We start from the raw sequence: 288,358 nt of genomic DNA on the forward strand, positions 1-288,358 counted from the left end.
CCAACCCAGCAAGGGTGTACTCTCACAGTTCCCCAACCAAGCCTATTATGCACGTGCCAGTGGTTGCTCTGAGTCCATTGGCTTAGCCCCTCACCTGTCTCAGCCTTTGCACGTAATGGTTTACCCCACTGTGCCACAAGGGTGGCACCTAATTTGTTTCATCTTTTTTTTTTTTTAATTTAGTATAATGTTTCAGGCTTCCTCCATGTTGTAGTATACATTAGCATGTTTGATTGATCGATTTACTTCTTTGAAAATATGGGAAGAAGGGTGGCGGAAAGAGGGCTGGAGAAGCGGGGAGGAAAGCTAAGGCCAATGGGGACAGGAGCAGCTGAGAAAAGGATTTAAATGCAGCCACTTTTGGCAGTGAGGGGTCCGGTTGCGGTTCCGGCTTTTCCCAGACCCTCAAGAGCGTGCCTCGTCACTTTAGTGTCGCTGCTGGGCGGCGACACTATTTCCTTTGATGAATGCTTAATTTTAAATTGGGCTAATTTGTTGAGTTGTAAGATTTCTATATATCCTGAGTACAAGTTCCTTATCACATTTAAGATTTGCAAATATTTTCTCCCACTCTCTTATTACTTTCTTGAAGTTGCCTTTAGAAGCAAAAACGCCTTATTTTTTATTTGAAAAACAAAGTGCACATACACAGAAGAGAAAGAGAGAGAAAAAGAGAGAGAGAGAAAGGAGGGGGGAGTGAGATCTTCCATCTTCTGGTTCATTTCTGAGTCAAGGGCTGAGTCAAGCCAAAGCCAGGATTCAGGAACTCCATCTGATTCTTCCAAGTGGATGGCAGGTACCCAAGTATTTCGGAAGCATTATTTGCTTCCTTCAAGTGAATTAGTAGGAAGATGAATTAGAAATGGAGCTGTTGGGATTAGAACTGGCGCCCATATGGGTTCCTGGCACATTCAAGGCAAGGACTTTAGCCACTAGGCCACGCTGCCGGGCCCCTGAAATTATATAGTTATTGTGGAACTTACCACATTTTGCTTCATTTTATGCTAAAGTAAACCTTTCTCATTGGAAGACAAGGAACATCTTTTTGCTCAAGTAAAAAATGCATGTGAAAAGCCCCCACCATGGGGCCCAGTTATGAGTATCTCTTCTCTTTCTTCTTTTTTTTTTTGAATATTCCCACAGCACATTGTGTAGTGCTTCATGCATAATACTTGGTTACCATAAATATTGGTGGAAAGTAAAGGGGTTGAGCATGCACCCTGAAGGAAGGAAGTGAATTTCCAAAGTTTGGCTGGATTGGAGATCCAGAACAAGTGTCATGAGCGTCTAAACTAAACTCCGAAGAGCAGCAGACGCGGAGCCCACCAGTGTTGTTGAAGCTGTGTTCCCGCCAAGATGGGAGCCTCCCAATTATCTCTCAGTCTTGAAGGCAAGTGACAAATATGCTCTCACTTCCAGTGAACGCTTACAATGAAAACAAGCCTAAATGTCTGGACTCTGTGCTCTTTCTGGTTTAATTTCCAGTTCTCCAAGGGTCTACTTATTTAACGGCTCAAGCGGTAATAACGTTTTTAACTTGTGGACTTGACCTCAATTTCTGAAAATCAATGGTGTCTCTTATCTGCCTAACAGAAAGATTTTCTCGGGCAGCAACAAGCACAAATGAAAAGGCAGAGAAACAGCACTCAGGTGCGGCAGGCCAGTCTATTTTCAGTGACCCCTTTCTTCCTGGTCTCAGATGCTGAACATTCGGGGCGCTCACACTCCCTGCAGAGTAGAGCAAGCGGCTGAAAATAAAAGCCTGCTCACCTCAAACCTTAGTTTCACCTTAGTTTCCTAAGGTTTCATATCCAGGCAATGTTTCTCCCTGGCGCTTAGGGATCTGCTATCTTTTTTTTGGTGAGATTTCTAGAACCTGCCCCCTCTCCGCGTGAAAGTCTATACCTATAGCATCTAAGATGCACGTTACACAGCCATGACTAACACCTTTCGTTACACAGTTAGCTCCAGTTCTGAAAAACTTTCACAGGGGTAGGTCCCCCAGCCGAGTGCTCCAAATTATAGTCTCTAATTCCAGAAGCCAGTGTTTTGCTCTCTGGCCAAATCATCTCTCTATAAATTATCAGGTATGGGGCTCTCTACACACATTTTCTGCCTATCTTTTAATGGATTGTGCTGGAACACAACAAGGTTTCATCTTTCTGTTTTCATTGAAGGATTTGCTGCTCTTCATTTGAAAGGCAGATTTTACAAAGAGGGAAGGAGATAGAGAGAGTAAGATCTTCAACCTACTTACTCATTCCGCAAAAGGCTGCAATGGCCAGAGCTGCCTCCACATCCTTTTGCCTTCTCTAATACTTTGATGTGTGCTATCACTTCTGTCCCTTGTAGAGCTGAGCTGATCTGAAGCTGGGAGCCAACAGCTTCTTCCCCATCTCTCATGTGGGTGTCCTACATTTCATCTTTCATTTTTAACTTAAAAATTCATTTGAGGGGGAGGGCCTTGCTGTGGTATAGAGGGTTAAATTGCTACCTGCCATGACTGCATCTCATTTGGGTGCTGGTTTGCGTCCTGACTACTCCACTTCAGATCCAGTTTCCTGTTAATGTGCCGGGGAGGCAGGCAGAGGATGGCCTAAGTGCTTAGGCCCCTGCCACCCATTTGGGAGACCCAGAAGCTTCTAGCTCCTGGCCAGAGCCTGTCCCAGCCCTGGCTGTTGCAGCCATTTAGGGAAGTGAACCAGTGGATGGAAGATCGTTCTGTGTCTCTCCCTCTTTGTAACTCCGCCTTTCAAATAAATAAAACAATACTTTAGAAAAATTAAAAAATTAATTTGGGGAACAGAGAGCTCCCACTCACTAGTTTACTCTCCAGATGTTCAAAACAACAAAGACTGAGCCAGGAGGTAAAAATTCAATTCATATCTACCTGCATGGTAGGGACCCCCAACTACTTGAGAAGCACCTGTTCCCCCCGCCCCACAAGGCTTGCATTGACAAAAGTGACTACAATCAAGAGTCAGAGGTGGTAAGTGAATCCAGGTCCACCTGATATAGGATGCAGGTGACTTAACCAGTAGGCTAAATCCCCGCCCTGAACATGCCAGACTTATTGTCATGAGCATGCTCAAGATCATCGCAGTCTTATGTTCGTAGCCAAACTGAGGTGAAGACAGAGCATGCCCATATTCTCCCACCCCCTATACATGCACAGCTTCTCCCATAGCTGTCACCTCTGGCACTCAGAGTGGTAATTTTGCCACAATTGATGCACTTATGGGGATACATCATTTTCATCCAAAGTTTACTGTTGGTGTCACAATCTCTGGGTTTTGACACATGTCAGACGAAATGTGTGCACTTACAGTACAGAGCACTTGCACTCCCTGAGTTTTCCAGAGAGGCTAGATTTGTACAGGGTGAAAAGAGAGGGAAAGAACAAAGCATGCCAAACAGTAGCTCCATCCAAATCCACGGCAAGTTTGTCCCGAATTCAACAGCTCCCGGCGGTGCCATCTCCCCAAGTCCCGCTCCGAACAGGTTCCTCCTCCTTTTGTTCATATGTCAAAGCAAATGCGTTTCCTGTTGACACCAGAATATCGGGCAAGGGCAGGAAGCGGACAGGCCACCTCCTCTTTCTCCCCCTTCCCATTCCGTTTATTTATTTTGTGCACGTTTGTTTGGGTCGAGCGTGCGCGGCGGTGGGACGGCCTCCGGGGCCGGTGACCCCTCCCCGAGGAGGGGAGGCCCGGCTCGAACCCGCCCAGTCCCGGGCTGGACCGCGGCGCGGCGGGGCGGGGACCGGGAAGAAGAGAGTAGGAGAGAGAGAAAGCCTAGGGCGAGAGAGGCCGCCGGTGCGCCGTGAGGAGGCGGAGGAAAGGAAGCTCTCTGCCGCTGCAGGTGGAGTTCACCCAGGGGACCGTTTCTGCAGCCGCCGCCGTCTCTCCGGAGCCCGGCTTCCCTGTCCCGAAGGTGCTGGCGTGTGGCACCCGGGACCCGCCGACTGGGGGGCGCCCGGGCCCGCCGTCCCCGGCTGCGCCTCCGAGCCTCGCTCATGGCTGAGGGCCGGCGGCGGGAGGACGACGAGGAAGAGCTGCGCGAGCGCCGCGAGCTTGGGGGCCCGCGCCGCGCCCGGGGCCGTGCGCTCTCGGGCCACTCGGCCGCAGGTGAGGGGGCGCGGCGGCGCGGGCGCGAGTGGGCTGGGAGGCGGGCACCGGTAGACCGAGAGAGCTGGGCGCTCCGGGGCCGCCCAGGTCCTGCCAGGGCGGCGACTGCTCCTTCGCCGGTCGGGATGGGACCGGCACCTTTAACTCTGGAGGCAGAAAGCCAGAGAGGAAAGAGAGAGCAAGCCTTTGCATCCTCATTCTCACTTTCGGGTCGAGCCCGAGGAAATTCAAAAGGCGTTCTCTACCTGCCAGTGGCCAGGGAGAACTGAGACTCCCAAATGGGCGTGCAAAACTCAAACCAGGAGGTAGCTTCTGGCTTGGAATTAGTGGCTTGGGCAATCGCTTATCTTTGGATGAGTCAGAGACCAGTAGGGAGCTTCCAGGGTCTGGCAGCCTCCATACACCGCGACACCTCCCTCCCCTTTCTCCCGTTGGGTTTGCCTGCCCTGGCTGCCGTCAGGTCGGCCACGTGCTCACACTGAGTCAAGGCTGGCGGTAGGCCACCGGTGGACTTCGGACCTGGGATTATCCTCCCCCCCACGCCCACTGCCGGAGCTCCCCAGATTTTTTTTTTTCCTTATGACTTGCATTGGAGTTGTTTTTGGAGCACACCTGCTTCCTCCAAACCCCATGAAATTAAAGTCCCAAATAATAGCATATCCAAAGGCAGTGAGGCTAAGAATCATTTCTTGGCCTGCAATTACTTTCATGACCTTGTGTGGTTTGGTGTGCACAGGCACGCGAGCAGCACGGATATAATAGAGGGGCGCATGTGTGGAAAAGTGTAGCTCCAAGCTTTCCTTCTTCCTTTTTTAATCATACAATGGAGAAAACATTCTTGGGCCTTTGGTTCCAACTGGATGAGCCCAGTTATCTGAAAACAAGAGGGAAAAACAAACCTGGATAGGGGCAACAAGAGGGAGAGGAAGTGAGAACGATCCCAATGGAAACGGAAGGTCAGAGAGTGGGAGATGGTGAATTCTCCCTCCTCCAGTTAGCCTCTAAGAAAGCTGAAAACTTGGAGGAGGTAATGGATTTTGTGGAGGAACCACTGGAGGGCAGGAACCGTGAAGAAATAGCCTGTTGGCAGTCTTGGAACCTTAAAGAAAATTCCTCATGTCCATTACCAGGACTTTTCATCAAGATAAGGTGTTTGACAACCTACATAAACACCAATTGTTTTAAAAGTAATTGATAGTTGTGTTGAATATAAACCCAGACCTTGTGAAATAATGAGTAATTACTGGTATCAGTAAATATTTCTTGCAAGAACACAATGAACACACATTAGGAAGATGAACCTCTCTCTAATCACTGATTGAAACAGTTGAGGCTCGTTTGGGCTCCTGTAACTACCCTTCAGCAATAAACTTAACTCCATACTTTAAAGGGCAGTTGTAGAGTTCAGACTACTTATGACCCAGTTTGACCCCAGTTGAATGTGTATCATTTAGTTGCAATATGTGTATTTAGTCCAAGGCTGGTGGAAGGGTTATATTAGTCACTTGTCTTAAAAAAAAAAAAAATTCCATAATTTCACAAGGCTGAATTTCCAAACTCTGTGATAATTTTTTGCTGAGCCAAGACATAGTATATACTTCTTGCACTCAGAAATCAGTGTTCAGTTGGCCATTCATGTGCCTTTTTTCTGGAAAGGGTGAAGGGACTGTAGTAGCATGGGGTGGGACTTGCAGTTTGGGCTTTTATTTTGGGAATAAATTATGGAATAGTTTACATGACAAGCCGTGCTTCTGTTTTCCCTCCTGGCTCCGCATGTGTTTCAGACACCACTGCATTCCTTACCAAGCTTGGGCATTTGTTGGTTATATCTGCACTGCCTGTTGCTCTCCTAAGTGAGGGGGTGAGCCAATCCAGGAGCTTCGGGTTTCCTTTGAGTCTTTCCTTTGAGTCTTCCTGTTCCCAGTGTTGCCCCTCTTGCCTCTCCTCTAGATAAAGATTTTTCCTTTTCTTTGATCTCACCTAACTAGAGACCATAAACTTGGAGTTTATGGTCAACTTGAGGAACTCCATGAACTCTTTCTTTTCTTCCTGCTAAATGTAGGTGTGGCTATGTGAGTGCCTCTATTTGTTTTTTTTGCTAAACATATATAGATGAGTATGTAGCACTTGTACATGATAGAAAATGAACTTTCAAAGCTCATACCCAAAGCAGACTTCCCTGTGCTCCCAGACATAGCTTTCCTCCCGTCCCTGGAGGTGATCTTTATTTCTTTATTTACTTTTGTGATGAATTCATTTTTTTTGGATATAGTCTTACTATTGTACTTCAGTATACAATAGTGAGAGTCTTACCTGTTCTGCAGCTTCGTGTCAGTAGGGTCCTCCTTCCTGCGGTGTGTGTTCTTTGGTGCTGTGATTTGTGTTTGTTCAAGCTGACTGCTCTTTTTATCAGTCCAGAAGCAAGCAGGTCATGACTTGCAATTATGAATGAGTTCTTATCATTCAGAAGCCTGGTAATCCAGGCATATGAGGACAGTCCTGGGAGGACATCCTTAGGAAATCAATGTGCTTCTGAGATGATGCTACTTTTAATTTTTTTTTTCAACATTCACCTGTTTTTTGTCTACTAGGAAGTTGAGTGACACATGCAGGGAGGGATGGAGGGGGAGAGAGATAAAAAGAGACTCTTCCATCCTCTGTTTCACTCCTCAAATGCCCGCAAAAGCTGGGAATGCACCAGGCCAAAGCCAGGAGCTCAGCACTTTATCCGAGTCTCTCACATTGGTGGCAAGGTCCAAGCCCTTGAGCCATCATCTGCTGCCTTCCAAGGATTCATAAGCAGGAAGCTGGATGGGACGTGTATGAAGCAACAGTAACTGGCACTCAATTTCACACTCTGATGTGGGATGCAGGCATATTAAGCAGCAGTTTAACCCGTTGTGCCTTAACAGTAACCCCTTGGTTTCAACCAGATGCTAAAATAAATGAAAAGTCCAGTTGACATTTTGCAGAATTGTTGGAGCAAGCAAATGCTGAGTGCAATGAAGGCTGGCTCTGTTTTGTTTACTTACTTGAGAATGAGAGGGAGGGAGAGAGAATTCCCAACTGCTGGTTCATTCCCCAGAAGCCTATAACATTGGGGAGCCAGGAATACAATCCAGTTCTACCATGTGGGAGGTAGGGACCCTGTTATTTGAGCCATCACCACTGCCTTTGTAGGACTGCATTTGCAGGGAATTGGAACTGGTAATTGAACCCAGGCCACCCCCTGTGACGTAGGCTGCAAGTGTCAACTGCTATGCTGAATGCCTGCTCCTTAGTAAAAATTAATTGTGTAGGAATTCATGATCCGTGAGATTAAGTTCTGACATAGGAACGACACCTGGGGAACAGAATTTTTCATTGTTTGAGTGTCATGTACTGATGCTAAGGTGTTACGATTCTCTAATGTGAAATATTTACTGTTGGTGGTGACAGCCAAGATCCTAACGGCCTGATCTGCTTGCTATAAGGTGGTAATATAAAATCTAGACTCAACATCTGACTTCTTGGGGAGAGTGAGTACACTACCTCAGCAGTGCTCCAACTTGGTTTGTGTAGCGAAATCACCCGAAGTGTTTGTCCGGAGGTGGACTGTTGGGCCCCTCTCCCCAGCATCTCTCATTCAATTGGAGGGGGTGGGGGCCTGAGAATGTTCATTTTGAATATGTTCGCAAGTGACACAGATGCTACTGGTCCAAAAGGGTGCTACTTTTGCAAATTGCCTGTAGTTAAGAGAGACATCATACCTGGCGCACTGAGGCTTAAATTCTAAGAGTTCTTTTGGTTCATTTGTCCTTTTGAAAAGGTCTATGAGAAACCATGAGATAAACATGGAGATCCTCGTTAACTTAGTGTCCATTCTGGGTGTCTTCCGTAGCTTTAAAGGCTGTCATGGCTGATTGACACAGCCCAGCATTTAAAATCAGCTTCATCCTTTGTGGTTGCTTTTCTTTTTTGTATCATTAATTGAATATTCTTCATTTCTGTGTAAGTTTGGTGTGTTGGTGCCAGTGTGTTCGTTACTGCTAGCCAGGGACACAAGAAGGGGCAGGCAGGCGACAATAGGCAGAAGATGGGGTGAACAGCCCTTGGGTGTTCCCAGGATTGCCCTAGCTTTTAAAACTGAAAATTTTCCATAGTAAGAATGGTTCGTCACCCTAGTGGAAGGACAGTTTGCGAGTGACCTTGGAGTGGGGGAAGAGGGGATAAAGGCTACTGATGTTTGTGCAAAATTCACAGCTTCTCACTGAGTGTCATGATTTTTTTTCACTCAAGGCTGTTTGTATTGTTACATGTAGCTGTAATTTGTTTTTGTTGCATAAATATGTCTTATGTCTATTATTTAAATACTTAATTTGACAAGCAGAGAGACAGAGAGAGCCCCCATTTTTTGGTTCGTTCCTTAAATGCCTGCAGCACTCAGATTTGGAGGCTAAACTAAAACCAAGACCAGAAACTCGGTCCAGATCATTCATCTGAGTGGGTGTCAGAAACCCAGTTACTTCAGCCATCATTGCTGCCTCCCAGGGTCTGCATTGGCAGGGAGCTGCAGCAGGAGCCACAGCTGGGAACTAAACTCAAGCACTCCCATGTGGGACTTGGCAATCTTTATCCGTAGGGTAAACACTGGCTCCCTGGAGTCTCAACTTTTGTTAGTTATGTCTAGCAAATACCATTTTCCATCCTGTGGCCTGTTTAATTTTATGTATGGTTTATTTTGATGTGGCAATTCTTTGTTTTCTTAGATGGATTTGTGAATCTTTTCCTTTATGAATTATCTCCCCCTTCTCCCTTGATTAAGGACGCTATCCCTAACCTAAAGTCATAAAAAAAAAAAAATCACTTTTCTTTCCTGACTCCTAAAAGATTTGTAGTTGATCTTCTCTAAAAAAAAAAAAAAAAAAAATTATTTGTATTTGTTGGAAAAGCAGAGTAAGGGAGAGAGTTCCCCACAGGCCTGCCAACAGTCAGGGGCAGGGGCAGGTCAAAGCTGGGATCCTGAACCCAAGTACTTAGGCACTTAGGCTATTCAGCTGCTGCTTCCCAAGGTGTCCAGTAGCTGGAAGCTGAATTGGCTGGTGGAATTGGAACTTAAACCTGGACATCGTAATATGGGATGTGGGCATCCCACCCAAGCACCTGCCCCTGCAGCATTCTTTGTGGAGACCTGTCATAACTTTCCTTAGACTCAAAACTGTAGCAGACTCATACTACTCCTCCAAAGGGCAAGCATGTAAGATGCTTGCTCCTAAAATGTGAACACCTGAAAGAGTGGCAGGCATGCAATAGGGCTTAATAAAATAGGAAATAAATGCACTCTGTCAGTATTTTGATGTGTTTATGGTAAACCCACAAAGAATTGCTACAAAGATGGTCCCTGACTTGACAGCGGTTTGACTTAATGCTTTTTCTACTTTAAAGTGGCATGACAATAGATGTTGCATAGAGACTGTTTTTTGAAATTTGACTTTTCCATGTTAGTGCTATGTGGTAGAGTCCTCTCCATTGACTCCAGTAAGCCCTGTGATGATGAGGTGACACAGCGGACCTCCCCAATGTACCATGTTGCTAGGCTGGGAATTCGGTGGGTAGGTATATTCAGTGCACTTGGGGGATATTTTTAGCTTGCTGTGGGTGTTTTGGGATGCTGATGAGAAAGCATCTATGACTGAAGGCTTTTGTGCTTTGAGTAAAATAATAGTGTGAGGGCTCAGAATGACAGTCACGGTGTGTGCTGTGTCACAGGTGCTTCACACACCTCAGCTGCTTCTAAGGAGGTATTTTAAGTGTATGTTTTTATAGAAATAGGTTTATTTATAAATTCTTAATTTTGGGGGCTGGCACAGTGGCTCAATTGGCTAACCCTCTGCTACAAGCACTTGGATCCCATATGAGCACCAGTTTGTGTCCCGGCTGTTCCAGTTCCCATCCAGCTCCCTGCTTGTGGCCTGGGAAAGCAGTCGAGGACAGCCCAAAGCCATGGAACCCTGCATCCATGTGGGAGACCCAGAAGAAGCTCCTGGTTCTTGGCTTCAAATCGGCTCAGCTTTGGTCATTGTGGCCACTTGGGGAGTAAACCAGTGAACGTATGATCTTTTTTCTCTCTCTCTCCCTTTCTGTATAAATTCTGCCTTTCTAATAAAAATAAATTTTTAAAAATTCTTAATTTTTGTAAGTAAAATTTATATTCTATAATATACATTTCAATATATGTATACAAATTATGTAACATATACATGAAATATACTGTATGTTCTATAATTGGAGAAGCCAAGGCTCAGAAATATTTAAGCAACTCGCAAAAGGTCCCTTGGCTAGTAAATGGGAGAATAAAGATTTCAATACAGGTTTTTTTCAAAGTGAAGTCCATGTTCTTCTAGGCCAGCACACTGTGAAGGTCAAGTAATGTTGATGCTGCAGAGTTTATACCCACATAGTGGCGGCTATGCTGAATACTTTGGCTGTAAGCCTCTTTCTCTAGCTTCAGACACATTTATCTGGTAGTTTTCTCCTTAGCAAGGATTTTACAACCCCATGTAGTTTGACTTTTACAACAACCTGAGAAGGAACAGGGCAACCCTTACGATTTCTATTTTATTTATTTTTAAAAGATTGAGAGTTAGAGAAAGAGGCAAGGAGAGAGAGACACGTTTTCTATTCTTTGGTTAGAGACAGAGATAGACCCATTTTCTATCCATTGGTTCACTTTCCAGATGGCTGCAATGGCTGAAGCCAGGAGCCAGGAGCTGGGAGCTTCCTCTGAGTCTCCTGCATGGGTACAGGGGACAGTGTACTTGCACTGTCCTCTGTTGCCTTTCCAGGCTGTCAGCAGGAAACTGGATGGGAAGGGGTGCACCCATATGAGATGGGGGCTGTAGGCATTGGCTTTACCTTTTACACCACAGCACTGGGCTCCCTACTGTTCCCATTTTAAAGATGTATAAACTGAGAAATGTTAGAAAAATTTCATCTAGAATTACAAAGCTAAAGATAACTGCAACTCAGTGATATCTGTTGTGTGTCACAAATCAGACACTAGTTTCTTTGGCTGATACACATAGCCTGTTAGGTCCTATTCGTCAGAGTGTGGTTGTTCCAGTAAGCTGGATAGTTTAGAGAACTCCATTAATTTTTCTGGGCTTACAGTTTTTCTGTTTTTAGGATTCTAACATTATCTGATTTATTTGGAGAAAGTTATTTTAAGTCCCATGGAAACTGTGGATATATTTATATGTTGTTTAAAAATCCTGTACTCACCAAATTCTTGAAGTGGACCTGTCTGGTTGACCTTACCAATGTAATGAATGCAGCAAATGCTGTAACTAGAGAGAGAGTTGTAACGTTGGCTGCCTGATGTACAAGAATGTGCTTTGCAATCAGAGAACTGGGAATGCGAAGTAATCCATGGTGACTGTCAAACAGAGGACAACACAAGATAGCCAGACTCTTGGTTCATTTCTGGGCTCAGCAATTGCCAACTCCCCAGTCTTGCACAAGGTACCTAAACTCTCTGCTTCCATTCTTCACTTAGACAATGGAAATAATAATAAAAACCTGTGCTATAGCACTTGAGGATTACATTAATTTATGTGTATTTGTAAGTGTTCTGAGAACATGGCCAAGCACACAGAGGGAATACCTATGTGGTTATCACTGGGTCTGACAATTAGTTGAATCTACACTTTCCTTCATTTGGGAATGCTTATAGATTTCATGGTGGCAGAGGAAAAAGGTCAATCTGGAGTGTCATCATTCAGTAATCAAATGTAGCTGTTTTGCTTTGGGGTTCATGAATCTCTTATAACTGTCTTATTCTCATAAGATCCCCAAAGACTGAGACCAGTTCTTCGTTTACAAATGCAGTTTTCTTTTCAATTGAGTTTTTAAAAGGATTTTTCCCCCCAATTTATTTGAAAGGCAAAGTTACAGAGTGAGATGGAGGGAGAGGCAATGAGAGATTCTTCCATCTGCTGATGTACTCCATGATGAGGCTGAATTCAGGAACCTGGAGCTTCTTTTTGGTTCTTCCACATTGGCACAAGGGACCAAGTACTTACATCCATCTTCCGCTGCCTTCCCAGGTGTATCAGCAGGGAGCCGGATGGGAAGAGGAGCAACCAGGCCTCCCATTCCATATGGGAAGCCAGCAGTGGCTTAACTGGCCACATGCCAGTTCCTGAGCTTTTCTTTATCATCACAAATGAAAAGCTCATTTTTGTGATATAAGCAGTGATATTCCAAGTGATGTCAGTGTCTAGAAGATTAAGCTGATGGTTAGAACCTTCTGACCACCCCATTCGTTCTGTTTTACCTCCCTTGGACATAGTTCATCTAGCACTTCAACAACTTCATTGCAGTGTTACAATCTGTAAGCAATGGATTCAGTCCGTTTTTCCTCAGATATGTTCAGCTTTGCCTGCAATGGTGCTTACAGGCTAATCCGCTGAATACTTGGCTGTAATCCTCTTTCTCTAGCTTCATTAGCTTTGTAGCCTGCAGTAGTTTTACAACATCTTTCTGGGCCTAAGTCTTTGCTTTATTAATTGAGGGAGTGAGGCTTCCAACTTCATCTTTTATGATTCTAGGATAGAAGAAGAAAACTCACTTCTCATTTTGTTTATGTAAGTTTGTTTATTGAACGTGCTAAATTAGGTCTTTCTCCTGGCTTCCTTCTGAATTGCTCCATTAGCAAGGGAGAAGTCAGTGGCACAAAAGGCATGACCCTGCCTCTCCTGAAGTGGGGAGGAAAAGAAAGAGTGGGAGGGAGAAAGGTTGTTTCCACCTGCTGGTTGACTCCCCAAATGCCTGGACTGGTGGCTGAAATCTGGAGCTGGAAACTGAATCCAGATCTTCACATGAGTGACAGGGACCCAATTTCTTGAGCAGCACCTGCTGTCTCCTAAGCTGTGCATTAGCAGGTAGGTTATATCGGGAGCAGAACTGAGGCTCAAATCCAGGTACTCTGTCATTATAGGATGCAGGAATTCCAAATAGGGTCAATTCTAGACTATTATGTATTTGTTATATACTATAAATTTCATATAAACATATGTAAATATATATTTATACAAACATTTTTTTAAGGTGGAGGACTTAAAATTTTGGGGGGAATTCTTTTACATGGAAAACTCATGTTTTGTAATTCCCTCTCTTAGTTCCTTTCAGTGTTAAAGGTTCTACATTGGAATTGTCCTTTGTTCCTGCATGTTGGTTAATGTACGTGTGATTCCTCTGGAATATCACCTTGTGCCACTGTCCAGAGGATAATTTCATTTCGAATTGTAAACAAAAGGCACAACCAAGTGTTTAATTGAAGTGACCTATGACCAAGACTCACAGCAGAGTATCAGCAGGTACAAATGATCTAACAGAAATTCCTTTCCAACTTTGGAGATGGAGTAGAAATTAGAGCAGGCAGGAGAAGAATCTGGAAAAGCACTGGACTAGGATAGTCACATCATAATGGATTAATATTTATTGCTCACTGGGTGCTAGGTAATACACATATCTTTCTGGTTTAGTCTGGTGGCTAATGCTATGATGTAGGTGTGACTATAGAATGAAGGAAATAAGGCCTTGAGAGGGTAAAGTCTACACCAGCTCACAAAGTTGGTGAGTGGAGCACAGGCTTCGTGGCGCAGACTCCTAGTTGCTGCTTCCTGGGTAAGTGGAATTCCTTACAGTTTTGGGTATGGTGATGTGCTGGCCGTTCAAACTTTCTTCCAGCCTGCTTATTGAGCTTCAGGTCAGAGTTGCTGAGTGGGGCTTCCTGGAATGTTCTTTAAAGGGAGTGGACTCATCTGTTCAACATCCCCCTTTTCTTTACCGTTTCCTTCCCTGGTCCTTCGGGGACAAGGATGTGTAGCTGTCAGGAGCCATCCTGGGCCATGAGGTTACTCTGAGCATGGAAGCCAGGCATTGAAGAATGGTGGAGCAGACAAACATAGATGGGACCTCGGTCTCGGATGATTGCAGGGTCACAAAATGAGTTTTGATTACCAAGCTCTTTCTTTGAGACAAATAAATATAATAAATTAACCTTCTTTAAGTCACTTTTATAGTAGGCCTCTATAGCTGCTTCCTGCATGCAGTTCCTAACTGATGAAGATTTTCTATTGGTCTTTTTCCCTTCCTCCTATCCCACACTATAATGTGTGTTGTTAATACAAGGGTACCCTGGGATATATACAGTCTTATTCTGCGCTTTATTATGGTATGACCTTGCTCAAATCTCTTGTGTTTTATGACACTGTCCCTCCTACTCGCTCACCCTTTGCATTGTTTAGATGGGCACTGTGCATTGTACAGCACCATTATGGGGGACATGCTTGTAAACTCCTGGTGTGATTTTTAGTTCTTAGAGAGTGCTATGGTGTAGCTGTACTGAAAAGAAAGTCTGTTGAATTTGGGAGCAGTCTGGTTGTGTCGTCTTTGTGCCAGCTTAATTCAGAATGAATGAAGACAAGCTGTGAAGGGCAGTGATTTTATTCTTGCTCTAATGAGAGTGAGCAGACCCACAGCTGCATTACTCATGAGCCCCATAATGCATGCTGGGGCTACTGCAAGCACTGGAGAGCTCTCCCAGGCTGGGGCCACTTGGAAGCAGGGTGCCTTCTTCTTTTTCTTCCTTTTTCCTCTTTTTTTTTTTTTTAAGATTTATTATTTTTATTGGAAAGGCAGAGAGAAGGAGAGACAGAGAAAAAGATCTTTCATCCGTTGGTTTACTCCCCAGATGGCTGCCACGAGCTGAGCCAAACTGATGCCAGGAGCTAGAGCTTCTTCTGGGTCTCCCACGTGGGTGCAGTTCCCAGGCTTTGGGCCACCCTACACTGCTTACCCAGGCCACAGTCAGGGAACTGGAAGGGAAGTGGAGAAGCCAGGATACGAGTTGACACCCACAGATCCAGGTCCATGCAAGGCGAGGATCACTAGGCGAGGACCACTAAAGCCACTAGGCTACCGCACTGGGCCAGCAGAGTCGCTTCTTGTGGTGCCACCACACTCCTAGTTTGTTTATTCCTTCACAAATACCCTACTCAATAACTTGTCAGCTTAATGGAGACAGCTAGAGCTGTCAAGAGGACAAGCTAGACTGGTGTGACTTGGTTAAGATATAAATATTGCCAGGGGAAGGTGTGGCCTGCAACTGGAATTCATCTGGAACAAGGAGTGTTTATGGCAAGTTTGAAAATGCTAAGGCTTGCATTTGAATATTACTTTTAATGAGATGCATAACAATGGGAAATGCCTTAACATCACATACAGCATTTTTATGTTCCACCCCCTTCTATTCTTGTTTCTTCTTCAGAGAAAATTTCTTCAACTTTTCCACTAAACACGGGTGTGGTATTTCTCCCATTTCTGTAGCAATGGGAACCCTCAACAGTGTTTTTTAAACTTTGATATGCCTGGAGATCTACCTGAAAGGCAGGCCCTGCTGAGTAGGTTTTGGGTGGTGCCTGAGACTACAGGTCTAGTAATTTCAGCTGGTACGGCTCGGCTCTGAGCCAGGCTCTGAGTAATAGGGCCCTCAGTGATCTCTACTGTAGGCGAGAAAGGGCAGCCGACTCAACTGGGGTATGTGTTCTTGAGTCCATCCTCCGATTTCCTGGTTACTTTACTTCCGGGATAGTTGCTGAGCAACTGGACTTTGGTTCTGTGTGAGGTGACAATCACTGGTTTATTACCCTGTTAAAGAATAGGATATGGAGTGATTTCAGGAAAATTGAACATTTTATTTATTTTTTTAAGATTTATTAATTTATTTGAAAGGGGGTGAAAATTTATTTAAAAGAGAGAGAGAGAGAGAGAGGAGAAAGACAGAGGGAGAGATTTTCCACCCACTGCTTCACTCTGCAGATTGCCATCATGGCCAGGACTTTGGCAGGCTAAAGCCGGGAGCCAAACTCCACTGCTTTTCCCAGGATATTAGCAGGAAGCTGGATTGGATGTAGGAGCAGCTAGGACTCAAACTGGTGCCCATATAGGATGCTAGACTAAACACAGGCCATCTCCATGCTATCTTCCGGAAAAAAATATCTATTCATGTTACTTGCCTTTTTTTTTTTAATGAGTTCTTTATCTCTCAATATATAGTCTGCAAGTATTTTCTCCTGTGGTTTCCTTTTCTTTGCTGTACAGAAAGTTTTTCAGTTCCACCATTAATTTTACTTATTTTTTGAGATGTAGACAGCACATTTCCATCTGCTGGTTCCCTCCCCAAATGTCCACAGCAGCTGAGGGCTGGGATAGGCCAGAGCTGGGAGCCTGGAGCTTCTTCCGGGTTTCTAGTATGGGTAGCAGAGGCCCAAGAACTTGAGCCATCCTTTGCTGCTTTCCCAGACAGCATTAGCAGGGAGCTGGATTGGAAGCTGATCAGCTGGGACTGGAACCAGTGCTTGATTTGGTATGTCCCAAGCCATGGTTTAACTTACTTTAATCTAAAGGGAACATTTACTGTGCTAGGTTGGGGAGCCAACGCCTCCACTTCCTGTGGCTCACTCCGTTGGGGAAAGCTTACCCGTTCCAGCTGTGGCACCTGTTTTTGCGTCCACGACCGGGAACCTGTTTGCTGTTAGTCCCGTGAGCTTTTCCTGTGTGCCACCTCGTGCCGGCAGGATGGCCAGCGCCTGGCCTTGGGGAGGTGGGACAATTCATTAATATCTGGTCCAGGGCATGGAGGCCTCGCCAACGGCTTTCTTTGGGGTTCTTGGCTGTGAGCTTCAGGTGGCCGCCCAGGCAGGACCTCCCTGACCTTAGGGCGCGGGTGACACCCAAGGACCGTGGGGCTTTGGCTAGCAGGGGGCAGGCGCGCGGCTAGCGCTCTTCTCGCGCGAGCCCACAGCCTGGTTCTCGTTCTCTCGCGGCCGCCGCCATCTTGCGTCCCAGTGCGTGGTCCTGTGAAGCGCCAGCGTAGTCTGGGGAGTTGGCCCCAAAGGAAGGCGAGTTTTCAGGTACGGATGGGGTCATGAGGAGGAGAGTATTGGTGTTCAGGAGTGAATGGGCGTAATTGCCACTTTGTGGAAAAGCCTGGCTGCCCTCATCTCCCCCGCCGTGGTGTCGAGTGCTGTGTGTGTCTGTCTTGGAGGCAGCACTCTTGGAGGTGAAGGTGTTTCTGAGGAGGAATGGAGCAGCTGTGACACCCGGCACGCACAGCACCGCGGGGAGGCACAGGTCCAGCGCGGGCTCACGTTTGGGGACTTGCGCAATGGCGTTTGCTGCGTGGTGGCGTCTGCGGGAGAGGCGCAGTGATGACTTGCCGTTTAAACGTTGATGAGAGCACTTCGTTATTAGTGTTAAACGCAAGGACAGGTTCTTGTGTAGGCATTAGAGCAGGCCTTTCTTCAGCTGCTGGAGCACAGGGATTTCGTGAACCTGGTAGGAGGTAATTTGGTGCTGATCACCTCATGGAGTGACGATGAATGTTTAATGAAGATAATGAAGACTTAGAGGTTTTAATTCCAGTATTACTGCATTCTTTTTTTCAATTGGGTCCCAATCTTTCTTACTCCTGTAGTACTAACTTGCTGACATGTTTGAGTCAAATATTTTGTTAATCATGTAGTCAGTGCTTAATAGGAGGTCTTCAAAAAGTTCATGAAAGAAATATGGAACAGCTGCATGTCTTTCACAAATTTTTTTTTAAAGATTTATTTTATTATAAAGTCAGATATACAGAGAGGAGGAGAGACAGAGAGGAAGATCTTCCATCCAATGTTTCACTCCCCAAGTGAACCGCAAAGGGCCGGTGTGCGCCGATCCAAAGCCGGGAACCTGGAACCTCCTCCGAGTCTCCCACGCGGGTGCAGGGCCCAGTTCTTTGGGCCGTCCTCAACTGCTTTCCCAGGCCACAAGCAGGGAGCTGAATGGGAAGTGGAGCTGCCGGGATTAGAACCGGCGCCCATATGGGATCCCGGCGCTTTCAAGGCGAGGACTTTAGCCGCTAGGCCACGCCGGCGGGCCCGTCTTTCACAATTTTTGACCCAGATGATCTTTTAATTACATTTTCCATTCCATGAACTTTTCGAAGGGCCCTCATCAGTGAGGAACTCATAAACCCCCTAACAGTGCTGCAAGGTGGGTTCTTGTTATCCTGCTTTTTTGTTTTTAAAGATTTATTTCATTTTTATTAGAAAGTCAGATATACAGAAAGAAAGAGAGACAGAGAGGAAGATCTTCCGTCCGATGATTCACTCCCCAAGCAGCTGCAACAGCCAGAGCTGCACTGATCCGAAGCCAGGAGCCAGCAGCTTCTTCCAGGTCTCTCACATGGGTGCAGGGACCCAAAGCTTCGGGCCATCCTCAACTGCTTTTCCAGGCCACAAGCAGGGAGATAGATGGGAAGTGGAGCTGCTGGGATTAGAACCGGTGCCCATATGAGATCCCAGCGTGTGCAAGGTGAGGACTTTTAGCTGCTAGGCCACTGTGCTGGGCCCTGTTATCCTGCTTTTTAAGATGAGAGAAATGGGGTTTAAAAAAAATAATAAAACTGGAATTCAAATTCCCTATAGGCTCCTACAGAGTTTATTTATTTGAATTTACTTGAAAAACAGAATGAGAGAGACAGATCTTCTATTTGCTGGGTCATCCGCCAAATGCCTGCAACAGCCAGGACATATGGATGACAAGGGCCCAAGAATATGAGCCATCGCCACTGCTGTCCAGGCTTTCCATTATCAGGAAGTAGTAGACAAGAATGAGAATGGAATCAAAGCCACGTACTCATGTGGGACTCAAGTTTCTTAACTTTTAAACTGGAGCATAGGTGGGGAGTATCTGGCGCATGGGCCGTACAAAGCGTGTGAAATTATTTGATCCAACCACTGGTAGGACTCAAAATCCAGTACATCCAGAATAGGCTAATTTTTAAGCTGGTAATTTTGTACGGTCCGTGACTAAGGTTATGAATTTCCAGATGACCCTTGATCCTTCCCAGTGTGGATCCTTCCTTTCTGTATTACGGAGATTTAAGAGTTTTTTCTGTGTGGAGAGCCTTGGTTGGTTGGGCATGTGATCTGAAAATGCGTTCTCATCTGTACTTTGTCAGCCTCACGTCTGAGCGGCCTCAGAGTTAGTTTGACGGGGGCTGTGTTTCTTGTTTCTTCATATACTTCTTAAAACTTTCTTTGAAAACTGACCATTTTGAATATCATAAAGTGACAACTTTGGAAATGAAATTCTTATTGCACTGTACGTTTTGTTACAGCTGCTTGATGTGTGGTGGTTTTTGTTTGTTTAGTGACTTCTCCAGAGTTCCTGGATAAAGTACTCTTTGTCATTGCTTCATTAGTTTATCAACTAATGACTGGACAAAGATTTTCTTAAGTGCCCAGAACCCTCCTCAAAACACTCTTTTAGTCTGAGTGTGGACTCTGGTGTGTGTTGCCACATGCCTATACCCAGACATGGCAGTTGACCTTTTTCCTTAGTCTTTTATTTCTTCCTTGGGCATAGCCTAAGATGAGAACTTCTCAAATCCTTTTTTCTTTTTATAAAAGATGTATTTATTTTTATTTGGAAGGAAGATCACACAGAGAAGAAGGGACAGAGAAAACTTGCATCTGCTGGTTTACTCCCCAAGTGGCATTAACAGGTGGAGCTGAGCCATTCTGAAGCCAGGAGCTACCTCCAGGTCTCCCACGTGGGTACATGGGTCCAAGGACCCGAGCCATCCTCCACTGCTTTCCCAGTCCACAGCAGGGAACTGGATTGGAAGTGGGGCACCCAGGACTAGAATTAGTACCCAAATGGTATGCCACCACCGCATGCGAAGGATTAGCTTGTAGAGCCAGATCCTCTCCTCAAGTCTTTTCTGAGTGTGTGCCCACTCTGGTAATATAGTTGGCCTCCTGGATTCCCAGGGATAGGTAGGTGGGAGTTTTCCCAAGTCCTTATTCTTCAAAGCATCTCATTTTCCAGCCTCTGCTCAGCCTTTTTCATTGTTGTCCCAGAAGTTACCCTCGTGTAGCAGCAAATGATGTATTGATTGGCCTATAAATATTGTCAGCAGATGCTCTCCAGCTGGTCACTTCAGCAAGGCAAATTCCAATTTGGATGAGGAAAAAAAATGTGTCTTCTGTAGTGACCTTCCTGGGAACACCAGACAGGTCAAAACATGATTGCTGTTATATTTGAGTCAAATCCAGTCTGCTCCCTCTGATAACATTACCAGGAATATAGGCATCAGGTATTTTTAAGTCTGTTGCTGAGCTGGGCATGCAGGAGAGTGCCCATGTGAGATGCTGGTGTCCCCAGATGAAGGCTTCACCTGATACACTAGAACATCAGCTAGTTTTCATAATATTAATTTATTATTTGTTTTCATATTTGATCTTATGAAAGTCACCTGTTCTCTTGAAAGTTACAATTACTTAAAAGCAAATTCTCATTTGAAACCAAAATGTCGAAAATTTGGACATAATCAAAACCTACCCTTTGCGGTCTCTGCTTTGTTTATTCTCGGTATTTTCTTTTAAGGATTTATTTATTTTAAGGTAAAAATTATAGAGCGAGGTAGAGACAAAAAGAGATCTTCCACCTAGTAGTCAACTGTCCAAATGGCCACTCCGACCAGATCTGAGCTGGTGTTAAGCTGGAAAGGCAGTAGTTTTTCCTTCTGGGTCTTCCACATGAGTACAGTGACTCAAGGACCTGTACCATCATCCACTGCTTTCTAATGTTATTAGCAGGGAGCTGGATTTGAAATGGAGCACCTGGAACACAAACTGGCACCCATATGGGATACCAGCACCACAGGAGGAGAATTAGAACGGGTCCCTATTTTCATTTTATCTCCATTTTGTGATTCCGAAGATTAGATTCAGGAAACATAAATTCTTTTTTTTTTTTTTTTTTTTTTACCCTTAAAATGCTTTTGTTGTTTGAAAGGCGGAGGGACAGACTGAAAGAGATCCACAAGTTTTGGTTCATCCCTCAAATGTCTGTAAGTAGCAATCAAGGCTGGGGGCAAGCCAAAGCTAGGAGTTGGAAACTAGGTCCAAGTATCCCATGAGGGTGTCAGGAGTCCGGTGACTTGAGTTAATGCCTGCTGCCTCCCTGTATGGGCATTGTCAGCAGGAAGCTGGAATCAGGGCAGGGGCAGGGCCAGAACTCTAGTTTTGATACTCTGATCGCTGTTCTAATATGGGATGTCTGTGGCCCAAGTGACTTAATTGCTGCTAGCCCAACACTTACCCCAAGAATACTTATATTTTGTTTGTCAACCTCCCACTTGCGAGCTATATTATCTTGATTTTCTTTCTCAGATTTTAAGAGGTAGAGTATCACAGAGCTGGAGAGAGGCAAACAGTTCCCATCTGCTGGTTTGCTTCACAGATGCTTGCAATGGCTGGGACCGGGTCAAGCTGAAGCCTGAAGTGAGGAACTCAGTCCTTTTCTGCCGTGTGAGCTATTTCTGCTCACTTCTAGGGTCTGCATTGGCAGGCATCGCATCCAGAGATAGCAGTGGGAGTTGAACCCAGGCACTCTGATATGGAATGTTCAAGTCTTGAGCAATGTCATAATCACCAGGCCTTATGCCCTCCCCTAATCTCTAATTCTATATTGACAATATGAAGCATTTAAACTCAGGGTTCAAGTCCAAGGGCTATTTTTGTAAATAAAGTTTTATTGGAACACAGCCATGCTCATTCATATATATTTTGTCAGCTGCTATGTTTTGTCTATATCTTGGGACCAAAGTGCCGTGTATCTGTTAAATAGTCACTGCATAGTCTATATTGCCTGCAGACCCTACGTATTCACTGTCTAGTGTTACTGAAAAAAAAAATCATGACTCCTGTGTATAAAGTTTCCAAACTCTTTATTCTACTTTTGGGATGCTTAGGCCAGCTATTTGTTGTTGTTTTTCCCAGTCAGGTTGCTTCTTAGCACATCACCAGCAAAATCAGTTTGAAGTTGATAAACACAAATAAATCATACATAATCATGTGTTAGACATGTACATGCCATATTTTGTTGTTAATGCTGTGATTGTAGACAACTTGTGGAGATTAATGTTTTAAAATGGTGGGCTCCAGTTCAGTGTCACTTGTAGTAACCCTGGGGTGCTGGCTGAAGGAGTGATTGCAATTTGTGACAAGTTGTATGCCGGCATCAGAAGCTTTTGCTCAGGAGTGCATGAAGTTTCTTCTGCTTAAATTTCTTTGGTTAACCTGATATCAATGGCACAAGGAAATATCATCCTTCTGCAGGAGACATCCTTCTACAGAGATGTCAGAGAATCATGGGAATCACAGCATTTATCACAGCCTCCTTAAAAGTTTACTAGTTGCAGCAGACTGAAACTCATGGCAAAAACTTAGTCCTGTGGGCTTATGTCACTGGCATCCCCTAGGAATGCCAGTTTAGTCCTGGATGCTCTGCTTCCCATACAGCTCTCTGCTAATGGCCTGGGAAAGCAGTGCAAGATAGCCCAAGTGCTTGGGTTTTTGCTACCCACATGGGAGGCCCATAGGTTTCTGGATCCTGGCTTTGGTCTAGCTTAATCTTGGCCATTACAGTCATTTGGGGAGTGAACCGGTGCATAGAAGATCTCTTCTCTCTTGCTGTCTGAAACTCTGCCATTCAAATAAGAGTTTTAAGATTAAAAAAAGTATGTTTTTGGAATGTTTTGTTTTTATGAACTCCCTGCAATTAGTAAGTAATTGAAGTTGGCTTAGTGAGGTTCTTTCAAATTGCTTATTTAATGTTCTTTGTGTGAATATGTCTTTGGATTTCTTTTGTTTCTTTTTTGTAGAATCTTAGTGTATTTAACTGGTAGTGGATGAAACTATTTCCTGTTTCATTCAGTGACATCATTCAAATAATCCAAGCCATAGACTTGGGTGAAGACTTAGCTCCCTCTATCACCATGGTTGCCTATGTAGGCGGTGAATTGCCTATTTCTGTTGAATCTCTATCTCCTTTGTAGCTCTTTGTCTTCATCCTGTTCCAGGCATCTCTCACTATTTTGATAGCCTTGTAACTTACTATTCTATCTCCTGATTTGCTTCTCTAAGCTCTTGCCTTATCAGCCACCAAAGTGATTTTCCTAAAATGCAAATTGATCATGTCTTTAACTTGCATTAAAATGCTTCATTTGTTTGTACATTTTAATTCCCTTAAAGCTCTGACTTCCTAACATGACCATGAATCTCTTTTGTTTTTGTTTTTAAGATTCATTTGTTTATTTGAAAGGAAGAGAGAGAGAGAGAAATCTTTTATCCACTGGTTAATCCCAGGTGTCCACAGCAGCCATGGCTTGGCCAGGCTAAAAAAAAAGCCAGGAGCTAGGAAGTCCATTCTGATTTTCTGTGTAAGTGGCAGCGGTCTAAGCACTTGAGGCATTCTCCACTGCTGTCTGGGTAAGTAATCCAGCAGGGAGCTGGAAAATGGAGCAATTGGGACTACCAGCATTCCAGTATAGGGTGTAGGTATTGCAGGCAGTAATCCATGTTCCATAATTCTGGCCTGCAACCATCCATCTTTTATTCCTTTTTTCCTCTCTGGTTATTTTATTATTCCTAGTTAGTTCTGTCCTGTTAGGCTCAGTTTTCTTTCGTGGCTAATCAAAATATAGTCTTCCAGAGACCAGCATCATGGTTTGGCAGTTAAGCCATTAAGCCTCTGCCTGCAGAGGAGATTCCTGGTTCTACCACTTCCAGTCTAGCTCACTGCTGATGTACCTGAGAAAGCAGGGGAAGATGGTCCATGTACTTGGCCTTGTGCACCCATGTCAGAGACCCAGATGAGTTCCAGGCTCCTGGCTTCTGCTTGGGTTAGTCTCAGCCATTGCAGCCATTTGGAGACTGAAGCAGCAGATGGAAAATCTATTCCTTTTCCAACTCAGTTTTTAAAATAAATAAATTAATTAAAAACTTCCAGAAATTTTCTTCTGTAGCTTATTTTAATGACTACATTTGGTAAATGTTTTCAGCTGTAGAAACTCAAACGCTTGGTAATATGTGCAAAGGTGATTATGGACAGTACTGTGCATGGTCTAAAGCAGACACCTTTGTTGTAAAGGTCAATGATTGTTCCTTTTTTTATTAAGCTTTTTTTTCTCTTATCACTGAAACTTGATCTTTTTCCAGTGCTGCCCTCTTTTCCTACTTTGCATCTCTGGATATCCAATCCAAAGTCTCTGAAGTCTGCCATCTCTGTATTCTCAATTGCTGTCATTTAGATAAGCTACAACAGGGGCTGGTGCAGTGGCCTGCGGGCTAATCTGCTTGCAGTGCCAGCAACCCTCATGAGTGCCATTTAGTGTCTGGCTGCTGTACTTCCCAACCAACTCCCTGCTTAAGGCCTGGAAAAGCAGGGGAGGAGGACTCGGGTTATTGAGCCCAGCACTAATGGGGGAGACTAGCTCCTGGCTTTGGATTGGCTCAGCTCCGTCCATTGCAGCTACTTGGGGAGTGAACCAAAGGATGGAAGACCTTTCTGTCTGTCTCTCCTCTCTGTGTAAAATCTGCCTTTCAAATGAAAACAAAGATACATCTTTTTAAATACCAACATGAATTTACAATCCTAATTGTCTGAAATCCAGTTTTTGGTAGGGTGTAATACCTGTGTAGATTCTGGAGAGAAGCTATGCCTTTGCCTGTTCTGGCTGCTGGAAGCCAGCTGTGTGCCTTGAGGCTCCTGGGCCCCGGTTTAGAGCATGCAGCTTTGCGTCTTTGCTCGCATTGTTTTTCTGTTCCATCTCTCTCTTTTTTTTTTTTTTTTTTTTATGTATACTGTTATGATCCTCTCTGGCTGTTATCCTGCCTGTTTCTTTTAAAAAGACTGTGTTTATCTTGGGTGCACCCACATGATCCAGCATAATTTTCCCACTTGAAGATACTTAACTTGTTCCTAGATGCAGCATCTCCTTTACTATGTGGGTGGTACCGTATTAATAGGCTACGGAGATTAGTACGTGAATATCATTAGAGGTACATTATTTATTATTCACTTGATCTGATAGCCTGTCAAACCTATTCTTCCCTAGCCTTCCACAATTCAGTTAATGGTATAATGCTTCTTCGGCAAATAACCTAGGAGTCTTTTTTTTTTTTCTAAGATTTATTTATTTTTATTGGAAATGCAGATAAACAGAGAGAAGGAGATACAGAGAGAAAAATTTTCCATCCACTGGTTCACTCCCCAAGTAGCTGCAGTGGCAGGAGCTGAGAGCTGATCTAAAGCCAGGAGCCAGGGGATTTTTCTGGGTTTCCCATATAGGTGCAGGGGCCCAAGGCTTTGGGCCACCCTCAACTGCTTTCCCAGGCCACAAACAGGGAGCTGATGGGAAGTGGAGCAGCTGGGATTAGAATCGGTGCCCATGTGGGAATGCAGTGTGTGCAAGGTGAGGATTTAGCTTCTGAGCCATCGTGCCAGGCCCAGACTTCTCTTTTCTCTTTGTTTTTCTCTTTGGTATCTCAATACCATGCCTACTCATTTCACCTTCATGCAGCCCATCAACTCATATCCGGATTTAATAAAAATGTTGTTTGGTACCCAACTTCACCTAGGTTTGTCTTTCCACTGAAAAGCAGAATGCCATTTTTTTTTCAGATTTTGCATATTTGAAGGAGAAAATGAGAGAGCCCATCTTCTGGCCCACTTCCCAAATGCCTGAATTGGCTGTGACTGGGTCAGAGCTAAAGCCCGGCAGCCAGCAGCTTAGTCCAGGTTTCCCTTGTGAATGACAGGAAGTCAATTATTTTGACCCATGACTGCTGCCTAACAGTTTGCATTAGCTAGAAGCTGAGTCAGAAACAGGAGCTGGGAATTGAACCCAGGCACTCCGTTGTAGGCTGTTGGCATTTTAATTAGCGTCTTAATGGCTAGGCCAAACATCTGTTCCTAAAAGCAGGCTATCTAACATTCTGAAGCCGCAGGCCCTTATCCTTTCCTGTTTTTACTCTTGAGTGTTGAGAGTTAATTCCAAAATAAAACAGCAAGGACTAAATATCATGAGAGTGGCACACGGAATGACGTAGGACTAGATCTCACTTTATTCCAGCCACACAGAGTGGTTGTAAATACTGGAGAGATTTGAAGATAATTATCCTGAAAGGCAACTAGAATTTTCATCGAAGATTTCAATCTTCAGAAAATGAACATTTCTTCTTATATATTGAGAGTATGAATGATTCGTTTCTCTTGTTCCCTTCTGGCCAGTGGAACATAGTAGAAATTTGCAGGTAGGTGATTTCTAGTATATAAGCATACTATACATAGTCAGATTTTATGGGAGGAATGTTATAGCTTCATAATGAAATGAGGCGTCTGAAAAGATAAAATACCCATTATTGAAATTCTTTTAAGGTGAGAGTCTCAAATTATTAACTATTTTCTTGAAAGCAGAGAGAGAGTGAGGCCTTCTGATTACTGGTTCACCCCTCATGTGGCCGCAACTGTTGGAGCTGGGCCAGGCCCAAGCCAGGAGCCAGGAGCTTAATCCAGGTCCCCCTCACAGATGCTGAATTGGACCTGGAACAGATGGGATTTGTGACTTCCATATAGGATTGCCAGTGTTCACAGTGCTAGTCCCAATATTCTAACTTTTTTGGTGTCTTTACAGCTTAGTGAAATAAATTTTAAAAAGGTGGGGGGGGGGCGACTGTCATTTGTTGAAATAATCTATTTGCTATGAAGAGAAGATCTATAAATAACTGTACTTTTTTTCATTTTTAGAAAATAAATAGCCAAATGGATTTTCAGCGTCTTTTCTTTGCTAAAATCCACTGTAATTCATCAAGCCATATGAAATTGAAAGTTGGAGCATACTAAGATAAAATGATTAAAAAGTAAAACACTCTAAGTTAAAGTTGATTTTTAAAGACAAATTCTGTATTGAAACCCCCAAAGTAGCATGTGAAAATGCCCCTGTTATATTTCTTCATTTGATCAGTTGTGGGTGTCACTGACTAAACCCATTGGGTTACCAGTGAATTCTTGACATTTTAGGTTTGTGAATGCAAATGCTTTTTTTATGCCTCCCATAGTGCATAAGCATATGCTGTGTATTGTACTTTTGGATTAAGCTTTCCAGTTGATATTTTAGCAATTTAATCAGAAACAGAAAGTGTATATAGCTGCTTTGAGCCATTTTTAAAAAATGGCTCAAATGGCTTGTACAACCATAAGTATTGTTTAGAAGATCTTTAGAGAGGTCTAAATATATCACAGACAAGTCATTATTTGTTTAAGCAGAAAATAAATTTCTTTGTTCACTAAGAAATAACTTTAATGATATATAAATTATATAACATATAGTTTACCCATTCCCTTTTAATTTTTTAAAACTATTTTCTGTGGTGCTTTTAATGCACTCTTTGGATATTCACTGCTTCCTTTTCTAATCAGTGAACAGAAGCAATTGGGTTGGCTATACCAAAGGAGGATATTTCAGCTGTAGAGACCATATGAGATAGGCCTTGAGACAGAGTGAAGGCATGGAAAACAAGGGAAAAACCCAAAAGGGTATATTAGTAATAAATTATAAGTCAGATGTTGAAAACCTTCAGCTTGTGCCTTTCTTTGGTCATCTTGGTAAGTGTAGCCTTATTACAGACGGACACTGCAGATACAGATGGGAAAGACATAAAGTGGTAAATAGGCTCATGAAATCTGATGTTCAGGAGGTGGCTGCCCTCTAGTGATTGACTCAGCTTTATTTCTATGCCTTGCCGTCTGGTTCTTAATCTGACCTGACTGCCCTGTTTGCTATCTTTGGTCTCTCCCACGAACAGCTGGAACAGCTGTCGGGGCTTCTCTGCTCTGCTGTTCTTTCATAATTCCTCTGCTCTCAGTCTTTTCCTGCTTTCTCACTGAGAATAAAATTCAGACTCATTCCTGAGGTGAGCTGGACTCTGCAGAACAGGGCCCCTGCTTGCTTTCTGCTTCAGTTCCTACTCCCTTCCGTCTAACAGTGTTCAAGCCCTGTTGACCTCCCTGTTATTCCTGTACACGCCTAACATGCACCAAACTCAGAACCTTTGTGTTCATGTGCTCTCGGCCTGGAATCCACTTTTCCGGGTATTTATTGGTGCGTCCTGGCTTCCTTCAGGCCTCTATCCAATATGTGGAGAAGCTTCCTCAGAGAAACTTCCCTGACAGCTCCATCTGAGCTGAAAATTTCCATCCTGCCTCTTTTCTATCTCTTAAGATTTTTTATTTCAAAGGCAGACTTACAGAGGAGGAGAGACAGAAAGATCTTCCATCTGCTCCTTCACTCCCGAAATGGCATTGATGGCTGGAGCTGAGCCAGCTGAAGCCAGGAGCCAGGAGCTTCTTCTGGGTCTCCCACATAGGTACAGACCTAAGACGTCTGGCTTTCTCAGGCCACAAGCAGAAGATGGATGGGAAGTGGAGCAGCCAGGACTTGAACTGGTGCCCATATGGGATCCTGGTTCTTACAAAGGGAGGATTAGTCAATCAAGCAATTGTGCTGGGCCTTGCTTTTACTTTCCTTTACCTGACTTTTTTGTATATAACATAGTATGCATTGAGTTTGCATTGGGCCATTCTCTTTGGAATGTAAGCTCCTTGAAGGCAGGCTTGGTGTGTGTGTGAACTGTCTTCTTGGTGCCTGGATTGCTGTGTGTTGTATGGTGGGCACTTAGCATTGGAAAGTGCATGTTGAATGGCTCCCATTCTGCCTAACCCAGAGAAGGGATCTGTCTCATGCAGTACTGAATGCATTTGTTGAGTTAAGATGCTGGTCTGAGAGTTCTCCTACCTGCTAGTCAACTGTTGAGTCACATTCCCAGGAGGGTCCAACTAGTAGTAGCTGGCATGGTGAGATTGGGGTCCTCTTCTTTTGAGAGCTCTTTCACTTGTGGGCTGATCCCTCCAAAAGCTGGAGATTTCAGTTCATGGGAAGAATTCTGCCAGACACTAGGCTGTGTAGCAGTTGCCTCCCATTTTGAACCAAGTGCCCAGAAGAATAACAGGCAGGTGCTTTGACTTTGCCTCTATGTTCTGACATATGTAAAAAAATATTTCCATTAAATTCTTTGTAATATGCTGAGGATTACAGTAATGTTAGGAAGAATGTGGATTATTGGAAGAAGTGGGAACCAGAATATAGAACAAGTCAGAATCCCAAGATTCTGTGAGAAAGTGTGAAATGTGAGAAAGAAGTAGAGCTTTGATATAATACTTTCTGGCTTTTTTTTTCCCCATCACAGATGCTTTTTACCTTGCCTGCCTCTCCAATAACTATTTAATTTATGTTCACAAATATTATCTCATAGAGGACATCCTTCCTGTCTTACAAGGTATATTAGTTAGAAAGATGAATTATCACCATGGAAGGAACAGCCCTGTTTTTTAGCTGCTCACATTTTAACCAGTGAAACATAGTTCTGGAGTCAAGAACCTTAAAAACAAAATACCTTCAGGTTGTAAGTGAGGTCATCCAGGCCCCCAGTGACTTTGAGTTCTTTGCTCTGGGATTTATTCTCCATGAATTCCTGTTCCAGCCCTTCATTCCCCAGTAGCTTCAGCTCTATTGCCTATTCTCCTGGTATTGTCTTAGGCCCAAAGGCACAGGAGGGTCCCACAAAAGCAAGATAGAGTGAAATAAAAGGGACTAAGAAGTTAGGTAAGTCCAGATGGTTGCCACACAAGACCTCAGTTCCTGAGATGGTAGCCTTAATCCAGTTTTGGTGGTACATCACGTTGGTGTAGACTGCTGGAAGAGGTGAAGGACATTCCAGTCCCCAGCTTACCACTCCTATCTGGATCCAGACACCATCAATATCACACGCCAGAGGCCCTCCAGAATCACCCTGAGGAGGAGGTAGAGGTCATAAGTGTAACGAAAAGAAACATGAATAGTCACAAGGTAGATAGGTGTTTTTTTTTTTTCTTTTAGGTTTTTTATTTATTTCAAAAGTAGAGTCACAAACATATAGCTTCTACAGGCTGATTGATTTGAGGTGTCCCCAACAGTTGGGACCAAGGCTTAGGAGCCAGGAAATCTGTCCAGCTCTTCTGTAAAAATGGCAGGGCCATCGTCTGCTGTCTTCCCAAGTGCATGGTAGGGGTCCACACATGTGGTTCGTATTCTGCTGTGTTTCTTAGGCCATTAGCAAAAGCTCTATTGAAAGTGAAACAGTTGGGATAGAACCAGCACACCTATGTGGGATACTGATGTCATGGGCAGCACTTTTATTGTAATTGTTTTATTGTAATTCTGACCCCTAGAATTTTTTTAAATCAGTGTATCCCAGAGGTTGAGAAAGTAATAGCACAGTGAGGGAGAGGGTGGGACACACACACACACACACACACACACACACTACTCTGATTTGTTGATTCATTCCCAAATGGCTGCATTGGCCCAGGCTGGACCGTAGCTAAAAACAGGAGCCACGGATGCAGTCCAAGTCTCACACAAATGTGACAGACCGCCAACACTTGGATGATGACTTGCCTCCCAGAGTCTGCACTAACCAGGAACTGGCATCAGTGCTGGGACTGGGAATTGAACCCAGGTACTCTGACATAAAATGCAAATACCTTAACTGGTAGGCTGAACACCAGTTTTCCTGTGTTGTGCTTTTTAGTAGCTATATATAGTTTATTCAGATTTATATTTTTTCTTAGTTATGATAATTTTTGTGGTACTAAGTTTGTTCATATAATTAGTTATCTAATTGACATATAGTTGTTTATAGTACTGTCTTAACTGTCCTTTCAGTTTCTGTGGGGTTGGCAATTTAAGCCTCCTTTTTGTTCTGTCTAGCTTAAGATATTTTTAGTTTCATTGATATTTTGAAAAATAGTGTTGTTTTTGTTGATTTTTCTTTTAGTTTTGCACTTCACTATCTTTCACCATAATCCTTATTTTCTCATTTCTGCTTTCTGTAGTTTAGGTTTTTTCTTCTTTTTGTGTGTGTGTGTGAGAGATTTTTTTGAAAGAGGGAGTGAAAGAGTGAAAGAGAATGATCTTCCATTCCCTGGTTCACTCCCCCAGTGGCCATACTGCTGTGGCTAGGCCAGGCGAAAGCCAGGAGCCAGTAGTTTCACACAGGCCTCTCCCATGGGTTGCAGGAGCCAGGTCCTTGAAACTCCTTCTGCTGCTTTTCCAAGGCCACCAGCAGGGAACTGGAATGGAGTGAAAGTGGCTGGGACACAAATGGGGTATCCATGTGTGATGCTAGCCTCATAGGCAGTAGCTTTACCTGATTATGCCACAATACTGGCCCCCTCCAGTGTTTTAATATGGAAGACTAGGTTATAAATTTGAAATATTGTTTTTATTTAATGTTCTTTTTAATGAATTAATTTGAGAGGCATAGAAAGTGCGGTTCATTTCCCAAATGCCCACAGTAGCCAGAGCTGGCCAGGAGAAATGAAGAATTGGGGATTCAGTCCAGGTCTCATGTGGGTGGCAGGGGCTCAGTCACTTGGATTGTCATCTCCTGCCTCCCAAGGTGTACATTAACAGGAAGCTGGCGGTAAGGGTGGAGGAGCTGGGACTTGAACCCAGAAATTCTGGTACAAGAGGCTGGTGTCCCTGCCAGTTACCTAACTGTACACTAATTGAGTACCCCAATGTTCTTGTTTTTTAAAACAGGCATTTATAGATATCAATTTCTGAGTGCTACTTAAACACTCCCATAAATTTGGTATATTGTGGTTTTATTTTTATTCACTTCAAAATTTGTTTCCTAGTTTCTTTCATGATTTCTTTTCTGACCTGTTGATTATTTGGGAGTGTATTAATTTCTATGTATCAGGAATTTTGCGTACTTTTTAAAGATTTATTTATTTTTATTGGAAAGGCAGATTTACAAAGAGGAGAGACAGATACCTTTTCTGTCTGCTGGCTCACTCCCCAAGTGGCCGCCGTGGCTGGAACTGAGCCAATCTGAACCCAGGAGTTTATTTCTTCCAGGTCTGCCACGTGGGTGCAGGGTTCCAAGGCTTTGAATTGTGCTCGACTGCTTTCCCAGGCCACAGCAGGAGGCTGAATGGAAAGTGGAGCATCCCAGTGCATGCAAGGCAAGGATTTAGCCACTAGGCCATTGGCTGAGCCAAAATTTTCCTTAATTTTGATACACACTTCTAACTTTTAGTCCATTATGGTTGAAAAACATACTTGAATAATTTTAATCCTTCCAGCTTTACTGAGAACACCCCCTATCCCAGCATTAGGTTCTGGAGCCTCCTTCCAGTGTGACTAAGAGGATTGTTCTTCTGAGGACTCTGAATTTGTCATGGGAGTACCTTATATCCAAACAGCCCTTCTGCAGATAGCCATTAAGAATTGTGACAGCATACAGAAACCAGTTCTCTGAAGACAGTGGAGAGTGGCCAAAAGCAGGTAGAGGGGCCTGCATTGTGGCATAGCTGCTTAAGGAGCCGCCTGTAAGCCAGCATTCCTTGTGGCTGTAGGGTCATGTCCCAGCTGCTCTACTTCTGACCTAGCTCCTTGCTAATGTGTCAGGCAAAGCAGCAAAAGATGGACCACATACTTGGGTGTCTGTACCCATGCAGGAAACTAGATGAAGCTCCTGGGGCTTACTTCCTCCTGGTGCATCCCTGACCATTGCAGTCATTCGTGGCATGAACCAAGGGATAGAAGATCTCTTTTCTTCTTCTTTCTCTATGTATTCCTCTCTGTAACTGTACCTTTGAAATAAATGTCATTTTTTTTAAAAAGATTTATTTATCTTTATTGTAAAGTCAGTTATACAGAGAGGAGGAGAGACAGAGAGGAAGATCTTCCGTCCGACGATTTACTCCCCAAGTGACCGCAAGGGCCAGAGTTGAGCCGATTGGAAGCCAGGAGCCAGGAACTTCCTCCTGGACTCCCATGCAGGTGCAGGGTCCCAAGGCTTTGGTCCATCCTCAACTGCTTTCCCAGAGCACAAGCCGGAAGCTGGGTGGGAAGTGGAGCTGCCAGGATTAGAACCAGCGCCCATATGGGATCCCGGGATGTTCAAGGTGAGGACTTTAGCCGCTAGGCCACTGTGCTGGCCTGAAATAAATAAATAAGTCTTTGAGGGAAAAAAAGCACAACAAAATGTAGTCAGTCATTAGAAGAAAGTAATACTTCCTTTTATCATGTTCTTTTCCCTTGAAGTCAGCACTGCTTAACTATTGGCCGGAGGAATCTGAGGGTAGAGTTTAGAGCCAACAGCTGTTAGAAGATGAAGGGGTAAGTATTAGAAAGGAAAGAACTCAGAAAGGGAGCCTCAAACTCTTTATTTGTTTTTGGGTCAAGGTGACAGAAAGACAAGGAGACAGAAAGACCTTAACAATCTCTGGTGCATTCTTCAAGTGGCTCAACAGATGGTGCAAGGTCAGGTTGAAGCCAGAGCTTCACAGGGGTCTTTGCACCATGGATGTCCAGGGCTCAAACACTTGTGCCATCTTCCTCTGCTTTTCCCAGGCCATAATCAGGGAGCTAGATTGGATATGGAGCAGCTGAGAGTGAAACTGGGGCCCATATGGAATGCTGACATTGCTACACCACAGTGCCAACTTCATTTTTTTAAAAAAGATTATTTATTTGAAAGAATTAACAGAAAGAGAGGGAAAGAGAGAGAGCCCGAAGTTATTCTCATAAATTCTGTATCTTTGCTGTCTGTTTTCCAGGCTGTTAGGGAGCTGGATTGGAAGCAGAGCATCTAAGACTTGTACTGGCATCCATATGGGATGCAGGTGCAGCAGGCATTGGCTCAACCTGATGCTTTACAGTACCAGTCCTGAAGACAGTGACTTAATAGTCATTACAAAGTATCTATTTTGAAGAGCAGAGAGAAAGATGAAATTGAGATAAACTGTTTAAAGGCATAAAAAGTATAATTTACGAATTTATATTTTCTACTGGAAGGGAGAAGAGCAAAACAAGGTAGAATAAATTTTGAAAAGTTACGATTGGAAACTTTCTCAAAATTTTTCAATTGAAATTAGATTAAAAAACTAAAACCATCATTCATTCAAACTCTTGCCAATCAAAGAGAAATAATTGAAAGCAGCCAGAGCCGAACAAGAACAACATGTTAACACAGTAGGAAGAAGATACAAATGAGGGCGTTGGGGGAGGGAACCAGGAGGATGGTTCTCTCCCTCTCTATATAAATCTCTGCTTTTCAAATAGATGTACCGATTAAAAAAATCAGGACTAAACTCTCACCTTGCAAGTAGTTTTCATTTCCTTAATATCACCAGCACAGATCATGTCTTCCTTGATAACTGGCTCTGTTTCTGGGAAGAAGACACCCACTGGGTTGTAAAGTCGTTCACAGGCCTGCTGGTTAAAGACTTGCAGTTCTGCCTCCTGGAGGTGGGAAGGGTAACTACCATCTGGAGAAGTTGGGATGGAAGGTTAGAGCAGCCTGGGAAGCATGGGGCAACATTTAATTAGGATGCGCATATATCTGTAAACAGGAACTCAGACATGGTACTGTCACTTTACAATTCTATTTCCTCCTGGAAGGATTTTTTTGATACAGTTAAACTTAAAGCAACAGATGATTCAAAAATTATTTGTGGCTTTTCTGTTGTGTTAGTATTTTAAATAAAGAATAATTCTGATAAATTGTGAGTAAAGACGTGAGTATTCTAAAAGTACATTAAAATTTTTTCTTTAATAGTTTCTCTGCTGCTGGGTTAGTGCCTGTCTTGTCTCCAAATTGGGAGAACTGACACAGTACTTTAAAAACAGGGGAAAAAGCCAACACCAAAAAACTGCTACAGTCTGTGTAAATATTAAAGCAGCTGTATTAACCTCTGAGAGAGGTAAACTATTTGCTTCCATAATGTGTATTTTTCCAGCTAAAGCTAGACTTCAGATAGGACAAAAGAGTAATAAGCATGTAAGTAACCAAAAAAAAAAAAAAGAAAGCCCACATTTTATTTGAAGACTTACAGATAATGTCATTAGGTCAGTTGGTTTTGTTGAACATTGTTTGCCCTGGCAAGAATATACCTAGACTTTGTATGTTCTAGATTAGGTGCAAAAATGTGATGTGTAAAACAAGCCCCCCTCCTGCCCAATCTCACCTGCACCTGCCTTAACTTCTCCCCATCCAGTCACCCAACAAGAAGGTGGAATTTCCAACTGCTTTGCCATAGTGGGTAAGCAGATGGGCATGATGGAAGACGTGAAGGTGACTGGAGAAGACATTTTCAACAAGGCAATGTCTGCAGTTCCATTTTGGTATTTGGGATGGATGATGATCTTGGACACATAGTGTTCTACACCTTTACTTGAGTAACCTGTTTCAACAGATCCCAGCAAAACACTATATGGAAAAATATTCCAGTTCCTAAGGGGAAAAGAAGGAGAATAAAAATGAAGCATATAGACTGAAGCCATAGTGTAATAGACTAAGCCTCTACCTGTGGCACTGGCATTCCATGTGGGCACTGGTTCTTGTCCCAGCTGCTCCACTTCTGATGCAGCCCCCTGTTTGTGGCCTGGGAGAGCAGTGGAGGATGGTCTAAGTCCTTGGAACCGAACACCCATGTAAGGCAGCTGGAGTAGGCTCCTGGCTCCTGGCTTGGGATCAACTCAACTCTGAGCATTGTGGGCATTTGGGAGCAACCAGCAGATGGAAGACTGCTCTCTTTCTCTCCTTTTCTCTACAACTATGCCTTTCCGATAAAAAATAAAATCTTGTAAAAAAATAAAAGTGAAGCCTGCTTAAGGCCTGTAGACAGGGAATTCATCAAGGTACTCCCAACTTGGACTGGAGTTGGTTTGTTTCTTCTTCCTCAGCGGACATTCTTTCTGCAGTCTCCTCTTACAAACTTCTACTCAGGGTTTTCTTTCACTTCCTGCCTGGTTCTTTCATTAACTCACCCAGTCTTCTTGGGTTCAGCCATTGCTTGTAAGCTTACTAGTTATTGCTCTTTATTGCCAGTTTTAATTTCTGTTCTGCACACTAGATCTTTATTGCTAAATAACATTTTAAAACACAGCATAACCAAAGTTAGCCATATGTTTGTATCAGTTTAAAGTGTCAGAAGATCTCTGCTCTCAATCTACATTATTCAGAGTCACTTCCAATTATTTTAGCCTTTAGTGATTTTCCCAGTGTTTTCAAGCAACCCTATTATGTTTATTGAATTTTACTTTTTTCAGTTTTAATGCTTATTTTGATTTGTTTGAATAGTAAAATAGAAATACAAATAAAATAGAAAGATATTCCAACCACTGGTTCACTTCCCAAAAACCTGTCACATCTAAGGCTAGGGCAGGCTGAAGCTAGGAACCAGAAACTATCTGATCTTCCACTTGGGTGATGGGGCCCCGAAGTACTTCCACCATCACTCCTGCCTTACGGGGTGTGAATTTATCAGGAAGCTGGATTCCAAGTAGAGGTGGGAACTGAGCTCAGGTATTTCATAGGGGATGCTGCTTTTCCAGACTCCCCAAATTCTCTGTCTCCCTGAAGTACAGATATCCTCTTGATACTTCGAATCCTGTCAGGCATTCTATTAATAACATGTTTTTAGAGCCCTCTCCTCTTGTTCTAATCTTAACTGATACACAGCTACTGTCTTCACACCTTCCTTTATCATTATGATCTTCTTGGGGATTCTTTAATGTGTTGTATCCCCTTTTATCTACATCTCATGTTCTTACTTTCCCTCCTTTATTTTGGTGAAACACTTCTTTATAGAAGAGAAACTTTTTGCTACTTCGATATTTGAAAATACCTTATTTCTGCCCCATAATTGGTTGTGAGTTTGTATATGGACACAATTCTAATTGGAAGTAGTTTTGTCTTAGTATTTGGAAGTCCATACTCTGTTTTCTTTGAGCTGCTACTGTTATTGTTGGAATGATCTGTTACTTTGATTTCTATATGTATTAGTAAGCTATTGTTGCATAACAAGTTACCACAAGTATCATAGCTTAAAACAATGAACATCTCATAGTTTTGTTGGATCAAGAATCAGGAGTGGGCCCGGTGGCGTGGCCTAGTGGCTAAAGTCCTCGTCTTGAAAGCCCTGGGATCCCATATGGGCGCCGGTTCTAATCCTGGCAGCTCCACTTCCATCCAGCTCCCTGCTTGTGGCCTGGGAAAGCAGGAGAGGACGGCCCAATGCATTGGGACCCTGCACCCGTGTGAGAGACCCGGAAGAGGTTCCTGGTTCCCGGCTTCGGATCGGCGTGTACCGGCCCGTTGCGGCTCACTTGGGGAGTGAATCATCGGACGGACGATTTTCCTCTCTGTCTCTCCTCCTCTCTGTATATCTGACTTTGTAATAAACTGAATAAATCTTTTAAAAAAAAAAAGAATCAGGAGTGACATAAGGACTTCTGACTTCAGGGAGACTTCAGGGATCTGTTCCATTCTCACCGATGTCGGCAGGCTCCTAGTCTTCGCTGGCTGTGGGCCTCATCAGGGGCCAACCAGAATGGCAGTCTCACACAGTAGCTCTGAGGGTTGGCAGGGAGTATTCTGACTGTGTGTGAGAAGATTTTGTTTTGGTGACTTCCCGAAAGCCCAAGAAAATGTCTCATTTGTATTTGGGGTGTGACTTGGCCAAAAAACCAAAGTTTTGAAAGACATGCCTGTTTCTGTCATTTCATATTCTCCTTCTGCCCTGTCCCTCTAACTCGTGGTTGCAGGGTAGCCTGTCATTTCATGGCATTGTGGAGGTATTTGCTGAGAACTTGCTGGCTGCCGGCTGGCTCTCTGCTGGAACTCACTTTCTGATGCAGTGTGCTGCTGTCAGTATCCAGCTCTCACTGATGAGGGAGCCTCCACAGATGTGGGTGCGCACCCAGCGCAGGCTGACTTGCCAGGGCCAGCGCCCCTCAGCAGCATCCTGACCACCTTCAATGCGGCTGGAGAACACAGGCCGCCCACATACTAGACAGGGGAGAAGAGGAGACATGAGTAACTGCTGGTCCTGCTTCCCTGGTTCCTATCCTACTGTCATTCCCAAACTTACCTCCATTTCTGGCACTAATTTGATCTTAGCCAAAAGGCTGAGAAGCGATCATTTATGGCATCTAAACCCTACCTAGATTCCATGTTCTTCCCTAGTCCTGCGCCAGACCGAGCAGTTCTGGGACCAAGTTGAGACAGCTCACCTGATTGCAGATCTCTCTTTTTGGGACAAGAGCGTGAGTAAAAACCTAAGGAAGACAAATGGTATCATGAATATGTAACATACCTAGATTTACTGAACAGACAAGCTTTTCTTAAATTTCCAACATTGATATTAAAGGCCAAAGGGTGCTGTGTCTACCAATTAATGAAAATCTTGGCAGTTACATGCCTGCCTTCCTTAAGAGTCACGTTCATCATTTAGCTTCTGATAATTCAGTGATACATCAAGAGTATCAAATATGCTAGGTTGCAAACGGAATGGTACTGTCAGGTGCTGTTGAGGTTTATAAGCTGCTTATTTTTTGTGTTTTTCTTGAATTAGCAGTTTGCAATAATCATTGATCTATCTTCTTTGCTGCTTTCAGGGTGCCCTGCTGTTAAATCACTATGTTGGAAAAGTAAATGAGCAAGCCTAGGCTTGAAATCGTCGGAGCACCATTTGTACTTCCAGTTCCCTTTGTTTGAAATGTTCCTCATGGCTAAGTTAGGCACTTCCTTTAAGCCTTTGCTCAAAAGACTTCCTAATGAGGCCTTCCTTGTCTGTCCTGTTTAAAATCACAACATACTTCCTGCCTCTGCACTGTAGATGTTGCTTTCCTTTCATAGTGTGGCTTACCCACTAACATTTATTTGTATATTTAGTGTGTGCAGTTATTATAAATGCCACAGAGGCAAAGATTATAGTTTACTCTATCTGAGAGTGCTGAAACAGTGCTGGGCTTATGCTAACCTTTCAGAACATTCCCAGGTCATCCTAGTGATTAGTAACATCCCATGCGTGAAGCATCATACTATGAACTATGATTCGTTTTTCAAAAAAAGATTCATTTATTTATGAGGCAGAGTTAGAGAATCTTCCATCTATTGTTTCACTCCACAGATGGCCACTAGTGAGCACCTGGGATCAAACTAGTGTTCATATGAAATGCTGGTGGTCACAGGTGGTGGTTTAACCCATAGTGCCACAGCACTGTCCCCAAAACTTCTTAACAAACCGCTGTCTTGCTAGTGCTGTTGCTACTTCAGAGACTCACCCAGCAAAAGAAACAGCAGGAAAGCACAGCTAGAGGGGCCCATGTGGCTCTCCTCAGCAGCCGCACTTCGTGCTTTGTGCACCCAGGCTCCCCGGGAGTGATGAGCTGGGAGCAGGTAGAGAGGCTGGCAGGACCAGCTTCTCGTCCCAGGTGAATTCCTCTGCTTCACACTCTGCCTCCTTTGGTCTTTCCCCTCCACCAGATCCTGGGGTGCAGGGTTAAGGCCCCTGCTGGCAGGTTTCTGCTTGTGTAGAGGTGGCTGGTGAGAAGGCACAGGTGGTGTGGCAGGTGGAGGATACTCTGCAGGAGCCTGTCTCTAGGCAGGTTGTAGGTAGACAGGATTCTTGAAAAGCAAGAAATGGAAAAGGATAAATTAGCCGTGGATCTGGTTAGTTTCGCCTTCTTTTGGCTTAATCGTTTTCATCTTTGTTAACATGTTAGCCATGTGATAGGCTGAAAGCCAGGTTTCCTGGGAAATAAACTCTGTAGCATAGATTCGTGTTCAGGAAGTTTATTTGCAGACTGTGCTCAGGATCAGGACCTCTGGTGATGGGAGCAGGTGAGAGGGAGAGATGGACCCTAAGGCATTTATGATGGATGCTGCAGCCCACCCAGACTGCTGGAATTTCCAATGACCTTTCAGTGACATGCTGAGTGGGGGCAGGAAGAATGGGCTCTTGGGCCTCCCTTGTTGGGTTGCTGCCTGCCTCCCCGGAAGAAGCATGACCTGGGATGAGGTGGCTGTGGTGGCTGTACTCCGGGTAGGACTTACTTGAGCAGCCAACATGTCTGGCTGCTGTGGGAAGGAATGCTTCAGTTCTGAGCTAGGATTTAGGTGCCACTGCACTATGTCTGTTCTTGAAGTCTTCTTTAAGCCTTTCTGCTTTCTGCACCAATTATTTGTACGGTTCTTGGTCTGTGGAAGCAGAATTCAGTCAGTTGTAAACAGCATGTTACTGCCCTCTTAAAGCTTTAACTATTGGGAAGGTTGAAAAGAGCACCTGGCTAGTTACAAAATAGTGAAAGAAAAGAAAACATAGCCACTTTGGTAAGGATTATTCACTTACAGGCACCAAAGGCCCATTTACACCAATTTAAATCAAGAGGTGCTTATTTTAAACTTAGTGTTTTAGAGTGAATTATGTCTACCTTTAAGTTCATATTGATGATCTAATACCAGTTATGTCAGAATGTGACCATATTTGGAGATAGGATCTATAAAGAGATGTTTAGGTTACAGCAAGATCGATAATCATATTCTTAAAAGAGGAAATGTGGGCATGGACATGCACAGAGAGAAGGAAAATGGTTGCTACAGGTGAAGGAGGCCTGAAACAAATCCTGTCCTCATGGTCCTAAGAAACAGCCAACCCTAATGGCACCTTGGTCTCAGGCTTCTGACCTGTGGAACTGTAAGAAAATAAAGTTACTCAGTGTGTGGTAGTGTGAAACTTACGGCAGTCCCAGCAAAGTAGTGCAGACAACTGTGTAACAGTGACATTGGAATTGTCGTAGGACAGACCTGGAGGTCAGAGCTGCGAGGGAGCTCTAGATTAATGACATCACAATGCCTTCTAACAGGATGCAAACCAGACACTCAGCTTTCTCCAGCAATAGGTGGGGGCCAACCACACTTCATGGCTTTTCTCTGTATTCCCCTATAAACTGTCCAGGCTTTTCCTTATTTTAGGTTCAAATTCCCAGTCTTTGGTGCAGTTTTTTTTTTTTTAATTTAGTTTTGTTTTTCAATTTACCAGTACATGTATTTACAACTGCTCCTTGTCCTTAAAAAGATAGGAAGGAGGGTGCAGCATGATAGCCTAGTGGCTAAATCTTTGTATTGCGCCAGGATCCCTTGCGGGCACTGGTTTGTGTCCTGGCTGCTCCACTTCCCATCCTGTTCCTGGAAAAGCAGTAGAGGATGACCCAAAGCCTTGGGACCCTGCACCCATGTAAGAAACCCGGAATAAACTCCTGGCTCCTGGCTTTGGATCGACTCAGCTCTGGCTGTGTGGCCACTTGAGGAGTGAACCAATGGATGGAGGATTTTTTCTCTCTGTATCTCCTCTTTTTAAATCTGCCTTTCCAATTTTAAAAAGGAAAATGGAGTTGCATAAATGTGGTCAAGTAGGCAGCAGTGGCTGTTAGGGCAGGACAGAGGCAGGCTCTGTTGCCCTTCAGCACAGTCGCATTACGATGCTTGGCTCCTGAAACATTTGGAAAGGATTTTACAAGTGAACACTTGGAAGAGGTCAGTTCTCTGCATACTTCTTTTCTGACTGCTACACTGTGGAATTTTATGCAGACATATTTTGTGGATCCCTTTGTCTTCATTTGTGTCCACTTGATGGACTTGTCATCTTCCACTCTGTAACATTTATGTTAGTTCACATACGTTTTGAGTTATTTTATATGTGCTGTTTTTTTTTACAATTTGTACATTCATTATGGTCTTGTGTCATTCACTGTTATTTTATCATTCTGTAATGTTTCTCAGTCCTTTTTACCTTATTTTTTCTGACAGTATTTCAGCTTGCAGTGTTCATTTCTTTGAAGAAGCAGGTTTTTTATTCATATTTCAACCATATATATGGATGTGCTAATAACTTAAGTGTAATTTTTTAAACAAAGTCAGACTTTAGTTTGAGATTTGCCTTCAATTAATGTTTGGAGTAAAGGTAACTTCTTACTTACTGTAAAGAAATGCTAAAATTCAATTCTGGACAGACATTTCTCTCTTTTTAAAAAATTATTTAATTTTTATTGGAAATTCAGACATACAGAGAGGAAGATCTTCCATCCATTGATTCACTCCCCAGGTGGCTGCAATGGCTGGAGCTGAGTCAATCCAAAGCCAGGAGCCAGGAGCCTCTTTGGGGTGTCCCACGCGGGTGCAGAGTCCCAAGGCTTTGGGCCATCCTCAACTGCCTTCTCAGGCCACAAGCAGAGAGCTGGTTGGGAAGTGGGGCTGCTGGAATTAGAACCAGCACCCATATGGGATCCTGGCACGTTCAAGGTGAGGATTTCAGCTGCAAAGCTACTGCGCAGGGCCCTGGACAGACTTATCCAAGTAACAGACACTTGTGTAGACACTTGTTTTCCTTGAAGAGTCTTGTGGTTGTCCTAGATCTTTGATTTATATCACTGGGTAAGTCTGAAGCACTAGCCTTTGTGTATTGGTGGGCTTACTTACAGAGCTTATTTTTCCCCTTTCGTTTTCATGTTTTGTAAAACTATTTTCATTTTGGTTTATGTAAAAATTAAGTAAAAAATTATGTAAGTATCTCTGGTTGTAACTGAGGCACCTGCTTTAGTCTGAAAATTTGAATGTAAAAAGAATGAAATCATTATCCTGCTTTTAAACTGAAAAGTAAAAGGAAGGAATGAGTTGCCTTGATTTTCTGTACAAACTGTAATTCAGAATAACAGAATAGGCTTAGTTGAGGGTAGAATTCCAACTGGTGGCTATGATTGAATTTGGAGGCTGGTAAGTCGCCAGTTGTAGCCACTCAGTAAGTAATTGATTCAGGGGGAGATTGGTTATCAATCGTTGAAGCCCTTGATGGAAGATTGATGGAGGACTTTCGCTGCCACCATTTGAACCCTCCTATTACCATTAACATCACTAGAAGTGAAGCACACTTCCCTGTGCCTCATGATATCACACAGGGCAACACACAAGGTAACTCGTATGAAATATTGCCCCCCCAAAGTGAAGTTTGACTCTAAAACTACTTTCACTTACAGAAAGTAGAAAGGATAAAGGAGTAAGTAAGTTAAATTATAGCACAAACAAGTACAAAATAAAAGTAGTTATATCCGGAATGTGGGACATTTTACAAAGTATCTGATCCAGTTTTTGTAAAATGTCAGTGCTGGGGCCAGTTCTTTGATATTGCTGGTAAAGCTATTGCCTATAGTGCTGGCATCTCAAGTGGACACTGGTTCGAGTCCCAACTGTTCCACTTCCAATCTAGCTTCCTACTAATTTACCTGGGAGAGTACATGAACCCATGTGGAAAACCTGGGAGAAGCTCCTGGCTTTGCACTGGCTCAGCTCTGTCCATTAGACCATTTGGGGAGTGAACCACCAGATGCAAGATTCTCATGCTGTGTCTTGCGAATAAATAGAACAAATCTTTTTTTCAAAGACTATACTATAAAGGTGAGAAGGGAGAGAAATGCTTTCCAGATTGTAAGAAACTTAAAAGACAGGGCCACCATTTTGGCGTGATGGGTCAAGCTGATGCCTTCAATGCTGGCATTCCATATGAGCACTGATTTTCACCCTGGCAACTCCACTGTTAGTCCAGCTCTCCACCACTGGCCTGAGAAAAGCAGCAGAGGATGCCCAGGTGCTTGGGCCCATGCTGTCTACCTGGGCAACCCAGAAAAAACTGCTGAGTTTTGACTTTGGTATGACCCAGCCCTGGGAGATAGGGGAGCTGTTGGGAGGCGAGGCAGTAGAGCAGCAGATGGAAGATCTCTCCACCTCTGTAACTTTCAAATAAATAAATAAACATTAAAGGAGAAAAAGGACCCAGGCTTATGTGGCCCTTGTTTGGATCGCGATTTGACAGACGCTGATGGTAAAAAAAATTTTCTTTGATATAATCATAGGAATACAATAACAACCAGAGCATTAGATGATATGAAGGAATTGTTGGTAATCTTTGTTGATACAATGATGAAATTGAGTTATATAAGGTATTGCCTATTTTCATTTTATTTTTAAAATGAGTATTACTTTTTTCAAAGTTTTTATTTGAAGGGCAGATGGTCACAGTGGTTGTGTCTAGACTGAAGCCAGGAGCCAGGAGCCAGGAGCTTCATCTGCATTTCCCGGGTGTGTGCAGGAGCTCATCCTTCACTGTTTCTCCAGGTGCATTAACAGAGACATAGATGAGAAGTGGAACGACCAGGACTTGAATGGATGCTCATGTGGAGTGCTGGTGTTGCAGGAGCAGCTTAACTTGCTATGCCACAGCATTGGCTCCAGTAACACCTATTTTTAAAAATCAGATGGGGGTTCCGCATGGTGGTATAGCAGCTAAATCACCACCTGTGTTGCTGGCATCCCATTTGGTCACCTGTTCATGTTCCAGCTGCTCCAGTTCTGATGCATCGTCTTGCTAATAACCTGGGAAAGCAGCAGAGGATGGCTCAAGTCGTTGGACTCTGCACCCATGTGGGAGACCTGGAGGAAGCTCCTGACTTCAGACTAGCCCATCTCTGGCTGTAGTGGCCATTTCAGGGAGTGAATCAGTGGATGGAAGACCTCTGTTTTTCCCTCTCTTCTGCTTTCTCTAATTCTGACTTTCAAATAAGATAATTTTTTAAGAGGATCAAGGACCATTGAGTCCAATACAAATATAAGCCAAAATCTTATCATTTTGGCAAATGCTTCTTCTGATTTTCAGTCCATAGTGCTGCTCTGCTGTAATCATGGCTATGGTAGTATGATCTCAAACCAGTCACCTTTCCCCTGTAACTTATGTTGTCCTACTGTACTGTAGAGGCATTGGGGTCAGTTGATGGCCTCAAATTCTTTACACATGTAACATTGAATTATGTATTTTTTTCCCAAAGATTTTATTTCTTTTTATTGCAAAGGCAGATATACAGAGAGGAAGAGAAACAGAGGAAGATCTTCTGTCCTTTGATTCACTCCCCAAGTCGCTGCAATGGCCGGAACTGTGCTGATCCGAAGCTAGGAGTATAGAGCCTCTTGTGGGTGCAGGGTCCCAAGGCTTTGGGCCGTCCTCAGCTGCTTTTTCAGGTCATAAGCAGGGAGCTGGATGGGAAGTGGGGCCAAAGGGATTAGAACCGATATACATATGGGATCCTGGCACATGGAAGGTGAGGACTTTAGCTGTTAGGCTATGGTGCTGGGCCCACTTCTTGTAAGTCATGCATTTCAATTTAATTAATAAGTTTTGATTTAGTTAATAAATTGATTTCCTTGAGGACACACTCTGTCATCCACTGTTTTTTTTGATTTCCCCAGATGGCTGGTTTGATCCTAGCTCTTCCACTTCTAATCCAGCTTCCTGCTACTGTAAACCCTGATACCCACCTAGAAGACCTGAATTTGGCTTGGCCCAGTCCTGACTACTTTGTGCAATTAAGGAGTGAGCTAGAAAATTTAAAAAAAAAATTGTCTCTGTCTGTGCCTTTGAAGTAAAATGAAAACAATTAAGGAATACTCATTAGAAATATTTTAAATTTATCTTGGAATAAAGCTCTTGTTCTCCCTGGCTCTTTGCCTTATTATCCAATGTAAAGATATGCTTGGGCTGCAGTCACCTCTCTGCTGGCTCCAGTCTTACTCTCACTTTTTGCCTAGGCCCTGATGATCCTTTACCAGTTCTCATTGGCAGGGATTGAGCTGCTTCTTTTGTTTAATTTTTTAAAGATTTGTTTGTTTGTATTTGAAAGGCGAAGTTACAGAGAGGAGAGACACAGAGCTCTTCCATCCATTGGCACTCCCCAAATGATTGTAATGGCCAGAATTAATCTGATCTGGAGCCAGGAGCCAGGAGTCTTATCCAGGTTTCCCACGTGGGTGCAGGGTCCCAAGACTTTGGGCCATCCTCTATTATTCTTCCAGGCCACAAGCAGGGAGCTGGATGAAAAGTTGAACAGCTGTGTCTTGAATTGGCACCTTTGTTGGATGCTGGCACTGAAGGCCAAGGCTTAGCCTACTATGCCATGGATGTTGCTCTTGTTTTAATTGCCAAAAGAAAAGGAAAACTATCTTCCTTAATTTTTTTCTCACTTGTACTAAAGAAATTCTTCGTTACAGTTTGGCTTTCCATGTCTGTAAGTCTCACTAAAACAAAAATTTTAAAAAAGCATTTTCAGTTGGTAGGGCAATACAGAGAGAGGGAGATCTTGCATCCACTGGTTCACTGCCCAAATACCCACAGTAGCAGAGGTTGGGTCAGGCTGAAGCCAGGAGCCCAGTGTCCCTTTCCTGGTCTCCTCCATTGGCAGCCAGAACCCAGGTCCTGGAGCCAGCCTTTGCTACCTCCCACAGTGTGCAGTAGCACAAATCTGGATCGGTAGCCATGTGAAGATTCAGACGCAAGGACTCTCCTGTGGACTGCAGGCATGTTAACAGCTAAGCCAAACACCTGTTCCTAGATCTCTGATTTTTATTTATTTAAAAAACAAGATTTGACATTTTCTGTTTGCAATAGGCTGCATGCCAAATGCTGTAGAAGGTCAAGAAAATAAATAGGATTATCTGTCTTCTCCAGGCTGTTCCCTCTTCAAAAGGAGAAGGAAAGCTGTGTTGAGCCATACACCTGCAGATGGAAGCTGGGAATAAATAACAAGTGTAAATAACTAAAAACTGCTGTAGTTTGGAAGAGGGTTATCTCCCAGAGGTTGTCTGCCATAAGCTTGGTGGGCAGATGGTAGTACTGTGTGGGTGGAAACTGAAAGGGCTGGGGCCTGGTGGAGAGTGATTAGGCCATGAAGTCTCCACCCTCCTGAGTGGACTAATGCTGGCTTGCAGGAGTGGGTCAGGTTTGAGAGGCTGTTCAGAGCAAGCCTAGCATTTCCTGGCTCTGTTTCACCGTGTCTGTGTGCTGCCACCTTGTAACCATCCACCATGATGTATTCAGAAAGTATCCACTAGGGGCTGTCCTGGTAGGGCTGATGAATCTTGGACCTTGAGCCTCTAGACCTGTGAGATGAAAAAACCTTTCTTTTCTCTAGAAAGTACCCAGCCTTAGTGATCTTGCTATAGCAACACATAATTAAGAACCCAAGGGCATTTGTTTTAGCATGGTGAGAGAAAGAGCCATACATGAGCTTACCAACAATGAGTGGGAGAAATTTGGCCGAGTGGAAGAAGGCAAATTTTTGGAGTCAATCCTGTATAAAAATGTTAAATATTAGCTGGGCGATTTTTTTCTTAGTTGAACAGATTTTATTTTGTCTTCTTTTCGGATGAGTGTTCAAGATACTCTAAGTCTGTCCTTAGGAAATGTTGGGCAAAATAGTTCCTTTTTTTCTGCTTTTGTGTTTTAAAGAGAGTATATTCAGTCATGTGTTTTATCTAGAAAAAGGTTATTTGTTTTTCCTTACTAATTCACCTCGAACTACTATGCCTTTTTTAGTTTTCACTATTTTTTTTATGAGTGACCAGTGGTTGCTTGTTCCTCATACTAAACAAGTCAGATCCTTTTTTTTTTTTTTTTTTTGTATGAAGTTCTGATTTTTATTCATGAGAATCCCACTCAAGCCTCAAGGGAAAGAACAACCTCAGGCAACCTTGCTTGGGGACCCCTGCTCTTGGGTTGCCCTGAATCAGTCTAGCGGGTACTACTGGCTTTCGGCTGTGGATGCCAGGGCAGCTGTTGGTGTCTGGGGCTGGCTCCATGCAGCAGCTCGTCTCAGGAACCTCATGATCATCCTGCCAATTCTTCTGCCCAGGCCCTGCCAGCTCCGGCCGAGCTGGCAGCTGAGCTCCCAGGCTCCTCTGACTCCTGCTGCAGGAACCTCTGCAGCTGGTCTTCACTGCTTCTGGTGATAGGGGTGGAGGGGGACGCCTCCACGGGCTTGGCCTCTGGGGTCCCAGGCTCCTTGGGCTCGGCTGCTGGGGTCCCAGGCTCCTTGGGCTCGGCTGCTGGGGTCCCAGGCTCCTTGGGCTCGGCTGCTGGGGTCCCAGGCTCCTTGGCTCGGCTGCTGGGCTGTGGGTGGACGGGAAGTCCACAGGGACAGGCTCTGGGACTAGGGGTCCTCTCCTGGCCAGGGTGGCGAGAGGCAAGCATAGGACTTGTACTGGGTGACATGGGCTTGGACTCCTGCTGACCCTGAGGTGATAGGTGCTCATGGCTGCTCAGGCTAGGCTCACTTGCCCCTCCCTCCGGTCCGTGAGCCAAGGCACCCTCTGCAGTATAGTCAGACTATGCCTGGAGCCTGAGGTCCAGTTTGAGCCCTTCTCATGGAGCGAGTGGTGCTCCTTACTCTGTGTGTTCTGCCCCAGACTGTAGCCCCCAGTGCCTGAGGCATCACCTCCTCAGAGACTAGCAGCAACCCCAGGCCCTGCAGGTACTGCTGGGCTTCTGGGTCTTCAGAAACCCCCAGGGAACTGCATGAGGGTGACCTCCGTGTCCTGTTTTTTCTCTGGGCAGGGCTTAAACTAAGTACACTGCCTGGCCTATGCTTTGAAGCCTGTGCCGCCATGGCCTCTGGTAGGGGTCCCAGGTGAGCAGCCGTCCCTGGAGGTCCTGTAGCTCTGGGCTCACCACAAAAGGCATCATGTAGCTCCCGCACAGCACTGAGCACCGCAGCTTCATCTCGTCCGCCCCCTTGAAGAGCAAGTAAGCCATCAGCATCCTAAATAGGATGACTCCCACATTCCGCACATCAGCTTTGAAAGGGTCATATGGCCTGATCGGGAATACTTGCTGGGCACTGTAATCAGGAGTCCTGGATGCACAAGCCTCTCACCAACTGGCCCTCAGGCAGCTGGTGGCTGAACCCAAAGTCTGCCAGTTTGACATGCAGGTTGGAGTCCAGCAACTATTCTCTGTCTTGAGGTCTCTGTGCTGCACACTGCCTGTGGCAGTACTCCACGGCCTCCAGCACCTGGCCCAACGGGTCCCTGGCCTTGTCCTCCTCCAGGCCGCCACAGTTCATCATGTAGCTCCTCAGGGTGCCTCTGCCCACCAGCTCCATGCCCAGAGGTGCCAGTCCACTCAGCCCACCTACAGCAGCTGAATGATGTGGACATGTTGCAGGCTGCTGAGGATGTCTGTTTCACGCGACAGGTCCCTCATGCTGTAGGGATTGTCCTCCTTGTCAGGCTAGTACCACCATGCCAAAGGTGTCCCAGCTGAGAATGGAAAAGAATTCCAGTTCTAACTTGATGCTGGCTTTCCACTGGGTGATCCCTGACTACTCTGTCTCTCAACTGCTCTAAGGGATTGACAAACTCTAATACGCAGCCCTAACTGTGCTAAGAGAAGAAAAAAAGGTTGACCAGGGTACTAGAGGCTAAGATAACTAAGACACAACACTATCTAAGCTGACAACACTAGTATGGGATGGCAAGACTAAGGGTTATCTAACCAAAACTGAAATCAACAAACAAGAAAGCCACACATTGCAATGGGGGAATCTCAACTGAACTTGAGCTGTGGTTATGCAACAAGGAGGAGGAATCCACCATGGTGGGAGGGTTTGGGGAGGGGTGGGGAGAACCCAAGTATCTATGTAACTGTGTCACATAATACAATGTAATTAATGAATTAAAAATAATAAATAATAATAATTTAAAAAATGGAGACATGACAGAAACTTGAAAAAAAAAAACCACACAAAGCAGCGCGATCTAACAGCACTGACACTGATAAATCTAACCACGCTAGCTATCTAAAAGTGGGGGGCACAAGAAATGAATAAGACAAAGGGGAAAAACAGTAACTAGGTAGAAAATAACAAACTAAAACAAACTGGGAAGATGGATAAACCAAATAGAACATCATATACCACTAACAGTTGCAAACGCTAGATGAGTCCAAGTCACACAGGTCACCAAAATAGCTCCCTGGTAAGGTGGACAAAAACCCAGGCGTATTATAGGCTGTGGGAGCTCTGTCATCACAGGGCTCCTTATGAAGTCAGTGCAAGAAATTGACCAATTGCTGTCCAGCAGGCACTTGTATAAATGTTGGTTCTTGTGATGTCAGAGCAAGGCAGGGACCAATCACAGCTGCAGATACTCCTGGGGTTGGGGAGGGTTTCTCAAGAGGTTTCTACGTGAGAGAAAATGAGGATACTACAGATTTTGGCTTAGGTCGGTGATACCTTGCTGTTGATTAATTGATTAATTTACAGCCATAGGGTATTTCAAAAGCCTTTCCATTTCTGATTTGAACAGTGACAGTAATTCCTTGCCTTTGAAGACCTCTCCAGTGTCCACACTTGCAGTACACATTCCTGTAACCTCTGAATGATAGATCTCAGCTTGATAGCGTCCCTTCTCTGGCATCATGATAGTATGACCATCAGGTACAATATTCACCTCTACAGAACTGCAAAAAAGGTATTCATGATCATTTTCTCCTAAATTTGTCATCAGATTCATCAATCACTAAATTCATCAGCCGCTGTTATGCAGAATAGCAGTGATTCTGCCAATGAGTGTATGCCAGTAAGGCATTCACAGGAAGATGAGAAGTCCCCAGTAAACTCAAGTGACATTTTAATGTTAAATGATTGCCATCTTTAGTGATTCTGATACTCAGAAGCTGTAAGAAAGCTATATGTGATAGCTAATTTGTTCATTATTTGATTTAGTCATCTTCTGTCATTGGGATATTCTCCAAGTTTGTCTTTTGTTTTGATAGGTGTTATTTTCTCTGTCAGTAGAACATTTTTAAGCATCATTTGTATGGCAGATCTGGAAGAGGGGAATTCTTTCAGGTTTTCTTTTCTCTGGAAGAATTTTATTTTATTCCCAAAGACAAAGGAAAGCTTTGCTGGGAAAGTTATGCTGGGCTGACAATGTTTTCCCTTTAGAATCTGGAATATGTCACTCCGTTCTCTTCTGGCCTGTATAGTTTCCTCTGAGAGGTCAGCTGTGAGTTTGATTGGGTTCCTCTATATGTTAATTTATTTTTCTTTCACATGTACGTTTCAGAATCTTTTCCTTATGTTTGATTGAAGAGAGCTTGATTGTCATGTTTCATGGTGAAGATCGCTTTTGGTCAATCCTGTTGGGAATTCTGTGCCTTTTTTGTATTTTGTTTCCCAGTTCTTTCTCCATATTAGGGAAATTTTCATTTGCTATTTCATTGAGTACATCTTTAAACCCAGCTTCTCTTACTGTTCTTTATGGAGCTCCCATAACTCTTACTTTCAGCCTTTTAATAGAGTCCCTTACTTCTTGAGTATTTTTCTGACCACTGCTGAGTATCTGGTCACTGCAACACCACTCTGCTGTCTGCTCTGCTTCCCCATGTCCCCATGCCCACAGGTGTCCAGGTGTCCCTCTGGCTTCAGGCTGTTGTCTCCTATTTTCTGGAATTGTACCCTCTCTACTTCATCCTGGCTAATGATTCTTCATCTGTTTAAACTCATCTTCATCCTTTTCTACCATCTTAGCTGTGTGATTTTAAGCTGTCTATTTAACAATTTGGATGTCTGTTTATACTTGTAAAAATAAGACAGATGATATATTCTTGAGTTGATTAAAATTAAATAAGATAATGTTTAAAGTGATTGGCATATGGGTCTATGCTGTGACACAGCAAGTTAATCCACTGCTGGAAATAGCATCCCATCAGAGATGCTTCCTGGGCTGCTGCATGTCCAATCCGGTTTCCAGCTAGTGTGCCTGAGAAGGCAGCAGAAGGTGGCGGAAGTGGGCCCCTGCCACTCACGTGGAAGACCTCAGTGAAATTTCCTTTCTCTCTTTTCAGCCTGACTATCCCCAACCAGCACTGCTCTTGGACTGGTAAACCTTTAGATGGCAGATGATCCATTTCTTTCTCTATTTCTCTTTCAAATAAATTAAATCTTAAAGAGGATCGGCATAGTACATAATATAGAAGGGTCATAAAGTAAATGCAATTTCTTGTGAGGGTTAACAGATTAGATAAAGATGTTATGTCACACGAAGAACATGCTTAGGTAGATCTTTAATAGGAAGCGTGACTCAGCTCAAGTCATTTCTGTCTTCACTGTGGGCTTGTAGCTTTTTTAGCATTTAGGATTCAGGCCTTTTCAGAGCACTTAGAATAGATGAAGTTCAAGTGACCAACACACTACATTTTAGAAGACTTATGGTTATTTTCATTGAGGGCAATTGTTTTAAACCATTATTCCAGATTTTCTTTTTTCTCATCCAGGGCCACCCTTCTTGGTTCTAAGTAGGGAAGCCATTTGAGTTAATGGGTGATGGTTTGGGGAGGTGTAAGACTAGAACAATTGGAGGTGACGAATATCAAGAGCATTTCACTTGCCAAGATGAAATATCCTGTTTTATAAAACCTGACTAAAAAGTACTTCTCTATTATAGAGCATGTTTTTCTGAGTAAATGCAGCTTTTATGTTTATAACAGCTTTAATACATGTAGTTTTATTTAATTCTCCCTTTTTGGACTCCACACTGACCATCCCCCTTCTTAATATTATTGATCTTCCAATAGAATGATGGACTCTCTGCCATTGTCCATGCCCACAATGTCTGGATAAACTTAAATAGCAGAATGATGGATTTATGACTGCTTATGAAGGACTATGCTATTGCAATAATATAGGGGAAATCAGTGGGGGGTTGGAGAGGGAGTAAAGGAAACCCCACAGCCTATGGAATTGTATTATAAAATTAAAAAAAAATATTGCTCTTCAATCCATTCATTCTGTGATTGATTATATTAAAGGTTTCTTATGCATCATTCCTAGTATGTTGCCTTGAGATAATACCCAAGTACCCAAGTTTAGTTTATTCCTAAAATATGTAATATATGCATTTATTAAAATAACTGTTCTTTTCTTATACTTGTGAAGTTTAAATTTTAAAGGATTCTGGTGAGCAAGGAGTGGTGCAGTAGTACTGATTAGTGAAAACAGTTCACATTCCCAGCAGTGAACAATTTCCCAGCCTTGTAGTTTGAAGTATAAGGATCATCTAAGATTTCCTGAAAGGCAAACTTAAATGTTGAGCTGTCAGCACTCTGAGATTATTTTATTTTATTTTATGATTCTCTAACCTCCTTTATCTCCTATGTTTATTGGCTCTGGTATCTAGATTGTTTCTTTCATGTTCTTTTATCTTTTTTACTTATTTAGAATCTCATACTTTTTCATAATGTCATATTCCTTGCTTGCAATCCTGTAGTGTTGCCATATTTTTAAAAAATCTGATGAAATTTTACTGACATGAACAGTATCCCTTTGAGAATAAACTATAATAATTCTTTGAATCCTGCTTATTATTTGTATATTAGTTACATTTGGGAATTTTTTGAAGTTCTTAGTACCTTACTATGTATGGGAAAACTTTTTAATGGCGCAGATTTAACTTATTTATTTTGCAATTATTTTTGCAAATGAATGAAGATTGTCAGTTTTTAACAAATATTTTATTTGGTATTTAATAATATTTGAGCAAGGGATCTTTGCTTTGTTCTTGTTCATAACTCCCTTTTATTTTGTTTTATTCTACATTTCAAGTGATACACAACATTGGTACTTTAAATGATGAAATTAATAAGTGAGCTCAGCTCTGGCTGCTGTTCAGATCCCTGTTCTTAACTCTTCTCTGTATACCAGAGAACCAGGAAAAGGAATGATGCAGCCAGATATCTCACATATGAAATACATTCTTAGAATGTTCTGTGGTCCCAGATTGTTGCACATTGGAACAGTCACTAATAAGTCTCCCTGAAGTTGTGCCAGCTGTGAAGTGCTTTCCGTGGGTGAGGTCAGCGGGAGATCCAGGAGGAGTTATCTTCTGAAAGCCTCTGTTTAAAGCCACTTTATGCCTCTATTGCATCTGTGATTACCAAATGCAGTGAACCTTAGTTTTCCAGCCCCAGTCTGGATTCATTTTAAAAGTTTATATAGTTTGGCCCTGCACAGTAGCCTACTGACTAAATCCTCCCTCATCTTGCATATACCAGGATCCCATATGCAAGTCAGTTTGTGTCCTGGCAGCCCCACTTCCCATCCAACTCCCTGCTTGTGGTCTGGGAAAGCAGTCGAGGACAGCCCAAAGCCTCAGGACCCTGCACCCACATGGGAGACGTGGAAGAAGCTCCTGGTTCCTGGCTTCAGATTGGCTCAGCTCTGGCTGTTGTGGCCATTTGTGGAGAAAATCTACATCTACTGGTTGACTCCTCAAATACAACACCCAAGGCTAGAGCAGGCTGAATCCAGGAGCATGAAACTCGTTTGGGTCTCCTGTATGGGTGGTGGGGACCAAAGTTACCTGAACCAATCCTGCTGCCTCTCAGAGTTCACATTAGCAGGAAGCAGGATCAGAAGCAGAGGAGCTAGGACTGGAACTCTGATAGTGGGTCTCATCCCCAAGTGGCCTCAACCATTGTGCCAGGCTCCTCCCCGTCTTCCCCACTTGGTACATGAAAAAGGAGTCAAGATGGTCCCCAGTAATCTTGCCTGATAGTCACACTTCCTGGACCAATGACTAAGAATAGAATACAAGGATTGGCTTTGTGGTATAGTGGGTTAAGGCCATTCCCTGTGATGCTAGCATCCTATATGGGTGCTGGTTTAAGTCCTGGCTGCTCCACTTTCAGTCCAGCTCCTTGCTAATGCCATTGAGAAAACAGAGGAAAATGGCTGGCATGCTAGGCCCCTGCCATCTACGTGAGATAACCTGATGGAGTTCCAGTGTCCTGGCTTCAGTCTGGCCCAGCCTTCACCATTGTGGCCATTTGGGGAATGAACTAGGGGATGAAAATTTGTCTATCTTTACCTCTCTAACTCTACCTTTAAGATAACTCTGGAAAAAAAAAATAGAATAGGAAGTAAAAAAAAGAAAAGAATAGGAAGTAAGGGGATGTGTTTTGTTTTGAGATTAGGTTATAAAAAACCTGTGGCTTCCATGTTTGATACTCTCTTTCCCTGCATTAGATCATTCACTCTGGAGGAAGCCAGTTGGCATGAGGCAGTTCTGCTGGGAGACTGGAGTAAGCTTAGCAGTGGATCTGTTGAGGCCTGCCAACAGGCATATCTTGCAAGCAGACTGTTTCCCAGTACAGTCTTGAGATAACAGTAGCAGTGGCTGGGACAGTGGTAATTTTTTTTAAAGATTTATTTACTTATGAAAGTCAGATTTGCAGAGAAGAAGACAGATCTTCCATCTGCTGGTTCACTTGCTACATGGCTCTAGTCTCTACCACTGGGCCAGGCTGAAACAAGAGCCAGGAAGAGTCTCCTGCCTGGGTAGCATGGGCCCAACACTTCAGTAATCTTATGCTGCTTTTCCCAGAATATTAGCAGGAAGCTGGATGGGAACTGAGCTGGGACATACAGCAGGGCCCATATGGGATGCCAGCATTGCAGGCTGTGGCTTTATGTGCTGTGCTACAACACCAGCCCCAATGGTAGTCTTATGAAAGGCCCTGAGCCATAACAAGCAATCAATCTAAGCCCCCCTGATTACTGACAGAAACTCAGACCACTGGTGGCTGTTTTCACCTACCACATTTTGGGAATCATTTATTGTACTAAAAGTTGAATATTACCTAGGCTTTTCCAGCCTGGGCTGCCTGACTGGGAACCCTTCAACCTTCCAAATCCATACTTATTCTGCAGAATCCAGACTAGTCTAGTCCAGATAGTTTTCAATTTAGATTAAAATAAGGACAAGCTGTCTTGGTCCTCAGCTTTTTCATCTACAAAATGTGGGCCAGCTGAGTTCCAGATTCCTTTTGGCCCTAAAGTTCCGTGCTGCTCTGATTTCCCATTCCTTGTCTCCAGTTTCATCAAATGAGTGAATGGGAACAAAATGATAGAATCAATTCATTTAAAGAAATATTTTAATTGAAAGATAATCATACGTTTCTATGTGGTATAGTGTGATTTTCAATATGTTTATGTGTTGTGTTATGACCAGTAAGGATATTCATGCTTTCAAATATTTACTCTGGGGATCTTGCTTTTGAGGCTGACCTGGGGGGAAAAAGGCAACAAGATTAGGTTTAGGGGAAGGCAAACTTACATCAGTCTTGATGATTCTTTAAAGTGTTTTCCTTTTTCTTTATTTTCAGTTGTCACTTCTTCCTAGCCATACTGACCTTAAGTAGTTAGGGTGGGCCCAGAAAAATCAGAGGCAAAAGCATCACAGGGAGGAGCCCCGAAAGGTCTATCCAGGGCGTAGCAGAAAGCTCAGTAAATGAGATGGCTGTCTTCTCAATCCAGGATTTGTAGAAGCTGATGTTTGTATATATTCCAGGCTCATTGGTTTGAATGCAGTTTGTTCCCCAGGTCACAATTCCTGCCAGGACCCAGAAATCATCAACTTGACACATCAGAGGGTCTCCTCTATTGCCCTGAGAAGGAAAGAAAAGTTGGCTAGTTAGTGTACATTGCTAAGGGAAGGAGTCAGGGCCTACGAAGACACTGCTGGGCTCACCCTGGGACTCTGAAAATACAAGATGTGGAGGAAGGATTCTGGAGAATGGAAGGGCTATGAAACATGCCTAATTCTTACAATGCACTGATCCATGTGTTTCACTGGGATCAGGGAGCAAATCGTGGCTTCACTGATGATGAACTCTTTTCTGTTCGTCAAGTTTGCATTTTGATAATAGTTATTGCATGTTTGGAGGTCAATGAGAGGCACCCTCAGTTCCTTTAGTGTGTAAGATGTCTTGCTGTCTGTAGGAACAGAAAGAATTAGAAGTAGCTTTTATAAATACAGAATCTTTTGCTGACTTTCGGAGACAGCAGTTCTAATGTCCTGCTCTCCTGTTAGGTGGCATCCTGATTTGGTAAGTAGCCTAAAGGCCAAGCTGCTTGACTGTACACAATGCTAAAGACAGTGGCTCTTCCTCAGCACAAGTCAGCAGCAGAATATTCCTGTCATTTGGAAAACCTGAAATAGTAATGATACCAATTAAATGGCTTGTCTTTGGAATTTTTTTCTTATTTTTAGAAGAAATAAGGGGCTGATATAATAAGCTAAGAATAATCAAAATCATTGGCCCAGGAATGAAGCTCTATTTTACTTGCAAATCTGATCAATTTCCTGGGACTGAGTGGCCTTACTTTCCTGAACACACTTTCATTTCTGCTTTCCATATCCACCTACCTACCCATGCTCCAACAAGGTGTATAGGGAACACTATTATGTCTCAGATTCAGCATAACTATCCTCTTTTCATTGCCCTGTTCTATTTGCTCCTAAGGTATTTTCATTATTATTAAGCAAAAACAAAAGCAGATATTAGAAGAAATTATAGCAAGAAATATGGAGGGTCCAGTGTTGTGTTATAGTGCATAAAGCAACCATCTGCAGTGCCAGCGTCCCATATGGGTGCTGGTTTGAGTCCTAGCTCCTCACTTCTGATCCAGATTCCTGCTAATATACCTGGGAAAATAATCTTAAGATGGTTCAAGTGTTTGGGCCCTGCCACCCAGTTGGGAGATCCGGAAGAATCTCTTAGCTCTGATCTAGCCTAGCATCGGCCATTGCAGCCATCTGGGAAGTAAACTAGCAGGTGGAAGATGTCTTTGTCTCTCCATCTGTCTCTTTCAGACAAATCTTTTTATTATAATTATCATTACAAATGAAGCAAAGAATCAAGGAAAATCTGAAGTCTGTAGTATCCCAGAGTAATTGCCTAGAAACGTCAGGAGATCTGATGTTAGGGGTGGGATAACGAGACAGAATGTCAGTTGAAGAAATATGGTTGAGAAAAATCTGCTTATCCTCACATTGGTGTGTTCCGGAATAGCCCCATCCAGTCACCCAGCAGTAGGATGTGTTCTTCAGCTGAACCTCAGGTGAGGGCAGGCAGATGGGCAGGACCACAGGGCCATAAGAAACTGGGTAGGCCAGTTCTACCACAGCAAGGGCGCCAAATATGTTTCCTGAGAAGTCAGGATGGGTAATAATCCGGGATACAGGAATTATCGTCATTCTGGGGTCTGGGTGTCCAGTGATCTGGAGTGACCCCACCAATACACTGTATTTTGTGACATCCTTTGACCTGAGAAGAAGAGAACAAATACCATAAGTTTCTTGTGGTTCCTCTGGGGGGTATCCCTGCAAAGCTCATTGTTCTGAAAGTTGCATTTTTCCATTAGCTCTTCATAGCATTTTAAAAGCACTGAGCCTCTCTGGAGACTGTGAAACTAAGATAGACAAGATCTGGCCCCTATAGGACTATGTTCTTTTTTATTATTATTAATTGGCTTTTTTGATACAATTTAGTTGGCACTGGGCTTTCCCTTGTCCCTCCCTTAAATTCCCTCCCCTCCCCCCTGTTCTCCCCTTGGACTGTGCACTTAAGGTGTGTATGTGTATCAAGGAGAAGGGATGGGAAGCAAGGAACAGACTAATAAGTTCAGTTCAAAATCTAAAATTGTGATAAATGTTAAAAAGAAAACTCAGGATTTGAAGCAATAAAAGGGAAAGGGAAGAGTCTTTGGATTGAAGAATCAGTGAAGAAGTAACTTTGTTGAAGCAGTAACTTCCAGGTCATAAAAGGTTAAAGAAGAGATAAAAGGAAAGGCATTCCAGACCAAGGGAATGCAAAGGCCCTGAAGGTGCTTGGAACTTGGCAGTTGCTCTCTAGAAACAGAATGAAAAGGTTGGAAAAGTTAGCAGATGACTGCTAATTCACGGCTGTTGGCCTCAGTTAGGTGTCTGGGTTTTTTTCTTGTTGCTTGGTCAGCCATTGGAGAATTTGAAGGAGAGAGTGACATAATGTCTTGTCTTTGGTTGTTTTGAAGAATTATCCTATTTGTTTGAAAGACAGAATTAGATCACGCAAAAAAGTATCCGTCCACTGGGTCACTCTCCAAATGGCCCCAGTAGCTAGGGCTGGGCCAGGACAAAGCCATGATCCCGGGTCCCGAGGCTCTGTCCAGGTCTCCCATTTAGGTGTCAGACACCCAAGCACTTGGATTATCTTCTGCTGCCCTGCCAGGTTCTTCAGCAGAGGGCTAGATCAGAAGGGTGTTCATATGGGACACCAGCATTTTGGCTAGCAGCTTAATTTACTGAGCTGTAATGCTAGCTCCTGTGATCTGTTCTCTGACTTAAAAAAACAAACGAACAAACTCACTTTTTGGGAGTTGGGCATTTAGCTTTGCAGTTCAAACACCTGTATCCCATATTGGATTACCTGCTTTCAATTCCGGCCTTCCATGCCTGAGTCCAACTTCCTGCTAATGAGGAAAACCAGGAAGGCAGCCATAACTCCAGTGACAGGATTCCTACCATCCCTGGAAGAGACCTGGATTTTGTTCCTGGCCCTGACAGCCCAGCCGCAGCTCTGTTGTGAATATCTGGGAAATGTACTAGCAAATGAGATTGTACTCTCTTGTTCTCCCTGCCTTTCAAATAATATTTTTTTTTAAGATTTGTTTATTTTTTTTTATTACAAAGTCAGATATACAGAGAGGAGGAGAGACAGAGAGGAAGATCTTCCGTCCGCTGATTCACTTCCCAAGCTGCTGTAATGGCCGGAACTGTGCCGAGCCATAGCCTGGAGCCAGGAGCATCTTCCGGGTCTCCCTCATGGGTACAGGGTCCCAAGGCTTTGGGCTGTCCTCGACTGCTTTCCCTGACCACAAGCAGGGAGCTGGATGGAAAGTGAGGCAGCTGGGATTAGAACCGGCGCCCATATGGGATCCCAGTGCATTTAAGGCGAGGACTTTTAGCCACTAGGCCACTGTGCCAGGCCCTCCAATAATAATTTTTTAAAAATCAGTTTTTGTGTACATGGAAATGGCAGAAAGTATTGCATATTGCAGTACATTGCAGCTATGTTAGAGTCAAAGTATATTATTAAGTAGAAATAGCATGACAGCCATATACATTGGGTGTGCAGAATGAAGGACAGTGTCAGGCTTTACAGCTGTGTATACTGTTGAATGAAATCAGGAAGACAGATTAGGAGACAGGAGTGGTGCAGAAAAACAAAACAAAACAAAAAAGAGCTCTGTTTTGATCATGTTACCTTGAACTACCTCTGAGCCATCCAAATGGGAACATATCAGGATTAGGATAGAGATGTAGGTTTGAGTGTTAGCAAAAGTGTGGCATTCAAACCATGAGAAATACATTGACTGACACAGGGAGTGTGAAGGGGCCTCTGGACTGTGCATGGAGAGTGACGTGAAAATGAGCGGTGCTGTAAGGTGGTGGCTCTTCTGGGGGAATGTCTGCTGTGTGCAAGCTTGGAGGGGAAAGACTGGCAGCGTGGGAACCGGAATGTACTGTGCTTGACAATTACAAAACTAAAACAAAACAAACACCTCCTCAGCCTCCACCCAGAAACTCCAGAGACCCAAGTGCCATGGTGGCTGTCCGCTGTAAGACCAGCACTCACCAGAAGCAGCTTGCCATGGTCAGGACCCACTTCTTCGAGATAAGAGTGGCCGAGCAGATGTGCAGTGAGCCCTGGCGGATGCTGGCCTGCCAGGGCCATTGGCCCACGGTGGCCTGTCGGCCCGAGGCGATCCCCGATGTGACTGCAGGCCGCCCACAGACTGCCGACACGGAGGAGAAAGGTCTAGAAGCCCTGCCTAGGATCCGGACCCTCTTGCCCAGCCCTCCAGCCCTTCTTCTCCCGGCTCTGCTCCCACAGCTTCCCCTCCCTCAGGCCCTGCCGGCTGCCTCCGGCTGAGCTGCCTTACTTGACTCCAAAAGACTCATCGGGTTTTCCTTTTCTGCACCTAGAGAGAGCAGAGTGGGAAACGTAAAGGTGTTCTTGACTGACTTGCAGTGTGATGGCGGTCCCTTGCCCCCTGCCCTGAGGAAAACTGCCTGCCCGAGCTTTACCTCAGCCCGCAGGCTCACCTGAGATCCCGAGCAGAAGGAAGAGCAGGAAGGCACCCCAGCCTGCAGGGCCCATGTCTCCTCAGCAGCAGCACTTTCTGCTCTTGGGCTCAGGTCCCCCAGGGAGAGGAGCAGCTGGGAGCAGCTGACAGGACCAGCTTCTCCTCTTGAGTGGGTTCCTCTCCTGTGGTCTTCACCCTCAGACACTGAAGAGATCCTACGGGAACAAGTGCAGCTTGCAGGAGCCAGGGGGAGGGGCCGGGACTAGGCGCCCCCTACTGTCCCGGATGAGCAGGCTGGAGCTGGGCTCTGGGAGGGCTCGCTCAGTGTGCCCTGTTCCTGACGGGACGAGTCTGGGCTCCCAGAGCGCACCCTGCTCACTCTGCCACATCCCAAGGAGACTGTGCTGGCGGCTCCTGTCTAATTCTGCCGTGACCGACAGGCCAGTAACCTGGGGCAGATCCCTGAACGGGGTTCGCCAAAAGGCTGTGCAGATTGGCTGCCTCAGGTCTTTGGCCTCATGAAGGCTTATAGGGCTAAGAAGAGAAAATAAAGCAAAAATAAGCCAGTCTGTTAGCTCATTAGGATTTCTTCTTTTCCTCAGTTTCTACCGTTGTAATTTGTTCTTTGCCTTCCTTAAACATCAGACATCTATTAGGTCTTTGTGTGTACAAGAGAGTGTGCTAGATGCAGAGCGGAATCTAGAATGAAGACTGAATCGTGGGGTCTGCTCGTCATTAAAGAGTGAAACAGTCTGCAGGCAGGCTTGGTGGTGTAGCAGTTAAGATGCCCTGCTTGGGATGAAAAGGTCCTTATCTGTGTCAGAGTTCTCGCTCTGATCAGTCAAATTCCCTGTTAATGTACACCCTGAGGCAACAGGTGATGGGTAGGTCCTTGGTCCCTGCCAGCCAGGTGAGAGACCTGGATGGAGTTCGGAGCACTCGGCTTCGAACTCTGGCTGCTGTTATCTGGATCATAGAAATTCCCTCTTTCTTTTATATCCTTACTTTGAAATAATTTTTAAGAAAATGAATTAATGCTCTAGTGGCAGAGGTGGAATAAGGAAATAACTCAGGAGGTTTTTAATGTATAATTTATGGACTGTCCATTTAGAAGGGAGCCAGGGATTATGAAATCTGAAAGAGCATTTGTATATGTGTCACAGGTCCTTCAGCCTCATTCCACCTCCACCATGGATTGCCTTGAACTTAGAAATGGCATGTAACTTAGCGCTGAGCAAATGTTGCTGAACAAATGTTGGTTGTTTTTAATAACATGATCACAGAACATTATTGAGACTGTTTTGTGTTCCAGGACCAGTGCTTGGGCACAGGCGGGCATCATAGGTACAATACATTTGATCTTAGCCAAAAGGTTGAGAAGCGATGCATCATAGGTACAATAAAAATTGAATTGGGTTAGAAAGCCTGTAGGATAAAAGGAGACGTTTATGTTAAAGGATTTTTTAAAAAGATGTTTTACAAATTTATTTAAAAGAATAGCACAGAAATATCTTCCATTCCCTGATTCATTCCTCAAATGACCCCAATGGCCTAGGCTGGGTCAGGCCAGAGCTAGGGGCCAAGAACTCTGTCTAGGCATAATGTGTTGGGTGGCAGAGGCCGGAGCACTTGGGCCATATTCTGCCTTCCCTGGTTCAGTAGCAGGGAGCTGGATTGGAAGCAGAGCAGTGAAGAGCACTTGGATTTGAGATGTTGGGTCCAAAGCAGTGGCTTAACTCAGTGAGCCACAGCACTGACCCCCATGCATAATTTTTCATGACACTTATTTTTATGAACTTTTAAAAGATCTCTGCATGCAAGGATTTCAAAAATTTTTATGCAGAAAATAAACTTACCTTTTAATTTCACCTTCCATAAACTTTTTGAAGTCCCCCAGGTACTTTGGGAAATCAAGAAGGAGGTTGTATAATACAGTCATTGAAATTGAGAATTAATCTAAGGCCTTTTAGAAACCAAGCAAAAAAAAAGTGCTGTAATATCTGATCTAATAATAAGCATACTCTTTAGTCAGTAGATACTTGTTTTCCCCTTGACAATAAATTCAGTGAGTTTGTGTTAACATAATAAGCAGTTTTGTGGAGAACTGAGGAGTGCACTTTGTTTTTTATATTGTCTCTCAATAAATGCTGATGTCATCATTTTCAATCATGATTAAGACATTTCTGGCTTAGTAAGAGTACTTGTATTTCTTGTTCGGCAAATCTGAAACAAAAGTACAACTCAGGAAAGATGCCTGTTTGCTCTTGCAGATGCCACTGTTTGCAACTGCTTTGGTGAGAGCCGTATTGGCTAGGTTCTGTAGACTCGCTTGGCCTTTTGTGTAAACTGAGGAACTAGTGTGTGTCCATGAACCTATCTTTGGTTTATCTGGTATTTTAAGCTGGACAATGGACTATGAGAAGACAGTTCTAGAGCTAAATAAAGGAAACCGAGATCTCAAAATAGCAAGCCACATAGTTCCCTATTTAGAAGGAAATATATAAGGCTTCAGATAGAAGGCAAAAATAATTTTGGCTGTAACACCCGAAGTTAGAGTTTATGTAATGCTAACATACACAAGCCATAGATAAGGAAAAGAATTAAAGTTCTTCGTTATAACTCAGACTGTCTTCTTGATTAAAAAAAAAAAAAATGTCTTCCAAGAATAAACTGTTGACCAGAAAAGCTTAAATGATTCTAAATAGTTTACCATATGGGATCAGTTATACAAGTTTGCCAGTATTTCACATTTGCCCAGTGTTTTTTATCTACACAATGACTCTGTGAGGCCAACACAAGAAATGGGAGGGTAAAAAAAAATCTGAGCATAAGTGATTGAACTAATTACTCTCTTACGGTACAATAGCAAAGCTGGGAGACACTTCTAGTTCCTAGTCTAGTAATCAGATTCAAACTCATATCTTCTGATTCTTCATAAACTCTCAATCCCTCCTTCCATGCTACAACAGATGACTAAGTCCAGGAGACCTCAATCGTTCACCCAGTAGTCCTTTCAAAAGTTCGTGTTGCTATTGGAATGTTTGGAAAGTCGTGAGTGGTATTCCCCGTTATTTCTCCCCTTACCTGAGGAAACACAAGAAGAAATAGCAAATTTGGAAGCAATGAATTCACCCAATTTTCCCTAAACCTTGGTCCTTCTCACCCTATCATTATTTAAAAAAATAATACATTTTAAAATGCATAAATATCTTTTTTTTAAAGATTTATTCATTTTATTACAGCCAGATATACACAGAGGAGGAGAGACAGAGACCAAGATCTTCCGTCCGATGATTCACTCCCCAAGTGAGCTGCAACGGGCCGATGCTGCGCCGTTCCGAAGCCGGGAACCTGGAACCTCTTCTGGGTCTCCCACGCGGGTGCAGGGTCCCAGTGCATTGGGCCGTCCTCAACTGCCTTCCCAGGCCACAAGCAGGGAGCTGGATGGGAAGTGGAGCTGCCGGGATTAGAACCGGCGTCCACATGGGATCCCGGGGCTTTCAAGGCGAGGACTTTAGCCACTAGGCCACGCCGCTGGGCCCAATGCATAAATATCTTAAAAAAGAGAGAGAGGAAAGAAAAGTGTGTGTTGTAGTAGGAGTGGGGTCCTGGCCCAATGATGTGGCATAGCAGGTAGAGCCACCATCTGCAGAGGCAGCATTCCATATGGGCCGTGGTTGAGATCCGGCTGCTCCACTTTTGATCCAGCTCCCTTCTTATGGCCTAGAATACCAGTGCAGTAGGGCCCAGCTCCTTAGGACCCTGAACCTGCCTAGGAGACCTGAAAGAGGCTTCTGGCTTTGGATCAGCTCAGCTGCTGCTGTTGCAGCCATCTGGAGAGTGACCCAGTGGATGGAAGATCTTTCTCTCTGTTTCTCCTTATCTTTGTAAATCTGCCTTTCAAATAAAATTAAATATTTTTTAAAAATAGAAGCTATATAATGTAACACAAAGCCCCCTTTCTGATGGTGCTTGTTTTGGTCTGCTTGTCTAATGACAAGAGCTTGGGAGATAAACAGAAAAGGTTTCAAGTGTAGGGATCCTGGGGTAGGGCTTGACTTTTAAATAGGATGATCACTGAAGTAATTTCTTGAGCACAGACTTCAGTTAAGGTCAACCAGGGCAGTGAGCATAATAAAGTCCACTGTGAGTTCTAAGGTTTGATCCTGTCAAATGCCAGCCAATAGATAGGTGGTGCAAGTGCTCTGCTTGTTTTGTTTTTTCTTAGTGAAATACAGAAATTATCCTTGGAAAACAAGGATGAGAACAGAGGTGTTGGGGGTTTAAGGAAAAGGGATTGACTAGTCCTACAGGAATATGGAAGATTAATGGGCTAAGCAAATAATACTAGGGCTGCTGCACACACAAGGATCCATTTAAATTAAGAGTGAATTTGGCATTGATGTGCATTCAACATAAGTGGAGACAAGGAAAGAGCAGAGAGTTACCTAAAACCAGTGTTAGGTTTTCCTGCCTAAGTATGAAGAAATAATATGGGTTATAAATCATTAACTTGAATTGGGAAAGATGAAAAGAAAGGAATAAGGGGATATAGTGAGTCAAAATAGGTAAAATCACTGGATTACAAATCCCAATGGGATTAAAAATTAATGGAATTGGTATTCTTATTGTAAGGGGTTTAAGAAAGAGAAATGGGCTGGGTATGTAAAATTGATCATGGAGAACGTGAGGTTATTGGTGATTAGCAAGGTCAGGAAGACTGTGAAAACAGTTCTGAGGTTTGGGGAAAGACCATTTAATCCTGAAAGCAGATTATGGTGAAACTGGCTTTTCTTAAAAGTGTCTCTGCTGAATAATCAAGTGATGATTTATCCAACCACCCTGCATTTTTTTGGGTGAAAGTTTTCCATTTGATTCACACAACGATATTGGGAGAGTTTTAGTCTGTGCACATACAGCTGTAGCAGGAATGCCTTCTTCAGCAGGCAGATGGGGAAAAAATCTGGTAAGTAATAGCTAATGAATATTAATTTTTTTAAATGGAATTTTCAAAATGTATTTATTTATTTTTAGTAATCTTAGTTGATTAGGGTACAAAGGGTCAAGGGCTATAGGAAAGTGGGTAATACCATTGTTTCCACACTAATATCATCATTTTTTTCCCTGTAGCTGGGGTCAGGGGAGAAACAAAGGGAAAAGCCCCACCCAGCCTCCCACCCATCCCAGATATCAATGTGAGGCATGCTCCGAGGGTCCTGCTCAAGTAGTTTTGTCAACAGTTCTGAATTGCTGCCAGTCTCGCCATTCCAATCACCAATGAAACCTATTCAGAATCCACTGGCTGACATAGTCTCTTCATGGTTGGGGTTCTGAGATCAGCAGTTCAGTTGGAGGGATCTCCAAAGAAACTTCATCTGAGATGATCCCAAACCTGATTCTTGTGTGAGTTTGCCAGTACAGTGTCCAGCACAGTCCGTCACCCCAATCAGCTTATGCACATGTTGGCGGTTGCAATTGCCGGGTCAGTTCTGTTTCCAGCCCTGTCTTCCACTTGAGCCAATGGGTGTTGCAGTCCAGCCTGATCCCGGCCCACTTCATACTTGGTCCTCACACAAACCAGTGGGAGCTGCAGCCTAGTTGGGGCAACTCCCCATAAGCCCCACCAGGCCTGCTCCCTGCCCTGGTTCCCATGCATGCCAGTATGTACTGCAGACTTGTTCAGTCTGTCCCACATCCCATTTAGTTCTCATACATGTCAATGGGCATTGAAGCCTAATTCAACCCAACCAACCCTACTATCTAGCCTACACACACACTGGCAGGTGCCTTTCTGTCTAGCCACCCCAGCCCCTGTTCTTTTTTTGTGTGCTCTCCAGTGGGAGTGGTAACCCATGAGGGAGGTGCCCACTATCTCCCTCCTAGGCCACTCCAACTCCCAAATTATGCACTCTCCAGGTGGTTCTGGAGTTTAACTTGACAGATTAAGTCCCCAGTGCCAGCCTCTGCTAGCTGAAGCTGCAGCAAAGTCCCACTAATATATATTTGAGAATCAGTAGTGCGGATTTAGCTTTAGTGATGCCTTTTCAATGGTTTTGTGGTTATTGTATGTAGAAAGTTGCATTTATGGTCTCTAGCCAGTTAAATAATTCTTATTGCTTATTACTTTCTAATACTTTATATATATCTTGAAAGTTACCGAGAGAGGGGAAAGAGAGATCTTCCAGCCACTGGTTCATTCCCCAAATGGTCACAACTGCCAGAGCTGAGATAGTTCAAAGCCAGGAACCAGGAGATTCCTCTGGATCTCCCATGTGGATGCAGAGAGCCAAGGACTTGAGCCATCCTCCACTGCTTTTCCCAGGTTATAAGCCAGGAACTAGATGGAAGGTAGAGCAGCTGGGATGTGATTTGATGCCCATATGGGATGCTGGCACTGCAGGAAGAGGATCAGCCTTTTAAGCCACCATGCCAGCCCCATGTCCTAATAATTTTTACAAAAGATGTTTGAAAACAGATCATAAATGTGAAACTAGGAAGAGTCGAGAAAAATTCTTTTATTTGAAGAAGTATCTTTAAATACTAAGACTTTCATAGACATAATGAGTACATACTAGGATGAAGGATATGGATAGGCTGTGAATGTATGTATGAGTGTATGTGTTTTGAATACCCGTGTTGTCAGTTTGTACTTGTAAGCACAATAAATATATACCCTTGAATGATTTATGATCCAAGCATTCCTGTAAGTACACATCTGTTTAAGACTCAAAACAATTTTCAATATGCACCTAAATGTTTTTGAGGCTCACTTTATATCTTTTAGTAGAAGATGATAGTAAAGTAACAGTTGGCCAACAAGGATGTTGTGTTGACAAGGGAAGAACTCAGTTACTTCCATTTCTAAATTAAAATATAAGTTTAGATCAGTATAAATTCACATGAAGAAAGTCTTGGAAGTATGTTTCCTGTGAATCTTTTTGTTAGTTTTTACAGAAGGCTGCCAGGCAGCAGTAGGGAGGGAAAGGCAAGAGGGAAGAGAATGGACTCGTATCTTGTGGTTGGTGAAGCCGAGATTTGAATCCATGTGTGTGGCTTCCAAGTGTGTGCTCTTTGCAGTGCTGTGTGAATTTGCTTTCTTTTAACCTTTATTGTAGAAGAATTTCTTAATACTCAAAAGCAGTTCTCCTGGAATCTGTAGGTCTAAAAATATACTGACTGGATTATTCATGTTTGAACATGTAAAAGTATTTTCTTATTAAATTAAAATTGAACTTCAACTTATAATAATATTTCTTGTTGCAGAGAGCACTTTGAAGCAGGGATCAGAAATCAAATGACACTAATGCTTCCTAATTAGAGAAATTTCTATTCAATGCTAACTAAAAGTGCTGGCTGTTCTTAATCAGCTTTGCGTAATTTTAAGCATTACATTTCTGACCATGGGCAAAATATTTTGTCCATTTCAAAAATAGCTATATTTTTTCCAGGCTGTCATTAGAAAAGGAATTTTAATAGGAAGGTATTTTAAAATGTCATACCTAAAAAATATATTTGATATGAAGTTAAGAAAAAATGCAATTCTGATCTGTTTGGATTCAGACTAGTTGTTGTGCTAATATATTAGTATTTGTTTCCTATTGCTTATTGCCAGTAGGGCTTTTAGGAGTACTAAGTTTATGGAAGTCTCCATAATGAACATACAAAATTGAGAATAGTACTACAGCTGTTTTTCCCATAAGTATTACGTAGTTTGAATGAGGTGTAAGAAAATAATATGTGCATGCAGTATCACAATAATTTCTTAAAGGTAAATATATTTTGTGTAATGTACACATAAATAGAATGTATCCACAATTTGATTCTACCATATTATTAATCCATATAAAATAGACATGTGTTAACTTGCATGAAGGTTACAGAGTTGACTGTTGAAGTAGAAAGCATGGAATGTAAAGCTAAAATTGACCGAAAAAGGGTACAAGGAATAGTTTTAAGGTGATGAAACTTTTCTCAAATGATTGTGGTGATAATTACATAACTCTAAATGTATTAAAAGAATTATATACTTCAAATGAGTAGGTTTCATGTCATATAAATTATACATTGATAAAGGTGATTTATGAAACTAAATAAAACAAATACATTTCACATTTCATATACAATTTTAAGAGCATAATGATACCATTCTCCCTCCTTATTTTCTTACTTTTACAGTGATATTCCTTTTTTTTTTTATTAATTACATTGCATTATGTGACACAGTTTCATAGGCTCTGGGATTCCCCCAAACACTCCCCATATCCTCCCTCCATGGTGGATTCCTCCACCTTGTTGCAGTATTACAGTGACATTCCTTTCAATGTACTTTATAAATCACCAATGTGATAAGTAGGAAAACCACTGTTCCTCAAAAGTAAGGATGGGATATAAACAATAATGAAATCTTAAAATGTCGGTTTTGCTCAGATACATTACTCTTTTTTTGGTACTCTGTATGTTAGTTACCACAGTCAGGGAAAACATAGCATTTTTCCATTTGAAACAGACTTATTACGCATCATGGTTTCTAGTTGCATCCATTTTGTTGCAAAGCACAGCATTTCTTTTTTTTTTTTAACAGCTGAGTATTATTCTACCGTGTATATACACCACATTTTGTTTAGTTATCAGTTGATGGACATCTGAATTGATTCCACATCTTAGCTGTTGTAAGTTGAGCTGCTAAAAATAGGGGTGTAGATAACCCTTTCATATGCGGAGTTCATTTCCTATTAATAAATTCCCAGGAGTGTGATGGCTGGTTCATGTGGTTGGTAGCTCTATTGTCAGGTTTCTGAGGACTCTCCATATTGTCTTCCATAAGGTTGTACTAGTTACATTCCTACCAACAATGAATTAGGGTGCCTTTTCCTGACATCCATACTAGCATCTGTTATTTTTGGATTTTTGAAGAATTGCCATTCTGACTGTGGTGTGAAACCTGGTTGTGGTTTTATTTGTGTTTCCCTGATGACTAGTTCTGAGCGTCTGTTCACATATCTGTTGGCCATTGTGATTCCATTCTTTGAAAAATGCCTGTTAATATCCTTATTCCAGGGACCCGGCATGGTGACCTAGCAGCTAAAGCCCTTACCTTGAAAGTGCTGGGATCCCATATGGATGCTGGCTCTAATCCCAGCAGCTACACTTCCCAGCCAGCTCCCTGCTTGTGGCCTGGGAAAGCAGTCAAGGATGGCCCAAAGCCCCGGTGGGAGACCTAGAGCAAGTTCCTGGCTCCTGGCTTCGGATTGGCTCAGCACCGGCCCTTGTGGCTCACTTGGGGAGTGAATTATCGGATAGAAGATCTTCCTCTCTGTCTCTCCTCTCTGTATATCTGACTTTGTAATAAAAATAAATAAATCTTAAAAAAAAAAAAAAAGAAGCTTCTGTACAACAGAGGAAACACTCAACAAAATCAAGAGGTAAAAGATGAAATGGAAGCAAATATTTGCAAATTATTCAACTCATACAGGATCAATACCCAAGATCTATAAAGAGCTCAAGAAACTCAACAGCAACAAAACAATACAGTACAATTAAGAATGGAATAAGGATTTTTAAAAAAGATTTATTTTATTTTTTTGGAAAAGCAGATATACAGAGAGGAGGAGAGACAGAGAGGAAGATCTTCTGTCCAATGATTCGCTCCCTAAGTGAGCTGCAACGGCCGGTGTTGTGCTGATCCAAAGCCGGGAACCAGGAACCTCTTCCGGGTCTCCCACGCGGGTGCAGTGTCCCAGTGCATTGGGCCGTCCTCAACTGCTTTCCCAGGCCACAAGCAGGGAGCTGGATGGGAAGTGGAGCTGCCGGGATTAGAACCGGCGCCCATATGGGATCCTGGGGCGTTCAAGGCGAAGACTTTAGCTGCTAGGCCATGGCGCCAGGCCCTAGAAGCTTCTTAGCTTGGTGTAATCTCATTTATTTTTGCCTTTATTGTCTGTGCTGCTGGGATCTCATCTAAGAAAGTTTTCCCTATGCCAGTGTCTTCCAATGTTTCCTTCTGGTAATTTGATGGTTTCAGGTCTTAAGTTTAGATCCCTAATCCTTTGTGATTTGATTTTTGCATGGTAGGAGTCTTACACTCCTACTTTTCAACACCATTTGCTGAAGAATGTGCCTTGTACATGGAGTGCTTTTAGCTTGTTCATTAAGATTAGTTGGTTGTAGATACATGAATTAATTTCTGGAATCTACCTATTCAATTGGTCACCAGGTCTATTCTTACACCCCCACAAAACTGGTTTTTAAATTATAATTGCCCTGTAATAAGTCTTAAAATCTGTTGTTTGTGATGCCTTCTGGTTTGTTTTTATTGCTTAAGATTTCTTTAGCTGTTTGGGGTCTCTTGTGATGAGATATGCATTTTAAAGTAAATTTTCCAGATCCGAGAAAAGTCTTTAGTATTTTGATTGGTATTGCATTAAATTTGTGAATTGCTTCAGGTAGTGTGGACATTTTGATGGGGTTAATTGCTCCAGTCCATGAACATGGAAGGTTTTCCCATTTCTTTGTTACTGTCTTCTACTTCCTTCTAATTTAATGTTTTGTCATTTTAGTTGTAGAGATCTTTCACAACCTTGGTTTAATTTATTCCAGGGTGTTTACATTTTTTTTTGTAGATATTATGAATGAGGCGAATCTTAAAAGTTTTTTTTTTTTTTTTTTCAGCCATTAACCTATCTGTGCATACAGAAGCTGTTGATTCTTGCGTTTTGAAAGGAAAGCCTTGGTATCTCAACTGAACTTGAACTGTGGTTATGCAACAAGGTGGAGGAATCCACCATAGGGGGAGGATTTGGGGAGGGGTGGGGAGAATCCCAGTGCCTATGAAACTGTGTCACATAATACAATGTAATTAATAAACTAAAAAAAAAAAAAAAGAAAGGAAAGCCTTGGTCAACTGTTCAAAGGAGGCCTTTATTAGGGGATTGGGGGAACTCTGCTCTCTGGCCTTTGCTCCCCACAACTCAGAGACAGAGAGAACTTGGAAAGCCGCCGCGTGCAGGTTTTTATACTTCTGACTCGTAAGCGGAAACGGGTGTTGCTCCGATCCTTTTTAGCAAAAAAAAGTGCCAGTCTGAACCCATTATTGGTCGGTCAGGTTTCCGCCCTAGTGACATGTCAGATCTACATCACCTCTTCCAATAACATAGTGGATTCGATGCAAACTCCGCCCACCTCTGTAACCACAGAAACCATCAGATCTTATATCCTGAACTTTGTCTAGCTCTCTTATGAGTTCCAGCCGACTTTTAATGGAGTCTGTTCGCTACTCTGTAAGTAGGATAATAGTATCTGCCTTCAGGAATAATTTTACTTCTTCCTTTCCCGTTTGTATCCCTTTGTTTTCTTGTTTTTGTTCATCTTCCTTCTCCTCTTCCTCCTCCTTTTTCCTGCTCCTGCTTCTCCTTTTTACCCTTTGTGTGTGTGTGTGTCTAAAATTTCAAATACCATATCGAGCAGTAATGGTGAGAGTGGTTAGCCTTGCCTGGTTATAGATCTTAGTAGAAGTGCTACTAGCTTTTACCCGTTTAGTGGGATGCTGGCTGAGAGTTTGTCAGATATTACCTTGATCTGTTGAGGGATGTTTCTTCTATACCCAACTTGCATAAAGTGGATTTTTGTTGCTGTTGTTGTTCTGAAAAAATGTCGTATTTTATCAGATGCTTCCTCTGCATTTGTTGGTTTGTGTATGTTGAACCATCCCTGCATGCCAGGAATAAATCCCACTTGGTACAGGTCGATGACTTTCTGATATGTTGTTGGATTCAATTAGTATTTGTTGCAGATTTTTATATCTATGTCTATCAGGGATGTTGATCTGTAGTTCTCTTTCTTTATTGTATGTCTTTTTTTGTTTTGGAATGCAGGCACTACTGGCCTCTACAGAAAGTGTTTGGGAGAATTCCTTCCTTCTCATCTGTCTTGAGTAATTTAAAAAATTTAATAGCTTAAAAAGAGAATTAGTTCTTTTAAAGAATTAATTAATTTATTATTGGAAAGGCAGATTTACACAGAGAAGGAGAGACGGAGATAAAGGTCTTCCATCTGATGGTTCACTCCCCGAGTGATTGCAATAGCCAGATCCGAAGCAAGGAGCTTCTTCCAGTTTTTCCATGTGGGTTCAGGGTCCCAAGGCTTTGGCTATCCTCTACTACCTTCCCAGGCCATAAACAAGGAGCTGGATGGGACAGGAGCCGGTGCCCACGTGGGATCCTGGGTGTGCAAGTTAAGGATTTAACCACTGAGCGTCTTCATACCAGGCCTTAGAATTAGTTCTTCTTTAAAGGCTTGATAGAATTCAGAAGTGAAGCCATCTGGCCTGGGTATTCCTTTGTTTGGCAGAGTCTTTATTACTGATTTAATCTCTGTCTTGGTTGTCCGTTTATTTAGAGTTTCTGTGTCTCCATGACTCAACTTTGGTAGTTGATATGTCTCTGGAAATCTATCCATTTCTACTAGATTTTTCAATTGGTTGGCATATAGATGTTGGTAGTAGTTTCTAATGAAGTTTTGAAAGATTTACTTGTCTTTATTTGAAAGGGAAGTTTTATAGAGAATGAAAAATAGAGGCAGAAGGTTTGGTTCACTCCCTAAAACGCCACAATAACCAGAACTGAGCTGATCCAAAACTGAGGGCCAAGACTTTCTCCCAGTTCTCCTGTATGGGTGCAGGGGCCCGAAGCCTTGGCACCCTCTGCTGCTTTCCCAGGTCATTAGCAGAGAACAGGTTTGGAAGTGGAGCAGCTGGGAATAGAAGCAACACCATATGCCAGTGCCACAGGAGGAGGATTACCCTGCTAGCAGTGTCACGGTAAACTGCCCGTGTCTTATTTATTATACTCTGAAAGGTCAGAGTCAGTTCGGCTTTTTTTTTTCTATTTTTAAATTGAGTGACTAATAGCCATTTTAGTGAGGTGCAAAAATCACTCAGCCTCCCTTCATCAAAATCTGCTGATATGGAAACAAATTTAGGTAATTCCACAGTCTTCAAAGTCCATTCTTTCAAGAATGATATTTAGAGGTACACGGTGTGTTTATTTCTTATTCTAGTGAGGATTTGAAGTCCTCTCTACTTACAATTTTCTGACTATAGCAGGAGTTCTCAATTATCTGTACTACTCAGTCTTTCCTGAAATTCTGTCAGAGTGCAAGTTTCTCAAGTACTCAAAGATAAAGGAAGTTGAGTTTCTTCAATGTCAGCTTTTCGCATAACAGTCATTGTGCTTTGGCTTAGAAATCACCTTGCATGGGCCCGGCGGTGTGGCCTAGCAGCTAAAGTCCTCGCCTTGAAAGCCCCGGGATCCCATATGGGCGCCGGTTCTAATCCCGGCAGCTCCACTTCCCATCCAGCTCCCTGCTTGTGGCCTGGGAAAGCAGTTGAGGACGGCCCAATGCACTGGGACACTGCACCCGCATGGGAGACCCGGAAGAGGTTCCAGGTTCCCGGCTTTGGATCAGCGCGCATAGGCCCGTTGTGGCTCACTTGGGGAGTAAATCATCGGACGGAAGATCTTCCTCTCTGTCTCTCCTCCTCTGTGTATATCTGGCTGTAATAAAATGATTAAATTTTAAAAAAAAAAAATCACCTTGCAAGTATCACGAACAGTCACGGTATCTCCAGTTTTACTCAGTTTTCAAAGTAGTAACAGTAATAATCACCATTGTGTTATGAAAGGCTATTCTATTCATCTCTTTTATTATTTAATTTCTTTTTTTTCTTTAATTTTTATTTCTAATGCTGTTTTAATAGTTGAGAGAAATGCCTGCCCCTGTGAGCCTCTGATTAGGGTGACGAGGGTTGAGATATAGTGGAGGTGAGTGCGGTCAGTGTATCAGAGTACCAGGCCTTGAGTATTTTCTTTTATCAGTAGCAGATGTGCTAATGCAGTTGTTTTATGTGTTTCTAAAAATTCATAATACGTGACAAAGGGGGGAAAGCATTGGAGAAGGGGAAAAGAAGGAGAGAGAAAGAGAGAGAGAGGGAGGGGGAGATAAAGAGAGAGATCCTGTTTCTGCTGGCTAAGATGCTCGCACTAGGCAGAGCTAGGGCAGGTGGAAGTCAGGAACCTGGGAAGCCAAGCTGGTTCTCTCGAGTAGGTGCAAGAGGCCCAAGCACTTGAACCATTATCAGCTGCTTCCCAGGATGCATTCTTTAACAGGGAGTCAGATTGGAAATGGACCAGGTGGATTCACTCCAGCACTCCAGTATGGATTATGGGCATCCCAAGCAGTGACTTAACCCACTGTGCTACAACACCTGCCCCTGTGTCTGGTGCTTTATACTATAAATTACATGTTTAAAATCGTTCAGGTTACTAGATCATTCTGCTCAACTAGCAGCTCTCAACAGGGTGAAATATGGCCTAACTGAGAGGTATCTGGCAACATTTGGAGATACAATTGTGTATTACACAGTAGAGTCGGGGGAGATGCTACAGGCATCTGGTGGCTAGAGGTCAGTGACGTTTTTAAACAACCTGCACTGCGCAGGACAGCCCCTCCCGCAGGAATCTGGCTCAACATGGTGCTAGTGCTGAGGTTCAGAGACCTTCCCCTAGCCCAGCCATTCTCACACTGTGGACCTGGCTTGCAGCACCAGCCTTACCTGGGACGTTGTCAGAATGCAAGTTCCTGCCCTGAGCCCATAGACGGGACGTTTTGAGGGTGAAGCAAGGCAATCTATGATTCAACAAAACCCCAGAGTGATTCTGATCGGAACTACCGAACCGTGTTCAATTGTATGGAAATACCACCATTTATTTAGCTTATTGATTAGCCCACATTTGTTAGGAAAACCCGTTTTCTCCAGGCCAAGGCACTGCTTTATTCCCCTACCTTCATTCCAAAATGTGCCCTTTAACAAGCTAAAATTGACATTTTAGTAATAATTAACATTCATTGAATGCTTGCCTTGTGCTTGGTGTTATTCTGAGTGGTTTTCCTCTATTAATTACTCACTAACTCCAGGATGAAGGTGTTGTTATTATTCAATTTCACAGATTAAAAAAAAAAACCTTTAGGGAAGTAATTTGCTCAAAGGACATAACAAGTGTGTGGCTGAGCTGTGATTTGACCCAGGTTGTCTGGAACTTGAGCTGGTTTCCTTAATGACACACCCTTCTAGCAATGAAGGCCATACCATTTTGGCTGGAAGTTCAGAACCTGGTGTAGTAGTGGACTGTGCATTCAAATGTCCAACCAAAAATAATGTGAACATGAGAGGAAAAATGTATAAAGTGATATGAGAGTCTACTCTGCATTTGGCATACTTCTTTTTTAAATGCTAATAAAGAAATAACTCCCATTTCCTTTTTATTTTTTATCTTTTATTACTATTATTATCATCATTTTATGATACAGTTCCATAGACCCCTGGTATTTTCCTTATCTCCTCCCCAATTCCCCCCCAACCAAGTTCCCCTGTATCATTACTAAAATATAGTTCTTCATACACAGTCATATGTCCATTATTGAGGGCTTGGACAGTGGCAGAGAGTCCAGCATCCTGTTGTTGTATAGTAAACAGTTTCATTGGGAGTCCATCTTTAGTCTGGAAGTAGAAATGCATACTGCATTGTATCCTCATATTTGGATATGTTTGCCTGAGTCCAGCTCCAGCTGAGTTCGGAACTCAAAAGGGTGCGTGAATGAGGCGTAAAGAGAAAAGAAATGGACCACTACGATTTCATGATCATAATGGACAATGCAGGGAAAGCTGTCCTCTTTGTTTATACAGAAACAGTCCAACTCTGACTCAGACTTTCTACATCATGGTCAAGTCCATGTTTCTGAGGATAATTCTAGAAGTTCCTACTACAGTTCTTATTCTACAACTTAATCTTGTATCACAAAGAAAAGGAGAACCTAAAGATCAAGGAAAGAATGAAACCCTAAATACAGGTCCCTTGATTAGCATAAGGTCAATGGGGACAGCCAAGACAGTACAAATAATAAAAGCTCCTTTTGCACGAGGTTATTATTGACATTAACCTCCAAGCTCACATTGAGTAACAGGCCAGCTCCACAGTAGCAAACAGTGCCTGAATGGATTAGAATTCTTCCTCAGGGTGTTCCAGTGTCCATGCAAAGGAAGGTGGAGCTGCATTCAGTTGACATACAGCGGGAAGTTCCTTGAGGCCCTGCCTGCAATGGAACACTACGTTTCACACCTTCCTGTCCCCCACATCCACCACACGGACCCCAACATATGTTAGCCTCCATTTCACAGCTACTGTACATCCCCTCAAATGAAAACCCACAATAAAAAATCAACAATAGAAAGAAAAATAGACATTTACAATGCCATGAAGTTAAATAACATGTTACTAGATATGACAGTCTCCATTACACGGCTACTATATATCCCCTTAGATGAAAAGCCACAAAACAAAATCAACAAGAAGAAAAAAGAAATTAACAGCACCATGAAGTTAAGTATTATGCTACTGAATGACTAATGTGTAGCTGAAGAAATGAAAAAGAAAATCAAGAACCTTCTTGAAAATGATGCTACTCTTTGATCTATGAGTCTTTGAAGAATTTAATCAGAAGAATGTGTTTTGAAGAGATGAAATTAAAAAAAAAATCAAAATCCATGAGATACAGTTTCCACTGATTTTTGTTGGTGAAATGTGTCTCTTCTAGACAACAAATGGATGTGTTTTGTTTTTCAATCCAGTGTACTAAGCTATGACATTTGATTGAGCTTAAGCCATTTACATTCAGGGTTAATATGTATGGGTGGTAATTTGGTCCTGTCATTTTAGCAATGGGTTGTTCATTGATTTGTCTTCTGTTGTTATTTTCCTGGGAGGTTCTTCCCATTTGCCTTTCGTTTTGTTGGGTGCTATTCCTCTTCTCTGTCAGGAGAACATCTGTAAGTATCATTTGTAGGGCAGGTTTGGAAGAGGCATGTTCTAGAATTTTATTTCATTTTCAACGACGAAGAAAAGTTTTGCTGGGTATGTTATCCTGGGCTGACAATTTTTTTTCTTTTAGCATCTGGAATATGTCACTCCATTCTCTTCTGGCCTGTAGAGTTTACTGTGAGAGATCTCCTGTGAATTTAATTGGCATTCCTTTATATGTCAGTTGATTTTTTTCACGTGCACATTTTTTTAAGGCATAAAGGTGGTTTATTCATGTTAACCTAGGTTTCCCAGCCACCTCCCCCAACCCAGCAGGGCTGGGCAGGGAAGGGACAGCCACAGCCATGGCCGCTGCAGGATCCCCAGGGAGGGCAAAAGAGAAGGAGAGAGAGCAAGTGAGCCAGCCGGTTGAACAGCCCAGCGTTCTTATACATTTTAGGCTATTAATTATGCAGTCATGATTTAGCAGGCTTCTATTGGTGGGTTTGAAACAAGCAACTTTCAAAAAGTACAAATTGATGAGTTATAGGGCGGTAGATCTTATCAAACACCAGGTACCTCCTTTCTGAGGAGTGGTCTGCCTATGTGACCTGCCAGGTGTCCTGCCCGGTGTCGCGTAGACTATCAGGCCTGGAGTTCACTCACGTGCAGATTTAAAGGATCTTTTCCTTATGTTCAGTTGAAGAGAGCTGGATGATCATGTGTCATGGTGAAGAGTGCTTTTGGTCAACCCTGTTAGGAGTTCTGTGACCCTCTTGAATCTTGCTTTCAAATTCTTTCTCTAGATTAGGGAAGTTTACTTTTATCATTTCATTAAATACATTTTTAAACCCAGCTTGTTATCCCTTCCCATCTAGTTGTTGTGGAGTTGCGACTGCTGGTGGAGTTCACATCACCATTTGGATGCCACTGGATTATCAGTCACTGCAACACCACATTGTTGTTTTCACTGCTTTCCTGTGTCTGTCAGTCTCCAGGTACCCCTCTGGTGTTGCTCTGTCTTCTCCTGTTTCCTGGAATGTGCCCTCTCTGCTTCGTACTGATTAATGTTTCTCCATCCATTTAAATGCTTCCTTACCCTATTCCACCATCTTGATTCTCTTGGCATACTTCTTAATACACACAGAATCTACATTTTGTATTAAAAAAAAAAAGTGAAAGCACCTGCATCATTCCTATACAAGCCATTTATATCACTAAAACCTGAGTCTGAATATGGCATTTACAGGAATACTGGCTACTCAATAATGTACATGTTTTCTTAATACAGGAATAGACTGGGTTGTTGCCTGAACACATGGAAAATCAGTGTTAAAGTCTAATGGCGGAGTGGGTGTTGGGTAGAGTGGCTACATGGCCCCTTGGGATGCCCACATTGTACATCAGCATTCCTGGTCCAAGTACTAGCTCCTGCACTTGTGACTCAGGTGCCCACGAATGGGCACTCTGGGAGACAGCAGGTGATGGCTCAGGTGCTTGAATTCCCACAGCCCACTTAGGAGAGCTGAATTGAGTCCTGAGCTCCTGACCAGTGTGGTCCATCACTGGGTTTGCAGCCACTGAGGAGTGAGCCAGTCGATGGATGAGCACTCTCCCTTTGCCTTTCAAATGAAATAAAATATATTGAGATTTTTTTTCTAAAGAAAGAACAAATTGAATTGATCAAATGCCTTCAAAAATAAAGAAGCTTAAAGAAATTAAAAATTAAACAAATTTAAAAAAAAGAAAATAACTTTAGTGGTGACCATTAAATCTGTACTGTGGTTTTAATTTTTCTTTTTTTTTTTTAAGATTTTTTTTTTTTATTACAAAGTCAGTTAGACAGAGAGGAGGGGAGACAGAGAGGAAGATCTTCCGTCCGATGATTCACTCCCCAAGTGAGCCGCAACGGGCCGATCCGAAGCTGGGAACCTGGAACCTCCTCTGGGTCTCCCACACGGGTGCAGTATCCCAATGCATTGGGCCGTCCTCGACTGCTTTCCCAGGCCACAAGCAGGGAGCTGGATGGGAAGTGGAGCTGCCGGGATTAGAACTGGCACCCATATGGGATCCCGGGGCGTTCAAGGCGAGGACTTTAGCCACTAGGCCACGCCGCCGGGCCCAGTTTTAATTTTTCTGGAGTATCATAATCTAATTTGATATGGTATGAAAGATTTAGTGGCTTTATTGTAAGGTGTTTACCAACCACTTTAGAGAAATATGCAGTGGTGTAGGAAGCAGAACAGAGAAGCAGGAGGATGAAAAAGGATGAGGGGGAAGAGAGAGAGAGAGAGAAAGCTTCCATGTACTGCTTCACACCCCAAATGCTGGCCATAGACAGGGCTGGGCCAGGCTGAGACTGAGAGACAGACACTCCATCCAAGTTACCCCAGTAGGTGACAGGGACCCAAGTACTTGAGCCATCATCTGCTGCCTCCAGGGTTCACACTGGCAGGAAGCTGAAACTTGGACCCAAGAATACAGATGCAGGTCTCTCTAGCAATATTTAATCACTGAACTAAATCTCACTCCAATAAACCTGCTGCTTTTGTTTAAACAGATTCGTTTGTGCTTCAGTTACCACTACAGGAAGAGCACTTAGAGAACAGTAGAGCCACATTACAAACAGCCTTACAGACCATCCCCCAAATGTGAATAAATATTCCCAACTAGGAGCTGTAAGTGGCTTAGCCAAGCTTTAGGAGCTGAGCCTTCTAGGCTTCTGGACCAGTGTTAGAGGCTGAGATGGCCACCCCTTCTCCGCCCTCCACTGGCCACCTCTACACTGTAGTAACTATCCATTTACCCCGGGATGCCACTGACCATTTTCTGTGTCTTGGTGAGAACCAGCTTGGGAATTGGGAAGTGATTCTATCAGCAATGGGAAACTACCAAAGGCATGTATGTATGTGATTTCCAGTTGGAGTAAAATAACACAAGATTTACCATTTTTAAGAATGCAGTCCAGTGGTGGTAAATATATCTACATTGTTGTACAACCAATCTCCAGATTTTCATCTTGCACAATTACAACTTGACATGCTTAAACAACAACTCACTGGCCTCTCTCTTCAGCCCCTGTCAACCTCCATAGTACTTTCCCTGTCGATTGAAGTATCCTTGTTACTTGGTATCCATGGCTTCATTCAATATTTGTCTTTTTCTGGTGACTGGCTCACTTCTCTTAGCATCGTATCCTCAAGCTTTATTCATGTTTGAACTTGTGTCAGAACTTCTTTTTTAAAGGCTGAATGTTATTCCATCATATCGTGTTCAAGCATTTATCATGTTTTGTTCCTTTCTTGATGAACACTTGCATTGCTTCCAGCTTCTGACGGTTGTGAATAATGCTGCTCTGAATATGGATGCATAAACATCTCTGAGATCCTGTTTTCAACTCTCTTGAATATACACCCAGAAGTAGAATTGATGAGTGATACAGCAATTCTCTTTTAAATGTTTTAAAAGATGTATTTATTTTTATTTGCAAGTCAGATTTACATAGAGAAGGAGAGGCGGAGAGAAAGATCTTCTGTTGGCTGATTCACTCCCCAAGTGGCCACAATGGCCAGAGCCACAGCTGAGCCCACCTGAAGCCAAGAGCCAGGAGCTTCCTCTGGGTCCCCCATGTGGATGCAGGATCTCAAGGTTTTGGTCTTTCCTGACTGCTTTCCCAGGGCACAAGCCTGGAGGTGTTAGCAAGTGGAGCAGCCACTTCCTGGAGCATGCAAGGCAAGGAGTTTAGCCACAAACCTACCAGTCTGGGCCTCTCTGAACCCATGAAACTGTGTTATATAGTCAAATGTAAAAAAAAAAAAAAGAAAAGAAAAATCATTTGTTTTTGTTTATGATAAATTATTTAGCATCTAACAACCCAAGTCAAATATAACTCTTATTATTCTAGAAACGCTCATATCAGAGACTTTATGTTGTAGAATATTAATTTCCTGATCAGTTGTTACCCAAGGATATAAAAGATCATAGAGCCATACAAGTCATACAAGATCCATAGTTGTGAATACATCGTTTCTTTTCTATTCCATTGCAGTTTTTCTTCTTTATTATAGATTCCTACTTATCAATAGAAATTTGATGCTTTTATTCTTTCACTGTGTATTTTGAAAGATGCACAAGAATGTAGTACTCTGAAAAGGTACCCAAGGTGTGAAATTAGAGTCATCCTGAGTGGTGTTCCAGACCTGCCTTTGCTGGCCTTACAAACCTGAGGTGGTTACTCAGCTTCTGAGGACTTCAGCTTCCACATTTCAAGATGGAACTAACTGCAGGGCTGTGAGGGTTACAGTTCATCTGTGTGGCACAGGAGGTGGAAGTTACCATTACTTTTTTTTGTTTTAACAGATTCATTTATTTTTCTTGGTCAGGCCAGTTAAATTTACGGAGGAGACAAAGATCTTGCATCTGCTGGTTCACTCCCTAAATGGCTGCAGCAGCCAGAGCTGAGTCAATTCTAAGCCAGGAGGCAGGAGCTTCTTGGTCTCCCACAAGGGTGCAGGATCTCAAGGCTGTGCGCCATCCCACACTGCTTTCCCAGGTCACAGATAGGGCACCTGATGGGAGGTAGAACAGCAGACACAAAGTTGCCCTTATTGGATTCCAGTACTTGCAAGGTGAGGATTTAGCCCTTTGAGCCATCGTGCTGGTCCTAGTTACCATTACTTTTCAGTTTAGCCTAGATATGGTTGACCAGGACAGTGTATGAAATTCATGTATTGTTTTATTAAAGAACCAGAAATTCCTATAGTGTTGTTAATTAGAATTTTGACTTAAAATTTGAATATCACACCAAATTATGTCAACTGGAAGTATATGTAAGAGTTTCAGTAATGTAGTATTATACTTCTGTTAAGTATTAAAATGAACACTTCAGGGCCGGTGTAGTGGCATAGGTGGTGAAGCTGCCAGCTGCAATATTGACATCCCTAAGGGTGCCTTTTCATGTCCCAGTTGCTGCACTTGCAATGCAGATCCCTGCTAACGGCTGGAGACCTAAATTTAGGAGAACTAAATGAAGCACCTGGCTTCGGCCTGGCCTAGTGCTACCTGTTATGGCTGTTCGATGGAAACGCACCAGCCGATGAAAGATCTCTCTCTCTCTCTCTCTCTCTCTCTGCCTATTACTCTGGCTTTCAAAATAAATAAGTATTTTTTTCAAATTCTAGGTCCTAGGGTATTTCTGCTTGTACACCTATTAAGAATTGCCATACTGTTTTCCTAAGCAGTTGTACCATTTCACTTTCCTACTAGCATTGTGTAAGTTCTGATTGCTCTGCATCGTTGTCAGCATTTGTTACTGTTTGCTTTTTATTATAGCTATTCCAGTGCGTGCAAACTGGCATTTCATTGTGGATTCTTAGAAGCTGCTGAGGGTTGAGTAAATGCATTTGGGGAGTGTTTCGTATTTTGGTACTGTTTGGTCACTGTTGAGAATGAGAAGTTAAGCTTTATATGCAGAATCCCCCATATTTAATACTTAGTAAAGAGAACTTTCCTCTAATTTTCCTTCATTCCCATTTTCTTTGTCTTGCTTTCTTAATATTCAGTTTCTAGTAGTTCTTTTGGATTTATTAGATCTTTTCCAGAAATTCCACCTTTTGGCATTATAACGTTTTAATATTTTTGCTTTGTCTGCCTTGCTCTTCAAGAAGTATTTTTTTTTAAAGGTTCATTTATTTTTATTGCAAAGTCAGATATACAGAGAGGAGGAGAGACAGAGAGGAAGATCTTCCGTCCGCTGATTCACTCCCCAAGTGAGCGCAACGGCCAATCTGTGCTGATCCGAAGTCAGGATCCAGGAACTTCTTCTAGGTTTCCCTCGCGGGTGCTGGGTCCCAAGGCTTTGGGCCATCCTCAACTGCTTTCCCAGGCCACAAGCAGGGAGCTGGATGGGAAGTGGAGCTGCCGGGATTAGAACCGGCGCCCATATGGGATCCCGGGGCTTTCAAGGCGAGGACTTTAGCTGCTAGGCCACGCGCTGGGCCCAAGAAGTATTTTCTTAACAGAGTTTCATATCATGTTGCCCAGACATTTTCTTCTGGAGATTCATGTATTACAGACTCAGGGTAGATGAATTACAGGTTGTTACTTTTCTGTACTTTCTTTGAATACCATGTCGCTCTTGATTATCCCTTTTCTAGTATCTAATTCTATACTGAATTAGCACATCAGGAGAAGAAATTTGAGTGTATTAGGAATGTGGACCTCCTGTTCGCACTTCCTGTGGGTCTTAATTTTACTATGTTCTTTTGTGTGTTCTTTAAAAAATCTGTCAACTTATTTTGGAGATGAGCGTTCAGCTGGATCTGTTGTTCAGTCTTTCCGCTTCATGTTTTAGACTCACAATCACATATGATTTGCAAGAACTGCTTCTTGCTCCCTGGTTGTTGCTCCGGGGCAGTCTTGTTTTGCATATACAGTGTGCCTTTTCATTTATGAAGATGTCAACTAGAATATCTTAAATATTCTATTGCCTCAATTTTTCTCTTTGATCTAGAATTGGTGGTACATTTTGGTCTTTTATATTGATTTTGCTTAGACATTTGTTTAATGTTAATTATTAGCTGCATGTTTATGCATAAAGGACTTAGTTGCCTGATGTAGGGAATAGATTTGTTCCTCCGACATACCATTTCCTTAATGATGTCACTGACCATGCCAACAAGTGTAGATGGGACCTGCTAATTGGTGCGTTTTCCTATAGAAGAACAGGAAGTCAAACAGCAACTCCCCAAATTGCCGAAATGGGGAAGTAGTTGAGGGATGTGGTGTGTCTAGAGATGGGTTGGTTTATTGTATTTACCTCTAAGAAGTGACTTTCCTCTATTGTTTCTCAGTAGTTTCTGAGTCTGGAGTTACTTTAAATTTTAAATCACCTTACATTCTGCACTCTTTAATTGGAAGTCAAAAGTCCCTTCTAGGAAACTAATTGAAGCCTAATTTCACCAACTTAACATGAATGGCAGTTTTCTGCATGCTTTAAAGTAAAGCCTTGGCTGGCTGTGAGGTGTAACCGTGGAGTAGCCGGAGCAGTGCTGAGTGGCTGGATTTGGCATTCTGCATGTCTTGGTGGTTGCCCACAGGAACACTTTCCTACTCTGTGACTGAGGGAATCTCTGCTCTCACTGGGAGAGATCATGATTCATCTCTGACACCTCAGGACCTGGTTTCAAGTTTCTGCTTATGTGTGGTTCAGTGATGATTCTGATTCTTGTTTTAAAGTGTTGTTACAGTTCCAGAATTTATTTTGTTAATGTTTGACACTTATTGGGGAGGAGATGGATGTGATTGCTTATTCAGCCATCTTCAGCCCTCAAGTAAATATTTCCATTTGTTAAAAGGAAAATCTTTATTTTATTTGAACGGCAAATTTTTACAGAGAGAGAAGGAGATAGAGAGAAATAAGGTTTTTGCATCTGCTGGTTCACTCCCCAAATGTCTGCAGTGGCCAAAGTTGAGCCAATCCAGAGCCATGAGCCTCTTCCAGGTCTTGCATGTGGGTGCCGGCGTCCAAGGACTTAGGCCATACTCCTTCTCCTGGAAAGGCCGTATGAGGAGAGCTGGGTAGAAGTGGAATAGCCAGGACATGAACTGGCACCCGTATGGGATGCCCGCATCACAGGGCATGAAAGTGGAATTTCCAGTCCTCTCAGATGTGATGAACAGAGTGAGAGCTTAGGGCTTCTTAACATCTAGGTTAAAAAAATTCGTATCTCCATCATTGTGTTTCTGTGGAGATTCAGCATGCATTAAGAATTCCTGTAACATAAAACATTTGATGAACAACAGCTGTCATTGTTAGGCTGCTAGCCAATTTTCAAATTTATCTCAGTGTTTTCAGCGACCTAGGAGCCAGAGAAGCAAATCAGACTGTTAACTTCATTTACTGCTTTGTGGTAACTACATTGCCTTGTCCTCTCCTCTGTCCCTAAACAGGACGTTTTCCACTGCATGACTAGTACAGGTTTACTAATTCTGCAATTCTGAAGTAGCGCTTGAAAATGCTTTCTTTTCAAGTCAAAATTATCTGAGGATGTTGCATAGTGAGGCAGCATCTGTTCCCTGAATTAATAACCCCTCACCCCGTACAAAAGAAACACCACAGAGGCCTTTTGGCTTAGCTGATTTCCAGTTCGCAGAGGTGGGGAGGTCACCTCCCTCAGTATGTGCAGCAGCAGATGACTTCCTGTGTGTTCCTGTACCAGGCGTTACAGGATACGCTAATTCTGTGTCTTGAAGAGCTTGTAAAGAGAGTTACAGCGTGAGTCAAAATCTGTAAGTGTCTGCCATTGTGCATGCCCACAATGATGGACATATGACTATTTATGAAGAACTATACCATAGTAATACTGTAGGGGAACTCAGTGGGGGGAGGAGATTTGGGAAGCGGGTAAAGGAAATCCCAGGGCCTATGGAACTGTATCATAAAATGATAATAATAATAAAAAAAGAAGTAAAATTTTAAAAACTAAGTGCCAGTTGGTAGGTGCTGAGTACTTATATACAGGGGAGTGGGAGAAGGCATTATTCTGCTTGTGGGAGATCAAAATAAGGCTTCAAAGCTGAGGTAGTAGATGACCCGCACACATCTCTTTGCATGCAACAATTTTTTGTGTCTTCTGAACTGAGCACTTCAGAGGCATTCTGCATGGTGAAGAACACAATGAGCTGCTTGGGCATTCTGCTGTTACATTCTGTATTCTTTTGAGAATGGTTATGTGGGAGGAAGTTAATGAGGAGGAGGGAGATGAATAGGCTAGAGTCTGCAAGAGGTGATGTGTTACATAGAGAATATGTTCCCTAACCTTAAGTAAGACAGTTTGACAAGATGCAGATGTGGTTTGATATTGTCTAGATTAGAGACCAAGACTGACCCACCGTGGATTAAAATATATTTTAAATGCATGTCAGAAAAATCCTCATCCAAGTAGAAAAGGTTTGCAAAGCTGAATGTTCTGACAGCAGAGCAAGGTTCCTGGTGTTTGAGATACTGTGGTTGCCCCACTGTTTCTGCCTCGTAAGCAGGTGAGGGTGTCCGTTAACTACAGTTATTTTTGACATTTGTGCATTTCACAGGGTCAGCTGTACAGAGGATCATATTATGAGATCTGTATAATAACTAATAGAAAAGGGAACAATCAAAAACAGGGGTTTTACCCTTTAAAGGAAATAATTTTTAACCCAAATTCCTAAAAAAGTAACAGGTGATTAGGGGTGTTATCCACCCTTTAACACTCGAAATAACAATTTTAATTTTTGTTTTCTGGATTCTTTCTCTCTTTCTTGGAAAGATTTGTTTATTTGAAAGTTATAGATGGGGAGGAAAGGGAGAGACACACCAAGAGAGATCTTCATCCACTGGTTCAATACCCAAGTCACCCTGATGGCCAGGCGGAAACTAGGAGCCAGGTAGAACTCCAGACGCTTGGGCCCTACTGCTTTTCCCATGCTGTTGCCAGGGGCCTGGATTAGAAGTAGAGCAGCTGGGACCCATTATTGCAGGTGGTATTTACCTGCTAAGCTGCAATGCCAGCTCCTCTCTGGTTACCATTCTTGGATCATATCTTACTCCAGCTGAGGTTTATGACAAAACCCTTAAGAAAAATCTTTAAGAATGACTTAATTTTTTTAAGATTTATTTATTTTTATTGGAAAGGCGGATATACATAGAGGAGGATAGAGAGGAAGATCTTCCGTCCGGTGATTCACTCCCCAAATGAGCCGCAACGGTGGTGCTGCGCCAATCCGAAGCCAGGAGCCAGGAACCTCCTCCAGGTCTCCCACATGGGTACAGGAACCCAAGGCTTTGGGCCGTCCTCAACTGCTTTCCTAGGCCACAAGCAGGGAGCTGGATGGGAAGTGGAGCTGCCGGGATTAGAACCGGTGCCCATATAGGATCCCGGTGCGTTCAGGGCGAGGACTTTTAGCCGCTTGGCCACGCCCCTGGGCCCCATAGGAATGACTTAATATTTTGAATTTGTGCCTAATATTTTAAATTTGGCAGTCCAGGGAATACAGCTTTCTATTTAACTAAAAGATCTTAATTCCTCCTTTTATCACAAACTTTGCGTTTTGAATGCAATTATAGAGGTAGGAGAATGAACTTGAGGTGGGAACAGTGAGGAAGATTGATGTCTCCCTGTCCTTCACCTGCTAAGCCAGCATCTGTGTTTCTTTCCCCACCTTGCTTCCCAGGACTGAGCGGCACTCTGTCACATTCTACATGTCAAGGCTATGTGATAGAGACTGTGAGCGTTCAGTGTGTTAGAATCATGCACTCCCTGCACCCCAAGATGTCCAGATCCTATTCTTTTTTTTTTAAAGATTTATTCATTTTATTACAAAGTCAGATATACACAGAGGAGGAGAGACAGAGAGGAAGATCTTCCGTCCGATGATTCACTCCCCAAGTGAGCCGCAACGGGCCGGTGCTGTGCCAATCCAAAGCCGGGAACCTGGAACCTCTTCCGGGTCTCCCACACGGGTGCAGGGTCCCAATGCATTGGGCCGTCCTCGACTACTTTCCCAGGCCACAAGCAGGGAGCTGGATGGGAAGTGGAGCTGCTGGGATTAGAACCGGCGCCCATATGGGATCCCGGGGCGTTCAAGGCGAGGACTTTAGCCACTAGGCACACTGCCGGGCCCAGATCCTGTTCTTAGAACAAATCAATCAACTATCCCAACCAATTTTTGGCAGTGAATAACTGGGCAAACAGAGACTCTAAGGTGGACTATGTCAACCAGTGGATTTTGGAGAAATTTCATCGTGCTTGGAATGGCAAGAACAGCAGTAATTTGGAACTGTTGAACTATTGAAACCTCTTGAACAGGACCCTCAGAGCATGCCCCACATTGAGGACCCTGTGGCGGGTGGCTGGATCTAGGGTGCAGAGGTGTTGGGGAGGCTGGGTGTGGCTTCTCCCCTTATAACTCCCCTTCCCCCAGATACAGAAAGGAAAAAAAGAGAATGTGGAAATGGTGATCTCACCCACTTTCCTGTAGCCCTTGACCCTAATCGCACTAATGAACTATGTAAAAATCATTAAAAATAAAAATAATCAATTTTAAAAAAGGAACCTGCAAATATGTTACCTAACCTGGCAAAGGAGAGCTAAGGTTGCTTATGTGAAGAGATTATTCTTTAAGACCCAGTATAATCATGAAGATCCTTTAAGGAAGAGCGAGGCAGAGGAGGTTAGAGTCAGGAGATTTGAAAATTCCCTGCTGTTGGAAAAGGGGTCCACGAGCCAGAACTTGCACGTAATTTCAGTAAGTTGGAAAGAACAAGGGAATGAATTAATTTCCTAGAGTCCCTAAAAGGAATATAGCTTTACAAATTTAGTTTCTATGGTTTTTTTTTGTTTGGTTGGTTGGTTGGTTTGGTTTTTTTAGGGGAGAAATCCTGGTGTTGTCTTTTGGTTTACTCCTCAGATGCGCACAATGGCTGGGGCTGGAGTAAGCCAAAGAAGGGAGCAAGGAATCAATCTGTTTCTCTCATAAGGTGGCAGGAACACAGTTACTTCAGTCATCACACTGCCTCATAGGGTCTGCCCCAGCAGGAAGCTGGGGTCAGGAGCCGGAGCCTGGTGTTGAACAGAACTCTGACACGGGTTGCAGGTGTCTTAGCTGGTGTTTGAACCTCTAGATAAAACACCTGTTCTTAATTTTAGCTTTTATGACTAATTTTGGTGGCTGACTTCTGGAATTGTAATACATTTTGGGGACTGTAACATAATAAATTGAACTGTAACATAATTTTTGAACCACTATGTTTGTGAATAATTTGTTATAGTAATCATAGGAAACTAATCCATAATGCTGAAAAGAAATGGGGAAGCAGGAACAGCCGCAGGAGGGTAGCTATTGAGCTAGGCATTAATGATAATAAGCACAGTAGTAGCAGAGTTAGAATCATAGAGTTTATGTCCTAACTACAGAGCTGTGCTCTTTATACCTGTAATTCTCTATCAAGATATAGTATTCTCCATTTTGTAGTTCAAAGAACTGAGGCTCATAAAGGTTAAGTAGCTTGTATACTCACTATATTGCAGAAATAGTATGACTAATTAATAGCTGACCTTTTATTTAAAAAAAATTTCTTCTTAAAGAAAATTATTTGAGAGGCACAGATACAGAGAGTGAGAGAGAAGCAAATAGTGAACTCCTATATATATTTTGAGAGTCTACTCCACAAATGTGTACAACAGCTAGAGCTAAGCCAGGTGAAAGCAAGAGCTGAATATTCAATCTAGAGATCCTGCATGGGTGGTAGGGGCTCAGATACCTGAGTCATTACCTGCTGTCTTCTGGGTTATGTATTGGCAGGAAGCTGGAAATCAGGAGTGGAACTTTGATTCAAACCAAGGCAAACTGATACAGGATGTGAGCACTACAGCATTTATTGGAGTTAACTGCTAAACCATTCAAATGAATACCCATACTGCTGGTGTTTTATCAGTACAGCTGCAACTGATCTTTCAGTAAACATTTACTTGAAAGGTAGAGCCTCAGAGGAAGAGGAAGGAGGGGAAGAGAGAGAGCTTCACTCTACTGGTTCACTACCCAAATGACTACAATAGTCAATGCTGTGCCATACCACATATAAGAACCAGGAAATCCTCCTCTGGGCCTCCTATATGAATGACAGGGACCTAGCCTTTTGGGCTACCGTCTTCTGCCTTTCCAACGCATTAGCAGGAAACTGGATCAGTCACTCGGATACAGTATGCTGGCATTGTGACTTAGCCAGCTATGCCATAATATTGGCCCTGGCCAGCTGCCTTCTATGGTACACAAGTAAGGTGCTAAGGATTTCACTGGCATTATCTCATTTAAGCATCTTGGGATTTATGAAACATAGTGATTCATAATTTTCCTTAACCCTTGTGCTGTTTTTTGTTCCTAGATTTGAACGTTTTCTAGGGTCTGAATTTACCTGACCAACAATATGATTAGGTTGGAGGGTAAGAGATTGGAACCAGATTGTAGGTGGGACACAGTGATCTAGACAGGTCCTGATAAGAATTTAAAACAGAGGGCCCGGCGGCGTGGCCTAGCGGCTAAAGTCCTCGCCTTGAAAGCCCCGGGATCCCATATGGGCGCCGGTTCTAATCCCGGCAGCTCCACCTCCCATCCAGCTCCCTGCTTGTGGCCTGGGAAAGCAGTCGAGGACGGCCCAAAGCTTTGGGACCCTGCACCCGTGTGGGAGACCTGGAAGAGGTTCCTGGTCCCGGCTTCGGATCGGCGCGTACCGGCCCGTTGCGCTCACTTGGGGAGTGAATCATCGGATGGAAGATCTTCCTCTCTGTCTCTCCTCCTCTCTGTATATCCGGCTTTCCAATAATAATAAAATTAAAAAAAAAAAAGAATTTAAAACAGAGGATATGCGAAGGAGAAAGCAGATCCCAGAGATAGTTTAGCCTTTACTGAACATATATCATGTATGTAAAAGCTTCCCCCCATCGTGAAGATCCACGCCCCGCCGCCCCATTCTGTGTGGATACCAGGGTTTGCTCCCTAGTGTGGCTTCAGACTTCTTACTGCACACCTTGTGGAGAGCAGATGCTGGCTCAGATTGAGAGGTTTAGATTGAGTTTCTGACTCCTGGCTATGCTCCTGGGCTGATCCTGAAATGCCAGGCATTGGACATGTGTGCCAGTGGATGGGAGCACTCTGTCTGCCTCTCAAATAAATAAAATATGTATTCTATACAACAGTTTATCTCTGATTTTGTTCTATGATTGGAATATGATGTTTTAATGGATTAGGTACTTTATGATTAGGATTAATTAAAGATGTCTTTTTTAAAAAATAAAAGATATATTTGAAAGAGTTACAGAAGAAGAGGAAAGACAACAAGAGGAAGTGAGAGAAGAGAAAGATCCTGCATCTACTGACTAACACCCCACATGGTCACATCAGCCAGGGCTGGCCTGGGCTGAAGCCAGGAGCTTCTTCTACGTCTCTCACTATACAGAGAGAGTAACAGATCTTCCTTAGGGTGATTTATTCCACAGGTGGCCACCATGACCGATTTGACAGGCTGAAGCCAAGAGCTTTCCCAGGGTCTCCCACATGAGTATAGGGGTCCAGGCGCCTGAGCCATCTTTTGCTGCTTTTGCCATGCCGTTGGCAGGAATCTGGATCAGAAGTAGGGCAGCCAGGACACAGTCCAGTGTTCATGTGGCAGTATCTTTACCAGACGTGCCGTAACACCAGTCCCAATTTTACTAACTTTAAAGTCACCAAAATGAGACAAATGAACCCTGAATATGTTATATTATATAATCAGTTTATTGTTTCCTTTATTTATTCTATGCTAAGCACAACATATGGCCATGTCATTCATAGACACTTCATTAGATTATTTTAATTTTATGTGAACTTAGGGTTTGCATGAACATGTGCGCAAAGTCCTGTATTATGACCACTTTGACACTATCTCCTTTATAAAAACGCTTTTTAATAGGGGGCAGCATTGTGGTACAGCACGTTAAGCCTCCAGACATATCCCATATGGATGCCACTGTAAGTCCCATATCCATTTCCAATCCAGCTTCCTGTTTGCTGTGCCTGGTAAAGCAGTGGAAAATGGCCTATCTGCTTGGGCTGCTGTATTCACGTGGGAGACTCAGAAGTTCCGAACTTCTGACTTCAGAGTAGTCCAGCTCTGTCTGTTGCAGCCACTTGGGTGTGCACCAATTGATAAAACATTCCTTCTCTTTGTCTCATCTACTGTCTGTGTAACCAAAAAGAAAACAAATGTTTTTTTTATTTATTTGTATCTGTTTGAAAGGCAGAGTGACAAAGACAGAGGGAAATCTTCCATCTGCAGGCTCACTCCCTCAATGCCTACAACAACCAGGGCTGAGCCTGCCCAGAATCGGTGTTCCATCTTGGTCTCCTTTGTGAATCACTTGAGCATTAGTAGAAAGCTGGATTGGAAATGGAGGTGCCTGGACTAGACCCAGCACTCTACAACGGGATGTGTGCATCCCAAGTGGTGAATTGATTCATTTTACCACGACTCATGCCCTGATATGACCTTTGATGCAATTAATACATGTGATAAACCTGAGATATATGAACCTGCTATTGGTGTAACACAGCACGTTTCTCTACAGTAAACATTTTTGTATTAGTAGGAGTACACCCCAAAATGATAAAAGTGAGGCATTGTAAATACATATTCCAGTAATATAGTCGCTTATTATCATGATCAAGTAGTAAGTACTGTACATAATTATATGTGCTGTATTTTTATGCAACTGGCAGTACATATGTTTGTTTACAACAGCATCACCACAAATATGTGAGTGATGTATTGTGCTGCTTCCGTGTTAGGATGTCTATGACCACTAGGAGATAGGAATTTTTCTGCTCTGTTATAATTTTAGGGGACCACCATTGTATGTATCTTTGTTGACTGCATTGTTGATGTACATCATATAACTACATGGTTGATGTACATCATATACAGATTCTGTAAAATCTTTTTTAGATTCTGTAAAATCTTGTAAATACTGAGTGGTGCAGAGAATTTATGTGGGATCAATACGTATCTAAAAAGTAACATACCGGGAGCTGGCATTGTGGAACAGCAAATTAAATAGACCATTGTGATGCTGGTATCTAGTATCGGAGTCCAGGTTTAAGTCCAGGCTGTTCCACTTCTGATCCCAGATTCTTGCTAATGTGTTTGGGAAAACAGTGGGTGATGGCTCGAGTACTTGGGCCCCTGATACCTATATGGCAAACCCAGATGAGGTTCTAACTTGCCCCAGTCCTGTCCTGGCTGTTGCAGCCACTTGGAGAGTGAACCAGCAAATGGAAGATCTGTTCCTCTTTGTGTACATGTCTCTGTGTGCTACTGTTTCTTTCAAATAAATAGAAATAAATGAAAAAAAAGAAAGAATACGCTGCATATATACTTAAGCTAAAACTTGTGTGCCAACTCTGGCGAGTAAACTCATAGTGAGTTAAGCCACCATTTGTGATGGCAACATCCCATATGAGTGGCAGTTCAAATCCCAGCTGTTCCACTTCCAATTCAGCTTCATGTAATGGCCTGGGAAAAGCAGTGAAAGATGGCCTGAGTCCTGGGCCTCTGCATCCTTATGGAAGACCTGGACGACACTCCTGACTCCTGACTTTAGCCTGGCACTGCCCCTGCTTGTGGCCATCTGGGGAGTGAATCAGCAGATGGAAGATCTTTCTGTCCTCGCTCTCTCTTTATTTTGCCTTTCAAATAAATAATTTTTTTTAAAGATTTATTCATTTTATTACAGCCAGATATACACAGAGGAGGAGAGACAGAGAGGAAGATCTTCCGTCTGATGATTCACTCCCCAAGTGAGCCGCAACGGGCCGGTGCTGTGCCAATCCAAAGCCGGGAACCTGGAACCCCTTCCGGGTCTCCCATGCAGGTGCAGTGTCCCAATGCATTGGGCCGTCCTCGACTGCTTTCCCAGGCCACAAGCAGGGAGCTGGATGGGAAGTGGAGCTGCCGGGATTAGAACCGGCGCCCATATGGGATCCCACTGCATTTAAGGCGAGGACTTTTAGCCACTAGGCCACGCCTCCGGGCCCTCAAATAAATAATTTAAAAAGTTAGAACTTGACAGTAATGTTTCCAAATATACTATACTTGGAGAGGGATTTTGGTACTCCAAAGTGAGTGTAAGTAAGTAAGATTCCCTTTATACTATTTCCTACTCTTTTGTGAATATGTCTTCATGTTTTCATCCCTGTAGACTGAATTTTCCACCTGATTTCAAACAACAATTTAAGACATTTCTCATGATTTGAGTTGGTAGATTCTCAGTCCAGTGAGTTTTGGTTTTCTTTCCAGCTAATTGATCAAAGCCAACCCATCAAATTGTTAATGTCTTACAGCAGATTCTAATAAGCTCTGAGTCGACTGTTCTGCTTGGTTTTAATCATACCAAAAAATGATATTTGTATTTTTGTCATCTCCATTTCAAAGTGTTTGTCATAATAATAGATTCAGAACTCTGAATGATTGAGTTCGTCTGTCCATTCCCGAGAAAACTATCCCTGGCAGAACAGGGGCCCATTTCTACACAAGTAATGTGACATCTAAATATATAAACATTTGGGTCCTGTAAAAGTTGACATCACTTAGAGGTTGTCATGAAAAGAAAATATAAAGAATGCAGAGGTTTTCTAGTGAGACGTGACCTTGCTAGGTTGCTACCACTCCCCCTCACCACTCGCCAAGTCCCCTTAATGTACCGTGAGTTCCTACATTGCATCCCTCACGACTCCCATAGTATTTGCACTCTCACAGCCATCAATAGCCTTGGGGCAGCTCTGCTGTGTTTCCTGTGTTATAACTGTAGGATGTTATTGCATTTTCTTTTTCTTTTTTTTTTTTTTAAGATTTATTCATTTTATTACAAAGTCAGATATACAGAGAAGAGGAGAGACCGAGAGGAAGATCTTCCATCCAATGATTCACTCCCCAAGTGAGCCGCAACAGGCCGGTGCGCGCCGATCCGAAGCTGGGAACCAGGAACCTCTTCCAGGTCTCCCACACGGGTGCAGGGTCCCAAGGCTTTGGGCCATCCTTGACTGGTTTCCCAGGCCACAAGCAGGGAGCTGGATGGGAAGTGGAGCTGCCGGGATTAGAACCGGCGCCCATATGGGATCCCGGGGCGTTCAAGGCGAGGACTTTAGCTGCTAGGCCATGCCGCCGGGCCCAATGCATTGCATTTTCACAAGTAAGTTTATTAACCAAGAGATGGGTGAGTAGGGTAGGTAATGCAAGGGGTGTGCATGTTGCTGGGGGGCAGGAAGAAGGGATGGCGGGTGAAGGAGAGAGCATCTACAAAATATATTTCAAGGTCAGGCTCTACTTGGGGGTCCCTGGGGTTGACTCATTATCCACATGAATAATATAATATTTGTCAAATACATTTTTGAGTTGGGGCTTTTTATTTTTGGTAACTTTTTTGTGGAAGTAGTGAGACTGAGCTAGCAAGCTAGTAATATGATTTCTAAGTATACAAAAGCCAAGGAAAGGATTACAAGTGGAATTCTCAATTAAAAATTAGAAACTTTTAAAAATTTATTTTATCTGTATTGCAAAGTCATATGCAGAGAGGGGGAGAGACAGGAAGAACTTCCATCTGATGGTTCACTCCCCAAGTGACTGTAACAGCTGGAGCTGAGCCAGTCTGAAGCCAGGAGCCAGGAACTTCTTCTGAATCTCCCACACGGGTGCAGGGTTCCAAGGCTTTGGGCCGTCCTCCACTGCTTTCCCAGGCCACAAGCAGGGAGCTGGATGGGAAGCAGGGCAGCTGGGATTAGAACCAGCGCTCATATGGGATCCCAATGCACGTGTAAGGTGTGTGCAAGATGAGGACTTTAACTGCTAGGCCACGGTGCTAGGCCCAAAAATTAAAAACTCTTCGCTTGATCTTAGCCAAAAGGCCGAGAAGCGATAAATTAAAAACTCTTTAAAAAAGGAAATGGGCCTGGCGGCGTGGCCTAGCAGCTAAAGTCCTCGCCTTGAACGTCCCTGGATGCCATATGGGCGCCGGTTCTAATCCCGGCAGCTCCTCTTCCCATCCAGCTCCCTGCTTGTGGCCTGGGAAGGCAGTCGAGGACGGCCCAATGCATTGGGACACTGCACCCATGTGGGAGACCCGGAAGAGGTTCCAGGTTCCCGGCTTTGGATCAGCTCAGCATTGGCCGTTGCGTTCACTTGGGGAGTGAATCATTGGATGGAGGATCTTCCTCTCTGTATATCTGACTTTGCAATAAAAATAAATAAATCTTTTAAAAAAAAGGAAATGTACTTTTTTGATCTGAAGAATATATGTATATATATATTTTTAAATTTTATGATACAGTTCTGTAGACTCTAGGATTTCTCTTCTTCTTCCCCAAGACCTCTCCCCCACTGCTGATTTCCCTTCTAGTATTAATGGGTAGTGCTTCATGAACAGTCATAAGTCCATCATTCCACTATCAAAGTGTTTCCTGACATTGTAGGCATGGACATTGGCAGGGAGTCCAGCATCCTACTGTCAGGATGTATTCAACAGTTTCACTGGGAGTCCATCTTTGGTCTGGATGCAGAGATGCATACTGCACTATGTTTCCACATCTGGACTTGCCAGTTTCCACTACACTTAATAGAGCTGTAGTGTTAAAACACTGTTTAGAGCTAGATAAACCTTCTGTGTTTGCCAGAGATCTGTTCTCATTCTACTTTCATCCAAATGTTTTGTTACTGTTGGCAAGAAAGCAGAGCCTGAATCTATCTTCAGTAATTTGTTTTGTTCAGTCTTGGGTTTTGGAACAAAAGAATAATTATTATTTTGCCAGAAATTTAGCATTTCCACTAATAGATTTGACAGTTGCACAATATTTTGGAGTATGATAAAAATTAGTTCAAACCAAATAAATATTAAAAGAAATACAACCTACGCACCACGTACTAATTTCTGTGTATTCTGCCTTAAAGATGGCTGTGTGGCAGAATGTGAAGTCCAATTATTGATATACTCTGACAGGAAACATGAAGCCAAGAACATGGGCATCATGCTTGGCTTTCGTTGTCAAGAGGTGGCAGATAGAATGTATTATAGATAATGGATGACATACCATCATCTTCAGATTATCAGTTGTGTGGCTTCTTAGGAGTAATGTGTTATAAATGCTATGTATGCATATTTACATAACAAGGTAAAGCATACAACACTAAATGTAAATTTGGGAGGAAATATTTTTAGAAGTCTTCTAAGAGATAATAAGTTATTTTCTTGATTTTTTTTGAAGAAAGTAGTTTAATGAAGAAGAACTTTGGGGAAATAATTGTAGCTTCTTAGATCAGAAAGTATGAAAGTGTAGAGTTTCCTGTTTTAACTGAGAATGAAGTGGAGCTGTGAGCTGCCTGCTTCCCGAGTGGCCACATTCCAGCTGTGCAGACTGGTCATGACACATCTGCCAATCAGAATGTCCCCTGGAGGGAAGCCCTTGGATGATGAGCCTTGTTTACATGCAGCGTGACTCTGTTTCTCCCCTCCTCTTGGGTGTTGTACCACTGGAAGACCAGGGAGAAATTGTCTATTACAGTGCTAAATAAATGGCATGAATCTAGGATGACAGCCACAGCAAATGACTTTCCCGGCAGCGTTTTAGTTGATCTTTAGCCACAGGTAAGAGTTGGTATTTTTGTTATTTGAACATAGCACATCTGTATCCAATTTCTAGCATGTGGCTTTTGTTTGCAAAGCTTGCAGACTAAGAACTGAAGAGGAGTGATTGAGAAATAATTAAAATATACCCTGTATTAATTACTGTGACGTTAAATTTTAGTACTGAAGTTAAAGCCAGTGTGTTTTGTTTAAGGGAGGTATAAAACCAAGTTAAGTTAAAACCGGAAAACTTTAAAAGTTTGGTAACAGTAAGTCAAGCATTAAAAAAATTAGAACCAGAAACATTAACATTGTTCACTTGGGGAGCTTTGTATTTAAATAAGCATGTTTTAGTGTGACTATATTTTAATCTTTAGAAAAAGTCTTTGTGTATGCCAGTTGTAATTTCCTTTTTTATTATGAGCGTGTTCGGAAAGGAGTTGGACATACACTTAGCTGTGTAAACGCTGTTTTCCTCCCATATTTCTCCAGAGGTTTGAGTCCATTTTCATCATCTTTATGCTGCTCCACCAACAGTACAATTCAGGGGGAAAAAAAAGAATTCCTTTCTAATTTTTTCTGTGCCGTTAAATTCTATTATGTTAATATCAGTTCAGAAGATAATACAGAGGAGTCTGCTGGTAATATTCAATGTTTTGAAATTTTAAGGATCTTCCATGTTTTTTGAGTAATCACGTAGGGCTGTGTTTTGGTATGTATGTTACCCTCTGTTGTTACTTTTCCATAGCACTGGGGCCTTTTTACTTCATTTGCTTTTTTGTTTGTTTGTTTGTTTTTGAATGTATACTTGGAAAACAGTTGTTACTCTGATTGAAAATTACCAGCCATAGATTTTGTAATTGTTGCTCTTGTATGTGTTAAGCTTTAGTTTGATTAATAGCATTTTACACCACTTCTAAAAGCTTCAAGCTGTGCTGCTGTTTTTCCTTGCTGTATGGCTGAGTTTCTCAGCCTTGGGATTAGTGGCGTTTTGATCCTTTTGGAGGGTATCGCTGTGCATTGCAGGACATTTAGCCATGGCTCTGATCTCTGCTCAATAGAGCTTCCTTCTCCCCTACTGTGTCACCCAAAAAAATGCCACCTATAGCACAGGACACCTAACTGTTGGTGGAACAGGGTAGTAGAGAGTTAAGGTCGGAGCTGTACGGTCTTAGTGTATTCACAGATGTTGTTGTAGCTGACTGCTCGTTTTCTTCCCCTCCCCGTTCTTTGGAAGCTGCTGCCAACCATGATTCATGGAATGATTTTTTTGAGCTGAGTAATCTGTGGCTTTTCAGTTTCCTTACTTTTCTTTCCTTTGTTAAATGTCTTGGTTTTAGTAAAGTGTTTAACACAGCAAAGATCTTTCCAAATGAAATAACACATGGAATCATGTGTTTTCCAAGTAGATGATTTTAACAAACCATAGAAAGTGTGTATGGCTGTCTCTTCTATCGTCGCTGTGAGGCAGATCATCCCAGCTCTTGGGAACAGCCTTATGCCATGGAGAGCACAGCTGCCTTTGAAGAGTTCTTTGTGAAGTCCAGTATATGCTAGCTGGTATTTAAGACTTATTCTTTTTCTGGGCTTTTAAAGAAGGTTTTGACACGTGGCTGTCTTCTTTCTTTACAGATCGCAACGAACGAAATAAACCAGAGCACCGTTCCTCAAGGTAGGGACTGATGATGTGTTACAGTTCTGTGTCAGACTCCTCACTTGAAAAACTTCGAATGTTCCTTTAGAGGTACCATACATTGCAGCCTGCTGTGACATTCAGAGAAACTTCACAAGGGAAATACTGTCCTTTCTCCGAATAAAAATTCTTTATGAAACTACTGACTGTTGGGAAGACATGCTTTGCTTAGAGAATTCCCATCAGTGATAGATATCTCTTCATGAAAGGTTATTTAGTTCTCATTTCTTTCTGCTGGTGATCTATATTCCCCCTCCCTTTAAAAAGTATTCTTTATAAATGTTTTTGCTACTTTCCTAATTATGAAATAAATAGATACTCATTATAGAAATTTGGGAAACACGAAAATGCAAAGCATGCATGGTTGGCTCCTGCCAAAATTTTGTTGTATTTCTTTTTACACTTTAAAAATTTTTTTTCAAAGATATTTTTACTTCAGTTGAAGGAGTTACATAGAGAGAGGGAGAGATAGAGGTTTTGTATCCACTGACTTACTCCCTGTATGTTCACAGTGGCCGGAGTTGGGTCAGTCTGAATGAAGCTGGAGGCCGTGACCTTCCTCTGGTCCCCCATGTGGATGCAGGGGCACAGATTTGGATCAAAAGTGGAACAGCCAGGACTTGAACTAGCACTTACTCAGGATGCCAGTACCACAGGCAGAGGATTAACATACTATACAGCTACACTGGCCTCTCTTTCTAGGCTGTTAATGTTACATATGTACATGTGTTTATTCAGATTCCTTTTCAAGTTCTTGGTAGGCCATTTCAGATGGTCAGGAAGATTGTATCAGTTAAAGCTTTTCACCACCACACTGAGAGTGTTTCATTTTAAAAGTCCTTTTCAAACTGAACAGGTGAAAAATTCTCTGACTTTCTCTTCAAGGCAAGAGTGACAAGGCTATATTAAATATTGTTAATATCTATTTTATGGAAAATTATGATTTTTCTAATATTGGCTTTTCATTATTGCATATTACATTCCCTTTTCAACACCTTGAGTGTTCTGAAAACTGACAAATTGCTGATAATACATTCATTGGGTTGCCTGATGTTTTTCCAAGGGATTAAACCTTAGTGTGCATTGGCTTCAATGGATGAAAATGTTAATTCCCATGATGTCAGCCCAGCCCAGCCTGGCTTGGCTGAGGGGAGGAGGTGGTTGTATGCAATGCCAGAGGCTGGGCCACAGGTACCAAAATGGTATAGGAAGAACCTGGGAGTTCATACTACACCCCAGCTGTGTGCCAAAGTGGTAAATTTATGTCTACCAATGTGTTCAAAGATATTGGGTTGATTGAGAAAAAAAAACAAATCCAAAAACATCCAATAGAAGGGTGTGTTGCCTGGCTGTAGTACCCAGAAGATTGCTGATAAAGTGAGCTCAGAGGGGCCAGCACAATGGCTCAACTGGATAATCTTTCACCTACAAGTGCCAGCATCTCATATGGACCCTGGTTTGTATCCAGGCTGCTGCACTTCCTGATTGTGGCCTGGAAAAGCAATGGAGGATGACCCAAGACCTTGGGCCCCTGTACCCACGTGGGAGACTTGGAGGAAGGTCCTGACTCCTTGCTTTGATTCAGCTCAGCTCCAGCTATTGCAGCTATTTGGGGAGTGAACCAGCGGATGGGAGATGTTTCTCTCTTGTCTCTCTTGTCTATAGATCTGCCTTTCCAAATAAAATAAGATAAACCCCTAAAAACAAAACAAAAAATACCCAGCTCAAAGCAGAAACCCAGGAGCTGCAGCAATAGGAGCTGTAACTTGACCAGCACAAGACATAGGTGCAGCAGAACATTGGGAATGTCCCAGAGGATGTGCACAACAGCTGCTTGGCCTACATGACTCATGAGGACAGCTGCACACTCTTGCTGCAGACACCCTCCAAGGCACCTGCCTGCAAGTGCCCAGCCCAGGATCTGAATGGGCAGAAGTACTTGAAGATTATGAGCAGATTTTTCAAGGTTCTACTGGTGAATAGCAGGGGTGGAGCTCCCCGCTTGTGGTTCTGCCCCTGCCGTCACCTGGAGAGCAGCTCAAGTCCTCCCACTTCTACCTGCTCTCCCCCACCTCTTCCCAAGCATGCCCCAGCCAAGCCCCAGGAGGCCTCCTATACAGGCATTCCCCAGCCGACCACCCTTACCCTTGTCTCTAGCAGCACCCAAGTTCAGGGAATGGCTGACCCAACAGCTGAGATCACAGTCAGTGGTGACTCTGGAACTGAGAGCAAGGACATGGTGAGCTCGTTTCCCCTCCCCTGGGTTAGACAGTGTTGAACACTTGGCTGCTACAGTCTTCTGCCCTGCTAGACGGTAGCATCTACAGCATCAGCAGCAACAGTTTGGGCCCAACCCTTTTATCTCTATTGAACCTGTGAAGGCAGACAGCACAGGTCTTCTGAAACTCCCTAAAGAGCTGTCAGAGGCCAGAGGTCTTTGATCCCACACAAGAGTGAGTGCATGAATACAGAGCTATTGGAGGAGTTGATGTCTTCAGAAGTGTTTCTTCATCCTCTTTCTCCACCCCTTGGAGATCACAATTGCTTCTACAACCTGGATGAGAGTGAAGGTGTCTGTGACCTCTCTGATGTATCTGTTCTCCGCTCTGACAAGGCACATGCTGTGTGTGGCTGGAACCCAGACTGACCTCCTACCCCAACCCCTACATAGGCTGAGAGCAAAAATCTGGCTTCCCCAGCCCTCCCTCACTGCAGTTTCGGCCACAACTCCACTCCACATTGGCACTTATACTGTGCAACCGAGTGGGAGAAAGGGACTCCACCCCTTTCATCGAAAAGCCAAATTTTCACTTCTCCTTTTCTGAAACCTTCCCCAGCCCAGGTTCCACTGCCACCTAGTGACACAGGCTTGCCTTCCTCCCTCCCCGGGCGGATTGTCCAGCCCCACTGCCCTGCTCCTGCTAGTCCGTCTTGTTCTAGTAGGGAAGCATGAGTAGGCTACTTCCTGCCCACTGACCTGTCACACGCCTGCTTCTGCTGGATCCCGAGCCCTGTGAATATACAGATGACGGTGAGGTGCAAACAAGGACCAGAGATGTCTTGCTGGGTTCTGGGTGGGTAGATTCCTGTGGATTGACCCAACTTTCTGTTGGCCTACAGGCTCTCATTTACATTTATTTACCCTCATTTAGAGTCATTTGCAGATATTTAGATTTAGAGTAATAAACAGATTGCTATATAAACTGTTTTCAGATTTTTTTGCAGAAAAAGGATATTGTAGTATTTGTACAGTGTCCAAGTGAATAGAGAGCATGCTTAAGGTAAATATATATACATATAATAATATAAATATATATATAAATATAAATATATACATATAATAATTTGTATATGTACAGATTATGTAATGTATTATCTGTACGTATAATCTGTAATAACCTCATTACTTATATTAGCAATGTAATCTGCAGAAATTATCAATAAAAAAATCGAAGTGAGACTTCATCTAAGATAACTATAGCTGGATCTTCATAGTGTTGACTGATTTTGGCAGGAGGGAGTGAATATGATGTAGATACTTTAAGATTCTCTGTGTTGGGCCCCGCGGCGTGGCCTAGCGGCTGAAGTCCTCACTTTGAACGCCCCGGGATCCCATATGAGCACCAGTTCTAATCCCGGCAGCTCCACTTCCCATCCAGCTCCCTGCTTGTGGCCTGGGAAAGCAGTCGAGGACGGCCCAATGCATTGGGACCCTGCTCCCATGTGGGAGACCTGGAATAGGTTTCTGGCTCCTGACTTTGGATCGGCTCAGCACTGGCCGTTGCAGTCACTTGGGGAGTAAATCATCGGACGGAAGATCTTTCTCTCTCTCTCTTCCTCTCTGTATATTTGACTTTCAAAAACAAAGATTCTCTGTGTTTGGGTTTAGTCTTTCTGAGTTTTGATAAACATACGTTTATGCATTTATCTCCATAATCACAAGCTGATTGATTTTTTTTTAAAGATTTATTCATTTTTTATTACAGCCAGATATACACAGAGGAGGAGAGACAGAGAGGAAGATCTTCCGTCTGATGATTCACTCCCCAAGTGAGCCGCAACGGGCCGATGTGCGCCGATCCGAAGCCAGGAACCAGGAACCTCTTCTGGGTCTCCCATGCGGGTGAAGGGTCCCAAAGCATTGGGCCGTCCTCGACTGCTTTCCCAGGCCACAAGCAGGGAGCTGGATGGGAAGTGGAGCTGCCGGGATTAGAACCGGCGCCCATATGGCACCCCGGGGCTTTCAAGGCGAGGACTTTAGCCGCTAGGCCACGCCGCCGGGCCCCTGATTGATATTTTTTAACAGGAGGTTAAAAATGGTAAAAGAAAGACTGAATCAGGTGACATAAAAGTCTAGAAGGTACTTAGGATAGTAGAACTAGGATCCATAAGACCTTTGATATAATGAAGGTTGGACTAAACTGAGTGCTGTTTCAGTACTCAATAGAAATTCTTACAACATTAAGAGAACATAAAAATGTGGGAGAACTGTGATGTAAGCAATGTAAATATGTTTGGAAAAGATGTAAGAGTTAATTTCTTCATAAATTCAGTATGAATAGAACAGAAATCTGTGCTCCACTCCAGAGATGCAATTCAGAAAGTCTGGAGTGATTATTTCAGATTAATTTATTAAAGGTTACCAGTGATTCTGCTGGTGAGCCAAGCTGGAGTCCCAATGGTCTGGAGTTTAGGAGCTGAATTGGGACAGGGAGGAACAAAAAACAAAAGAGTAGGATAAAAGTCAAAGCTGAATCATCAGAAGACTGGTATGAGGTTATCTGGAGTATGCTCCCTGTCTGCTGCCTGGCTGGCATGTGGCCACTCCCTTTCTGCTGTGTCATTGCCAGTCTCTACCACGTGCTAGACCAGTAGAGCCACCTGACCATGGACCGTACACACCCAGCTATAAGCCAGAATGAACCTGCTTCCTTTCTGAATTGCTCCTATCAGATGTTTTCGTTAAAAGTACTGAAAGCTAATACCGACTGTTCTTTGTGTCCGTGAGAGTACCACAGGGCAAAATGGACATCTGGGGGTGGAACTTCTGTACAGTATGAGTAAGACTTTCCCAACGGCTCACAAAAGATGGAACGGGCTATTGTGTGAAGGGATACTATAAAAAAAGAGCTAAAGAAGCCAGCACTAGAAGTAAAGATTCCTACATGGTTAAGTCACTGTTTACATGACCCTGCCTCTTTTCTTGCTTATTAACCAGTAAATATTTGTTGGGAGTTTTCCTTGTTGCTCAGGACAGAGTAGAAAACACAGAGAAGTCTACAGCTTCATGGAACATCCATTGAGAGTGGGTTTAGTCTGAAATCAAAAACCAGTCTTCATTCTTCTGTTTCAGGCGATGCATGGTATCCCTGTGGCTACTGGGAAAGTGTTCTGATGACCCTTTAATTTGTTAAGACTGGGTCACTGAGGGACTCTACCATTGTCGTGAAATAAGGGACATCAGTAGAGGGAGGGTGAAGGGGGAACGCCCTGAGCCTATAGAACTGAATCATGGATAGCAACAAAAAGGACTCTGTCACTGTGGAGTGAGAGGTTCATAGGAGCACTTAGTGCAGAGCTCCTGTTGAGCACGTGAATGTCACATCTGTTTCAAAAACAAGAAACGCAAAGGTGTTTTTCTCTTGCAAGTTGAGAAGAGGCTTACTCATTAAAGCTTACCCATGACTGCTACTGAGTGTTTGTTTCAGTAACAGCAGGAAGTGTTGCCTGTAAGAAAGGAGAAGTATTGTTTCAGGAGAGGCCATGGTTTTCTATCCAGTGTCTCTAGAGAGTGAGGGAGACTTCTCCTTCTGTCGTCTTCACCTGAGCAGGGCTGCCCTTCCAGGCCAGCAGAGCATCAAGCATGTTAATACCAGCTGTGTTCGCAGAGCAGAAAGAAAATAGAAACAAAAAAGCACTTCATTTTGGCTTTTTGTTTTTCAGTTTTCCTCAGGCCACTCAGCAGCAAGAATGATTGGCTCAAAGCCCAGCAAGTTAAGAAAAATGCATTTCTCTTGTCTGTGCCTTTACTAGGCCAGCACTCACAGCTTTCACAGTGAGAGATCAGTAAATCTGGGATGCCTGAATATTCTTTCACTTCAATGTGGAAATAAGAGAAAAAGCATACTTAACAAGGTAAAGGAAGAGTGGTGCCAGTAATAACACCCTCAAACAGAAACCCAGCGCACGTTGTAAGGACGTTTAATAGGTGTGGTAGATAGGGGTGTTTTCAGTACTCTGCTTTGATGTAGATGTTTTATTTGCTTATCACTTGTTGATCAATATGGAAGTCAGAGCTATCCTGATTCTTGTCTCAGTCTTACTATCTTTAACTATTTCTAAATTGATGTTCCACAGCACACTCTTCTGTAGATAGCAGATGTTCTTGTATAAACTGTCTTGTGAAATGCTGAGTTAAACAAAGTCAGACATTTTTTAACTGTCCCCAAACCTGTCAGAATCTGACAGTACATTGTTAAAGTGAACACCATCAGTTTAAAAATTTCTAACTTCTAATTCCTGTAGTTATCAATAATGTCTAGAAACAATGTGCCATGGAATAACAGCTTAGGAAACTAATTAGAGGGAAGTAGAAGCTAAAGTTAATAAAGATAAGCAAGGCCTGTGGCATTCAGTATCATGAATGGAGAATTAAGAACTCTTTGTACCACAGCGTCAGCTATAAATAATAGCTTCATCTCAAATGGTATTTTTTTTTAAAGATTTATTCATTTTATTACAGCCAGATATACACAGAGGAGGAGAGACAGAGAGGAAGATCTTCCGTCCGATGATTCACTCCCCAAGTGAGCCCCAATGGGCCGGTGCGCGCCGATCCGAGGCCGGGAACCAGGAACCTCTTCCGGGTCTCCCACACGGGTGCAGTGTCCCAGTGCATTGGGCCGTCCTCGACTGCTTTCCCAGGCCACAAGCAGGGAGCTGGATGGGAAGTGGAGCTGCCGGGATTAGAACCAGCGCCCATATGGGATCCCGGGGCGTTCAAGGCGAGGACTTTAGCTGCTAGGCCACGCCGCTGGGCCCCATATCAAATGTTTGATCTTATATGAGGAAATAATTTACAAAGGCAAAAAAAAAAAAAAAAGAAGAAGATGGCAAAGCAAAGAAACTCAAGTTTGCTTCTCAAAAGTTGCCATTTAGCACCCGGTGTGGTAGCCTAGCAGCTACAGTCCTCGCCTCGCATGCATCAGGATTCCATATGGGTGCCAGTTCTAATCCCACTGGCCCTGCTTCCCATCCAGCTCCCTGCTTGTGACCTGGGAAAGCAGTCAAGGATGGCCCAAAGCCTTGGGGCCCCCGTACCCACATGGGAGACCCAGAGGAGGCTCCTGGCTCCTGACTTCAGATTGGTGCAGCCCTGGCCGTTGAGGCCACTCAGGGAGTGAATCAGCAGACCGAAGGTCTTTCCTCTCTGTCTCTCCTCTTTAGTGTATCTGACTTTCCAATAAAAATGAAATAAATCTTTTCAAAAAATTTATCATTTGAAGAGCAGGCATTTGGTGTAGCACTTTGAGATGCTTGATATTCTTCTGTACCTGTATGTAGCAGAGATCAACAGGCCAAAGTATGGCCTGCCTCCTCTGTGTGTAAGTAAAGTGGTTTTTGTCTGTTTTTTATTTATTTGAAAGTCAGAGTTACACAGAGAGTGGAAGAGAGAGAGATGTTTCTTCTGCTGATTCACTCCCCATATGATAGCACCAGCAGGGGCTGGGCCAGGTTGAAGCCAGGAGTTTGGAGCATCTTCCAAATCTCCCACATTGGCTCGTCCTCTGCTGCTTTCCTAGGTGTATGAGAAGGGAGCTGGATCGGAAGTGGAGCAGGTCTGGAACCAGCGGCCATATGGAATATATGCATTGCAGAAGGCAGCTTTACCCACTATTCTAGAATGTAGGAACTCAGTCATTCCCGTGTATCTATATATTGTTTCTGACTGTTTTTGCATTATAACATGATTGTTTCCAACCAGGGACTACGACCAAAGAGAAGCAATCTATCACCTATTGTATTTTTATGTGATACCTGTATGATGAAAGTATAAGAAGGTGATGAGTAGTGAACTTAGGATATTGACTATGAGAGGATGAGCTCAGGAAAGGATCTGCAGGGAGCATCAAGTATTATCCATATTGCTTTATTTCAAAAACGTATTTATTTGAAAGCAGAGTTGCAGAGGGAGGGATAGGGAGTGACAGATCTTCTGTCCACTGGTTTACTCCTCATATAGCTACAATGGCTGGGACCGGGCCAGGCCAGAACCCAGGACCAGGAGCGTCTTCTGGGCCTCCTCCTGCATGGATGCAGGCTTCTAGCTACTTAGGCCATCTTCTGCTGCTTTCTCAGACTCAAATAACAGGGAGCTGGATCCAAAGTGGGGTAGCCAGGACTTGAACCACCACCCATATGGGATACTGATGCCACAGGCAGCAGCTTCACCCACTAAGTCACAGTACAGGTCCCTGCTTTATTTTTTAAGCTAAGTGAAAGTTTTCGGTGTTATCTAGACTTCTTTTTTTTTTTTTAATTTTTTTTTAAGGATTTTATTATTATTGGAAAGCTGGATATACAGAGAGGAGGAGAGACAGAGAGGAAAATCTTCCGTCCGATGTTTCACTCCCCAAGTGAGCCACACGGGCCGGTGCGCGCCGATCCGATGCCGGGAACCAGGAACCTCTTCCGGGTATCTAGACTTCTTTTAAAACCCTAGAAATTGTTGTAATTTTAAAATGTTTAAATATCTACTTAAAATATTCGATAATATTTAGAGTAAATGAAGCGATGTTTGTGTCCATAGTATGGATATATATATATGTATATTTCTTTTTTTAAGAGTTATTTTATTTTCATTGCAAAGTCAGATATACAGAGAGGAGGAGAGACAGAGAGGAAGATCTTCCATCCGATGATTCATTCCCCAAGTGAACGCAATGGCTGGTACTGCGCCGATCCAGAGCCAAGAGCCAGGAGTCATGAGCTTCTTCCTGGTCTCCCATGCGGGTGCAGGGTCCCAAGGCTTTGGGCCGTCCTCGACTGCTTTCCCAGGCCACAAGAAGGAAGGTGGATGGGAAGTGGAGCTCCGGGATTAGAACCGGCGCCCATATGGGATCCCGGGACGTTCAAAGAGAGGACTTTAGCCACTAGGCCTCGGCGCCGGGCCCCTATATTTCTGTGAACGTGTCCTTTTCATCTAAGATTATTTAGAAAGTTTTGCCATGTCAGTTTCTACTTGGTCATTTTTTTAAACTATTGCATGAACTTTTCCATTGTAGCTATATTATAATTTATCCAGCAATCTCTTATTAACAGTATTTAGATAGTTTCCATGTCATTACAGTTAGAAATAATGCTACAGTACACATTCCTATGTTTTATATCTGTCTATATATGTGTCAGAAAACCTTTGGCTTTTTTTTTCTTCCAAGATGGACTTTCTTCTTAAATTTCCAATCTGATTCACAATTATTGAAGGTGTTAAAATATATACACCCCACAGGTCTGTTTACTTACTGAAGTCTCAGGTAGCTTCGTGATGGTTTGGTGTGCTCCAGGTTCAGTGAGATCATGACACCCTCCTTCTGAACACACACATAATAATCAGTATTTCTTTATTTATAAATGTGGCCTGAAATGGCTCCTCACACAGGGAGGGACTCAGACTTAATCTGCAGAATATTTATAAGACAGAATTCTGTACAATTAGAATTAATAGTTGGTAATGTTGAAATCAATGAATGTAACAGGGTGTTGAATCAGCCCTGTTGCTCTTAGAAAAATGTTGAGGATTTTATTTTGGCATTTTGCCATCACCAAATTACGGTTTAAATAAATGAGCTAAAAGCAAAAGATTTAACTCCTTTCTGCTCTCCTCCTTTCTAAATATGTCTATTAAAATGCCATGTTCTGCTGGGCTTAGTTTAACTACTGTAAATTCTGTAATATTTCCCTGCCCATATGTTTTGCTTCTTGTACCTCTATAAACTATAGCTTGTGTGTAATTACTTTCTGGCATTATGATTCCTAAGTTATAAGAGAAACATTACTTTTGCTGTAGCATCTGTAATGCTATCAACAAGATGAAAAATTAAAGTGTATACAGATTTTGTGCAAAAAAAAAGATCCTTTTGCAATGGAGATGTCAAAGGAGTATTAACATTGTATTCCAGCCTACTGAGAATATATATTGTGGTATGTTGTTGCGGCTTTAAGAAACATAACTTTAGCATCTGCCACTAGTGTGATGAAAATGAGAATAAAACATTTATATGGTCTATCAGCCGGTGAATGACAAATTTGAATCAGTTAACCTACCACTGCTAGAGTATTTGCTCTGCAGGCTTCTCTAAAGTTGTTTCAAATTAAGCTATCAGCAGGGAGCTGAGGCTGGTACAGCAGCTGGTCCCATGTTTGTTACCTACTTTCACAGAAGAGGGGCCTGCAGTGGTCATTTTTCAGTGGTACAGGAAACCCTGGCGCTCCTGGCTCCTACATTTATTCCTTCTAATTCTTTCCCCTCTCCCTGATGTCATATTTTGTATTAACTCTTTAAGTGTCTACAGTATAATTGGAAAAAAGTCATTTGTTCAGTTACACAGAATGTGCTTTCGAGAGCCTTTAGCCGAGTGAACTTTGCATTTTTGTGACTCAGCTCAGTGTGTCCTTAGGTTATGGTGTTATTTTAACTAATAAATATCCTGGGATAGCTGCACTTTAAATTTTTATTTAAATGTTTTCCTTTACTGCCACAGCATGTATCACATTCTTTAAATGTGTTGTTTAGTACTAAAAACCAAAAAGTGTTTTAATTCCTGGAAGAATATTATTCTGAACAGAATTAGTTAAAAAAATATATATCATTCAGTTGCCCAGTCACCTCCCTTCTCTTATCAGCAAGCTGTTATTGATCGGAAATCAATCCTGTCTTTATAGGTATATCCTCCTGGAAACCAGAAGTGAGTTGTATTCCTGATGATATAATTTCAGGGTTGATTGGAAACTCCTTTGTGTAATAAATCAGAGCATTCATTTCTGCCCTGTAACTAACACGTTTTTGCTTCCTCTGACTCATTCTAGCTGAGGGCTGACTCCAGAGAGGCAGTGTGCACCTGTCCTTTTGCACGTGCCCCAGGATTAAGGCATGCTGAGGCAAGTGTGTGATTCCCCCTCCTTTGGGGCAGGTGGATCAATCAAAAATCAGTACCCTTGATAATTAAGGAAATCAAAAAACAAAAGTGTCCACTGTCTGAAGGCTTCAGAGTAACATTGTGTCTAAAATCCAAACATCTTCTGTAATCTTGTTACCTCCAGATAATAGCAACTTTGGCAGCTGTCTTGAACAAGCAGTGGTCCAAGGATCACAGGCAGGATATAAAACTAAGCATCATCCATTATCCAGTAGATTTTGTAGTAAATTATGAAAAGAAACTTCAGGTATAGAAAGTTCTTGTAAATAGACTGCACTCTCCAAAAATTTTCCACGTGACAGATTGTTACCATTAGCACTATTGCTCTTAGAAAAAAGTGAAATTATATGTTCAAATTATAAAACAAAACTAATTTATTACAGAAAATTTTGAAGAGAATTCTAAAAAAGTAAATCATCCATAATCTCAACCACAGGTAGCTACTGTTATATTTTGATGCTTTTTTCCTGGTTTTTGTTTTCTCAAATAGATATCTTTTAACATACTCATGAAAATGTTCAGAAATGGTTATTCTCATTTCATTATATCATGAACATTTTCTTGTTTCAGTGAATATTCTTTAAAATTATTAAAATTTTGACTACAAAGGAATATGCTTACTATATATTACAAAGGCTTACTGTAAAATGTTTGTAAAAATACCAAAATAGAAAACAAAATTGAAGTCACTGATAGTCCAGTGGTAACCACTGTAAGGTATATTGATGATTTTATGTTTTTTTTTTCTGTGTATTTTTACTGATGGTTCACCCCAAAATGACATAAATGGCCAAAACTTGGCATGTCCAAAGCCGGGAGCCTTGCACTCTCTTTGGGTCTCCCACATAGATCCAAGGAATTAACCTGGGAGGGCCATCTTCTACTGCTTTCTCAAGCCATAAGCAGGGAACTGGATTGGAAGTGGAACAGCTGGGACTAGAATTGGTGCCCGTATGGTATGACGGTATTCCTGGCAGAATCTTCACAAACTGTGCCATGTTACTGGCCTCTAAAGAGTTAGAGTTAGAGTTAGAGGGGGGAAAAGAGAGAGAGTGAGTGAGAGAGAAATTTTGTCAGAATGTGAGTCTTCAGTCTCTCATTCATGCCCAAAATGACTAAAACTGGGCCAGTCCAAATCTGGCCTCTATTGATTTTTCCTAGCTGCAGGTTAATGTCATGAATAGATGTATTCAGACATTTTCAACTTCCAGTGTTTTCCACATATGATGGGTTTATTGAGACAACTCCCAGCCCCTTTATAGTTAAGGAGCATCTGTCTATACTAACACACTTCCTTAAAGTTCTTTCGTACAATTAGGGTATATTTTGAAGATCCCCTGTTGCCCTCTGTTACTTATGGATGGACCCAAGGTTGGGGGGCGGGAACCAGTAGGAATATCGTTTCTATAAGTTTGGAGTTAAACTTAGCTCATTAGAATGATCAGTTTCTTGGGTAAGGTATTGATGTACAGAAGTTCCATATCAGAGTATTGATTTGATTCTGGCTCCTCCTCTTCCATTCTGGTTTCCTGTTAATGTGCCTGGAAAGGTAGCTGATGGCCTAAGTACTTGAGTTCTAGCTACCAACAAGGAGACCCCGATGAAGCTCGTGACTTCAGTCTGGCCCAGTTCTTGTTTTAGGCACTTGGGAAATGTCCCAGAGATAAAAAGCAATAGCAGCAACTGCAAAACAATCTCTGTGTGTGTCTTTAAAATAAATTTTTTTAAATGGATAACCAGGGGCTAATGGCAGTGGTTAAACTGCTGCCTGCCTGTAGCACCAGCATTCCCATACAAGTGCTGGTTTGAGTCCTGGCTGCTTTCAGTGCAGCTTGCTGTTAACATGCCTGGGTCTCTGCCATTCATGTGCGAGACCTGGAAGAAGCTCCTGGCTCTGGCCATTGTGGCCACCTGGGGAGTAAACCAGAACTACTTTCTAAGTGGGTTTTGTATGGGTCCACTGCCACTGGCACTCCACGGTTGTAGGGATTTTCAGAGAACTTCCAAGGGCATTAAGGAGTCAGGTCACCTAGTAGAAGCATAGACAACTACTACATATCCCTGAAACTTGTATTTAAAAATCAGGACTGTTTGTGTTCTAATTTGAAGAACTTTTAGAATGATTTATAACGAATAAGAAAAAAAAAATACTCAGGGAACCAGGCCCAAATTTGGAACTGAATTTCCTTGGGTGAGTTTCTAATTTTCTTACCCCAGTTTCCCTAGGTATAAATGGGGCTGATTATAGTAGGTGTCTGTTAGGGTAATTATGAGGATTAGTTGGTTGCCCATCAATCAGAGGTCAACCAGAGGAACAGAAACTAGTAGATGTGTATTAAGAGCTTCGTTGCGAGTAATTATTAGTTTTGTTGTGGCTGATAGGTAAGTTACAAACCATAGGGCAGGTCACAGTGAAGGGCAGGCTGGAACTCTTAGACCAAAGCTGCTGTGCATAGGTGCTGTTTGTTGTCATTAGTGAGGCCTCTGCTTGGCTTTGTTATTTTAATGTGAATTTACCTATTTGAAAGGCAGAACATCAGAGAAATGGAGATGGAATGATTTTCCATCCATTTCATCCACTCTTTGAATAGCTGCAACAGACAGAGCCGGGTCAGGTGAAACTATGAGCCCGGAACTCCACCTACGTCCCCCAGGTATGTGGCAGGGACCCACCTGGGCCTATCCTCTGTTGCCATCCCAGGCTCATTAACAAGAAGCAAGTGAGCCTGGACTCATCAAAGGTCTGTTTGGGATACCCGTGTTGTAGGTGGCACCCTGCTCTACCAACAGTGCCTGCTCCTAACCCTGCTCAAAAGGCCTTTTCAGCTGATTAAATCAGACCCACCCAGATTTTCTGCCATCCTTAAAATCAACTAATTATAGACTTTTAGCCAATTTTTAAAGACTTATTTATTTTCATTAGGCAGATTTACAGAGAGAAGGAGAGACAAAAATCTTCCACTGGTTCACTCCCCAAGTGGCCACAGATGATGGAGCTTAGCTGATCCAAAGCCATTAGCCAGGATCTGCTTCTGGGTCTTCCATGCAGGTGCAAGAACCCAAGACTTTGGGGCCATCCTCTACTGCTTTCCCAGGACACGAGCAGGGAGCTGGGTGGGAAGTGCAGCAGCTGTGATACAAACTAGTGCCCATATGGGATACCAGCACATGGAAGATGAGGATTTAGCCACTGAACTATCATGCCGGGCCCAGAGCCAATTCTACAACTTAAAAGTTAGTGTTTGAGTAACTGGGGAAATGATCTAGACAAATTGACATGTAAAATTGAACATCAGTTTCTCTGAACCTCAGGAAATCAGACTAAACTCATTAAGAACTTAGTTTCAGTGTTGTGTTCTTTAAGTTTCTGTAACTCACAAGTTCTTATACATGCTTGATATTTTTCGTCTTGTTCTAAGTAACTGTACAGTTGAATTATTGATGGTTCAGGTTGAGGCTAGGGCGTCTGGTCAGGGCAGGAGCATAGACACTGAGCTGGGAGTGTCTGTTCTTAACACCTCATGCTACCCCTCCTTGCTTGCACGCTTCCCACGTGTACCCTGCTTTGTGTGGACTGGTCAAGTCTGCGATTGTCAGCAAGTGATCCTACAGGCTGTTAACATACTGACACGATATTATTTTTGGCTTCTTGGAGAAAAAAAATGCAGATGTGGTCTAATACTAGTGCTAACTTTTGTTCACATAGCAGATTAGATTCCTTAGGAGAAATTAACTGCATTGTTTTCAGTATAATCCTAACCTCCTGTCAATCATATAGCTTGTCCTCTTTTTTTAATAGTTATTTATTTATTTATTTAATTGAAAGGCAGATATATAGACAGAAAGAGAGACAGAGAAAAACATCTTCTGTTTACTGGTTTACTCCATAAGTGGTTGCAACACAGCAGCTAAGGTGATCTGAAGCTAGGAGCTTCTTCCACGTCTCCCACGTGGGTGCAGGGTCCCAAGACTTTGGGCCATCCTCCACTGCTTTCCCAGGACACAAGCAGGGAGCTGGATGGGAAGCAGTGCTGCCGGTATTAGAACCGGCACCCATATGGGATCCTGGAGCATGCAAGGCAAGGATTTAGCCACTAGCCTATCACACCATGTCCTATAGCTTGTCCTATAGCTCTGCAGAAAAAGACAAACCACTCAGAAATAAAAAAGCTAATTGGAAGAAAGCCTGATAGTTCTGATTGGGATACTTCTTGGAGGCCTTAAGTTTCAAGGCTCTTAGCAGCCACTCTGAAACAGTTCGTGTAATTGATCTAATTGTGAATATTCTTGAGAACTGTATTTCAACTTTTGGTTTGTTTCCATATCTTTCAATAATGATGGTGTAGACCAACCAACTGCTGCCGGCTTCTCGGAGAAGTGCCTCTGAAGCCCTGAACCCCGCTGAAGGATAAGCACCTCTGGTCAGGTTGCCACATTTTCCTGCCCTCTTTGGCCATATTGGGTAGACCTCAATGGGCAGCTTTCCCTCTACACCACAACCCCAGTCCCTAAACATTCCCATTTACATATACTCTTGGCATCTTGTATTTTATGATTGAATTCCAGAAGTAGTGAAAGTTTTGATAATCTTCAAGATACCTCCCCTTGCTCCCACAATTGTTTCTTTTTCAGTGGAAAAAGACAAGTTCTCAGAATTTCTTTATAATTGATTCACAGTAAACACATGAGGGGGCTTTCCAGCAAGGCTGCCACTGGCTCTATGTGCTTTTCGACATTCAAACTCTTCTGGACTAATTTGACAACAAAATGATGGGGCAGATAAAGTGATGTCCGAATCAGCTGGTATTTTATCTGCCCTCTTCGTAGATGAGCCACACGCTCCTCTAAAGAGGTCTGCAAAGCTAGGGACCTTCAGAATCTCGTGGTCATTGTCCATTAGAAACGTTACCAGGGCCTGGCGCCGTGGCCTAGCGGCTAAAGTCCTCGCCTTGAACGCCCTGGGATCCCATATGGGCGCCGGTTCTAATCCCGGCAGCTCCACTTCCCATCCAGCTCCCTGCTTGTGGCCTGGAAAAGCAGTCGAGGACGGCCCAATGCTTTGGGACCCTTCACCCGCATGGGAGACCCAGAAGAGGTTCCTGGTTCCTGGCTTCGGATCGGCGCGCACCGGCCCGTTGCGGCTCACTTGGGGAGTGAATCATCAGACGGAAGATCTTCCTCTCTGTCTCTCCTCCTCTCTGTATATCTGACTGTAATGAAATAAATAAATCTTTAAAAAAAAAAAAGAAAGAAAGAAACGTTACCAACCTAGCAGCCAGTAACTCATCCAAGTCCACTTCATCCTTGGAGCACAAGATGCAGCGGGAAAATGTACCATGAGCATCCTCGTGCCCAAGCCGTCACACAGTGCCGGCATCTCCTGGTTGAGGCAGATCCTAGCCGTCACCTTCACCCTCCTGTTCTCAGGAGGCAGAAGAGGCTACAGATCTGAAATGCTTCAACCATCATTAGCTCTCTCTGCAGCAAGCCTAATATTTTGACAAAAGCATAAAAAAGGTGAAAATGTAAGTAAAGGCTCCTTCAAGTGACCATAGTAATCTGCTATGGTTTTAAATACATCCTTTTCAGATCCCAAGTATGTGGGCTGTTTCAAATCTGAACAGTTGGGCCAATTTGCTAGGTGCTTCATAGGTGACAGTACCCAGTAAGGAACTTCTTTTGACTTGTTATTGAGGACAACTACTCCCTGCTTGCTGATGCTGTATATGTTATGTTATCGAGGACAACTACTCCCTGCTTGCTGATGCTGTATATGTTATGTATGATGAACTTCACATTGACAAGTTGATGTCTAAAACATCTTCCAAGAAGTCAAGACTAAGGATTTTCTGTAAATAGGACAGTGTCATGGACTTCCAAATTTCTTCCACATTGGCCTCTGTCAGCTCTCTGTGGTGGACCCGTTGGCAAGCCGGCACCTCTCCAATAGTGATGCTGTGACATTTGTATCACATCTCGGAATTCATCACGAACAGCCTCCCTGGGATATTCTCTTGTGAAATGCCTGGTGGAGGAACATTCCACTGTGGGAATTTAATAACATCTTTTTGGTATGGGTGCTGTTTTGGATATGGTTTCAGAGATGAGGAAGGAAGAAACTAGCTTGGTGGCCCAGTATGGTCCCAGACCCACAATGCGGTGTGCTCCATGGCTCAGCACAAAGAGGTGGCCTCGGTCGCAACAGCCAGTGGCCCCCTGACAGAGGTTTTGATGCTCTCAGGAAAACGGCTGTCATTTATTGTTGTACTAGTCCATGTAGGTGATTTTTTTTTCTAGCACAATCCATGATCTCTTATAAAATCTGCTTTTTACAGTTTATTTATATGATCAGAATCGTTTAAAAATACAATGTGAAATATGTAGCATATTAATGTAAGATAAGAATGGAGAGCTGCGTGTAGGCTATATGGTAATTTGACGGTCTTCTAAAATTAAAAGCTTAACAAAATCCTTTCTCCAAAATATATATACAAAATTAGTGTGGTAAATAAATTACAGCAATTCTATAGCAATAGGCTGAACTCTGTCATCAAATATTATATAATAAAATGATCAAGGCTGCATTTGAATTACTTCTGTAAGAGCAAATAATTGTTCTTTTTTTTTTTTTAAAGATTTTTTTATTATTATTGGAAAGCCAGGATATACAGAGAGGAGGAGAGACAGAGAGGAAGATCCTCCATCCGATGTTTCACTCCCCAAGTGAGCCACAACGGGCCTATGCGCGCCGATCCGAAGCCGGGAACCAGGAACCCCTTCCGGGTCTCCCACGCGGGTGCAGGGTCCCAAAGCTTTAGGCCATCCTCGACTGCTTTCCCAGGCCACAAGCAGGGAGCTGGATGGGAAGTGGAGCTGCCGGGATTAGAACCGGCGCCCATATGGGATCCCGGGGCTTTCAAGGCGAGGACTTTAGCCGCTAGGCCACGCCGCCGGCCCGAAAATAATTGTTCTTAATAGAAAGTTTTAGTTTGAAAACAAATATCTCCAATGGATGTTAGAATAAAACATAAATACCAAATGTTTCTGTTAACTTTTCTCTCTGTTGTTGTGGGTTTTGTTTTCTTTTGTTTGCATTTTATGTTGAAGGTAGAGAGATAAAGATCTTCCATCTGCTGGTTCACTCGTCATATGCCCACAATAGCCCTGTTTGGGCTGGGCCAAGGCCAAGAACCAGAAACTCAGTACAGGTCCTGGATGTGAGGAGCAGGTGGTCTGCATTAGCAGGAGGCTGACATTGAGGAGAGCTGGGTCTTGAATGAGTCTGTATGATAGAGGCTGCAGGAGTCTGAGCAGCATCACAGCTGCCTCTCTGGATGTTAACCCTTACATTATGATTTGAAAACTGGAACTGTTGCAAACATTTTCACACCCAAGTGTTCAAAACAGGCAAATAAACAAAAGGTTGCTTTCTTCCTTTGGCACATTTTTATCTAGTACACAGATCACCTTGTTTTATAGTTTATAATGATAAATTTATGAGTCTGTCACCACCCCAAAACCCACCTCCTGGGTTGAAAAAGGTCTTCAGGCCTTTCAAGTGACCTCAAGCACTTTCAAGTGACCTAGAAACAACTTAGAATCTTAAGACCTCTAGAAATTCATTCCTTCTAAAAACTTCTTGCAAAATCAGTAAGCTGAAGACAACCTCCTGGTTCGTATTTGTGAATTATCTTCACATACTGCTGTCTCCTGAGGCTGCAACAGTCTAGTAGCTCTGCCACCCCAGTGTCCAGATAATGTTCAACATTAGCTGACTCTGGGAAAGGATCTGCTGTTGACAATGGACTTGTGGTACTGATGGTTGTTATGCTAGACTGGCCTGTCACAGGCGTTCCATCTTTTTTTTTTTTTTTTTTTTTGGTCCTTTGATGTCCAAGTTCTGGCCCTTGAGCATAAGGTAGAATGGGGAGTAAAGCTTCCAAGCAAGTCTTAAATTCTACCAATAACAGTTATGCTTGTTTTTATTCTTTTGTCTCTCCTCTTAAATCCTGTTAAAGATTTTGGCAGAATCCCAGATACCGTCTACTACAGTTCAGTAGAGATTTAAAACAGCTATACCTGTATATTTTGGGAAAGTGTGGCTCTGGTTTTACTTAGAGTGTGTTTGGAAACAAAATATCCACCTGTACCATATAGCAGCTCTGAATGTGTTTGGAAAGGCCCTCATGGCCCTACCACACCATCCATAAAACAGACGTAATATTTGGTACACAGTTAGCTAGAACCTAGATATAAAGGGAATTACTGATCAATATGTCCTATTTTTAAAAGTAATTTTGTAAAGAAACAAATCAGTCCACTTGTCCATCAGTGTAGTTCTATATTCATTTCAATTACTTTCTAATAGGACTTCTTGTAACAGGAAGTACCATGGACCAGGAAACAATTAGCATAGTTTATAGACACTCTTCTACCATAACCACTGGTTGCGGGTGTGAGTAGGATGAGCTTGAGTATTAGTGGAAGTTCTAATTGTTACTGGACTGTCCTACCAAGTCAGTTCTAAAAATGTGACTCTGGACTAGCTGGGAGAATCAAAAGAGGTAAATGTTTGGCAAAGAGGTAAATGTTACTATTTATGTCTGCACAGTCTTGCCACAGTTTTTTTAATATTTGATTTTCACCCTGTAAGTTGTATTTCATCTGAGTTGGCATTTTAAAAATAAGTCTATGTGAGTATGATGTTACCTAATTATTTGAGAGGCAGAAAAAGGGAGAGAGGGAGAATGGAAAGGCTGTGGGGAGAGCCATAGCAAGAGCGAGCATTCCCACTCATTGGATCTAATTCCGAGTATTCTCAGCCCCCAGGGCTGAGCTCTGAATTAAAGTTCATGGGGGGAGTCTAGCACTTGGGACATCACTTGCTGCCTTATAGGGCTTGCATTTGCAGGAAGTTTGAATCAGGAAGAGACATAGAATTCAAACTGAGGCTGTGATAATAGCATGTAAGTATTTTTTTTTAAATCTCTATTTCATCTGTTAACCTCATTGTTGAGTGTTTCCTCTGTTGTACAGGAGCTTCTTAGTTTGGTGTAATCCCATTTGTTTTTGCCTTTGTTGCCTGTACTGCTGCGGTTTTATCCAGGAAATTGTTCCCTATGCCAGTGTCTTACAGTGTTTCCCCTGTTTTTCTCTAGTAACTTGATGGTTCCAGGTCTGAGACTTAGGTCCCTGACCCATTGTGAGTTGATTTTCATGTAAGCTGTAATGTATGGGTCTTGTTTCATATGCCCACACACATAGATTAAATTTTCCCAGCATCCTTTGTTGATACTATCCTTTGTCCAGGGATTGACTTTTAGCTCCCTTGTCAAAGATTTGTTGATTGTAGCTGCATAGATTAATTCCTGGGGTTACTATTCCATTCATTGATCTCTATGTCTTTTTTTGTGCCAATCCTAGCTATTTTGATTGTAACTGCCCTGTAGTATGCCTTGGCATCTCTTATTGTAATGCTTCCGGCTTTGTTGTTTTTAGCTTTAGCTACTTAGTCTGATAAGAATGTCAGGATTGCATAGATATTTTGATCATATTAATTATTTCAATCCACAAACATAGAAGATTTTTCTCTTTTTGTGTCTTCTATTTCTTTCTTGAATGTTTTACAATTTTCATCATAGAGATCTTTTCTATACTTTGTTAAATTTATGCCAACATATTTACATATTTTATGGCTATTATAAATGAGAATGATCTTACAAGTTCTTTATTGGCTGTGGCATTGTCCATGTATACAAAAGCTATTGACTTTTGTATATTGATTTTACATCCCACAACTTGACCAAATTGTCTTATGAGTTCCTATAGTCTCTTGGTGGAGTCTTTTGGTTTCCTTACATATGGGATCATGTCATTTGCAAAGAGGAATAATTGACTTCCTGCTTTCCAGTTTGTATTCCTTTGATTTCATTTACTGGCCTGTTGGTTCTGGCTAAAACTTGGAGAACTATATTGAACAGCAGTGGTGAGAGTGGATGTCCTTGTCTGGTTCCAGATCTTAGCGGACTTGCTCCCAACTTTTCCCCTTTCTGCATGGTGCTGGCTGTGGGTTTGTCAGAAGTTACCTTGATTATGTTGAAAAATATTCCCTTCTATACCCAGCTTGATTAGGATTTTTATCATAAAAGGATGCTGTGTTTTATCAAATGCTTTTTCTGAATCTACTGAGATAATTATATGATTTTTTTCATTTTTTTAAATATTGTGTATCATATTTGTTGATTTGAGGATGTTGAACCATACTCAAGATAAATCCCACTTGGTCCAGGTAAGTGATCTTTCTGATGTGTTGTTGGATTCGATCAACTAGCCTTTTGTTGAGGGCTTTTGCATCTGTGTTCAAGAGGGATATTGGCCTGTAGTTCTCTTTCTTTGTTGTATATCTTTCTAGTTTTGGAATTAATAATGCTGGCCTTATAGGAATTTGGAAAGATTGTTTCTCTTTGAGTTGTTTATTCAAGTTTGAGAAGAATTAGTTCTTCTTTAAAAGTTTGGTAGAACTCAGTAGTGAAACCACCAGCCCTGAATTTTTCTTTGTTGAGAGGATCCTACTGATTCAATCTCTTGTGATTATTGCTCTGTTTACATTTTTTTCTTAGCACACTGTTCGTGTTCAGAAAATCTTTCCATTCTTTAAAAATACTGATCTGTTTATTTGAAAGCAAGAAACACAGAGAGAATGATCTTTCCCCTACAGGTTCACTCTGCAGATGGCTGCAACAGCCAGGATTGGGCCAGGACAAAGCCTGGAGCCAGGAGCTTCCTCCAGCTCTCCCACATGAGGGGCAGACTTACGCAGTCTTCTACTTACTGATTTCTGTCATTAGCAGCAAACTGGATCAGAGCTGGATTTCTAGAACATTGGGGATGATGCTAAGTTGCTTGTAGAGGCTTTGCCTGCTACATCACAATGCTAGATTTTGTAATGTGTTGACAGATAGCTTTTTGATTTTTTTTTAAATTTTGGTCTTCCCTGCTCTTTTTTTTTTTTTTTCTGATTGGTTAGTTGATTCTGTGGTATATCGATTTTTTTTTTCCAAAAAACTAGCTCTTCATTTCACAGATACTTTGTATCATTTGTCTGATGTTAGGATGGCTACTTCTGTTCTTTTCTGCATTCCCTTACCATGGAGTGTCATTTTCTGTCCTTTCAGTTTCAGTTTTTGTGTATCTTTCTTGGTGAGTGTGTTTCTTGCAGGAAGCAAATGAATGAGTCTTGGCTGTTAATGTATTCAGCCAGTGTCTATCTTTTAATTGAGTAATTTAGGCCATTTACATTGCAGGTTATTATTTTTTAGTCATGAGTTGTTCCTATCATTTTTCCCAAAACTATTTGTTGTTTTCTTTGTGCTTTTGCAAGATTTTATGCCTTCACAATCTTTCATACTGGGGACTATCTTTCCCTGAATGCATTTTTTTAAGTATCGTTTGTGAGGCAGGACAAGTGGTGACATGTTCGTTCAGTTTGTTTCGGAAGGTCTTTATTTCATGCTTCATAAATGAGAGCTTTGCTGTGTGTAGTATTCTGAGTTAACAGGTGGTTGTTGTTTTAGAGCCTTGGTTGTGTCTCTCCATTCTCTCATAGCCTGCAGGGTTTCTGAGGAGAAGTCAGCTGTCTGTCTAGTTGGAGATGCTATGAAGGTAATCTGGCTTTTCTCTCTTGGTGCTTTACTGTTAGAAGTTTGACTATACTGATATTCGGGTTTTTTGTGTGTTCTTTTGGAGAAGTCCTATTGTTTTCCTTTTTCATGTTTCCTGCTTTTCAGTGTTTATTTTTAGTCATTTGTGGCCTTCCTGCTAGTATTCTCATCTGACAGTTCTCATCTTTGAAATGTGCCTCTGTGGTTTGGAACAGTGGCTGGTGAGAGGCCTGTGCTGAGTGGGCCCAGTGAACTCTGGTCAGTGCTCCAGAGTGATGCCATAGTCCAGGATGACACCCATTAAGGGTGATATGATCATATTGACTGGTATGGTCCCTGCCTCGTTTCCTCTCTGTCAGTGTGATCAGTGCCCCGGCTGAGCCCACAGTGGCTACACACTCTACCCACACTGGTGCATAAACTGCACAAAGAATTTGCACAGTCATTATTGTAAGCACGGAACCTTCAGCAGTGACCCATGCCAAGCACCCAGGGATTTCTAAGGCAGACACAGTGACAGCCCAGAGACCCAACTGCACCCATGCCCTATTGTACTATCTCAGAATTCTCAGTCATAGCATGCAAGCTGCCATAGCCACAGGGATTAGGGGATCCACTGTCAGCCATACAAGCGTTCTGCTTCCACAGAGAGAGCCAAGGTCTTCCCAATATTTGCTGCCTGTTGATGTTCTATTTTGACAGTTTGAGTACAGTTGCCCTTGACAGAGTGAAGGGAGAGGAGCACCTCACAGGCTTCAGCCGATGACCCATGCACTGCCAACCTCCAGGCCAGACTCAAAGTCAGTAAGGACATTGGATTTATCCCTTAGATGAAATGAAGTAGTCATGGGGCCAGCATGATTGTGCCATTTTCTATCTAGCTCCCTGCTTAGAGCCTGAGAAAGCAGAGGAGGCTGGCGCTGCACCAACGTGGGAAACCCAGAAGTCTGGCTTCAGTTTGGCCCAGCTATGGCCGTTGCAGCTACCTGGGGACCGAACTAGCGGATGGAAGGTCTCCTCTGTATATCTGCCTCTCCAATAAAAATTTAAATGCCCTAGTCACACTGGTGAGCCACAGCAGCCTGCCACCTACCTTATCAAAGTGGCACCTCCTCCCTGCTTGTAGCTAGCAGCCCTTTTTTGCAGGACAGGAGACAGGCTGATTGGGTTAGGTGGGCTCCTTGCCCGCTGCTCATGTTCTAGGCTGATCTCGGCATTCTCCTATGCCAGTATCAGCAATGCCATGGATTGCTGTCATCTGTTCTGTGGAAGTATGTGGCACCTGCTCATGATGGTGATTTAAATGCTAATAGGGCCAAGTACTGAGGTATACTGCCCAACTTTTCACTGCTAAGTGTGTGGCGCGCTGCAGGAGTGGGGGAGGAGAAGGAAGAAGGCAGCTTCCCTGCTCCAAGCCAGCAGTTGCTAACATTCCAATTAGCTTCCCAGACGGATGTGAAAGTCAAGTTGTCAGTGCCCTCTCAACTGAAACTGAAACCCTCAAGGCTAACAACAGTTTCTTGCTACCTTGACATGGAATGATGGCAACTCACAGCCAGCAGGGTGCTGCACCACGGTGTGGCTGGCTGCAGTAGTCTCTGTTTTGTCTCCTTGTTCCATGGGAGTCTTGGTTGGTTTTCACTTCTTTGCCTAAAATTTCCATCATGCAGGCCCTGGGGACATGGTCCGTTTGTTCTTTTCATATCCCGGAGCAGCTGAAGTTAGTCTGGCCCTGCCCTATTTAACTGTCTTGGGAACCTGAGTACAATATCGATGAGAATTGTTAACATTTTTGTTCATATTGACTAAAATTAGAGTGGTATGGTTGATATGTCAGTTTCTATTCATTTATCAATAGCATGAACAACTTTGTTGCTGATTCAGAAAATAGTTTTCAGATACTGGAAGAGTATGTGTTTAATTTTTGTATTTCATAATGTAATAACCGACACACAACATGCTTTTAAATTGAATTCATATTATTAACATCCTTTTCATCAATTTCTGAAGTCTAAATAATCAATAAAATGATATATTAAACTCTGGTTTGCTGATTTTGTGGTATAATACTCCAACCGTGGTAAATTTTAAGCTACATCATCACTATTTATGAATTACAAAGAAAGAAAGAACAGCACATCACTTGTGGTTTTAGTATTACATTCATTTTCTGTGACTTACTTAATTGTAAATTTACATAATTTCATGTGTAATAATGGTTATGTTTAGAACCATTCTGGCTTGCAGAATGTTTGAAAGGTTGTTAGCTCTCATGGATGTAAGGTGGCTCTAGGACACTGCTTAACTGCGTGCATGCGTGCGTGTGTGTGTGTGTGTGTGTCTTAGTTCATTTACGCTGTTGTAACAAAGCTATTTTAAAGTGAGTAGAATGTAAACAGAGTTTCTTCCTTACTGTTACAGAAGTAGGGAAGACACTAACTAACACGTTAGGTGTTGTGGTGAGGGTCTACTTTTCCGGCTCTTCTTGATTCCTTTATCGTGTCTGTCCCTGAGAGAAGGGGAAGGGAAGCGGAAGCTAGCCAGAACCTCTGTTGTAAGGGCAGATCCTGTTGCAGGTTGCGAGCGAGATCAACACCAGACATGTCTAAGGTTTATTAAGGAGTCTTTATTAATCAAGCTTGAAGACAACAGAGCACAATAGTGAATTACAAGTCCATACAGCAATCCACCTAATCATAATCCAACCAATCATAATCCCAGAAGAAACAAATGGTCATCATCCTAAAGTCCATCCATTAAGCTGAAAACCTATGTCCCAGCTTCCCCAGCAATATAAGTTATTCTAAGAGACATGCAACAAATAACCTGGACACACTCACAGAGAACCTGGACACACTTATAAAGCTGCAGACATTCACCTTTCCCTGGCTTCTTTGCCCACATTCTACTACTGCTAGACCTCACCTCTCCTGGAACTCCTGATAGCACACAAAGCAGAAACAACATTATTATTACCGTTGTCCCATCTAAGCAGCACACAGGGACCATGCTCAGGGGATTACCTGTCCTGGGCCAGCCAAGAGTTGAGGTGCCAGAGTAACAGAAGCACCTGGCCAGAAAGAGAGTGAGAGCCCCTGCTTCATGGGCCTTTTAAAGGGGCTTGTGAGGGGAGTGGTTACACACAACACAATACTGTTCCCTCTCAGTTGATAGGTGAGTCACAGGTGGGCAAGAGCCAACACCTAAGTGTTGTGGGTTAAAGAGTTGATTAGTGCTCGTTAGGATGGACAGGAACAGGAACTGGGGTTGTAGCTAAAAACCCTAGACTAATTGGACTTCCAATATCCTGGCTCATTTAGGATGTGGGGAAGTGGTTGAGGATGCAATTACTATTCCATTGTTGTAGGACCCACCTTCAGGACAGAGGTTGGGAGACACAGCCAAATTTCATTTGCCCACTGTCAATGGGTGCTGGCTATCACAGGCTGCACCCCATAACAATCCCTTATGACTGGATTACCTTCCAGAAATTCTACCTGCTAGTACTGTCACCTTAGGAGTTAGAATTTAAACATAGAACTCTGAGGGACACAAATATTAAGACCATAGGAAAGGAAATACACACTTTTAAAAAATAAATTTTAGAGCCCAGTGGCGTGGCCTGGCAGCTTAAGTCCTCGCCTTGAACGCACCGGGATCCCATATGGGCGCCAGTTCTAATCCCAGCAGCTCCACTTCCCATCCACCTCCCTGCTTGTGGCCTGGGAAAGCAGTCGAGGACGGCCCAATGCTTTGGGACCCTGCACCCATGTGGGAGACCCTGAGGAGGTTCCTGGTTCCTGGCTCTGGATCAGCACAGAACCGGCCGTTGCGCTCACTTGGGGAGTGAAACATCGGCCGGAAGATCTTCCTCTCTGTCTCTCCTCCTCTCTGTATATCTGACTTTGTAATAAAAATAAATAAATAAATAAGTTTTTAAAAATAGCATTTGAATGACATGGTTGTTCAGTGTGTGGAGACCCATGGTTCTGTCTTAGAAAAGCAGATCTTAGTACCATTTGCTCTGTGTGCCCTGTTGCTTTGGCACAGACTGTACTTCTGGTCATTTGTAATGGGGCCGGATGATAATGACTGAATAAAGTGTCTCAGTGTGAGAAGGAGAAGTGAATGAGCAGGTGGAAAGACAGCGTGTAAGTGTCCTGTGTAGCAGTTAGGTATTGTAAAGTCTGGTGTCCATGTGAGCTTCATCATTGCTTGTGCAGAGCCCTTACACCATGATTGCTCGGCAGCCTCGCACAGCTCATAACACAGCTGTGCCCCTCTTCTTGGATTTCATATTCGCTGTTCCCAGCACATTATCTCCTGAATCTTGCTTCTTTCTGCTGCTTTTTGATGCCAGTGGGAGGTAGATTTGTTCTGTGAACCTTTAAAAGAGTCCTAAATTGAACTACTTGTTTGGGGATAGTTATATTAAGTGTTTACAATCTTAGTCAGTAGTCATTATCCTTAACTGAAGATATCCCCAGACATAATTTGGTATCCCAAAATTTGCTTTTCTGTGGGCTCCCAAATCTAGAAATGTACTGTACTTTCTGGATAATTTCATATGACTGTCAAAATTGCAATTATTTTTCATGTCCTTTACCAAATATGCTTTTGGTAGCCAATGAAAACAGAGAAGATGGAGAGAGAGAGAGCAGTCAGCAGTCAGCTAATGATAGGATTACTAGCCTTGCTTGTATAGATATAAATTGTCGTATATTTATCATATGTTTTATGTCCACCCACAATTCAAATTTCTATTAAAATTCTAAGAGGAAAGCAAATCCCTGTGTTGTTAAAATGAACTCAGTTTCTGCTTTGTTTCATTTACATTCTTAATCAAAGTCTTAACATTTTTTTTTTTACTTTGAGATTTATTTATTTGACAGAGTGACAGAGAAAGAAAGAAATAGAGAGGAGTTGAGCTGTGTTGTGTCTGTAGTGCCTGATTCCCGCATGATTGCTGGTTCGAGTGCTTGCTGTTCCATTCTGACCCAGCTCCTTGCTGATGTGCTTGGGAAGGCAGCAGAGATGCCCTAGTACCTGGGCTCCTGCCACCCACGTGAGAGACCCCGAATGAGTTCCAGCCTCCGGACTTCAGCCAGAGGTTAAGGCCATCTGGAGAGTGAACCAGTGGACCAAAGATTTCTCCATCTGTCACTCTTTATCTGTGTTTCAAATAGATAAACATTTTTAATGGAGAAATGCAGAATTATGTTTCTCATCTTTTTTGCTTTCCTCTTATGTACTGATTTTTTATATTTAAATTAATATTAAGGTTTATTTTTGATAGGAGAATATTGTACTGGTTAGTTGAGATGAACTTGGTCTCATTTGAAAATACCATGTTGAGGCTATGGCATTTTCTGAGAAATATTATATTCATGCACAAACTTTCTTGTTTGTAACAATTTGTTGCTAGTCAAGTTGCATGTGTCAGCTGCTTCTGAAATATTTGGGTTCTATTCCTGATTGTTTTTTGTTATCTGCTTTTTTGTTTGTTTTGACACCTGACCAGTAGACAAGAGACACATATGATATGGATATTATTTCAGGTTTCAGTACTGACTGGTTCAGAGTGAGTTAGGAATAAAAAATGCTAATTGTATCTCGTCAAATAAGTGATCCTTCCACTTTAACTTTGATAGATTTGTCAGATTGTGTACCATTGTAATTTGTACTTAATTCCTTCCATCCCTCCTGCCATTTACTGTGGTCTTTGTAAGTTTCAGAATTCAAATAACCTGAGGTTTTTATTGCACTGTGGGCTAGGCTGTGCCTGTTGAACAACAGCTGGTTTGAATCTGACCGCTCCATTTCTTTTTTCTTTTTTTTTTCTCCCTTCTATTTTGTTTTTAATCTTATGATACAATTCCGTAGGCTCTTGGATTTCCCTTTACCCCTTCCTAAATTCCCTCCCCCCAACTTATTTACCCCACATGTTTTGCAGTAGTATAGTCCTTCATAAGCATAAGTCCACCATTCTGTTATTTAAGTATATCCTGACACTGCTGGTACAAAGGCAGACAGTCCTGCATCCTGTTGTCAAGATCATCCAACAGTCTTGTTGGGAGTCCATCTTTGATTTGGAAGTAGAGATGTATAGTGCATTGTCATCATATCTGGTTAGAACAGTTTCTATTACACAGTTACTATACATTCTCTTAAATGAGAAGCCATAAAACAAAGTCAACAACAGGAATAAACTTTAAAAAAAATTTACAGCACCATGGAGTTAAGTAACATGCTACTGAATAACAAATGTGTTGATGAAGAAATGAAAAAGAAAACACACAAGCTTCTTAAAGAAAATGGTGCTACTGTGTGATCTGAGTGAAAGATTTAATAAGAGAAAAGAAACTACTTTGAAGAAAGGAAAATAAAAACAGAAATATCAAAACCCTTGGGTTGCATCAAAAACCTTATTAAAAGGGTTATTGTTCTTATAATTTAAATGAAGGTTGCCTTATATCAGAGAGAACGTACGATATTTGTCATTTGGGGATTGCCTTATTTCACTGAGCTTAATGGTCTCTAGTTGGGGCCAGTTGGTTGCAAATGGTAGAATTTCATTGTTTTGAATGGCTGAGTAGTATTTCATGGAGTAGATATACCACAGTTTATTTAACAACTCCTCTTTTGACGGGCATTTCAGTTGTTTCCATGTCTTTGATGTTTTAGATTGTGCTGCTGTAAATATAGGATTACAGATCCCTTTCTTGTATGCAGTTTTCATTTCTTTTGAATGTATCCCTAGGGGCAGAATGGCTGGGTCTGCTCCATTTCTAATCCAGCTCTCTGCTAACGTACCTGCAAAAGCAATGGAAGACAGAACAAATGCTTGGTCGCCTATCACCCATGTGGGAGGCCTGAATGGAGAACCTGGCCCATTCATGTCTGTTGATATCATTTGGGAAGTGAAAAACTAGAGAGAAGACCTCTGTCTCCCCCTCAGTAACTCTGCCTTTTAAATCGGTCAATACATCTTTAAATGTGTATACATATGCATATTCCAGTTTTAAGAAAAGCCAACTATGCGTTGCTACACTTTCTTTGTTTACATTGTTCTGACTAAGTCCTGAGCAGCTGTTAGGCAGGGACTATGTCCTAGGTGATCTCATTTCTCTGACACATAGTGCCTGAAAAACATGGACATTAAATTTCTTGGCTGAAAATTAAAGTCCATTTTTCATTTCAGTTTTTTAAATTGACACAAAACTTTGGTACATATTTAAGAGATATCCTTGTAATGTTTGGATGTACATATAATTGTGTAATTTTTAAAACAGGATAATGAGATCTAATTTTTTGTGTGTGCTACAAGCATTTAAAATACTTTCTAACAGTTCTATGAAACATATAATCAGTCTGCTGTGCAGTGAAACTCAGAACTGGAATTCACTTTCTCCTTTCCAAGCTGAAACCTAGTACCCATAAACTAACATTTCCTCATCCTTCCCTCCCTCCCCCACTCCACTCTCCTGCCCACTCCTCAGCCTCCAGTATTTGCTGTTCTACTCTCAATTTCTGGATCAGTATCCTTATATTCTACATGTGAGTGAGACCTATAATATTTGCCTTTCTGTTCTGGACTTGTTTTACTTAACACATTATCCTCCACCTCAATCCTTGTTATCACAAATGGCAAGATTTTATCTTTTTATGGATGGATAATATTCCACTGTGTTTATAAAAAACATTTTTAAATCATTCATCTGTCAGCGGGATTGAAGTTTATTCTATACTTTGGCTGTTACATATATATAATTTCATTTTCTTTGGATATATACCTCTACTGATATTGCTAGTTCAATTTTTAATTTCTTAAGGACTTTCATATCAATTTCCTTAAAGCTAAGTAATTGATTCCTACCACAAGTGTATAAGGATCCCCTTTCTCCACGTTCTTGTCCTTGCTTTATTTGTCCCTTTGATAATAACCATTCTAAAACATCGATTTTCTTAAAGCTAAGTAACTACATTCCTACCAATAGTGTATAAAGATCCCCTTCCTCCACATCGTTGTCCTTGCTTTATTTGTCCTTTTGATAATAGCCATTCTAAAAATTTACCCTTAGAGGTTATGTGCTGTGGCTGGTGCGGTGGCATAGTGCATCACTTGAGCCACTAGTTCAAGTCCTGACTGCCCCACTTCTGATCCAGCTACCTGCTAATTTACCTGGGAGTGTGGTGATGACAGTTGGCCTCAGTGCTTGGGCCCTTCCACATCCATGGGAAACTTAGCAGGAACTCCTGGCTCCTGGCTTCAGACTGTCCCAGCTGTGCCCATTGTGACCACTGGGAGTAAATCATTGGGATGAAAAAGGTCTCTCTCAGTTTCTACTTGTTGTGATTCTACCCTTTCAATTAAATAAATATCTTTTCTTAAAGTTATGTGCATGGTTATCTTTTGGTCAAAGGTAGAAAAATCAACAGCTAATAAGACAAAAACTTGAAAAATCAGTTTTTGTATGTTTTGGTATTGTTTATGTTGGTTGCCAAGAAATAGCTATAACCATAAAGTTTCATTGTACCACACTGCTGTTTGTCTAGTCAAGAGAGGATTGGACTTTAGCTGCCCCTGCACCAAGGTTTTTCCATATAAAATTGTCTAAAGATTACTTTTGGTTGACTGTGTAAGAACGAGGTGACCTCAGAAAATTCTTCTTGTGGTTTTCATACCTTGGTTCATTCAGAAGGTGTTTGACACAATTTTGTGTTAGAGCCATAGTTCTCAACTTTTCTGTGGTCTGTTTTGGAGAGGTTTGTTGCTTTGGTTCTCCCATGTAGATATCACCTTTCCGAGGAACTGACTTGCCATTATTGCCCTGGAGCACTTCTCAAACGTTGTGCCTGTCCCACATCATAAAATATAACCCACTCGGACAATTTATATCTGATTAACATCACTGCATGTTACTATGTGTTATACATGACTTGAAATTTAGGAGCATACTGTGAGAGCTTGTGTTAATTTCTTGAGAACTACATACATATCAAAGTCTAACATATGAAGAGACATGTTCTAAAAATACTGTACAGTAACAACAAAAAATTGTGAATGATCAGAATTAACATTGAAATTCTACGAATTTACACTTAAAATACAGTCATGTTATTAACAGTTTGTTTTATGTTAGAACTGTATGCATGTACCGGTATTGTGGAGTAGCACGTAAAACTGCCACCTGCAACTGTGACGTACCATATGGGTACTGCTTCATGTCCTGGCTGCTCTGCTTCCATTGCAACTCCCTGCTAGTGGCCTGGAAAAAGCAGCAGAAGATGGGCCAAGTGTTTGGGTCCCTGCCACCCATGTGGTAGATCTGAAAGAAGTTCCTGGGTCCTAGCTTTGGCCTGGCCCAGCCTCTGCCGTTGTAGCCATCTGTGTGTGTGTGTGTGTGTGTGTGTGTGTGTGTGTGTGTGTGTAATCCTGGCTTTCATATAAATAAATAAATATTTTAGAGTACTCTCTTAATAAGGTCATCCTGGCCAGTTTTCTACTTACTATTAGGAGACTGCTGGTCTTCAGGTAGTAACAGATGCTCATCAAAGTGACATTTTGCATGAAAAATGCTTAATTTTAAACATGAGACTCAGATTCTTTTGACTAGATGTTTATATGGTAATTGAGACCAACAAAACAAAATATAAATCGTCCTTGGGCGTGTTTATCCAGTAGATTGTAGGTGAAATCACTGGCATTATTTTAATTATAATTCTTTCTGTGAGTAGGATTGAGTTCAAATTAGTTCAGTGAGCACATGATACAGTTCCACTGAAATTCACTATAAAAATGAGAAGATCTTTTTTTTCTTTTTAAAAAGCTTGCAGTCTAATTAGGAAGTAAAGACAAAAAAATGCATGTGTGAAGGGAATAAAAGAAATTAAAGAGCTTTTAAAGACAGGCCAACATATTCTAACTTTAAATGTTGTGTAGTTTTTTTTGTTTTTGTTTTTGTTTTAATGTTGTGTAGTTTTAAATAACATAGTTGAAAGTCTCTTCTAAGATCCTAGAACTTTTTTTTGTGGAATTTCTTTTTCAATAGATACAAAGAATTATGAAACTAAATCCACAAATCTACTGATTTTCACACCCTTTTATGCAAAATATCCTGGGAAGGATGACCTAAATTGATGGATATTTGTGATTTCATTAGGCCTAATACAGTGTTCACAAAAGCTTGTGGGCTTGTTTTATTCTCTTGGCTTTATTATTGCATTAGCTTCGTAGGAGATTAGTTATGTGAGAAGCATGCATTGTGAAACTCGGGTGTGAATAATAACTCTAACTGAAATGCAAGCTATGTGAATTTGTAAGGTAGAGTTAGAATGACTCTATAGATCAAGCAGATTGGAACTGATAGTGTAGCTCCAAATATCAGCCCCTTATGAAAAGGATCTTCAGAAAGTTCATGGCTATTAACTAAAGGAGGTGTGATATGATGCTGGTTTCTAGCAGATTCAGGCTAGACCTTTGGTTAAGCTTTCTGTAGTGTACAGGAAGACCTTTTCTGTCCCTCGACCAATGTGAGTAATGTCACAGTTGGGAAACCTTGCACTGCTCCTAGCCTTTACTCTGTAGGAAGAGATGAAGGAGGGCCCTGCGGCATGGTCTAGCGGCTAAAGTCCTCACCTTGAACGTGCCGGGATCCCATATGGGCGCCAGTTCTAATCCCGGCAGCTCCATTTCCCATCCAGCTCGCTGCTTATGGCCTGGGAAAGCAGTCGAGGACGGCCCAAAGCTTTGGGACCCTGCACCCACGTGGGAGACCTGGAAGAGGTTCCTGGTTCCCAGCATCGAATCAGCACGCACCTGCCCGTTGCGGCTCACTTGGGGAGTGAAACATCAGATGGAAGATCTTCCTCTCTGTGTCTCCTCCTCTCTGTATATCCGGCTTTCCAATAATAATAAAAAAAAAATCTTTAAAAAAAAGAAGAGATGAAGGAGCATCTTCAAAACCGTACTTTCCTGCATTCATAGCTACATTGAGATGCAGAAAGTTCTTTATCTCTCAAATGCTTCCCAAGGAGATTTATTGACCAGATTTTCTCTTTTCATTTCCCCATCACAAAACACTTGAAACTCTCTTTTTAGAGAGCAATTTGAAATTTGAGTCACTCTGTTCTTGATATGTTGATTGGCTTGTTTATAAATTCATCCTAACATGATGTGGATACTTGGAAGTATCCATGGAAGTCAGTGTGGAGAGTGCTAAGACAACTGAAAATATGTTTTCTCTGATAAAAACAACCATCTTGCAAATTACAAGATAAATAATCAAAAGATAAACATATATGTACACACATTTATCCATAGTGGTTATAATAGCCTACACTCCCACTGGCAGGGAAGGAAGGTACCTTTCTCCCCACATCCATGCCAGCAGGTGTTGTTAGTAGAGTTCTAAGTGTAGGCCAGTCTCACTGGAATTAGGTGGAACCTCAATGTGGTTTTTATTTGTATTTCTCTGACAGCTAAGGAGCCTGAACATTTTTTCTTTTTTCTTTTCTTTTTAATTGGAAAAGCAGATGTACAGTGAGAAGGAGAGACAGAGAGGAAGATCTCCCATCCGATTCACTCCCCAAGTGGCCACAACAGCCAGTGCTGCGCCAATCTGAAGCCAGGAGCCAGGAACTTCTTTTTGGGTCTCCCACATGGGTTCAGGGTCCCAATGTGCTGGACTGTCATTGACTGCTTTCCCAGGCCACTAGCAGGGAGCGGGGCGGGAAGTGGAGCTGCTGGGTTAGAACCGGTGCGGTGCCCATATGGGATCCTGGCGCGTTCAAGGCGAGGACCTAAACTGCTACACCATTGCGCCGGGCCCGGAGCCTGAACATTTTTTCACATGTCTATTAGCCATTTGAATTTGTTTTTTTGTTTGTTTGTTTTTTGAAAAATGTCCATTTCCTTCACTCATTTCTTCACAAGGTTGAATGTTTTTGCTGTCCTTGAGTTTCTGAAGCTCTTTGTAAGTCCTGGATATTAGTCCCCTATTGGTTGTGCATTATGCAAAGATTTTCTCCCATTCCGTTGGTTGCTTCTTAACTTTGCACTACAGAAGCTTTTTAGTTTTTTTTTTAAAGATTTATTCATTTTTATTACAGCCAGATATACACAGAGGAGGAGAGACAGAGAGGAAGATCTTCCGCCCGATGATTCACTCCCCAAGTGAGCCGCAACGGCCGGTGCTGCGCTGATCGGAAGCTGGGAACCTGGAACCTCTTCCGGGTCTCCCACGCGGGTGCAGGGTCCCAATGCATTGGGCCGTCCTCGACTGCTTTCCCAGGCCACAAGCAGGGAGCTGGATGGGAAGTGGAGCTGCCAGGATTAGAACCAGCGCCCATATGGGATCCAGGGGCTTTCAAGGCGAGGACTTTAGCCGCTAGGCCACGCCGCCGGGCCCAAGCTTTTTAGTTTGATACGGTCCTGTTTGCTTATTTTGGCTTTGATTGCCTGTGCTTTTGGTGTCTTTTCCAAAAAGTCTTTCCCCATTCCTGTATCTTGGAGAGTGCTTCCTATATTTTCCTTTAAGAGTTTGATGATTTCTGGGCGTAGATTTAGGTCCTTGATCTATTTAGAGCTAATTTTTGCATAAGGTGATAGGTGGTGGGTCTTGCTTCTTACTTATTCTGTCCAATTGTCCCAACAGCATTTGTTGAAGAGACCAGGCTTTTTCTGGGGATTGTTTTTAGTTCTGCTGTCAAAGATTAATTGCCTGAACATATGTGGGCTCACTTCTGAGATTTCTATTCTGTTCCATTGATCTTCTCTGTTCATGACCACTGCCCCGTAGTATGTCTTGAGGGTAAGAATTGTGAGTCTTCCAGCATGATTTTTACTCTTCAGAATAGCCTTGGCTATTCGTGGTCTCTTGTGTTTTTAGATGAACTTTTGTATCATCTTTTCTATTTTTGAGAAGAATATTGTGGAGATTTTGATTGGGAGTATATTGAATCTGTATATTGCATTTGGTAATATGGACATTTTGATGATATTGATCCTGCTGATCCAGGAACATGGTAGGTTTCTCAATCTTTTAATATCTTCTTCTATTTCTTTTTCTTAATATTTTGTCATTTTCATTACAGAGGTCTTTCATACCTTTTGTAGGTTAAGTTATTTTAAATTATTCTCCACTCCTTTAAAGGGAATTATACTTAGAATTTTTTTTCTCAGCCTTGAAGTTATTTGTGTATACTAGTACCATCAATTTACATTCGTTCAACGGAGTCCAACAGTACATCAGGCAAATTATTCATCCAGACTAAGTGGGATTTATCCCTGGCATGCAAGGATAGTTTAACATTCACAAATCAACAAATTTGATTTACCATGTCAGCAAATTCAAAAATAAAAATCCATATGATCATCTCAATCCATGCAGAAAAGGCATTTAATAAAATCCAAAAGCACTTCATGCTAAAAACCTCAAGTAAGATAGGCACAGAAGGAACATTTCTGTAACATAACCAACACACACACACACACACACACAAACACACACACACACACAGATGCAATGGCAGCATCATGCTAAATGGGGAAAGATTGGAAGCTTTTCCACTAAGAGCTGGAACTAGACATGGATGTCCACTTTCACCACTGCTACTCAATATAGTATTGCAAGTCCTTGCTAGAACTGCTAGAAAAAAATGGAAAATTAAAGGAATTGGAACTAAGGAATCAAAATTATCCCTGTTTGGACCCGGCGGCGTGGCCTAGCAGCTAAAGTCCTCGCCTTGAACGCCCTGGGATCCCATATGGGCGCCAGTTCTAATCCCGGCAGCTCCACTTCCCATCCAGCTCCCTGCTTGTGGCCTGGGAAAGCAGTCGAAGACGGCCCAAAGCTTTGGGACCCTGCACCCATGTGGGAGACCTGGAGGAGGTTCCTGGTTCCCGGCATCGGATTGGCGCAGCACCGGCCGTTGCGGCTCACTTGGGGAGTGAAGCATCGGATGGAAGATCTTCCTCTCTGTCTCTCCTCCTCTCTGTATATCTGGCTTTCCAATAATAATAAATCTTTAAAAAAAAATTATCCCTGTTTAATTCTGTTAAGTTAAATGCAGAACCACCTGGAGAGTGCATTATCTGGAAATTGGAGTGGTCTAGGAGGGAGATAGTGGGCACCTCCCTCATGGGTAACCACTCCCACTGGAGAGCACACAAAAAAAGAACAGGGGCAGGGGTGGCTAGACAGAAAGGCACTTGCCAGTGTGTGTGTAGGCTAGATAGTAGGGTTGGTTGGGTTGAATTAGGCTTCAATGCCCATTGACATGTATGAGAGCTAAATGGGATGTGGGACAGACTGAACAAGTCTGCAGTACATACTGGCATGCATGGGAACCAGGGCAGGGAGCAGGCCTGGTGGGGCTTATGGGGAGTTACTCCAACTAGGCTGCAGCTCCCACTGGTTTGTGTGAGGACCGAGTATGAAGTGGGCCGGGATCGGACTGGACTGCAACACCCATTGGTTCAAGCGGAAGACAGGGCTGGAAACAGGACTGGCCCAGCAATTGCAACCACCAGCATGTGCATAAGCTGATTGGGGCGACAGATGGTGCCGGATCCTATACTGGCAAACTCACACAAGAATCGGGTTTAGGATCATCTCAGATAAAGTTTCTTTGGAGATCCCTTCAACTGAATTGCTGATCTCAGAACCCCAACCATGAAGAGACTATGTCAGCCAGCGGATTCTGAATAGGTTTCATCGTGATTGGAATGGCGAGACTGGCAGCAATTCAGAACTGTTGAACTATCAAAACTGCTTGAGCAGTACTCTTGGAGCGTGTTTCACATCGGGGACCTGGGATGGGTGGGAGGCTGGGTGGGGCTTCTCCCTTTGTTTCTCTTCTGAACCCAGCTACAGGGAAAAAATGATATTAATGTGGAAACAATGGTATTACCCACTTTCCTATAGCCCTTGACCCTTTTTGTACCCGAATCAACTAAGTAAGATTATTAAAAATAAATTATCCCTGTTTGCAGATGACATGATTCTCTACATAGGAGAACCAAAAGATTCTGTCAAGAGAGTATTGATCTCACTCCTTTTCAAAGAAGTCTGACAATAACAGTACTAATCCACTCTGGAGAACAGCCTGATTGACTAATCATCTCTCTTTAGGATCTCAGCACTGTTTCTTGGAGATTAAGTTTCCAGATAATGGTTTTGCGGGGACAAGTATCTTCTTATTCTATTTCTCTAAAATGATCTGAAAGGTGATTGTATGTTCCTGATGTTTTGACTTATCAGAAGCAGTGTCCAAGGGATATATTTTTAAAAAGCATAAACTTAAATGTAAGTATAGGCGCAACAGCCTCGTGGCTAAAGTCCTCATCTTGAATGTGCCAGGATCCCATATGGGCACTGGTTCTGATCCCAGTAGCCCCACTTCTTTTTTTTTTTTTTTTTTTTTTTTTTATATACCATTTTATTGTATTGTTGTTGACAATCTTTACATAGTTAACTATAGTTGAAGGAAAATCAAGAAATAGAAGAAAAAAAAAAAAAAAGGTTCAGGGGGATAGGGAGGTGGGCAATGCTATTATGTCCATATTGTTTCCATCATGTATCTGAGGTAAAAGGGGATATTGAGGGAGAAGCCCCACCCGGTTTCCCGCCCACCCCAAGTCCCGGATGTGGGCCATGCTCTGAGATATGTGCTCAAGTGGAGTTAATAGTTCTCCAGTTATGAGTCACTGCCAGTTTCGCTCGATGAGGTGGTCCACTGATTGATATGGTCCATCATGAAGTCTCCATTTGTCCCATATTTCGCTGCCAACATGTAGCTGAGATGAATGATTATCCTATTCTGTCTTCTGTCTTTTCTTGGTTAGAATTCTGAGTCCAGCAGTTCAAGTGGGGAGATCTCCAAAGACACTTTGAGGTATTCCCAGACCAGATTCTTGTATGTTCTAGCAAGCACAGGGCCCGGCACAGTCCATCACCCTGGTCAGCTGGTGGTTGCAATTGCTGTGTTGGTTCTGTTTTCAGTCCCGAGTTGCACTGGAACCAATGGGTGTTGCAGTCCAGTCTGGTTCGGCCCTTACATCAACCAGTGGGAGCTGCAGCCTAGTCGGGGCGACCCACAATAACCCCCACCAAGCCTGCCCCCTACCCTGGTTTGCCAATTTGTGTAGCAGAAGACCAGTCTGTCCCCCATCCCATTTGGCTCTGGTACTTGTCAATGGGTATTAAAGCTTAGTTCTATCTAATCGACTCAACCATCCAGCCCTCACAGATGTTGTTGAGTGCCTCTGTCTAGCCATCCCAGCCCCCGTCCTAGTTTTCATGCCCTCCCACGGGAATAGTGACCCAAGAAGGGGGAACCCACTTTTTCCCTCCCAGGTCTCTCTGTCCCGGTTTATGCACTCTTTAGGTGGTCCTGTGATTTGACTCGACAGAATTAGTCCCCAGTGCCAGCTTCTGCCAGCTGATGCTGTGGCCCTGATCTTGTCCACATGCAGCGCACAGGTGTTGTAGCCTTGCTTAGTCGTGTCTGTCTCTATCCCAGCCAACACTCCCCAGTGGGAGTGGTTGTCCAGCGAGAGGACCAGCCCCTTAACCCCCCCGCCAGCTCTGCCCCTCCCTTCCTGGATCTCACGTGTGCTGGATGGGTGCTGCATTCATATCCAGTACAGGCAACCACGCCCTGGCGTTCCAGAATGTGTACTGGTTTTGTCGCAACCAAACCCGGCCCATTCCACACTCTGTTCTGGTGATCGGATTTGCCAGAGGATGACATGAACTGATTCAGCCTGGCCTGCTCCTGATCCATGCCAAATGCATGCCAGTGGGAAACTTTCCATGGCCTATTCTGGGCTGTTTCCAATCATGCTTCTCGCGCTTACCTGCAGGGACTGTGTCCTGCCAGAGGAGTTGCCCAGGCTCCTCCATCAGAACCCCTCCCAATGCCAGATTTTGCGCTTGCCAGGGGGTTCTTGAGCCAACCCTACTCAGTTCACCTCCTGTCCTAGCAGGAACAGTGGCTTTTCCTGGCTGGCTTTCACCCCATTCTGACTCTTGTTGTTGGATGTTTCAGCCCAGCCATGGCTCGTCCATACCCACATACAGCTCACACATGGCTCAGAAGGGGATTGAGACCCAGCCTAGTCAGTCCCACATCTACCCTGTTTCTCCATAACACCAGATGGTGCTGGGATCTGAACCGGCCTGGTGCATCCAATCCCAGCCCACACTAGTGCCTCGGGTGACTGCAACTGTTTCCTAGATAGAACGCAGCCCCCATTCCAGCACATACACCCCTTGGTGGGAACCTCATCTCAGCTGTGGCATCCCAGATTGGGACCGTTCCTAGCCGTAAATCACGCACCTGCACGTGGTTGCTCCGAGGACCATTAGGTGCCAGCCTGCTACACAAGCCGGAGCTTATCTTTTACTTGATAGGTGTTCAAAGCTCAGCATTATTAAGTGATTGGAAGTTCTTCAAAGGAAGAGTTACTGGCATTGGGAATCTTTAGGATTGACTCAGATCCCAGAAACAGTGGGGTCACTCTAGAGCTATCTCAGCAGCGATTCAGATGTCCAATACCCCAGAGCTCCCCGGCCGGGCGGCCAGCAGGCTGTGCCTGGCGCCAAATGGCGCACTGGCCGCCCGGGCCCAGCCCGCCATGAGCCATGGGCACATGGCGGACTGGGTTCGGGATCCGAGCTAGACGTCCTCTCCCGCAGCCCTCGGCTCGCCTCTGGCAGCCGGAGGTTAAATCCTGCAGGCCCGAGGTTGCGCCCCTCCCCAATCCCGTTCACCCACCACCCAATGAGGGTGTTGGGTGGGTCCCGGACATGCCCAGTCACGGAGGCCTCCCCCCTCGGCGTACTCACCCCAGAAGGAAGCAGGCCGCACCCAGGCATGTCCGGGCCCAGCCCGCCATGAGCCATGGGCACATGGCGGACTGGGTTCGGGATCCAAGCTAGACGTCCTCTCCCGCAGCCCTCTAGCCCCACTTCTTATCCAGCTTCCTGCTTGTGGCCTGGGAAAGCAGTGGAGGATGGCCCAAAGCCTTAGGACCCTGCACCCGTGTGGGAGACCCGAAAGAATTTCCTGGCTCCTGGCATGAGATAGGCTGAGCTCCGACCATTGCGGCTGCTTGGGGAGTAAACCATCAGACGGGAGATCTTCCTCTCTGTCTCTCCTCCTCACTGGACATGTGACTTTCCAATGAAAATAAATAAATCCTTAAAAAGTAAGAATATTACGAGAATAAAGTATTTAGCTTAATAATCAAAGGGGTTTCTTGGTTTTGTGTGTCTTAATTCATCTCATTAAAGTTTCAGGATTGCATTTTTTTCTAAATATTTTCAAAAGCAGTCTAGCTGGTTTGAATAAAATCAAAGCAAATGGAGATTGCCTTATTTTTATATTGTGATTCCTTGTAATCTAATTGTAGTAACAAATTTTGCCATTCCTTGGGTTACATTGACTGTTGCTTTTGCATGGGTAGTGAATTGTGATCTGGAAAGACAGGAATTTTAATGTCAAACATGATCGCACTATAAGTGGTGAAGCTCTGAACGAACCTTTTATCATCCTGCCTGACATTATCACCAGAATATGTGGTATATAGGTAGTTATAAAAACAGTTCTATGGCAAAAAAAAAAAAACACTTTACTACACTGTTAGTATACTTCATCACCCTCCTTGCTTCTCATAAAGCATCTTAAATATCACAGCATTTCAAACTTTCTTTAGTTTTTGTATTGTAAAGCGGATAAGCCAGTAACTAGTGTACCATACTTGCACTTGCTGCTGTATTGAGTCCCAGAAATGATGAAGCTTTGTGAATAACTCTTGCTTAAAAGATTGAAGAATGTGTAATTAGGTGTTTATTCTCTTTTTTTGCAGCCAAGGACCCTTATCATCCATTAGAGCAGTAATCAAGAGATGTAAGTTTGTTTTCTCTTTTCTTTTCTCTCCTCTGTACTAATTTGAAGTAATAGTTTAGTTTTTCAGCAAGTGATTATGTTTGATGAGTCTGATAAGACCCTAACAAGAGTTCCTTCTGCTAAGAATAAATGATTTCAGACAAGCAGCTTTCAATTATTGATTAACTAGATTCTCAGAATAATGCTTTTCTCTTTAAAAATTTTAAAATTTATCTTTATTTGAAAGGCAGAATTATAGGGGAAGAGAGAGAGTGACGAAGTGTAGGAGAGGGGGAGGAATCAGTCAGTCTTGCATCCTATGATTCATTTCTCAAACAAACACAAGACTCAGGCCTAGTCCAGGCTATGGTCAGCAGCAGCAACTCCATCCTGGTCTCCCACAAGGATGACAGGGGCCACCTTGGCTGCTTTCCCACTTGCATTAGCAGGGAGTTACAGTGGAAACAGTATCTGGAACACTGTGGCACTGCACTATACGATGTTGGTGTGGCAAGCGGCAGCTCAACCTGCTAGCCCTAATACTTATCTCTTACATGAAAAAAATCATTTAAAAAAATGTAGTAATTTAGTTTCTCTGATTGCAGATAACTTTATGTAGCTACTTCAACATTTATACACATCGTAATAGTTTAGAAACTATTAGACTGTGTCCTTTGTGGTTCATTTGCTTTCACAGGTTCTCTTTATGTGGTTTAACTGTGTAAATGCCAGTGAAGTTGGGCTGATGTTTCTAAATGCAGTGCAGAAGTGATATTAATAGAATTTCCTGAAAATGGCACATTTATTCTTTGTGTTTTTACTTCTTGCTTAAAGTTTTAGAATTTTCCCCTGGTGTTGGATTTTAATACTATTTCACTAAAAGGCTCTGGAAGTTCCCCTGTGTGAATAGAGTGTAGGTTTTTCCATTATAAAGATAAAGATAGGATTTTAGAGGTGCTTTGCGTTATTTGAGCTGAAATCACCACTCTAAGTAGCCTCATTTTAGAAACATAGTTATGATATTTAATATGAATTTATGATACCCATATTTCATGAAGAACACATGCTAGAATGATTCTAATGAAAATTCTCTAAGGTGGCAATAGAAAAAAATGCCATACTTCACCACTCCATTTGTTTTCTTAGTGAATTTTATAAACTCAGAAAATATTATACAATTTGTTAATGAATTATAAAGATGTGGGAATGCTATAATATACAGTGAGAGGAATTCAGATGTAAAAATGAAAAATTCATGATAGTTTCATATGCCTTAGAACTCTTGGAGTAGAGTAGGAGAATGAAGAAGCAGAGAAATAATTTAAACAGGAAATTAGAATCTGGAATTCAGGTGGGAATTTTTGGGCTAGAGATACAACTGCATGATCAAGGTTGGAGGCAAAAGCCTGGGGAAAAAAAAGATAAAAGTTTAGGGAGGAAAATGGACAATGCCAGTGCAGAATCTTGAGAAATAGTATCTCAGGCTAAGCTGTGTGTTCCCGGGCCCCACCCTTTAACTGAATCCTTGCCTGCTGGAGGCTGCCTTTGATCACTGGCTTCTTGCCTTAGCTTCCCTGGGATTCTAGAGTTTTGTCTACCTGACTTCTCACAGGTCCTGAGGGTAGACTTTCTCACCCTGAGGCAAGTCTGTGACACCAGGCTTCAGGAGAAGGCAGCTAAGGAGGAGTGGGCAAAAAACTGCTGGAAGGAAATGGACCAAGTAATGGGAAAACCAGGAGACAGTTGCACAGCAAAGGCCACAGGGGTTGAAGGCATTGAAAGGAATGGGTGAACCACAAAAAAAGTGGCTGACAACCAATGTGTTACTCAATAGAGACCTGTGGCAGAACAGTTTCAGAATGTTGAAGTTGTAAGCCACACTTCAACTTACACAGTTAATGGAATACTTAGAAGTTGGAACTACTGGGGTAGAACATTGTTTCATGAAGTTGGGTGATAAACAAAAAAAAGGGACTAACAAAGACTAGAGCATGAGAGAAGAATGAATTTGTATAACAGAGAACTAGCATCAAGATGGGGAAGAAGATATGAAAGAAAAATATTTGCTTTATAGTGTCAATTGTTTTTATTTTTTTTTTTTACCTTCCCAGTGATCTTTTAATTCTTTCATGTTCATCACTTTGTAAACACTGAAGAAATATTTCTTTGTATTTATTTCTTATGCTAGTCCAGAAGGCCCAACAGATCCTCTTGTGATACTCTGTAAATGCAGAATGAATAATACAATGTTACCTTTTCTTTTTTCTCTACTCTTTAAGAAAAGTTGCACATAATTTTCATCTTAGTGATCCCATTCAAATGTATACTCACTATCACAGACTTGGTCATCTGACTTATCAAGGGAAAAGACTTTAATCACATTTGTAAAATGACATTTTTAACTGATTACAAATCAGATTCTGTCCTAAAAACTGGTACCAGGTGACCCATAGTATCCTTCTTTGTACCTTCATTCTTATGAGTTCCAAGTATTTTCGGTGAAATTTTTGATCTGTCCAAATTGGCTATACCTTAGATTTTATGGTCTTCCTTTCATTACCTTTTTAAGAGAAAAGTATTCTTATAAACTTAGATTTAGTTAACATTGATTAGAGTTAAGAGCTGTTTCACCTACATTCTAAAGTAGTGATATGTGTGGTGAGTTTAACTCTTGCAGAGAGCAGGGAAACTAGATCTGTTATGTTTTAAACACAAAGTTCTTAGAGTTCTTATGTGCAGCCAATTTCCGCAGTCAAATCCTCTTTTACCTTAAGGCAGAGGCGATGAAATATTAGGAGGTCCTTACATTCCAACAGGGTAGGAATGGGAATGGGGGTTGGGTTCAGGGGGAACAGGAAAGGAAACATCTGCCATGGTGGCAGGATGGGGGCTGCCAGGGCAGGAAAAGGGGGCAAGGTGGAGGAGGACCAGGGAGAGCCAGGTAAGAAGGGAAGGGAAGAGAAAGGGGGAAGGAGAAAGGAGGGGCGGAGATTATCTGAGCCACCGGGAGGTGGGGGAGGACTGGGGGGAGGGGCCACGAGAGAATGAGCAGTGGATTCTCAGGTAAGATGCCAGGAGGTTACATCTGATTGGTGGATAACCAGAACAGCGGGAATTTCACAAGCAGTGGGAAGGGGAATCAGGAAGCTGCACCAGGTCCAAGATGGGATGTTGGAATCACTTCTCATATGATCCCTGAGAGGTTAATGGCTTCATCCAAATGTGAGCTGATATGTGAACCTGGGTTTCCTGACTCCAGGGTCACTGAGCTTTCCATTCTAAAAAAGGTCTTGTTACCTTTTCAAATATGTTTAGCTTATTCCCTGTCCTAAACAGGTATAGACATTGTGTCTATGTTTATTATTATTATTATTATTATGTGCTTCTGTAGCAAAGCTATTTACAATATCATTATTCTATATGTTTTTATTATCATTTAATGATTCTCCTGGCCATATCTTCATCACTTCCATCTACTCTGGGAAAGTGAGAGTGCGATGTGTAAGTAGACAGTTGAAAAGTTAGCAGGAAAAATGAAAAACCCATTGTAAATGTTCAAAGTACTTGAGGACATTAAAATTACTCAGTGTTCATGTTAGATGTGCCTCCCACCAGGGAAAGAATAATGCAGCCAAATATATAAAAAGAATTTCGATGGCCTTTATTTCAGGGAACCACAGTCATGGGCTTCCCTTCTGTGTGCAACAGAAAGACAGACGTAAAGGAGAGGGCTATAGAGGAAGAAGAGCCAGGAAGAGACGTGCAGGGGCCTTTAAACTCCCCTTTATGTGGAAGCCAAAGTGGGGGTTGCCTCGGCCCTTATTTGGTTGCAGGGGGAGATAAAGGTTTGTGCCCCTCTTTGGTACAAATGTGGTTTCACAGCCTGAGGGGCCCACCAGAATTCCACCCCCTTCTGGGTTGGGTTGGAAGCAAACTCCACCCTCCTCCAGTTACTGGGGTAACCATCAGTTCACAAGAATTATCTGTTACTGTGTAAGGATCAAGATAGAAAAGAGAGGTTTCATGATGATGAATGAAAGTGGAAAAAGAGGAAAAAAAAAAACACGGGAGGGGGGAAGCAACGATTATCAAAGGTTGTGGAGAAAGAGATCTATATGGCTGTGAGACCTCTGCCACACCAGGTGGCTCTGCTTCCCAGAGCACCTATTAGCAGTGACTTAAGGGGTGAAGGGTAAATCAAGTTAAAAGCCACTGAAATGGGCCCAGTGCAATGGCTCAATGGCTAAATTCTCACCTTGCAAGTGCTGGGATCTCATATGGGTGCCAGTTCATGTCCTGGCTGCTCCACTTCCCGTTCAGCTCCCTGCTTGTGGCCTAAAAAAGCAGCGGAGGGCGGCCCAAAGCCTTGGGACCCTGCACCCACATGGGAGACCTGGAAGAAGTTCCTGACTCTTAGCTTTAGATCAGCTCAACTCTGGCCTTTGCAGCCATTTGAGGAGTAAAAACAGCAGATGGAAGATCTTGCTGTGTCCATCTTTTTGTAAATTTGACCTGCCTTTCCAATAAAAATAAATAAATCTTCATTTTTAAAAAGCCAATGAATTTAAAGAATGTAAATCAAGCACTGAGTTACATTTTAAATATTACTTTTGTTTCAAAATTGATCCCTATTGAAGTAGCAAATTGATTTTCGAAGACAGTTAGTTTTTTGTTTTAGGGAGTTTTGGGGGCAATGTTTTTGATGTGGCTATGTGTGGGTGTCCTGGCATTCACAGGCAGTTTGGGCAGCAATGTATTTCTCTCCTCTCTGAGACTGTGGTTCATCAGTGTCTCTTCTGTCTAAGTGTGCACATAGGGGAGAACAATGGCACGGCAAGACAAGCTTGCTTCTGAATTCCTCTTAGTGCGTACGCAAGGGCTCAAGCTTTTTTTCTCCCTTTCCTCTTCTGTAACCCCTTCTTTTTTTCCCTTAGCACTCATGAATAGTGCACAGCAAAAATGCCCCGTGGAAGAGGTATGTTTGTGACAGTAATACCATGAAATCTCTTTAAAATGCTGTATCTGCTGATTTCCAGCTTCAGTGGTGATGTGATTATAGCACACTTGGGCAAGCTTCCGACTTGATGAAACCGTTCTTACCAATCAGATACACCATGGGGTAGCTCTAACCTCTCTGTCCTCTTTTCTTCCAGCAGACGAAATGTATCAGCTTGGTTGAGCTCTTCATAAAAATGTAACAGGTTGTCAAACCAGTTCATGATGGGAGCATAACGACATCTTCCAAGTCAAGACCCATGGGTTTGGGTTTGGCTGATAGATGTTTGCTTCGCCAACCCAGCATAGATTGAGCCATGATCACAGCTCTGATCCCATCCTGAATTCCCACCTCCCCCCCCCCCCCCCGCTCCCTCTCCCAGCTTTGACAGTATCCTTGTTAAGAGAGCACAAGTTAATCGAGATAAGATCCATGCTTCTCATCTTTTTAAATCAGAAGCTTTGGAAAAGTAGAGTATTGGAGAAAAAAATGAAAGAAACTGATTGAAATAGTTTTTTTGTGAAACAAGTTCCCCTTGTGCACGAATCTTTACAGTATCTAAAAATTCCCCACCACTTCCACACCATCCCCACTCCAGGGCTTTTTAGAATATAAAGATAATGTTCTGTATCATATAAAAATTAAAACCTAAAAAGTTTTCAATTTGAGATTTGAGAGAAAATTCAGTGCTTTTTTATGCAACACCATCTACTTATAAAAATACTTATAAAATGGTTTGAACACCTTTTACATTTAATATTTCTATCTTTAATAAAACAAATGCAAAGTTGTAGAAAAGTTAGAAAATGGTTGAAAACATCTAGTTTTTTTTTTTTACAAACTTCACAAACCTATATTCATATAAACTAGATATTTGTGATTTTTTTATACTATGGCATCATGTTTATGCCCCTATCATGCAGTTTATATTTAATAACTGTCTTCTCTCTATTTGTTCCTCAGATTATTTTCAGAATAACATAATGCTGTTTGGGGAGTTTTTGAAATCCGTATATTTTATCTGATTCAAAGATATGATTATAATTAATTTTATGAAATATAAAAAGATCATGATGATTTCTTTACTTAGAGATGTTAAATTCATGTATTTTATATGATGTCACGTATAAGCTAACTTTCTCCCATTGTGTGCTCTGTAAAATGTAAACCTTTATTGCCAGTTTCATCTTATATTAGTTTATTCTTTCTCTTGTAGCTTCTCGGACTTCTATTCATGGTGAACTTCATCGAGACAGAAGGTATTATTATATATTTAACAGTATGCATATGTTCTGCTAGCACTATAATTGAAATAAAATGTGTCCTCATTAGCAAGTTAAATATTTTTTATTAGTTAACAATGTATTACTGTGTTTGCTGCACCTTTTCATCTCTTGGATTAATCTCTAAATTTGAATGACTGATTTTGAATGAGAGAAGTAACACAATGCTGGAAATCTTATTCTGATTTTAATTATTTATTGAAGCCACTTAATATATTTTTTTAAGACTTATTTAAAAAACAGAGTGACACAAAGAGAAGAAGAGACAGCGAAAGAGAGGGATCTTCCATCCTCTGGTTTACTTCCAAATACCTTACAACAACTGAGGTCGGACAGGGATAGAGCCAGGAAACTTAATGAATATCTATATAAATAAAGGAGCAAGTAGTTTGATGAGAGAGGAAGAAATACCTGTGGACAGATGGCAGGATGAACAGAAGAGTGGATATATAAATAGAAGGGTGAAAGAGTAGATAGGTGTATAAATAATTGAATAGAATTTTCTAAGTCATGGCAACTGCTCTCAGATGTCTAACAATGTAATGCACGGCAGTAAAAAATAAGAACTTTAGAGTCATAAGTGAATTCAAATCCTCACTTAATTTCTCCAATAACCTTGAGGAAGCTATTAATGGTGTTGATCATACTAGATCACAAGGTGTCATAAGGGTAAGTGCATATATCATGTTAAACATTTAGTAACCAGTAAATGGGGCCCGGCGGCGTAGCCTAGTGGCTAAAGTCCTCGCCTTGAACGCACCGGTATCCCATATGGGCCCCAGTTCTAATCCCAGCAGCTCCACTTCCCATCCAGCTTCCTGCTGATGGCCTGGGAAAGCAGTCGAGGATGGCCCAAAGCCTTGGGACTCTGCACCCGCGTGGGAGACCTGGAAGAAGTTCCTGGCTCCTGGCTCCGGATAGGCACAGAACTGGCCATTGCAGTCACTTGGGGAGTGAATCATCGGATGGAAGATCTTCCTTTCTATTTCTCCTCCTCTCTGTATATCTGACTTTGTAATAAAAGTAAAATAAATCTTAAAAAAAATTTTTAATAACCAGTTACATAACTCGTATATTTAGTCAGACAAAAGCTGTATGCAAACAGTTTTAGGGGTTACAATTAAAATTTAATCAATGATCAGGTTCTTTTTCACAAGGTGCATGAGAATCCTGCATAAAAACAGTTTTGATAATAATACCTTTAAAAATTTGTTTTCCATAGAATGCTGTTAGGTGAGAAAACTGAGTCTGAGAAGTTGTTCTATCCAAGGTCACACATTCGGTGTTTGAAAATCAGGGTGAAGTTGACAAGGATAAGGGACAGCATTTGGTACAGTGGTTAAAACTGCCCCTGCAAGGCCCACGTGTCATGGCAGAGTACCTGGATGTGAGTCTCAGCTCTGCTTCTGATTCCAGCTTTTTGCTGATTTGCACCCAGGAGGCTGCATGTGATAGCCCAGAGAGTTAGGTTCCTGCCATCCAATGTGGAAGTTCTGGAATTGAGTTCCCAGGCGCTTGGAAAGTAAACCAGCTGATGAGTGCACTCTCTCTCTCTCTCTCCCCGCCTCTTCCGCTTTCACCATCCCTCCTTCTCTCCCTCTTTTTCCCTCCCTTCCTCCTTTTGTCCCCCCCCATCAAAATGGTTGAATTCTTATGTTTATGTTTTTGTTTAAATGCAAAAATATAAACATAAGAATACAGAGTCAGGTTGAGAAAAGGTTGAAAGAGTCGTTCCTAAATGAATACAGCCTCTTCGTGCTGAAGATTAGTCATCAAATCAGATGCATAACCGAACAGGGACACAGAGTCACATAACCAGATCTAAAACTGAACACACGGGACCAGAATTGTGGCGTAGCAGGTAAAGTAGCCACTTGGGTGTTGGCACCTCATATGAGTGCAGGTTCGAATCCCAGCTGCTCCATATCAAATCCAGGTCCCTGCTAATGTTCCGAGAAAGCAGCAGAGGATAGCCTAAGGTCTTGGGCACTTCACCTACATGGAGGATCTGGAGGAAGCTTCTGGCTCCTGGCTTTTGGGGCAATTTGGGAAGTGAACCAATGGATGAAAGATCTTTTTATCTCTCTCCCTGTCTCTTTCTGTGTGTTGATCCTTCTCTGTAACTCTGCCTTTCAAATAAAAATAAATAAATTTGCAAAAATAAACTATAAAAATAAAAATGAGTGTATAATAAATTCAAAATGCTTATTTTTGAATTGGAAAAGAGGTGTAGTGAAGAGGAAGAACATGTTCTTGTTATGTGGTATTTTTCATTCCAGAGTACATAATTTATGATGATGGAAAACCAAACAATTCCATCTGGTGCATTTTCTACATTATGCTTTGTACTATAAGCAAAAGAGCAACACAACTCTAAAATGAAGAGGTGATATGGTCCTTACTTAGTCTGGTCAGCCGAGACAGAGTCAAGTGTGCCTGAAGGGCATTTCCAACTTTCGGAGGTCAAAGTTGAGGAAGTTGGTTACTGTACTGTGTCATGCTTTGAAGCCTGTCTGGATTTTTCTGTTAGAGACACCCAGGCCAGGCATGCCATTCCAGTGACTGATAGCTCCCAGAACCGTTGGATGATGTTAATTTTCATGAACCTTTAAATGTTTGTGGATAGATGCTGATTTGTTGCCAACCTACCAGTCTCACTGACGCTTCTGTCCAACAGGCGCCCAGAGATCACCATTGTGGCTGCTGAGCCGCTGAGGCCGACCTCGTGGTTCCCTGGAGCACCACACTCAGGATTGGGATTTCCTGCATCTTCCACAGCAGGCCCTTGGAGGCCAAATGAGCTGCTTCCTTCCGAGGTAGATACGTGTCACATTCCCACTTTGCGTTGCATTTTGCAAGTGAAATTAAAAGATGAGAACAATGAGACTGAGGTAGATGTCTAAAATCTCCATTCTTTTATTTTGCAGCTTCCTCCATCTTACGAACAAGTCATAAAAGAAATCAACCAAGTTCAAGTTAATACCACAAATAATAATAATGCTGCTGCTACTCCAAGGCACACTATTACTTCTGCAACTCAGACTGACTTCTCAGAAGAAATAGACAACAACAATCTGCCTCAAAGTAATTCAAGTAATTTGTCCTCCTTAACTCTGCCCTGGTTCTGGGGAGGTAACCAGTAGGTTCCGAGCCTTTATGATAGTTTGCAGTTTGGACGTAACTGATTGAACACTGCCTCCCAGTGAGGCTGACCTCTGTATACTGTGATTATTACCATAGATCATTCTTTTGAGCCGCAGCCCCAAAGCATCATCCTATCAATTCATGGTGGGTGTTAGTGCTGATGCCCTCCATTCCCACTGAGAGAGATGTTAAATTTAGCAACTTAAGCTTGACAGCATGCCATGGGTGATCCTTCTGTTGGGCTTATGAAACTACTCGATGAGTGGAGATTAACGTTGCTTTGGAAAAGCAAAGCATTTGAAACATTAGAATTTTAATAACCAGAAACAGTTAATGTGATAAGGCTAATGAGAATCAGTCATTTAACAGTTACTTCAAATACTGAATAGTGACTTAAATGAATAACTATAGATAACTTGAACACTCATGTAAGAAGCTGAGTATAAATATTTCCCCTTTTGCATTTGGAATCACATAATTAGGGAAAATTTACCTAATAATAATTAGGGAAATTTACCTCTTGGTGTTTTCTGTCAATGTTTTAACATGTATGTTTCTTAAAATAATATATATATTTTAAATTCTAACATTGCAACTTCTTTCTGTTCATTTTTGTCTTGTCAGCACTACAGGCACCTCTCAAGCCTCTTCAGCCTTCCCCAGCAGTCTCATCCAGTGATCTTCCTGCAAGTGTGGCACCTTTAATAGTCTTTGATATTTCTGAAGAACAGAATTGTCCAGAAAACTCCAGTGCTCCAAGATGTCCGGTGCCAAAACCAAGATCAAAAAGCAACCTCAGACCAGTAGCTAGAGATACTCACATTAAAGAACCAAGCCACCAGAGAATCGGTCCAACCACCGAAAGCTCATCCCCAGGCCGGCCCCAGTCCCTACTGGACAGTACCAACAGCTTAGACAGTCAGGCAGTGATGAACATTATGAACACAGAACAAACCCAAACTAGTATCATTTCAAAGATCAAAGCATTTGAGGATCAGAAGAGTTTAGAAGCCTTGGGACTTCCCAAGAAACCAGAAGTTGTTCCCCGCACACTGCCCCTGAAGCCTGCTGTTTGTCCAGGGAAACCCTCTGTGGCTCCCAAACCAGCTGCTAAAAGAGCTTCTGGAGAATGGGACTCTTGGGCTGAAAACAGACTCTGGGTGACATCCGGGGAAGGGCTCACCCCACACCCTGCACCACAGGAAGCAGGAAACATCCCAGGATCCAAACCTGAATTGCCAAAGAAACCAAATCCTGGCCTTAGAAGAAGTGTTCATCATGAGACTCCAGGAGGAGGGCCCATTGCTGAGGGCCCTGTCGGTGGGAAGAAAGTTCCTACTCCCGCTCCACGACCTCTGCTGCCGAAGAAACCAGTTTCCTCAGAAAACCCCATCCACCCATCAGCTCCCCTGAAACCGGTCACTGTTCCTCCCCAGCTCTCAGTGGCCTCACAAGCCAAAGCATTCAGGTCACTGGGAGAAGGATCCTCAGCCAGCCCTGCAGTGCCAGGTCTGCAAAGCAAGCCCTCAGGGGACATCGACCTCATCAGTTTTGATGATGATGTTTTACCCACCCCACCTGGGAACCTGGCAGAAGAGTCTGTGTGTTCAGAGATGGCTCTAGGTGAGTGAAAATCAAAGGGGACCAGGAGGGACCTAAACTCGTTATAGGGTGTCTTAAATGGCATGAGGCTGTTTTAGTTCCCTCTCCATATGGTACTGAGATTACTAATGGATGTGTTCATGGACACAGATGGGGAGCAGGGATGAACACAGTGTTGACAGATATAATCAGAGTCTGGTTCAGAGTCTGGTTGAAAAATCAAAGTTCAGGTTTGTTGAGCTGGTCAAACCAAGTAATTGCTTGCATTGGCTGCTTTGCAAGTCTAATTTTATTTTTCTAAGCCTAATTTTAGTTACGTAGAAGAAGTTTATATTTAGTTTATAATCTTACAGACTGAGTATGCATTAAATGAAGCCTAAACATTACAGAGTTATGTATGGTTGTCAATCCTATTGAAAGTCAAACAATAATTCATAAAAAATCGAGTATCCAATAATTCCTAACAGACGTGATCATTGGTGAGGGAGATAGGTTAGTTTCCTACACTCACCCACATAGGATATCAATCTATGCTCCTAGAGGCACAAATTACTCACCCTTCTACAAAGGACCTAGGTCGTAAAGTGCACTGCTTTAAGGTTTAGTAGGGATTTACTGGCCCATAACATAGTTAAGGTTTCCTTGGTCACAGAGTTTGTGGAAAGATCATGTTACCTGGGAACTAGCTACAAGGCGTCTTTTTAAAAAAATTTTTTAAAGATATTTTTAATTTTTACTTCTTTTTTAATTATTATCATCTTATGATACAGTTCCATAGGCCCTGAGATTTCCCTAACTCCCTCCCCAAGTTCTCTCCCTCCCCCAGTGAATTCCCCTATATTTTTACTGTAGTTCTTCATAAACAGTTGTATGTCCATCATTGTGGGCATGGACAATGGCAGAGAGTTCAGCATCATGTTGTCAAGATATATTGAAAAGTTTCATTGGCAGTCCATCTTTGTCTGGAAGTAGAGACACATACTACATTGTATCCTCACATCTGGATGTGACAGTCTCCATTACACAGCTACTGTACATCCCCTTAAATGAAAAGCCACAAAACAAAATCAAGAATCTTGAAGAAAATGATGCTGCTGTATGATCTATGAGTTGTCCTGTCCAGCAGGACAGTCAACGGGGTCGCAGTCACCTAGGAGAGAATGAAGGGACAAGAGACACGAAGAATGGACAGCAAGACAGTAGGTCTGATCAAGCTGTCAGTTTATTGATTTCAACTGAGGGTTTTTATATTCTTCAGTAACTAAGGCTCAGGGAAAGAGAAGCTGGGACGCAAGCCATGATCTCAAGACCAATTGTTCTTGAGCAGCCACCATATCAACAATAGTAACCAACATATCGACAATAGCATAGGTAATCAGTAACAAGATGTTGGTAAGTACAGCATCAATCACATTCTGAAACAGTTGCTAGGAACAATTGAAGCTAAGCGTGTGATTAGTTTCATAACTTCTTTCCCAAGCATCTAGCCAACCGGGGGTTTCCACTGTCCCATAAGTCTATATTCAAAATGGCTTCAGTGTGGCTATAGTGCACGGCTCCTGACAATGAGTCAGTGAAAAAATTTAATGAGAAAGTGTTTAGAAGAGGTGAAATTTAAAAAAAAATGAAAATCCTTGAGATACTTTCCACTGATCTTTGTTGGTGAGATATATCTCCTGTCAGCAACAAATAGATGGGTTTTGTTTTTGTAATCCAATCTACTAATCTGACGTTTCATTGATGAGTTTAAGCCATTTACATTCAGGGTTAGTACAAATAGATGGTAATTTGGTCCTGTCATTTTAGCCATGCATTGTTCATTGATTTAGTCTGCTGTTGTTATTTTACTGGGATGTTCTACACATTTGCCTTTGGTTTTGGTGGGCACTATTCCTTTTTGTTGAAAACATCTTTAAGTATCATTTGTAGAGCAGGTTTGAAAAAGGCAAATTCTTTTAACTTTTCTTTATTGTGGAAGAATTTTATTTCATTTTCAACGACAAAGTAAAGCTTTGCTGGGTACATTGTCCTGGGCTGACAGTTTTTTTCTTTTAGATTCTGGAACATGTCACTCCCTTCTCCTGGCATGTAGAGTTTCCTGTAAGAGGTCTACTGTGAGTTTAATTGGCATTCCCTTATATGTCAGTTGATTTTTTTCACATGCACGTTTAAGGATCTTTTCCTTATGTTCAGTTGAAGAGAACTTGATGATCATGTGTCGTGGTGAAGATTGCTTTTGGTCAACCCTGTTGGGAGTTGTGTTCCCCTCCTGATTGTTGCTTCCCAATTCTTTCTCTAGATTAGGGAGATTTGTCTTATTTCATTAAATACGTTTTTAAACCCAGCTTCTCTTTCTGCACCTTTTGGGACTCCCGTAACTCTTATATTTGGCAAATTAATGGAGTCTTTCAATTCTTTTTTTTTTTAATTATTTTTTTTATTTTATTGTATTGTTGTTGACAATGTTTACATAGTTAATTGCGGTTAAAGAACAACAACAAAAAAAGGTTCAGGGGGATAGGGAAGTGGGTAATACTATTATGTCCACATTGTTTCCATCATGTATCTGAGGTAAAGAGGGACATTGAGGGAGAAGCCCCACCCGGTTTCCGACCCACCCCAAGTCCCGGATGTGGGCCATGCTCTGAGATATTTGCTCAAGTGGTTTTAATAGTTCTCCAGTTATGAATCGCTGCCAGTTTCGCTCGATGAAGTCGTCCACTGATTGATATGGTCCATCATAAAGTCTCCATTTGTCCCATATTTCGCTGCCAACATATAGCTGAGATGAATGATTGACCTGTTCTGTCTTCTGTCTTTTCTTGGTTAGAGTTCTGAGTCCAGCAGTTCGATTAGGGAGATCTCCAAAGAAACCTTGAGGTATTCCCAGACCAGATTCTTGTATGTTCTAGCAAGCACAGGGCCCGGCACAGTCCATCACCCCGATCAGCTGGTGGTTGCAATTGCTGGGTTGGTTCTGTTTTCGGTCCCGAGTTGCACTGGAACCAATGGGTGTTGCAGTCCAGTCTGGTTCTGCCCAGCACATACTCGGCCCTTACATCAACCAGTGGGAGCTGCAGCCTAGTTGGGGTGACCCACAATAACCCCCATCAGGCCCACCCCCTACCCTGGTTTGCCAGTATGTGTAGCAGAAGACCAGTCTGTCCCCCATCCCATTTGGCTCTTGTACTTGTCAATGGGTATTAAAGCTTAGTTCCATCTAACCAACTCAACCATCCAGCCCTCACGGATGTTGTTGAGTGCCTTTCTGTCTAGCCACCCCAGCCCCCTTCTTAGTTTTCATGCCCTTCCGTGGGACTAGTGACCCAGGAAGGGGGAACCCACTTTTTCCCTCCCAGGTCTCTCTCAGTCCCGGTTTATGCACTCTTTAGGTGGTTCTGTGATTTGACTTGACAGAATTAGTCCCCAGTGCCAGCTTCTGCCAGCTGATGCTGCGGCCAAGCCCAAACATCCCTCACCCGCTCTAATTTATGCTTGCACCCACAGGAATAATCAGCCCAGCCTGGCTTTTCCCTGATCTAGTCCACATACAGCGCACAGATGTTGTAGCCTTGTTTAGTCTGGTCTGCCCCCATGCCAGCCCACGCTCTCCAGTGGGAGTAGCTGTCCGGCAAGGGGACCAGCCCCTTAATCCCCCAGCCAGCTCTGTCCCTCCCTTCCTGGATCTCTCGTATGCTGGTTGGGTGCTGCAGTCAAATCCAGTACAGGCAACCTCACCCTGGCATTCCATAATGTGTATTGGTTTTGTCGCAACCAAACCCGGCTCAACCCACACTCTGTTCTGGTGTTCGGATTTGCCAGTGGATGACATGAACTGATTCAGCCTGGTCTGCCCCTGACCCATGCCAAATGTAAGCCAGTGGGAAACTTTCCATGGCCTATTCTGGGCTGTTTCCTATCATGCTTCTTGCGCTTACCTGCAGGGACTATGTCCTGCCAGAGGAGTGTCTTTCAATTCTTGAATATTTTTTTTAGACCCAGCTCTGCTTCCAGTTTTTTTATTTCCTTCCTCTTGGTGACAGGAAATATCTTCCAATTTTGAGATTCTTTCTTCTGCTTGCTTCATTTTATTTTGAAGTCTCTCCACTATAATTTGCTCCACTGTATTCTTAATTTCTGACATATCAGCTTTCATTTGATTCATTTCCAGTGTAACATATTCCTTAAATCCTTGAACACCTGCTTTACGTGCTTCTTGGTTTTTTCTTTCTTTTTTTTTTATTATATTTTTGCCAATCTTTACATAATTAGGGTAAAAAGGCTCAAGGGCTACAGGAAAGTGGGTAAGACTATTTTTTTCCATATTGTTTCCTTCACGTGTGCTTCTCGTTGTTGATAAGAAGCTTTATAACAAGTGTCTTGAATTCTGTATCCCCCATTTTCTCATTGTTTTCCTCAATTAACTCTGAAGTTGGCAAAGGGTTTTGCTCCTTTGCAGGGTATTCTTCAGTAATACTCATTTTGCCTTTGTCTCTTCTTTTGCTCTTGGCCATTGTACTTCTGGTTATCAGATTCTTCTTGGGGCAGGTTTCTAGGCTGTGAATTGTATATACCCACAGGTCTACAGTTCAGTTTTACTTATTGCAGTTGGTACACAGCTCTTTGTTTGCAGTCCCTTGTGCCACTTCCTCCAGCGAGTTACAGGTCTGGGTTCTTATGTTAAACTTCCACCATGGTCTCCATAGCCCCATCTCCTAGCTCACCACTCTTGCCCTCCTGTGATTCCGTGCTGAGGCTGCACTGTTGTTGTACGACCTTTCTTCCACTTCCGATTCAAGCAGTTCCCAGGATTAGGGAGACACCAGGTGTCCTACATAGCTAGAGTGTTGGTGGTGCTGATCTTGCCTGAACCTGTTGGCCATTAAAGTCGATATTATTTTCCCTATGGGACCAGTGAGTTTGCTCCCAGCTTTGCGCATGTGCAGGTCACTGGTGTCCCTGCAGTGTTAAAGCCTTTTTCACATAGTACAAATGGCGCCTGATGTGTCACTACTAGATTTCTTAATCTGCTGGCTGTCAGGTCTGAGGGCTACCCAGACCTACCTTGGGTGGTAGTGAAGTTCCAGCTGCTGGGTTATCAGTCACGGCAGCACCACACCATTGTGTCCACTGTTTTCCTGTGTCTTTCAGTCTCCAGGTACCCCTCTGCTGTCACTCTGTCCTCTCCTATTTCCTGGAATGTGTCCTCTCTGCTTCACACTGGTTAATGTTTCTCTGTCTTTAAACATGCCTCACCCTATGCCACCATCTTTATTCTCTCCAGATTTCTTTTTATTGAAAAATCATATTTATAGAGAGAAGGAGTGACAGAGAGGAAGATCTTCCATCTGCTGGTTCACTCCCTAAGTGACCGCAACTGCCAGATCTGAAGCCAGGAGCCAGGAGCTTCTTCTTGGTCTCCCACTCAGGTTCTGTGTCCCAAGGCCTTGGGCCGTCATTGACTGCTTTCCCAAGCCACAAGCAGGGAGTTGAAAGAGAAGTGGGCAGCCAGGATATGAACCAACATCCATATGGGATCTTGGTACTTGCAAGGCAAGGATTTCAGCCGCTAGGCTACTGCACTGCCCCCCCTTTTTTATTTTTGATGTTTACATAGCCAAGAAGGATGCATGCCCATGTGAACCACCAACCAGAATGGGAGGAGTTGAGGAATAGGGGAAAGTGGGTGAGACCATTGTTTCCAATTTTCTTTTCCTTCTTTCTAATACTCGGGGAAGGGGGCAGAGAAGGGAAGAAGACACATTCAGCATCCCAATCACATCAGTACCCAGGGATGGGGGCAACCACCCCACATCAGTCCAGGGTCCTTTAGCTGGCAGGTGTCACCGCCTGTCTAGCCAGGCCCACCCCCAGCCCTGGTTGTCATGCACTGGTGGGAGCTGCAGCCCATCAGAGGAGTGCCCACAGTTTCTCTACTAAGCCTTCTCTCAGCCCTGTATCTTGCATTTTCTAGGTGTTTCTGCAGTCTAGCTTAACAGGGCTTGTCCCCATCCTGGTACTTGCCAGCTGATGCTTCAGCAAAGCCAACCAGCCTGCACTTACTCTGCCTTATGCCTGTACCAGTGATACGATAGGTTAGCCCAGCCTGGCTCTCCCCGTAACCCAACTCACATGCAGGCCAATGGGTGTTATAGCCCTGCCTAGCCTCGTATGTCCCCAGTCCCAGTTCTCAAACTCACCAACAGGAGCAGTGGCCCAGCAGGGAAGCCCCCACTACCCCACTACTGGGCTTACTTACCCTCCCAGCCTTATGTGTGCTGGTGGTTGCTGCGGCCCAATCTGGCATGGTCCACCTTACCTCAGCACTGATAGTGGGTGCTACAGCCTAGCCCAGCCTGGACTGTCCCAAGTCCCAGCCCTAATGTGAACTGGCTGGTGTTTGAGCCCAACCTAGCCTGGCCTGCTTCTCTCACATATGCCTGTTTCTCACATATGCCAGTGGGTACTGTGAAATTGCCCAGCCTAGCCCACCCCTAGACCTTAGCCACACACATGCCAGCAGGCACTCTAATCTGGCCAGATCTGTGTTGTTCCCATCCTTGGTTCTTTTTCTTTTCCTTTTCCTTTTTTTTAGATTTATTTATTTTTATTGGAAAGTCAGATATACAGAGAGTAGATACAAAGTAGAAAATTTTCTACCTGTTGGTTGACTCCCCAAGTGGCTGCAGTGGTCAGAGCTAAACCATCCGAAGCTAGGAGCCAGCTTCCGCTGGGTCTCCCACACAGGTGCAGAGTCTAAAGGCTTTGGGCCATGCTCAGCTGCTTTCCCAGGCCATAAGTAGGGAGCTGGATGGGAAGTGGAGCAGCCAGTGCACAAATTGGCACTCAAATGGAATTCAGCACATGTAAGGTGAGGACTTTAGCCACGAGGCCATCGTGGTGGGCCCCATTCTTGTTTCTTACGCTAACCTGTAGGAACTGTGCCCTGACAAAAGAGAACCCCAAGCTCCTATATAAGTTTATCTCTCAGTCACAGATCTTGTGCACACTGGTGGGTTCTTGGTCTAGCCTGATTTGGCCCGTTTCCTATTCTGGCAGGAACAATGGCCTTGCCCAATGTGCCCACACCTGTTCAAGCTCTTACTGTTGGGATCCACCCCTAGATCCAGTTCTCACGTGGTTCAGCGGGTACAAAGACCTAGCCCAGCCCTTTCTACAACCTCCCTGGCTCTCGAGCGCCACCAAGTGTTGTAACTTACCCACTCAAACGCACCTCAGACCTAGTCCACATCCATTCCAAGGTATACTGCGGTTATGTCCAGCCCAGTTCACCACCCCCATTCCTGCTCTTGCTCTCACCAATGGGAACCACAACCCAGCTGGGATGTTCCCTACTCACTGGTCAGCCTACTCCCACCGCAGATCTTAACACATGCTCTAACCTGGCCTGATAAAGCCTATCTTTGCCTTTGCCATTGGATGCTGGAGCCTGACATGGCCTGGCCCATCCGTAGTCCCTACTCTCACTGGTAAGTACTGCAGCCTAGGCTTGTTGAATCTGCCCCTAGCCCTGGCTTCCATGCATACCGGAAAGTGTGATGGCCTAGCCCAGGATGGCCTGAACTCCATCCTGGCTCCTGCACATGCCAGTGTGCTAAGGTTTAGCCCAACCTTGCTCAGTCCAGTGAATCATCGGACAGAAGATCTTCCTCTCTGTCTCTCCTTCTCTCTGTATATCTGACTTTACAATAAAAATAAATCTTTTACAAAAATTTTTAAAAAGTAAAAAAAAAATTTAAAAACCAAATTCAGCACACAGCACATGTGTATTTTAAATAGGGTGAATATTAAATATTTAATAAATATGCAGCTTTGTTACCAGCAATTACGTATAAGCCAATAAGACATACCTCTTGACCATACAAGGATTGGGGGGCATTATAGAGTTTACTGAGCTTCTACAATGTTCCTAATACTGTGCTGGATGAGTCAGCCATCCATATATTTTTTTTTTTTTTGCAACGATAAATGGTTCAATTCACCAGAAAGGCATGGTAACATGAATCTTAATCTACGAGCCAGTGTTATCAAAAAACATACAGTGGAAAACCTTATAGGGTGACATGTGGCCTAGTGGTTAAAATGCCGTCTAGGATGCCCGTGTCCTGCATTGAGTACTTAAGTTCTATCCATGGCTCCAGCTCCTGATCCCTGCTTCCCGCTGGTGTGACCTTGAGAGGGAACATCTAATGGATGGAGTAGCTGGGTTTCTGCTACCGCCTGGGAGACCTGGATTGAGTTCCCCAATGCTGACTGTGCTTTTTTCTCCACTCATTTTGTTCAGCAGTTACAGCAGCCCTCTTAGAGATCAGTGGCCTCAGTTTGTAGATGAGAAAATGAAGCTGAGCCAAGCCAGGATCCATACAATCTTTTAATTCTAAGTTTTTGTTGTTGTTTTGTTGTTATTTTTTGGTTTTGGGGTTTTTTGTTTTGTTTTGTTTTGTTTTGTTTGTTTTTTACTATATCATGTTTCTGCCCAACATTTTCATGAATCTTTAAACCAGACAGTGTTATAAATTTGTTTTGTTACTAATATGATTTTCTTGTTTAAACCTTTTTGGCAATACAAGAGAGAAGGTTAGGGGTGTGTAAATTGAATAGTAGCAAGCTCTAAGGCGTGGAAACAGTGTAAGCCAAAAAAATTACCATATCTAGAACCTGATGGATTTTATGAGAATGGCAGCCTGGTTAATAATTGCTAAGAATTTATTCTGCATCATCAGGCAAATAATTACAGAATAATCACAAGTCTTCAGAAAGGAAGGTCAACAGCATACACTCAACATGAATATAATCTCACTCTTCATACTCAGCCTTTTCTGTGTTTTTTAACCAGATCATCATATAACGTTTAATTATTTGGGCAGTCTTTTGACAGAATGTGTATAATTTTCTTGCCCTGTTTGACTTTAATCATTGCTGTTGACTGTCATAATGCTGAATGCTGAAGTTTATATTCTTTTTGACTGGCTCCTCCTCCCATCTTTGCCTCCTCCCTGTGTCACACAGTGGCTAGCTTTGGATTTGGACTATCCTAGGATTCCCCACAATTCCCACATGACCTTGCTCAGTCAGCCTCCCCAGTCCTCAGTTTCCTAGTCTGTAAGACATGGTAATAACACTCTTCATGGAGGACACAGCTAGGATAACTGAGATGATATGAGAAAGCCTTCTCATGTTGCCTAAAACATAGCAAGAAATCAATGAGTACTAGTTACTCATGTTTGGGGGGATGATATTTTAGTTTTAAAAACTATTTATTATTTGAGATAAAGTTTAAGAGTGCATCATTGCTGGGCCCGGCGGCATGGCCTAGCGGCTAAAGTCCTCGCCTTGAACGTGCCGGGATCCCATATGGGCACCGGTTCTGATCCCGGCAGCTCCACTTCCCATCCAGCTCTCTGCTTGTGGCCTGGGAAAGCAGTCGAGGACGGCCCAATGCATTGGGACACTGCACTCGCGTGCGAGACCCGGAAGAGGTTCCTGGTTCCCAGCATCGGATCAGCGCAGCACTGGCCCATTACGGCCCACTTGGGGAGTGAAACATCGGATGGAAGATCTTCCTCTCTGTCTCTCCTCCTCTCTGTATATCCGGCTTTCCAATAATAATAAACCTTTAAAAAAAAAAAACTATTTAAAAAAAAAAAGAGTGCATCATTGCTGTCTACCACTTCACTCCCCAAATGCCCACAGCAGCCAGGGCGAGGCCAGGCGCCAGTGTCAGGAACTCAGTCGAGTTCTCACTTATGAGCCGTGTCTCCACCACCTGAGCATTCACCTGTTATCTCCCAAGATGCACCTTAGCAGGAAGCTGGAAATGGAAGTGGGATGTAAGTTGAACTCAGTACTCCAATGTGTGATGCTCCTGTTAACGCCAAATCCCACTCCATAGATTGTGATCGTTTCTCTGCCATCACATGCGGTTACCTAGGTACCTAGTCCTGCTGGTCTTACCTTCTGAATAGTTCTGCCGGTCTCTTCAACCTGCATCTCCTTTCCAAGTCTGCTAGTGCTGCTCTGCACCCTCCTGCCCTGCCTCAACCCTAGGCCTTTTGTTCAAACTGATGTAGGGACCTCCCAAAGTAAACTCACTCAGACTCATCATCCAGCATGCTGTAACTACCTGAGAGGTTTCCAGACTGCAAACTGGCCCTTGATGCATCCCTGCTATTGTGTTCCAAAGATTTCAGGATCAGCTTAGAACTCCTTTACAAGTGGAGGGTTTTTGTGTAATGATTTGGGACTTGATTTTTGTTGTGGTGTTTCAGTTGCATTGTTCTTATAAATGAATATTTGTGGTCTCTTTGTGAAGCCCTGTTTAATCATCCAGACCTCAGCCAGAAACTGGGAGAGCCAGAAACAGAGGAGAAAGGAGAGAAGCTCACAGATACATCTTACAGTGTTCATGAAATGAAACTGCCATATTAGTCTCAAGAAGTAAAGATCAGAAAACACTGAATCTATGAAAACATTGTAATGATTAGAAAAATTATTAAGAGGAAACTCATAAAACAGGCAATTTAATATTGGATTCATTTCCTGGGTAGAATGCCTTCAAGGTTAACATAATAAAGCTGAGAAGTATTAGCAATTCCAATTCTAAAGATATTTAAAAATCATACTTACTTATCAAAAAAAAAAGGCAGGATGCTTGTGCTGTCAGATTAATGGTTTAGCAGCCAATTTCTGTTATTGATAGAATTGAAGGAAAAGAAATGACAGAAAAGCAAGCCAGGGATAGTGGGGAATTATGGTGACCAGAATATTATTGGGGTAGGTAACTGACAGAAAACTGCCTTCTCCTCCATGTTTTTCTCAACCAGTAATAAAGCCCATGTGGATATAGGTATAAAGGAACCTGCTTATTTAGCATCAGCTACAGAATAATTGGAGTGGGGTATGGAATTAGAAGGTAGATAAGGAACAGGGAAAGACAAGTAGAGAGAAGTGTCTTCAACTTTCCTTACATTTGGATAAGAGAGTCTTCTTGAGTTTTTTCTGTAGAAGCAAGAGCAGACAGCTTGTGACAGAATGAGGGCAGCAAACCTACCTCTTTCCAGAGCAATGGACTGTGAGAACCCAATGTGGCCTGGCATCTTTACCCTTGCAAATTTGGAAATAGCCTGTTAGTTCATGGAGGTACAGTTGGAAGTATAACCTGTAGAATCTCAAGGACTTACAAGTAGACTGCTTAAAAGAATTATGCTGCGACCATACAGTTAGAACTGTGGGAAAGTTAAAAAGCCATCAGTGCTGTTATCTCCTACTGAAGACCAACCCTCAAGAAATTATTAGGTATGAATGGAAATACAAAATGGTATTCATGGGGGTTTAACTAATTGTTTGTGGTCAAACACCTTCAGCGTGTTTGGAGAGATACAGTTGGTAGTGAAGAATGTCTCTATGAGGACACCAGCTGGCCGGAGAGGGTGAAAGGGCCTGAATTTCACTGTATCCCCACCCCCCCCTTTTTTTAAGATCTTTTTTTTTTAATTGGAAAGTCAGAAAGGAGGAGATACAGAAAAGAAGATCTTCCATCTGTTGATTCACTCCCCAAGTGGCTGCAGTGACTGAAGCCAAGAGCCAGGAGCCTCTTCCAGGTCTCCCATGTGGGTGCAGGGTCCCAAGGCTTTGGGCCGTCCTTGACTGATTTCTCAGGCCACAAGCAGGGAGCTGTGTGGGAAGCAGGACCGCTGAGATTAGAACCAGTGCCCATATGGGATCCCAATGCATGCAAGGCGAGGACTTTAGACTCTAGGCTATCGCGCCAGGCTCACTGTATGCCTTTTAATCCAGTTGGAACTTCAGACCATATGCATTTTTACTTATAATACTTTATTAAGGTAATTGACCAGAAACATAATTAGATGGAGAAAAAAATATGGGAGAGAGTCCCTTTATCACCCTTACCACAAAATGAGACAAGGCCTTAGCCTTCAGATGGAATAGAAATTTTAAAAACATCTCTTTTTATCTCGTGCTCTCTGTAACTCTGCCTTTGAAGTAAAAAGGGGAAAAAAATGTAAAGGTGAGGGAAGCGGTGGTGCTGTGGCATAGTAGGCCTCTCTGCATGTGGCGCTGTCATCCCACGTGGGTCCTAGCTGCTCCAGCTCTGATCAGGCTCACTGGTTATGGCCTGGGAAAGCAGTGGAGGATGGCTCAAGTCCTTGGTCTCCTGCACACATGTGGGAGACCCAGAGGAAACTCCTGGCTCCTGCCTTTGGATCAATCCGGCTCCAGCCATTATGACCATTTAGGTTATGAACCAGCAGACAGAAGATCTGTCTGTCTCTGCTTCTCTCTGTAACTCTGCCTTTCAAATAAAAATAAATATTTTTTTAAAAGATTTATTTATTTTTATTGCAAAGTCAGATATACAGAGAGGAGGAGAGACAGAGAGGAAGATTTTCCGTCCGATGATTCACTCCCCAAGTGAGCCGCAACAGGCCGGTGCGCGCCGATCCGAAGCCGGGAACCAGGAACCTTTTCCGGGTCTCCCACGCGGGTGCAGGGTCCCAATGCATTGGGCCGTCCTCCACTGCTTTCCCAGGCCACAAGCAGGGAGCTGGATGGGAAGTGGAGCTGCCGGGATTAGAACCGGCGCCGAAATGGGATCCCGGGGCGTTCAAGCGAGGACTTTAGCCACAAGGCCACGCCGACCGGGCCCAATAATTATATTTTAAATGTTTAAAATGTGAGTAGTGATTTTTATTTTTGAAATGTATTTGTTTTTATTTGCATGAGAGACAGAGAGATCTTCTTTCCACTGTTTAACTCTCCAAATTGCCACAGCATCCATAACTGGGCTTATCCGAAGCTGGCAACCTGGAGCTTCCTGCCGGTCTCTCACATGAATGCAGGGGTCCAACAACTTGGACCATCCCGCACTGCTTTCCCAGGCACATTAGCATAGCAAGTGGAGCACTCAGGAGTTGAACTGGCACCCATATGGGATGCCAGCGCCGCAGGTGGAAACATAACCTACTGTACCACAGTGCCAGTCCTGAAGAGTGATCTTATTTAAACAGTTATATCACTCAAGGTTACAACCAGAATTTAATTATTATGAACTAAAAATATTCAAATTTAATTGTTTTATGCATGAAATGTTCCTCTTTTACATTGAATGAAAAATTTACAAAATAGATTTAAAAGTATCTGCCATTATTTCCTTTTAAGTAATATCTTTAAAAGAATTTTTTCTAGTTATTTTATTGCCACTTTGTCTTTAAAAACAAACTATAAGATACTTTCCTCTTATTTTTGTGTGGCTTTAAAATAAATATAATTGTCGGGCCCGGCACTGTGGCCTAGCAGCTAAAGTCCTCACCTTGAACGCCCTGGGATCCCATATGGGCACCGGGTTCTAATCTCGGCAGCTCCACTTCCCATCCAGCTCCCTGCTTGTGGCCTGGGAAAGCAGTGGAGGACGGCCCAAGGCCTTGGGACCCTGCACCCGCGTGGGAGACCCGGAAGAGGTTCCTGGTTCCCGGCATCGGATTGGCGCAGCACCTGCCTGTTGCGGCTCACTTGGGGAGTGAATCATCGGACGGAAGATCTTGCTTTCTGTCTCTCCTGCTCTCTGTATATCTGACTTTATAATAAAATAAATAAATCTTTAAAAAATAAATAACTAAATTTAATTGTTTATTTGAAAGGCCAAGCTATAGAGAAAAGGAGTGTTAGGGAGAGAGAGAGAGAGAGAGTTTTTTTTTGAGATTTATTTAATTTTTATTGCAAAGTCAGATATACAGAGAGGAAGAGAGAAAGAGAGGAAGATCTTACATCTGTTGATTAACTTCCCAAGTGACCACAATGGCCACAGCTGCACCACTCCAAACCCAAGAGCCCCTCTTCCAGGTCTCCCATGCGGGTGCAGGGTCCCTAGGCTTTGGGCCATCCTCGACTGCTTTCCCAGGCCACAAGCAGGGAGCTGGATGGGAAGTAGAGCTGCCTGGGATTAGAACCAGGGCCCATATGGGATCCCGACACATTAAAAAGGTGAGGACTTTAGTCACGAGGCCACTGTGCTGGACCTGAAAGAGAGAATTTCATCCACTGGTTCATTCCCCAGATGTGAAGCTGGGCTGGTTCAAAGCCAGAAGCCAGTGGGTCTCCAGCATGGCTGCAGGTGTCCAAGCCCTTGAACCATCTGCACTGCCTTCCTGGACACATGAACAGAGAGCTGTGTTGGCATGCTTCTGTGGTACTGGCCCAAATGGCTTTTCGTTTTGATTTCTTTGACAGAGATGCTTCAGCCTAATTTTGTTTTTTTTTAAAGATTTGTTTTGTTTATTTGTTTGAAAGCAAAGAACAGAGAGAAGGAGAGACTGCAGTTGTATCTGCTGATTCCCTCTCCAAACAGTCACATCAGGGTTAGGCCAAACCAAAGTTGAGAGCATGGAGCTTCTGCCAGGCTTCCCTGCGGTAGTTGGATCCCAGAGAGCTGGCCATCCTCAGCTGCTTTTCACTTGCCAGTGACAAAGAACTGGATCAGAATTAGAACAGCTGGGACTTGAATTATAGCTCATATGGGATGGCAGCATCCTCTTTTCCCCATATGCCACCATGCCAATCCCTGTTTTGTTTGTTTGTTTTTAGTAAAACTATTTTATTGGGGGTCAGTGTAGTGCTGTATGCGAGATGATGGCATCCTATATTTTGCTGACGCCAGTCTAGACGTCCTACTTGCAGTCCAGATCTTCCAATCCACTCTCTGCTAACATGCCTCAGAGTCCATGTTACACAGAGAGGTCTTCCATCTGCTGGTTCACTCTCCAAATGGCCTCAGTGGCCAGAACTGGAACTTCTTTCAGGCTTCCCACGTGGTGCAGTTACATTAACAGGGAGGTGGATTGAAGGAGAGCACTGGAACTCGAATCAGTGCCCACACTGGATGCCATCACTGCAAGCAGTGGCTTTCCCTCGTATCGTACAGCACTGGCCATTAGCGGACAGAGCCATGAAGTAGTAGGTTATGCCTCAGGCTGTGGTACTGGCATCCCATGTAGCAATCAGTTTGAGTCTTCGCTGCTTCGCTTCTGATCCAGATCCCTGTTAATACATCTGTGTAACTCTGCCTCTCAGAAAAATAAATAAATCTTTAAGAAAACTCAGTTTCCACCTGCAAGGGGGGGGGGGGTCTCAGGTTCATGATCCCCGGGGGCAGGGAATCTGGTAGGGCTTGGGTTGCCAGACCTGCTCAAGTCTCTTGACTCTGCTCTGAGCCTGTGAGGTGGGTGCTGGGTTCATGAGCCCCTGGGGTGGGGGATCTGGTGGGACTCAGGTCTCCTGGCCCGGGTCTGTTGGTCCACCTGCGAAGTGGGTGCTGGATTTGTGAGCCCTGAAGGCGGGGACTCTGGCAGGGCTCGGATCACCTGGCCTGGGCCCCTATGCCCACCTGTGAGATGGATACCAGGTTCATGAGCTCCGGGGTGGGGGATCCAGTAGGTTGCCAGGCTTGGACCCTTTGGGACCTCTGGCAAGCATGCATGCCAGATTCGTGAGCCCCAGGGTTCAGGGATCCAACAGGGCTTAGGGTCAGCTGGCCCAGAACCAAGAATGTGACCTCCTCAGTGAAAAAGGTGGAGCAAAGGACACAGACCCTGACACATGTGGAGAATATGACAGCCCATTTGATACCATAGCAGAAGAAGAGAGCACCCCAGCCAAATGATGAGAGCAAAAAGCTGCTTTAATGGAACCTTGAGATTAACCCTATCAGCCAGTGGACATTGGGAGGGCTGCATCATCCTTGGATCAGCGTAATTGACAGCATTTCCGAGCTATCCAAACCACTTGGGCAGAACCCTCGTAACATGCACACACCGAGACCTGGGTGGATATTGGGTGGAGACTCCCCATCCCTGGGTACTGGGACATTTGGGAAGCTGGATGTGGCTTCCCCTTTTATCTCTCCCCTTCCCCCAGAAACAACAAGAAAAAATAACAAATTTGGAAACAATGATTTCACCCATTTATCCCTAACCCTTGATCATTTACATCTTGATCAATCTATGTAATTACCATGAAAAAGAAAAAGAATAATCAGTTTCCAAAAGTGAGAGTACTGGATAAAAGGTTATAGTCTTCAGACATTTTAATCAGCACCAAAATGATCCAACCTCCTGTATGGCTGTGGCTGGAAATTCCAATCATGGAATGCCATCCATGCTTCATGTTGTCCTCTTACATTTATGTGGAAAAACACCCTTCCTGTGCAAAGACATGAAAAGTGAACTTCATGTGACTGTCACTAGAGAGAATGTGCCCACCATTTTCAACATGACAAACAGGCCTCTGGCTCCACTGTCTCAGTTGAAGCGAGGCTTTGGTCCATCATGCACTCCTCTGGATCACAGCCTGGGCGCCGCACAGACAGAGGCAGATGCCAAGCTCGCCCACTCCGTGAGCACAGCTACAGTAGATCATAGACCAGGCCTGCCACACAGCCTACAGCCAGGGAACACCAAGACTTCCTTGCCTCATTGCATGAGCAAGATTTCCCCCCCAGAGGCATGTGGAGTAGGATAATTATGCATGATCTGAGTGTCAATTATTAAAGAGCAGCTAATGATGTTAAAAATACCAGGAGAAAAAGACAGAGAGAAAGAGTGGGTATCCGGGATACTTAGAATACTTTGTGTATAAGTGAAACCTGTAATACTTTAATTAAGAAAAAACTGATTGAACCATCCAACATAATAGGTGAAGTGTGCCACACTGCCTGTGGGATTTGGGGTCAAATTTCCTATGGCCAGCCCTCCAACAACAAGTACATTTGGAAGCCCCACGCTCCTCACCCCTCGCCTCATGCCCCTTTGAGTTACTGACTGGCGTTTCTCTGCTGCCTGCCCATGTCCTCACTGCTGGAATGTGAAAAGAGGATGTGTAGGTGGTACACTGACCCAGAGTTTAATTTGAGTTTGGAAACAATTTAAGTCATCCCGTGCTTAAGATTGTCCTCCTTCTCCACACCCACCCAAAAAAAACCTCATTAACTGAAAGGCTGTGCTGGTCACCAGCAGGCTCTAAGTACCACAAACAGCTGAACAGAACAGAAACACCATGGAAAGGCAGAACGCAGTGAACAACTATTCATTGAAACCTTTCTTAAATATTTGGTTCTTTTCCCAGCACAAAACAGAACCTTGAGAGAGTGCTGACAGCTTGGGACATAATAGCCACATTTAGGGGGTGGGTGTGGGAGGTGAACAGCAAGGGGGGGACAAGCTCCTGTCTGTAACAGCAGGGAAAGAAATGATGCTGAATGTCACTGGGTCTTAGCTAGGCGGGGAGGCAGGGAAGGGGCCACTGGTAGCACGGAAAGCGAGATGGACAAAAGAGAAGCATACTCAAGGAAATCATGTATTTTTATGCTTAAATAGGATTACATGAGGTGTTCAAATTCTTTTATTTTTGCTGACATTACACCAAAGGGCTGACCTGTTTTGACAATGAGCTTTAATTCCAATGCAACTATTCCGTTTTCCCCACTGGCAGTGCTGCTGACTAAATACCAAATGTACATTATTTAAGTTGAAAGAACTATTGCAATGCAGAAAGTCCAAGGGTTACAAAGAGCCGAACAGTTCCTTCTCAGTAATGGAGTCTTTCCCCGTCTGTACTCTGCTGCATGCCTGCCTCCCTCTGCCCGCACCTGGTGTTCCTCGGCTTGCTCTGGCCTTCATCAGTCATGCTTCTCACCTTCTAACCTGCTGCCTCTTCTGTGTGTTGTCTGCACCTCCCTGCAGGAATATTTGCTCCAAAAAGACAGTTATTTGTTCATGATATATTCCTGGCTCCTAGAATAGTGTTAATGTGAACCAAGCACCCAGTCAGTATTAGACAAAAGCAGAAAAGCAGATTACAAAGAAATTGATTATTCTGGTTTGCTTCTCAAAATGTCTAATACCTGTAATATAGAAAAATGTGAAAGACAAAGACAAACCTATCATTCCATCCGCTAATCAATCCCACAAATAGTGGCATTAGATGGGCTGGGTCAGGTTGGAGGCAGGAATTCCATCTAGCTCTCCCACGCGGGTAACAGAGGCCCAAGCACTCAGTCCATCATCTGCCACTCCCTAGGCATGCAGGCCGGGAGCTAGATTGGAAACAAAGTAGCTGAAACTTCCATTACCACAGTGTGGAATGTGGGTGTCTTAAGCAGTGGTTCAGCTTGCTGTCCCACAACCCACCACTCGAGACAAAACTGTAGACAGTAATTACTAGTGGGGTGAGAAGTGGGGTTGTTTTTTGTTTTTGTTTTTTTGCTGTTTTAATAAAATGTCCCTAGTTTCATAGCAAGTATTACTCAGAAGCTTAAAAATAACGTTATAACAAACTAAGGAATTTGCTTAAGATTTGATTACCTTTGTGAGGAACATAGGTTACAGTGGATGAAAAATTATAACAATAATCTTGTAACTTTTATAATCTTTTGATAATCCTGGTTTTTTTTAAATTGTATAAGTTGTATTTTTGATAATTTTTACATAGTTGATTAGGGTGTGACTGGCCGAGGGCTAGAGGAAAGTGGGTGAGACCATTGTTGTCACAGATAAAGGGAGAAGCCACACCCAGCCTCCCAACCAGCCCGGGGTCCCAGTTGTGGTTCATGCTCTGAAAGCACTGCTCAAGTGGTTTTGATAGATCAACAGTTCTGAATTGCTGCCGATCTTGCCTCTCCAGCCATGATGAAATCTGTCCAGACTCCACTGGCAGATGGAGTCCACCTTTGGGCTCCGTTTGCCCAGATTCTCAATGTCAACTCTTTTCTAGGGTACTTGATGCATTTGTTCTGTCCCCCATCCTCTGTTGTGGTACCAAGTGTCCCCTGCAGGGTCCAGTGTACTGCCATATCCTCCACGTGCAGCTGGATATGTTGTCCACTACTCTGTCTAAGCCACTGACACATGCATTCCATGGTCAAACCATGGAACCTGCAATTCTCTGCAGGGTTGGAGTTCTGAATCTAGTGGTTCAGTTGGAAGGCTCCCCAAGGAAGCTTCATCTGAGGTGATCCCAGAACTGATTCTTGTGTGTGCATGCCAATACAGCGTCCGGCACAGTCTGTTGCCCAAATCAACCTTCATGCACACTGTTAGTTACAATTGCTGGGTCAGTTGTCTCCAACCCTATCTTCTGCACAAACTAAAGGATGTTGCAGGCAAGCTCAATCCTGCCCACCGCACACTCAGCCCCCACGCAAAACAGTGGGAGCTGCAGTCTAGTCAGAGCAACCTGCAATAACACCCACCAGGAGCGCCTCCTACCTTGGTGCCCATTCTTGCCAGTATGTACAATAAACTGGTTCTGTCTTTCCCACATCCCATTCAGTTCTTATACATGGCAGTAGGCATTGAAGCCGAATTCAACCGAACCAGCCCCACTATTCAGCCCACACATGTGCTGGCAGTGTCAGTCTCTGGCTGAGCCTGTCACAGTCCTGGTTTTTATGCTCACCAGTAACATTGGCAACCCAAGAGGGAGGTGCCCAGTGTTTCACTACTGAGCCCACTCCCACTTCCAGAATTTGCACTCTCCAGGTGCCACTGCAGTTTAGCTCGACAGAGTTTTCCCCCTGTGCCAGCATCTGCTAGCTGATGCTGCAGCAAAGCCCAACCAACCCTCACCCTCTCTGGCTTATGCATGTGCCAGTAGGTACTGTCCGCCTGGCCTAGCTTGTCCCTGATCCAGCTTACATGCAAGCCAAAAGGGATTGTAGCCCTACCCAGTCTGGTCTGCCCCTGATCCCAGCTCTCACGCTCACCAGTGGGAATAGTGGCTCAGCAGGAGAGCTCCCTGCAGCCCCCCTAACAGGTTCATCCACTCTCCCCCGGGTCTCATGTGTGCTGGTTGGGCCCGCCTCATCTTGGCATTTGCCAATGAGTGCTGTAGCCTGGCCCAGCCCAGTCCACCCCCAATTCCAGCTTATGCTAGTGGGGACTACAGCCTAGCCAGCCTAGTGACACCTCCATCCCAGCCCTCATGTGAACTGGCTGGTATTATGGCCTGACCTGGGATGATCCACACACCATTCAGCCTCTTGGATTTGCCAATTGGTGATATGAACTGGCCCAGCCTGGCTTGCCCCAGACCTGAGCCAAAGGTAAGCCTATGGGTAGCATTCCCTGGCCTGGTCTGGGGCTGCTCACTTTCTTGGGTCTTTTGCCTACTTGCAAGGACTGTGTCCTGACAGAGGAGCCTCCCAAGCTCCTCCATCAGGACCTCTCGCACACACCAGTGGGTCCATGGACCAGCCCTGCTTAGTCCTCTTGCTGTCCTAACAGGAACAGTGGCCTTTCCTGACCGGCCCTCACCCATTCTGGTTCTTACTGTTTGATATTACAGCCCAGCCAACCCTGATCCATACCCAGACACAGCCCACCATGGCTCAGCTGGGGCAGAGACCTAGCCCAGCCCATCCTACCCATCCTACCCATTCTGGTTCTCACAAGCTCCAGTGCTAGAGTCTAGCCCAGTATTCCATGTTCCAGACTTAGTCCATACTTGTGCCAAGGGACACTGCAGCCATATCCAGACCAGACTACAGCCCCCACTGTGGCGGCCACGCTCACCAGTGCGACCCACAAACCAGCCAAGGCGTCCCCTTATCTATCTCCCCAGACCAGCCTGATCCCAGCCACAGATCTCACACATGCCAATGGTTACTCTGATCCAACTTGGCATAGCCCCTCCCCTGTCTTGGCCTTTGACTTCTGATGCTTCAGCTTGGCCTGACCCAGCTGGTCGTCTCCCAATTCTTGCTGGCAGGTACTGCAACCTGGCCCTGCTCAGACTGTTCTCATCCCTGGCTCATGCAAACCAGTAGGTGTGGCAACCTAGCCCTCCATGACCTGTAGTTTATCCTGGTTTCTGCACTTGCCATCAGGCTATGGTTTACTGTGCCCTGCCCAGTCTGCCTCCTTCCAAAACCAACTGATACACTTTCCAACAGATGGAGCTACCCTACCCAGCCTGCCCAACACCCAGGCCTGGACCATGTGCTCATCAGCAGGAGCTATGACCCACTAGGGCAGTTGCCCAGGTTCCCCTGCTCAGGCCACTCCCAGACCCAGCTCACACATGCCTGTGGGTGCTTGGCCTTTGTATGAGCTGGTATGGCCCAACTCACCCTACACTCTGTTTTAGAGTGCTCATGTTGGGTGCTGCATCCTGGACCTGCCCTGCTTGTTCCCAGACCCAGTACCGGTGAGCATTGGTGAGTTCTGTGGTCACACCTAGCTCAGCCCATCACCATCCCAACTCTTAAGCTAACCAGCGAGACTTGTAGTTTCATAGAGTTGTGCCCACATATCCCTCACAGAATCTAATCCTGTGTCTGGTTATCTTGTGTGCTGGTTGGTGTCATGGCCCAGTCTAATGTGACCCATCCCCTGATCTGACACTCAGTGTCAGGTAATGGGATGTAGCCCTGCCAGACAGACCCCCAGCCATAGCTTGTGTATGCGCTGGCGTGTGGTAGTCAGCCATGTTCCATGCTAACAAGCCCAACCCAAGACTTCCATATGGGCTGGTTCATCAGTCTTACCCATGAAGATCTTCAGGTGTCTCCCCTCCACCACCAGGTCAGTTCCCTCACTTAACTGCAAGTAGAGTGACCCTGTCATTGGTGTCCCTCAGGATTCATTTCTCACCTACATGTAAAGTGGCCTTATCCATACCCTCAAGACTCCAGAGCTTGTTGCCAGGTGGTCAGGAGGCAGAACCTGGTGCCAGTTGGCACTCTCGCTGCCCACAGACCCAGGACCCTCCCCTGACCCCAGCCTAGCAGCAGTAGATGGGGAGCTAGGATCCCCAGCAGGAAGCCTGGGCCAGCATGGGTACCCCAGCCACAGCAACATGGCAGGGGGACCAGACACCTGTGCTGTTACTCAGACTTACCTGGACTCTGCTCTCCCCCCGCCCCCTAATTGGTTTCTGAACTTAGGGGTCACTTCTCCTGTGAACTGTTAGATTTCCATAGAGGAGTCGTCTAATTTTTTTTCTCCAGTAGCATCTCAGTATTGTTTTAGTTAACATGCCATTTGGGACCTCTGCTTAGGTGACAGATGAGAAATTGCAAAGAAGATTGCCTTATACTGTCTTATCTCCCCACCTAGCATGTAGTAAACATCTGAGTGACGAGTGGTTCTTTTGGCAGGATATCGGTGGTGTGGTTGCTTGAGATCTGGATAAAGCAAGAGGGAAGTATCAGGCTGCAGAGAAGGTTTTATTATTCTCAACTCAGCTCTTCTATGCCTTGCAAAGAGCTGGTCAGCAAAGGGGGCTTATTGGACTGCAGCTTATAATAGGCAAAATGTGAATGCTGTCCTACACGAGAATTACGGTGTGTACACGATAAGGGAGAGTCTCCCTGCATCCAAGATCCCTAGGATGAGTGCAGAATTACAGTACGTCCGTCTGTTGTTGATTAAAGGCAAACACAGCCTCATGAGATCTTGGCTGTGCAGAATATCTATTACAGGTGTCTTGGTTTTAGGCTTCTCATTAAAAAAAAAAATAGTTTTCCAAATAACTACAAATTTTTCCCTTTATTTTTCTTTTTAATTTTTTGTTAGTTTGTAACATTTGTAGGTTTATTGGGGTGCTCTGTACTACTTCAGCACATATAAACTGATCAAACTAAGCACCTAGCACTCCCGCTTACTTGTGTTTTCTGTGTGTTGGGAGCCTCCATGCTCCTCTCTCCTGGTCCTTTGTACACTTGATAATACAGTATCGATAATTATCGTTATCTCAGTGTGCCATGGAACACCGGAAACTGACTCTTCTATCTAACTTTGTAAGTTCAGATTAACTTTTTCAAAGGAACATTTAGAGTCAAGAATTATTTTAGCTAAAAATATTTTTGCAGTTATGCTTTCATTTAAAGTTTTTGCTTAGGTGCATACTATTTAATATAGATGAGATGAGTTAACATGAAGACATGCCAAGCCATGTAGCCTTGTTCAAAATTAAATATTTGAAGGGAGATAGCTTATTTCCAAAATGAAGCTTTTGTTAATTTCATGTCACTAAAGTATAGTTGTACTAAACTACCAAATCCAGTATGTCCAGGCATGGTACTTGGAAGGGTGAGGGCTGCTGCTGAGTCTTTTGGGTAAAATATTCCACTCAGCCCAGAGGAGGTCTGGAAGAAGACTCCTTCCCTCCTGGGCATCCGGGAGGCTGAAGATAAAAGGAAATCTCCTCGTGTGAGTTGCGCCTCATTTTTCATGTGGACATTTATGAAATGATACGTTCCCATGAAAGATAGCTTCTACATAATTCAGTATCATCCTGGATCTCTCCCATCAAAGAGCAAGAAAAGCCATATGAATTATTTACAGTGTGCTAAATTATTTCTTTTTATGAGCTCCAACTTTGTTTTTGTCTCTGCAAACTGAGATTTTGTTTATCCATGAATAGTTTTCCCTAGGGCTTGAAAAATATGACTCTTAAATTATGAATGAGGTTTTTTGTTTGAGTCTCTGTTAACTAACTGAAACATGCAAAATAAACTGTGTTTTTCATTAGATCCCTTTCAGCTCCCTACAAAAACAGAACCAACAAAAGAAAGAGCAGTTCAACCCGCAGCCACCAGGAAGCCCACTGTAATTCGAATTCCAGCCAAACCAGGAAAATGTAAGCACACTCTCTCTGCCTTCTTTGTTTGTTTCTCCAAGAGCCTGGGATAAGGGTATGCTGATTTATCATTGCCTGCTTTGGAAATTATGTGCAATCTTCCATTTATTATTATTCATAGTAAAGGGCATTTTAAAAGCAAGTTTGTTTTCCCATGATTATCTGGGGAATTTGTACAATAAATTTAAATTTCCTTTTCCTTTAGTACTGACTTCAGGCAGAGAATGGTGAGAGACTGGAAAATGCAGAATGTTAGAGATATTCTTGTTAATGCCTCTAGTAAAGATGTGGTGGAAAAGCAATTGAAACTAATAGAAAATAAATTGTATATGTTTGTCAGGAGCACATTATTCCAGTCAGCATAATCTAAATGTAGTTCTGGGTGAATTGTATGAAGTACAGTAACCAACCAGATGAAAACCATATAACTATAAAAATACTTTCTAAATTTGTAGTAATACTTCAGTTTTATATATTTTACTTGATTTCTTAAATGACACAGTAAGTGAAATTCAGTTGGAACCTTAATAAGTGCTTCAGAAAGAAACCTGATATTGTAAAGGAAAAGCCAACAAGTTAGAGCTGTTTATTTTAAATATTCAGAGATTTTTGAAAATGTAAGTAAAGTGAGAGCATGGGCGTGGGGTGCTTCTGGCATTGCTCAGAGTGATCACACAGCTTTCTCAGTTGGTCTCTGTCTTCGTTTATATCTACATTACGTTTGCATAGCTCAGTTGGATGCATGCTTTGCCTCAAGGATCCTGTCTACTCCATTCATCCCAACAGCAGAGCAGGTGTCTCAGATTGTCCAAATACTGTGTTGCAGGCATAGCCTTTAACTTAGGGGTTTGGTTTTTTTAATAAGGCACTGCCCAAAGAGATCGTATCGTTGTTAGTCTCTTTTTGGCAGTTTTGTTGTTCAGGGATGGCTCTTAGCCAAGAAGCAAGAAGACTGAGCTGAATTGCTTTGAAAATGAGAGGGAAAAAGTTAAGGGTATCAAATTTCAATTGGTTCTTGTTTCTGAAGGAGGATATAGTGTAGTGTTAAAGAACAGCTGGCATGATCAGTCGACAGTGTTGTATATAGCCTGTTAATATGATATCTTACTGCGATGTTTATCTGTTTGCTCACTTGAAGTCTGAAGGAACTTCACACATATTTCACACAGATTTCCAACAGTGTTTTGCTGGTGGATTCACCTTCCTAGTATGAATTGGGAAAGGTTTTCAACTGGGAGAGCTTACTAGAGACTCAGCCCATAATTTTCACTGGGGGCTGCTTACATGGATACCCCAAGAAATTTTGACATGTGCTAAGACTACATGCCTGGAAGAAAAGCACCTGTTAAACACAAACAGTATTGTCTCCCTTCTAGGCATAGTGGGTCTGTTGAAGTCCAAGTTCCCAAATGCCACCCAGGGATACCTTTCTAAAATCTGTTTTATTTACTCTCTGTCTCTCTCTCTTCAACTGTAAACTGGACTAACAGATCTGAAAAGGACATACTGAGAATGCCTTTTGAATTATTACCCTGACAAAGCTCCAACAATTAGTAGGACATAGAATTCTGCTGTTAAATCCAGGAAATAGACATGCCTAAGTGGTTCCTTGTTACTTCTGTTGATAACTAGTTCTCTAGAAATGCTTTATTATAAAGTTTCACATACAGTGGAGGAAAAATAACAAGATTTGTCAGTGTCTGAGCAACCCAGAATGGGCCAGTGTGGAGAAGACTGACTTTGTGGCATGTAAGTCCTTGATCTTTGAATTGGCAGCTCCTTCCCCCTGAGAATTGGTTCTTGTGACCAGGATGTCCTTTCCCAGACCCCTGCATGGCTCCCTCCCTTACCATTTCTTTGTGTCTTTGCTGAAATGCCACTTTTTCTCAGGGAGACCTTCCCTGACCATATGATTTAAGGTGGAAAACTACCTCCATGGTCCATGTATACCACACTGATCGTTCTGCGTGTGCCTTCCTGCCAGCATCCTAGCCACACTGCTTTCATATTACTACTTTGTACTCTGAAATATTTGCCAAGACAATATCACATCCTTGTAAGAATAAGGAAACTTCAGCACAAACGTCAAAACAGGCCTGAGCTAGCCCTTCCTGTGTGCATCCCATAGCAGTCCCACCTGTCTAAGCTAGCTGGCCTTGCTCTCAGTCATTGTTTACCTAGCAGCCTCCCTGGGCATTTCCTTTGAGAGCAGTTTCCTCATTGTGGACAAAAAAGAAACCTGACAAATCATCCTCCTGTTACAGATTTTTCATGTGAAATGAAACTAGAAAGTGTTAATTAAAAAAAAAATAGTTCTCATTTCCTTTTATTGTCCAGGCCAGATAATGTAAAAGCAACTTTGGGCTGCCTCGGTAACACCATAATCATCCTCTCTCCAAGTAGTTTTGCACTCATATTTTTATTACCTGTTACTAATTAAATTTGGTCATCTTGCTTTCTTTTGAGTATGTTGGGAGCATGTTCATTGAGATGAGAATGTGGAGTGCAGATAAAGGTATTGTTGCTGGACTCTATGTTTGGTATACGCTTGCAATGGGGGAATCTCAACTGAACTTGAGCTGTGGTTATGCAACAAGGTGGAGGAATCCACCATGGTGGGAGGGTTTGGGGAGGGGTGAGGAGAACCCAAGTACCTATGAAACTGTGTCACATAATACAATGTAATTAATGAATTAAAAATAATAAATAGTTAAAAAAACAGATAAAGGTATTATTTTTAATTGAGTGTAATTAAGTTGATGAATCTGGATCTAATGAATTAGGAGACACATCTAATCATTTTTGAAGGGTGGAGAATTGGATTAAGAAGCAGTGTGCTGGAGTGAGTGTTGTGACCTAGTGGGTAACACCGCTGCAAGCATCCCATTTAGGCACTAGCCTATGTCCCAACCACTGCACTTCAAGTCAGCTCCATGCTAAAGGCCTGGGAAAAGCAACAGAGGATGGTCCGAATATATGGACATCTGTACGCACAAACAAGACCCTGTTGAAGCTTCTGGCTCCTTTCTTTAGGCTGGCCCAGAGCTGGCTGTTGTGGTCGTCAAGGAAAGTTACCTGCCTCTTGCACTCCCACTGTCCTTCTGTGTAATTCTTTCAAAGTAAATTAATCTTTTTTTTTAAAAAGATTTATTTATTTTTATTGGAAAGTCAGATATGCAGAGAGGAGGAGAGACAGAGAGGAAGATCTTCTGTCTGATGATTCACTCCCCAAGTGAGCCGCAACGGCCGGTGCTGCGCCGATCTGAAGCCAGGAGCCAGGAACTTCTTTCCAGGTCTCTCACATGGGTGCAGGATCCCAAAGCTTTGGGCCGTCCTCGACTGCTTTCCCAGGCCACAAGCAGGGAGGTGGATGGGAAGTGAAGCTGCCGGGATTAGAACCGGCACCATATGGGATCCCGGAGCTTTCAAGGCGAGGACTTTAGCCACTAGGCCATGCTGCCGGGCCCACGTAAATTAATCTTTATAAACAACGACAACAAAGGCAGTGTGTCTTACTAGAAGTGACCTCTGAGGCCCAGCATGATGGCTTAACTGGCTAATCCTCTCCTTGTAAGTATTGGGATCCCATATGGGCACCTGACTGTTCCACTTCCCTGTTTGTGCCTGGAAAAGCAGCAGAAGATGACTCAAAAAGCCTGGCCATTGTGGCCAGTTGGGGAATGAACCAGTGGACAGAAGATCTCTCTCTCTCCTCTCTGTAAATTTGCCTTTCCAATAAAAATTAAATAAAATCATGTAAAAAAAAAAAAAAAGGAACTTGTGGGTCAAAACCCTGAATCTTACATTATTGGCAGTAGGAACTTGGATGAGTAGCTTATTTCTAAGTTTCAAGTTTTTGTCTGTTATTGTCTGGTGTAGAACATTTTCTTTTTTCCCCCACCCCTTATTATAGAACATTCTGCAAAAATGGAAATATTTAATGTCTGCTCTCTAATAGCCACCAGCTGTTTGTTGAGTATTTGACATGGAGCAGATGTAACTGAAAAACTAAGAGTCTGAAGTTATTTTTTTCTTTAGCGTTTTTTGATGAAATTTTAAAGATTTTTTAAAATTTTTACTAGAATAGCAGTTCAGATTTACAGAGAGAAGGAGAGACAGAGAAAAAAATCTTTGATCTACCTAGTAACTCCCCAAATGGCCCCAACAGCTGAAGCTGAGCCAATCCAAAGCTAGGAGCCAAGAGCTTCTCCCAGCTGTCCCATGTCGGTGCAGGATCCCAAGGCTTTTCCAGGGCATAATCTGGGAGTAGGATGGGAAGTGAAGCAGAGCCAGGACACTAACTGGCTTCCATATGGGATCCCGACACTTGCAAAATGAAGACTTAGCCATTGAGCCATCGTGCCAGGCCCAAGTTATTTCATCTAATTGATATTTAAGTTTAATTCTCCATGTGTGACCACTAGCCATGGGTCCAAACAAATACAGTACCCAGATGTTGTTGGAGAAAAAGGTATAATGAAGTGCCTAGGCAGTAAGTATTTAACTTTTTTTTTTTTTTAGGATTTATTTATTTATTGAAAGGCAGAGTTACAGAGAGAGAAAGAGAGACAGAGAGATCTTCTGCTGCTGGTTTACGCCCCAACAGCCAGGACTGGCCCAGGCTGAAGCCACGAGCAAGGAGCTTTATCCAGGTCTCCCATGTGGGTACAGCAGTCTGAGCACTCAGGCCACCTTCCACTGTTTTCCCAGGGGTGTTAATAGAGAGCTAAATTGGAAATAGAGTAGCCAGGACTCAAATTAGCACCCACAGGGGATGCCAACTTCACAGGAGGAAGCTTTTAACCTGTAATGCTGCGTTACTTTTTGATATTATTCTCACTCTCTGTAAAACAGGCATAAACTTAACTATGTTGACTTACTCCTCAATCTTCCGAAGTTTGCTAGGAGCTCGTTCTCATTTGCTTGATTAGCCTTTTTATGGACCAAACTACAATCATTTCATTTTTTGGAATCCAAAAAATTAGGCAGCATGAATGAAATACTGCTTTTTTTTTCTTCCAGGTTTGCATGAAGATATACAAAGCCCACCTCCTCTCCCTGCTGAAAAACCTATTGGAAACACTTACAGTACAGTTTGTGGAAAATCTAGTAATGTTGACAAAGCTAGAAATTTGGTAAGTAATCTCTATGGTGTGTGCTAGTTTGAAGCTATACACTATTTTAAAGTATTCAACTGACATCTAAATTATTGTATTACTGGTCAGATAGAAATGAAGAAAACCTTTATTATAAACTAATTCTGAACCCCATCTGCTTAATGTATTGTTCAGTATTTTAACAATCTAAAAAAAGATTAAGCCCATTAATTTTGGTACTTAATTATGAAATAATTTAAATGACATTAATAATGAGGAAATTACTAAAAATATCTAAAAATCTTTAATATTTGTGAAAGTAGATTTAGTCAAACTGCCAGGTTTTATTTAGCACTCAATAGTGACACAATGTTAAGGTACTCCTATAAGGACCCAACACAATAGACTGATAATTAAATCCTCATCTTGCATGCGCTGGAATCCCATATGGGTGCTGTATTGTGTCCTGGCTGCTCCACTTCCCATCCAGCTCCCTGCTTGTGGCCTGGAAAAGTAGTCGAGGATGGCCCAAAGCCTTGGGACTCTGCGCCATATGGGAGACCTGGAGAAGCTCCTGGCTCCTGGCTTCAGGTCGGCTCAGCTCTGGTGTTGTGCCTGGTTGGGGAGTGAATCAGCAGGTGAAGATCTTTCTCTGTTTCTCCTTCTCTCCATAATTCTGCCTTTCCAATAAAAGCAAATGAATCTTTGTAAATAAAAAAAAAGATACTTGTATAAGAAGTTTTAAATCCATTTTAAAAAGTTTATTTGCTTGAAAGATGTATTTATTTATTTGAAAGAGAGAGTTATAAAGAGAGAAGAGACAGATCTTTCATCCACTGCTTCATTTTCCAAAATGCTACCAGGACCAGGGCTGGGCCAGGCCAGGAGTCGAGCAGTTCATCCAGGTCTGCCATGTGGGTGCAGAGGGCTGAGTACTGGAGCCATCTGACAGTGCTTTCCCATTAGCAGGCATAGGAGCACAGAGCTCCATAGGAGGAGAAGCAGCCCGCACTGTGCCAACGCCAGGTGCTGGCATTGCATGACTATGAGGCCCTTGTATTTTTAAGCAAAACAAACCAAAAAAAATTATCTTGTACTTCTTAAGAGGCTAGTCAAACATTTTTGTATGTGTGTTTTGTATTTCAACATCAACACTATTCTTTTTTTTAATATTTTCATATTGTAATGACTTTAAAATGTTTTTGATTACTTTATTTGACAGTCTGAATTACATAGAGTAAGAGAGAGGGGAAAGGAAAGAGAGAGATCATCCATCCATCCACTGGCTCATCCCACAATGGCCTAATTGGCTGGAGCTGGACCCATCCAAAGCCAAGAGCCTGGAGCTTCTTCTGGGTCTGTCATGTAGGTGGTAGAGGCCCAAGCACATGGGCAGAGTCCACTGATTTCCCTGGTACATCAGCAGGGAGCCGGATCCAAAATGGGGCAGCTGAGACTTGACGGTCTTCCATATGGGATGCTGGTGCCAGTCAATGACTTTACCCACCATGCCACAGTGCTGGCTCCTGGTAATGACATTTAAGGCTTGTTTCAGGAGAAATCAATTTTTACTTCACATTTTATAATAGTTTTACATGTGTTTATCATACAGACACATTTCGAGAAGAGAAACTTTGTTAAAGGAGGCATTACATTAGATTAGGCAATATCAAGTTAATGAGATTTTCTGTAGAATCAATTAAAATTTAGTGATTACTTGCACTTGCAAAGTACTTGCTAATAAATTTTTGTTAAACCTGAGCCAAGATAGCCCAAAAGAGGATAAAAGGATCCCTGCCATACGGTTGTTAACTAGGAAAATGACACAGGTTATGTTCTGCTTTGATGGGTTAGGAGAAAGGAGTGGGAGAGTAATGAATTAAGTATCCTTTTTATTTATTAACTGATAAAATGGGCTTTATAAACTGTAAAAGCTCTACTGAAATATTTGGTATTATTCCATTTAGCGTTAAACAGCCTCATAAGCAACTCCCACATTTTAAAAAATAAGAGAAGTAGAAAAAACTAAACTATCCAGAGAGATCCTGTATTTATATCATAGCATTTGTACCTCACACTAACAGTGTAGAGACAATTCTGTTCTTGCTGTTTGCAAAAGGGAGTTAGGCCTTTCTGTATGAGATTGTGATAAATGCTTGCCATAATAGATACTGCAAGTCGGAAGAAACAGAATAGTAAATAGATCTCAAATAAATGATTCCTGAAGTCACACATACAGATTGCTAAGACTGGAAAATCAAATTTATGCTGAAGAAATTTCTTTTCATTGTGGATTTCAAAACTGGATGAATTTTAGACCAGAGAACATAATAACTATAGGTGTGAATTGGGATCCCTTAGAAAGAATGTTTTACTGGTTTGCTTACCCTGGTGTTTAGGCAAAGTCTTGGCCAGTTGTATCTCCTGATTGAGCACAGGGCAAAGTTCCCATATCTCCTGTCAGGGTGCTAGGGAACTTTCCATCTCAGGACGGGGTGAATGCAGATGTCCAAATCCACTTCTTTAAAAAAAAAATCCACTGCTTTTAAGTGATGAAGACCCCAGAATGGGCCATTCTGTCAGCAGGAGCATTTACCTGTTTGTTCTCTTGCCCCCTGTGGGAACATAAGACCCTTATAGCATCCCACAGGGAGACTGCCAACTCGTGCAGGCCAAATCAGGAGGTGCCACACAGATGAGGTGTAACAAATCGAGGCTGTAGCACAGGAACTGGTAAGTGAGGATAAACAGTCTGTGTACGTGATAGAAGACAGAGGCTGATTCCAAGATAGGAAGAATTGGCCACAGCCGCATCCATCTGTGTCCAGCCTCTCACTTAGCACAGGCCTGTCTTGATCTTGCACTGCACCTTCCTACACAATACAGCTCTGAATGGTTTGGATCACCATACTCGGGTAAACCATGGTGGTGGTAGTAGCTACGTACTGGCACTGCATGTGGTCCAGGTGATGCCACTGGCTACAGTAGGTGGGCAATGTGGTGCAGCTCTGATCTACCCGATCAAGTCATGCAAGGGTGTGCCAGAGTGTGGGTGAGTGCACAGCCATAGGACTGCGTAGCAGCCACCTGCACAACACATTTTGGCGGTGATTAAGGAATATGAACACGTGGTGACTACCTGGTAGGAGCCTTCATCACCTGAAACTGTTCAGGGCTTTGTGAAGGGACCAACTGGTGTGACCCAAAAAGTCACCTTCCTCAAAATCCGTGTGAGGACAGAATAATTTGATCTTGACATCCAAGGCTGAGAACTCACTCAGTGCTTTGCCACTTTCCTGAAAACATTCATGTTGGTTTACTTTTAAATGAAGATAAAGGGAAGATAATCCAAGAAACTCTTGGCTTTCTCTGTTTCTGCACAGAATGACTCGATGGCTTGTCCACACTGCAGCCTACTCACAAGGCTCTCAGATGCCTGGCTGGAGGAGAAAATCAACATGGAGAAACTCCAGCCAAATACCAGGGTGCAAAGCTGGGATCGACTCCTAATTGTTGGAGTAGAATTAGAAAAGGGCATGATGATGGGCCCAGCATGATAGTGAGGTGCCTAAAGTCCTTGCCTTGAATGTGCCGCGATCCCATCCTGGCGGCTCCACTTCCACCCAGCTCCCTGCTTGTGGCCTGGGAAAGCAGTAGAGGACGGTCCAAAGCCTTGGGACCCTGCACACACATGGGAGACCCGGAAAGAAGTTCCTGGCTCCTGGCTGCGGATGGATGCAGCTCTGGCCGTTGCGGTTGCTTGCAAAGTAAACCATCGAATGAAAGATCTTCCTCTCTGCCTCTCCTCTCTGTATATCTGTCTTTCCAATAAAAATAAATAAATCTTTAAACAATTAATTAATTAATTTTAGTGAAAAAAAAAAAAACAGGGCATGATGACCACTGTGGACCCAATACAGGAATCATAGGAAGGAGGAACTTGAATCCTTTTTTTTTTTTAAAGACTTATTCATTTTATTACAGCCAGATATACAGAGAGGAGGAGAAACAGAGGAAGATCTTCCGTCCAATGATTCACTCCCCAAGTGAGCCGCAACGGGCCGATCCTGAAGCCAGGAACCAGGAACCTCTTCCGGGTCTCCCACGCGGGTGCAGTGTCCCAATGCATTGGGCCGTCCTCGACTGCTTTCCCAGGCCACAAGCAGGGAGGTGGATGGGAAGTGGAGCTGCCGGGATTAGAACCAGCACCCAAATGGGATCCCGGGGCTTTCAAGGCGAGGACTTTAGCCGCTAGGCCACGCTGCCGGGCCCGGCACTTGAATCCTAAAGAGCTACCACCTATTGTGATCCCTCTGTGTATCACGTATACAGAGCCTCCCCACTTTGGGGATATATTATTCATTGGAAAAAAATTAGGAAGCCTGAAAGTTGGTACCCATGTATCGGTTGGTGTCATGACAGAAACCTGGCATCCAATTTCAGCATCCAGGAAGCTTTGATTAGGATTTCAACAGCAGCAACAATACCTCAACAACCGTTTGTTGCCCAGCATTTGACCATCTTCTCCCTGGAAATGAATCTTTTTGATTTCTCAAAGTTCTCTTTGCTGAAGATTACTATAAGAAATGTATCAGGAGTGTTTTGGTAATATGAAATTATATAAAATGTAGGGAATGGAGGCTTTTAAAATACATAATGTTTGTAACATTATTCAGAATGTTATAATAGCTGTCATACTTTTCTGATCCCTTTCATATCAATAAGCACAGAAAGTTTGAAGAATCAGCTAAAAAAAATCTATAAAATTTCTCACATGTATACATTTTGTTGCCTGCTATTCCATTTTAGGCCTTTGTTTCCTCGTGTGCCTTGTTAACACACTCACATGTCTGGCTTCATGTAGCTGTCCAGTCCTGTAAACTCACACATTGTCGACCCTACACCAGTGTACCATCAGGGTGCAACTTGCTTATGGAAATCACCTCAGACCTTGTCTTTAGAGTTGATTATGCCTTTATGAAATCATGTAAGATAAACTTGTGTGTGTTTAGCTGCCAGATATATTACCTAGAATTTCCAAGTAAGATAAAGAAGAAAAGGGAATTCAAAAGACAATGAAATTGGGCCCGGCGGCATGGCCCAGCGGCTGAAGTCCTCGCCTTAAAAGCCCCGGGATCCCATATGGGCACCGGTTCTAATCCCGGCAGCTCCACTTCCCACCCAGCTCCCTGCTTTTGACCTGGGAAAGCAGTCGAGGATGGCCCAAAGCCTTGGGACCCTGCACACACATGGGAGACCCAGAAAGAAGTTCCTGGCTCCTGGCTTCAGGATCGGCGCAGCACCGTCCGATGATTCATTTGGGGAGTGAATCATCGGACGGAAAGTCTTCCTCTCTGTCTCTCCTCCTCTTCTCTGTACATCTGCCTTTCCAATAAAAATAAATAAATCTTTTAAAAAAATTTTTTAAAGGATATAAGATGTGGCATCAGTTGTTGGAGAAGAGAGAAGAAACATATGCCAAGGCTTCTCAGAAGTTCCAGTAGTCAGGAGTGGGATGCTGAGAAAACTGAATCTCAAAATAAGACCCCACACTGGGGAATTCTGTTTTAAAAAGGATATAATTCCAATACAGAAATTCAGTAAGCGGTGACATCTGCAGGGACAGTACAAGAAGGAAAACTAGCTGTGCCAAGAATTAAAACTAAATTTGAAGAACTAAAACTGAAATTGAAACTAACGCCAAACACAGCAAAGGCCAAAGTTCAAGGATGTCGCACTTGGAGTAATTAATGATAAACCACCAAAAAGTGGTGGCAGAAAGTCTTCAAGTCGTGTGGGATGCTAAAAAAGAGGAACAACTAATCAGTGATCTTGCAGAGACTGTTGGCAAAGCCTGGATGTGAAGCCAGACCTGAGTGAGCACTGGCAGGTGCTCCTGCAGGAAATGCCTTCTCTTGGTGGTCTCTGAAATAGCTCGGAGGTGCTTAACCTTCCTGAGGAATTTGACAATATGCTGGGGTTTTTTTCTCTTCTCTTTTAAATATTTATTTCCTTCTTTAATTGGAAAGGCAGACTTACAGAGAGAAACAGGAACAGAGAGAAGGTCTTCCATCTGCTGGTTCACTCCCCAAATGACCACAGTGGCCAGAATTGAGCCTATCCAAAGCCAGGAGCCCAAAGCTTCTTGCAGGTCACCCACATGGGTGCAGGGTCCCAAGGGTTTTTGGAGTTTTCTTCTGCTTTTCCAGGCCACAGACAGGGACTGGATGGAAAGTGCCTGTATGGGATTCTGGCACTTGGAGGTGGAGGATTACCTAGTTGAGCCATCTTACTAGCCCGTTTTTTTTCTTCTAATAGAAATGTTTCATCGTAGAATATCGAGAAGTAAAAAGGTTATTCAAGGGCCCGGCGGCGTGGCCTAGCGGCTAAAGTCCTCGCCTTGAAATCCCCGGGATCCCATATGGGCGCCGGTTCTAATCCCTGCAGCTCCACTTCCCATCCAGCTCCCTGCTTTTGGCCTGGGAAGGCAGTTGAGGACGGCCCAATGTATTGGGACCCTGCACCCGCATGGGAGACCCGGAAGAGGTTCCTGGTTCCCGGCCTCGGATCGGTGCGCATCGGCCCGTTGCGGCTCACTTGGGGAGTGAATCATCGGACGGAAGATCTTCCTCTCTGTCTCTCCTCCTCTGTATACATCTGGCTGTAATAAAATGAATAAATCTTTAAAAAAAAAAAAAAGGTTATTCAAGATTTTCCATAAAAATACTACTACACGGAGAAAACAGCAACTAATACTTTGTCCAAAATTAGAATGACTTTGATGTATTTATTTTATTACTTCATCCATACCTGTTAATACCATACTTATATATCTTACTTTAAAAATTTTCCCCTTAGTTATTATGGTCTCTACGATCTTGAGAAAAGCAGCTTCCTCCTATCTGCTAGTTTGTCTGTCAATTTTTAAGGGATGGTTAAAGAAATGAATGCAGTATTTGCCAGAAGTGATACAGGCAGCAGTGTATTTGTACGGTATGGATTACATCATGCAGTATTGCAGGGTTTACGAGCTGGTAACTTGCCTCACTACATTAACTGAATTCATTACTGAAACCAAGTTTTAAGGGCAAGCTCAATTTGTTTTTTTAAATGGGATTTTAAAACACTGAAACATGTTTAAATGATCGCAGTCATTGGCAATTAATCATTTGGTATTTAAGGTAAAGTTGTGAATATTCAATATGAATTTAGAATCATGAAAGTGATTTTTATCTTGCTCATAAAATAAAGAAGAAAATAATCTATTAGCCCTCAAAGCTATAAGATTCCCAGGCTATAATTAAGCTCCCTTTACAGAAAGAAGCATTGTAATCTTTTTTTTTTAAAGATTTATTTATCTTATTACAAAGTCAGATATACAAAGAGGAGGAGAGACAGAGAGGAAGAGCTTCCATCTGATGATTCACTCCCCAAGTGAGCGCAACGGTCTGTGCTACGCTGATCCGAAGCCAGGAACCTGGAACCTCTTCCGGGTCTCCCACGTGGGTGCAGTGTCCCAAAGCTTTGGGCCATCCTCGACTGCTTTCCCAGGCCACAAGCAGGGAGCTGGATGGGAAGTGGAGCTGCTGGGATTAGAACCGGCGCCCATATGGGATCCCGGGGCTTTCAAGGCGAGGACTTTAGCCACTAGGCCACGGCGCCAGGCCCGAAGCATTGTAATCTTAAAGGCTTGCATATTTTGCTCTATGAGGTCTTGGAGAAATGTTATACCCTGAATTTCAGTGTTGGAAACTTGTAAAACAGGAAAAATGACAAAAAGGGAAATATAAATTAGATAATTTTTAGTAAAAACTTTTCCTCTAAAAACATAAGTTTTGGACTGGCGTGATGGTTCAGTTTGCTAGACCTGCACCTGCAAGCAGTGGCATCCCTTAAGCATGCCAGTTTATGACCTGGTTGATCCAGTTCCCTGCTTGTGGCTTGGGAAAGCAGTGGGCATGGCTCAAAGTCTAAGTTTTGTCTTAGAGATTTATTAGCTTCTAGTTCAACAGATCTGAAAATATTACATCTTTCTAATCCTTGGACTGTGCCTCTTCAGAACACCTATTTAGTTAGCATCATAGATTTCTTCCCCTAGAAAAGCCTTCCTCCCAGTCTCCCCATTTCCAGGTTCTTCTTTTTAGCTCTAAACCTGCTGCCAAATGCTGAAGCCATCCAGTCATGATGAGATCTGTAACCAGCAAAATCAAATAACCACTTTACTTTGTATTTAAATGCAGTGCATTTTCTGTATGATTAGAGAGTGAATGGATACCATATTTTTTATATTCCGCAGTTTGGCTGCTAAATTTGTAAATCTTAGTTGTGTCATCTCTTAAGTGGATACATACCCATGCAGCACAGGTGAGCAGGCTGTGGTCCTTGGCACAAGAGAGACCTCTTGACTTCTTCCCCTGAGTTTTCACTTACTCTGGAATGTGAATGTTTTTAGTTCACATTGTAATGTTGTCTAAGAAAAAGGTGTTTTTGAAATTCAGCTACAGTTCCACATATAGGACAAAACAAAAGTTTGTCCAAAACTCCTCTTAGTAACCTCTTGTTTTAAATTAATCTTACCTAAAAATTGATCTTACCTAAAAAGTGTTCTCTGGTCCTTGCAGGAATCTGATCACACTGGTCAAACTGGCGGTTTTGTGCGGGGGCCTCCAAGGTTGCCACCGAGGTAAGGAAGGAAGGAAAAAGTCAGAGACAAACCCAGTGCTCGAAGCCCCTGGTCTTGTTCTCACCAGGACCAAGTGTTGTTGCCCTTAGATCTATTTAGGATTCTTGGATTCACCCAGGCCACTGGCTTGGACAGCACATGTAGTCATCTATGTACTTTGCTCCCTATAACAGTCGAAAAACTCACAGAACACAGATAGGCCTCTACCACTTTTCTTGAAAACCAATGAGCAAGACTCCTTTTGAAACCAGACGTTCCGCCTCTGGAACATAGAGCATACACAGACAAACCCTGCCTCTGAAGAGAGATGTTCTCGAGGTGGGCATTTCTGTGGAGCTAAGCTTCATGTGCTCAGAGGTACCTGTCTCCTAACTTCCAGAGTGACCTAACAAAGGCTGGCTTGCCATCAGAAGATGTTACCATGTTGACAGTTATTTCTGTTGTAGGGATTAAGGAAAACAGTGCTTTCTAAGTAATAATTGTCCTATCCAAGCAGAACCAGCTTTCTTCATATTAATCTAAATCAGAGTTTTAGTAGAAATTCTTATATCATGAATGTGAGAAGATTTTGTGTTTCTTTTCTAATCATGTTCAAGATCCCAGTGCACATCCATGTTTTTATGGCTTTTTATATCACACTTTGATAGGAAAAGCTTAGTTTCCTATATTTTCAGTGGTGTTTTAGGGCAGCCGAGAGCTCCTGGTAGTAAATGCTTGTTTGTCTTGAACTCATAAATCTCTAATGCAAAATAAGACACAGGAACATCATGGCGTTTCCTCTAATAAAACAGTGTTTGAATCAGCAGTTGTTTACTCGAAAATAACATTCCCTGCAGGTTTCAATAAAGCATATACCATTAGCAGAAAGTTATGTGCCTCTGTGTGTGTGTGTGTGTGTGTGTGTGTGTGTGTGACAGAGAAAGGACAGAGGAGCACCAAGTACCGATCAAAACACTGACTCCTGCTGCCACCTTGACTTTCAGACCTGTAAGTGGGAAAGCAATCCCGACTCGACAGCCTGCTCCCAAGGTGGCCCCTGAGAGACCACCTCCTCCCAAGCTTGCTTCAGCCAGAGCATCAAGTAAAAAACTGCCTTTTCATCGCTCTTCCTCTGACATGGACCTGCAGAGGAAACAAAACAACTTGGCATTAGGACTCTCAAAAGCCAAGAGTCAAGTCTTTAAAAATCAAGATCCGGTGCTGCCCCCTCGCCCCAAACCAGGACACCCTCTCTACAAGAAATACATGGTAAATTTAGCTTTCTAACTTTGTAGTCAAGAGTTTTGTTCTCAAATATATGTAAGATCCATTATTTCTCATAAAAGGTGAAAGAAATGTACAACTGTGCCTTAACCTTTACATTGCTTTATATAAGTAGGTCATACTGAAGCACTGGTCTTCAAAGCAGGGTTTCTGTGTTAGGAGGAATGCAAGAAGAAAGGAGCAGGATAGACAGAGGCCGTAGCTCGCTGTCTGGCTTTGCCAGACAAAATCTCCCAAAAAACCTGACCCACTAGGTTATATGATCAGAGTAACCGACAGATGGTTCGGTTTACATGCTGAGTAATTTATGTCTTCGAACTACTTTGCCCACTGAGTAAGCTTCCAAATGAAATAAATACAAGTGATATTTTCGTTGAGTTGGGCTCTGTTCCCCTCATTTTCCCCTTTTGCAAACCATTTACTAGTGAATTGTCATCAGTAATTGGAATGTTTGGGGCAGACACATAAGCAGAGCAGTGACAATGGCAGTTGGAACCCCTGCGGTCCATGTAGGAGTGCTCAGGTTCAGATGCTGATCCATGCACCGCAGGAGGGAGCATGGCCTGTCACCCACACAAGAGGGCCAGGTGGGTGGAGCGCTGGGGTCCTGCCTTCAGCCTGCTCTGGCCTGGCTACTGTGGGCTTTGCGGGAGGAAACCAGCAGGTGTAATATCTGTATTTGCCTCTCTGTCTCTATACCTCTTAAATAAGTAAAAATAAATGATTCTTAAGAGGTAGTGGGGATGGATAATATGTTAGTTTTCTTCCTTTTGGATGGTTTTTCTCACCAAATGGTCTTTTTCTTCATTTCCCATATTAAAAAAGGGGGAGAGGGGCGGCAGAGTTGCGTTCTGCTTTGCTCGAGTAAACATGATAAAACCTGAAGCATGTAAAAAATGGTAAGAGCAAAATTGCTTGCATTTTTAAAACACTTTTTAAGAGTAACTTTTTTTAAAAGATGGGGGATAGAATATGGGATATGTCCCTAATGGCATATTTTTAAAAGCTTTCTTTTTATTTGAAAGGCAAAGTTACAGAGAAAAGGAGAGACAGAAAGATCTACCATCTGCTGGTTCACTCCCCAGAGGGCTGCAACAGTTACAGCCAAGCCAGTCTTAAGCCAGGAGCCTCCTCCTGGCCTCCCACACAGGTGTAGGGGCCCAAGAACTTGAGGCATCCTCTGCTGCTTCTCCAGGCCATAAAGAGGCTGGATCAAAAGTGAAATAGGGCCCAGCACAGTAGCTTAGTGGCTTAAGTCCTCACCTTGCACATGCCAGGATCCCATATCGGTGCCAGTTCTAATCCCAGCAGCCCCACTTCCCATCCAGCTCCCTGCTTGTGGCCTGGGAAAGCAGTCGAGGACGGCCCAAAGCCTTGGGATCCTGTACTCATGTGGGTGACCCAGAAGATGATCCAGGCTCCTGGGTTTGGATTGGTGCAGCTCTGGCCATTGTGGCCACTTGGGAAGAGAATCAACAGATGGAAGATCTTCTTCTCTGTCTCTCCTTCTCTATTTATATCTGACTTTCCAATAAAAATTAAATTAAATTAAAAGAAGTGAAACAGCTAGGATATGAACTGATACCCATATGGAATGCTAGCACTGTAGCAGAAACTTAACCTACTATACCATTGTACAAGCTGCTCCAAATTGCATTTTTTTAGAAATTTGTTAATTTATAAAGCAGAAATCAAAAGAAGGAGAGACACAGAGAGAGATTAATCTTTCATTTGTTGGTTTATTCCCTAATAACTGCAACAGCCAGAACAGGGCTGAAACCAAGAGCCAGGAACTGTCTTTGCCTCCTGTATGGGCAGCAGGAGTACAAGCAATTGGATCACCAATCACTTTAGGAAGCTGGATTCAAAGCTGAGCAGCTAGAATTTAAAACCAGCACTCCGAGGTAAAGCAGCTTAACAGTGCTGGCTCCAGACAGATGTCTTCCATCTGCCAGCTCACTCCCAAAATGGCTGTTGTGGCTTGAGCTGAGCCAACCCCAGAGCAAGAGCCAGGAGTTGGGTCTCCCAAGTAGACACAGGGCCCAAGGACTTGAGCCATCCTTTACCACCTTGCCAGGCCACAGTCAGAGAGCTGGCTTAGAGCAGCCAGGACATGAACTGTCACCCATAAGCATTGGTGGTGCCACAGGCAGAGGATTAGTGTACTATACCATTGTGCCAGCCCTCAACAGAATTAGTCTTAATTAAAACAATTAATTGGTCCCGGCGGCATGGCCTAGCGGCTAAAGTCCTCGCCTTGAACGCCCCGGGATCCCATATGGGCGCCGGTTCTAATCCCGGCAGCTCCACTTCCCATCCAGCTCCCTGCTTGTGGCCTGGGAAAGCGGTCGAGGACGGCCCAATGCATTGGGACCCTGCACCCGCATGGGGGACCTGGAGCAGGTTCCAGGTTCCCGGCTTTGGATCGGCGCGCATCGGCCCGTTGCGGCTCACTTGGGGAGTGAATCATCGGATGGAAGATCTTCCTCTCTGTCTCTCCTCCTCTCTGTATATCTGACTTTGTAATAAAATAAATAAATCTTTAAAAAAAAAGAACAATTAATCACTTTATATTGTTTGTATTTCCATCACTGAGCCAGAAATGGCCTTTTCATAAGCTACTCAGACCTTCAAAAACAATCCTCCTTTGAGAATGGTATGGATAGTTGAAAAGGATGTCGTATATTCATATATACTCATACTCAGTTAAACTGATGAAATTTTAATTTCCACAACTCAAACAGCGTTCTTCCGGATAGATTACTTTGCTAGATAGTTTAAAAAATTAGTAGCCAGTGTGTATTATATACTAATTTTGAGCCAGGTAGTATTCAAAGCACTTAATATAAGGGGTACTTCAAAAAGCTTATAGAAGTATAAAATTAAAAGTTTATTTCCATGGGAAATTAGTTTTATATTGATGCATAATTTTTCATAATATGCATTTCATGTGCTTTTTGAAGGCCACTTGTATATTAACTAGCTCATTTTCCTCACATCTGGATTGTTAGCTGGATATTGTCATCATCTATGTGAATGAGGGAAGTAAGACACAGAAATGAAGTAATTTGCCCGGGGTCATCCTCAGTGGTAGAACCAAGTTTTAAACAGATTAACTGCTTCTGAACTCAGACTTGTAGCAGTTATGCCAAACTGTGGAAACAGTTTTAAAGTCTCTCCTTACTCTGTCCGTTCTGTGTAAGACACTTATGCAGGGGGAGCCAGATTTCACCTGTGGCCCTTTGCCGCTGTTGTAAAACATTCTCGGTAACACAAAGAGGAGCCTGTGTTGTGACACAGTGGGTTAGGCACCTACCTGTGATGTCAGCATCCTACTTAGGTGTCAGTTCAAGTCCTGATTGCTCCACTTCCTGAACCAGCAGAGGGACTCTGTCTCTCCTTCTCTGTCTGTAACTCTGCCTTTCAAATAAATATTTTTTTATTATTTTTATTTTTTTTTTTTGTCAAATAAATATTTTTAAGAAAAAAAAAAACAAGGTCCAGTGTGATAGCTCAGTGGCTAAATCTTTGCCTTGCGTATGCTAGTATCTCATATGGGCACTGGTTCATATCCCAGCAGCTTCACTTCCCATCCAGCTTGTGACCTGCACCTGTGTGGGGGTCCAAACCCAGAGGAGGCTCCTGGCTCCTGGCTTCGTTGTAGCCACATGGGGAGTGAACCAGCGGATGGGAGATCATTCTCTCTGTAAATCTGCCTTTCCAATAAAACTAAATCTTAAAAAAGAAAGACACCTCAAATTTATACCTCAAAATGATGATGTGTTAAGAGTGGTTTATTTCAACAGGTTTATTTCAAGTGTTTCCTCTGACTACCCTAGCACTGAGTGTCCTGTCACTCTGACCAAAGTTGCTAGAAGTGAGCTTGTTTGAGTCCATCTTCTGTGCATGCGTTTTGTATTGCACAGGCCCTTTGAGATCACTCCTCAATTAAAATTTACCCGAGCAGGGCAGAGAGCCTCTGTGGCAATGGAGGATTCCAAGATAGACAGAGCCGATAGGCCAGGATGCAACTGGGATCATGCAGGAAAATAAGCATAAGCAGGAGACTCTAGAACATGAGGTTCAGGAGAAATGCACACAGGCAGGCACTGCAGAGGGGTGCGGGGTCTCCCCCACAGATTCCTCTAGTACCCCATTGCTGGACGGGTGAGTCTGCTGCCCGCCACCCAGCCTCTGGCACGCAAGAGACAAACAGATGGACAGGGGTTCTGTCCAGCAGTTCCACTTTATTTGGGAAGTACAGATTCTTATATAGGGTAAGGGAAAGACTCAGGCCAGGAATGCCAGGAATTCCGGGAGGAGAGAAACTAGGAGCCAATTACTAGGAAGGAGCATGACTGTGGAAGCCACCTCCCATAGGCCAGGGGTAGGTGAGTGAAATGGCCCTGGCCAATCAGTCTTTCTTTGAAACCACGTGACTCCTGCCCTGGTTCACGCCCAGGACTCTGTCCTTGGCCACCATCTTGCTCACCACATGTAACCCAGTGACCTTGACTGTTAGTCACCATCTTATTGACTTAGTGACCTCTTTGCCCCTGAGCCCCACAGAGGGGGGCCTGACCACCTACCTGGCTTCAGATGGAGACCATTGTGGAAACCTTGGAGTCCAGGCTTCCTCAGCAGGCTGTGAGGTCAAGTGCCGAATGTCCTTCAGACACCAGGGGACCTTGGGAGTTAGAGAATGCAATTTTCTAGGAGTGGTATTTAAAGTGACCTTTAGGACACATCCATCCTTGTTTGGGGTGGTGGGGGCTGCCACCCAAGGTTGTAGTATCATGAGAAATGGCAAACCCCATGAGAACTGGAACATGAAAAGCCACATAAAGAGAAGTTGCACTGTAGACAAACAAGCCAAAGCCCCAGATGATCAGCAATTTACAGAGTTATTTGATTGTGAGTAATTTTTTAATTGGTTTATATTTAAGCTGTCTGCGCCTCCTGAAATTGCCAATGAAGGCATTGTGTCACACAACCCTGGAGAACGCCCTTGTAAGGTTAGTAGAGCTCTGTCTTTACTGGCTTATGTTTAAAAAAAAAAAAAAGGCTGGCCTCTGTTACTGCTACTACACATTATTAAATGCTTGAGGCTCCAGAGATTAAAATGTGAAAAAGTAATAATATTTTATTAAATAGTAATTGCTTCAGAGAGTGATATTGTACCTTACAGCATGGGGATGTACTTGTGATGCTGAAACAGGCAGAAAATAATGACTTGGAATGCCAAAAGGGGGAATTTACCAGCAGAGTTCCCCTGTCTCAGATGAAAATTATCACCCCACTTGATGAGCATCTTAGACACAGAACACATGTAAGGAATTGATACAGTACAGCCCTCATTCCAAATCTGGCAGTGTGTTTCATAAAACTATTAATTATGTCTCATCCTTGATTTTTTATTAACACATTCATTTCAACCAGAGTGGAAATTACAGTCACATTTCATTCTATTTTTAGAATAAATTACTTGGAGGTGGCTTGCCACTGCCGTACTAATCATCTCAATCCACAGAGTGACAGCTGTATGTTTTGCCTGCTTTGTGTTATGCTGGCTTATGGCAACCAGAGCTCTCAGTCATTAATGTATGAACTGTGAGAACTGTTTATTTTTTAAATAATGTAAACATGTTTGCCAAGGAGCCAGAGACTAGTTTGCTAGCAGAACAAATAACTGTTTTAAAAGGGGCCCTAGGGCCCCGCGGCATGGCCTAGCGGCTAAGGTCCTCGCCTTGAATGCCCGGGGATCCCATATGGGCGCCGGTTCTAATCTCGGCAGCTCCACTTCCCATCCAGCTCCCTGCTTGTGGCCTGGGAAAGCGGTCGAGGACGGCCCAATGCATTGGGACCCTACACCCGCATGGGAGACCCGGAAGAGGTTCCAGGTTCCCGGCTTTGGATCGGCGCGCATCGGCCCGTTGCGGCTCACTTGGGGAGTGAATCATCGGAAGGAAGATCTTCCTCTCTGTCTCTCCTCCTCTGTGTATATCTGGCTGTAATAAAATGAATAAATCTTAAAAAAAAAAAGGGGGGCCCTATAAAAGCTACGTCTGACATAAGAAAAGCTCTTCCCTTTAAGATATAAACTTATTGCAAACTTCATCTCTCTGGATAGCTCATGAAATAATGAAATATAATCCTGCAGCCTTTAGTCACAATGTAGGCTTAACAAATTGTGGAGCCCAGGAAGATAGTGATTATTTAATGTCATTTATTTAGCAAGATAAATGCTGTTGGACAATTGACAGAGGTAGATTTTTCTAAAAGCTTGTCACGTTGCCCAATTAAATTTTTACTATCAATGTTCATGTACTAAATGTGAAAAATGATATGCATCAGTCTTTCACACCAAGTATTTTGGTTTACTATTTATCCTACTTATTGTAATCTGGCCCAACACTTCCTGGAAGCCAGTTTATCGCTTGAAGCTCTCTGAAAAAACAAGAATTTGTGTTTTAAACAATAAAGAAGATAGTGTTGAGCTGGTTGCTGCTAGCAAATGAAAATTCCAGCCTTAATTCATACAGGGAAAGTTGTTACTCCGAACTTTGCTGTTTTAATATAGCATTATTCATCTGTCATAGCAGCCTGCCCTTTCTCAAAACACACTTATAACAACAGTGAGAGTTACACTGTGAAGAAGTTTTCCTTCCTGAAGGCTAAAACTCTTCTAACATTCCCGGGATTTTCCACCTTAAACGCTGTCTTCTCATTGGGCACTGCGGTGTGCAAAGTTAGCCTCTGGTGGCTGCTTCGTTAGCACTGGTGTTCATGAAGTGACTCCTCCTTTGGACTTCTGATTATCCTTACATTTGTTTTTGGAAAAATAAAAACGTTGAAAGCCTATTTTTTAAGCTAAAGTTCTCTTTTTAAAAATGTGTTATACATTCCCTGAAATACAAAAAGTACTCAACTTTACCAGTTGTGTTTGAATGGGAACGGGGGAGTTGCCTACCGTGCAGCGGGGAGACAGACCTGGGTTCATGGTCAGTGCTGCCACACCAGGCGGTTTTCTTCAATGTCTAGACTGAACATTTTTAGTGCAGTGAGAATAATAACAGTTCAAGAGTGTAGCCCAAAGCCATGAACAATAATGTCATCTCGCTCACAAGGATGACTGAGTTTGGCACTCCTTATCCTTTGTCTATACTGCTGAGGAATGGTGGAGTGCTTTGATTTTGTTTTGGTTTGGTTTATTTTTTCCCTATTGGCTGTGTGTTGATATATTTTCCTAATAAAGTATTAAGCCTGTGATTGCAAAGTAAAATGAAAACTGTACCAGTGTAAATATTAGGGAGAAAAAATAGGAATAGGGAAGGGAATGTGGGAATCAGGAATGCGGGCAGGGGAGAGGGTAGAGTGGGAAGTACCACTGCGCTCCTAAATCTGTAGCATGAAATTTGTTCAGTTTATGTACATTGTTTAAAAAAGAAAATTTAAAAATGTGAATAATTTTTAAACTAAAAATTTTTTTAAGGCATAACTCCTCAGAGTGGTTTTAGAATTGAAATCTTACATGATTTCTTTTCTATAAAATCCCAGAGAGGCCCAGCATTGTGGCATAGTGGATGATGCTGTCACTTGCAGCATCCCATAGGGGGCCTGTTCATGTCCTGGCTGTTACCCTTTTGATCCTGCTCTATGCTAATGTGGCTGACCTGAATGAAGCTCCAGGCTCCTGGCTTCAACCTGGCTTAGCCCTGACCATTGCAGCCACCTGGGAAGCGAATCAACACATGGAAGATCTCTCTCTCTCTCTTTCTCTCTCTCCCTCTCTCCCCATATCTCTTTCAAATAAATAAATCTAGAGGAGCAGAAGAAAACCAAAAAACCAGAATAAGTAAATCCATGCAGACAGAAAGCAGGTTGGTGGCTGCCAAAGGCTGAGGGAAAAGCCAGTAGAGAGTGGCTGGCTGGACAGTGGTCGCAGGTTTCTATAGGATGATAAAAGTTCTAAGCTTGGGTTGTGATGATGGTCCTTCAGTTCTGTATATGTACTAAAACAATGTACATTTTAAATGGACAGTTTTTGTATGTAAGTTATATCAATAGTTTTAACAAATTAATTGAGTAATACATAGTGAATAAGCAATACATATCAACTGTTTTGTTATTTTTATACCATTTGTATTAACAATCCTGGCTTTCCCAGAAAGACCTATGAAATACATTTACTTACACATGGCCATTGTGGTCTGAGTTGTAGTGAGTCCTCTGGGACCCTGCTTGACCGCTCTGATGAGCAGCGTCTCCAAGGATACCCATGCACTGAAGGCAGAGGAGGGAAGGGATTGGGAGGCACAGTGCGCATCTTCTCCCTCCTAGACTTGATGACCAAGTTCTTTGGTCCACCTGGAGATGCATGATTGTGTTGGTGTGAGACAACTCTCTGACTTCATTTTTTTCCAAATGGTAACCACCTTGCCTAATAATACTTATTGACTAGTCATTACTCTCTTCACAGATGTAAACCAGGAAAAAATGAACATCATAATGATGCATATAATTGTGTAAATATAGCTCTTAAAGCCACCCAACTTAAAATATCTCACAATTCCCGAATTAACATTTTGTTCATTTATTTAGGAAAAGCATTAGGCAATCAGTCCATAAGAACATGTCAGTATAGCCTTAGTAAGCTGTTAGTTAACTACTTTAGCTGTCCATTATCGTGTTGACTGAAGTATTAATTTAATTTACCTGACTCGAGCAAATATAATTTGCTTCTGCAGGTGGATTTTAGTTGAACAGGTGAATAACAGAGGAGATCTGAGCAAAGATACTGCAGGGAGGAAATGGAAGAAAGTAGACCATTGCTCACAGGGCATTTTGACCAACCAGCTCGTCATGGCCAGGGAGGAACGGTGATAGAAATGTCAGGACATCCCTAAAGAGACAGGGGTTACCGAAAGTGAAGACAGCCAACGCCAACATAGACCTTCGTTTAGTTCACAGGTGTTCCAGTGATGGAGAGGTTTGTTTTAATCCCAAATAATATCCTGGTGGATTTTATGGTGCTGGTGACTGTGGGTCCATGTCTCTTCATATAAAGAAACTAACAACTGCTTGTCAAAAGGAAAGCTCACTCTTCACTTTACCCTCTCCTCTCTCATTGGCTTGCTGACTAAAGAATAATAGGTTCTCTTTTCTAATTTACCTCTAAAGTATTGATTAAACCATTCAGATTAAGCAGAAAATTCAGGCCAGACATAGAGTTAGTGTGGCTTTCAAAAATTAGAGAAAGTTCTCAGCCAAGTGGAAATAAATGAAATAGGTTTTACTTTTTGTGAATTACACATTTGTGGGAAGTGATTAGTCATTTCCGTTACAAAAGGCAAGAACATAAATTGCAGAACTTTTCCATTCCTAATACAGACATGGTTTTTAAGACTCCAACCTCAGGTTTACCAGCTTCTAGTGTTTAAGGAAAAGCTACGCTTGGGCCTGGCACGGTAGCCTAGCAGCTAAAGTCTTCACCTTAAACATGCCGGGATCCCATATGGGCGCTGATTCGTGTCCCAGCAGTCCCGTTTCCCATCCAACTCCCTGCCTATAGCCTGGAAAGCAGGCAAGGGCAGCCCATAGCCTTCGGACCTTGCAGCCATGTAGGAGACCCGGAAGAGGCTCCAGGCTCTTGGCTCCTGGCTTCGGATTGGCTCAACTTTGGCTGTTGTAGCCACTTGGGGAGTGAATCAGTGGATGGAAGATCTTCCTCTCTGTCTCTCCTTCTCTATATATCTGAGTTTCCAATAAAAATAAATAAATCTTTTTTATTTTTATTTTTATTGGAAAGTCAGATACACAGAATGGAGGAGATATAGAGAGGAAGATCTTGTGTCCGATGACTCACTCCCCAAGTGAGCACAACAGCCGGTGCTGTGCCAATCCAGAGCCAGGAGCCAGGAACCTCCTCCAGGTCTGCCACACGGGTGCAGGGTCCCAAGGCTTTGGGCTGTCCTCTACTGCCTTCCCAGGCCATAAGCAGAGAGCTGGATGGGAAGTGGAGCTGCCGGGCTTAGAACCGGTGCCCACATGGGATCCCGGGGCATTCAAGGCGAGGACCTTAGCCACTAGGCCACGCCACCGGGCCCTAAAAAATAAATCTTTAAAAAAAGAAAAAGCGGGCCCGGCGGCGTGGCCTAGCAGCTAAAGTCCTCGCCTTGAAAGCCCCGGGATCCCATATGGGCGCCGGTTCTAATCCCGATAGCTCCACTTCCCATCCAGCTCCCTGCTTGTGGCCTGGGAAAGCAGTTGAGGACGGCCCAATGCTTTGGGACACTGCACCTGCGTGGGAGACCCGAAAGAGGTTCCAGGTTCCCGGCTTCGGATCAGCGCGCATCGGCCCGTTGCAGCTCACTTGGGGAGTGAATCATCGGACGAAAGATCTTCCTCTCTGTCTCTCCTCCTCTGTGTATTTCTGGCTGTAATAAAATGAATAAATCTTTAAAAAAAAAAAGAAAAAGAAAAAGCTACCCTTGAAAGGCAAGTCGAAAATCACTGCTGTAGAGAATAGGTATTATATTTGACTAGACAGTTCCCTTTCATTTTATTCTCTTGATTTAAACAAAAACGAAAACATGCTATAAAACATTTTGATTGAGAGTTCTTTTCATCCTCCCTTGGCAAAGGCATATGTTTTCCAGCTTGATAATGATTCCCTTATTTGGCTTCATGTGGATCTGCATGTTATAATTATGTTCAGGACGCTAAACAACAACAAAAAATGGTTGCAGAGTCTATAATAAATCCAGCATCTTTCGGCACACTTCATTCTCAGCTCTGTTTTTCCCCCAAGGACCCAAGCCACTCTCAGAAGCCGACTGACAGCAATATTCCTCAAGCTATTGTTCTTCACGATTTTCCAGCAGGTAAGGACAGAAATACCTGCCCTATGGAGCCATGGCATCAGGAGTGAAGCTCCCTCCAGGTTAGCCGCGCAAGGGCAGGAGCCTGGAGAATGCCATGCAGAAAGGGTCATCTCACCCGTCCTGCCCCCTGCAGGAAGGTCCGGGAACCCCAGCCAATCCAGAACCTTAGCTTGAAATTCCCGCTCCCACAAGAGAGAATTTCCCTCACAAATAAACATCAGCATATTACAAACTTTTTAACTCTTTCGAAATAGTTTGTTCTAATTAATGATTATAAGGAAGTTAATTGTAGTACATACATTATTTTGTCCTAAAAATTGCCTCAGCTACTACATACCAATGAAATCAAAATACTTTTTCTAATTTTGAAATATTCTATCTAATGCTATAAAATAAAAATAAGCTGCTGTTGTACTTACTGTTTCTGTGCTCAGTACACTAATATTTTATTTTGGGTAAATTTATCCACTATAGCACTATAGCACTCTGGGCCTAGTGTGGTAGCCCAGCAGTTAAAATCCTCACCTTGCACATACCGGGATCCTATATGGGCACTGGTTCCAATCCCAGCAGCCCCACTTCCCATCCAGCTGCTTGTGGCCTGGGAAAGCAGTCGAGGATGATGGCCTACAAAGCTCAGGACCCTGTACCTCATGGAGACCTGGAGGAGGTTCCAGGTTCCTGGCTTTGGATCAGCTCAGCTCTGGCCATTGTTACCACTTGGGGAACGAATCAGTGAATGGAAGATCTTGCTCTCTGCCTCTCCTCCTCTCTGTATACCTGCTTCTCTTATAAAAATAAAATAAGCCTTTAAAAAAAAAAAGAACTATAGCACTCATTTACCATTTGAACTTTACATTGGAGTTTTTAGGCATGGTTGAAAATATTGGTAAAAATATTATACCATTATCTGTAAAAATTCTTTTCTTATCCAGTGTATAGTCAGCAAAGGGTTTTTCTTTTATTTATTTATTTATGTATTCAAAAGTCAGCTATACAGAGAGGAGGAGAACAGAGAGAAAGATCCATCTGCTGATCCGCTCCCTAAGTGGCCACAACAGCCAGAGCTACACTGATCTGAAGCCAGGAGCCAGGAGCCTCTTCTGGATCTCCCATGTGGGTGAAGGGTCCCAAGGCTTTGGGCCATCTTCAACTGCTCTCCCAGGCCACAAGCAGGGAGCTGGATGGGAAGCAGGGTCACAGCAACACGAACCAGCGCCCATATGGAATCCTGGTGTGTGCAAGGCACTTTAGTCACTAGGCTACTACACCAGGCCCAGCAGAGGGTTTCTAATGGTACAATAAAAATCATTGGTCAGCACAGTGTTTTGTGGTGTTTTCTATTTACTTTTTTAAAGTAAATTTGTTTAATATAATCTTTTCTTAGCATCAGTAATATACTGCCTCAGTAGGTAGAACTGAATGCTATCTGTGCTTTGCTTTATTCAAGTTTGCAACCAGAATAATTTATTATCCATACCATAATTTGTATTACAGAGCAAGTCGATGATTTGTGCCTCACTTCTGGGGAGATTGTTTATCTTCTGGAGAAGATAGATGCGGATTGGTATAGAGGGAGGTGTGGAAACCAGACTGGTATATTTCCTGCCAACTATGTCAGAGTAATTGTAAGTGGGTCATGCTTTTTATTCTTTGAACATATACGTATGGGTTCTGTGTGTCTTACAGATTGGAAAACATAATCAGCCAAGATTCTTGAGGTCTGATTCTCCCCCATTAATTCATCTGGTATTTGGAAAATCAAAGCATGAAGATTTGTTCAGCTTGGTAGTGGTTACTTATATGATTGTGAGCATCTTACATTGCAGCCTGGTGCCCACCAAGATGCTGCCATGCCAGGCCAGCTGATGAACCATCTGGTGTCAGAGGGTTGTTCAGCCCATATTTTAAGGGTCTCTGTTAGCCCTGTGAATCATTTACTGATTAAATAGTGTGTGATTGTTCGGAAGGCATGTTCCCTGATGTTTGTTACCGCTTCCTTTATTGGAATAGTGTTCCGTTCATCATTTTTCCTACCTAACAATTTCAAATCTGATTGGGAAAAATTATATTGAAATATCAGAGTTCTATGCACCCTCTCAGCCTGAATGAGAGCGCACATAAGTGTGATGGAGTGTCATATCTTTAAGCTCAGGTGGCTGGGTAACATAAAATCATACTGTCCCTTAAACGTCAGCATCAAAAGGAAAGACATGGCTAATTTAATTTAGTGATTTTTATGAAATATCAATAATACTAGCCGAAATAGTTCAGTATTAACAATTTATTCGGAAGAATAAGAAATTTTACATCATATTATGAATTTTAAAAATAAGTATAATAGAAAAATCTTTATTTTTCAAATGGAAGAGTTCAAGTCTCTTAGATTATGAAATGTATGTCTTATCCTGCATGTACACTGATTCTTAGGAGAAATCCAACCACATTTCTCTATAATAATTTTAAGAATAATGTTAATGTTAGTTACACAGGGAAAACTCTGTGGTGGTTCATGTCCCAAATGACTGCAATGCCTGGGACTGGACCAGGTCAAAGCCAGGAGCCAGGAGCTTCTTCCATGTTTCCCACAGGAGTGCAGGGACCCAGGCACTTGGACTGCCCTCTGCTGCTTTCCCAGGCAGAAAGCTGGATTGGAAATGGAGCAGCTTGGGGGAATCCCAGAGCCTATGAAACTGTGTCACATAATGCAATGTAATTAATAAAAAAAAAAAAAATAGAGGAAAAGAAAAGGAAATGGAGCAGCTGGCACTTGAACAGGCATTCATTTGGGATATCAGTGTTTCAGGAGGAAGATCAACTCAGTATGGTACAACATTAGCCCCATAGCAGAACTTTAAGAAGTACAGTTATTAAGGAGCTGGTACAGTAGTTCAGTTGGCTAATCCTTTGCCTACAAGTGCCAGTATCCCATAAGAGCGCCAGTTCCTATCCTGCCTGGCTGCCCAACTTCCCATGCAGCTCCCTGTTAATGGCCTAGGAAAGCAGTGGAGGATGGCCCAAGGGTTTGGACCACTGTACCCACATGGGAGGCTGGAAAAAGCTGACTCCTGGCTTCGCATCAGCTCAGCTCTGGCCATTGCAGTCGCCTGGTTATAAATCAGCAGATGAACGATCATTGTCCCTTTTTTTCTGTAAATCTACCTTCCCAATAAAAATGTTTTTTTTTTAAAAAAGCGGTTGTTACACTGAGATCAGTCACACTGAATCTGCTACGCCATAAGTGTAATTTTAAGCCCACAATTTAAAAAGATGTTTTAAACATTGAACTTTTAGAATTCATCCGGTAGGCCGCTGACTTATTTAATATAAGCCTCAAAGCCTCTCCATTTCAGACTGCAGACTTTAGGACCAAATATCTCATTAAAACATGGCTGTACTCAGCCTGTAAGTGAGGTGTTATGTGAAGTACTTGCCCCTTAGATGATGTTCACTAAGTACAAATCCACATGGGAGGGCAAAAATGTGTTCCAGCATAATGAATATAGAGAGAACCTACAAGTTAGACTAAACTGGTTTTATTTTGAGATGAGGGAGTACTATGGAGTTCTCATATTTTGAGTAGGTGTGGGGGTGCTTACTGTACGAATGTTTGATGCCTTGGTCATAGCTGAATTTCTCCACTGAAGTTTCAGCTTTGAGAACATCATCTAGAGAAAACTTTGTTGTAGGTAGAATGATAATAATGTACCTATTACAGCAACTAGGAGAAGGGCTAGGTCAGGAAAACTGCTTCACAGCATTTTTTTAATCCAAATAAAGAATTTCTTGCTGCTTAGCAATTACAATGCCATTTAATTAGTTGAATAACAGTTGGATAAACTAATTGGTTTCAATCATGCATTTCCCAATTGTTGAACCTTAAATTTATCTTACATAATCTGAAGAAAAAAGAGTAACCGCTCTCTTGTTGTCCCTACTAGATTGATATTCCAGAAGGAGGAAATGGAAACAGGAAAGGAGATGCAGTTTGCTCTCGTTCTATTAAGTAAGTTTTATCTGTTTTTGTTTTGTTCTGTTTTGTTTTTATGAGTCCTACTTTATTTTATTTTTAATTTTTTAGAACTATTTTATCTTTGTAGTCTTTACATAGTTGATTAGGTCACAAAGGGTCAAGGGCTACAGGAAAGTGGGTAAGGCTGTTTCCACAATTTTGTTGGGTTTTTTTTTTTTGTTGTTTGTATCTGAGATATGCAGGGAGTTATAGGGAGAAACCCTACCCAGCCTCCAACCCATCCCAGTGTCCCTGACATGGGGCATGCTCCGAGGGCACTGCTCAAGTGGTTTGGATAGTTCAACAGTTCTGAATTGCTGCCAATCTCACCATTCCAAGCACAATGAAATCTCTCCAGAATCCACTGGCTGACATAGTCCACCTTAGAGTCTCCACCTTGCCCGGATTTTCACTGCCAATATATGGCTGGGGTAGTTGATTGATTTTCTCTGTCCTCTGTCCTCTGTTGTAGTACCAGGTGTCCTCTGCAGGTGCCGATGGACTGCCATATCCTCCATGTGCACGTGGATATACTGTCCACTGCTCTGTCTGAGCCTCTGAGGAGGCTCGACTCTGACACTTGTACTCCATGGCAGACCATGGAACCTGCACTTCTCTTCATGGTTGGGGTTTTGAGATCAGCAGTTCAGTTGGAGGGATCCCCAAGGAAACTTTGTCTGAGGTGATCCCAGTCTTGATTCTTTTTTTTTATATATATAAAGATTTATTTGTTTTATTACAAAGTCAGATATACAGAGAGGAGGAGAGACACAGAGGAAGATCTTCTGTCCGATGTTTCACTCCCCAAGTGAGCTGCAACGGCCGGTGCTGCGCTGATCCGAAGCCGGGAACCTGGAACCTCTTCCGGGTCTCCCACACCTGGAACTTCTTCCGGGTGCAGGGTCCCAAAGCTTTGGGCCATCCTCGACTGCTTTCCCAGGCCACAAGCAGGGAGCTAGATGGGAAGTGGAGCTGCCGGGATTAGAACCGGCGCCCATATGGGATCCTGGGATGTTCAAGGAGAGGACTTTAGCCGCTAGGCCACGCCGCCGGGCCCCCAGTCTTGATTCTTGTGTGTGCATTCCAGTACAGTGTCCGGCACAGTCCGTTGCCCCAGTCAGCTTATGCATATGCTGGTGGTTGCAATTGCTGGGTCAGTTCTGTTTCCAGCCCTGTCTTCCACATGGACCAGTGGATGTTGCAATCCAGCCTGATTTTTACCACACACTCAGCCCCCACACAAACCCTGGGAGCTACAGTCTAGTCAGTGAGACCTCAGTAACGTCCCCAGGCCCGCCCCCTGCCCTACTTAGTCTACCTCCTGTCCTGTTAGGAACAGTGGCCTTTCCTGACTGGCCTTCAACCCATTCTGGTTCTTACTGTTGGATGTTTCAGCCTAGCCAAGGCTTGTCCATACCCAGACACAGCTCACACATGGCTCAGTAGGGGCAAAGACCTAGCCTAGTCCATCGTACACCTACTTGATCCTCCAGAGCACCAATTGGTACTGGAGTCTATCCCAGCTCGGTGCGCCCAGCCCTCCAGTCCACACTTGTGCCAGTGGAGACTGCAGCCATGTCCAGACCAGACTGCAGCTCCCACTCTGGCACCTACATTCACCATTGGGACCCTCAACCCAACCAAGTCATCCCCTTAGCTCCCCAACCAGGCCTGTTCCCAGCCATAGACCGCATGTGTGCCGGTGGATGCTCTGACCCAGCTTGGCATAACCCCTTACCTGTCTTGGCCTTTGCCTTAGATGCTATGGCCTAGCATCCCTGGCTTATACAGCCAGTAGGTGTAAGAGCCTAGCTTGGCATGACCAGTGCTCCATCCTAATTTCTGTTCTTGCTGGTGAGCTAAGGTTTGCTTGAGCGTGCCCAGTCCACCCGCTTCCATAACTAACCCACGCATTAACCAACCACAGGAACTAGCTTACCCAGCTTACCTGACCCCCAGCCTGGACCATGTGATCATCAGTGAGAGTTATGACCCACTAGGGGAGTTTCCTAAGTCTCCCCACTTGACCCACTCCCAGACCCAGATCTCATACATGCCAGTGGGTGTTAGGCCAGTGCCCTGTATAGTCTGCCCTTCCATCTTGGCCTTGTATGAGCTGGTGAACGTTGCAGCCCAGCCCAACCCACACCCTGTTTTAGGATGCACATTCAGGTGCTGCTGCCTTGACCTGCCGAGACTGTTATCGGTCCCTTTACCCGTGAGTGATGGCAGGTTCCCTGGTAATACCTAGCTCAGCACATCACTACCCCAACTCTTGAGCTAACCAACGGGACTTGTATTTCCACAGGGTTGGGCCCACACATCCCCCATAAAATCTACCCCTGGACCTGGTTCTGTCATGGGCTGGTTAGTGTCTTGTGCCTGCCTAATGTGACCTGTCCCCTGATCCAACATTCTGTTAGATACTAGGGTCTAGTCCTGCTGGACAAGCCCCCAGCCTTAGCTTTCTTAATGACTGGTGTGTGGTGATCAGCATTGTTCAGTGATAACAAGTTCTACACAGGGATGACAAGCAGGCTAGTGTATCAGTCTGACCCATACAGATCATCAGATCTCTCTCCTGCAAACCACCAGGTCTCAAAACCCTCGCTTACCTTCAAGGAAAAGTTATCCTGTCATTGGGAGTCCCTCAGGATTGATTCCTCACTAACACACACAGTGGCCTCATTCATGGACGTACCAAGGAAGCAATTCCACATCCCCTAGACCCCAGAGCTTGCCACCGAGTGGTCAGCAGGTGGAGCCTGGCACCAATTGGCACACTGGCCACCCAGGACTCATTCACCGCGTGGTAGCAGTGACTGTGGCCAGGGACCCTTGCATTGAGTCTGACCTGGCCTAGGTGCTCCCAGCAGCCACCAAGCTGCTGAAAGTTCGCTCCACCATAAGTTTTATTTGTGGTTGTTTGTTCGTTATACAAAGGAGACAAGTACTTACCAAATTTAAGTACTTCATATGGTCTGATTATTCTGATTCTCAGGGTGTTTGTTTATTTGTATACTACTGAGGAAAGCTTTCCTGGCTTAAGAAGGGATAGTGGATTAAAGTTCTGATGAAGCAGCCACATGTGGTAGAGGTTGACCTAAGCCACTCTGCTTTTACAGTAGAATGAATGTAGCCAACAGCCAAGCAGAATCTGTCCTGAGGCTGCCCATGGCCTGACCTCAGCTCAGGCATAGATGCTTTTGCTATAAGTGCATTTTATTTAGCCTCCTGGTTTTTAATCTTCAAAAAAAATTTTTTTGAAGGTTAAAATATCTTTGAAGAAAAATAAATTTTATAAAACATAAGTCCTCCAAAAACAACTATGTATTTTTTTGTTGCCTTGTTCCTAAAAACAACTAGAAGAAAGTAAAGGAAGAGTTAAGGTAAAGAAGTCTTTTATGTCTGGAGAGCTTTATGTGAATTTATGTATCCCTTTATGTGACACTGTAACATGTTTGTAATTTAGAACACTGCAACAATGCAACTTTATATTCTGGTTAAATGAGCCAATTAAAAGAATTCTGTACCTGCAGAAGACTGTAAACCTGTCTGTGAGTGGGTCAGACATAAGGTGCTGCTCCCAGTGGTCTTAGAAAGGAAATACCTTTCACACCACAAAGGAAGACCTCTCACACCACAATAGTTGGATTCTATTTCAGAGTCAGATTTTCTCTTATTTTTAACCAGCACGTACTGTGTCAGCAGGTGGAATTTAAAGTGGACTGTCACAGCCGTTGATCCATTGACCTGACTTAAATCAAAATTTGGAGCTGGGACCAATCTTTTTTCCTCCAGGCAATTGCTTCTCCTTAGCCTGTTGCTATTGAAACTTCCTTCTTAATGCTTCAAATCAAAGGTTTGATATAAAAATCATACCTTCTAGAGACTCAGTTTTGTCTCTGCTTTTATCTTATTTTCAGTGAAGATTGCAGATTACTTAAAGATTATTCCAAGTCTCAGAAATGAGGCATTGTTAAGACATACACAAAAATGATTTTGAGGCCCGGCGGCGTGGCCTAGCGGCTAAAGGCCTCTCCTTAAAAGCCCCGGGATCCCATATGGGCGCCGGTTCTAATCCCGGCAGCTCCACTTCCCATCCAGCTCCCTGCTTGTGGCCTGGGAAAGCAGTCGAGGATGGCCCAATGCATTGGGACACTGCACCCACATAGGAGACCCGGAAGAGGTTCCAGGTTCCCGGCATCGGATTGGCGTGCACCGGCCCTTTGCGGCTCACTTGGGGAGTGAATCATTGGACGGAAGATCTTCCTCTCTGTCTCTCCTCCTCTGTGTATATCTGGCTGTAATAAAATGAATAAATCTTTAAAAAAAAAAAAAGATTTTGGAAAGCAACAGTTAGGTATGAATATTCTTCATGGAGTTCTTGGGAAATGCATATTATGAAAAAATATGCATGAATTTCAAATTTTTTTACCAAAAAAGTTATCTTTTGGTTCCATTTCTTATGAACTTTTTGAAGTCCTTTCATATGTTCAACTCACTAGTGGATTCTGTATCAGAGCACCTCTTTCCCACCTGATCCCGTTTCATTCTGTGCTGACTCTTGATGAGAAAGTTTGATGTTTCACCCTGAGATTCCCAGGGCTAGCCCTCCTGACCTCAGTGCCATCAGGATTGGAAACCCTCGGAGTGCCCAGGGCTGCAGACACGTAGGGGTGGCAGAGATTCTGGAGTGAGACAGATGTGCCCGACAGACATTGCAGGGCACACGAAACACCCGCCTACTTACAGCCATGCTGGTTGTGCTCTGTGACCTACATGTTAGTCTTGAGTAAATAGCCCCATATCTAAAAATGAACACTGATGCAGTGGGTTAGCCACTGATTGCGATGCCTACCCCCATGTGTGAGTCTGTAGTACCGTGCTTCCAGTCCAGTTTCCTGCTAGTGCATGTGGGAGACAGATGACGGGTCCGATGATGGGTCTGATACATGCCCCCCTACTGCCCGTGTAGGAGACTTATGAAGTTCCTGCTGCCTGGCATCAGCCTGACACGGTCCTGGCTGTTCGGAGCATTTGAGCAGTGAAATAGCAGACTCTCACTCTCTTTTTATCCCTCTTCCTGTTTGCTGTTACTGTGTCTTTGAAAAACAAAAGGGAAAAAAATCCACTCATTTAGAAGTATAACTTACTATTTTTTATGGAAATATTTTAAATTAGTGTGTGTTCTTCTGTTGTAAACACAGAACCCATTTATATTTATTGCAAAGATTGAGTGAAGGTTTTAAAGCATTTCAGAAGTTAGTACTCCCTAGTTTAACCCATAAATGTTCTTTTTTTCAGGGGCCTGAGATGTATTGCTCGGTTTGAATATATTGGAGACCACAAGGATGAGCTAAGTTTCTCAGAGGGAGAAATCATCACTCTTCAAGAGTATGTGAATGAGGAGTGGGCCAGAGGAGAACTTGGAAACAGAACTGGGATTTTTCCCCTTAACTTTGTGGAATTTCTTGAAGAACATCCCACCTCGAGTGCAAATATTTTAAGTGAGTACAAAGAATTACATCATCTCTTAATTCATATGAACCAAGTAATACAGTAATATTTGCACTACATACTTATCTAATCACTACATTTTAAGGGTTAATAGAAATATGACTTTTAAAATAGTGACTTATGGGCCCAGCGCTGTAGCCTAGTGGCTAAATCCTTGCCTTACATCCACCGTGATCCCATATGGGCACCGGTTCATATCCCGGCTGCTCCATTTCCCTGCTTGTGGCCTGGGAAAGCAGTCAAGGATGGCCCAAAGCCTTGGGACTGTGCACCCACGTGGGAAACCCAGAAGAAGCTCCTGTCTTCGTATCAGCTCAACTCCAGCCATTGTGACCCTTTGGGGAATGGTCTTTATCTCTGTATCTCCTTCTGTCTGTATATCTGTCTTTCCAAATTAAAAAAAAAATAATAAATCTCTTTTTTTAAAGGTAACTTTATAAAAAAAAGAGTGACTTACATGGGATATTCATTTTATGGCCATCTCTCAAAGTGCTGGTTTAGATGTTTCAGGTAATTAGTAGTACGAAACTGCAAAGGCTTGAAAGCAGAAATGTATTATAGAGCTTAGGCTATAGATTCTTTACTTTCCAATTAAGTAACCAATCCAGGGAGTGGCAGGATAGCGTGCCCAGTCCATGAAAGACAAGTCTGACACTTGTGACTTCTCACTCCTGCCCAGCAGTTTTTCTCTGCTGCCCTGTGATCTTCACATCTAATGTTTTGACTTGTTTTTAATATAGATGCAAAGGTACCACAGAAGACCAAGAAAGAAGACTCTGGCTCAAATTCTCAGGTAACAGCACTTGAACAGATAGCTGTATCACAGCCATATGTAAGCCCTGGGAGCAATATTAAGATTGTAATTAAATAAGGATGCGGTGTTTTTCTTGGCTCTGAACCTGCCTGTGGCTGACATTGGTAGATTCCTGATTCCAACTTCTTGCTAATGCAGACCCAGAGAGGTAACTGTGATGGCTCAAGTAATAGGGGCCTTGCCACCCAAGTAAGAGACCTGGATTGAGTTCCTGACTCGGGCCCCATTCTAGCCCAGACGTTGCAAGCCAGTGGATGAGAATGAGCGAGTGGACCGCACATCTGTGCCTCCCTCTGCTCTCTTCCTTCTCCCCTTCTCTCTCAACCCCTTTTTCTTTCTGCCTCTCTGTCTCCTTTATATTTCTGTGTCTCTCAAATAATACATTTTAAAAGAAATTCTTAATAATAATTAATTGGATAATTAATGTCTATTGCATATAGAACTCATAGAGACCCTAATATGAAAATGAGGAGAGATATGATTAGTGTATTTGTAAAATGGATCTGCTAAGTGACTGATATTGGAAAAGTCCAGGCCCAGCACAATGACTCAATTGTTTAATCCTCTCCCTTCAACTGTTCCGATCTCATATAGGTACCAGTTCATGTACTCGCTGCTCCACTTCCCATCCAGCTCCCTACTTGTTGCCTAGAAAAGCAGCTGAGGATTGCTCTGCACCCCTTTGGGAAACCTGGAGGAAGCTCCCGGCTCCTGGCTTCTGGCTCTGGATTGGTGCAGCTTTGGCCATTACAGTCATATAGGGAGTGAACCAGCAGATGCAAGATTTCTCTCTGTCTCTCCTTCTCTCTGTTAAATCTGCCTTTCAAATAAAAATAAATTTTAAATATATATTTTTATATATTTAAATATATAATATGTTTAAAGTTCTGGGTTCTTTATATGTATGAAATATATATTTTTCCCATATATATATGTATATATGTGTGTGTGTGTGAAAAGTCCTGACCTTTATTAGCAATCAAGAAACTATGGAGCTGGTAAAGTGGCACAGGTCTAGCCATTGCAGCCATTTGGGGAGTGAACCCACAGAAGGAAGGCCTTCTCTCTCCTTTCTCTGTAAAATCTGCCTTTCAAATAAAAGTAGTTTTTTAGAATGTATAAGAAAGCAATAGTAAAGCATTAGTTAACCTATGCAATTAATATTCTCTCACTGTTATGTGATAGAACCCTAAACAAGTAATTATAATCATAGAAACTTTTAAAAAGATAATAAAATTATTACTATTTATCAATCTATGAAAAAGATTAAAAAATCATGCAAGGTTTTAGTCACAAAGCTGATCATATAGGTACTATAGAATAGGGGAAAATTAGAAACATCCTAAATAGTTACATGGTTATTATTTGAAAAATGTTCTTAAGCCATAAAAAAACTATATTCATGAAATAAATATCCTAGAATCAAAACATACATTATAAGCATAAGGGTTATGAAATTGGATAGATAGCATGATCAGAAGATACATTTAAATTGATTAAAATTTAAATTGGTTATATTTAAATTAAATTGGTTAAATGACCTCTTGAAGGTAAGATTTTATATGCAAGTAGGGTTTTTCATCTCTCCTCTTTGTACATATTTGAACTTTCAAAATATTTAGAGTTTTTGCTTGTTTGTTTAAGATTTACTTGAAAAGCAAAGTTAGAAAGAGCTCGATCATATACTGGTTCACTCCCCAAAGGACCACAATGGTCAGAGCTAGTCCCGTCTGAAGTCAAGAGCCAGGAGCTTCTTCCAGGTCTTGCATGTGGGCCCCACATACTCGGGCCATCCTCTGTTGCTTTCTAAGGTGCATTAGCAAAGAGTGAAACCAGAAGCGGAACAGCTGTAACTCAACCAGTGCCCACATGGAATGCCAGTGTCACAGGGTGTGGTTTGACTCACTTCACGACAGTGCCAACCCCAGAAACATTTTGATAATGAAAAATAAAGAAAACTGGTTTAAAATTTTTACACTGTGTAAAATGACTCCAGAAGTATCTAAAGGTGATGGTAGGGGAAAGGGAGTTTGATGCAATGTTAATTAACACATCAGTTGATAATAATACATCAGCAGATGAAGATACACACTCTGACCTTGAAGGAAAGCTCATCTTCATTCTCTCCATGGAAGTCATATAAGGCTTTGACCTTCCTCCTCTTCAGAGCTTGAGCAGATGTACTTCTTGCCTCAGCTGTGAAGACACCAAAAATGCAAATACACTGAGAGACAATGGACTGGAACACAAAGCAAACATTTTACAAACCACCCTTGTTATTCTCAGAACCTTGTTAGCCTGGGCTTGAGTCCTGGCCTTGCTCCCACTATAGCTTTCTGTAGATGTGTGCCATGGAGGCCCCCGGAAGCCAGAGCTTGAGGGCCTGGGTTCCTAACCACTCGGGTGGGGAGGCCTAATGGGAGTTGTCAGTCTTGACTTTGGCCTGGCCCGGCACTCACTGTTTTGGGTTTTGGGGGAGTGGACCAGTGAATACTAACTATGTGTCTCTTTTTCTCTCTCTTCTAACTCCTCTCACCCTTTTCCCCCCTCACCATTTCTTAGATCTTGTAGAACTCAATTGTGTTTCTTGTTTTGTTTTTTTCTCCAGAGGTACAGGGAGACAATTCCCATCTTAACCACTATGCCAAATGCCTGCCCCGGAAGTCCATTTTAAGCAGAAGCTCACATTTCTTACCAAATCTGTGATTTCTAACAGGGTGACAGTCTTCCTGGAGAATGGTGTGAAGCACTTCACAGTTTTACAGCAGAGACCAGTGACGACTTATCCTTCAAAAGGGGAGACCGCATCCTGATCCTGCAGCGTCTGGACTCGGACTGGTACCGGGGCAGACTGCACACCAGAGAGGGCATCTTCCCTGCCGTTTTTGTGCGTCCCTGCTCAGGTATGACAACTGCAAGATATACCTGTCATTCTGTTTTGTTTTGTTGTTTTTTTTCTTTTTAAAGATTTATTTTATTTTTATTACAAACTCAGATATACTGAGAGGAGGAGAGAGAGAGAGGAAGTGGAGCTGCCGGGATTAGAACCAGCGGCCATATGGGTTCAAGGCGAGGACCTTAGCCACTAGGCCACGCCGCCGAGCCCTTGTTTTGTTTTTTTATTTCTTGAAAAGGCAGATATACAGAAAGAAGGAAAGATCTTCCATCCTCTGGGTCACTTCCCCAAGTGGCTGCAAAGGCCAGAGCTGAGCCAATCCAAAGCCAGGAGCTCAGAGCTTCTTCTGATCTCCCACGTGGATGCAGTATCATCCTCAACTGCTTTCCCAGGCCACAGGCAGGAAGCTGGATGGGAAGCAGAGCTGCTGTGGTTAGAACTGGCACACATATGGCCTCCTGGCCGTGCAGGGCGAGGAGTTTAGCCACTAGGCCACCACGCCGGGCCCATGGCTATTATAATTAAAGGGGAGTCCAGGATCTTTGAAACTCCTGCTCCTTTTCTGTCTGGCTGTGCTGAGTTGTGTGTAGTTTTAGCACTTGATCCACAAAGTCGTGCAGTCTTCATTCATCTACTCCTATGTTGGAGGTGCTTAGAAAAAGATAAAAATGAATTCACTAGTTAATGGCTAATTTTTGTCAAGTATATTTTCTCTAATTTTTCTACACAAGAGAGCATCCTTCATTTTTTTGCATTTTAATTCAAAATTAATTCAAAATATTACATTCTGAGAATAACAAGGGTGGTTTGTAAAATGTTTGCTTGATGTTCCGGTCCATTGTCTCTCAGTGTATTTGCATTTTTGGTGTCTTCACAGCTGAGGCAAGAAGTACATCTGCTCAAGCTCTGAAGAGGAGGAAGGTCAAAGCCTTATATGACTTCCATGGAGAGAATGAAGATGAGCTTTCCTTCAAGGTTAGTGTGTGTGTCTTCATCTGCTGGATAGCTGCACTGAGCACTGTGAAATGTGAGGTGTCTGTAATTGAAGGGTGGAGCACCGAAATGGAATATTGATCATTACCTAAGAATAAAGATATCTAAGACCTGAGTTATAAGGGAGGATATGAGAGAAAATGAATAGGGCAATCAAGGCTGCTAGTGTACATTATCAAGCAGGTTTCTGGTTTTAAAGACAACCTTTGCCTAGTTACCCGTGATCCCCCTTGTTCCTTGGTTTATTTACATTAACGTTTTTGTGCCCTAGTAAAGGGTGATCTCTGTGTGGCCCTCCGAGCTTCTACTGCATCTTTGAAATCAGAGGAGAAATCTCATGGAACCTAGTGACGGTCCGCCCGCCTCGGAGACACGACTGTTGTCCATAAAGGCCCACCAAAGCTTTAGGGGAACAACCCCAAAAGACTGAGCTGCTTGGCAAAGGTTTAATTTTATTTTGTTTTAAAGAAACCTAAAGTTTAGCCTTAATGTTATATCAACCAAGTTCTTATTTTTTTGTTAAAGCACTGGTTGAGTATTCCTATGATTCTGTCTCGCAGCCCACAGTGAAATCAGGCTAATGCTTTGAGACTGTGCTAGAGGTTAGAGTGGTTTTAGTCGTTACTGCTGTGCATCTAGTATCTATTAGGCAGTGGTAAATTCTCCATGATTGAAGCTATTCAGTCCCAGGAAAGCATCAAGAGCGGGTGAACATTGGACCAAATGCTGATCCAAATGTTAAAACACCCATATCGTATCAAATGCTTGGCCTCGTGTCAGCTTGGTCCAGCCAGGTGGAATGTGCTGCTCCTGTGAAGACAGGTCTAGAAGCTGAGCTCCTGCCACCCATGTGGGAAACCTGGGTCCAGCTTCCTGCAGTGCCCAGCCCAGACCAGCCACTGTGGGCACATGGGTAACAAACAGATGGCGGCTCACTCACTCTGCCTATCTCGCTCTGTAATCTCTCTGCCTTTCAAATATAGGAGTAAAAGTTGTTTTTTTTTTTTAATCAAGGAGTGGCTGACAAGGTATGGCGTAAAGTAGGTGCCCCAACAAGACTTGTACTTGCCTACAAAAGGGGAAAACAAGGAGCTACTGGGCAGGTGCAGGGTTGGGGGGCTCGGGGGGGGCATGGTGTGATATGTCGGCACACCACTTTCCTATTTTTTGTGATGGAGTTTTCCTTTATCACGACAGCAGCGTCCTTTTAGATTTTATGTTTAAATGACATTTCCAAAAAAAAATTTTAAATAAAGTGACATTTCCATTGTATTATGTATGTAACATTGTTATAAATTATGGATATATTATACTCTGTACCAAATGAAAAAGTTGACAACCCTATTATCAAATTCATTTTTTTAAAGATGTGTTTATTTTTATTAGAAAGGCAGATATACAGAGAGGAGAACAGAGAGGAAGATATTCAGTGTGCTGATTCATTCCTCAAGTGGCCACAACAACTAGAGCTGGCCAATCTAAAGCCAGGAGCCAGGAGCCTCCTCTAGGTCTCCCACACAGCTATAGGGTCCCAAAGCCTTGGGCTGTCCTCGACTGCTTTCCCAGGCCACCAACAGGGAGTTGGATGGAAAGCTGGACCGCAGGGACACAAACCACCACCCATATGGGATTGCATGCAACATGAAGACCGTAGCCACTAAGCTATCGAGCCAGGCCCATATCAGATTTTTTTAAATATATTTATTGGGCCCGGCATGGTAGCCCAGTGGCTAAATCTTTGCCTTGCATCTGTCGGGATCCCTCATGAAAGCTGGTTTATGTCTTTGCTGCTCCACTTCCCATCCAGCTCCCTGCCTGTGGCCTGAGAAAGCAGTAGAGGACAGCCCAAGGCTTTGGGACCCTATACCTTTGTGGGAGACCTGGAGGAGGCTCCTGGCTCCTGGCTTTGGCTTTGCTCAGCTTTAGCTATTGTGGCCATTTGGGGGATAAACAGGCAGATGGAAGATCTTTCTCTCTGTATATGCTTTTCCAATAAAAAAATTTTAAATATATATATATATATATATTCACTGACATGATTTGAAGACAAAGTTACAAAAAGAAGGGGGAAAACAGACAGCTTCCATTGATTGGTTCACTCTTCAAATGGCCACAGTAGTTTGGGCTGGGCCATGCCAAAGGCAGAACCCAGGAGTCTTCATCCGGGTCTCCCAAGGAAGTGCAGGAGCCCAAACACTTGGCACATTTTCCACTGCTGTGCCAAGCACATTAACAGGCAGCTGAATAGGACGTGGAGCAGCCAGCACTCACATTGGTGCCCACATGGGATGCTGGTGATGTAAGCCGCACCACAATGCTGGCCCATTATCAGATTGTTTAGAATATTGTTTAATATTTTATTCCTTAAAATATGTAAGTTTGGAAACTATTATCTTCATCATTTTCAGATTTGAGCTTTATTTATTAATTTTGTGTTTGTATAAAACTTTACTGCAGTGGCCCAGCGGCGTGGCCTAGCGGCTAAAGTCCTCGCCTTGAATGCCCCGGGATCCCATATGGGCGCCGGTTCTAATCCAGGCACTCCACTTCCCATCCAGCTCCCTGCTTGTGGCCTGGGAAAGCAGTCGAGGATGGCCCAAAGCCTTGGGACCCTGCACCCACGTGGGAGACTCGGAAGAAATTCCTGACTCCTGGCTTTGGATCAGCACAATACTGACCATTGCGGTCACTTGGGGAGTGACTCATCAGATGGAAAATGTTCTTCTCTGTCTCTCCTCCTCTCTGTATATCTGATTTTATGATAAATAATAAGTCTTTTAAAAAAATAGATCTAGCCCTCCGAAAACTTATATGGTATATAAATACGGACCAGAGCTAAGGGGAAAAGCTGTAGTCAAACATTATATTACAACTTAAAAACCACAAAGAACTTATTTTTAACAGAAAATTTTAATGGCCAGAACTGTAACAATTTATTTGAGGGAGAGAGCTCCCATATGTTGATTTACTCCCCAAAGTGCCTGCCACAGCTAGGGCTAGGCCCAGCTGAAACTGTGAAGTCAAACGGATGTCTCACGTAAGGAATCCAAGGACACAAGGCAGCACCACTGCCTCCCCGGTCTGCAGCAGCGGGAAGCAAGATTCAGAGTGGGAGTTGGCATCAAACCCACATGCTAATTTTGATGTTGTGGCCATGGTGGAAAGGAATAAACCAAATGGTAGAAGAGGAATGCCATTATGCTCATTAAGAAATGTTTAAGATGTTGCTAAAAGGCAATTGTGGTAAACGCCTTTCTGAGTAGTAAGATTCCTGGTGAAATGTGATGGCCCTAACCTAGTGATTAGGGAGCCAAGTCCTAAAGTCACACTAGATTTGGAACCTACTTTAAGCACTAGTTACATATCATGTTGGTAAGTTACATATCTACCTTAGCTTCAGCTTTCTGTTCTTTAAAATAGGGAATGTATAAAAATGTGTCTTTAATAAGAACAGCAATTGCAGCCATATCTCCAACTGCAATGTTTAAATGAGTTAGTTCCTAACACATTTGTAGACTAGGACAAGGCTTACAGCAAACACGTGGCTCATTCTAGCTCTGAGCCTTTGCTTAGCTGAATCCTTCCATGGGCCCTCCTTGGTCGTCCTCCCCTCTGACTGCTCATTTGTCCTTTACTCTGGAGTGAGACCTTCATTCATCACTCTTTCCATGGTGCTCAGAGCACCAGTAAAGGTTTGTTGGATAAAGGGAAGGAAAAAAGATAGGTATCCATGACACTGTTGTTTATTCGAGAGTGATTTCTGCATTAGAACTAGGGATGTAAATGGCAGAATCTAAGTGCAGCAAGCTGACAGCGGATAAGCGGAGGATTAGAGTAAGAGAGGAGTGCACGTCAATGGCGTTGTCCAGTGAGGAGCTGCGTTACGGCACATCACTTTTCTCAGCACTTCAGGGCAAAGGAGTGGTATAAGCAGAATTTCTAAAAAAAATTATTTGTGTGTTTGAAAGGCAGAGTTACAGAGAGAGATCTTCCATCTGCTGGTTCACCCCCAGATGGCCACAAGGGCTGGACCTGAGCAAATCTGAAGCCATAGCAAGAAGCTTCTTCTAGATCTCTTGCATTCCCAAGCACTTGAACCCTTCTCATCTTCCCAGATCATTAGCTGGATTGGAAGTGGAACAGCTGGAATGCAAACCGATGTCCACATGGGATACTGTCCCCACAGATGGGGGCTTAGCTTGCTGTACCATGACACCAGCCCCCAGAATCTTATGCATATCATTCCAGATAGGCCACTCAATGTGTTTATTGTCAAACAAAATCAATTCTTTTCAATTCTTGCCTTTTGCAGGCTGGGGATATAATAACAGAGCTGGAATCTGTGGATGAAGACTGGATGAGCGGAGAGCTAATGGGAAAATCTGGAATATTTCCCAAAATCTATGTTCAGTTTCTACAAGTCAGCGAAAGGTGAAGCTAGACTGTGTTCCTTGACACAGAACTCACTTGAACTGTCACTTTGACGATCAAATATGTTTTTGCACTATTTTTTTAAACTGAAACAAAAGTATCTGCAATGTCACTGGTACACTACAGTTGTCTAAAAGCAGAAACTTCTAGGCTTTGTGGCTGGCTTTCATTCACAGTGGAAACGTGTAGGTGGAAATTCATGAGCTACAATTCTAGCAGGGAAAACATCTAAGAGGCCTAGCTGGCCATTGCCCCAGGAAGTGTCTAGGCACATGGCAGCATGGGGACGCTAGCAAGAGAAAGTTGTTTGGACATCTGTTTTTAGCAGCACAATGAATTAACTCTGCTTCTTCATTTTCTACTTTAGTTTAAAAAAAGTATATTTGACATTCTACTTGCTGAACTATCAGGATATGGTTGGTATTCTAAATTCCATTTTTGATATTCAAATTAATTCTAACAGCTTGAGCACATTAGCCTTATTACCAGGGCAGATCTGTGGTTCAGCAGAAGTAGTTTATTAACTATTTGGAGCATTTCTAAGTACCAGGTAAAACCGGCTCATGCTCACCAAATGCTCCAGGTGTTTCTGAGTGGTTTCCATTCATGCAAGGAGTTGCAGGGCATCAGTGTCTGACGTGTCTTAGAGACCACAAGCATCCTGAAATGCTTTGCTGATGCAACTAACCCTTCCATACATGTGCCATACTTTTTTCTTTCCTCAGTATATACTTTAACAGGGTTATTATAAAACACATCTTCTGAATTTGCAATCATTCCTTTGACAGTTACTGGTACCCAAAGGAAAATTCATTTTCTTTGCATTACCCCAGTAATACATAAAAGCTGTGTCTTGTTATAATAGTGCATTATGAATCACATGTAGTGTCTTAGAATGCAGATGAAATGTTAAGATGGGAAGCAGTGCCAAGCCGCACAGCTCGTCTCTTTGCAATATAATCAAAATGAGAAGTAATTTAAGAGGACTGAAGGCAAGTACTTATTTTTATGCTCCCCACATAATTATTAGAATAAATGAAGAAATGCTTTTCTGCTATCCATTGTTACACCTTCCCAGCTTAAGATAATGGTGACTGAATGAATGACAGTTTATGGGCTGAAGCCAAATAAGTTGAAGACAATCTTCCACACAGATCAATGGAACAGAATTGCTTTGGAAATGTAACACATTTTCCCAACAATGTTCATGACTTTCTTCTGTTTTTAAGAAGAGTTTCATGTGCTGGACCATTTTGTAGCTTTTGTTATTTTTTCCAATGTCCAAGCCGTTAAGCAGCCAGTGGTCACGCAATGACACCATTACGTGGACACCAAATGGAGTTCTGTGAGAAAGGCAACATTGACTTTGTCTCTGACTTAAGTTTATTTTTCTGTTATTTGGCTACAACTGATTTTGGAATATGGGAGCTGTTTTTTATAAATTGTGTTTTGGGTAAGGAACATGATATAAGGAAAATTCTTATCAGATTTCACTCAAAAGTGGTTTCCTGAGAAATAAATGACATGAAGTATTATCCAAACTAAATTCTCTTTGTAGCTGTACAATAGCAGGAAGCAAGCTGTGGATATGAAATGAGACATAAATTATCTACCTTTTTTTAATTTCAGCGTCTGATTAGAAATTGAAATAACCTATCCTTATTAGAGAAAATCAATTAAATTTTGGCCTTCTGTCAGCAGAATGAAGAGTGCAATAGTTGTATGTCTACTTGACACTGTAATAAACTGAACTTTTCGAAGTACTTTTCTCATGCTAGACTTTTTGATGGTAGATGTAATACCTGACTTATCTTTATACTTCTAGCCATTTGCACCGTCCAGGTTGGTTGGTTGGTTGGCTGGTTGGCTGGTTGGTTGGTTGGTTGGTTGGCTGGTTGGTTGCATGGATGAAGGTCTTTCACACATAGCAATGCCCTGATCACTCACTATCTTTCCTCTTTGTTAACAAAACTATATATAGAAACAAAGTTCACCTCTTTGTAATTTCCCTGTTGTGCTCTATGCTTTTTGCCCTTTATTTCCCGTTCAGCTGACAGAAAGTACAGATGTAGCCTGTGGGTTTGAAAGCCAGACTCAGCCATGTTTAAGGAGAAACACAATATTTATATTCAGTAAATCTCACAGTAATTTTGTCCGAAGATCTAATGCTGTTAATCTTAGCTCCCTCAAATCCTTCTTTGAATCATTTTTAATTAATAGGTTAAAACTAGAGAAAATGTTTAATTATAATTGTACCCTTGAACACTAAAAGCACATTTTTTGCAAATGATACCCCTGGTTACGTGGCTAGAGAAGTAATATAATGTATCATTTTGTTCATGGACATCACAAGCCGTGAACATTTTCTGTAACATTCAGAATGAAAGAAATCAGTGTATTTATCAAAATTTATTCTTAAACCTGTCATTTAAAAAGCATTTCTTGGTAAGGCAAGAATTAACATTTTTTATAGTGATTATTTAGTTTTTATTCAATTTCTTAAGCTTTGATAAATAGACCTGAAAAATAGTGATGAGTACATGGCCTAATCGAATAGGCCTACGTTGGTATCATTAATAGTTTTTTTTTAATTAGTGTCAGATGCACATTGGTGATATTATTTATTATGCAATGTCATCTTGAATGCTATTGAGTAATCCTTAGCAGTAATTTTTTTTCCTGAACTAATAGGACGTCATTTTTACCCTGTGGCTTTTTACTTCATTGTAATTATGAAGGAATTGAATACAAAGCCTAACTTAGAACAACACCGCCATCTTGAGGCCCATCACTTACTTACACACTGTTAAGCCTTGGAGAGTCTTTGGAGACCAGGAGTTGGCCTGCAGAGATTACATAATTACTGGAAGAACCTAAAGTAAAACTTAGTTCTATTGATTCCCATTCTAGGAGTTTCCCCTTTTGTTCATAAAAGTTGTAACATTTCTCTCTTTTTTTAAGATTTATTTTATTTTTATTACAAAGTCAGATATACAGAGAGGAGGAGAGACAGAGAGGAAGATCTTCCGTCTGATGATTCACTCCCCAAGTGGCCGCAACAGCCAGTGCTATGTAGGCCCCGGTCTCCCAAGGGTTAACTCCACAGCTTAGCTTGTTTCTAAGAGGTAACACAGTGGGAAATCTTGGCCTAATGCATTTAGCCCCTGGCTTGACTGCAAGTTCCCTCTTCCTTACTTCCCTTTTGTTAAGATGCCCCAGGGGGGCTAAGGTGTTGGTTGAAGGTTGGGATAATACTGGGAGGGACTAAGCAGACTATAAGATCTGAAGCCAGGAGCCAGAAACAACTTTCCAGGTCTCCCATGCAGGTGCAGGATCCCAAAGCATTGGGCCATCCTCGACTGCTTTCCTAGGCCACAAGCAGGGAGCTGGATGGGAAGTGGAACTGCTGGGATTAGAACCGGGGCCCATATGGGATCCTGGCACATTCAAGGTGAGGACTTCAGCCGCTAGGCCATTGCACAGGCCCCAAAGTGGTAACATTTCTCTTCAGCAGTTAAATGTAATTTATCTGTGAAAGTTGGAACTTCTCATACAGTACTTAAGATCGAAAAGAACTACACAGAAAATGCCAAATCCTTGAATTTTTCTCTCCAGAGGGAAATTTCAGTCATTTCCACAGGTTTATGTGGACAGTTTGTATTTTTGTTACCTGGAAACTCAAACAGGAACTGATCTGTTATTGTAGATCTGCTTGTCTAACAGGAAATACCGACACCCTTGGAACATCAGATCTTGTACTGGTGTGTCTGGAGAGCTGTGCTCTTGGTATCAACGGCATAATATCAAACCTAGGTTCTTGTGCAAATAGAGCAGAAACACAGCATTTTAGTATTCTGAAGTCTAATAGGCTACCGCTAAGCACTGTTACTCTAACAAATCCTCATTTCAAAATCTATTCTCTGATACGTCCTGGATTGTTTTTTACAGGAATTTTAATTGTATATATTCTATGAGTTGTTTATCTTTAAATACTGTTAAGTTGGCAGTAATTCAACTTAATCTTTTTCAGGAAAACCAGTTGATTCAAATTCCTAATTTAGAGGAGCTGGCATTTGTGGAACAGTGGATGAAGCCGCTGCCTGAGACACTAGACTCACCTATCAGAGCTCTGTTTTGCTGCCTGGGAGGGCAGCAGACAACCACACACGTAACTTGGCCTCCCGCTGTGCGTGTGAAAGACCAGGGTGGAGGTCCTGGCTTCATCTTGGCCCAGATCTAGGGGAGTGAACCATCAGATGAAAGATTTCTGTCTCTACACCTAAGTGTTTTTGTTAAATTCCTAATTCTGAGATAAATGGTACCTATTGGTTGTCTGTGTACTTTTCACACACACGAACACCCCACACACACACGAACACCCCCCCACACACACACAATATTAACCTATACTTACTTCTTTACAATTAAAATAAAAGGAACAGCTGTATTTATTTCTCCAGTCATGGTGAGGTGCTTTACTAGCTTAGAAAGCCTCCTGACCAGTTGACCGGTGAGGCCTTCCACATCATTCTCCAGGCTCCCAAATGCCCCGCAGCTGGAGAGCAGAGCTGGCCCTACCCAGAGCCTCAGCGCACTGGGCTTACTCCCGAGTACCGGACTAAGGTAACTAGATTAGAGAGCCAGTGGCATCGTCTTGCAGACATACGCAGGTGTTGAAAATATTAAAAAATAAATACATGAGGGCCTGGCACAGTGGCCTAGCAGCTCAAGTGCTCGCCTTGAACGTGCCAAGATCCTAAATGGGCGCTTGTTCTAGTCTCGGCAGCCCCACTTCCCATTCAGCTCCCTGCTTGTGGCTTGGTAGAGCAGTTGAGGACGGCCCAAAGCCTTGGAATCCTATACTTGCATGATTGAGACCTGGAAGAAATTCCTAGCTCCTGGCTTTGGATCAGCCCAGTTCCAGCTGTTGCAGTCACTTGGGGACATTTTTACTCCCCAAGTGAATCATCAGACAGAAGATCTTCATTTCTGTCTCTCCTCTCTGTATATCTGACTTTGCAATAAAAATAAATCTAAAAAAAAAAAAAAGATAAATACACGAAAAACTCTGGGTCACCACCATAGCACAGGTGAAAGTGGGAGAGCCAAATGAGGCCTTGGCAGGGCTGTAAGAAGGTCCAGGTAACCACTCCAGTGAAGGAGTGAGGATGCAGTGAGAAGGGAAGAGACACCTAGAGCACTGAGCTGTGTCCAGGTGGGATGCCTGCCACCAGACAGGTGTGTGCAGAGGCGGAAGGATGGCAGTGAAACAGGCTGTTGATGAAGAGGAAGAGGACAATGTGCTCGCTTCAGCCGCACATACGCTAAAACTGGAACGATACAGAGAATGAGGACGATGAGCCTATACGAGTTGAATACTTCAGAGAAAATGGGAATCAAGACCACGTTCTCTTAACAGGGCTGCCAAGCAGAGCCCCACAACACGAGCAGCAGATCGCTCTCATGCTGCTGCTCGGCTGCAGGAAGCCAGATTTCCTTCTTTAGGATTTGACGGTGAGGACCACTGCCATCAGGCTGTGAATGGTGAGAACAGCATGATCAGATCTGGCCTTGTGACGTGGGAAAAGAGAAGTCCAATTCCAAAATACCATGGTAGCTAGAAGTGGGTTCCAGAATCCAGCAGGTGTGAAGGGGTAAATTAATTGTGTGGCAAGTGTACCCCAGAGTAGAATAGATGAACGCGGGAATGCAACGGTTCCATATACACCAAGTTAGCAAGTCCATAAAATATATAGTAACTGAATTTTTACAGTTAAGCATATCATGTAACTGTCAATCAATCGACCAAGCGTTGCCAGCACATTAGGAATTTCCTTCATCCTCCTGTTCCTCACAGAGGCAATCACTGTTGTGGTTTCTGTTGTCATAGATGAGATTTTCTTGTTCTCAAATATGAAAATGGAGTCATGTAGTATTTATTCACTCCTTCTGGTTGCTTCTGTTCCATGTAATATTTTTGAGAGTTATCCATGTGGATCATTCATTGAATGATCTTTGAACATGTGACTGTTGAACTCCTATTTTTCAATTTTCTAAGAATGTGACTGCTGTGAATATTTGAACGTTTTCTCTATAGATTTTAAGATTCTTATTTATTTGAAAAAATATCAAGCATCTACTGGCTCACTCCCCAGTTGGCTGCAAGGGCCAGCACTGGTGATGGCCAAAACCAGGAGCCCAAAGCTCCATCCACATCTCCACCATGGGTGGCAGGGACCTAAGTACTTTCCCAGGTGCACTAGCAGGCAGCTGCATCAGAAGCCCAGCACCCACGACTCAAAACAGGTGCTCCACTCTGGAGCGCCAGCATCATGGGTTGTGGATCATCCCACTGTGCCTTTCAAGGATGCTTTTTTGTAATAAAGCATTTCATTTCTCCTGGATAAATACCTAAAGGTCAGATATTGGGTAATTTAGAATAGACATGTCTTCTGAATTTTCTAAAGCAATGTTTGAGAGTTCCAGTTGTCCCGTATCTGTACCAACAGCTGGATGTGTCAACCTGCTTGTCATTGGTGGTTTCAGAGTAGCTCGAGCATGGTTGAGACCTGGAAGCTGTGAGTAAGCTCTGGAAGTACTTCCGGAGCTGACCTGTGCGTGCCGTAATGTTTCTACTTTAACTTCATGAATGCTCTTAGCAAACGAAAAGTCATTACTCTCATAGCTATCACACTTGCATTGCCTTTTACAGCATCCAGGGCTCCTGCTTGGGTGGCAAGGGCCCTAGTATTTGAGCCATCATTTACTGCCCCACAGATGCAGTAGTAGGAGTTGAGTCAAAAGCAGAGATCAAACTCCGTGTCAGGCAATTTGAGATGGGATGCAGACATCCCAGGTTATAGCTTATCCTGCTTTCCCAAGCCCTAAGCAGGGAGCTGGATGGGAAGTGGAACAGCTGAGACATGAACCGGTGCCCATATGGGATCCAGGACTTGCAAGGTGAGGGTTCATCCACTGAACCACTGCACTGGGCCCCCTGTGTGACTATTTAATGATAGTAAGGCGTTGCTGGAATTTGGAGGTGTGTTAATAGGATTGTGGTTATGTTTATTTCGAGTCATGTTAGAGACCTGTGCAAAACGTTTACAGGCAGTGTATTGGATTTGCTTCAGAGTGGTAGGGGCGAAGTTCATGTCAGGAACTGTGCAGAGAGTGGTGTTGCACCACGCTTAAAGCTAAAAAGTTAGCTGGTCACGGTTTCACTGATGCTGGAAGAATACATGACACTCCTAGGTTGTTAAAAAAGATTTATTTACAGCAAATGTTAAATAACCAATTTCATGTTCTTTTGTGTCAATTCCCCATGACCTCCAGGTCACCAGGAGGCGATCCACAGGGCTCATGCAATGGGTTGTGTTCTAGGAGAAGAGCAGATTTAGCACTCTAGGCAGCAAGGAGAAGCAAGCAACCTGCACTTTGTCCTGGGGGAGACATGACCTCATCTCTCAAGGTTGCACAAGGATGCAAATGGGCCACACAGTCAGATTGTAGCCGTGGCTGACTTAGCAAGACCGTGCAGGAGCACTCAGCTCCACAGCCGACTGCCTCTCAGAATGCACTGTTCAGCCTGACACATTGCTGGCCAGAGTCAGATTTTTTTTTTAAGATTTATTTATTGTTTTTTAAGATTTTATTGTTATTGGAAAGCTGGATATACAGAGAGGCAGAGACAGAGAGGAAGATCTTCCGTCTCATGATTCACTCCTCAAGTGAACGCAATGGCTGGTGTTGCGCCGATCCAGAGCCAGGAACCAGGAATTCTTTCCAGGTCTCCCACGCGGGTGCAGGGTCCCAATGCATTGGGCCATCCTCGACTGCTTTCCCAGGCCACAAGCAGGGAGCTGGATGGGAAGTGGAGCTGCCGGGATTAGAACCGGCGCCCATATGGGATCCCGGGGCGTTCAAGGCGAGGACATTAGCTGCTAGACCATGCTGGCGGGCCCAAGAGTCAAATTTTTACATGAGTAAAATGCTTTTTTGTTTTTTGTTTTAAGATTGATTTATTTTCATTGGAAAGGCAGATCTACAGAGAGGAAGAGACACAGAGAGGAAGATCTTCCCTCCGACGGTTCACTCCCTACGCGGCCATATTGGCTGGAACTGAGCCAATCAAAAGCCAGGAGTCAGGAGCATCTTCCAGGTCTCCCACGCAGGTACAGGTTGTCCTCAACTGCTTTCCCAGGCCACAAGCAGGGAGCTGGATGGGAAGCAGGACTACCAGGATTAGAACCGGCACCCATATGGGATCCCGTAACATTCAAGGTGAGGACTTTAACCACTATGCTATTGTGCCAGGCTTTTATGTCACTTGATTAATCTCAGCAGAATCTAGAACCAAATCCACTCAAATATCCTCATACAGTATACATTTAATTAAGGCTTTTTTCAGTAAGACCCAAAAAGCAGCAGATGAAGCCAATGTGTAGCATGATTGTAGCCACGTTCTCTGGGGCCCCAGGCAGTGAACAATGAGAGGAGCACTAGCACTGAATATAGGCATGAAGGGTATTCTACCAGAAATCTGAATTGGTAGTGACTGTTTGACTGAACATAGGCATGGAGCAGTTACCAACGTCAAATTCACATTTTCCAACTTTACAATGGTGTGAAAACACACAATCATCCAGCACACTGCTCTTCCGGGCCAGGGACACCCTGCTGGCTGAGGGCAGCCTCTAAGAGCCAGTTTCCAGGTAGCTGGTGTGGTCACCTAGGTAGACAGCTAACACCCCCAGGTGCACTTTCCCCCCAGATGGTCTGAGGATTCCAGAGCCTCAGACAAACCAGAATGACTGCAGGAAGCAGAATGGACACCCGGCATCCCTGAGGAACGGGAGGGAGTGTGGTTGCCTTGGAAGGGTGGCGTTCCTGTGTGTGCAGAGGGCATCAGTTCTTACCAGGTATCTATCGTCCTCTGCTGTCACTTTCCTGCTCTTAAAAACCTCTTGGTTCCCTGGCTTATTGATGAGCCTAACTTCCGCTGCCATACTTAAAAGCTTGTAAAACTTACATTCTGTTGACCCAGATAATTTAGAAATCTCCTGTCAACCTCCCCATTCTCATGGGTACTCTCCTGTAATCAGCACCACTGTCCACACTAAGGCAGCCAGTCACTTCCAAGACAAATGTTAAATACTCCGACTCCAGTCACCTCTCAGCAGAGCCAAGCATTTCCAAATACAAGTTGTAAAATAATTCAACTGGAAGCACACGTTTAAAAAAATGGTCAGAAGAAACAATCATCACAAATAGGACTTTTTATTTGTCATGATTAAAAAGTCTGATTTTAAACAGACTCTTGGACTGGTGGTTCATAGCCATCAGCTCGTTCCACTTTAGCACCCGTCTCATCCCCAGTGGCTTTTCCAGAACTGCTACCTTCACCATGAAGCTCCATGAGTTTTCCCACTGAAAAGAAGAATAGTCTGTTAGTCGTCGCGCAGCACAGTGCACGAGGATATTCAACACTCCGGGAAAGGGGGACTCTCATCGGGCCTTGGAAGACACTGCATGTGCTCCCAGTTTTGCTTTTAGGAATCCCTTGAACTTTCACTTACATTCAAACTTGGGCTTCTTCAGCATTTTCACTTTTCTAACGAAGACGTCGTGGAGAGGATAAATAGACTGGCAAGCCTTTTCTATGTCTTTTCCAATGCTGTCTGGAATCCTGAAAACCACCAGTAATGAGATTAGTCAAAAACACAAGTCTGGGATGTCACGTAAGGGATGCTAAACCATGTCCTCTCAGCATCTAATCCCCATACAAACCTGTAACATTGATAGAGGACAAGTTACCTTCCCCTCTCCCCATTATTTGTATAGGAACATCAGAAAAAAGATTTATCACCGATCATCATCTGGGACCGAAACATTTTTCATCACTTATTCCCATACGTTACTGACTACAGATTTTATCTAATTACGCAGATACTCCCTGTCCTTAAAGTCTCATCTGCCAAAAATAGCTCTGTCCATAAAAAGCACCTATCACTTAAGCTGAAAGGGACAGTACTTCAGAGGGAATAAAGAGCTCTGACTCCACCTTACCTGACACGCTTTCCCTCGGACAAGGACAGTTAAGAGAACAGACCCGGAGCTGGCACCGTATGCCAGCATCCCGCATGGGAGCAAGTCCACGTCCAACCCAGCTCCCCACCAGAGGCCTGGGGGAACAGCAAGATGGCTCAAGGGCTCCCACCCTCCACGAGGGAGACCAGAATGAAGACCCTGGTTTTAGGTTAGCCTGACGCTAGCCACTGCAGCCATCTGGAAAGCAAAGCAACAGATGGAAGACCCCCCCCCCCCCCCAAGGCTATAACTGACTTCCAACATAAATCAATCTTTAAACGAGATGCTTACAGTTTGTTGACTACTTCTTTCAGGTCATTTGTTTGCACCTCCCGGGTCATGATTTCCATCATCTTTTTCCGGATCTGGCGGACCTGCTGGTGCTGAGCATACGACGTCTTCCGGATCTGATTGTTGCGTTTCTTAGTAAAACCCACGCAGAACAGGCGCAGCAAGTAGCCATCGGTAGTCTTGACATCAACATGAGCCTCAATCATGGTCTAGGAAAGAAACATACAGCAAATATTAATTTAAATACCAACTCTTATCCCTTCAATTCTACTAAAAAGCTGGAAGGCTCAATTTAATGCAATATAAGCTTTCATAATTTTACAACAGCTAACTTACAGAACAAATCACAGCCATGAACTAATACCCAACTGCCACTCTGTCCTGTCCAAGTCCTCCTGGAGTCTTCAGGTCCATGAGTGTCCCTGCATACACCTTAGGGTGTACAGGAATGCCTGTAACTACTCCCCTTTCAATGGCACACGCATAAAGACGAAAATAAGTTCTAGAAACACGTTAGCCTGCATTTACAGCTTCAGAACAGGCTTCAACTTCACATCTAAAACCAAAATGAAAATCCACATTCAAGGTCCTGGTATGGAAATTTGCAAAACAAACACTTAAGTGGCAGAAACATTCCTTCTGTATTCACACTTTTTTGAAAAAAAAAAAAAAAACAAAAACTGAAGATAATTCTAGAAGCACAGCCATTAAACTTTAGGGGAATGTCAGAAATAAATGTTACGGTATAATCAGTATGTATCATCTGGGACCGAAACATTTTGTCATCATTCATTCCCACAGACAATAATCCCAAACCGATGCTCAAACACATCTAATTCAGTACCGTCATTACCTGAAACAATCTTGTTTCATTTCAAGCACTCTACCTTGGATAATTTGTCATCACCACAATCCAATGAAATGGGATTTGACAGATAAGAAAAAGTACAACAAGCTTTCCAAAGGACACACACAGAAAATGACCCAGGACTTCAACGGCCCCAGAGCCGATGCAACACAGCAGCCCAAGCCACCCTTTCACTCCCGGCCTCTGGAATAGGAGCCAAACAAGCAGCGCTGCCCACCCACATGCCCCCGTCCCCGCTCACCTGCCACTTTTTGACCATGGAGCACATCTTGTCCCGGGTGAGGTCCATGCCGTGGAAGTTGGTGAGGCAGTTTTTGCCCTGAACGTCCTCGGTGATGAGCTTGAACTTGCGAAAGGCCACTTCGTCGTTCTGCAGGTCGGCGAGGCTCACCTCGAAGACGCGGCCCTTGAGGCCGTCGGAGGCGATTTCTGCGGAGGGGACCCCGCGTCAGCGCCGGGACCAGAAGCCAAGCTCACCCCAGACACACACGCCTGCCTGGCTGCCAAACCCTCCACACCCTCCCTGCCTCCCGACCCCGGGGACGCGGGGCCCCCAAAGCCCGCCCGCGCTCCCCGGGAAACACCAGGCGGCCGCGGGTACTCACTGGTTCCTTGGGTCCTCGTGACCAGGGTCTTCCCAATGTTCCTGATGTTGAACATGGCTGGTGCTTTCACGTCATACCAGTCCTTCTTAGAGAATGGGTCCACCCTGAGGGTTTGGGAACACGCCTGCTGAGAAGCCTCAGGGCTCCTCGCCCGGCACAGGAGCCCGGCAGGGTCTCGGGCCCTCCAGGACACCCCCGGGGACCCCCACACACAGCCCCGCGCCAGCCGGGACCACCGCGCCGGAGCAGGCTGCCGAGACGCCGCTCCCCGGCCCCGCGCCATCCGACCGGCATCCTCGCCATCCGGGCCCCGCCGGCACCCTCAGCCCGCCCGCCGGCTCCAGCAGAACCCCGGAGAACGGGCACCGACGATCGCTGCCACTTACACTTTCTTCTTGGCTCCCTTTTTGCCGCCTTTCGTAAGGCGCTTGTTCTTGCCGACCGCCATGACGCCGCTCAGAGAGCCAAAAGGGCGGAAGTGTAACTCGCGCGAGAACTTAGGCACACCGGACGGGGCGGGGCGCGTGGCTGACGTGACCTTTGCTCTAGGCTTCTTCCGGCCTCGGGAAGATGGCGCCGGCGGAGGGCCGCCACAGCGCCCCCGTGTGTGCGGAGGCCGTGCCGTTCGGAGGCGGCCGGCGGTCGTGAACGGTTGTGAGAAGGACTAGCCCGTGGCCGCCGAGAAAGTCGCTCGCTCCCAGCTGCTCGTCGCCCGCTTCCCTCCGCCCGCTCCCCGCTCCCCGCCGCCCGCTCCCCGCATCCCTCCGCCCGCTCCCCGCTCCCCGCCGCCCGCTCCCCGCTCCCCGCCCCCTGCTCCCCGTTCCTCGCCCCCTGCTCCCCGCCGCCCGCTCCCCGCTCCCCGCCGCCCGCTCCCCGCTCGCTCCCCGCGGCGCACAGCCCTCACTCCCGCGGTAGGTCCAGCTTCCAGGGCTGCTTCCACACCCCCGTGTCCTCAAAGGGGAGTACTCCACACATTTTGTGGAAAAGGGTTTTTTTATATATATATTTCGTATTTTTTATTGGAAAGATTTACAGAGAGGCGAGACAGAAGATCTTCCATCTGCTGGTTCACTCCCCAAAATAGCCACAGTGACCAGAGCTGAGATGATCCGAAGCTAGGAGCCTCTTCGGGTCTCCCACGCGGGCGCAGGTCCCATGGCTTTTGGGCCGCCTGCGACTGCTTTCCCAGGCCACAAGCAGGGACAGGAAGCAGGGCTGCCGGGATTAGAACCTGTGCCCATATGGGATCCCGGCGGCTTCTAGGCTCATGCAGGGCGAGGACGTTAGCCACTAGGCTACTGTGCCGAGCGTGGAAAATGGGTTTTAAAAAGTTTTGTTTTGTTGAAAAAACAGCTCAGTTCATGCATTCGACAAGTCCTCAAAGTGCATAGAAAAAACCCGCCTGGCTCTCAAAAGCTTTTTACACCATGATAGACCCGTTAAAATTATTTCTTAAAGCTATGCTTCTTTGAAAGAGAAGGAGAGATGGTAACATTATTTTTTCCTTTACTTTGAAGGAAACAGCGCACCCATTTGTTCCCTCCCAAATGACCACAACACCTGGTTTCCCTTGTAGGTCACAGGGATCCATTCCTGGGGTCACCTGCTGCCCTGTGGAGGCAGTCAGGAACGGAACCCAGGCACAATGCCCACTCCCAACCCACCTGTTAATTCTGTCTTCCACAAAGTTTTTGAGGTAACTGTGTGTGGAAAATGAGGTGGATAAAACAATCCATAAGTGTGTTGGTGGGGTGAAGTGTGCTATGGGCAAAACTCCAGGGACACCAGTCATGTTTGGCTAGGTGGAGCCAGTGCCGTTTCCACCTTGCCTTCTGGGCGTACTTCCCTCTGTACCTGTTTATGGCTCTTGTACATTGATAAGTTAAAAGTAGAATACAATCTCCATTTTTTTTCAGTGTTGGCCCCACTTCTCCCTTCAGGTTCTTTAAGGGAGTGGGGGAGGTCAGAAAGCAAACCCACCAGGAGATACAGTCTCCCCTGGAAAGCTTCTGTCCCAAGCATCCCCACTGGCGCAAAACCCAGAGCCAGGCAGCCAGTACCCTGCCTGTACCCTCCTGGCCCCCAGCAAGTCTCCCAGTCATCCCAGTCTAGGTTCTCTGCCGCCTGCTATGCCCACGCCCTTAAGACACTTTCCTCATTTGTGCTCCGTGAATAATTTCCTAGATCTCGGTACCTGCAGGATAAAGAGAAAACCTACAGGCACGCTTAGCGGGACTGAACTGCACTTTCAAAGTGCTGCTTTCCTCAGCCAGGGACAACACAAGGCCAAGTCCTGGGCCCAGGCCTCTTTCCTGCTCATTGCCTCTCGGCACCCAAATCTCCACAGTTCCTCTGTGCAGCCCCCTAGCACTGCCTCCAGGGCCAAGGATCACCACGGGCTGCTCTAGCGTCTCTTTCTCCCCCTCAGCAGGCAGGTAGCTGTGCATTTTCAAGACAGCTCTGCTGCTTTTCCTAACAGGCGGAGTCCCCAAGCAGGCTTGTCTTGCACCTGCTCCTGGAGGGCTGGGCCCTAGGGAACTTGTAGCTACTAGCTTGGAGTCCCTTTGTCGCTGTGAGCAAGAAGCACATGGCACACGCATCTCTTGGAATATATAGTGGTCCTCTGAGATATTTGTTACATGAACACCATCAGTTGCCTTTTAGACTTTGTGCATCAGTCCCACCTTTTCAAAATAATTAGGGAGAACAGCAGGACTGCAGCTGGCATCTGGTGTGTCGTGCCATGCTAGAAGGACCGGGTTCAGTTCCTGACTCTGCGGCTGAGTACAACTTCCTGCCACTGCAGACCCTGGGAGGCAGACAGGTGGCTGGGTGACTGAGTCTTTCCCCCCTGTGGCAGAGAGCTGGGTTGAACTCTCAGCCCCCTGTTTTGGTCTGGCTCAGCCCCTGCCTTGTGGGTATGGGGAGTGAACCATCCGAAGATACCTCTGAAATGAAATAATGAAAATGTTAAGTGAATAACAGCTTCCATTTACTATCATGTCACCTCGTAAATTATACTTTGGCCACCAAAATAAAGGATATACTCCCCCAAATGGATGCATTATCTTTAGAAAAAAAATTTTAAAATGATTTAGTCCTTATTCTCATCTTGTTGCACGTTGGTGGAAACTAGTGACCGGCAGGGGTCAGTCAGTCCCTGCAGAGGGCATTGCCAGTGTAGTAAATATTTGGTATTCTTTCTGTGCCCGTCGTCCCCCCCAAGTAGACTTCACAGGTGGCTGTTCACTCGTCTAAGGCTTTCCCAGTGTTACAGATCTCCAGGCTGCCTGTTCCTGAGCAAAAAAGCAATATCACCTCGCAATCTGAGTTCTGGCTCTGCTCACTAGGGACAGGTCACGGGGGACGCATTAAGGAAGTCAGCGCGTCTAGTTCGTACTTGCAAGATGAACACCCCAGGGATTTGTCAAGGTCTGTATTTCAATCATTAACTTTGTTTTGTAGTAAAAGCTTTTTTTTCCCCTCATGTTGATGTACTGTTTTTCACTGGAAGACTGACATACATAGAATCTCCAGACAGGACTGGGCCAGGCTGAAGCCAGGAGCTTGGAGCTCCGTCTGGGTCTGTCACGTGAATGACAGGCCCTCAGGTACTTGAACCCTCAGCACTGCCTCCCAGGGTGCATGTTAGCAGGAAGCTGGAGCAGAAAGCAGAGTCAGGGCTCAAAACCCGAACTCTGATACGGCATGCAGGTGCCCGAGAGGCACCTAAACTGTTGTGCCAAATGCCTGCCCCCAAGATAACATTTTTTTACAGTTGATTTTTTTGTTTGTTTGAAAGGCAGAGTTACAAAAAGGAGGCGTGACAGAGAGATGGTCCATCCGCTGGCTCACTGCCAAATGGCCACAAGAGCCCGAACTGAGCTAATCTGAATCCAGGAGCTTGGAGCTGCTTCTAGGTCTCCCAGGTCAGTGCAAGTTCCCAAGGGCTTGAGCTATCTTCCACTGCTTTCCCAGGACATGAACAAGGAGCTGCATTGGCAGTGGGGCAGCCAGGACACAAACTGGCACCCAAACGAGATGCTTGGCCTATAGTGACATGGTGCTGGCCCCAAAGATTGCATTTTAAGTAGAGTTTTGGTTTAGGAGTGGTCATTTCTTTAGTTGGTGGTTGGAATTATCCCCAGTTTTCTGGGGATAGCAGGTAAGGCAGCCGCCTGCAACACGGGCATCCCATGCAGGCAGCAGTTTGTGTTTAAGCTTCTGCACTTGTGATCCAGCTCCCTGCGAATGAACTGGAAAAAGCAGTGGGAAATGGCCGAGAACTTGGGCCCCACACCCACCTGGGGGACCCAGAGGAAGCTTCCAGCTTCAGGCTGGCACAGCCCTGGTTATGGTGGCCATCTGTGGAATAAACCAGTGTATGGAAGATGTCTCTCCCTGTCTCTCACTTGTTCTTGCTAAGTCCAACTTTCATTTTTTTAGTGATTTATTTATTTTTATTAGAAAGGTAGATTTACAGAGAAGGGGAGACAGTGAGAAAGATCTTTCATCTGCTGGTTCACTCCCCAAGTGGCCACAAAGGCTGGAACTGAGCCAATTCAAAGCTGGGAGCCAGGAGCTTCTGGATCTCCCACTCAGGCGCAGGGTCCCATGACTTTGGACCACCTTCTGCTACTTTCCCAGGCCACAGGCAGGGAGCTGGATGGGAGGTAGGGCAATGGGAACAAAAATCAGTGTCCATTTGGGGTGCTGGCACTTGCAAGGGAGGATCAGCCAGTTGAGCTATTGTGCCAAGCCCTGTAACTGCAACTTCAAAATAAATCTCTTTTTTTTAAGATTTATTTATTTTGAATGGAAAATTAAATATACAGAGAGAACGAGAGACAGGGAAGAAGATCTTCCATCCGATGATTCACTCCCCAAGTGACTGCAGGGGCTGGAGCTGAGCTGATCTGAAACCAGGAGCAAGGAGCTTCTTCTGGGTCTCCCATGCGGGTGCAGGGTCCCAAGGTTTTGGGCCGTCCTCGACTGCTTTCCCAGGCCACAAGCAGAGAGCTGGATGGGAAGCAGGGCCAAGATTAGAACCTGTGCCCATATGGGATCCCGGTGCTTTCAAGGCGAGGACTTTTACCACTATGCTGTTGCACTGGGCCCCTAGAATAAATAAATCTTAAAAAAACAAGTAACAAACCAGCTTTTTTTTTTTTGAAGATTTATTTACAAACCAGCTTTTAAAAAATGTGTTGAGGGCCCGGCGGCGTGGCCTAGCGGCTAAAGTCCTCGCCTTGAAAGCCCCGGGATCCCATATGGGCGCCGGTTCTAATCCCGGCAGCTCCACTTCCCATCCAGCTCCCTGCTTGTGGCCTGGGAAAGCAGTTGAGGACGGCCCAATGCATTGGGACACTGCACCCGCGTGGGAGACCCGGAAGAGGTTCCAGGTTCCCGGCTTCGGATCGGCGCGCATCGGCCCGTTGCGGCTCACTTGGGGAGTGAATCATCGGACGGAAGATCTTCCTCTCTGTCTCTCCTCCTCTGTGTATATCTGGCTGTAATAAAATGAATAAATCTTTAAAAAAAAAAAAAAATGTGTTGAACAATTGTTTCTATTAAATGATTCTGGAAGACACTTTCTAATGTTGTTAAAACTGGTAAAACTGTAAACTGTTTCTGGTTATTTCAATGAGGTAATGCCATCTACTTGTCACTGAAAGATACGGCATGAAACACTGACGTGGTTGTGTTCCTTCCCACTAAGGCCTCGCTTGTCACCGTGTCTTTGAGATGTGGTGAATTACGCTTTTCAGTAAGGCACCTCTGGCAGAACCATCCCTTCGCTCCATTGCTTCTGCCACTGTGGCCCAGCCTTAACCTGGCCTGCACCAGTTGGTCTTGATATCTTGAATTTTAGAACCCTGCATTCTGGGCCCGGCACAGTGGCCTAGCGGCTAAAGTCCTCGCCTTGCACACGCCAGGATCCCAAATGGGTGCTGGTTCTAATCCAGCAGTCCTGCTTCTTATCCAGCTTCCTGCTTGTGACCAGGGAAAGCAGTCCAGGACGGCACAAAGCTTTGGGACCCTGCACCCACTTGGGTGACCCAGAAGAAGCTCCTGGCTCCTGGCCTCAGATCATCTCAGCTCTGGCTGTTTTGGCCACTTGGGGAGAAAACCATCAGATGGAAGATCCTCTCTGTCTCTCCTCTCTGTATATCTGATTTTCCAATCAGAATAAATAATCCTTTAGAAAAAGAATCCTGTATTCTGTTCATCCTAATCAAACAAAATGCAAATTTAAATATCTTTTCTTACTGATGACATTATCCAAAATGCTTAAATGATAATAAAGCATCCAAAATAAAATGCACAGTGTTGTGAAAATTCCACACCGTGAGATTTTGTTAAATGCATAGTTACTGACAATGTTATTTAAAATTACTTTCAGGCTGTGTCTGTGTCTGGTTTGTTTTAAACATGCCTATTCATTTTCTTTGGAGAGGCAGAGAGACAGTAATAAAGAGCTTCCATCCACTTGTTCACTCCCCAGATGGCCACGACAGACAGGGTTGGGTCAGGTCATATTGTGAGCCATGAACTCTGTGTCTCCCATATGAGGGACAGGAGCCCAGGCATGGCCGTCTTCTGCATTCCAGGCACCATGGCGAGAAGCTGGCTCTGAGCTCAGTGGGGACTCAGTGCAGTCCAGTATGGGTTGTGGACCTCCCAAGCAGCAACTCGGCTCACTCCACCAGCAGTGCTCACCCTCAGGCTATGTGTCTCATGTGTATTTGAAATGTAAATCAATGCTTTGTTTTTATTGGAAAAGAAGATCAGATTTACAGAGAAAAGGAGAAGCAAAGAGAAAGCTCTTTTATCCAGTGGTTTGCTCCCAAATGGTCGCAACAGCCAGAACTGAGCCAAACCGAAGCCAGGAGCCAGGAGGTTGTGGGTCCCACAGGGCCCCAAGGCTTTGGGCCATCCTTATACTGCTTTTCCAAGCCATAAGCAGATAGCTGGATTGGAAATAAAGCATCCAGATACGCACTCGCAGGCATATGGGATCTGGGTGTTTGCAAGATGAGGATTTAGCCATTGAGCGATTGTATGGGGGGCCACCTCCCAAGATATATCATTATGTATATGCAAATATCATAAAATCTGAAAAAAATGCAAATTAGAAGCATGTCTGATCACAGGCACTAGTAAGTGTTAATGAGATTGCAGTGGTGTTGCGAGGGGGTTAAGCCACTGCTTGGGATGCCCACAGCTCGTGTCCCAGTGAGGTTCAGCTCCCCACCTCTGGGAAGCAGTCCCTGCCGCCCACGCGGAGATGTGCATGAATTGCCGGTTCTCTCTGACCCAGCCCGAGTGCTGCGGTCACTGGGGAGAAAATCAGGGAAAGAAATAGAAGACATCTTCTCTCTCTCTTCCCTCTCCCTCTACTGCTCCTCATCCCTCCATTTCCTTGCCTTTCACATTAATTAATTAATTTAAAATAATATAGGGGACTGGGGGCCGGCACAATAGCTTAGTGGCTAAATCCTCGCCTTAAAACCACTGGGATTCAGGCCTGACATGATAGCCTAGTGGTTAGTCCTCTCCTTATGCGCCAGGATCCCATACGAGCGCTAGTTCTTTTTTTTTTTTTTGACAATCTTGACACAGTTGGGGTAAGAAGGTTCAAGCACTACAGGAAGATGGGCAAGACAATTAGTTCCGTATTGTTTTCTTAATATATCTGATGTAAAAGAGAATTTTAAGGGATAAACCCCACCCAGTCTCCCACCCACCCAGGTCCCAGCTGTGGGGCATGCTCCAAGGGTCTTGCTCAAGTGGTTTTGATAGTTCAACAGTTCTGAAGTGCTGCCAATCTCACCACTCCAAGCTCGATGCAGTCGTTGGAGAATCCACTGACTGACATAGTCCATCATATAGTCTCCATTTGCCCAGTATTTTCGTTGCCAACATATAGCTGAGGTGGTGGATTGACTTGTTCTGTCCTCTGTCTTTTGATGGTTAACATTCTGAGTACAAAAGCTCAATTGGGGGGATTCCTAAAGAAACTTTGTCTGAGGTGTTCCCAGACCAGATTCTTGTATGTACTAGCAAGCACATGGCCCGGCACAGTCCATCGCCCAGATCAGCTGGTGGTTGCAGTTGCTGGGTAGGTTCTGTTTTCAGCCTGGACTTCCACTGGAACCAATGGGTGTTTGCAGTCCAGCCTGGTTCTGCCCAGCACATACTCAGCCCTCGCATAAATCAGTGGGAGCAGCAGTCTAGTCGGAGCGACCCACAATAACCCCAACCAGGCCCGCCCCCTACCCTGGTTTGCCAGTATGTGTGGCAGACTAGTCCAGTCTGTCCCACATCCCCTTCTGCTCTCGTACATGCCAATGGGTATTAAAACCTTGTTCCATCTAACCAGCTCAACTATCCAGCCTTCACGGATGTTGTTGGGTGTCTCTCTGTCTAGCCACCCCAGCCCCTGTCCTAGTTTTTGTGCCCTCTACAGGGGGTGGTAACCCAAGAGGGAGGAGCCCACTATCTCTCTCCTAGGCCACTCCCACTCCCATATTATGCACTCTCCAGGTGGTTCTATGGTTTAACTTGACAGAATTAGCTCCCAGTGCCAGCTTCTGCCAGCTGATGCTGTGGCTAAGCCCTAACAACCCTCACCCACTCTAATTGTAGATTGCACCAGTAGGAATAATCAGCCCAGCCTGGTTTTTCCCTGATCTGGTCCACATGAGGCCCACAGGTGTTGTAGCCCTGCTTAGTCTGGTCTAACCCCATCCCAGCTCAGGCTCTCCAGTGGGAGTAGCAGTCCAGCAAGGGAACCATCCCTTATTCCCCTGCCAGCTCCGCCCCCCTCCCTTCCTGGTTCTCACGTATGCTGCTTGGGTGCTGTGGTCACATCTGGCACAGACAACCTCACCTTGGCATTCCATGTTGTGCACTGCTTTTGTCGCGACCGAACCTGGCTCGACCCACACTCTGTTCTGGCGCTCAGATTTGCCAGTGGATGATGTGAACTGATTCAGCCTGGTCTGCCCCCGACCCATGCCAAAAGTATGCCAGTGGGACACTTTCCATGACCTCTTGGCTGTTTCCTATCGTGCTTCTTGTGCTAACCTGCAGGGTCTGTGTCCTGCCAGAGGAGTTGCCCAGGCTCCTCCATCAGAACCCCTCCAAGTATGAGCGCTAGTTCTAATCCCAGCGGCCCTGCTTCTCATCCAGCTCCCTGCTTGTGGCCTGGGAAAGCAGCTGAGGATGGCCCAAAACTCTGGGACCCTGCACCCGCATGAGAGATCTAGAGGAAACTCCTGGCTGTTGCAGACATTTGAGAAGTGAGTCAGTGGATAGGAGATCTTTCTGTCTCTTCTCTGTGTAAAAGTGCCTTTCCAATAATGATGATGATGATAATAAATCTTTTTAAAAAAAAGAATAAAGGGAATTTTGTCACTTTAAAATATCCCAAGTTGCATGGGATATGTTATGTTCTAGACCGAAAGGAAACCAAATAGTTATGCTAGGATGGTACTACTTTTTTTTCTGCTGTTCTTAGCAAATTTTCATGATAGTAAGTATTATTGTGTAATTTAAAACAAATATAAAGAGGGTTTCTGTAGTGGTGATGGCCACACAACTTAGTGAGTCTGTTCTGTGACTATGCATCAGCTCTCCCCGGATGCGCGTGCTCTGAGCCTTTGGTGCATTCTCCATCCTACCCCTCTGCTGTCTTCAGAAAATGACCATCTGCCTACGTCAGATGATGTGGGGTCTCGTAAGCCACAGAGCCACAGTAGGAACTTGTTAAGTTTTTGTTGGATGGAAAGCCTCTAAAAGATTTGAACCAGTGATGTGGCTGTTTTGTGACGTTCTGGAGGTTATGGTAAGGGCACAGTGTCCCTGAAACAAGAACAAAATCAAGAAGTGAGAAAAGACGATGGCAGCCTGGCCTAGGGAGGAAGAAGGGGAAGCACAGAGAGCGGTGGGAAGAGGACACACCTGCCAGAATGCAGATTGGCACAGTGCCCTCTGGAGCTGTGAGGTGAAGCTGCCGGGGTGAGTCTGGCCGCTCTTCAAGAGCAGAGCCCACAGACTGTGCTGCCGTCTTTCTCCACCATTGTTTAATTTGACAATGACTTGTCTCAAGTACTTTCCACTTTAACAGTAGTTTTTCAATGTTCTGCTTCCATGAGAAGGATTTTGGGTAGAAAGGCATGTAAAAAGAAGTTAAGTTTCGGTTCTCAAACTTTAGTATGCCTCAAGATCACCTGAGAGACTTTGTTAACACAGACAACAGGTCAGATCTGAGTCGGCGCTGGTGAGGTGTAGCCCAAGAATTTGTATTTCTATCAGCTTCCAATGTAGGGTCCATATTCTGAAAACCACTGTGGATGCTGGTTTGGGTAGGTTTTGCCCTGGAATCTAAATTATTCCTTAAGCAGTATGAGATGTTGGTCTGAGTGAGCCCTTGTAATTGCCCCAAGTGTTGAAATAATCCTGGTGTGTGTTTCATTGCTGCCATGAAGAAATCACCTAACTCCTTTATGGAGTAGTTTTGATTAGTATATTAGTATATTAGGAATATTAGTATTCCTCATATATTCCTCACTTATGTGGCAGTGCGTAAGTTTGGGAGGCCCAGGGCTAGTATGTAGGCTCTGTGGTGCTGGGGACCTGGACGCCAGTGGCCTCAGCATTCTTACTTGAACGTGCTCACATACAGATGCTGCAAGATCAGAAGCCAGCAGGCACAGGGAAACGCAAAGAGGAGGGGCCGTTCCTCCCTGTTGAATGTTACCCATGCCTTCCTCACATCCTTCCTGCTCACATCCCCCTTACCACGCCTCTGCAGGACAGGCTGGGGAATGCAGAGTTTGGCAGGACATGTGTCCACCCAAAAGTCTGTTGTTTTCCAAGAAGGAAATAACAGATATTTACAAGCCGTTTGCTTCTGACTCCCTTACTTTTGAGCTTTTCTGTGAAAATTAAATACTTGCAAAATGCCTGATATGAAGAGATGCTCAAAAAATTTTCTCCCTTTCCTGTTTTTCCCCATTTCCCTTACCTTTCTGCCAAAAAAGGGAACATAGTTCCAGTGGCTGTTTGCTATCAAAGTATTTACAACAGAGCCGTAAGAATCAAGTAAGTTTGCTATCCCTTTGTTGTTGTTGTTGTTACAGATTTGTTTTTATTGGGAAGAAAGATTTATGGAGAGAAGGAAAGACAGACAGAAAGATCTTTCATCCACCGATTTATTCCCCAACTATCCACAACAGTCGGAGCTGAGCCAATTTAAGGTCAGGAGCCAGGATTCTCGTCTGCATCTCTCACGTGGCCGCAGGGTCCCAAGGCTTTGGGCCGGCTTCTGCTACTTTCTCAGGTCATAAGTAGAAAGCTGCATTGGGAAGTGTAACATCTGGGACACGGAGTGGCAGATTAGCCAATTGAGCCATTGCACACCCAGTAAGCTTGCTTTTTTAACCTGACCACTACAAATTTCATGGAGCTGATAAAATGTGGAGCAGTAGGCATCAGGGGCAGCTGTGAAGATGTTGCTTGAAAAGCTTGGAAAAGAGAGTAACCAGTAAGAACCTTTAATGTACTGATTTTGATCAGAAAACTTTACTTGATTAATTAATTGCACTGTGCCTGAAGGGCAGAGAGACCTTCTATTTACCAGCTCACTGCCCCAACGCCTGATGCAGCCAGTGCAGCTAAGGACCAATCCTGATCTCTCAGAGGAGTGCAGGGACCCAAGGCCTCAGTCATCAGCTGCTGTCTCCCAGGGTGTACTTCAGCAGCAAGCTGGATCAGAGGAGGAAGAGCCAGCATCAGAAGCAGGTGCTCGGCCTGGAGAGGGCACCCCAGGCAGTGTCTCACACACACTGTGCCAACACCTGATCCTCATCAGGAATTTGGCTCATGCATGCTGAGTCAAGGAGCAGGCGTTTAGCCTAGTAGTTACTGGTTAAGATGCCCGCTTCCCACTTAAGATGATCTGGGTTCAGTACACAGCCCCTAATGTCGGCTTCCTGCCCAGGCCGACCTGGGAGGCTGCAGCATTGGCTCAAGCAATGGCATTTCTCCCAATGTGGCGACCTGTATTGAGTACATGGTTCATGTTTTTTGGCCCTGGGTTGGTGAGTGAGCCAACAGATGAAAGCTGCTTCTGTTTTTCTATTTGTCTGCCACAAATAAACACAAAAGGAGAAACTGGAATATGCTAATTTATGTGAGCAGTCCAGAAGACCACAATACAGACAGGGTCCTACTGTCTTTGAGAGTCACTCATCTCCCCTATGCTAAACCAAGAAGGGAAAGATTTTGCTTCTTAAAGGAATTCAGTCATACCTAGAGTAGAAATATTTTTGATTAATAAGAGATAATAGTGATCTCAAGGCTTAGAAGTGGAAAGTCACTTTTGACAAGAAGTAAATGAAGGATGACTTTTTTATATAATTTATTTTTCAAAGATTTATTTATATTTGAAAGGCAGACAGAGAGAGAGGGAAAGACAGAGTAAGAGAACTTCCATTTGCTGATTCACTTCCAAATGGCTACAATAGGTAGAGCTGGGTGAGTCTGAAGCCAGGAGCCAGGAGCTTCTTCCTGGTCTCCCACGTGGATGAGGGCCCAAGACCTTGGTTCATCCTCTACTACTTTCCCAGACCATTAATAGAAAGCTGGATCAGAAGTAAAGCAGCATGGACTCAAACTTTTGCCCATATCGGATTCTGGCACCACAGGCAGAGGCCTAATTTGCTATGCTGTCATGCCAGCCCCACCACCCTTCTGGCAAAGCTGATGGTATTCGTGGTTTCTAGCTGTGGCTTGTCTCCGCCTTGTGTATTGCAGCCATTTAGAGCGAACCAGCATGTTAGAGGAAGATCTCTCATTCTCTTTCTCTGTGCCCTAGTTTCTCCCTCTCTGTCAGGTACCTTTAAAACAAATTAATCTTTATTAACCTTTTTTTCATTCACTTACTCATTTGTGTAGTTTTTCACTTTGAAGGTACTGTAAAATCTGAGGGGGAAAACAAGATTTGTATTCAGGAATCATTTTTGTTTTAAAGATTCACTTATTTTTATTGGAAAGGCAGATGTACAGAGAGGAGGAGAGACAGAGAGGAAGATCTTTCTTCCAATGGATCGCTCCCCAAGTGGCCTCAATGGCTGGAGCTGAACCTCCGAAGCCAGGAGCCAGGAGCTTCCTCCGGGTCTCCCACACGGATGCAGGGTCCCAAGGCTTTGGGATGTCCTCAGCTGCATTTCCAGGTCACAGACAGGGAGCTGGATGGGAAGCAGGGCCACCAGGATTAGAACCCGTGCCCACATGGGATCCCAGCAGCATGCGTTCAAAGTGAGGACTTTAACCGCTAGGCTATCATGCCGGGCCCAGGAATCATTGTTTTAAACATGTTATTTATTTTCACTTTATTTGAAAGGCAGAGGGAGAAGTACAGAAATGGTCATCTATTCACTGGCTCCCTCCCTAAATGCCTCCACCAGCCAGGGCGGGGCCAGGCCAAAGCCAGTAGCCAGGAAACTCAGTCCAGGTCTCTCATGGGAGTGGCAGAAACCCAAATACTTGAGCTGTCATCTGCTTCCTCCCTTGGGGCACATTAGCAGGAAACTGGATTAGGAGCAGAGCCAGGACTCCCTTGTGGGATGTAGGCGTTCCAAGCTGTGACTTTAATTCCTGGGCCAAATGCCTGCCTCCCCTCCCCCCAGGGATGCCATGGTCTGGTATGCTAAGGAGGTTGAGAGATATAGGCCTGTGTAAGAGAAAGGTACTTAAAAAGACCACACAAAGTGTGTATTATGAAAAAAAAAAAAAAAACCTGTGTGAGGATTTCAAAATTGTTTTTGCACCAAAAAAAAAAAATGCTTATTTTTCATTCCATTTTCCACTTTCTGAAGTTCTTGCATGTACTTCACACATCACCTAACCAGTATACGGATTCTGTTTAGCAACACCTCACGGCTCAGCAACAATAAAGCAGCAATGTGTATGCTCCCATGAAGTTCATGGATGGTCAAGTCAAACTGCAAACGTTTTTTTTTTAATCACACACTTATTTCAGCTTCTAAAAAAGTTATTTTTTATTTTATGTGAAAGAGATGGCGAGCGAGAGAGAGATGGACTTCATCCTATGGTGCACGCCCCCAGAGAAGCTCACCAGCTGGTGCTGTGTGGATCCACAGCCGTGAGGTGAGAGCTCGCTCTCGGTGCCCCGCAGGGATGGCAGGTGCCCCAGCTCAGCTCTGGCCGTTGTGTTCTTTTGGAGAGTGATCTAGCAGGTGGAAGAGCTTTGTCACTGTCTCCTTCTCTCTGTGAATCTGCCTTTCCAATAAAAATAAATAAACCTTAAAAACAAATGACAAGAAAAAAATACTCACATTCATGAGCCCTGTCCTCTTCTCCCAATGTGTGTGTCGCAGATAGCATGGCAGCTTCTTTACAGTACAGAGAATGTTGATTCCTTCCTTTCCTCTACTGAGGTGTTGAGTGCCTCTGCGTAACGATGTTCACTGTCACAACATTTTTACTTCTAAGTCAGATATTTAGGCCTTCAATAGTACTAACTAGGTGTATAATAATCATTTTTATATATAAATAATTACATTCCTTTGTTTAAATGGAAATTCAGCTTTACAGAGAGAAGGAGAGACAAAGAGAGAGATCCTCCACCTGCTGGTTCACTCCCCAAAGTGGCCACAAGTACCAAAACTGAGCCAATCTAAAGCCAGGATCCAGGAGCTTCTTCTGGGTCTCCCACTCAGGTGCAGGGTCCCAAGGCTTTGGATTTTCCTCTACTGCTTTGCCATAAGCAGGGATTTGGAAGGAAAGTGGAGCAGCCAGGATACGACCCGGTGCCTATATGGGTTCCCAGAGCATGCAAGAAGGATTTAGCCACTAGGCCAACATGCCAGGCCTGGTGCATAATAGCCTTTATCCTCTCAGCAGATCCTTTGTTCTGAGGCCTTCTTAGTAACTCTGAGACCATGTGATTTTCAATTAATTGACCAGGCTTTAATTCCAGCTCCTTCCAACTTCGTTCTTCCAAGTTTTAGGTCACTGCAAAATGTAGATACTGATGCCTGCTGACAGGATTACTGTCATGCTCTCAATGAAAATAAATACATATTTTAACAGGGATTAAAAAAATTGTTTATTTGAAAGTCAGAGCTATAGAGAGAGATGAGAGAGAGCTAGAGAGAGATATTCTGTTTACTTGTTCACACCCCAGATGGCCTCAACAGCCAGGACTGGCCAGGCAGAAGTCAGTAGCTTCTTTCAGGGCTTGGATGTGGGTGGCAGGAGCCCGAGCACCTGGGCTGTCTTCCGATTTGCCCAGGCATGTTGGCAGGGAGCTGTGTCAGACTTGGAACAGATGGGACGTGAACAGGTGCCCATATGGAATGCCCGACTTGCAGGTAGCAGTTTTACGTGCAAATCCACAGTACCAGCTCCTAAACAGGGTTTTTTTTTTAAGCTGTCATTTCACTTTTGAGCACACACCAGGATGGACTCTAAGTCAGTAATCTTTCTGAGCACCTTGAAAAATGGACTCTGACTGAATTTCTCTATTTCTCTGCTGTAATACCACACAACCTCATTTTTCCATCCCAACTCCGGCTTCTGCATTTTTCCTTCCGCATACTGCTGAAATGGGAAGTGGTTTAAGTAGTTTAAACCACTGGGGGTTATGCTGAGACTATGGTCCTGAGAAAGCAGCTACAGACATCCACTCCATTATGGCAATGGAAAAGAAAACGTCATCCTGGAAGTTCAGATTTAGTAGAACTCTTCATGATTAGCTCCATCTTTTGTCCCCAGAGTAGTTAGTGCTGGCGGATAGGGTTCCAAAGGAGAAGACTCCATAAATGCGGCGTTCCAGGTTCTAGCTTGATATTAATGCAGACCCTGTGAGGCACTGGTGATGGATCAAGAAATGCAGGAATTACTGTCTGTGTGGGATACTTGAATTTCTGGCTCACTGCTTCTCACCTTTTGCCGGCCTAGCCCCAGCCATTGTGGCATTTCAAAGTAAATCAATAAATAAGCTCTTTCTGTCTCTGCTTCTTGAATACAAATATATATGTGTGTGTGTCACACTAATACATACTACAGCACATACAAACATAGAAATACTTTGCTAAGTTAAAGAATTCATATCCAAAAGGTTACATAGCCAATGAGTCTATTAAGGTATCCAGAGTTGCCAAATCCTTAGAAAATAGATGAATGGTCCCTCGGGACAGGGAAAATGGAGGAAGTGGGAGTAACTCTCTAATGAGTTCAAGATTTCCATTCGTGTTCAGGCGTTAGATGGTGGGGACGTTTGCTCTATACCATGACTGTACTTCTAAATATTATTAATGACAAATTTTACGTTACATACATGTTTTACCACAGTTAAGAGCATGTACCTAGCAGTCAATTTTTAAAAATAAAATATTTCAAATTAGAAAAACAGATAAGCTGACTCCAATAATAAAACAAAAATGGATTATTTAAGGGCCTGGTGTTTGGGCTAATAGTGCAGGTACTACTCGAGGTACCCGTGTCCCAGCTCAGGCTCTGGTCCCAATTCCTGCCAGTGTGCACCCTGGGAGGCAGCAAGTGAGGGCTTAAGGAGCTCTCCCACCCCTGCGGGAGACCTGAGTGGAGTTCCTGGTGCCTGTCATCACGCAGGCTCAGCCCCAGCTGCTCAGGACATTGAGGGGAGGTGGATGGCAGTATTCGCTCTCTTTTTCTCTCCTTCTTGTATGGCCTGGGAAAGCAGCTGAGGCCAGCCCTTTATATATCTGCCTTTCCAACATAAATAAATAAATCTTCAAAAAAAAAAAACCACAACTTTCCAAACATGTATCAGTTGCTATTCTATTTCATTTATAACCAAATATTAACTGACATTTCATTACATTGATTGTGGTCACTTGGGAAGTGAAACTGTGACAGATATTTCTGTTTCTCCTCTCTCTGTAACTTTACCTTTCAAATAAAAGTAAATAAGTTAGGTTTTTGCTTTGTTTTAATTTACTTCTTTTTATTTAAAAGGCAGGTTTACAGAGAAGAGAGACAGAAAGATCTTCCATCTGCTGGTTCACTCCCCAAATGACAGCAATGGCTGGAGCTGAGTCAATCCAAACCCAGGAGCCAGGAACTTCTACATCTCCCAGGTGGATGCAGGGCCCCAAAGTTTCATACCATTCTCTGCTGCTTTTCTTGGATGGGAAGTGGAGTATCTGGGACACAAATCAGTGCCCATATGGGAGGCTGGCATTTACAAGCAGGGGATTAGCCAGTTGAGGATCATACCACCCCACAAAGGAAAATAGTTTTTTAAAAATATATATTTATTTTTATTGGAAAGGCAAATCAGACTTATAGAGAGAAAGATCTTTCATCCTCTGTGTTACTCCACAAACAGCAGCAACAGCTGGAGCTGAGTTAATCCAAAGCCAGGAGCTTGGAGCATTTTCCAGGTCTCCCATGGAGGTACAGGATCCCAACGGTTTCGGACTATCCCCCGCTGCTTTTCCCAGGCTGTAAGGAGGGAGCTGGATAAGAAGTAGATTGGCCAGGATGTGAACCAGTATTCACATGAGATTCTGGTGCTTGCAAAGTAAGGATTTAGCCATTGAGCCATCACACAGGACCCAAAAGTATATATTTCTTCTTTTTTTTTTTTAAGATTTATTTATTTTTATTGGAAAGACAGATATACAGAGAGGAGGAGAGACAGAGAGGAAGATCTTCCGTCCGATGATTCACTCCCCAAGTGAGCCCCAACGGCCGGTGCTGCGCCGATCCGATGCTGGGAACCAGGAACCTCTTCTGGGTCTCCCACACGGGTGCAGGGTCCCAAGGCTTTGGGCCGTCCTCGACTGCTTTCCCAGGCCACAAGCAGGGAGCTGGATGGGAAGTGGAGCCGCCCATATGGGATTAGAACCGGTGCCCATATGGGATCCCGGGGCATTCAAGGCGAGGACTTTAGCCGCTAAGCCACGGCGTCGGGCCGAAAACTATATATATTTCTTTAAAAAGAAAAGAAAAAAAGAACATGGGGCTGGCATGTTGGTAGGTTAAGCTACTGCCTACAATGCCAGGTTCCCATGTCAGACCAGCTGGTTTTAATGCCAGCTGCTCCACTTCAGATCCAGATCCCTCCTGAAATTCCTGGGAAGGGAGCAGAAAAAGGCCCAAATTCTCTGGAGTCCCTGCCGCCCCCTTGGGAGACTCAAACAGAGTTCCTGACTGCTGGATCCCACCTAGTTCCTGACCACCTGGCCACTGGGGGAGGTCCCTACGTGGGAGGCCATCTTCTGCTGCCTGTCCAGTGTGATGCAAGAAGCTGGATAAGAGCGAATTAGGGTGGCCAGGAGTGGAACCAGCATGGTGATACCGGATACCAACATCACAAACAGTGGCCTAGCCTGCTGTACCTATTGCCAGCTCCCTCATTTATTTCTTAAAGTTTATTTATTTTTAAGATTTTTATTTATTTATTTATTCATTTATTTGAAAGGCCATACAAGCAGAGAGCTGGATGGGAAGTGGAGCAGCCAGAACATGAACCAGTGCCGATATGGGACAAGGCAAGGACTTTAGCCACTAGGTTACCATATCAACCTCACTTGGGGAGTTTAATTGTTCTTTTGCAAACTTGTTTCAGCTGTTAACAACTCGACTATATGTGGGGGAGTCACTTGGTAAAATGTGTTTCTTACTGCAGGTTGTGATAGGAATGGTTTAGAAACAACTGTTGCAACTATGCATTAGATCAGATCAGTTAGCAAAAGTCAGAGTTATCAGGGGAAAAACAGGCCCTTCTATTATTTTTCTTTCACCATAGAGTTTGTACAGAGTTATAATACATCTAAAAGTTAAAAATTATTTCGGGTGCTTTCATTTAGGAATTCTGCACTATTTAATAGTTCACAGTTTTGTCACTTGTCCTGCCAGGAGTGAAGACAAATCTGTGAGTTCAGGTGCCTGGAAGTGATCCTTAGTAACACTCAGACCCTGTTCCCTCTTTCCTTCTTTCAAGAGTGAGAGTTAGGGGGCTGACATTGTGGTGCGGAAGACCTAACAGTTGCTTGCAGAGCTGGCGTACAATGTTGGAGCGCTGGTTAGAGCTCTGGCTGTTCTGGTGGCAACCCAGCAACCATAATGCTCCCGGAAAGCGAGTAAAAGATGGCCCAAATGCTTGGGTTCCTGCCACCCATGTGGAAGATCCAAATGGAGTTGCTGGCTCCTGACTATGGCCTGCCCTAGCCCTGGCCATTTCTGTCATTCGGGGGATGAACCAGCAGATGGGAGACCTTTCTCTTTCTGTGTCATTCTGCCTTGCAAATAATCGTTTTTTAAGATTTTTTTTTTTTATTTTTGTTGTAAAGTCAGATATACAGAGAGAAGAGATAGAGAGGAAGATCTTCCATCTGCTGATTCACTCCCCAAGTGACCACAGCAGTCAGAGAGCTGAGCCTATCCAAAGCCAGGAGCCAGGAACTTCTTCTGGGTCTCCCACACAGGTGAAGGGTCCCAAGGCTTTGGGTGTCCTCAGCTGGTTTCCCAGGCCACAAGCAGGGAGCTGGATGGGAAGTGGGGCTGCTGGGATACAAACTGGCGCCCATATGGGATCTCGGCGTGTGCAAAGGTGAGGACTTTAGCTACTGGACTATCGTGCTGGGCCCTCAAATAAATATTTTAAGAGGGAAGGGGAGGGGAAGGGAGGGGAGGGAAGGGGAGGGGAGGGGAGGGGAGGAAGTTGGGGCAGCTTTTGGAATGTGCTGGGTTAAGCCACTCACTGGGAGGCCTGCATCCGTGTGAGAGCCTGAGCTCTGCTCCCACTTCCAGCTTCTTACTAGTGTGCATCTCGGGAGCAGCACTCCTGTGGGGACTTGCATTGGAATCCTAACTCCAGGCTTCAGCCTGGCCCAGTCCTAGCTCTTACAGGCATTTAAAGAGTAAATCAGCATATAGAAGACACCTCTCTGTCTCTCTCTGTCTTCTTCCTTTCAAATAAGCTTAATTTTAAAAAAAAGTGTAGAAGGTTTGCGGCTTCCCATGCTGCATTTATGACACAATATAGGCAGCAATGTCCACGAACAGGGACACTGACTTTGCCTGAAAAAGTCCAGTTGTACAACTACTCATCACTTCCTCGTGTATATATGTATAAATACAGATGAAATTTGATTGATTTTAATTTTGGAGACAGACAGAGCTTCCATCTGGTGGTTTACTACCTTTGGTAACCACAACATCTGGGCCTAGTATGGGCCCAAGCCGGGAACTGAGAATGCCGTCCACTTTAGGCAGGAGCCAATGATCAAATCATCCCGTGCTGCCTCTGAGGGTCAGCTCTGCTGGGAAACTAGGGGCAGGGACCAGAGGTAGGAGCTGAGCTGACCTCTCGGGTGTAGGACGCAGGTGTCTTAACCACTATGCTAAAGGCCTACTCTCTCATCACTCTTACAATTCCTGCTTGGGTTCAAGCGACAATATCTTATTAATTCTAAGCTTAGTCATATGGAATAACATGTACTAAATTGTTTCACATGTGTGCTACAGCTAATGTTAGTTCACTTATTTCCCAGGCAGTTTTCATCACTTTGTGAGTTTGTTCTATAGGCCAAGCACTCAGATATCCATTTCTTTCTAGATTATCATGTAAAGATAGTCAGTTACTTCAGTTACTTTAGGGTTTGGGAAAAAAATAAAGAATTTTTACCAACATAGATCAGCAAAAGCTATTAATTGATATTTCTTTTTTTAATCTTTTTTTTTAAGATCTATATATTTCTTTTTTTAAAAAAAGATTTATTCATTTTTATTGGAAAGCCGGATATACAGAGAGGAGGAGAGACAGAGAGGAAGATCTTCCATCCGATGATTCACTCCCCAAGTGAGCCGCAACGGGCCGGTACACGCCGATCCGAAGCTGGGAACCTGGAAGCTCTTCCAGGTCTCCCACGTGGGTGCAGGGTCCCAAAGCATTGGGCCATCCTCGACTGCTTTCCCAGGCCACAAGCAGGGAGCTGGATGGGAAGTGGAGCTGCTGGGATTAGAACCAGCGCCTATATGGGATCCCGGGGCATTCAAGGCGAGGACTTTAGCCGCTAGGCCACGCCGCCGGGCCCAAGATCTATATATTTCTTTTGGAAAGGCAGATTTACAGAGAGAAGCAGAGACAGCGAGGAGAGATCTTCCATCCGCTTACTCATTCCCCAAGTAGCCACAATGGCCAGAGCTGAGCCAATTTGAAGCCATGCGCCAGCAGCTTCTTCTAGGTCTCCCACATGAGTGCAGGGTCCCAAGGCTTTGGGCCATTCTCAGCTACTTTCTCAGGCTACCAGCAGGGAGCCTGATGCAAGGCGGGGCTGCCGGGACACAATCCGGCGCCCGTATGGGATCCTGGTGCGTGCAAGGCAAGGACTTTAGCCACTAAATGCTACTGTGCCAGGCCCTTGACATTTCTTTAGGGTCAATAATTAACAAGTTAAAAATTATTAAGTAATAGATAAGAGAAAGCTAAGAAAACCCCAACAAACTAAAACTAGATTTCTTGAAGAATTATCATAATATTAACATTCAAGGTTTTTTTTAAGATTACCCATTGTTTAAGATTTATTTGTTTTCATTTGAAGGGCAATGTTTCAAGTAGATAAGGAGAGACAGAGAAAAATGTGTTCCATGTGCCAGTTCACTCCCCAAATGGCTGCAACTGCCAGAACTCAGCCAGTCTGAAACCAGGACCCCAGGAGTTCTTTCAGGTCACCCACATGGGTGCAGGGGTGCAGGGGTCCAGGAACTTGAGCTGTACTCCACTACCTTCAGAGCCACGAACAGGGAGCTGGATGAGAACTGGAGCAGCCGGAGTCGAAGTGGTACCCATATGGGATTCTGGCACTGTAGGCTGAGACCTAATGCGCTATGCTGTGACACTGGCCCCTAATTAGATCTTATTCAGTATAAATAATTGACTACCTAACAATTATTCCACCCAGATAGTCTAAATCAATCATTTTTAAATTTATTTATATGGATAACAAAGTTACATAAAGAGTTGGAGAGAGAGAGAATATCTTAGATCTGCTGGTTTACTCCCCAAATGGCCACAATTACCCAGGCTGGCCAGGCTATGCCCGGAGCCAGGAGTTTCTCCCACATGGTGTTGGAACCCAAGGATTTTGACCATCTTTCTCTGTTTTCCCAGGTGCATTAGTAGGGAGTCAGATCAGAAGCGGAGTGGCTGGGACAAGAACTAGCTCTCATTGTGGGGTGCTGGTGTTGCAGGCTGCAGCTCAACCAATTACACTACAATGCCAGCTCCCAGTTGCAGTTATTCTATCCCCTTGCCAGTTACTGATTCCAGAGCAGATATGTGAATAATTCAGTTTGTGGAACATTGAATTAAAAGATAAGAAAATTTGGATGCGAAAGTATTTTGGAATCCATGCATCATTTTTTCACATTATATGTTTTCCATTCATTTTTGAAAACTTCTTATATTTGTGGATTACATTTTATTGTAAAATTGTCATTCATTTGTGCTTATCTGAAGTGCAGAAGAGAGAGGTAATATATACCAACCGTCTCCTGGATCACCGTCTAAATGCCCGCAATAGCCAGTGGTGGGCCAGGATGAAGGCAGGTGTCACCAACTCTATCCAGGTATCCCAAGTAGTTGCTCATCTGCTGCTGTCTCCAAGGATTCCCGGGGGAGGAAGCTGGAATCAGGAACAGAGCACGGCTTGACCCCGTCACTCCTGTAAGGCATGTGGGCTTCCCATGCTGTGTCATAAACACTGCACAAAATGCCCACGCCTCAAGATGAGTTTGCACCCAGATAAGCTTACAGTCTAATTTCGTTTTCTACAGCTTTTGAAGATAGATTTATACTTTCCCATTCCTAAAAGTAACTTTGTTTTTGCAAATGTCTGCATGGGGGGAGCGGGTGGCAGGCGGTAATAGTGCCAAGAATTTCTGATTGTCTTGCCACTGCGTGAGGAAAACAGAGTACGGACTAGAAGAACCCAGGCTCTTTCATGACATTGTTCCGCAGTGACATAAATCAACCATGGCCTGCCTCTGAACTTCCTTGTACTACGGCATAACAAATTTCCTTATTGTCTGAGGATTATTCATAGTGCAAATGGTTCTTATTATTTCCAAGCAAAGAGCTCTAGCTGTTCAGTTGCACATTAGTGCCACTGAGTAAAACTGATTGTCCCCAGGTATTTGTAACATGCTTTTCTTCAACTCCTGTGTTTTCTAACATAGTTAGAGAACCCTCTGAAGAATGGGGATGGCTTCAAAGTTTTGAGCTATACCATTAGGGAGATTTCCATGTCTCAGGATTACTTCATGTCAAGAGCTGCCATGGTCTTCCTTGCCCTTTGGTACTGCACTGCCCTCCATGGCAGAGTTCAACCACATCTGGGAATTCTCACCTGAAGCACAAACAAAGATTCCCACGTGTCCAGGTTCTGCCTTCTGCTGTTGCCTGATACCTGTTACTTAACTCTCTTAAGTCCTGACTCTGTCTGCTTGCCTGTGGTCCTAACCTGTGTGGAAAAGACCACTTCCGCACTGACGTCCAGATCTCCCATGCTGCCTCAGCCTCGAGTCCCCACCAGAATTTCTTCTTCTTTTTTTTTTTTTTTTTAAAGATTTACTCATTTTATTACAGCCAGATATATACAGAGGAGGAGAGACAGAGAGGAAGATCTTCCGTCCGATGATTCACTCCCCAAGTGAGCCACAACGGGCCGATGCGCGCCGATCCGAAGCCGGGAACCTGGAACCTCCTCCAGGTCTCCCATGCGGGTGCAGTGTCCCAATGCATTAGGCCGTCCTCAACTGCTTTCCCAGGCCACAATCAGGGAGCTGGATGGGAAGTGGAGCTGCCGGGATTAGAACCGGCACCCATATGGGATCCCGGGGCTTTCAAGGCGAGGTCCACCAGAATTTCTGATGTGTTATCCCTGACTTTCAGTATCTCCTTACTTATTTAAAGCATAAGATGTATTTACACAAAGTAAATAACCCAAAAAACACTGGAGAAGATGTTTTGCAGGAGCAGCAATAGTGGTTCACAGTCTCTCATCGCTGTTTCTTCCTTGGTGTAAGGGGATTTTATAAGCAGTTAACTATGTATGCATTGAATAAACAAGGGACCCAGTGCAGTAGCCTAGTGGCTAAAGTCCATGCCTTGTATGCATCCGAGATCCCATAGGGCGCCAACTCATGTCCCAGCTGCTCCACTTCCCATCCAGCTCCCTGCCGGTGGCCTGTGAAAGCAGTTGAGGACGGCCCAAAACCTTGGTACCCTACGTGTGTGGGAGACCTGAAAGAGACTCCTGGCTCCAGTGTTCGAATCAGTTCAGCCCTGGCTTTTGTGGCCACTTGGGGAGTGAGCCAGCATATGAAAGATTTGTCTCTCCTTCTCTCTGTAAAATCTGTCTTTCCAATAAAAACATAAATTTAAAAAATTAATCTGTTTTACAGATTTTAAATGGGGTCAGATATTTTGGTATAGTAAGTTAAGCCTCTACCTGTGACGCTGGCATCTCATATGGGCACTGGTTCAAGACCTGGCTGTCCTACTTCCCATTGAGCTCTCTTTTCCTGTGGCTAGGAAAGCAGCAATGAATGAGCGAGTCCTTGGGTCCCTGCGTCCACAAAAGAGAATTCCCAAGCTCTTGCCAGCCCCATGCCCGGCCTCTGTAACCATTTGAGGAGTGTCTATCCTCTTCAGTCTGTAACTCTGCCTTTACTTGAAAGTAAACGTAAATAAATGTATGTTTCAGATGCATAGCAAATTTAGTTTTAACTACCAAAATGGCAAAGGGAGAGGACAAGTTAATCAGAAAAGTTTGTTTCAACATCACTTTCATTAATTAAAATATCACTGGCGATCATTCAACCTATAAAGTTAATAGCTCCTTTGATGCAGGCAAACCATGCATTCCAGTAATCACCTCTGGTTTCTTTTCAGTTCCACCTGGTCAGGCTTTGGTTAAGTAGTCTTTGCCTGGCTTGTGTTTTGCATAATACCTCTTACAGTTCCTATATGTGTATTGACACATGTGAAAAGAAGTAAAAATATATTATACAGGCGTTATCATTATATATTGATTACAGGAAATTTCATTTTCTATTTGCCAAAATATTTTTCCTTCTTATTATGCATTTGTTTCTCTTGTCCTTCTCATAGTACACTTCCTGAACTACCTCCTAGCTTGCTATGAAAATTTCATAATACTATTCACTTTGTGTTAACACAACATTTTCATTTATCCAGAAGTTTGTGAAGTTTTTTTTAATCAGTTTGTCATCAAAATTTTTGAACACTTTGTTCTTTAAAGAACATTTTCAATAAAGTGAAAAAATATCTCAAGGAGGAGAAAATACTTGCAAATCATTTATTACACAGGCAACTTTTAATCAGAATATATTAAAAACTCTTAAACACAATAGTAGTAAAATAGCCTGTTTTTTAAAGTTGGATATCCAAAATATATATCCAAATGACCAGTATGCATATGTAGATGGTCAGTATTAGTCATCATTAGAGAAATGCGAATCAAAAGTATGATGAGATGTCACTTCTCACCTACCAGGATGGGTGGTTAAAAAAATGGAAACCGTGACAATTATGGGTGAGGATTCAGAGAAGCTGGAACCCTCCTGCCTTGGTTATGGGATTATAAAGCATTGCCGTCACTGGGGAGACCAGATTGTCAGTCCCTAGGGAGATTAAACAGTTGCTGCATAGCCTGGGTATTCTAGATAAACATCCAAAAGAATTAAAACTGTATGTCCACACAAAAACTTGTAAATAAATATTCATAGCAGCATTACTCAAAATAGCCAAAATGTGGTAATAACCTAAGTGTTCATGAAACAGTAATGTGTGTATATAACTCACACATATATATGTAAATAATTATGAATGTGTGCACATATATGCGTATATAACACATAAAATGTGTATAGATATATAATTAGATGGAATATTATGCTGTCATAACAAGGGATGAAGTACTGATGAATTCTGTTCAGGGGTATGGAACTTTTTTTTTTTTTAAGATTTATTTTATTACAAAGTCAGATATACAGAGAGGAGGAGAGACAGAGAGGAAGATCTTCCATCCGATGATTCACTCCCCAAGTGGGCCCCAACGTCCGGTGTGCGCCGATCCGAAGCTGGGAACCTGGAAGCTCTTCCGGGTCTCCCACGCGGGTGCAGGGTCCCAAAGCATTGGGCCGTCCTCAACTGCTTTCCCAGGCCACAAGCAGGGAGCTGGATGGGAAGTGGAGCTGCTGGGATTAGAACCGGTGCCCATATGGGATCCGGGGCGTTCAAGGCGAGGACTTTAGCCACTAGACCACGCCGCCGGGCCCTGGAACGTTTTCTTGCCTAGTGTTATTTGGATATTTATAGCATCAATTTCAGGTCATACAAAATTATCAACTTAAATGTTAACCTGCTGTAGATATATTGAATTTCAAGTTCTGCCTGTGGTGCCTCGGTAGGACCAGACCAAATGATGCACAGGCCAGGTGGTCCCCATCCTTGCTACACAGCCTTGAAAACATGCTAAGTGAAAGAAGCAAGTCACAAAAGAGTAGATAATGATTGAATAACTAATTGATTAATTTTGAATAGCCTAAAAACTGCTAAATTGTATAATCCAGTAGGATAAATCATTTGATATGGAATATATCTCAATTTAAAAATCAATTTAAATGTATGTACTTCTATATTAAGGTTATGTTATAATAACTAAACTCTAATTCTAGAAATACATTCTGAATCAAGGTAAGAATTGTTTAGGAAAAGAAACAATAGTCAATAATAATGAATCATGTCCAAATTCATATTTTACTCTTTCAAGTATTTTCCTAAGATTTACAATCAAATTTATTCCCCTGCAGTACTTGTCATTCTCTGCATTGAAATAACAACACCTCTGAGATCACTCTAAGCATCCTTGTGCAGGCAAAAGGTGCAATTAAAGTAATAGCCTATTTATTGCCACTGAATGTTAGGCGACTCAAAATTGGCACTCATGGTAATCTATTTGCTGTGTCCAATGTGTTTCAAAAGGAACAAAGTGTAAATTATCATACAGAGAATGCAGTCTCTCTCTCTTTTTAAAGGGACTTTCTAAAAGGAACATATTTCAGAAGATCTAATTTCCAGTTAAATTTCTCATTTATTAAATTTGTGCTATTCCCAAACAAGTGAAGATGAGAATCACATACAAATGGAGACTCACACCAGCGTAGTCGGATTTCTGAAAATATGTTCAACCTCAGTGAAAACCATGGAACTGCACGCTACTTTAAGAAAAAATCATTTCTGTCCTCTCAGGTTGGCAAAGCTCTAAAAGCTTGATGATACTCAGCATAGCAGGGGGTGTTCTGATAGAAGTGTCCTAGCTTGATTGGTGGTGGTTGTGATCAGTGTGGATGGTAGCTTGCAATGTGTACTATGAAATATGTCAACGTTCAGTAACTACCCTCTGAAGACTCTGTTCTAGAGAAATGTTGTCAGCAGTTTGTGAAAATGTAAGTACAAGTTCGTCACTGAAAGCTTACTCATATTCCTGAAAATTGGAAACAGCCCAATTATCCATTAATGAAGCAACAGAAGGCATGTAGCATTCGAGGATTTGTCTAAGTGAAGAAAAGAAGCAGCTTGAATCATATGTATTGAATGAGTAATGCACTTGTGTTTCTGTAGAAACAAACATTTATATGATCGTAAATAATCTGGGTATGTTGTAGGTGTTGATTAAATATTTAGATTATGGAGCCAGTGTGATGGATCAATTAGCTAATCCTCAGCCAGCCAACTCTGGCATCCCAAATGGGCACCAGTTCGTGTACCAGCTGTTCCAGTTCCCATCCAGCTCCCTGTTTGTGGCCTGGGAAAGCAGCAGAGGATGGCCCAATAAGTCTTGGGACCCTGAACCCACGTGGTAGTCCCAGAAGAAACTGGTTCCTGACTTTGGATCAGCTCAGCTCAGCTCTAGCCGTGGCAGACATTTGGGGAATGAACCAGCAGATAGAAGATCTTCCTCTCTGTCTCTCCTCTCTATGAATCTGATCTGCCTTTCCAATAAAAACAAATAAATCCTTTTTCTAAAATAAAGTTTATGGAAAAATTGAATCAAAAGATCAATTTGCTAGATTAAAACACCTGTGTCATGTTTATTGAACTGCCTGGATCCCTGATCCTGGCTCCTGATTCTAGCTTCTAGCTAATGCAGTCCATGACAGGCAGCAGGGATGGCTTCTGTCACCCAAATTGGAGACTTATGTTGAGTTTCTAGCTCTAAACTTCAGCCAGAGTCCAGTCCTAGCCATTGTAGACATTTGGGGAGTGATCTAGCAGATGGGAGGGGTCTTTTTCTTTCTACCTCTCAAATAATTAAACTAATTTAAATTTATATATATTACAGATTTACAGCGAGAAGGAGATGCAAAGATTAAGATTTTCCACCTGCTGGTTTACTCCCCAAGTGAACTGAGCCAATCCAAAGCCAGGAGCCAGGAGCCTGCTCAGGGTCTCCCACACGGGTGCAGGGTTCCAAGGCTTTGGGCCACAAGCAGGGAGCTGGATGGGAAGTAGAGCAGCCAGAACACCCAACCGGCACCCATGTGGGATCTGCTGCATGTTAGGTGAGGATTTAGGCACTGAGTCATCACACTGTAACCTAATTATTTTTAAATAAAGGTTAGTCTAATTTGGGGACTGGAATTGTGGTTTAACAAGGTAAATCTACCACCTGTGGTACCAGCATCCTATATGGGTACCAGTTCAAGTCCTAGCTTCATCACTTCCATTACAGCTCCCTGTTCATGGACAAGGAAGGCAATGCTAGAAAGCTAAAGTGCTTGGGCCCCTGTAATCCACATGGGGGCCCCAGGTGAAGCTTCAGTCTGGCTTGGCCCTGGTGCTTGTGGCCACATGGGGAAGGAACCACTGCATAAAAGATCTCTATCTCTCCCTTTCTCTCTCTCTCTCTCTGTAATTTGGTTTTGCAAGTAAAATAAATAAATATTTCTTTAAATTTTGTTTAAAAGGCGGGAGTTACAGAGAGGGAGAGGCAGGGATAGATGCTTTATCTAATGATTCACTCCCTAGTTGGCCACAGGGCAGGATCTGGGCTCGTCTGAAGCCAGGAGCTTCTTTGGCCCTGCCCCATGGTGGAGGGACCCAAGCACACAGGCCACCTTCTACTGATCTGTCACATGCGCTCTCAGGGAACTGGATTTTAAGTGGAGCACCCGAGACTCACACTGGTGCCCCAGTGGGATGCCGCCACCCCACAAGGAATCTTCGCTTGCTGTACCACGGTGCTGGCTGTAACAGAAATGAATCTTTTTTTTTAAGTTAATTTTGGTGCAAAAAAAATTGAAATCCATGCATAGTTTTGTTTCTGTAATATGTGCTATTAACTCTCGAAGATCCTTTGTGTGTTTTGGTGTTTAAAATTTTTTTTTATTTATCCAGGAGGCAGGCAGAGAGAGAGAGTGAAAATAAGAGTGAGAGGGGGCAAAGGAGCAAGAGAGAGCGGCAAACCAAGAGAAGCAAGCAGAGAGAGAATTGCCACATGCGGGTTCCCTCCCCTCAAATGCCCACAACAGCCTGAGTTGTGCTGAGGCTGAAGCTAGAAGCTGTTAACCCAGGGCTTCCACACGGGTACGTGGGCCGTCTTCTCTGCTGCCAGGTACACCAGCACCGAATGGGACCAGAAGTGAAGCAGCTGGGCTCAGACTCAGGCTCAGGGCTTCCCACGTGCTTGCTTCTCCCTCTCTGCCATGACACGCGTCCAACCATGTGTTTTTTAGATTTGGATGATTTACAGAACTTGAAAGGGCACTGTAATGAAACGTACTTTGTGAATAGCAGGCTCATCCTACTTAGGTCCTGATGAATAGGTTTAGGAATTTCCAAAATGGGACAGTGAGTAATCATCGTGGAGATGCTGTGTGTAATTCTCGCTAAAGATAATTAAAGCTCAGAGGATTGGCTAGAGATAATTCCTACAATTAGGTGTGAAATAGATAGAGCCCACGTGTGTCACGAGGCTTTCACACCCACGGAAAGTGGCAAAAACTGAAGTAGCAAAACAAGAACCATAGTTGCAAATTACACTAAGAATGGTGTTAGAAGCTTGTTTTTTGTTTGTGTTTTGTTTTTTTAAGGAAAAATTGTGCTTTCTTGTTCAGGACTTGAACCAGTGCTTATGTGGAATTCTGACATGTGCAAGGCGAGGATTTAGCCACTGAGCCATTGCAGCAGACCCCCATCTGTGCCCTTCTAAAAATATAAGGTCAGGGGGCCTGGCGTGGTAGCATAGCAGTTAAAGTCCTTGCCTTAAATACGCCAGGATCCCATAAGGGTGTCGGTTCTAATCCCTGCAGTTCCACCTCCCATCCAGCTCCCTGCTTGTGGCCTGGGAAAGCAGTCAAGGACAACCCAAAGCCTTGGGACCCTACACCCACGTGGGAGACCTGGAAGAGACTCCTGGCTTCAGATTGGCTCAGCTCCAGCCATTGCAGCCGCTTGGGGAGTGAATCATCGGATGGAAGATCTTCCCTTCTGTCTTGCCTCCTCTCTGTGTATCTGCCTTTCCAACAAAAATGAATAAATGAATAAATCCTTAATATATATATATATATGGGGGCTCGGTGGTGTGGCCTAGTGGCTAAGGTCCTCGCCTTGATCCCATATGGCTACTGGTTCTAATCCCGGCAGCTCCACTTCCTCTCTGTCTCTCCTCCTCTCAGTATATCTGACTTTGTAATAAAAATAAAATAAATCTTTAATAAAAAAAAATATATATATATATATATGGTTAGGGCCTCGCGCAGTAGCCTAGTGGCTAAAGTCCTTGCCTTGCATGCTCTGGGATCCCTTTTGAGCACTGTTTTGTTGTTATTTTGGTTTGTTTGTTTGTTTTATGGGAAAGGCAGATGTACAGACAGGAGGAGAGACAGAGAGGAAGATCTTCTGTCCGATGATTCACTCCCCAAGTGACCACAACGGCCAGAAGCTGAGCCAATCCAAAGCCAGGAGCCAGCAATTCTTTCCAGGTCTCCCATGCGGGTGCAGGGTCCCAATGCTCTGGGCTGTCCTGGACTGCTTTCCCAGGCCACAAGCAGGGAGCTGAATGGGAAGTGGAGCTGCCGGGATTAGAACCAGCGCCCATCAAGGTGATAACCTTAAGCACTATGCTATCACACTGGGCCCTTGAACACTAGTTTGTATCCTGGGTGCTCCACTTCCCATCCAGCTCCTTTCTTGTGGCCTGGGAAAGCTGTCGAGAACAGCTCAAAGCCTTGGCACCCTGCACCCTTGTAGGAGACCCGGAAGAGGCTCCTGGCTCCTGGCTTTGGATTGGCTCAGCTCCAGGCATTGCAGCTAGCTGGGGAGTGAAGTAACAGATGGAAGATCTTTCTGTTTCTCCTTTGTGTAAATCTGACTTATAAATCTTTATGTATATATATATATATAGTTTATACACACACACACACACACACATACACAGGGATTTTTTATATACTAGTGTATTAAATGTACCTACAGCCGTACTTATATAATAGTAGTTGATAGTAGTTGGTATGTTTTGGTTAGTGAATTAGTAACATATACCTTTTACTAATAATGAATTTTCTTTTTAATCTGTGCATAACCATTTTTTTAAACTCTTTGTCTTTCCAGGAATTTTTATTTTTATTTTAAACTAGATATACGAGAGAAGGAGAAACAGAGAAAGATCTTCCATTTGCTGGTTCATTACCCATATGGCCACAATGGCTGGAACTGGGCTAGGATGCATGTCGGAGCAAGGAGGCTCCTCCAGGTCTCCCACACAGAGCTGGGACACAGAGCCATCCTCTGCTGCTTTCCCAGGCCTCAAGCAGGGAAGGGAGCTGGATGGGACGTGAAGAAGCAGGGACATGAACTGGCACCCATTTGGTATGCCAGCATTTCGGGTATAGCCTACTATGAGGCTTAGCCTACTATGCCATGGTGTTGGCCCTCAGGACTTTTTTTTTTTTTTTAATAAAAGACGAATTTTATTTATTTGAAAGACTGAATGACAGAGAGGGAAATATCTGTCCTCTGGTTTCCTCCCTAAATGGCTGCAGCAGTCAGAGCGGGCTAGACGGAAGACAGGCGAAGGGAACACCGTCTCGGTCTGCCATGTGGGTCTCCCACTTGGGTGGCTGGGTCCCAATTGCATGGTCCATCTTCTATGTGTTCCCAAACACACTAGTAGGGACCCAAAGCAAGGCAGCTATGACTTAATCTGCTACTCTAATACAGCATTCTGGCAAGGCAAATAGTGGCTTAGCTTACTGTGCCACGCAACAGCCCCAGGACTTGTAGATGGAAAATGCGTTGACAATTGGTAACAAATATCTTACTTTTAATTTTAGATTAATATTTGCATGTCAGTTGTAGTACATGTTAGAAAACACAGATAGCATCAGCACTTTTCAGGTGAATTGCAGTTTGAATGACAGGTGAATACCATGCCCCCAGGCTTAGATAAAAGTAGATGTTTGCCTGCGGCAACATTGCCAGAGGAAACTTGAAATTTCTTAACTTTTGCATATATTAGTCAAACTGGAAAGTACTTGTGTATTTTAAGAGCTTGTAAACTTCCTTTACTTGACCTTAGCAATGACAAAGGAATTTTGCTTATTTGTTTGTTCATTTTTTTTAAAGATTTGTTTATTTTTATTGGAAAGGCAGATATACAGAGAGGAGACAGAGAGGAAGATCTTCCGTCCAATGGTTCACTCCCCAAGGGGCCACGACGGCTGGAGCTGAGCTGATCCGAAGCCAGGAGCCTCTTCTGGGTCTCCCATGCAGGTGCAGGGTCCCAAGACTTTGGGCCATCATCAACTTTCCCAGGCCACAAGCAGGGAGCTGGATGGGAAGTGGAGCCACTGAGATTAGAACCAGTGCCCAAATGGGATCCCAGTGCATGCAAGGTGAAAACTATCATGTCAGGCTCTGTTTGTTTATTTTGAAAGTCAGCATTAACAAATGAAGAGACGGAGAGACAAATTCCAACCACTTTCCCAGGCCATTAGGGAGCAAGATTGGAAGTGGAGCAATTGGTACTCAAAGCAGTGCCTATACTGGATGCCAGCTGTCTCGGTCAGTGGTTTTAGCCACTGTGCCCAAATGCCAGCCCTAGATGCAGGGATTTTAAAAATCTTCAATAGGGCCAGTGCGGTGGACACTAATTCTCCACCCTGTGGTACTGGTATCTCAAATTCTGGCTGCTCCACTTCCCTTCCAGCTCCCGGGTTGTGGCCTGGGAAAGCAGCAAAGGGTGGCCAAAGCCTTGGGACCTTGTACCCATGTGGGAGACCCGGAAGAGGCTCCTGGCTCCTGGGTTTGGACCAACTCAGGTCCGGCTGTTGCAGCTGTTTGGGGAGTGAGTCAGCAGGTGAAAGACCTTCTCTTTCTTTCTTTATTATCTGCTTTCTAAATTTTAAAAAGTGTAAATTAGATGGGTAGACTAGTAGCAACATTAGATTTCTTGTGCTTAAATGTATTTTAAATAAAATAGTTGTTAAATATTAATGTTAATGTATTTGTATATAATTAAATGAGTTGCTGAATAAACTGCTCAGGCAAAATGTGGTTGCTCTGCATGAAAACTAAAAATTTGCACAGTGCAAAAACTTTATATTATGCTTATTTGGAAGGGAATCATTTTCTTTTTTCTTTTTTTGTAAGATTTATTTATTCATTTGAAAGAGTTACAGAGACAGATTCTTCCATCTGCTCGTTCACTCCCTAGATGGCCACAGTGGCTGGTCCAGGAGCCAGGAGTTTCTCCTGGGTCTCCCTCATGAGTGTAGGGTCCCAAGGACTTGGGTGTCTTTCCACAAATTTTTCAGGTGCATTTGCAGGGAGCTGGATAAGAAATGGGGCAGCCAAGTTTCAAGTTGGTGTCTATATGGGATGCCGGTGCTGCAGACAGAGGCTTAACCTGTGTCACAGTGCTGGGCCCTGGTTTTTCTATGTAGCAACAATATTTTATCATTTAGTTGCTTTGTGAATGGAATGCCCCCTAAACAGAGGAAAAAGAAGGGTTTTTTTTTTTTAAGATTTATTTATTTTATTGGAAAGGCAGATGTACAGAGAGGAGGAGAGACAGAGAGGAAGATCTGTCTACTGATTCACTCCCAAGTAGCTGCAATGGCTGGAGCTGAGCTGAGCCGAAGCCAGGAGCCAGGAGCTTCTTCCGGGTTTCCTGAGCTGGTGCTGATCCCCAGGGCTTTGGGCCATCGTCGACTGCTTCCCAGGCCACAAGCAGGGAGTGGATGGGAAATGGGGCTGCAAGAACACGAACCTGTGCCCATATGGCATTCCTGTGGGTACAAGGCAAGGACTTTAGCCACTAGGCTACCACACTGGGCACAAGACAAGGTTTTTATAGACACTTTGAATATTCTTGACTTTTGAAATCAAAGTTGCTAATGATATGAAAGCCATTTCTTAATAAAATGCAGCTAAATAATTTTATTAAGATGCCTACTTATGGGCTAGCACGGAGGTGTAGGACGCTAATCCTTTGCCTGCGGCACCAGCATTGCACATGGGCACCAGTTCAGGACGTTTCACTTGGAAAGCAGGGAAGGATGGTCCAAATCTGGAGCCCTACAACCACGTGGAGACCCAGAAGAAGCCACTGGCTCCTGGCTTTGGAGTAGCTCAGCTCTGCCCATGGTAACCATTCAGGGAGTGAATCAGAACTTGGAAGATCTCTTTCTCTCTCACTCTCTGTGTAATTCTGATTTTCAAATAAAATAAATGAATCTTTTGAAAAATATGACTATCAGGCCCAGTGCGGTGGCCTAGTGGCTGAATTCCTCGCCTTGCACGCACCGGGATCCCGTATAGGCACAAGTTCTAATTCCAGCAGCTCCACTTCCCATCCAGCTTCCTGCTTGTGGCCTGGGAAAGCAGTCAAGACGTCCCAAAGCCTTGGGACCCTGCATCCGTATGGGAGACCCGGAAGAGCGCCTGGCTCCTGGCTTCAGATCAGCCCAGCACTGGCCATTGCGGTCACTTGGGGAGTGAGTCATTGGATGGAAGATCTTCCTCTCTGTCCTCCTCTCTGTAGATCTGACTGTACAATAAAAATAAACAAATCTTTAAAAAATAAAAGTATTGGGCTCGGCAGTGTGGCCTAGTGGCTAAGGTCCTCGCCTTGATCCCATATGGCCGCTGGTTCTAATCCCGGCAGCTCCACTTCCTCTCTCTCTCTCCTCCTCTCAGTATATCTGACTTTGTAATAAAAATAAAATAAATCTTTAAAAAAAATAAAACTATTACAATTTTTGTTTCGATATAGAATACATTATATATATGAAATAATATTAAGATATATATATATTCATTTGTATACTTAGGCTCAGTATTTTTTTTTAAGATTTATGTATTTATTTGATAGAAGAGTTACAGAGAAGGATCTTCCATTTTCTGGTTCATTCCCCAAATGCGCTCATTAGCTGAACCTACACTGGTCTGGAGCCAGGAGCCAGGAGTATCTTCTGCGTCTCCCACTTGGGTAATGTTCTGCTGCTTTCCCAATGAGATGAACATGGAGCTGGATTGTAGTGGAGCAGCTGGGACCCACACTGGTGCCCATTTGGGAATGCCAGTGTCCCAATTGGTGGCTTTAGCCACCATGGCACAATGCTGGCCCCTCGCCAAGACGTATTATGGAAGAAATGGTGACACCAGCACTGTGCCCTTAGTGTCCTTCTCGGTCATAGTTTCTTCTTTGTCTCCAGAGGCAATTACTACCTTAGTTTTGTGCCTAAAATTCACTTGCTCCTCTGCCAAGCCCAACCTTCTGTGTAAATCTTCTGAAAGAATGTATTATTAGTTTGAAAACTGAAGTAGCAGTGACTGTGCTAAAAACAAAAGGTCAATATTGTTATCAAGTGGGCAGAGGTGGGTTAAGCTGCCCACCTAAAAGGCTGGCATTCCATATGAATAAATGTGAGTTCTGGCTGCTCTGTTTCTCATCCTGCTCCCAGCTAATGCACCTGGGAAAGCAGTGGCAGATGCTGTTTGGGCCCCCTGCAGCGGTGAGAGACCTAAAGGGAGTCCCAAGACTCCTGGCTTTGTCCTGGATTAGCTCTGGCTGTTGTGGCCATTTGGGGAGGGAACTCTCAAATAAAGCTCTCTCTATCCCCAACTCTCTTTTCTCTCTTTCTGTAACTTTGCTTTTCAAAATTTTAAAAAATAAAATAAAATAATTTTTAAAAATTTAATAAAAAGATAAAGTAACATAAAATAAAATGGATAAATAAAATGCTAAAATGCATACATTTTATTTTTTGTGAAAGGTTCAGAAGCAAATACACCGAACGGCATGCATCTGCTAATGGTCTGGCTTCAGCTCTTCTGAGAGTTTGCAGGAAGTGCCACCTGCCTCGAGGCCCTGGGAGACAGCTTGTCAGAATCCACTCAAATGACGGGGTGTGGTGTAGACAAGGTGCTGTCATTTGGTTGTAATCACTAACTTGAACGCTTTCCTCCATAATCAAGTGTAAAGAATTTAAAACTCAATGAGTGTTCAGAATATAGGGACTGTTGACTCTATATATTTCTTGCTAGGTTGACTTGGGTGGGCAAGTTTAACCTTGGGGTTTGATTCATCCAGCAAAGAGAACTCCAGTCTCCTGCTGGACGGCAAAGTGCCCAGGTGCAGCATTCTGGGTGATGGTGAGAGCAGAGAAATAGGGGAGGGTACTGTTCTCCACAGCAAAGCTTCAATATCCATGAAATGAGTAAGTGCCCGCTTTAGGAATACAGGGCTGTGTCTCAGGTGTGCAGGCGCTTTCACAGCTTAGAGACCTTAGGCTTCTCTTCTTTCAGTGAGTGAATGATCTTTTATCACCTACGAATACATATGTGTGATCTTTGACTGGCACCACTTGCTACACTTTTTTTTTTGTACTTCTTTCTGAACTCCAAGTCATTCAGTGCTGAGATCAGAATAGCTGCGAAGAGGGTAAGGAAGCCTTTGTCCCTGGCTGTGCTGGGTTTCCACTTTGGTCTACTAAGAGACGGGCCTTTTCTCCAGCAGGATTTCTTTGATATGAAAACTTTTCTGTTTAGAAAAACAGAAAAAACCTTTCTGTTCTATGTGTCATTTCTTCAGAACCCTGGTCTTGGGGTGCCAGGACGAGTAACAGATTCCAAGCGAGTTAACATAGATAAATGTTTGCATGCTAAGAAAACTTTTAATGATTAATCCCATTGTTGGCTTTTAAGGTGTGGCAGAATTCTGATGAATAGCAGATTTTGGTCCCATTATGTCACATCTATTTACCTGTAGGTTCAGGATGTACTAGGATTCAAGAAAATACTCCCATTTGTCCAATTTTTGACAAAGCACTGTAGTAGATTTCTCCTATTGTATTTCCCCACGTATTTAAATAAAATACTCATCAACAAGCTTACCATGTGTAAAGGAAAACTACCAAGACCTTCTTGGCATCCCTGATCACACGGGAACTCGTCCTTTTGTAAAGGTGTGTGTGACTGATTTCACAAAGCTGGACCATCCTGACATGGACGGAACGGTAGCCGAAATGCTTCCTGAAACCCTGTGGTTCCAGGCAAAGGCAAATGCCTCTGCAGGGTGGCTTCTAAATATACACAGGACACATAGTGATTAGTGCTGCTCTGAGCAAGCTCAGCTCAGTGGAGCCGGGGGGAAACGGGCAAGGAGCTGTGCACTAGAAATGTGTGCATCGCTGTTGGGATCCATCAGGAAGCAAAGCAGCTGAGATAAGATATGTTTTATCTTTCACATTCTAGACTTGGTTAAAAAGATGCCCCTGTCTTTCCTTGTCCAGTTACTGTCATCAGATTTCATTCCCTTCAACAATTAATCCTAACTTTAAAACAGGAAAAAAAAAAAAAAAAGCAAACAGATATTGCCTGCCTGCCATTAAGACATATGAGATTTGACAAATTTGCTAAAAATAAGAGGGATGCAAACCTTACTTGCAATCCTGCAGTTATAATGCATACGACAAGAGAATCTGAATGGATGAGACTTTTTGGGGGAAAAAATTTGGCTTAATAAGCATGGTGTTTCTGGTTTCTTGATTATTAAATGTACCCTGTTAAAAACTAAAGAAAAAAACCTAAAAGAAAAAGCTAATCTTTTGAGTAGATTCTACATTCAGTATAGCAAAATCTCTCATTAAGGTTTGCCCAATTGTATTTTTTCACCTTTTTATTCTGAGATAAGTGATAAACCTGAAAAAGCTAAGAAATTACTTTTTTTAATATACTTTAGTTGAACTTAAGGGAATATATGATTATGTGAAAGCACACTGACCTGTGTGTGCCATTTATGTTCAGTGATGACCAAGAACCAAATAAAAATATATATTTCTCTTCCAGATTTATAAGTAAAACTCCTGTGATGATTCTGGAGACTGTTAATTCAAATTATTTCAGAGAATGTGGAAATTAGTAGTTGAAAAAAATAGGTTGATTATTTATAAAACTTACCTTATTTATACGTTTGTTCATTACTTTGCTGTTCAAAGGCATTTGTGGGGGCCCGGTACAGTAGCCTAGTCCTCACCTTGCTCGTGCCAGGATCCTATATCGGCTCTGGTTTGTATCCTAGCATCCCTGCTTCCCATCCAACTCCCTGCCTGTGGCTGAGAAAGCAGTCGAGGACGGCGCAAAGCCTTGGGACCCTGCACCTGCTTGGGAGATACAGAAGAGTTCCTGGTTCCTGGCTTCGGATCAGCACAGCTCCAGCGGATGCAGCTGCACCGGGGGTAAATCTTCAGATGGAAGATCTTCTCTGTATATCTCACTTTCTCATAAAAATCAAATAAAGAGCTAAAAAAAAAATAAAAGGAATTTTAGGAAACCTTCCAAATAAGAAAATGTTTCCACTGTGAAACAGCAATTACTGTTGGGCTAGATTAACAACAAATACCATCACTCTTGTGGGTCAGGTTTCGTGTTAGGAGCTGGGAATCTAAGAGGGAAGTCATGACCCCGCCAGGGGATTCCCTCTTGGTGGGGATCCCTGTTCTCATTAACCAGGAAGCCATTTATTGAATATCTGCTGGTTGTCAGACCACTGTGGGCGGTGGAGGTGCCTCCTGGCCTCTTAGGAACTCACTTTCTGGATGGTTGGGTCAGAAATGATATGGTGGTCTGCAGGGACAGCCACAAGACTGGTGATTTTCTCTAGATCCTCTTATCTGTGCTAATCTGTGATTGCATCACATGCCTCTATTGGAAAATGGGGGCCGCAAGACTGAATTTATAGCTGTGTTGCAAGGCTTAACATCAAGCAGCTGCAGTGTGGCCCCTGGGCAGCCAGGTTCCTGACTGGTTCAGTGATTCCAGTTCCAGCATGAGCAAGCCTATTTCATGCCTCAGCGCATTGACAAATTACTACGTGTCTGGGAGTCTCAGGGTCACTTGTGATATTTACATTTTTGTAATGTTCTGTTGTGGGATGCCGGATGGACATGGTAAATACTATGTTTGGGGCTCAAGTAAAGACAGGTTGTCTTGAGTATGTGGAAAGGCATCTGGTTGGGAAGGGGCATGGGTGAGGTGAGGTCTGCAGGCGTGAGAGCACGGGGAGACGGAGCAGCATGTACAGCAGAAGAGACGGGGCAGGCCGTGCATGTTAGAGATGGGAGCCTGCTGGCGCGAGGCATTGAGGAGGCAGAGCCGAGGAGGGTTTTGTAGCCTTTTTGGTGTCATGAGCTACTTTGTCCATCAGATAAAGCCTCTGAATGCATCTCAAAATGAAGTAAAATTGGAAAAGCAGGAAACTCTGATTGTACTGAACTTATCAGAATATTTAAAAGACAAGTGTAATTTAACATAAGTATCAATCAATCCCTTCATAACAGCATTATCTAGAAGTCATCACATTAAACTACAATGTCGCAAGGACAAAAAATGTTTTTTTGCAGTCGTTGGAGTAACTGTGAAAATATCTTGCTTTCTACTGGTACTGAAGTCACATGTACTGTTAAATTTTATTGTTTACACTCATAGAGAAAACCCTTAATTTCCAACTATACATGAATAAAAATGAAGATGTATTTTTAAAAGATTTACTTACTTTTGGACCCTGCGCAGTAGCCGAGTGGCTAAAGTCCTCGCCTAGCACGTGCCGGGATCCCATATGAACACCGGTTCTAGTCCTGGCAGCCCTGCTTCCCATCCAGCTCCCTGCTTGTGGCCTGGGAAAACAGTTGATATTGGCCCAAAGCCTTGGGATCCTGCTCAGCTCTGGCCATTGCAGCCACTTGGGGAGTGAATCATCGGATGGAGGATCTTCCTCTCTGTCTCTCCTCCTCTGTATATCTGACTTTCCAATAAAAATAAATAAATTGAATTTTTAAAATATTCTAAAGTGATTATGGGACATAATGGTAATAAGTCATCTCACTTGGGCCTCAGAACAATTCTCTGTGAGTTAAGGGTAGTTCTATTTAACTGGTGAAAAGATTGAGAGAGAAATAAGTTAATAATATAGGAAACTGGCCTCAAGTATATTTGTTATGGAACCAGGGGCATAATATTTACTTAAGTATACTCGTTTTGATTTCTCTATTAAATAGGGCACTTAAGTGCTACTGCTTAAACTGAATGAACTCACAGTCCCCCAGACAGATGTTTCCTTGTTCTTGTTTTATTCATGGTCAAAGTGACCTAGTGACTGGTTAGGTGATTACGGATAAAACAAATTCCAGGAGCATACAGTAGACTCTGAAGTTAAGAATTAGACCCCTCTCTAAAGCTGTGCCTACAAGGCAGTCCTAAAATGGTTAAAAAGTAGAAAGCCTGTCCGGAATTGGTTTACAAGCCCAACTTCTGTCTCCGCCTTGGGAGATGCAAACTGACGTTGTTTTTTTGTTTTTTTTTTTGTTTTTTCCCTTTTTTTTTCTTTTATTCCGCCTTTCTTTCCCTTTTTCTTTTTGCTAAAACTAGGGTTATCAGTTTTCTTTAGGCAGTCAAACCTGTTTGTTCGTTACCCCTCCCGTTTTCCCATCAGAAACTTGCGTCAGAGCTTATTGTTCATTGGCTCATGGTTAGAACTGGATCGACAGGTGCAGTACTGGGGGGAGGGGAAGGGAGGAAGTTCGCGGAGAGATTTTGTAAATAGAAATGATGGCTATGTAAATAAAGTACCCTTACTTTCTCTAGTTTCCAAGGCACACAGAACCTAGTAGAAAGGGATCACAGAAGATGGCTCATGGAGGGAAGGATTGGTGAGGAGAGTTCCGACTGTTCCTGGCTTTGTCAGGAAACTCACCCAAACTTTTGATGGCAATAGTTCTCATGTAAGAATCCTGAAGAATTTTTAGGGATGAGAAAGAGACTGAGACACAACTAGGAACTGAGTTTACGACAAAGGGAGTCAGAGTATTTGTTGCCACAGGGCAAAGGATGTGTTCAGATTGGAAACGGGAGGTAGTCGCGAGCAGCAGAGAGGCAGGGAGGGCGCGTTGCCCCGTGCAGGGTGGAATGCAGGATCTCACTTTTCCCCAGATGCCTGTGAACTTTGTGTGGCCTTCTCTGCTTCTGCAGGTAGAGGAAGTAGGCAGCAGGGGCAGCCGAGCAAGCAGAGCAGGAGCCTGTACCTGTTTCCTGTGTTTAGACATAGATTCCTTTTTTTTTTTTTTCTCTTTTGATGTATTTGGACAGATTATTACTTTTTACGATATGAAAGAATTACACTGTGGAGATGATGGTGGAAAAAATTAAATCATTTCACTTCATAAAATCTTACTGGCTTGAGCAAGGAAAAAATCTTTTATCAAGAAATACCTCCTCTCATCCAAGAGCATAAGTAGAATTTGTGACTGAATCAGATTATAGGAGGGACAGACATTTGGCACAGTGTGTTAAAATGGTGTTGGGACTACCACATCCCATATTAAAATGCTTGGATTCAAGTCCTGGCTTCACTCTTGGTTACTGCTTCTTGCTCAGCTGCACTCTAGGGGGCAGTGGTGTTGGCCCAGCTGCCTGGGATTGAGTTCCTGGTTCCTGCCTTTGACCTGGTCCAGCCTTGCTTTTGGAATCATTGGGGGAGTAAATCAGAGGGAGGAAGATTCTTTCATTCTCTCTCTCTTCTCTTTCTCTCTGGCTCCTCTGTTCCTATACTTTTAAAGATAAATATATGAGAAGAAAACAGATTATGGGGGATTGTCAGTGTGGTACAGTGAGTTAAGCCGCTGCCTACGATGCAAGCAGTGAGTTTGGCTGCTCTGTTTCCTGCCCAACTCCCAGTTACTGACCCTGAGAAAAGCAGCGGGAGATGGCCCAAGTGCTTGGGACCCTGCCACCCATGTGGAGTCTAGGCTCCCAGTGTCCCCCAGCCTGGTCCCAGCTGTTGTGATCACTTGAGAAATGAATTCTTGGATAGAAAATTGCTCTGTGTTTTCCTCCCTCCCTCAGTCTGCCTCTTACAAAAAGAGATGACAGGATTATTCCAAAAACTAAACAGATTAGTTGGTAAATAGAACATCAAACAGAAAAATCGATCAGAAAATTTTCATATATTTTCCCCCAAAATATAAAAGAGTAATGCCTTAACTATTTTAACAATGACTACCATTTCTAACTCACAAGCTGCTTTTGGAGTACCATGCCAAGTACTTTATCTATAATTCCTTACAATAGATATTCCTAATATAGTCATTTTATAGTTGAAGAAACAAAAACTTCAGTAATATGTTCAAAAATTTCTCAAAAGCACATCAGAATTAAGTTTTGGAAGTAGAAATAAAACCAGGTATGTTAGATGTGAAAATCCAAGGCACAAGTTTAAAATGTGCATAATAGCAAAGCATAGGGGAAATTTTGAATTTAAAGAATAGATTGCTTAATTTATGGTCTAATCGTGAGGGTTCTCCAAAATGTGTGCAAAACAACTAAAAGATGCATTTATTTTGATATAAAAATACTTGGAAGTTCATGTATATAGTGGGCGTCAAAAGTATGTGAAAATGCATATTATTAAAACTAGTGCATTTGGCCCAGCATGGTAGCCTAGCAGCTTAAGTCCTCCCCTTGCACATGCTGGGATCCCATATGGGTGCCGGTTGTAATCCCTATCCACTCCCTGCTTGTGGTCTGGGAAAGCAGTGGAGGACAGCCCAAAGCCTTGGGACCCTGCACTCACATGGGAGACCCAGAAGAGCTCCTGGCTTCAGATTGGTTCAGTTCCAGCCGTTGCGGCCACTTGGGTAGTGAATCAGCAGACAGAAGATCATTCTCACTGTCTCTCCTCTCTAAATATCTCACTTTCCAATAAAAAAAAAAAACTTTGAAAAAATAGTGCATGAATTTCAAACTTTTTTACAATGAAATAAACTTTTGTTTTAATTTTACTCTTTCCCAAACTTTTGACAGTATCCTCATATAATGTAATAATATTCAGTTATCAATCATGTTTATACCAATGAGTGACCTAAATACGGTAATAGTAAATCCTAATGATAAGTCTAGTAGTATATTTTTTTTTTTAAAGATTTATTCATTTTATTACAGCCAGATATATACAGAGGAGAGACAGAGAGGAAGATCTTCCGTCCAATGATTCACTCCCCAAGTGAGCCGCAACGGGCCGATGCGCGCCGGGCCGATGCGCGCCGATCCGAAGTCGGGAACCTGGAACCTCTTCCGGGTCTCCCACGCAGGTGCAGTGTCCCAAGGCTTTGGGCCGTCCTCAACTGCTTTCCCAGGCCACAGGCAGGGAGCTGGATGGGAAGTGGAGCTGCCGGGATTAGAACCAGTGCCCATATGGGATCCCGGGGCTTTCAAGGCGAGGACTTTAGCCGCTCGGCCACGCCGCCGGGCCCTAGTCTAGTAGTATATTTATCATGATATCTATGTTGTAGTACATATTGACTTAGTGGGAGTACATGTGTATCCCAAAAGTTATAGATGTTACCTCTACGTATTGCCATTACTGGTATTTTGAATTTCAATTTTTGAATATTTCTAAATGTTCTAAACTTCCTACAATTAACATACATTATTTTGTAACTGTAGATTCTTCATTGTATTTAGAGTCAAAAAAAAGAAATATAGTAAGAATAAGAAAGACACTGTCATCAATTTCATGACAGCAACGGAAGTGTTGTGGGGAGGGCAGGAGGGAGAGAATCGAGCGTGTGCCTGTGCTGTTTCCCAGGTACAGTCACCGGCACAGATCTCTCCCACAGTTTCCCACTCGTTAGTATTCTCACAAAGGCCACGAGCAAACACAACCACATCCTGCTCGCTTTCCTCCCTCCTGTTCTCCATCTGCATCACTGGTCCCTTCTCTCTCACTCTCCCGGCTCCTTCCCCTCTGCGCACCCTTCTTTATAGTTCCAAAGGCCACCATTTCCCACAGAGGGAAAGAAAAATCAAGTTGTCTTCAGGAGCCATACCTGTGTCAGGCATGAGAAGCAATTCCTCGGTTTCATGGCCAACTCTCTCAGCTCAGCCGCAGCCATCTCCACCTGTCAACGGCATACCCAGTAACTGCTCCAAAGAGCCAGAGGACCCAGACTTCCCCCCTTTTCCTCATCTTTGTCTTCTCAAATCCAACACATTAGTCAATTATTTTGATGCTACTGAATTTTTAAAAGTCAATTACCCCAACTATACCACAGTGCTGGTTAAATGTTATTGTATTTTAAAAACGCCTCTTGAACCATTTTGCTGGCTTTTTGATCTCTGCCTTTCTGAGACTATTGTCCTAAATACTGTGTTTCTGTTCTTGCCAAGTCACCGTCTATTGTTCACACAGAGCCACTCAGTTGCACTCAGTGCTGGGTTTGGAACTAAAGGCCTGGAAATTTGACTCTGTTTTTCTTTCATTCGTCATATTGCAAAGTCTAGGTTTACCCAGTTTGTCGCAACTGTCACAATCCTGAGTTAATTTAGTGCTACTAAAAAAATGGAATTCATTTTGCTTTTCTAGCATAAAAATATGTGGGCACTTAAAAAAAAAGAAAATGGACAAAACTGATTTGCTTAGTTACTCTGCTCACCTTGTTAATTTTGGTTAACAATTGCTAAGGGAGAATTAGAAGAAAAAAGTTTTATTCATTTCCTGATTGTCATTCCTCTGTGCAGAACAATACAGAAAGAGGCAGTAAGATAAATGTATACCACAGTGTAGAACAGGTTTACAAAACTTGTTTCCACTTAAGTTACTCTTACCTCATTTTTCCAGAACCTTAATTCAATAGTTTTTTTCCTTCTAATCTTGTACCATTATGACTCATGGAACTAGATCAGTACTGCTATGTGTTACTTTCTGTACTCAATTTTTCTCAGCTGGCTGAAATGACATAAGCAAAAATACATTTTTAAAAGCTTAAAGATAAAGTTAAGTTGTCTTACAACCTACAGCGAAAAGAAATTTAACTTAGCAGTAGATTAAAGACCTTTTACTATATAACACAAAATAATTTTGTCTAGGTACTTTCTTAAAAATTCTTTTAAAAACTTTGGTTTTTTTGAAGATGTATTTATTTTTATTACAAAGTCAGATATACAGACAAGATGAGAGATAGAGAGGAAGATCTATTCACTGATTCACTCCCCAAGTGAGTGCAACAGCCAGAGCTGAGCTGATCCGGAGCCAGGAGCCAGGAACAACTTTCCAGGTCTCCCATGTTGGTGCAGGGTCCCAAGGCTTTGGGCTGTCCTCTGCTGCTTTCCCAGGCCACAAGCAGGGAGGTGGATGGGAAGTGGGGCCGCTGGGATTAGAACCGGTGACCATATGAGATCCCAGGGCATGTTCAAGGCGAGGACTTTAGCCGCTAGGCCACGGTGCTGGGCCCTGTCCCTGTACTTTTTCCTACAATTTAGAAATAATCTCAGTTAGATCCTGGAAACTAGCATATTTTTCCTAAATCATAATTTCCTATCAAACACAACTAGCTTCAGAAATAAACTTTTTGACACTATGTTTTGTTACCTTTAACATAAAATTATCAACTGTACTTTTCACTGAGTTCTCAAATATTCACTCTTCATTTTTTTTCCCTAAGATTTATTTATTTTTATTTGAAAGGCAAGGTTACAGAAAGGGGAGACAGAGGGAGAGAGATCTTCCATCTGCTGGTTCACTTCTCAAATGTCCAACAATGATCAGAGCTGAGCTGATCCAAAGCTAGGAGCTAGGTCTCCCACGTGGGTGCAGGGGCCCAGCACTTTAGCTGCTTTCCCAGGCACATTATCAGGGTGCTGGATTGGTAGTGGAGCAGCCAGGACTTGAACCAGCACCTCTATGGGTTGCTGGTGCTACAGTTGGAGGCGTAGCCAACCATACTTCAGCAATGGCACCTCTCTTCTAATTTAGATGTAACTTGTGGAATAAAAATGCACAAAGTCCAGACTGTTTGGATTTAGGGACACTCTTGGTCATTTCTAGTTATCCCAACAAATGACACTGAAATCTGTGCATTAAACTTTATATATGTAAACTTTACACAATATAAATTCACTACCTTTATATATTATTTTGTTTATATTATGAGTAGTAAATATGTGGTATATAAACTTTATATGTATATAAAATGTCAATAAAATAAAAGCAAATTAGCCTAGCAATCTTGGTCCCACAACAGAATTAGGAAGCTACAAAAATAAAATGCTGTTTTCTGTATGGGTTCTACCTGAGGTTTGGATTTGACTTAGCAGAGACATAAAGAGGTTCAAGGGGGTGGGGCTAGTGTAGTGGCTTACAGGCTGCTCCACTTCCCATCCAGCTCCCTGCCTGTGGCCTGGGAAAATAGGCCCAAAGGATGGCCTTAAAGCCTTGGGATCCTGCTCCTTCTTGGGAGACCCGGAAGAGGCTCCTGGCTCCTGGCTTTGAACTGGCTTAACTTTTGGTTGTTATGGCCATTTGGGGCATGAACCAGCTGACCGAAGATCTCTGTATCTCCTCTCTGTAGATTTGCCTTTCAAATAAAAATAAATAAATCTCTCTCTTTTTTTTTTTTTTTGCTAGAAAAGAAAAATCAATTCCATTTTTAGTAGCACTAAGGTAACTCAGAATTGTGATCGTTTAGACAAACTGGGTAAACCTAGACTTCACTCTGTGAGGAGGTGCTAGGGGCAAGCGCTGTGGTGCAGTTAAGCTGATGGAACGGATCTGGCTTTACCTTAGATTCCGCTTCTTGCTAGTGCACCTGTGAGGGCGGCAGATGCTGGCTCAGGTGCTTTGGCCCCAGCCACCCCGTGGGAGACCTGATGAACTCCTCACTGCTGGCTTCAGTCGGCCGGCCCTTTCTGTGGCAGCCCTCTGGGGAGTGAACCAGAAGAAGGATGAGCTGTGTCTCCGCCTCTCTGTCAGTCTGTTTTTCAAATAAATTTTAAAAAAAGGAAACAAGAAGGTTCTCAGTAACTCAAGTTATTGACTCAAGTTCAATACTCAGTGAATTTGTCAGTTATAATCTCCATATGCCTTTTCCTGTATTTGATATTCTTTTTTCGGAGTTGTTTTTACCAGGCCTATGCCACACCAGCATCCTAGGATTGTGTGCCATCACAGCAACATCAACCTTTCAAATATTTTTAATCCAAATACTTGGTTAATAGCTAAATAGGGTCCGGCAGTGTGGCCTAGCGGCTAAAGTCCTCACCTTGAATGCGCCGGGATCCCTTATGGGCGCCAGTTCTAATCCCGGCAGCTCCACTTCCCATCCAGCTCCCTGCTTGTGGCCTGGGAAAGCAGTTGAGGACGACCCAAAGTCTTGGGACCCTGTACCCACATGGGAGACCTGGAAGAGGTTCCTGGCTCCTGGCTTCGGATCAGCATAGCACCAGCTGTTGTGGCTCACTTGGGGACTGAATCATTAGACAGAAGACCTTCCTCTCTGTCTCTCTTCTGTATATCTGACTTTACAACAAAAATAAATAAATCTTTAAAAAAATAGCTAAATAATACTTATATACTTTCAAAGGTCCTTATTAAAGATAATGTGATATCCATGAAGAAATAATCTAAAGCATTTAATCTTTTTCAAAAAAAGATTTATTATTTTTTTTAATTGCCTGAAATCCTCCGAAGGCCCAGGTTGCCTTAAGGGCAGGGTCCAGCTGTTGCTTGACTGTGGCCCACCCGACCCCTCAGCTTTATTTCCTGTCAAGTTTCTTTTTTTTTTTTTTTTTTAAAGATTTATTTACTTTATTACAAAGTCAGATATACAGAGGAGGAGAGACAGAGAGGAAGATCTTCCGTCCGATGATTCACTCCCCAAGTGAGCCGCAACAGTGCTGCGCTGATCTGATGCCGGGAACCTGGAACCTCTTCTGGGTCTCCCACGCGGGTGCAGTGTCCCAATGTCTCCTTGTGGCTTCTTGTGGCTCCTGCAAGCAACGGCAATTTCAAGAGGGAATGTTTCAAGCATGCTATCACGGGAGAGAAATCATCTTCCTCTTTCGCTACTTGGGAGTTCTAGCAAGTGATTCAAAGCTCAACTTTAAAGAATCTGCTTGAAGTCAGCTTTTTGGTGTCTCATTTCCTGTGTGAAACCCACCTCTATCCTGCTGTTGCAAATGATAACCTACCATTAATGTTCAGGGGGATGCACTGAGCTCTTAGGAAGCTCAGCTGCACCAGCCATTAACATCAACACCAACAGTCACACTAGGATATTGGACTAGTAGGGTGGTAGTACACCTCATTGCAGTCTAATGGTACAATTATACTATTGCAAGGGAACATTGCAAATCGGTTACCCACTTACAGTCTACTTGTGACAGATGTAAAAAAAGAAAACACAAACCAACCAACCAGTTCTATTTTGTATCTAAAACACTAAATATTGCATTAGTATTTTATGTCTTAAAAATTACACTTTGGGGCTTGGCACGGTAGCCTAGTGGCTAAAGTCCTCGCCTTACACGTGGTCAGGATCCCATATGGGTGCCGGTTCATATCCCAGCAGCCGAGCTTCCCATCCAGCTCCCTGCTTGTGGCCTGGGAAAGCCGTCAAGGACGGCCCACAGCCTTGGGACTCTGCACCTTCGTGGGAGACCTGGAAGAAGCTCCTGGCTCCTGGCTTCGGATCAGCGCAGCACTAGCTATTGTGGCCACTTGGGGAGTAAATCAGTGGACTGAAGATCTTCTCTGTCTCTGCTTCATTCTGTATATCTAACTTTCTGATTAAAAAAAAAGTTATGTTTTGGCTACTACACTGACTGCAACTAGTTTCCTTTTTCAAAGCCTATACCAATTTAAAAATATCAGAAATGTAGTAAGTTGATGTGAAGCATTTTAAACTTACAAATCACATAAGATTTTGATCTTAAGCATTTGAGTTTTCTACCATGAATGGATGCCCTTTGCTTTTATACTATAATTGTTCTCAGAGGCAAAAGACCAATAAAAATGTCACTTCTAAGGGCTAGGAACATTTGAGATTTTCTTTAATGTTCGTTTGACTTTTTGAGCACTTGCCTTAGTATTTGACTTTTTCATAAGGAGGAAACAGTAAGCTGGGAACCTGAGTTTTCAGTCTAAGATATCACGAGCTGTTCTGAATAACTGAATATTAAAGCCAAGGACATCTGTCCAGGTACACAGCCAAACACACAGGCATGCTGCCCGAGTTATTACTTTCTAGACTCTAGCAAATTCTAAGAAGTTACAATTGAGTGAATTTGGCGTTTTCTGGTATGGAATAGAAAGAAAATTCTGTTCCACCTTTGTACTCAAAAATGTCTTTTTCTTTGTATATATGTGTTTATAGATTAATAATCTTGATTTCAGCATGAAATTACGTTTTTTTTTGCTTGAGTTCTTCCAAGTTATTCAGGCTTCCTTGTTTTCAATACACTATTTTTTTTTCTTTTGCTGTGGTTCCAGTGAATTTTAGAGTAGGTACTTGGTTCAGCAGATACACCAAATAGCAGAGTGCCCAGGTTCATGTCTGGGCTCTGCTTCCAATTCTGTCTTCCTGCTGATCTGCCTCTCCAATGAAAGTAAACAAAATCTTAAACAAGATGTTATATTTATTTTTATCGGGTAGGCATTGTTTTTATTGGGTAGGTATTGATTTACAGAGAAAAGGAGAGACACACAGAATGAAGTCTTCCATCTGTTATTTCACCCCCCAAATGGCCGCAGCAGGTGGAGCTGATCTGATTTGAAGCCAGGAGCCAGAAGCCTCTTCCATGTCTCTCAGGTTAGTGCAGGGATCAAAGGATTTGGGATTTCCTCTGCTTTCTCAGGCCATAAGTAGGGAGCTGGATCAGAAGTGGAATAGCCAGGACACAAACCTGTAACCATACAGGATCTGGCACTTGCATGTGGAGGATCAGCCAGTTGAGCAGTCGTGCAGGCCCCTCTCGTGTGTGTGTGTGTGTGTGTGTGTGTGTGTGTGTGAGAGAGAGACACAGGTAAGGAAGTCCTGTAAACTCAATTGTTGATAGTTTATGTAAGGGTTTTGACGAGAAAACTCCCATTAGTATTACTAAAGATGGTTAACCAATAGGAAGACTGCTTCCCATAGTAAGCTACTCATGAATACGGAGATCTCGGTACCTTTAATTAGTAGCAGCAGTGTAGACTCAGACCAGTTTTCAGGCCAGAGAAAGTAAAGCAAATGGAGCTTTAAATTAATATAAATAATGTACTTCAATGCATAGATTGTGCCCTGAAGGAGCTTATGGTTTGACAGACAGATATTTGACTCTGAAGTACTTCATGATTCTTTTTTTCTAATTAAAATAAACTAAAACCATTTAAACTTTAAAAATTTCTGTTTTAATTTGAAAGACAACGATGGAGCATCCATCTATTGGTTCACTCCCCAAATGTCCTACCACATTCAGGAACCCAGAATTTAACCCAGGGCTCCCAGGTGGCTGACAGGATGCACATTAGCAGGAAGCTGGGATGGAGGGTGGGACTAGGACTGGCACCCGCACACTCTGCTATGGATCCCCTGTCCCAATCTGCTGAGTCACAAGTCTGCCCTCGGATGTTGCCTTTCACCCTGGACATGCAACTCAGACCATAAGAAAATGCCTGTCTGACGTTAGAATATCCAGATTCACTCATGGGAAGCAAATCTTTAACAGACATTTGCAACTACCTGAGATGTGGTGCAAGTCCTTTTGGTATTTTTAAAAACACTTTTCTAAAGACAGTCCTTGACTTCTTGAGTCTGAGTTTGCTTCTCTCCACACTAATTTCCGTGCGATGGTGAGAAGTCTACTTTTCAAAGCCATTTTTAACAACTCTTTCTCCAGGACACGACTTGACCTCTGGAATATATATATATATATATTCAGTATATAATTTCTATGCAAAAAATATAAATATATAATTTTTTTTCTATTCCAAACCCTGCAGCGCAATTCCTTTTGCTAGACCCCACTTTTGGCTTCACTTTCACTTTAGGGAGTCATGAGAGTAATTTAAAAATTATGACCCACTGACTTCTAAGCAAGGTGAAAAACCACCTTTCTCTGTATTTTTCACTATTGCACCAGGCCAAATTCTGCGCCGTTAACAGTGGAGTGGTGCTGGGAGGAAAAAGACTGTCTTAAGAACATGATGATTTTTGCCCTAATATAATTTAGTTCTGAGACTGATCTTTCACATTGGAAAATCACAGGAGGGGGAAAAAAAAGTGCCTCAGGGATCGACAGCGCCCTCCACCCCGCCTCCACGGTTGGGAGCAGCTGTCTCCGGAATCTTCCCTTCTCAGAATGTGGGAGAGAAGCTGGGGCGGCAGCTGCAGAGCCCGGCGTCTTCTCCTATCCCTCGCCTCCCTAATGGCAGTATCCGCAGCAGCTGCCCGGGGATCCCGTAGAAATCTCCTTGCAATTCTTGGCCGGAGCGCGGCGGCCGTGGCAGCAGCTGAAAGCCATCAGGGCTGGGGTGGGGGACTGTGCGCTCCCCCGGGGAACATAAGCCTGGCTGACTCCGGCTCCGCTCGCTGCCTCTCGGGCTCGCACGAGGTCCCCCAGGCGTCCTTCTCCAAGGCCAACCAGGCACCTTGGCAACCTGGGGGCGGGCTCCCTCCGCGCCCAGAGCCCCTACGGTCACCTCACGACGTAGGCGCCTCAGCCCCGGCCGGAGCACCCATCTCCCGGTGACTCGGGCTCCCTCCGAAGGACAGGTCTCCCCTTGCCTTTTTTTTTTTTTTGTCTTTTTCCTGAGGGCGTGCTGGGGAGCTTCCCGAGCTGCGCGCCCCCCGGCTTTCCTCAGGCAGCGCGCCCAGCGCCCCCGCCCTCGGCGGCCGCCCCGCACGCGCGCCCGCCCGCCCGCTCGCGCACGCGCACGCCGCGCCCGGCAGCCCTCGGCGCTGTCATGGCGGCCGGGGGCAGCTCCGGCGGGCACTGTGGGGCAGCCGCGCCAGCCTTGGCGAGCCCAGCTGCGGCAGCAGCATCCTCACCGCCCGCAGCAGCCACCGTGGCAGCGTCCGTGGCGCCCGCAGCGGCTGCTCCTTGCACTGGCTGAGCGCAGGGGGCGGGGGTGGGGCGGGCAGGAAGCCATGGAGTTCCGTGCAGCCGCGGACTCCCGGGGCGCCGACTAAGGGGGGAAAACTTGGAGGCTGCGACCAGGTGCACTGACCTCCGTCTCCCCGACCCTCCTCTCCTCGCTGCCGCCCCTCCCTCCCTGCCGCCACACACAGCTCCCCTGCCGGCCCCGGGCAGCCTCAGGTGCCTCCGAGAGGTGCTGCACTCCTCCCCCTTGGGCCGAGCGTTGAGCAGAATCACCGCCCCTTCCCCCCGCCTTTTCCTGCCCTGGATCTCCGCCGCCACCTCGGTCTCGCTGCTCCCCGGCCGGGGCGGGAGGGGGGCGGTGAGCACGGAGTCCCGAGTTCTCTGGGTGAGGAGGAACTTTCGTGCCTGGGTGGCAGCTCGGGGCGGGGAGGGGGTCCCCTCTGTTTCCTAGTCGCCGTCTCCCTTTCCCGCGACACTTTCTCTTTGGCGTGCACCTGTGAGCAGAGGTTGCCCTGCTCCTGGAACCTGCGAGAGTGTGGGGGAGGAGTGAACCTGTTCCAGGGCCTCCTGGACCCGCCTTCAGCCAGAACCCAGCCTGGCGAGCCCGGGGAGCAGCGGGGTGGGGGTGGGGGCTGCCCGTGGGGGACACCTTTCCTAACTTCACTTGACGGGCAGTTAACTAATTCTCCCCTCTCTTTCCTCCCCACCCCCAAATCCAAACCTAGCCTAGTTAACATACATTTAATCTTCCAATAGGGTTTGGCGTTGTTGTCAGCCTCGGGGAGAGAGATTGGACAAGTATTCTCCCAAGAACAGCGCTTCGCCGAGGAGGACTTTCTTCACATCCCCCCCGTTTTTTTTTTGGCGGGGGGCGTGTTTCCCCACAAGTTGGAAGAGAGACCCTTTGCGTCCGGCGTTGGGTGTGCGGCACAGCCGGCCTCTCTCCCAGGGCGACTGCCAGTCATCTTTCCGCGTTGAGCTAGCCATGGCTAGTGAAGACCTTCGTGTCCCTTCCCCGCCACCAACAGGTGACGACGGGGGAGGGGGCGGGAAAGGTGAAGAGACCCCTGCCGGAGGGGGCGCCTTGTCCCTGAATCCCGGGCTGCCCATCAGGGGCATCCGCATGAAATTTGCCGTGCTGACCGGACTGGTGGAAGTTGGCGAAGTGTCCCACAGGGATCTTGTAGAAACTGTCTTTAACCTGGTAAGTTAGGTAAATATTTTATAAGCCTATACTTTCCCCTCTGGGTTGAAAGAACAAGACGTTTGAAAGTTCAAGCCATGTGCTGGCTTTTCTCAATGATGGCTTTTTCCATGGCTTAGAAGTACAAACATTCTACTGACCTAAAATGAAGCCGTTTTTTGCACCACTTTTTTTCCAGTTTAAAGGGAATCATGCAGTCCTAGATGCTCCAGGTTTTGTGAAAGTGAACAGAACCCCTTTTGTGCTGAAGAAAGTAAATTGTTGCTGGGGGCCAAGGGAGGGGCGCCCGTGGAGTTGTCTGTACTTTGGAGGCTCCAGCCTCTTGCACATCAAAGTCACATCTTGTGACTTTTGGACTTGAAAGACCCTCTGTGGGTTTGTGTCTGCCCAAGTTATGACTTGCTACTAGGAGTTGTATGTGCAAAGTTTCTCCTTCCTGGTGCTGATGAAGTATATTAATTTGCTGCCAAGTTAGCATTTAGTTTTTCTGTTTTTAATCAGGTTCGTTTTTAGATTTGACTGGCAAAAGTTAACTTTTGGATTCAGTTTAGGATGGTGTTCTGAGTGGTTTTGTAAGAACTGAATGTCAGTTTAAAAAAGGATAGAGGCAGATGCAATATAAGCTTTGTCTTCTGTCAATTTATGTGCAGCAATGAATAATACTTGGTCACTGAAAGTTGCTTAGAATACTCTTGTTAGCCAAGAATGTTGTGTTGAAGAGGTGGCTGTGAAGTACTCTGCTTAGTCTGTTCTTAAACATGCTTGTTATTATTTTTTTCTTCCCATGCCCAAACTTATTTTTAATGGAAACTTTTAAAATTTCTGGAAGAATCAAAAGGAAAGCTACCTTCAGATCCTTGCCCCTCTTCCAGCTTCCTGAGAAAGCAGGTGGTACCCAACAATAATGGCTAATGATTGTCAGCCGGTCAGCACCTTTCCCTTTTGCCTCTGTATTTTCAAGGTTAGGCTTATTGTAGTCCAGGGCAGTTAATTATTTCCTTCATTGGACCTTCACTACTACCTGCTCACCTGCAGCACAGCTTCTTGACCAACAGGCTCTCTCCCAGTTAGTTGGGGTTTATATGTAAATGCCTACAGACATTATATGCTACAAAAATATTAAACACAGAATAGTGCAATGAGCTTTAATCTCCCTCATCCATCTTCAGTAGTCACCAGTAGTTTGGGGCCCCTGTGTGTGTGGGTGACTTTCTTTTGAGAGACTAAAGGAGATACGTAGTAAATTGGACTACTGCTTTACCTAAAAACAGAGTTGAATTTTCCTTTTTTTTTAAATTTCTAAGCTTCTTGTATCCTGGATGATAAACAGACCTGTGGTAGTGATCTAGCCCACGAGTGTGAACAAACAGCATTCTTTCCTTCGCAGGAGGATTCAGGCTCCTCAGTTCCTCAGAATGTGTTGTGTGGGGGTGGATGACCAACCCTGAGTCACTTGATTCTCCTCATTAAAGAAAGTCTAAATTCTCGAGTACTGGTTTGCTTAGACCCTGCCTGGAGCTGCGGGGGCTTGGAGCTGCCAGGCTGCTGGTTTGCCGGGTGCCCGGGTGCTGAGACATCTGTGAGGAGCAGCGGGAAGGCTGTTCAGTTACAAACCTTGGTCACCATCGCTCTCTTTCTCTTGGCTGGAGCTGGGAAAGTTGCCAAGAAGGTTAGACAGCAGGTTCTCTCCTTACAGTTCTTTGCTTGCTCCTTTGTTGAGTTGTATGGGATCTTGCCACCGTTGACGCCGTCCTGGGAGCTAAAACTGACAAGTACGTCAAAGAATTTTCTGTTGCACCTCAATGTTTCCAACTAATTGTCAGCCTCAGTCCCATTTCTACTCAAAGGAGGAAATCGAGTTAACTCAGAGATGGGTGATTTTTTTTTTTTTTTTTTTAAGGTACTACTGTCTACTGTGTGGCAGGCGGTTGGTGTTTTGGATGCATGATTTAATTTTTCTTTCAGCAACTCTTTAAATGTGTGCCATTACAATTAATTTTATAGATGAGCAAATTGAGGGATCCAGAGGTTAAATTGATTGCCTAGGATGTGATGATTCTTAGAGTGCAGTCTTTTCAGGAAGCTGAGTGTCTGCTAGGTTGCCGCGGTGTTTTTTCCTTTTCTTTCCCAAGTGCTATTTAGAGCTTAGGTGGTACTTTCCATAAGGGCACAGAAATCACTGGTCCTGCTAAATACTACTGATGGACCCGTCATCAGTAGATTTTCTTTCTTCTTATTTTGTAAGCTTCAAATAGCTTTCAAAAAGTT

General features: G+C 43.6%; 5 protein-coding genes, 2 non-coding genes and 2 pseudogenes across 22 annotated transcripts in view; 3 read left to right on the plus strand and 6 right to left on the minus strand.

Annotated features, from left to right (window-relative positions):
- Window positions 1–3,654: 3,654 nt before the first annotated feature.
- SH3D19 (SH3 domain containing 19) lies at window positions 3,655–222,271 on the plus strand. 14 transcript variants are annotated; one of them, XM_058666778.1, is made up of 22 exons: window positions 17,344–17,507; window positions 40,828–40,863; window positions 99,410–99,449; window positions 141,200–141,240; window positions 147,432–147,474; window positions 150,176–150,314; window positions 150,426–150,582; window positions 151,267–152,265; window positions 175,810–175,917; window positions 180,940–181,052; window positions 189,635–189,696; window positions 190,680–190,944; window positions 195,906–195,974; window positions 196,148–196,288; window positions 201,770–201,842; window positions 203,340–203,470; window positions 205,784–205,848; window positions 211,162–211,364; window positions 212,115–212,167; window positions 214,905–215,091; window positions 215,962–216,059; window positions 220,390–222,271. In XM_058666778.1, the coding sequence occupies exons 1-22, from the start codon at window positions 17,381–17,383 to the stop codon at window positions 220,510–220,512; spliced, it is 3,273 nt and encodes a 1,090-aa protein (XP_058522761.1). In that variant the 5' UTR covers window positions 17,344–17,380; the 3' UTR covers window positions 220,513–222,271. The 14 variants fall into 14 exon arrangements, with proteins under 14 accessions (XP_058522751.1, XP_058522753.1, XP_058522758.1 ...); XM_058666770.1 differs by lacking the exons at window positions 17,344–17,507; window positions 40,828–40,863; window positions 196,148–196,288 and adding exons at window positions 4,075–4,127; window positions 146,154–146,194 and having other exon boundaries at window positions 150,426–150,591; XM_058666775.1 differs by lacking the exons at window positions 17,344–17,507; window positions 40,828–40,863; window positions 196,148–196,288 and adding exons at window positions 4,075–4,127; window positions 146,154–146,194.
- Window positions 29,521–39,468, minus strand: PRSS48 (serine protease 48). The gene is given in 8 exon segments (XM_058667321.1): window positions 29,521–29,615; window positions 29,618–29,648; window positions 29,651–29,914; window positions 34,276–34,445; window positions 35,145–35,410; window positions 37,807–37,969; window positions 38,194–38,238; window positions 39,247–39,468. Coding segments are annotated over 8 exon segments (1,077 nt in total). The 5' UTR covers window positions 39,290–39,468.
- LOC131480796 (serine protease 33-like) lies at window positions 55,759–60,962 on the minus strand. The gene is made up of 7 exons (XM_058666779.1): window positions 60,767–60,962; window positions 60,604–60,642; window positions 60,297–60,456; window positions 57,673–57,947; window positions 56,447–56,613; window positions 56,031–56,285; window positions 55,759–55,905 (listed from the first exon to the last, which is right to left on the minus strand). The coding sequence occupies exons 1-6, from the start codon at window positions 60,819–60,821 to the stop codon at window positions 56,040–56,042; spliced, it is 942 nt and encodes a 313-aa protein (XP_058522762.1). The 5' UTR covers window positions 60,822–60,962; the 3' UTR covers window positions 55,759–55,905; window positions 56,031–56,039.
- On the plus strand, window positions 100,733–102,120 carry LOC101531741 (transcription factor E2F4-like; annotated as a pseudogene).
- LOC101531976 (DEP domain-containing protein 1B-like) lies at window positions 115,326–120,415 on the minus strand (annotated as a pseudogene).
- Window positions 222,272–229,771: 7,500 nt separating the features above from the next.
- RPS3A (ribosomal protein S3A) lies at window positions 229,772–232,888 on the minus strand. Its single transcript, XM_004588122.3, has 6 exons — window positions 232,748–232,888; window positions 232,362–232,465; window positions 231,998–232,185; window positions 230,889–231,097; window positions 230,087–230,196; window positions 229,772–229,937 (listed from the first exon to the last, which is right to left on the minus strand). The coding sequence occupies exons 1-6, from the start codon at window positions 232,807–232,809 to the stop codon at window positions 229,816–229,818; spliced, it is 795 nt and encodes a 264-aa protein (XP_004588179.1). The 5' UTR covers window positions 232,810–232,888; the 3' UTR covers window positions 229,772–229,815.
- LOC118759068 (small nucleolar RNA SNORD73) lies at window positions 230,353–230,416 on the minus strand. The gene has a single exon (XR_004995967.2). It is a non-coding gene; the product is annotated as a small nucleolar RNA SNORD73 (small nucleolar RNA).
- Window positions 231,610–231,682, minus strand: LOC118759067 (small nucleolar RNA SNORD73). The gene has a single exon (XR_004995966.1). It is a non-coding gene; the product is annotated as a small nucleolar RNA SNORD73 (small nucleolar RNA).
- A 51,856-nt stretch (window positions 232,889–284,744) lies between the features above and the next one.
- LRBA (LPS responsive beige-like anchor protein) overlaps window positions 284,745–288,358 on the plus strand; it is a 609,418-nt gene continuing 605,804 nt past the window's right edge. Inside the window, exons 1-2 of one of the 3 annotated variants that reach the window (XM_058666763.1) lie at window positions 284,745–285,003; window positions 285,643–286,090. In XM_058666763.1, coding sequence (XP_058522746.1) covers window positions 285,872–286,090 — 219 coding nt within the window. In that variant the 5' untranslated portion in view covers window positions 284,745–285,003; window positions 285,643–285,871. Of the gene's footprint in view, window positions 285,004–285,058; window positions 285,272–285,642; window positions 286,091–288,358 lie in introns of those variants that run through there. The other 2 variants (XM_058666762.1, XM_058666764.1) reach the window with 2 other exon arrangements.

This window comes from Ochotona princeps, chromosome 7 (assembly GCF_030435755.1).
Source record: "Ochotona princeps isolate mOchPri1 chromosome 7, mOchPri1.hap1, whole genome shotgun sequence".
Lineage (NCBI taxonomy): Eukaryota > Metazoa > Chordata > Mammalia > Lagomorpha > Ochotonidae > Ochotona > Ochotona princeps.

Excerpts from the sequence above, each read along its gene's own strand:
- SH3D19 (XM_058666778.1), top strand. The coding sequence starts at position 17,381 with ATGACTTGCCGTTTAAACGTTGATGAGAGCACTTCGTTATTAGTGTTA. Across the intron at positions 141,241-147,431 it reads TAGAGCAGTAATCAAGAGAT|CTTCTCGGACTTCTATTCAT; the intron begins GTAAGTTTGTTT and ends TTTCTCTTGTAG. Across the intron at positions 205,849-211,161 it reads GTTTGCTCTCGTTCTATTAA|GGGCCTGAGATGTATTGCTC; the intron begins GTAAGTTTTATC and ends TCTTTTTTTCAG.
- LOC131480796 (XM_058666779.1), bottom strand. The coding sequence starts at position 60,821 with ATGGGCCCTGCAGGCTGGGGTGCCTTCCTGCTCTTCCTTCTGCTCGGG. Across the intron at positions 60,643-60,766 it reads CCTTCTGCTCGGGATCTCAG|GTGCAGAAAAGGAAAACCCG; the intron begins GTGAGCCTGCGG and ends TGCTCTCTCTAG. Across the intron at positions 56,286-56,446 it reads AACACATGGATCAGTGCATT|GGCAATAGAGGAGACCCTCT; the intron begins GTAAGAATTAGG and ends TTTCCTTCTCAG.
- RPS3A (XM_004588122.3), bottom strand. The coding sequence starts at position 232,809 with ATGGCGGTCGGCAAGAACAAGCGCCTTACGAAAGGCGGCAAAAAGGGA. Across the intron at positions 232,186-232,361 it reads CACGAGGACCCAAGGAACCA|AAATCGCCTCCGACGGCCTC; the intron begins GTGAGTACCCGC and ends TCCCCTCCGCAG. Across the intron at positions 231,098-231,997 it reads CCATGGTCAAAAAGTGGCAG|ACCATGATTGAGGCTCATGT; the intron begins GTGAGCGGGGAC and ends TTTCTTTCCTAG.